The 288358-nt window shown below is 30.2% G+C and overlaps 8 protein-coding genes across 12 annotated transcripts; 6 read left to right on the forward strand and 2 right to left on the reverse strand.

The window, feature by feature from the left end:
* Positions 1 to 72894: 72894 nt before the first annotated feature.
* LOC125063950 lies at positions 72895 to 74473 on the forward strand. Its single transcript, XM_047670683.1, has 3 exons — positions 72895 to 73050; positions 73684 to 74077; positions 74329 to 74473. Exon 2 carries the CDS (start codon positions 73722 to 73724, stop codon positions 74070 to 74072), a length of 351 nt encoding a protein of 116 aa, XP_047526639.1. The 5' UTR covers positions 72895 to 73050; positions 73684 to 73721; the 3' UTR covers positions 74073 to 74077; positions 74329 to 74473.
* A 59-nt stretch (positions 74474 to 74532) lies between these two features.
* LOC125063948 (cAMP-specific 3',5'-cyclic phosphodiesterase, isoforms N/G-like) lies at positions 74533 to 184568 on the forward strand. 4 transcript variants are annotated; one of them, XM_047670682.1, is made up of 11 exons: positions 116197 to 116583; positions 121048 to 121143; positions 127097 to 127294; positions 129058 to 129093; positions 148521 to 148622; positions 152391 to 152455; positions 165491 to 165603; positions 177343 to 177436; positions 180364 to 180482; positions 180633 to 181760; positions 182035 to 184568. In XM_047670682.1, exons 1-11 carry the CDS (start codon positions 116384 to 116386, stop codon positions 182095 to 182097), a joined length of 2214 nt encoding a protein of 737 aa, XP_047526638.1. In that variant the 5' UTR covers positions 116197 to 116383; the 3' UTR covers positions 182098 to 184568. The 4 variants fall into 4 exon arrangements, with proteins under 4 accessions (XP_047526635.1, XP_047526636.1, XP_047526637.1 ...); XM_047670679.1 differs by lacking the exons at positions 116197 to 116583; positions 121048 to 121143 and adding an exon at positions 74533 to 75256; XM_047670680.1 differs by lacking the exons at positions 116197 to 116583; positions 121048 to 121143 and adding an exon at positions 74533 to 75256 and having other exon boundaries at positions 180364 to 180473.
* A 2307-nt stretch (positions 184569 to 186875) lies between these two features.
* On the forward strand, positions 186876 to 189632 carry LOC125064332 (U2 small nuclear ribonucleoprotein A'). The gene is made up of 6 exons (XM_047671312.1): positions 186876 to 187106; positions 187304 to 187451; positions 187561 to 187725; positions 188004 to 188188; positions 188382 to 188534; positions 189310 to 189632. The coding sequence occupies exons 1-6, from the start codon at positions 187025 to 187027 to the stop codon at positions 189354 to 189356; spliced, it is 780 nt and encodes a 259-aa protein (XP_047527268.1). The 5' UTR covers positions 186876 to 187024; the 3' UTR covers positions 189357 to 189632.
* A 25-nt stretch (positions 189633 to 189657) lies between these two features.
* Positions 189658 to 192987, reverse strand: LOC125064331 (serine/threonine-protein kinase Nek8-like). The gene is made up of 6 exons (XM_047671311.1): positions 192847 to 192987; positions 192595 to 192685; positions 192014 to 192184; positions 191327 to 191487; positions 190919 to 191069; positions 189658 to 189946 (listed from the first exon to the last, which is right to left on the reverse strand). The coding sequence occupies exons 1-6, from the start codon at positions 192936 to 192938 to the stop codon at positions 189713 to 189715; spliced, it is 900 nt and encodes a 299-aa protein (XP_047527267.1). The 5' UTR covers positions 192939 to 192987; the 3' UTR covers positions 189658 to 189712.
* A 1067-nt stretch (positions 192988 to 194054) lies between these two features.
* Positions 194055 to 195692, forward strand: LOC125063931 (NADH dehydrogenase [ubiquinone] 1 beta subcomplex subunit 7). Of its 2 annotated transcripts, XM_047670640.1 has the most exons (4): positions 194055 to 194107; positions 194196 to 194327; positions 194468 to 194636; positions 195548 to 195692. In XM_047670640.1, exons 2-4 carry the CDS (start codon positions 194219 to 194221, stop codon positions 195624 to 195626), a joined length of 357 nt encoding a protein of 118 aa, XP_047526596.1. In that variant the 5' UTR covers positions 194055 to 194107; positions 194196 to 194218; the 3' UTR covers positions 195627 to 195692. The 2 variants fall into 2 exon arrangements, with proteins under 2 accessions (XP_047526596.1, XP_047526595.1); XM_047670639.1 differs by lacking the exon at positions 194055 to 194107 and having other exon boundaries at positions 194114 to 194327.
* A 1743-nt stretch (positions 195693 to 197435) lies between these two features.
* Positions 197436 to 211534, forward strand: LOC125063930. The gene is made up of 22 exons (XM_047670638.1): positions 197436 to 198655; positions 198793 to 198945; positions 199302 to 199414; positions 199497 to 199659; positions 200172 to 200304; positions 200417 to 200547; positions 201083 to 201286; positions 201525 to 201668; positions 201840 to 202004; positions 202539 to 202683; positions 202792 to 202926; positions 203428 to 203635; positions 203974 to 204139; positions 204213 to 204374; positions 204490 to 206290; positions 206367 to 206565; positions 206651 to 206834; positions 206926 to 207104; positions 207442 to 207635; positions 208194 to 208388; positions 208460 to 209767; positions 209939 to 211534. The coding sequence occupies exons 1-22, from the start codon at positions 197846 to 197848 to the stop codon at positions 210109 to 210111; spliced, it is 7065 nt and encodes a 2354-aa protein (XP_047526594.1). The 5' UTR covers positions 197436 to 197845; the 3' UTR covers positions 210112 to 211534.
* A 3927-nt stretch (positions 211535 to 215461) lies between these two features.
* LOC125063992 lies at positions 215462 to 221510 on the forward strand. The gene is made up of 5 exons (XM_047670752.1): positions 215462 to 215607; positions 219107 to 220006; positions 220091 to 220175; positions 220727 to 220877; positions 221326 to 221510. The coding sequence occupies exons 1-5, from the start codon at positions 215587 to 215589 to the stop codon at positions 221480 to 221482; spliced, it is 1314 nt and encodes a 437-aa protein (XP_047526708.1). The 5' UTR covers positions 215462 to 215586; the 3' UTR covers positions 221483 to 221510.
* A 343-nt stretch (positions 221511 to 221853) lies between these two features.
* LOC125063993 (deoxyribose-phosphate aldolase) lies at positions 221854 to 225801 on the reverse strand. Its single transcript, XM_047670753.1, has 6 exons — positions 225631 to 225801; positions 225354 to 225547; positions 224833 to 224965; positions 224293 to 224522; positions 223431 to 223577; positions 221854 to 222414 (listed from the first exon to the last, which is right to left on the reverse strand). The coding sequence occupies exons 1-6, from the start codon at positions 225656 to 225658 to the stop codon at positions 222253 to 222255; spliced, it is 894 nt and encodes a 297-aa protein (XP_047526709.1). The 5' UTR covers positions 225659 to 225801; the 3' UTR covers positions 221854 to 222252.
* Positions 225802 to 288358: the final 62557 nt, after the last annotated feature.

The following is a 288358-nucleotide window of genomic DNA, read 5'->3' on the forward strand; positions in this document are numbered from 1 at the left end:
TTAATTTGATTGCCTAAATATTGAAAACGAAATAGAAATGTTATTTTAAAACAAAAAGTGGAATTATTATTTGAAATTTATTTACTTTCGAAGTGCGTTCATGCGTTTTCATATATAATTAAACAAAATAAACTGTAAAATATTTTATTAGTGACGAAGTTTGTTTGAAAATAGTTTTAAGTGGACGTTATTAAACATTGTACATCACAGTTTAAAACATAATATAAAATTTATATCATTTTAAAACCTTACTATGTACGTCAATCTACCAAGACATTATTATGATTTTTCTTAAGTTAAAATGGTTAAACAATGTTAATTGGCACTTAAAAAATAAAACTTACAAAACAGTACATATGTAGGTGAAAGACTGGTCTTACTACTTTTACTCGACATTCCTTTATATAGTAAAACCCAAGGACGATAAAAGCAATCCCTTTGCTAATTCTGGGCAACCTTAATATTCAGGGTACAAACGGCGAGAGAAAGTATAAAATACGTATTCTTTTATTTTCCTTTCAGACATCAACATATATTTTCAAATATCACTTTCTTAAAACACTTTAGATATTACGGTTTGCTTCATAAAAGTAATTCAGAAACCGAGAATCAGTTCTGAATATCATCACCATCTTCGAAAATAAAAGTACTTCAAAGTTAAGACCGCAATAAAAAGTCATAGTCACGTAAACGTCGAGCATACTAACGGCGTTTCATATATAGTATATCGTAATCCTCCTCTATAAGCTTATTATTACAAGAAATAAATGAAAAAAATATATATATAAGAGGAACCTATAAATATAATAATAGTCTTTTCTATATATAAATCTAATGACAACATCTGAATGTTATTTAAATTGGCCGGTCAGTATTTAGTCACGAGTGTTCGGTGCGGATATGATTTTTAGGAATAAGAGCGAGGATTTAAGCAAATTAGACTAGAAATGCGGATATGCATATTGCGCGGTTACTATTCAGCAAATAGAAATAGTTGATTGTCATTATTATCTTCTGTTTTAAATGTGCGAATGTTTGAATGAGTGAATTATTCGGAGAGTCTAACTTTAGACCGGCCAAGTTAGTTTGCGTCTATTTTATATTATTATTTTAGCTTCTATTTTATAAATATTGATCATCTAACAACTTCTTTTATTACTAGTAAATATATATGTTATATATACGTTATATTATAATTTTTATTGTTTATTTATTTAATTAAATATACATTTTATTTTGAAAATAACAAAACCCTATAGGATTCATCCGTACATCGGTATTCGTTGTCAACTCTCATAGACTTAAACTATACAATAATAACAAGATAAAAATAAATAAAAAGCAGGTACATAGCAAATAAATAAAGTTTTTTTCTATCAAGGAATTTTCCAAGCGACATTGATCCTACATTTATATGAAATTAGCTACCCATTCCGGGTGGATTAAGGGTCAACATAAAACGTTTATATTGAACTTATGTATGTAGAAGAAATTTTGTGATTTTCGGATTCGAATTCAATGAAATGAAATGAAAAATTCGATTGAAACGATTCACCAAAGTTTCATCCCTATCGGAATCGAATGGTCTAGAAACACATTGAAGACAAACATTAATTTTTATTTATTTCAAAGATGATTATTATAATTGACGCAACACAACGAAAATACAATCGAAAACAATTTAATAAATATGCAAATGGCAAACCCATATATCGTATTAACCTTAACCTCTCGAGAGTTCTATCCAATTATCAAAGTTATATTTTTTAACGCCATTTCGAAACTATTTTCAAACACATCAAGGTCTCGTCGTTCTTAACAATCCACAATTTTCCGATGGCTGAATATATTAACATTCAATAAAAAATACCAAGTATGTGAGCAATACCATCTTTAATTCATGTACTAACATTGGACTAGACACTACAATAAACATGCGATACAAGTTAAGGTCATGAAATAAATCATAAAACCGAGTGCAATAAAAACATTTGAGTACCGGTTGTAAATTATACTTTGGTAAACCAGTAAGTAAATGTAATTGATATTCGTGGTGAAAACAACGTAATATGTTGCAAAAGAAATCCTACTTTCTTACTTAATACAGTAGAATCATAAAATTTTATTGAAATTCAGAGGAAAACATATCTTAATTTTCATGTTCAGACATTATTTTTCTTTATTGGTAACACTAATTCCGCACAACAGCTAAAGACAGTAAATTGGTTGACAAAAAGAGGTGAACTTACTTAGAGGTTTTATACGAGTGTATATGTCAAGTGTTTACAAATCAACTGACGCTAGATTCCTAGAAATCTCTTATTGACTATACGACACCGAACATTTGATATGTGGTGTTTGATAATAAGTATATATATAAAAAAAATATTATAAGTATATATATAAGAAACAAAATTCTTTAACTTGTAACTTTATACATTTGTTGTTAACACTCGCGTGATTGTTTCTAACACGGTCACATAGTAGACTCCGCATTAGGTAGTTTTGTTTCTAAAAATACTAAAAGAGGCATTACTAGGTATCACCAGCCAGTACTTAAATGAGACCTTGAATGTTATTTATCTTTCAGTCATACGTAAACACGTTTAATGAAACCTAAAAAAATCCGAGGCTAAGGTTACCTCATCGGATAATATGCACTTCATCAACTATGGATTATCCGTTTAACGGTGATGCTGACTTATATAAGATACATATAAAGCTTCTTCTATGTAACAGAAACTAATACGTTTAAATATAATTTTATAAAGTACGAGATGTTCTTCCTAACTATATTCGGGTCAAACTTATTCTTCCCGCAGATAGGTGGAACATAATATGTTCTAATACAGATCATAGGCCCACTTTTTGTCAAACATTTTAGTTTATTAGTTTAATCGTAATGAGAAAAAGCCGAACAGATAATAAAGTCACTTCAGCGTTTTTAATGTTAGTCGAATAATATTTATCGTGACTTCTTTATGTATAATTCAAATATGACAACAACATCAAATCTCAATATGACAACATAATCATATTACATACATACAAATGTAAAGAATATTGTACTTAGTTTTCTACAAATGGCGCTATCATAACTAAATTCAATTCAGTATTGTATAATTCATTGTCGTAATTAGCTAATTGTATCTATTTAAAAATTGCTGCGTACTCGTAGATGAAATGTTACGTGTTTCTACAGGGACAGTTCCAACTTGTGAACGTGAACTTAGACAAATAGGATATTAGTAAAACTATAAATGACGATAATATCCAGTAATACTAAAAACCTAATATGACCTAATATAAAATATATTTTATATATACGCTTTGTAAATAAATAATATAAAATAAAATACTGTTGAGTCATTTATATCAAAATTTAAAAACATATAGTTACTACACATAGGCGACATTAAAATTCTAATTTATGTTAAAGTATTGAAGAAATATATTGTAAATATTTAAATTATAATTTGCAGCCGAGTCTAAATGTAAGTTTATTTTTTATTTTAGTTTGAATTTCTACGTTTCTACATTCAGCTCGAAACGTGAGCCCGCGCCCGTTTCTACTTGAGACAGTTGAGATGCGATGCACATTCTAAATTGTTTTCGCGCAAGTTCCTAAATTGAATAAATTTGTTTTCTTTGGAATACATTATAAGTTTTATTTTTTATCTGTTACAAATTTATACTATTTTTCAAATATAATTCTAATTTCGTAAAATTATAACAGTGTACTTGTGTTACTTCTGAATTGAAATCTTTCAAGTCTTAGTTACTTTTGGGCATAATTATAATATAGTAAATGATAACCCAACTTCGTTCAGGTAAAACTAAACAAATATGGTTTATCATTTCCTTATCATATAACATATAACTTTTTTAAACATAGTAATCATACGGTTATCAATCTATATTTTCTATTTGGTTGGTGAATGAAAAGGAAATTTTATTAATTTTGGCATTCCAATTAACATAACGATCAAAAGATAGTAAGTATTCGGAGAGACCCTTTTGTCAAACATGGCCGCCCGTTGAACTGTCATGTCATTGAATTTCATGGATTTAATATCGAATATTATTTTTAATATCGAATATAATTTCATGGATTAAATATATGTCGATTATACGAATTTTACCGATATACGTCGACTAAAAAATAATTACATTTTTTAACGATCTATATTTGTGGCTAGGTTTCGATCGGGTCTATCGTAGACCGTAGATGACATGACCAAATAATCATTAACAATCGTGTCCCGTGGCAATCACACTTCTATTCAAAGTCAAAGTCAAAGTCAAAAATCTTTATTCAATATAGAAGTGTTTACACTTTACCGATCAATCTCATTCGTGTCTTCTCACAACTAAAAGCCATTAAACTAAGAATTGAATTGAATTGTGTTTACACTTACTTATTGATTGTCAAAAATCTACCACCGGTTCGGAATTTAGCACCTCGGACCTGAGAAGAACCGGCGAAAGAAACTCAGCGGGATATATATATATATATTTTTTATCCATTTTCCATGTACAATTTTATTTATTTGAAACAGCCTGGAGTTCAATTGTCTTCAGAATAGGTTTTTTTGAGATATTTATAAATCTCGGATAAGTCTTCCATTAATCATCAAGTTATTGGACCTATTAATATCAGAACATAATTATTTTAGTTTCTTCTTATGTATTTGGTGTATTCGGCATGTTATCTGTAACAAACAAAAGTATTTCTAGAGTGGACATTTGAGATTTCAATTTGAAACTATAAAAAATATTTGTATAGTGAATAGAAAAAGTATTTATATTGTCTATGAGGCCCGTTTTATAACGATAGTCGATATAAAAGATCATACGTCATAAAACCTTTCTTTGTTTCGGGAATCTCACATGAGTTTGCGACGCACACTTAATTCTCTGACCTCAAAATAATTGTCTGGTAAACGTATTGTATCATTTTTGGGAGTTTATATCAAATAATTTAACTTAAATAGTCTTTTCAAAAGAATCTTTAAAAACTATAATAGCGATAATACGTAATTTTTAACCACTATATTGGAATTTATACAAGTATACTTAATCGTACTTGTAGATAGTAGAAGTATTGTAACCAAGGTATGGTTAGATTTTTATTAGTGATACTAGTGATAATATTTGTAAAATGAAGTTGACGATTGAGAACACTCATTAGAATATTTTCATTCCGCTTTCAACAGCTCTTGACAAAGAAATGTAATTTTGTTTATGGTTACGATGTACGAAGTTATTATTCCATTTGGATGACTAAGAAATCTGGTCAAGTTTCCGGTATAATTCGAAACCGATTTATTTTTTATGCAATTTTATGTTTTTCCTTAGTAAATATAATATCATATGTATATAATATATATTATATTATATGTACATATATTGGTTTTATTTTGCAAATCTTGTATAATGCACCTTTATCGTCACTAGACCTTTTCGTATGCTCTAAGTTGATTGGAAGATATCCCTCTTTAGCGATAATGCTATCTTGGCTCTAGAAAAGTATTCAGATGTAAATTATATTCCTATTTTGTTCAAATATTATCTTATATTTATTTGTAGTCCGATAATAGTTTATAAAATATCTTAAATTTTGTAAAATATATGTAAAATATTACGAAAAAAAGACTTTAATTAAAAGCGTGAACTGCAGAGCTATCGGGGTAACTCTTCCGATTCTAGCTGATTCTGTCAAAGGATAAGTGAAAGGAAATGCATTATGCCTTGGACTACATCATACAATTCTGTGCTAAGAAATTAAAACTAGATTGAATTTTTTGCAATTTTAATTTTTTTATGTTAATTGTTGCCCCGTAGTTTCTATAAAAAGAATTATCTTCTTCGTTTGTTGATTTTGATTTGAATTTAGATTTTGTATAAAATTGCGTTCGCTATTGTGTTAAACAAATAAACAATAAACTAAATATATTTGAAAATATGTTTTAGCTACCTTCTATTTGATAGGTACATCACTCGATAGGTTTTGTCCATTTTTAGTTCACTGGAAATCCAATATGATGGCTAACAGCTGCCATATTCGTTTTCTCGACACCTCAAACAGCTCATGTCACTCTATCTATCAAGAATAATCTCATATCTCAAAAGCTGCTTTTTAGGCTACCGAGCGTGCCAAGAATACACACATTATGTGTGTTTTTCGAGTGTATGTAAATGCATACACTTGAAACAACACATTAACAATAACACTGACGTTGAATACAAAAACTTTACGTTTTTCGTCAATTAGTTTCAAAGTTTTATCAGATTGCGCAAGTAACCTTGGAGGGTATTTTTTTTACTTTTATTGAATTTATAACGTCTTTTAGTTTGTTTAAGTCAAATCTTAAGAGGTGTATCTGTTCCTCTTATTCTTATCCTGCCGAGTTGAAATTGTACTTGATTTTTGTGAAATACACCTCTTTAGATACTTCACCCATACCCCACAGTTAAGAGCATAGTAACGACATTTTGTAAATGAAAACCTTTTTTTACTTCTTATTCATTTGTTATGTAATCGATTTTCGACATCAAAGGAAATGCTAAGGGGATAGAATCAATCAAATGGAATCTGCTAATATTCATTAATTAGCAACCATTAATCCACATCAGTTTTAATAATCTCTATTACATAAATTACAGTCAATGAGCTTAATTAGATTATAGATCGTACTACTTTGTGCCTGTTCATTAATGACTGACGCAAGTCTTTGGCTGGCCTTCGTATTTCTATGACATGAAATCAGACGTAATGTTCATGTTCTCGTCCGAGTTTAAATTTATATACAAATTTCTTTAGATCTGCCTTGAACGAAATAGCTAATGACATTCATAGTTAATTCCAGTATAGGTATAACTCTCATAGGTATAACAGTATACAAAGAAAATTTTATAACATTAATCTTGAATGTGTTTTAATTGGAAAATGAGCTTCGTTTTGATTTTCAACTCTTTGAAATGGATAACTTATTAAGCAAATGCTGTAAAGACCTTTAATATTGGCCTGTTGAGTAAAACAATTTAGTGTTAAATATACATAAAAAACTAATAATCAGTTTTTATTTTAAATCTTGGTGTTATTACATGGTTAATATCATTTAAATACTATATAATGTATAAATATGAAGTTTGAGTAGAGCTAACTTGCAAAATTAACTTTTATTCTTGGTACAATGTATCACATAGATTGATAAGCTCTGTCACGTCAGAGGAGTGGCTGATAGCGAAACTACCATTTTCCTAAATTCTTACTACATAATGCTCTATAAATTAGACTAGAAATTAATTTATTAAAAATATTTTAGTACAATTTTATTTGTTTAAGTTAAATCTAAAACGACGTTACGACCAAGTAAATTCCCTTACAAAAACATTATTTAGAATTAGATCTATAGAAATGTGTGACTTGTATCCGGTTTCTATATTCAAAGAAAGTATATTTTCCTAATGGAGAGTAATATTGTCTACGAGGTATAATTCAATACCTACCCTAATTGGCTTACTACTTATGATTCAGAAGGCTCGGAATAACGAATTGTAAGATAATTGTATTTTAAGTAAACTATAATTATATATAGTATAAGCTTTAATTATTTAATGACTTCTACTATCGGTAACTAAAATGGATCCTTTTTTATTTAATATTGTAACCGGTTTGGATAGATTTGTCATTTTGTGTAACTTTATATGTAAATAGATAATATATAATTTACAAGTTTCTTAATTAAATTAAAGTAAAATTGATCATTTCACTCCTTCTCTCAATAGTTATTGAGGGTCGGATAGTTATCACTCTGCAAACCAGTTCAAGTAGAAATTATGACGGATTTCAGTTACAATTTAATGCATTCGCTTTGTTACGACATAATAACTGTGACCTTCGGTTTCATCCCAATTTAAACTAATATTTTATTTAATATTATTATTTAGTTTTTGAAGCGACTGTTGTAGTAATTTAAGGGAAGGCTCTTTTGAAAGAAATCTAGTTCGGGAGGGCTACATTGATCTGTACAAAATCGTTTTTTTTACAATACAGGGTTTTATTATAATTTATTAATCTCAATTTATATTGATATATGTTTATTTATTATATATATATTAGTATTAGTCTTAGACTTACATCGATCGAAAGTCAAAGTAAAGATAACACGCCTGTTTCATGATGTTTGCGTATTGGTTAAGTTGTATGGTTCCTTCTCCCTTACAAAGTTTGTAGTTTAAGTTGTATCGTCAAATAATAAAGTCCAATAACATCCATATATACACTTTCAACATACTTGCCAGATTCATAATATTTGTATATCTGGATGCCGCTTAATCACAATAAATTAATAAATAATAATGCGTCGTCAGCACTTGCGAACTTCGGATATATGACTTTGTAATATGTTTTTAAACTAATAAAATCTTTGCCTTAGCACGTACAAGTACGGTCAGCTAACCCGAATATTAAAACAATAAATTATAATGCGGAACTCACAAGAGCTGCTATTCGCGCGATTTCACGCATTTCAGACAATACCCTTTGCAAATATTAGGAATAGTTATACTAACTGTCCGTTTCATGTCAAGTATTTCTAAACGTAAAAATTGGACGTAACTTATATTTTTATTGTGTATATAAATGGTGTACCATTGTAACAGTTTGCTTTCCAGTTTAAGTAAATATGTATAACGATAAATAATATTTGACATACATTGACAAAGACGGTAAATATATACATTCGCATAGTTCAACAATTGTTAAACTAACCATTTCATATTTACAGATCCTTTTATATTTTATTAATAAATATCGGTCGGTTAAGTTACAAAATCATCTAATAGGCATCAATTTTAGTTGATAAATTAATTAAACAGAGAATAAAAACCTGACATCGAGTTTTTTTTTAAAATTAAAACAACAAATTTCAAAACTTATATTGAATCGAATTTTTAAGTGTTTTTTTAACCGACTACGACGAAACCAGAAGAATTGTTTTATTAGTAGACTATGTTTCATGCGAATAATTCAGTACATTAGAATCATTAATTCCATAATGAGCTATAAATTTAATTGTCAAATAACCAACAGCTAAACAGACCAATTATTTAAAGAGAATACTGGCTACATATAATGTATTCATTATATTTGAATAGGGTATTTGAAAACTCCGTGTACCTTTAGCTTATCTTTAACGAGAGCGAACGATTATAACCACATGAATGGACCCTTTTGTTTGCAAAACAAACTCTGATTTTCTGCTATATTAAGCAAATATTTACTTTTGTTACGATCTGACACAGTTCTTCGAAGATTATTAGCATATTTTTTCTATTCTTATTAATTTATTTATTTATTATTATTGTCCTAATATGTTTTCAAAAATACATTTAGAATAATTTATGTATAAACGGAAAACGTTATAACTAAAACAATAAATATAAGTACTGTGTTTTCTTTGATGAAATATGTAATAATCTTTCTGTAGCAATACGTAATGTGTGCAATAAAGAATAAATTGTTATTTACAATATGAATACATAAGAATAAATCTGTGCGTTACTAAAGAGTAAAAGATTCTTACAAATTATATGATTTGTAAGAATCTTTTAAAGTCGAATATAAAAGAATACTTCGATGGTAATTGCAGCATTAGAAGTAATACGTATTAATAGTTGGCTGTTTTCATTGTCATTGTGACGTAATTGTCAGTTGTCGAGGTAATCATTACTAGTTGATTGCATGTCTAACGTGTATTTGCAAGACCTTAAGTTATCTATTACTGTTTTGAAACATAATAGTGACATTAAGTTATTACAGTAAGGTATTACGTAGAGGTAGGCGTACACAGAACAATAAAGGATGCACTTACCATAGTTATAAATACATATATATTAAAATAATAAAGATGAAGCGACTGTTTCCTTTTAAGAGGATAAGTAAATAGCATATTTATAATAATTAAAAAAAATTGGTATGTGTTAATATATTTTTGCCTCGCTGATTAATACGTTAAAATTACTCACTTAAAAACACTATAAAAAGCCGTCCAACATAATTATTCATTTATTTATAATCTAATGATTCATGGATGATGTTTTAATTTAATTGTATTTAATAAACATACTCGTTTAATGGGAACTTTGGTGGTACGGAGTGTTTTATGCAAGTTTGTCTGGGTACCACTGTTCACATATTCTACCCCCAAACAAAATACATCTATTTAAAATTAATTTATACTTGTAAAATAGCAATTCAAAAGTGCTTAAAAAGTCTGTTTGAATCATATATCTTTTTAAATATAATGAATAAAACAATTTGAAAGAAGATAGTAAAAATAAAAATACAATTTATGGAGAAAAAAAACAGGTCACGTACGAGAGCTACACTTGCCGAAGGTCGGATCGGAACTTCTTTATATTTTACCGTTAATGTTCTCTTCTATTTCTGTTAATATTCGGCAAATGTATGTTGTCAAATTATTGATGGCGTAACGATAACAATATTCGTTGTTCAGGAACTTTGAGATATTTTTGACAGGCTTTTTACAATAAATTATTACAAAATTTCTCGTCGTCGTTTATTTAATTTATACAGTAAGACAACAGTTTCATAAAGACAAGGCACTATAATATTTGGATAAGAAAAAATAATAATTACAGCAATAATATTGCAATAAGCTTCTTAGTTTGATTCGCTCTGTGAGGATAGATTATTCGCTGTGTCTAGATAGATTATTTTTTTAGAATGCCTTCTTTCGCGGAATTGTTAATATTCCTATTTTCCTCTTTAATTAGCCAACTCGTAAGCCTTTGAGTATCAGTTATCAAAGGGATTTGAAGCGTAACCTGAAACGATATCTTTTGTTAATGTCACCGAAGTGTTAAAAAATGTCAGATTTACTTTTTTTTGTAATATTTGTCGATGGACAGGCAAATGAGCCACCTGATGGTAATCGGTCAACACTGCCCAGAGACGTCTTTGTAAGAAATATAAACCTTTCTTTAACCTTGGAAACTCAGATGCTATGCCCTTTTGTGCCTGTAATTACGTTGGATCATTCTCTCTTCAACACGAAACACGTCGATAATAAGTATTTGGCAGAAGAACATATGATGACTGGATGGTACCATCCCAGACGGGTTTTTACAAAGTCCTACCACCAAGTACAGGACTAATAATTGTATAGATAATTTTTTCCAAAATTCAAAGCCATCTATTTTTCTCGTAAATGTTTGTTTATAATTCACGAGTTCTGTACACAGAGAGCCATCTTCGTAGTACTAGTATGTATGCGGTTAATTTGAATTGTAAAAGAGAAGTGCTACTGTGATTGCATTTCTCTGTTAAAGTCCAGTGCTTCATCTCAACTCGATAGGCTATCAGGTGTGCTCTGGCAAATAGGAGATTCCAATCCATTTACTTTTATCTTAGTTCATTTAACATTGCAGAAAACAATGCTACATTTTTTTATATTTAGATTATTGTACACTTTTTAAATAATATAAGATTATGAATTATATCCAATTCTGAATAATTCAAATGCATGAGAAAGTAAATAGCCTGTACAAGTTCCACTGATGTGCAAATGTTTTCTCTTCTTTTGTAGGAAAGGTTAGCAATCATTGACAACTCAGCACTAATTTAGTGACGGCTACTTGTATGAGAGATTTCTTCCGGCAAAGTTAGGTTTCTTTACGATGTGTTATTGAGCACATGTAACTCAATGGTGATTACCTTTAATCAAACTAGTAATAACTTAATAACCATGCATTTATTTATGTACAATAATAAAAATATTACATATTAACAGTATCCAAAATAAAAAAATATATAATGTGAAAAGTATTCGGTTCTTTTGCGAAGTATCTCATTAATTTCAAATTATTTACATTCTATTGTTGCTCTGCTATACAAACTGCAAAGAAACAGCAATAAGGAACGGTCCGTGATAGATGCAAATAGCTCAGAAGTAAAAGTTTTTTAATTTATTTATTCTCGCTTTTTGCTTCATTCTAGTATTTTAACTTTCTGAGCAATATGCGTATAATTTAGTAGCGTCTACCTTGACATCTAATTTACATAATTAATAATAGTATAAAAAGAATTACTATTTAAACTGAGAATATTTCATTCGATATTGCAAAACTTTAAACTGATATATTCTATGAATAGACTAGCAATTTATACTTTTTCAATATTTTCTATTTACAATAGACGATGATATATAAATGTTAAGATCAATATGTGTATTATATAGCACTTTTTGAATCAATTACGAGCTAAATTGAATTTATAATTACATGAATACTACAATGAACACATAAACCAATTTAATATCTAATGACTACATGTTTTATACACTTTTTTATATAACATTTTCGCCACAGTTCTATGTATTAAATGGTTCTAAATTATCTTTATTTACATATAGAATACATATACATAAAAGCAATGCGTATTATACAAATACTCATTGTCTCTCGCCCATTTTCCGATAAGTATCTCGTATAAGATCGCTCGCCACGAAAGTATAATCTCTCTTTAAGTTTTCGCACGGCCGGTATCGACTGCTTATACCCATTTCGGTGAATTTCAGTAATATTCTCGGAATAGCAGGCTTACAGCCATTCACGGTTTTTATGGTTAGATGAAATCAATATCGGAGATTGAGATTTTATATGTAAATCACCAACTAAATATACATATATATTTAGTTAGATAATTAAAAAAAAGTGAAGCAACAGTCTGCAAAAGGACTTCTCTCCTCTCGACGAGAAAGTGTTGGAGCTTATTCCACCACGCTGCTCCGACGCGTTTTGTTGGATAAACATGTGCTTGAATTTCATCCGGCACATGATGCCCGAGATGAATAAGAAAATTAGGCACATGGAAACAGAGATGCTTGCCTAGATTGTAACACGCAATCTTATGCTATTTACATGTTAAAAACACTGGGCTATTTTGGCTCTAAAAGACAGAAAGTAAAAAGCAATTATATCTCCTACTATTTCATGGTTTAATTCAAATGATAAATAGCTTTCGTTTATTAACAGTTATCAAATAAACAAACTTAGTAATTAGCTCGTTCATTAATAGTTTAATTAAAATACCAATTAGTTATTATAATATGTATGAAATGCAAAACTATGAATATTATGTTTATGCTTAGGTCGTATATTCATAATAACATATGTATGTCGCAATGACGTAAATAATCTTTTCCCAAAACAAAAAAAAAAACACAAACTAAATCTTATCAAATGTCTTATAACACATACTTTTTAACATTCTGATAATGAAACACATGTACAAGAGTTACATATATAACTTTATTATATATAGTTGTTTTAGGACATATATTTGCTTCATTTTTTCTTACTGCATTTACTTTCCTAATATATTTCTGCATCCAACTAGATTTTAGGGGTCTAGATTAACTCGATATTCTAGAGCCCTAAGTCCGTGGTCTATTCTCGGATTGTGCCAATAAAAAGTAACGGGATTTTTGTGTCAAAGAATAATGTCAGTACCACTACGTGTTAAGATAATTGTACTGATACATTCATTTAGCACGTAAAGCTATTTCTGCACCTGATCCCAGTCGTGTTGGATTGCTGTCCTATTCGATTATAACGTAGGAAGAATATCTTTATAATATATATTGCACTTGTACATGGCGATTCAAACGTGCTTTCATGAAATAGACTACCATGTCTCCGAAACTCAGCCACTGGCTCCACATTATTATTTCATATAATAGCAAATTTTATTTTCAATGCATAAAATCATCAGATATTCTACCGCCAAACAACAGTACTGAGTATTGTTGTGTTCCGGTTTGAAGAGTGAGTGAGCCGGTATAACAACTGGCACAAGGGACATAAATGGTGGAGCAATGGCAGTGTAAGGAATAGTTAATACTTCTAACAGCGCCATTGTCTATGGGCGGTGGTGACCACTTAACATCAGGTGGCTTATTTGCTCGTCCGCAACCTTTGCCATAAAAATAAATAAAAAAAAAAACAAGTAAGTCCGGCAAATAACTCTGTGGTTACTCTTTTCCAACATTTTAAACACAAAGTTAGTTAAATACAACTATATATAATATATCCTGTCTGAAATTCAACAAGTGTTAGTTCCGCGAATTTTTGTCGTCTATATATTTTGTGTTGAATAATGTAATTTATTTATTAATATTTTTAACAAATATAAAACCAATAAACTTACCATTGCATTAAATACCAATCGTCGTGTAATTTCTTGTAAAATCACTGTAAATGACGTAATTAAAATGAAACATTAAATTTTGCTTAATTAATGTAAATAATAAATATTGGAAACAGATGTTAATTTTAAATAGCCATGAATCAGTTCGCGTCATTCCTAGTTAATTTGATTTATGAACAATGTTTATATTTACATTTAGGTATAGTACATCTAAGGATTTTGGCGTGAGCTTTGATTTATGGCTTATAATAATAGTCAGGTTATGTATCACCGTGTCATCCACGCGAAGGAGAGCTACTCCATGTGTTTCCCAATTTAAACCTAATGAATTATTTGTAAATCATACCGACTAGTCACCGTTCGTGCAACTTATTTTGCAACGCTTATACCTTCGTCGTTTCGACTACGCCTAGATAAAAAGGGTTTTGTAAGGGTTATATGAACTAAAACCTTTGTTTGTAAATAATTAAATTATAATTATTCTGCACTATATTTACTTTACTGAAACTTACAAATATTACCTACATAATTATTTTGAGCAGTTCTAAATTTAAATAAATTATTTTTTGTATTATTGTAAGCAACCTCTTTTGTTTCTTTTATTTTTGTATGAAATTCTGTTGTAATTAAATACATCGATGCCATTAGCAAGAAAATACTAACACATTTTATTTAGCTTTTACAAAGAATATACAAACAGATCTTTCTTAACCGTACCAAAACGAGGACATTTTTGAAATTTTGCTGCGTCTACATTGACATCAAATGCTGTAGTTTGACAATAAGCAACATAGCAAAATAATAGATTAATGTTTAATAATTTTACCATCAAACTATATCATTTATGAAGGAGTTCAATATGGCAAAAAGTTCTCATTTAGTTTCAGTAATATTAGTATAAAATTTATTTCAAAGTAAAAGAAATATATTTAAGTAAGTAAGCACATCCACACATATTAAATCCTGGGATTCATTGGAATGTCTCCTTACCATTTATTAGAATACTTTATTTACCATATAAGTGTAATATTATAAAATGTATGGTAATATTGGTTCGAGGTATCCAATAGTATGAGTGTTACGTAATCAGATTTGTAATTTTTACGTTAGCCTGAAAAAACAAACATAAAAAATAAACCTCATTATATAAGAATGATTTACGTTAAATTTAAAACAAATGTAATATTCCTATCCATTTGAAATATTAAGCATAATTTTCGGCGTTTCGATATAATTTCACGGCTTCAGATAAAACTTCGACTGTTTTAGGACTTTAATCGAATGGCGGAGAGCGTTCTTTTGGATAGATATTGAACAAAGCCGCACTTTCAATGAGGGCTACGGATATATTATGTGAGGATATCATTGATGTTAGTTTAAAGCACATATGACCAACAACACTAAAATAAAATAAATTTAATAAAATAATCTTTATCGGAATGTTTCAGAATTTGGAAGAAAATCATTAATTTTCGCGTTCGCTATAGCAACAATAATAAATAACATTTTGTGCGTTACAATAATGAATCCATTTGTAACATCCATCTACATTTCATTTCATTTCCCAGGGGATTTCGTTTAATTAAATCAATCCAACCACGCAGTATTTCTGCGACGACGAATTTACTATTATAAATTGCAATCTAATCTTGTAAGTGTTGTTATCTGATTAATTAAAATGTACGTTTCGATATTATCTATGTATCTATCTATCTTATCAAATCAAATGTTGATGTATCTTTCGCGCAAAACTATGACTACAATGCACTATGTACTACTTCAGTACACTATTAATATATATTTCTATGAATTGTAATAAAACGTAATTGTAACAATATCTGAGATGGTTCAGTAGATCAAACTTAACTGACGATTTCGAGTTATTATACAGTCAAGTGTATTACAACCACTGTTTCATTTTAAAATTTGTTTTTACTTTATTTTATATATATCCATAGACTTGTGCTAAAATGCGCGAAGAGACATATTTAGGTAAAATGCCAAAGTTTTGCCATTTTCTAAATTATTTAAAAAATAATTATTTGTACTAATTCGATATAAGCTTAACATTACTAACATCAAAAATAGCAAAAAGACATTTGCTATATAAAACAAGCAACATCTATAAGTTGTTTCGTTTTGATTAAGTTTTATTGATATCGGCCTTTTTAGTACCAGGTCACGTGTATTTGTGAATATGCTTGAACAATCTTAGGAGGAGCAATGATACATTTACAAGCTTAACATCCTTCAAATACATTTTTATTTATCTTCATTACAATTTATACTCAGTCATACGTGTTTGCCGTGGATTATACGTATTTGTTGTCATTCTTTTTATAATTTTTTTTGCTTCTCATTCAATTATTTGTAAAACTAAACAACAACTATACCTTAGGTACTATACTCATGTACATCAGGGATTAGTCCCTGTTAGTTGTTTACTGGCTGGTAAGACTTAGTGCAAGCTAGATTGGGTAGATTCCATCTGCTCATCAGCTATTCTACCGCAAAACAGCAATACTTAGTATTATTATGTACCAGTTTGAAGTGTGACTGAACCAGTGCAACTACATGCACAAGGGTCTCTCAAATTTGGTGGCGCATTGCCGTTTGTAAGGAATAGTTATTTCATGCAACATCAATGACGCAATGGCAATGTATGGAATTAATATTTCTAACGTATCAATGTCTATGGGCGGTGGTAACCACTTACCATCAATTGGTATTTATTGTGGCCTATTTGCTAGTCTGCTACGTAAAGGCACCTCCACTTTAGACTAAGTACTAGAAATATTTACTATTGTAGTGCATGTTTTTTTCAGAAGGTAGTTTGTTAAAAGTTTTTGATATGAAATTATTTAAAATATTAAAAGTATGCAATTAATACTACCTGTATGTATTTTAAGCAGTAAACGTGGCACGTATGATTATGATGCGAATTGTTATTGTAAGAACAATGCTCGGCGCATATTTGAGTCGGAGAACACAACGACGCACTTATATTTTTCTTGTAGACGTATTTATATAATTATAAAATATGTCATTTATTATAATTAAAATAATTATCTTCAGTTTATTTGAAAATGATCTAAATTACTCATAACTAACGTAACAAGATAATATGTGTTATATTTAGTAGTGTAGTATTTAGTTTATAAAGACAAGAAATCAACAAGTCTTTGTAACTGCACGTACTTGTAAAATGTATCATCTAAAATTACGACAAAAAACGGAAAAATTCAAAAATAGAATAGTATAATCCAGTATGTAAGTTCTTAATTAAATTCTTTTTCACTTTCATCGCGAATAAAATAAAAAGCTTTCACGTTCAATTACATTTTTATCTACTTTATGATTCAGCCTATTTTTAATACTCTACGTTTATTTAAGTAGTGAGTTGTGATCTTATTTGATTTGTTGTAATTCGTCAGTCACTTGTATGTCTGAATTCTATGAATGCTTATGAAGTCACTTTATTGTTTATTGTTATCGTTCAGCTCATTAAAAATGCTGCGAGTGATTTCTTAATTTACTAATGGCATCCGGAATCATTTGAGTTGCGAAATACAAAATGGCTGAATATGATTTCGTGCTAATGTACAATTATATAGTGCCGTGAATATAAATAACATTGTTAGTGTCTATACGAATTTATATATATATATACAATACGCAAGTGAGTTTGTTTTTCTCTAACGCTTTCATAACTGCTAAACTGATCGTCATTAAATTTTGCATGCACATTGCTAAGGGTTTAAAAGACATTGGGCACTTAACACCTTAACCCTCTCCCTAAACGGAAGCGAAGACATATTAAACTAGCTCATGATCTTAACTTGTATAATGTATACTTATAACACACATTTGTTAAATATAATTTTAGATATAGATCTCGTTTGTAACGTAATCGTTTATTTATGAAAAACGATAAACGTAATCTTTAATTTAAAACCGTAATCTTGTTTTTTTTACTGTAATTAATAATGGCTAATTAAATTAAGCTGATATTTGAAAGCGTGTAAAGGAAGCGCCTGTCGGCTTTAAATCGCATGCAGTAAGACGGTGCGTGCGCGAGTCCGTCAGGCGCTCACGCAAAGGTCGTGTTCCCGATTTGCGATAATCGCACCAAACCTGCCTTATTGCCTCTCCATCTATGCCAAGCTTTGAGTGACAATGTTAAGGTCATCGTGGGACATTTACTAACGATTACGGAAACTATTTTCGTACGGTTGACATTGAAACTTGAAGGTTCAATATTATATAAAACCATTAGTATTATATTGTTCTGTCAAAAGTAGTTAAGTGAAGAATTATTTACAATTCGTCGGATAATTCATCGATTATGTTATAATATTTAAGTGTTTTTTATCTATTTATTAACAACGCTTATTTAAACAATGACGCGTTGTCAAATTTTAATGCTTATAAATCTAGGTACGGTCGATGTACTCGTAAATACAATTTATTTGGTAACTGATAACTGATAACATCAAAATATTTTAAATTTTTATGAAACATAGGTATTTAGCATATTTTGTAATATACTACAATATAAGGTACTAACATTGCATGATAACCTTTTTGAAGGTCAAAATTTGAATACGTTTTATTGAATCTAAATTTCGATGCGAAAGTTATACCGTACTAGCAATTTAGTAGTCTGAGAATTCAGCTACAATATTCAAACTCGGATAACGACTACTATAGAGTACATAAGTTATCCACATATAAATAAATCGATTCCACAAATCTTAGATATCTATAAGACTTTAACTAATGTACGGTAAGGGAAAGGTAGATATTTTTTTAATATTTTTGTTCTTGTCGTCCTGACAAATTTAAAAAAGTCCAATAGCCGTCTAGAAAATTAAGACTTTACTTATAAGTCACAAACAAAACGAATTCTTACAATCGCAGTTGAATGGATCGACTGTCGAAAACAAACGAATGAGCAACGGTATTATTGTATTCCAGGTGACTCAAAAACTGTTAATTTCCTTACTTGCTGCTGCTTAAGAATTTCTTGACGAAGAAAACCCAATAACTTTCACTGGCCCGACTCTGGATTTGAATATAGCACTTTTCACATCTGAAACCATACATCCTAGTCATTAAATGAAGCAGCTTATAATATTTGAGTACAAATGTTAATAAAGAATAAAACGTAATATTCATGTTTCTTTGGTAACAGAATTAATCAAAATGCTATTTTTATAAAATGAAATCGGTATACCTTGTATCTTTAATAATGCCTGTTTCACGAGTTGACATAAAATATGTCCAGCCCTGAAGGCAGGGTTGCTACGTATTAGGCGTGTAGCCAACAGATGCCTCAATGTTCGCTCGAATATATCTAATCCAATATTTTTCTTTTCCCTGTTGTCTTTTGTTAATAATATATATCACAAGTTCAACTTAACTTTTCGCGTGTTATATTCATATTTGAATTATTTGAATTCGCTCTGATTGTAACAAAATACAAAAGGCTACATTTTAATTTCACAATATTTTCATAACTTAATAAATAAAATAATAAAGTTACAACCTTTATTTTTATTTATCAAACAATTTATTTACAAAATCTTTACCTCTGATACAAATGTCATAAAATTAATTTCATCTTTTCTTATCCTATTATTTTATTCAAAACATCTTATACTGAATTTTGTAAAGCAATATTCGTAGCGTAGACGAGCGGTATCGATTTAATGTGAAAACTTAAATTTGCTATTAGATTCTGTGTACGAAACTTGTTGTAGACACAGTCAAATAGTAACCATTGTTGCGACGATTTTAAACATTAAAACAAAACGAGATCTTGGTTTACTCTTAAAGCTATTTAATCAACAAGAAAATATCAAACATTTTAAAATTTTGCATTGTAATCTAATGCATCACGGATCTAATCGTACATACTACACATTCCATTTAGCAATCGTCGATAGTAATGTAGTCTACATTATATATTTAATTTAATATGTAATTTCGTAGGTTTGTGCTTCAAAATATTATAAATAAACCGTTATTATAACAGTGTGCGTATGTGAAAGTCAATTGTATCCGTGTATCTCACGGTGGATAAAACATTAAAAGGAAAAATAGTGATAATGATATAAGGAAGCGTTGGGATGAGTGGTCGTCACCAGCTTCGCGTGCCCGAGGTGCGCGTGAGCGGGGCACCCGCAGAGGACGAGCAGGACAATCCGCCTACAGCACTGCCACCCTTCGCTCTCACTCTTGCATCGATACCGAGACGTAGACATTCCTGGATCTGTGGGTAAGTACTTTCTAATAATAAAATATGTCCGGTGAATATCTTAATAATAGCTGCTCCATGCGGTTTCACCCGGATTAATCGCTTTGCTCCGCCCTTATGGGTTGTAGTAGTGTGTAAAGCAGCCTTTAACCTTTCTTAAGAATTGGGTTCCAAATTTGAAAATATATTTTTTGAAATCCGACTGGTAGTTCAAGAGATCAACGCGTTCAAACAAATTTATTAGGTTAAATTGACCAATTGGATCAAAAATTGTACCATACGAGTTGATTTAGGATTGGATATTTATCTTTTGCTTAATTTGAATTTATTTTAGAAAATAAATGTGGTGTTTATATTGATATCAGAGCAGTATTAACACTTCAAACGTCCACTTATATTGTAAGTAATTGTATTAAGTATCATCATTTTATTATTACATATATTGATGTTGGGAATAATATACCGTATACTCTAAGGCAAATAAAATTACAAGGCTGTCGCAAAACAAATCTTTATTTTATAGGGCGTGTGAGGCTAATTGAGCCTGTTTAGTGTTTACGCCGTCAGATGTCGAACACTACACACAAATACTGCAAATAAATTGAGCCCAATTTTTTAGTCCATTAAGTATAATGCCGTGAATTATTTTCTTGTATATTTTAGTTTAAACCGCAGTGTTCAAATTTTTCCTAGTCCGTCATGGAAACCTCATACCCGGAATCGTTTATGTTTCAGTCTGTTTCGTTTGTTAAAAATATTTCAATCATTAAGCCTAATACAAAGTATCAATATTTATTTATTCATGTATTCTGTGCTATACTCCAAAAACTATTATTAAAAACTGAGGCCATCAAAGAAAATCTACAACTATTGCTTGGAGCAAAAGTTTTCTTATTAGTATTATCATTATTATTATTATTAAAAACTCGGGTTTTACGTTAAACAGTAGTTGCCATTAAATAAAACTTTTAAATAGATAAAGACATTGACATGTTAATAGAATTATGATGTAAGTACGAGCATGTTTCTTTTCAAGTTGAAACATGACTCAAGCAGGTGTCGTGTCTGTATTATACGGATATTTCCAGCGTCGACTAAATTGTCTGTAAAACAATTAATATCAGTTAATATTCATGAGATGTTCTACACCAACACAGTATCTCGAACATTATCAAAACAAAGGCGAATGTAAGTGGCAACCTAACCTCGGCTATTGTCCTAAGAATTATGTATGCCTTCAACTGTTTTGCGATCTATTATCTAATCGATGCTCTTTCTCAATATTACTTATATTTAATATGTATATTGCATATACACGTATTTATATATATAGTCGGTATTGAAATGCTAAGAACTAAGTTCAAAATAAGAAGGCTATGAAAGTTATAAGTAAAGTTAAATACTGTTAAAGTACTTTAATTAGCGAAAAACTCTTTCGTCTGAAAGCCGATTTCATAATAGTTCAGCATATTGGATATTTTTTGTTGTTGTGTATGTTACGCGATAACTTCGTCGATTGTGAACTTATAATAATACTTTTTTGGTGGTAATGATGGTGTTTTCATTATAAAAAAATAAAGAACAATGTCTACGGGTTGAAAATTTTTCTTTCAGTTATGAGCCGATTTTAATGATTCGTTTTTACATGTAATACTTATTTTAAAAAAAAACCTACTCCTTAGGATGGAATACTTACTTCACTTGTGTCTTTATACAGCGCTGTTATAATACTTAAACAATACTTTTAGAAAGGTTTTTTCATATTTAATATAAACATTAGCTAAACAATATTTTAATTTTATCCACTCTTCTCCAGTTAAATCAAACACAATGTTACATAACTGTACAACAAACGGTACAACAATATTGTGCATACAAACTTAAGCTAAAACTTGAATATAAACTTTTAATTACATAGAACACAAGTTCGTGCCTTGCTCATGGAAAACGTTGTTTTCGATATTATTTGTATGATAGCTGTTTTATCTTCATTCATTGATATGTGTATTTCGTTCATTGAAAACAAATACTTTTAGTATTATTAAACACTGATTTCACTCTTTCTGCCATTAATTTGACGTAAGATAGAAGAAGACAGCACTACTACTAACCCCCTTAACAAATATTATAGGCACAAACGTCTATGAATGGTGTCATGGATTTTGTACTTGAATTTCGATAGTCCATATTTTTTTATATAGGTCACTGATCATGTAATTCAGCTGATTATGTAATGGGGTCGATTTCATTTTGTCTTATACCACTGTTCGATAATGCTCCGTTGTCAGCTTTGAGATAAATAATTACGAAAATATTTGTTTTGAATATAACGAATACATTTATAAAAAAATAGTATAGTAAAAAATAGTAAATAATAAATTGTGTAAGTTAAAACGTTTTCCCTTGTCATTAAAACAAAGAGGAATATAGTGATGGAACTTGATATCGAAAATAAATATCTTTGAGCTTCATTTCAAACATGAAGATATCTCTTGGAAACGTTCGTTATCTTTAACTCAAAAACAAAGGATGGCATACCTTTTAGGAAAATAAGTGAACATCATGATCGTTGGGAAACGAATCAATCTGTGAATAAGGAAATAACAGTTTGATTCCAATCACTGTTTTGATGCTCCATTGCGAAACGACGTAACTAGTTAATAAAACCATTACTGCGATAACTTTCGTATAGTTTGTCTTTGTCATTTTCAGTTTAACACAATCCTTGTCTCTATATCCCATTAATCTTATCAAGTTATGCCTTGAACAAAAACTTATCTTAATAAAAGTTTACAGTAAATCTAACAGTAGAAATGGAGTGAAAAGGAATATAACGATGATAATATATGGCCGAAGTCAATATAACGTCTGAAATGTTCAGTTTCTTTGAACGCCACTTAAACGATTTTGTTTTAGTCTATAACTTACAATGAAATAAAATGTGAAAAAATACTCATATAATATTTTGAAAATAACAACCCTATTAGTGTGATAAATGTTTTTATTTTATTTTTCAATAAAACAATTGATTAATTTTAGAAGTTTATGTTAGGTACCTTTAGTCACATAATTCGTTAGTTTTTTTATAAATATAAATTAAATTACGGTCTTTAAAAAAAATACCAAGAATACAATTTGGAAGTAAAATAACTTATGTAGTAGGTAATGATAAATGACTTTGGTGGTATGTGTTCACAACCGGCCATAAACATTGGCATTGGAAGAAATATTAACCATTTCTTAAATCTCCAATGGACCTGAAACCTTTTGAACTATGATATTATGTCGCTTGTGCCTTGCTACTTCATTCATCCTTTAAACCGAAACACAACAATACTGAGGATCGATGCTAGACGGTTGAATATGACTGCGATGAGTGGGAGGCAGCTACCAAGGCGGGTTTTCACAAAGCCTTATCACCAAGTAAAAGTTCCTTTAGTGATCATTGATACGCGAGCAGCAATCATACATTTGGATGAGTCCAATTAGAATGGTATCAGCTTTGTAAATTTTTATATATACCTAATATTTATTCTTTTTGTTGTCTTTGTATTAACCCATTGTTCATAAGATTTTAGAGAGATTTTAAAAATAAGTTGAAACTCTAGAAAAAATTGTTGTTAACTTTCGTAAAGGTTTTTGGCATTGTCATCAAAGGACAATAGGTGACACGCGAATTGTATCAGACTTTTTTGTAGATATGTACCCATCCTCGTCGCCACTGTTAAATAAGACGCGTCTATTTGCATGAATGGTTTATTCCCACTGAGCGCACACGTTGACAACTACCCTATAATGTACTTATAAAATTAGGAACACAACACTATCCATGTTGTGAAAACGCTAGACATAATCTTCTTGGTTAGGTATACACAGGATATATAGAGGCATATATATAGGGAAAGTTAATGATTTTTATTTCTACTGCATAGTAATCGTCACAATATATTTGGTATAGGTTATGGAAAAAGAATAGTCAATAAGTTAATATTAGCCGATCATATATTAGCTTTGTTATAAGTCGTAATAAGCGAATCAGCTGATAGTTTGTGGTGACATTTAGTGGCTCGCCTAGAAATGTTATGATGTGACTAAATATGTTTCAAAACGTTTAATATTTTTAACATATATAATAAAAACAATTTTATAATACTATAATAGACTATATCATTATATATTATATTTAAATAATTACAAGGAGTATTATCCACATAATATATAACCATAGTCTTTGTTTTTATAAAGAAGCCATTGTTACATAATAAGTAATTAAAGAATATTACGTTTTCAAGTTAATTATATGAGTACATACCGAACGTCTAATAACACTTGTTAACTAATATACAATCGCTTTAATCTGAATTTTAAATGCCGCAGTTATCCTTTGTTATACTTACTACACGTTGAGTTTTGTTTGACGAAAGTGAAATAAAAAAAAAAAAACTCTATTGAATATACTCCATGAAACGATAGTCTAACAATTGATGTTTGGTTCGGAGTTTAATAATTTGATTGACGCCAACCCGCATTGGAGCAGCGTGGTGGAATATGCTCCAAACCTTCTCCTCAAAGGAGAGGAGGCCTTTATCCCAGCAGTGGGACATTTACGGGCTGCTAATAGGCTAAACAACCTAGGCTTATGACCAACCAACTGAGAATTATTAAAGTTACGTTGTTTAAAAAACGTTAATGAAAAAACATTAAACGGGTACAGTTATACGTTAATATGAAAATTTCCGTGAACATTTAGCACCTATATATTGTTGAGACATATGTGTTATACAAAGTTTTAGTGTAGGTATCTGCAATAACTATTCCAGAGCTCGCCAGAATATCGCATGGAACAGTGCTTTTCTAAACGACTATGTTGAAACACATACCTTTATCTCATATGATACACAAAATATAAATATAATATACACTATACGTGTGGAAACTACGAGATACAACAATTATAGTGAAATATTAATGACAATTGAATATTATCGAATCGAATGAATAAATGTTTTGTAACGAGTTGGAAAAACGATTTAAGATTAACGTGTTCTAAACATCCATATAATATTATAGATTTGTATCCTTTTCCCGTTCTGTTTTCTATTTTCTATTTTCGAAATTAAAACGATGGTTACAACAGAAAGTACCGTTTTCGTTTACATTTTGATGAAAAATTTCCTTTTAAAAAAAGAATAATCTAGAACTCATTTGTCATGTTCTCGTCACTGTTTGAGAGCGCTGATTTTTCATTATAACGTTTTTAAAAAGTGAGAAATCTTGATAAATATTTCTTTGTAATATCAAACAAAGTATTCGAAAAAAAAGAATTTCAAAAATTCTAATTAAACTATGTACAATGTAAGCAATTGGTTTATACATTGGAATTTCTCCTAGATTGTAGACCACCCCTTTTCTTTTAGCCTTACGAGCCCTGATAATGAATAGCAAATAATCTGTAGTGAATTTCAGATATCGAAATAGATGCCGTAACACTTTTTTTTTTAATTTACTTCACACGCATTCTTTACTTCAAATAGTTTTTTTTTTTAAATAAAAAAAGGTAATATATATTTAGTATTATATTGAATATTTTTACAAATATTCTTCGTCACCAATTTAAAAAAATACTAGTGGGTCTCTCGCAAAACTTCGCGTTGATTCAAAAGATTTCGAAACCTATGACAGGGTTTCATTATAAGCTGCAAGTCACATTTGGCGCCAAAATGATCAAATCCCTTTTAAATGAAATTTTTAATATCAAATAGTATACAATAGGTCAGTTTTTTTTTATACAGCCGTAGTACCGCTCTTTAACCACTCAGTAACTTTCCGCTCTCTAAAAATTAATTCTTTGTTAAATCGTAACAATTTAGTAAATTGCAATCAAGAATCATCTTTATTTTTCTGCACATCTACATCAAATTGAGACTACAACAGATTTTTATGTACAGCTGTCCTCCCATAATCACTGGGATGAAATCGGCTTACGCTATTAATATATGAGATACTTTAATTATTGACTAAATTGAATAGTTAATTGTAATTTCTATTAAGTTTATTGTATTCCAACATTACTTATGTAACTTTAATTAAAAAATACGCATACGTATGTATATTTTTAATTTATTTTTTTACAATTTTGGCACTATTCACAATATAATGTAGTACATGGTATGCTGTGGTCGCTTGTTAATCACGTGGTTCATTCATTTTAATTTGAAAATATATAATTTAAAAATATCTCTCATTAATACGTATTTGAACTTGGAAGCAGACTTGCATTTTAGCCGTCTAATCTTTTCTGTTTATACAAAAGGGCATATGTGAAAATGGAGTTTCAAACTAAAACTACGTATATTTATGTTTTACTATTATTTTATTTATTATAATTTAATGCTTGAGTAATATAACATAAGACATTATTTAAAATTACGCAGATCATTTTACTATGTTTTACTATGACTGTTTTACTAATAAAAAATCAGAAAATAACTTGTCTTCACACTCTTCTGTATAGTACATAATTCAAACAAGACCTTTTGCACTAACAGGTGCGTTTCTACTATGATATCATGAGAAATTGATGAGATAAAGTTTAGGACAGTGCGACATATTTGAAACTCTGCCACAGGTTATTCTTATCCTCGGTCGCACGTAAATACGTCGCAAGAAGACGACATTCAACTTCAATATTCATAAAACTACGCTATAGATAATAACATAATACTTTATTTTTCAATATAGAATAGCATTGAAAATTTGTACCAGATATTTTTATGTGGAACAACTGTTACATACATTGTAAAACATCTATTTCTAGCAAGGACTGTCTTCAATAGGTTACAAACACAATGAATCATTATACGGATACGAATAAAATAATAAAATTAAAAAGAATGATTGTAACCTCTAACCTGTAAAAGGTAGGATTTACTATGGTATATAGATATAGTAGGATTTCATCTCTCTCAAGGATTAAAAAGAAAGTATCGAATTAAATACTGGATGTGCGCATCGGATGAAAATAACATTAAGTAAATATATTTGTTATAACATACGTCGTACACTATTGTTGTGAATCTGTTTAGAGAAATTTTTTGTAAAGGCTTTGTACGTTTCTTAAATTTTTTGTATCTGAGTCAGACGAGTAATGACAGACAGAGAGTTATCACTGTTAATATTTTTTAATTTTTCACGGGAATATCTGCGTGTATGTGTCAACAGCTTTGCTGGCCGGCGCTAGTTTGCAGTTTACGCGCCAAGCCGCACGCGCAGTGCGCACAACGCTCTGGCTAATATAACTTCTATCGAATCTAAAATATAACGAGAAAGTATGCTTAATTATTTTCACTACATGTGAGATTAAGAGAGAGTGCTGATAAGAGTGAGTGATACTTCTATCAGATTATAGTGCATCGGTAATGACAAATCAACTGTGTTTTTGTGTCAGTGAACTAATTAAGAAAATGTAGTGTTATTATTAATAATCTTCAAAGTATAAAAGCAATCATTATCTTTACGTGAGTCTCAATTATCCAAAGAATTTCAAATGACGTAGGTATTAAAATAGACGTAACATTGTAATTAAATAAAATTACTCTTAAAGCCGAATTATAATTTTAACATAAAAAATAAAAGATGAACAGTAAAAAACATGTCTAAAATAACAATCTTTTAAAACAATGTTTCTTAATTATTTTTTTAATCTGTACTATAAAGAATATAAATTATGATAGGAAAATTTTATATGATGGAAAAGTTCCAATATTCGCAATTTGCAATTTAAATCTATCCTTGATTATAATTTCGAAATAGTCATTAAAAAATACAATGATAAATAAATCTATAACGATTTATTTCTTATCATATTCGACGCCATAAACAAGGACAATAAATTGTTCATAGATAAATGAAGGTCAGTTTTTTATCAATATAAGGATTCTCGCAATACACAAAACCTCCTAAACACACAATGATATGATTTGGGAATATGCAGCCCTCGGGTTATCGCGAACTCTCTGAATAAAGAAATTACTGTGTCTGCTATCTTTTACATAAAGTTGGCATGTTCTGAATATTAAAGATTGTGAAGGCGAGCGTTATTAAAAGATTTTGAATTGACGTGAATGGATATATTTTGTGCTTCTATAAATTCAAAAGATTATTATATATACAAAGATTGTTACAAAAATACCGTTACTTTTTCTTGCTTTACATTTAAAAAAACCGAGTTGACTCACTGGGAGTAGAATATTTGTATTTATAATACGTACTTGGCAGTGAAAGAGAACATCGCTAGGTAGCCTGCATTTATCAGATGAAAATTTACGCACGTGTATCCAACCCGCATTGGTATTGGAGCAACGTAATAGACGGAGCTCTTAAACTCGTCTTTAATTAATTAATTTAGCCTAATTAGTACTATCTTCAAACACTGTCGCACTGCACGCCTTGTTTAATATGTGTTATAGTTTAGCTTTATTTTTCAATAATAATATATTACTTTTACTGACTTTGATCTATATACCTATATAAAAGTGAAATACCACTTACGGGTTAATCACGAAATCTCAGAAACTATAACACCTACAAACTTGAAATTTGGCAGGTAGTTTCAGTTTCAGTAGCAGATAGTGGCGGTAGTTAGGATGTAGATATCCACTAAGAACGGATTTTACGAAACTCCACCCCTAAACAGAACGGGATGTCGAAGTTTGTGTTTTATAAATTTCGTACGGGTAAAACTGCAGGATCAGCTAGTTAGTTAAAAGTGCCAAATAAATAAATAATTAATGAGAAAGCATGCCTTAGCCCAGCAGCGGGAAGTGTTCTGGCTTTTATATTAAAATTGTTAAAATAGCACTCAACGTAATATTAAATTGATAATATTGCAAAAAATACTTAAAAGCAACTCAGACCGTGGAATGTGTTAGAAGAAAATTATACAAATTATTTTTAGTACAAACTTCCTGCTGCTTCCGACTAATCATCAAACGAACAATCATTTCGCCAGAAATCAATCTTCCGATTTCTGGGTAACAAAAATAAAGTATAAATAACAAAATCGACTGGAAGAAATTAATGCGAAACTTAAGTTTAAAAAATTTATAATGTATAAAAATTAAATGGGAACGTAACTTTGTGTACCTGAGTTTCTTACATTATTGCTTTTACGGAGATAAAATGCTGACTCGGATTGTTACGCGGGTAATGTGGTAAATAAAATTATTACTTATGTAGATATATACTGTTTACAATTGGCGGCACTAGTATTTACAGCATTATACAATTCTAATAATCATTCAAAGTGTTGTATTATGTGTATTATGAACGCACAGATTGACAGATTAATAAGAAACATCGTAAATTTAGAAATGTAGATATCGTAATATGTCGCGTTAAAAAAAATAATTAGAGTATTTTTGTAGTAATCCTTTGTTAATGTATTTATAATCTTCTGAAATTTTGTGTTAGAAAAGTTCGCAGACTTTTAATATATTTAATTAAATGTTTTTTTTTTTATATACCAAGAGTCTAATTAAAAACTTTACAAAGTTATCCTTAAAAAAATAAAACTATTAAGTAGGTTATGAGAAAATTTCAAAATAAATTATTCAGAACAGCGTCTGGAATAGCCTATTGTAAAAGTGTTTTATTCGTCAGGGAGCAAAAAAATAAACTACTTTCAAAAAGTTTTTCTAGTGATTGATTTATTGCTCGTCGTGGCAAAGTCTACTAATATTGAAAAGCTATTTCAGAATATTTTCAAGATCAAAGTCTTGATTACTTTGAAACCAAATATATATGTATGAATTTATATTAATGTGAAATAAAACTATTAAATATTAACAGTTTTACATAAAATATTGTCAAAGTTGCTGGGAGTTGCTGTTGAGCAATTATGACTCTTCTTCCATCTTACGCAAATCAATAATGATAGAAAGGAAAAAAACATTGCTTCAATATTATAATTAGTGATAAACATCCGCTAAACAAAGTTTGTGAGCACGGCCGTAAAAAAATAATATTATTTATGTTTCAGCAATGATGTTTTTATTAGAATATCATTGTGTTTCAAGAGTTACGAATTTCGAAATATTAACCCAGTATTTGTATAAGCGTTCCTATAGTAAATAAATATATACAACAATTATTAATAATTCCTTTGTATTACTTTCTCGTTGTTTATACAACGAAACTAGTTATATTTTTTCAAGAAATATAAAATTATTATTACTGAAGGTTAAGACATAATAAGTGTTTTTTTACGTAAGAGAAATTATGTTATTTCTAAAAACTTTAATTAAATGTAAATAATAGTACAATGATTGCTTTTATACTTTGATTGAAAAACTTTTCTTTTGCTAAACATTATTTAGATTCGTTACGATTTTTATTTAAAGAAAATGTGACAAATATACTTGAACAGTGGCGACATCTCAATAAATCACGACACATTCGTTTAAACTTTGACTCGAACCTTTGGAATAATGTTGCCAATCGCTGAATTGGAAGAGGGCGCCACTGCGCTACTTGCGGCCAACGCGAACCGACATCGAAGGACCCGTGACCGCGTGGTTACCGCTGAAGTCCGCGCTATACGCCGTAGGCGGGGCTGGACTGTAGTTGGATCTGAAACTAGGTAAGTCTCCGCGTCGCTAATAGATGCCGCTATTATTGAAACTGTGCTGTAGCGGTTGAAGTTTTCTATATCATCCATTTCAATAAATATATATTATTGTTAATAAAATAAATATTACAAACCCTTTATGTGAACTATTAATTGTTTCCTGTCTATAAAGTTAAATTAATATGTTAATTCAAATGATAAATTATTCCCTTAATATATTATATAGTAAACTACGCATTTTTGTGACGTTCATTTTTTTCCATAAGTATAGGGTTCTTTTATAGTTTTAACGAGATAAAATACCCTAGTAAATAGATAAAATATAGAAATTTTGCATGTTTATCGTTGGTTCTTTGAAGTCTTATATTTTCACCGATTGTGTACCGATTCGAATAAATAAATATATTTTTTTATAATTTGATATCTTCTGAAACAATGAAACCTAGCAAAATGTGAAAGCTCATTAATCATATTGATAGTTTTTGCGTGAATCTGAAAAATGCAACAAATTTCACACTACTTTTGAAACGCTTACTTATAAAATTTATATTTATTAAGTTTCTTTTAAATTTAGAAGCCCATAAGTTTACATTTACATGGTTTTATTTTTATTTTATTTTATGTATTAGAATAAAAATGTTATTCTTATTAAAACAAGTAGGTCAGTCAGATAAAGCACGTCTTGATTTTTAATAAATTCAGAATTTGTTTTCAGTATTTGACATAATTTTGAAAAAACTCTAAATTGTTATGCAATTATTACTATCAAGTTAAGTACTATATAAATGTACAAATTCTAATATTTTTAATTTATTTAATAATTATTTTAGAAATGTCAATTTTAAAAAACAATTGAAAACGTTTTGTTTGAAATTTTCTTTCGTTGTCTGATTTCAAAATAATATAATTTTTTAACTGTTGGTTTAATAATTGTCAAATCAATTATGAATTAAAAATAACTTTATTAATAACAGTGTAATCTGCGGTGTCATTAAAAATGCGTTCTCATTTCATCGTCATTGAGTTTTCTATTATAACCTATATACAAGTATTATGCATGTAAGGTTCATATATCTACTAGATAGTACATAAAATATTCGCAACTAGAAGCTTGAACTAACTATGAACTACGACATATAAACTAATTGGCATGCAGTTGGAAGCAAAATTGTTAAGCAACATAACTTGTAACATAATATCATAGAAAATTTTTGACTGAGTTTAATATGAAATGATCATCATATTATAGGAACATTCTTTTCCATATAGTAAATGTTATATAATTAGAACCTTTTCTCGCTTACATGTTGTATTATTTCATACACATTGAGTTATGTTTTACTTGGAATACCATTATTAATCTTTGTAATTGCGGACAGCCTGTCCGGTGAAATTCGTTGTAAATATAACCGTACAAGCTTCTATTGCCTAAGGCCACACATTTTCCTTTCTTACATTATATATTTTATATCATATTAGTTCTTCGCTTCAACAATTTAACATCATTTTTCATAGTTTCAAGTGAGTTAACTTAAAAAACGTATCATATTTTGTCATTGCATGGCAAACAAATATTTTGAACTGTTCAATTGGATGCATTTGAGTAAAGTATGTGTAGCGTTGCCTTAAAATTAAAAATTAAAATATTTTAGTGCGTCTTATAAAACGAGTCTCAATATTTTAAGGCTTAGACTATGCGTTGCTATAATGTCTGACTGCCTTAAGTCGGGATATTTATGGATCATTGTTGGAATTTTTTTCATTGTTTATCTAGCTCAATGCTATTGCGTTAAATCTAAATATAAGTAGTCAAAAATACTTATTTTCTTCTTCTCAGCTTAATTTTGGCGCAAAGTTATTTTACGCGGCAGTAGAGTGAAATGGCAGAAGTCGTCACGTAATGAAAAAGCATTGTGCCCCCCCCCCCTCAAGTGACTTTTCCTCCCTTTCTCTTTCCGTTTAGTAGAGACGGTGTAATATAACATCACTTAACCTACCTGCTTAAATTTCAAGTTTGTAGATGTTATAGTTTCTGAGATTTCGTGATTAAGAGAGCAGTGAGTTGTATTTCGTTTATATATATATATATATATATATATATATATATATATATATATATATATATATATATATATATATATATATTATAATCTATATAGATTAGAAAAAAATCTATATCAAATTTCTTTATTCAATATAGAAGCATTACACTTACACCAATACTATACTATATATATATATTAAACACAGAACATATTATTTGTTATAGTTTATTTTGTTTACTATTATGTTGCATTAAAATATAACAAATATTATTTCCTCTTTCATCTTTTAATAATCAAACAAACTATAAATAATATATGACTTAATTCATCAGTAATACATGAATAATTAATATATTCGTTATTAATAACTGAAAAAGATAAAAATATTTTCTCCACCCTCGAGTCCTTGAATTAATATCAACAATCTCTGAATTCATTACAAAGCTCTACTCGTCCTTTCGGCACAATTTATTTAGCGAGGTATTTGAGAAAAATGAAACGAAATATACAAAATAAACCATTTGATGAAAAAAAACAACAAATAATAAGAACATAAATAGTATCTCATGTGTCTTAAAATCCCAAAAGATGACATTTCTTACATGACTAATTAACATTACGCATATTTTTACACTTTTGCTTGAATTCGAACCCACAACATCGACTTTGAGGTATATATTCTTTTCAAATTTTAATATCAAGTATAATATTTGTTTACGAAATATTTATGTTATGTTTATTTTCAGTATGGTTTACCCAGTAAACTGAACTTAGGATACACAGGATCTCTCAGATTATTTTAAAATACCACTCCGTGACTTTCTATTCATACTGTTAGAATCCCGAACCTTTCTCTACACAATAGCGTTGACGAACACTGGCTGTGACCTTTTATACACTATAACCTTTAGTAAAATAACCCTGGTTTATGTGCAAAAACTCTTTTGTCCTACATATACATAAGTCGTAAGTGTAATATTTTTATTGCACATCGTATGATAATGAATATATACTTAGTACTTGTTCATTTGCAACCCGTGAAGTTTGTATTTACTCCACTGAATTATACTTGCATCAAGTAAATTGTAAGGCCTTCTCTCCGTTTCAGGAGAAGGTTTGGATTTTATTCCAACTCGCTACTTTACTGCGGGTCGGAGGTAAATATGGCAGATTTTGATCCGACACGTCGCAAAGGTTTACTTACGATACAATCAACAATCATTGGTTGAAATGATAATAATAATTTGATATTATTAATTATGCTAAATTTTTGCCTGGGCCTAATTTGTTTAATATTAATTGTAATTTAGTTAGCATTGTTAATTGGAATTTTGTTTTGCATACCATTTCAATGAATCAAGGAGATATTTGGAGTTTGCCATGCGCATATCCGAGAAGAATGTCTGATGCGTCAGCCAGACGCGCTCTTCAGGTGACGCTTCCCGGGCTCTTTGGCAACATGCCTTTACGGATATAGACGGGGACATTGCGTACACATACTTTTGAAAAGGTTTGGCCACATTCACGAGAAATAATAGAATTGTTGAAATAAGCAAACAAAAAAAAGTTTACTGCCTTTTTTTTATTTTTATCTTGATTTTCTGTTTCTTTTGACTGTTTTAATGTTATCAATAAAACGATTTGGAAAAAGTGTAAAAAATAAATTTCAAAAATTCCTCATTTTTTTTTCTTAAACGATTCTGATATAATGAAAACAGTCTTCACTTGTAAAACTTACTCGTTCCGAAATATAATTCATATTATATTAAGCTCCGTTTTTTTTTCTTCTATAATTTAAGAATTTTTGTATTCTATACTATAGATATTGTTAGTGGTAAGGGTTGAAGATGCTTGTTGAAGAAGTATATAATTTATATGTTTCATTGTATTCTTTGTGATGTGTTAACTATTCCAATAACACTGCGGTGTTGTGTGAATAAAGCATTCATCTGAAACGATTAAATAATAATTAATAAATACAGAATTACTAAACATAACATTATTTTATTAAGTAGACAAAGGTCTCAAATAAACGAATATTATTTCGAGAATTTAATTTTTTTTTACAATTAGACATAAACGTTTATTTAAAAGTCGAATGTTCTAAAAAAATACTTGTTTGAAATATGTACAGCTAATTGGAGATAAATTCCGCCTCGGAATTTAATTTTGTGTCTTTTCATTGTGATGGACGTACACTATTACGTGTGTAAACGTAGATGGTTCGTAACTGATCGCTACGCTTAATAACACCTAATATGTACATATTACTGTTTAAGCTTCCCGTAATTAAATGCAGTGAGTCAGTTATAATTTAAATATCTTATAATTTATATTCTTAAATTATTCTAAATTGTACCGTATACCTACTAGCGAAATGCAGAAGACAAAAACACTATTTATAAAACTCATGGTTCCGATTATAGTTCATAGGTAAGTAAATATTTTTATAGCTACATATATTTCGATGAAATATCGTAACAAACCATTTCAAAAATTTATATGTATTTTAATAAATTATTCAAAATAATAATGTGTATATGTTAGTTATTAATTAATATGGCTAGAACTATTTATTTAAGACAGTATAAACTATGTTAACATGGCATAGAATATTTCGCCAGTCACATTTTCAATTTAACAGCGTACACGACAAGATAAATTGAAGCCACAAAAGATCCGAAACGTTCATCGGGTAGGAAAAGTTTAAAAATACTTTCTAAAGGTTAAAAAGGTTCTGTAACCTTTTCAAGTAAGTATATTTTTATAAAAAAGCGACGAGTTAGTATTCGTTAATTTCCCTACAGGATAAATAATGATTCAGTTGATTGTAATCAACATACCAATGTAATTTAATTGGAGGAAAAGAGTAACTACTGAATTACTTGCTGCTGCTTCTCGGTAAAATCTATATTTCGATTCGGTAGCTCTACATTTAATATATCCTGTAAAATGATTCAGAATCGCTTTTGATTTTGATTGTTTATTATAATACTCAGAATTTGAAGAGATTAATTTTAATGCTTTTGAACAAATAAGTTCACAGGCTTCATCAATTAAAATTAAAACAGTTATATCAACAAAATTAATTTTGATGAATGGCTTGTTTTAAAGAATAAATGATTACCTTAATAATTCATCTATACAATTTTCGGGTTAATTTTATCTGATTATTTTAGGTTTCTTCAAAATAATTTCTTTCACCGTCGAGGACGACATGTTTTAAAAAAAAAATCCTGGTTGTAAGTAAATAAGTGCTTGCCTGGATTTGATCCAAGATTTTATATTAAGCCAATTTCTATTCTTTATCCTTTTTAATTATTTTCCAAGTGAAAAAAGGATTCAGTATGAGCTACCATCACGATTAGTTTTATTTTTATATCTGTCTGTCCTTCTTGTTGGACATTTATTTATACTAGCCCAAGAGAGAGTAAGATGGAAATTGGTATTTTAATAAATATATATCATATTACATGAAATACTTTTCTGTTTCCGGTAATTAAATAGTTCCCAAGTCGTGAACACGCCTTGTATGTAATTAAACTTTATTAACTAACGAGTCTTTTCATGAGTTGCGACTAGTTTCTGAAAGTCTTAACAGATATTAAATAAGCTATACAATATTTGTTTAGATCGGGATTTAAAACGTTATCTAAAAGTTAGCCAAAATCAGATACTATTGGATAAAAATCCATAAAAATCAATTTCTTTGTGAAGTGAATTCGTTTTCTCTTTTTTTTCTTGGATATACAACAAATATCACTATTAGTTTTTAGTACTATTAGTGTAAATGAAGTAAGTTTTCTTATACCAGAAGAGACGTGCTCTAAATCCAAGACAAAATTGTCAGAACAAATTCTATGCTTGGAATTACTTATTTGATTAAAATGTTGATGTTACGATTTCATGCTTACTTTCTTTAACATATATAACAATATATATAACATTTTACTGGAAAGTAGTAGTGTAACTCGTCTTACAATATGATAACATTTCGCTAGATTATGAAATTCTATAACATAATAACTGTAAAATTATTTTAATTGGTGATGAGGTAAGTTTATATCGTTGTATAATTATCCCGAAGGCCTAATTTCACCACGTTGTACGTTAACCGGGATCAGCTATTATTATGGACAGATTTGAGCGCAAATGCAGGTCCACTTTCAATTTCTTTATTCTTATATTATGTAGGTAGGTAAGTATGTATAAAAAAATAATTTATTTACATAAAAAATAGTAACATTAAGGCCTTAACTACACGTAAGAATTCAAAATAGTTTGAATCATGATCGTGTGGAATGGTGTCAAGAATGCTAACAGTATTTCCTAGTTGGATCGCAATTCCGATCCTCTGGGCAAAAATTTAGCCCTCCAGTGACCAGTGGAGGCAAGGTGGAGTGAGGCAAGTTGTTATACTTCAAGGTGTAAGTGTCTCAACTGCAAATAGGACATAAACATCATTTAGAATAAGATATTTGGATTTTGTTAGCTTCAGCTTTTTACAGCGCCCCGACTCTTAACATTATTTATCTGATAATACTAGATATAATAGTTTGGATTATACGGATCTGGACGATTCGCAATATACCTACTCGTATGCTAAGTTTGTTTGATCCCATTAAACATAAAAAATATAATATATATAACAACAACATTAATAATAAAATGGACGACAATGTAACACTTGTAACACCCTAACTAAAAAACATTTTTAAAAGACTTGTAATAAACAATATAAAGAAATTAGTTAAGCTTGCATAAGCCTTTAACGATTTTTTTTAAACGGTATTTAATAATCTAATTGCTTCAATAGAAAATAGTGTATGGCGTTTGTAGATTAAATCGCTATTCTGTATTGTATAGTGCTAACTAATAGAAGTAATTCTAGTCACCTTATGTAGGAAAAAATAATACCTACAATTTATTTTTAAAAGCATACAATTTTTTCTCGTAGCAAGAGAATAATAAAAAGTATTTGAGAAATGACGTGAAGCGCGCAGTACTCTGTGCTAGCGATAACAACTACAAATGTGTGGGAGGAGACGTTGCTTAGTTGGAACTTATTTTCATGTGTAATAAATTTATTTCTATTTTTTAATCAAATTATAATTTCGTGTGATTCCAGTAATTACTCGTCTGATATACAATAACACAGCTCACAATTTACGCACTTATATACGTACGTTTACGTATATATATAAATTATTTTTGGTCAAACTTATTGAGACAAATCAACCTTAGTGAGTTAGTTACAAATGTATTGTTGAAAAGCCCGAAATGCTTAACAATTATAAAATCCTAATTTATAAATTTAAGAGGAATATTATTTAACAAATGAAAAAGTGAAGCAAAGAAAAAGTTTTAAGTAAAATATTGCTGGAGAATTTTAGGAGATGTTACATAATAATATAAAATTTTCTTATTGCCTTTATATCAAAACTAAAATTAAAACGAATTTAATAAATCTTATATTTCAGATGTGCTAAAAATTATCAAATCATATCAAATCAAATCAAAGTAAACATATTGTTAATGTAACTGCAATCAAATTTTTATGAAATATTCTAAAATAACAAGGGAAATGTATTATGACGTTCGGAAAATTGCAAGAGATGTCATTTACTTTTTTATTTTTTTATAGAAGAAAGAACTATTAACCTAGCTAGTTAAAAAATACAGCACTATCTCGTAATTTCCCAATAGATTTAAATAAAGAACGTAAAGATATTCGTGCGATGTGTTTTTTTAACAAACGTTAAAGACATTGAATAAAAAAAGTTCGAAGGCAACTTGAATAACAAAGAATATGCCTGGCGTTTAAAAGTATTTCACTTTTTACAAAATTACAATTGCAAGGTTTTTCCAGGCGACAGTTTTTACTGAAATTGAAAAAAACGTGTTCAAATATGTTATTTTCAAAGTTATTTTGTACGTTAGTTTAGCAATAATTTTACTTTTAAAAATAACAATTTTCTCTATTTTGAAATTAATTTTTCATGTTCCATGCGTTCATATTAGAGGTGATATTATTTTATAATTTCAAGTATAAGAAAATTAAAAAACAAATCTTTATATAGGTATACCTATATGAAAGCAAAACAACCAATGACTCGTCTCAAAATAGTGACTAATTTCGTAAAGTCGTCTACTTCTCAGTTAATATATACTATATATTTATTTAATATTTTAAAATTATAATATATTTAGCACTTACTTTGCATTACTTCATTAAAAAAAACAACAACAATTCTCCTTATTCTCATTCATTTGTATCGTTAAAGAAAAAGGTGATATTACTGTTTACTTTGCATTTTCTGCATTTGCAAATGTTTGTTATTCTGAAAACAAGATGCTCGACAATTTTCGTTGCAAGCTCAATGTAGTTAAAGAAACTTGTCAACGATACGTGTCAACAACGCTAAAGTTGCTAATTTTCCTTTTGTAAGACCCAGCTCAAGAAACTTAATTGATTGCACATTGTAATACGTAGACACTTTAATTATAATATTTTGTGCTCACTTCTAAGAATAATGGACAATTTAGACAAACCATTGAACTTTGTATAAATTAAATTGTTAAGTTATTGAAAAAATAATTGAAAAGACTTAAACAGACATTTTGCGCAAATGCTTTCAAATTTTGCTTCAAGCGAGTTTTGTCGTTCCAGCCTAGCCAGGGGGCTAACAATTCGTCGACTGGTTAATCAAACGAAGAATTGATATACAAGGTCATAAAATCCGAATCACGACGAATACTCCCATATTTAAATTACTTGTGAAAACACTAAGAAGGAAATATATGAATATTCATTCAATATGATTTGAATTAAAACGAACGTAATTTGCAGTAAGTTACTGACAAATTTAAAAATAATATTTGGTTTGTAGTAGACAGAAGAAAAAATATATTATATTATAACTGAAACAAAATAAAAAATATATTTAGATAAAAAAATATATCGACTATATTTTTGTTAAGGACACAACACTACTAACTATAGATACTGAGTGACATGTGGTGAGTGAGTTTGTGGTTGATCACGTTTCCACGCATCACTAATTTGCTCGAATATTGCTAATAATCATGCCAACCAAGGATAACAAATATATGGTTAGGTCAGTAATATATGTATATAGCGTTCTTTATATGTCGAAACTCCTCAAAGGAAGACATCTCAACGACTTGATAGATTTGTATTTTATCGATGTGGTGTCTGTAGATTCGTATATACCAAATCGGAACTTATATAATTTCTTACCATATTTAAGTAACATATCTCTGAAATGGTCTCTCAAAATTACGATTCCTGGTTTATTATTTATAGTCAGTAGAAAGTCAGCCCATTTAACGAGAACACGAAGTTGTTTAGATGCGACCTCATATTTTTTTCGGATTTCAATTGAAAATAATTATGTTAATTATGTAATAAACATTTATGTTTATTATTCATGTCGTGCTCGACAATCAAAAAAAATATCGTTAGGAAAGTAATACATATCTATCCACCAAAAACGCACAGGAGTCACGTGACTAATTAAACTTCAAACCTTCTAAGCAAGAGGTCCTTGCCAATCGTTTTGTCAGTTACGAATTATTTTTTTTTGAAAGTCGCGCAGTTAAAAATTCCCTTATATTTAATATTACCTTAACAATTTCGTGAATATTATCCTAACAATGACTGTCGAAGTGATAAAAGCCGTTTGTCTGTATAAACACAAAACAAGAAATTTAACATTAAACGCTTTCAATTAACTTCTCTGAACAAAATGATTACATGCCACATGTATTTCGGTTTCATTATTATATAATATATTGTTTACGTGGAATCTGTCAATTCATAATTTGTTTTTATGAACAACTCTACCGCATATCTGAAATCATTTAAGTATAGAAAAATGTGGAAATTTAATAATAAAAACTATGATTTTATATATTTTTTTTGTGGTGAAATGTGCATTTCAATTCCAACATCCTAATTTAGTTTATGTATGAGAAATTTTAGTATGAAAGTTTGTAAGGAATTCGTCATATTATAATTAAGTTATAGGTATATATATATATATATATATATACCATATATTAATATATTTGTAAAATAGTTAGCAGCTATTCTCGTCAATATTGAAAAAACTACGTATGTTCATCAGTAACTCTTCATAAATACTGTAAAGTAAAAAGAAATTCAAGGTAGTGAAAAATACACCAGTGTATTAAGTCCGTTAAGCTGATAATTGGTATTTGATCCAGACCGTGCTTGTCTACCTTATCTTCAAAGGCGCGATATGCTTAGGGAATTAATTTATCACGGCAGTTAAGTGTTTATGTGATAGTTGCACGAAATCCATAAATTAATTATGCCAACCAATAACATAAAAAAATACAAAGTCACGCTAAGTCTATATTTGTTCATTTTAATTAAAATAACATTTTATTGACGAAATAAGAAACAAACATCAAAGTCAAATGTAAGTGTATCAAAATTTAATTCATTAATGTTAATTAAAAGCGATGAATATAAGAAATTTCACATGATGTGCAAATATTGGAAATATACCAAAAGGACCTTATGTCTCCGTCTGTTTTCATGCATCGAACCCAGCAATACCTCGTATTTATTGTAACTTTAAATGATATTGAAACTTTACCCAAAAAATAATATCTTTATGCATGACCTCTTAAAAGCATTTTTAACGTGTCTTCACTGTATAGAACATCACAGTTTCCAGTACTGTCGAAGTTGGCGTGATAGACAAGAGGATTAGGCGTGGACACTGGCTGAAATGATAAAAGCAATTAAACTTAGAATGGGAAGCTGAGATTTATGTGTTTCGTTCTAATTATGTCATGCATTTAATGAAATTATTTATAATATTAAATACAAACAAGTTCTAGATATTGGTAAAAAAAAATCAATAAATAAGGTATATATTCGCTTCTAATTTTAAAATTATTTGTAAATAATAGTCAAATCAAAATATTCTCTGAGTAAAAAATAAAACAAACGAATAACGAGAATGTAACATTTCATTAAACGCGGACTCATTAATTTTATTTACCCACGCGAACAAATTAAAAACAAATCTTGTGAACGAGAATTAAAACAAACTTTTTGTTATTAAAGCCTATAAATATGTATTTTAGTCTTTAACAATTTCCTAAAATTATTTCTAAATTTACATTTAGTTTTTGGAGCAGAGTATTATAGCCTTTATTATCATGAAGGTTATATATACAACATGACCCGTTATGAATATGATGATATATGATGAATATCGAACGTCTAAATATCCAGAACAGATTGGAAGTAAAAGCTAAAAGGCTTTATAGTTGTTGGTTTAATTGTGTCACTTTACTTTCCCAGTCTGCTTCGACTTTCAGTAGCTTAGGTATCTTTGTAGAGTTCACTAAAAGTTCCGTTAAAAATCTCTCAACCATTGTGAATATGAGATTAATCAAGACAGATATTCATGCAGAAAACGTTTTTGTTTTAGTATCGAGTTTTGAAAGTACAATATCATCTTAAAAAAACTAAGTTAATACAAGTGAAGTGACTGAGATACTTCAAATATATTTATGCGTTTAGATTAAACTTCCAAAACTAATGTAATCTGTAATTCAGTCATTTGAATTTAAAATATACATCCAATTATATCCATGTTGTGAGGAAGGTCTTGAGCATGGATGTCGATGAATATAGAGGAATATATAAAAAAGATATAACTAGAAATAATGTTACTTGTGATATGACGTCAGACAGAGAAGTGCGGAAGAAGAAGACATGCTGCGTCGATGCCAAATAAAATTGGGATAAAGGCAGGAAGATGATGATACATACAATTATAAACTACTACTAAATCACCTTTGGAAGATAAAAAAACAATTAAAACTGTATTATTTATACATTGATATCATATCAATGATGTTTATATACTTTTAATTAAATAATAGTAATTTAATATCTTTGAGACATTTATGTTTTACATTAGTATCTTATCAATTAATATAAAATGTAAACCTTGCCTCTTAGTAAATTTATATAATGTTTCGCGTGGAATTAAAAAGAAACTTGACGTTTAATATTACTACGCTTTTGAGACACGAATTTGTATTTTAAAAATATCAAATATAGACAGATCTAGACTTATATGGCAGCCTCGATTCACCGATATTTGGGTTGGGCTTTTATGGATCGGCCAACTGTTTAATAAAATGTTACCGAACCGAATATGAACCCGATTATTTGAAACCGAAGATTTTAGTATCGAGCTTTTGAAAAATTCGGATATATGTGCAAGGGAATATATTGGAGCGTCACTAGCTTTGAAACATGCTTTTATTAACAAAAAGATAAAAAATATAAGGAATCATAAATTTGGTAATTTTTACGTGACACTAAAATTTATAAAAGTAATAAGTCCGGTATGTCAAGAGATAATATCTGAATAACTATTTAACTTAGCTAAAAACAAATATTACTTGGAAATTTAATACAATAATTATATTTCGTAAAACAAGTCGGAGAACTTTTAATGGTTACAATTTTGGAAATTTATTCTGAATAATCGAGCATAGATACTTAATTAGCCGAATCAGACGAATATAACAAAGAACGAATATAAAATGAATTTTCAACCAATCTTGTCTTATCTTAAAATAACATTACATTTAAATTAGCAGATGGGAAATTTCCTACTGCTGGGCTAAGGCCTCCTCTCCCTTTGAGGAGAAGGTTTGGAGCACATTCCACCACGCTGCTATAATGCGGGTTGGTGGAATACACATGAGGCAGAATTTCGTTGAAATTAGACAAACGCATCGTCGTTTTCCTTCACCGCCGAGCACGTGAAGAATTCTAAACACAAATGAAGCACATGAAAATTCGGTGGTGCTTGCCTGGGTTTGAACCCGAAATCATCGGTTATGATGCACGCGTTATAACAACTGGGCCATATCGGCTCGCTCTCTTAAAATGACATTAGAGCACAATAAAATAACCTGTTCTAACTATCTGTCTCTCAATAAACATTTCAATCGATTAAATATAAAGTTATATATGAAGCTATTTAACTTTTTTTTAAATATTGATGTTATTAGTATGAAAGGCAAGTCGACATGCGCAAGTCTGCCGTTCGATATAAGGTCTTGTAAGCTGTAGCATGTTTTGAATTATAGTTACTCATATATTACTTGGTACTGTTTGCACGTCGTTTCATTAAGTTCGTCTTAGAACTTTAATGTTTAACAACGTTACAAAGATACAAATTAAACACCAATTTTGTTCATGAGTTCAATTAAATGTAGCATATTTTTATATAACATTTGCTACTATCTACATTTCAAAGTCCATTCTTGATTTTAATAAAGACTGCATCTTTTATTCAAGATAAGTCTGATATTTCTTAATTCAACAGATATTTTAAGCGCAACCTTGTTAAAAGGTTTCAGTGAGTACAAAAGGAAATCTCGGTAATTCAATAAAACATCACGTACTTCGAGATATTGCAAGCAGAACAAATCCTTTACCGCGACTTTAAATAAAGCTTCTTACAGCGAAACAACATCAACTACTGAATGCATAAAATATCAGGAATTTAACGTTAAAAAAAAAATATTCTTATTTTAAATAAGGAGATCTTACTAACGATATTCAGAACTTCTAATTAATAACTCTAGGAATATTTTGTGTTTATTTAATATAAATAAAGTAGAGTATTAGTCAGAACATAATATATTCATAAAGTTATAAGGTAAGATTACATTAACAGTTTTGGAAACGTTAGTTAAACCTTGATAAGCCGCTATCAAAACTAATACAGTTGTTATGTTTTATCCTATATAAATCTATGAGGCTTTGAAGTCTAAGAGTATGATTTTATAAACATAATTATACTCCAAACAGGGTAAAAATATATTATAGAATTTCCTTAACAACTTCTGGTCAGTAAAATATTTGCCTATTTTATAATAAAGTTTAAACAGTGGATCGCTTATTAATTACAACAAAGTAAGATGATACCATTATTGTAAGCGAAATTCGAAATTCTATACTAGTGCTTTAATATTAAAATAAAACTTAAAATGAGGAAATATTTCGATTAAATTATATTACAGTTTCATTGAGCCATGATGGTCCAGTGGTCAGAACGCGTGCATTTTACCCGATGATTGCGGATTTAAACCCAGACAAGCACTATTAATATGACTAATTTAAATGAAATTCTGCCACATGTGTTGAATACCCACTTTAGACCAGGACGTTGGAATAGGTCCCAAAACTTCTGTTTAAAGAATAAGAGAGGAGAAGGAGGTACAAATGATTTTTATGACATTTTAGCCCAAAGTATACATATTGGTTTCAACAAAAAACGCGGTCACAAATCCCTATCAGGACCACTGAGTTCTCAAGTGATTTATATTTTTCTTATTTTTCTTTCTACAACGTTCATAGTCATAATATTTAACAAAGATTGATTTATCGTAATGTGATTTCCATTGTAATTTACACATCACCAATGCGCCATCAAACTTGGAACTAAGAAATTAAGTCTCTTGTGCACATAATTACACTGTCTCACTCACCCTTCAAACCGGAACGTACATATGCTTTATCTAACTGATGCTCTTCCGTCGTACTGGTAAAATAGGGGTTTTGTTTCGCGCTCTTCTTTTATCAATGAGATATAAGTTTGCCAACCGATTTATTCGCACATTCTGAGCTTATACGCACCGCGAATTTCTTTTCTCGTTGTTTGAAAAATCTCAAGTTTTCATGCATGGATTATATTTTTGGCAGCGTTCGTTAATATTATATGATATACAAACACAGAGTCAATAAAATATGAACGTAAAATGTATTAAAAAAAATGTTAAAGAAGAATTTAAAGAGTGCAACATTAGTTCTAGGTCATAATATTATTGACCTTCATTGGGCAAGATGCTTGGAGCCAAGATGTCTCGTTGGTTTCTGAAATGATATTTGGGTTTGAATAGAGGCTTGACTGTGCAAGATTTTTTTTTATTTATCGTACTGCCTGAGACTAAGAATATACACATATTATATTATGTATAACAATTTATTTATTAGGAACCAAAACTAAATAATGTACATGGATGTATCATAACTTATGAATAATGAGAAAACCTGCATGTGTCGGATGAAAATCTGCATTGGAGCACTTTAGTTTAATGTTGCTTCTGAGTTATATTATTTGATTGATGGATTCGTTTAACAAAAAATCTCCTATTGTCCTACTCTATGACACAAAACGGCTACGTGTATAAAAATGTGCAAAATAAAAAAAATGCAAAAAAACATTAAAAATTATTGAATTTCAAATTATGTTTCTTTATTTCTTTGTATACAGGCCGATTTATACGACATACATAATTTTAAAGACCACCAATTCTCAAGCGCTCTTCGTGTAATATACCTACAGTAATTAACGCAAGTAATTTTGGCGATGTAAAATTGTTTTGAAACGAAATATAATTTCCAAACCTTGTGTGACAGTGAAATTATCTTTCAAAACTTTTCAATATTGCAATTGCAATAATTATGTTTTCTTGTTATTAATATGATACATTTTAAAGTATCTCTACAGACTGTAGTTTTACTGATTGCACTCAACTTCGTCGTAAAATTTCGTACCGACGTATACCAAATAAATTAAATTTACAATTGTGCATATATATCTCACTCGATTTTGCTAAACTAATAACATTACATCATATACATAAACCAAAATCGATTCGGGATTAATTTTCGAATCTAATCGAAGAAAACAATTCTGATATTTTTTAAGACATTTATAAACATAAGCGGACGTAATTCAAAGAATCGCTGTTTGCTAAACCAAGCGGAAAAAATCGTTTTTGTAAGAGGCTTGGAGCCTAATTAGTAATTTATGACTTGCTCTACTCCAAAGAAAAATTACATTATAAAATGCAAGTTTTTTATCACAAAGGTAAAATGTTTTGTGTTCACTTCTCGAGAAAATTATATTAAGTTTAGTTTTTCATTAATTCATAAAATAAATCTGGTAAGATCAAGGTTGATCTTTTATAGATTATTTCAAATTTAACAGTACATATAATAGTTAATTGGCGTATTTTATTTTTAATAAGCTGAAGTTAACTGACATTGTTGCACCTCTCAGTAATTATTATTCTCTCCGTATTCGAGCTTACTTCCATAGATCTGAACTTTAATTATAAGTTGATTTTGATTTATTTAATTGTATGTATAAGATTAAACTTTTTTTTTAGTTGAAATTTGTGAAACTTTAGATATATTCTTTACATTTACGTAACGTTACCTGTATGTTACTGTTATTAAGTGCAGTTTTTTAACAAAAAAACGAATTAAATAGACCATACGGTAAATATACGAGAGTATAATTAATATAATATAATTTCATTAGTATTATTCTTGGGATACCGAGATAGAATAAATTCAAATCGATTTAAATGACGGACTTCTGATGTAGACGACATTAAAAAAATACCGAATTGAAACGAGGACATCTTTCTTTTTTGTAGTCTGCTCAAAACGTCCCTTTTTATTAAATACATTTATACAATATCGATATAATATTTGCTTCTGGAAATAGTTACATGGATTTATACTATGTATATTAATAAATCAAAGGAAAATTTAGACGTGATTTGTTTTTTACTTTATTATAATATCAGTATCATATAAATAATTTTCTTGATGCTATTCACAAAATTCGGTATTTTAAATTACTACAATCAATATTTATTGAAGGCAAAAAAACAGAGGAGTACGTATCAAAGATATTTTGTTACAATAAATAGTTTGTATAAGTTTACTTTTATATATTCATGCGAGAATTGGTATTTTAAATAAAATTTACTTCAATATTTATGAGTCAAATTAAAATGCAGTGAATTCGTAAACGACACACCCATTGTATGTTAAATACTTATACAGATATAACACAAAACCAAAAACACACGTAATAAAATAACATTATCTACTCAATTACTTTAAAGATATTAATTTTTGATTTGAAAGTTTTTGAAAGTTAAACATTTGTTGGGACCATTTATCCCACAAACTCCAAAAGTCTCGTATAGGCAATATTTGTAGAATATTCAATTATTATTGAAAAAACATCAAAACAAATATGACGCCACTTTGTTGATTTAGTTGAACATTTATATATTTAATTATAGCAATATTCCCACGAATGCATAAGGTATTACAACCGTGAAGTTGATAGCCAATTATTACTTAGATATAATTCGTAGATAGATTCAGTAATAGTTTTAGGCTTCAATTAAATGTCAATTTAAGGGATTTAAATCGTTATCGTAGTAGAGTGCATAGTGGTGGCGGGCGATAAGCGCAGACCGGGCAAAGCGCGACGACCGGCGGCGGCGGTAGCGGCAGTTACAGTCGGTAGGCAAGCGCGGCCACACGCGCACCGCGGCCCGACGCCGCCCGCCGCCGCTTCCGCGCTCGCTTCAGCCCTTCTCTCACCCTCAGGTAAACACTCTTTATATGTCCCATGTATACTTTCCACCTTGATCACTATTTTGAAAATCCTGTTATGTACTCGAACAACTTAATAGAAAAAACAGTCCTCAAAACTAATTTGTTTTAAATTTGTTTACATAATGTATCTATGTTTATTACAAACGGACTTGGATAACGATCAATTGGAGAGCTTTGTTTTGAATGATTTTATTTTTGCTATGCAAAGACACCTGCCTCTAATGAGTTGTTGTGTCATTTTTCTTGAAATAATACAAATGGTTTAAAATTTTATAAAAATAAACGATCTATTGGACTAATTGACTGAAACATGCGAAAGCAATATGTAATAATATGTCGTGTCCTAAATGAAATAGCGAAAAATAGTCCTACAACGTAAATTAAGATGGAATCAATTGGATTAAGCTGGTATCTATAAATTGAAGACAACATATCATCAGATCAAAATTTTGTAACTACTATCTCGATAATGCCTCCATGCAATATAGTTTGAGCAAATATTGCCTATTCATCTTATCTAAAACGGCCTTCGGATGAGCTCGAAATGGATCTACTTATCAAGATTAATGTTGTGGTATCTGCATCATTCCAAACAACGATCTTATAAGAATAATCGTGGCCAAATATATCCAAAGCAACACAAGTCAAGCAAGGAGGAGTTCAGCTTGAGGAATATGGAATTTGTTATGAATGAAAGTGATAAAAGTAATTTCTGCCAAATATTGGAAATAAGTTGCTGGAAATGATTTCTCCGGCGAAATTTAAATAACGTTCGCAGATTCGTGAGTGCTTTGGATTGCTCTGGAATTTATCAGTGACACGGTGATTCAATTGGATTTTGTAAGTTATTGACATTATGTCACAAAACATAAGATTTTATTGAATTCGTAGTGACAGATAATAGCGAATCGCAACGTGAGCGCAATTCTAACTTAAGTTAGAAACAAAAAAAATCTAAAACTATAATTCGTTTAACATTCTTGTAACATTAAATCAATCTATCAACCTCAACTAACACCAATGATTTAGTATTAATAGGTTGTGGAGTTTTATGAGAAATTATATCAACTTCCATCGACATATAGTAACTGATTACAATGATCGTATGATATATACAATTAATAATTTTGTAAACATACATTTCTGATACTTAAGAAATAATTTTGAGAAATTTATAAAATTTTCTATAATCTCTAGTACCTGAAAACATTACTTAATTTTAAAGATAAATTTACTTGGGGAATTTGTTTAACGCGTATCGGAAACATCTGTGTTTTATCAGGTTGTGATGATTTATACTCAAATTCTTTAAAACTTATTAATTCAGTTACTTGCTAAATATTAACCTTATAACTGCTAGTTTTGTATGTTGGAAATAATAATAATATATCGTACCTAGTTTATCGTAAATTTGTCGCTAAACAGGTCATTTAACAACATATTATGTTTTCTGCTCTCTAAATAATTCAAAACAAAACATTTTTGGGTAGTAATCTAGTTGGTTAGATCCTTTGTTACACACTGTCCATTAACTAAAGATTATTATCGTCTCTTTGAATGGCGATGCTTAGTCTTTGAGCTGAGTAAAGCCCTTGGGTGTCCAGAAATTTGAACCAGGTCTACCGAAATGTATGTTTATAGTATGGTGTTTCTAAATACGGTTAGATAACGCTACCTATCAAAGATATCATACTAGGTAGATATTTAACATAGATCAAATTTGTTGTTTAAATAAATTTCATCGTCGTATGATTAAACATTAAAATATAAGATTTATCTTTATATACTTTTAGTTCAATTAAATTAAACATGAATAGGAAATTGTTCCTAATAGGATTTTGGGACCGTTTCAATTTTATTTACATTCATTGGCAAATTACTTGACCTTCTCCTAAAGATAAGAGTCAAGTAAATGTATAGCTACTTAAATATTAATGTGTTTACGAGAATCGTTACAAAGCTTCCTTGCGTAGCAAGAAAGTTGTTGTGCATATTTTATATTTTCTGCAAAATTAATACATGCTATTTGCTAACAAAATTATAGCATTAATATGCGAAAGAACTACAAAAATAAAACATACTTTTCATTAATACAAAAATAATAGGATAAGGAAACAATTTTAATTACTACGATATAATTACGATAATAGCAAATAAGTAACGCATTTATTTCTGTTACGTTTAGGTACATCAATAATTGACTGCAATTTGCAAGTAAGACGTCACACCTAGATTCCTCAATATACATTCCTCTCCTGCATTTTTGACATTAATGTGACATAGTTTTATAAAAATATCTCGCCATCTCTTTCTTCGTGTACACTATGGATACAATCTCATCAAAATAATTATATGTCTACTTGACGATAGAATATCAATCAAACAGTCGGAACCTACTAACGTATAACAAGATGTTACTACCCTAGCCCACTTCATTAAAACAAATAGCCCCGGGAATTGTCCGATAGTGTTGAGTATTTGATGAACACTCTTCCTATATAACAATAGCCTTTTTATGTAGTCAATAATATTTCCTTTTGCAATGAAGTCAGTAGATATTTATCCAATTAAAAAAGCCAACAACTTAAAAAAGATTTTAAGTTGGTTATTGTTCGTAATGATTCGTGTTACTTCATAGTTTACAAAATAAGTAGGTACTTAACTTTACATAATTATGATAATGTTGCCACTGACCTTCGTGTATTTTTAGTTAATTCTGTGAGGAATCATGACGTTGCTTCTTAAAGTTACAAAAGCTAAATTAATAAAACGTGTCGCGCTGACGAGGAATTACATATGTTATTTTGCTGATTTCGTAATATTTCTTGAAGCAATTTTTCTTACAATACATTCACGAATGACAGGTACCGTGATCGATGTGTAGCCCAAAATTTGGCCACCTGGCACCAACGATAAGCCTTTTAACGTGGCGCCGAGCCAAAACGGCATGGAGACCTATCTTTATTGCTCCCCACTAATTGGTTTGATGAATTATTGCATACTGTTTACCACTACCTGCCATTTCGCTAGAGAACAGCAATAATTGAATGATTACTATTGAATGAAATGTCTTCATAAATTATGTAAGTTACGAACAACAATTACGTTCGTAACTCGAAATCTGGATAAATTGACATAATCAAACTGTCATTTGCAGTTCTGCTTATGAAAAGATACACTTTATTACGGGAAAATGATTTAATGTGAGTGCATTATCAAAATTTGGTCGCGTAAAACGGTTCACCATTAACAGTAATTTGTTTTAATTTGTAATAATTACAACTACTTATTAACTTGTTTTGGAAAAATAATGAATCATCGTAATCTTATTGTAATTTTGGAACAAATATCTAAACAGTACATTACGATGAATATTAGTTAAAAAAGTTTAAATTTTTTTTCTTTTTCATTTCATGAAAGGTTTTTGTGTCTTTGAGAATAAATAGTTTTTATTTTTTTATTAATAATATGGTTAAGCCGACGAGCAATGGGCCCCGGATGGTAAGTAGTCATCCCCGTACATAGACAGTGGCGCTGTAAGAAATATTAACCATTCCTTAGATAGCCAATGCGCCACCAAGGGAACTAAAATGTTATGTCCCGTGTGCCTGTACTGGCTTACTCGCCCATCAAAACCAATAAACAACAACACTAATGTTGCTGTTTGGTAAATATGTTATGACTGGATGGTAACCTAACCTACACAGACGGGCTTGCATAAAGTTTACCACTAAGTTTAAATCTACTTTATTGTTCTAAGTTACATTAATATACAAATTGACTTTAATTCTGGTTGCGATTATAAAATACCAATTAATAGTATTTAATAGTTTAAGCTATAATTTATTAAAATAACATACTGTTTCAATAAAAATCTTAATATTCACAGCGCTAATGCAACACTAGCCGGAGCAATCGTGTTATGTTAATATAGAATATTTAATCTGTGGAATTCTGCATTTTTGCGAGTAAAAATATGAAACATTCCTCGTTATATCAGTCCGAACTTATTTTATTCAATTTTTAATTTAAATCACCATATTTGAATAACCTATTAGCTTTACATAGATTTATTTTAATTCAGATTAATTTAATAATTAATCTCTTGCTTCACCTTTTCTCATATGAAAACCCAAGGATATTATTATTAATGGCCTTTTACTTTAAGTAAGTTATTTATAGTAATATAATGATAATATTCTCTACACCGATTCCAGTTACGGTGGATATTCTGAACGGGGAATAACTGTGCAGGAATTATTTAGGGCTCGATTGTAGCACAGGTGCACTGTCTATTTCATCAGTTTCATAATCCGACACGAAGGGAGATATTTCAGGCTCAAGACTAACGGTTTAGGTACTTTCCGAGGCATCTTTATAAACTTTGGAGTGCCACTGAGAATTCTTGACAAATAAACACTAAAACTATTTCTCGGCTCAACCCGGGATTTAAACCTAACGCTAACCATACATTATATTTTAAATTCTATAATAAAACACAATTTTCCTTTTATTAATGCTGAGGGCATTTCTTTGATAGGCCACTGGTAAATTAATAGTCTATAAAAATGCATTAAATGGTGTCTGTGCTTATTCGACGACCGTTTACTGGCTCTTTATGATATCGTTAGCTTTAACAACGCTATGGGACAATTAAAACGGGAAAAATTATCAACAATTAACTCAAGTGTAAAGGTGAAATGACACGAATTGAGAAATTCAAAGTAAATTTACTTGAAATGGTTTTTTTTAAATATTTATAAGATCTAATATTGTACATGTGTAAAATTAATTTATTAGAAATAATATATATTATTTTCTTCGACGTATTTTAATGAATTACAATTCAATCGTTTTGGTGAATTGATTACACCATGCCATAAAATATTCGCAATGTTTCATCAAGTTACTACAATTGTCCGCTGATCACACTCTCTAGCTTACAAGTCTATGATTTCCGGTCTGTTCTATTATTATTATGTAATATTTTTATTAATATTTATAAAATTATTACTTTATATAACTCGAGTCTAGTATCAGTATCTAAAGAAAAGTATGATTAACCTTTTATTGTTAATATTTCTATTTCTGATTTATTATCTATTACCAACATCGGATTTTCCGCCTTAGTAATCAGCGCGTTTTGAGACACGTAGACTTTCTCTAACTGGTTCCATCCTGTCATATTTGTTGCTTTTCTATAACAAATTTGATCTCCCACTTTCATAATACTATCTGCCCATTATTACGTCACGTGGTTGCAATTCTTTGGTATTTTTTTTGTTTATCATCTTTTCATCATTATCATCGCCGTTTCAATGGAACATTACGAATACAAACTATTATACTGTGTTGTCGGTTGCAATATATTGCAGTTAATGACAGTTTCAATTAACTGTAAATTTCACTCCATAAATCGCTCGTGATCGAAAATTCATATTATATACAAACATATAGCAATTTTATTATCAGTAGGTGGGTACCACATTTGTGATGTAAGAAAATTTAACTAACGGAAACTAACGGAACTAAAATGTGTTCCTTGTGCCTGTAGTTACACTGGCTTAATCACCTAAACCAGAACACAACAATACCGTTGTAGTTTTGCTGCTTATATATAATATATGATGAGTTAGTGGTACCTACCCAGACGGGCACAAAGTTGTACAAAGCACTATCACCGAGTATTTGTAAGATCTTAATTTGTAGTTTAGACATTTCGATTCGAAAACTTATTTTTGAAGTGCAATATGAAAATATATAAAATGCATATTATCATAATATATATTTTAAAAATAAATTGATAAAATATGAATATAATGTATAAAAGTAAGTATGTTATGGATTACCAGTTCTATCACAAGTAGCACTTGATTTATTCACTTAATAAATGTCTACATTATCTCATATCTCTAATGTTATCTTGATATTTCGTATATTGTTATTGCATAATATAATACACAAAGCGCTACTTAAAATACATACTGAATTCCTACATTACAACTGGCAATAATTTTAAAAGGATTTGTATAAATTTAAAATTAATGCTATCCCGTATTCGTGTTCACTCTGGGTTGATTTGACACATAAGCAATATTTTTAATTAATTTTGAGAATGATGTATATTAAAGTTCATATGAATTATGGTGTCAAACTATAATAAACTAGGAGTAGTTAAATAGTCTCGGGACAGTTGCAAGACCCGACGTTTGGAAGTTCACGTCTTATCGCGTCGAATTTCTGAAGATTAATTTGAAACATCCCTGAGTGGGCTTAAACGAAATAAAAAAATACAATATATTATAACGATATGCAAATATTGTAAACTAAATAAAAGTAATTATATAAATTTTGAATTCCGTAAAATTACTTTTGGATATCGTTTTATTTAATCCGTATTTATATAGCCTTGTCAAACAAAATTGACAACGTTGCTATACACAGGCAAAACATAGTTTTCAAGAGTGAATTAAAATAGATACACAACAGGTACATTATTTTATCTTTTATTAACAATAGATAACAGGTTCTATGTACCTAATGTTAAAAACATTGCAAAATAATCAATTCCACATACGCTACGTGATATTCACATCGACGTTTCTAGTAAAATCAGATTGAAATATGCATTTATATAAATATCCATTTATGGAATATGGAAAATAATGCATTATATTTGTCACAAGCATATTAATAGCTATACTGATGTATGTATGTTGATATTAATGCATGTTTTTTCTATTGTTCCGAATGCGTTCCTATTAATAAATATACCAGTACACGGAATATTATTATTTTAATTTTAACAACCTTTTCTGACCTTACGAGGTCAGAATAAAATCTCTCATTCACATTAAATCGGTCAGTCATTCAATTTTTAATATGACCGGGAAAAGCTTATGTTAATTCCAAAGCAATATGAATTACGTTCCAAAATCGATTACACTTATTTTCATGAAATCAGATACAATAACAAAACATTTTATATTTATTAAATAATTAATATTAATGTAACTGCATGAATAAGTATTTTTAACACAGCGTATATTTTTCGTCCGATTGAGTTAACAATTTAAACAGGTGTTGTTGATACGGATGTGAAGGTTTCTGGCCTAGTAGCACCAACGTACAATAGGTCACACGCGAGTCGTATTATACAATCGTCATTACTATAAAAATATATGGATCTATCATTCCTACTTAATAAAAACTTTTTGGGTTAGAGATTTGTTAAGAGAGATTATAGACTTCACGATGTCACGCTACGACGGAGTAAGAATGTTTAACACGGGTGACGCCGCGTGGAGCTAAAATAGATGAGCATCATAAAACCAGGTTTATGTGACATTATATGAATATGTCATGTCAAATTTGAATACAGGAAATTGAAAATACGTTTCGTCGAATAGAGACGTACACAATTTAATGTTATTCCTTATCTTCGTATAAAGCACTGACGTCTACTTGCCGTCATACAAAATATATTAAATGCGATTATAAAATATTATTAAACTAAAGTTTTTATTTAAAAAATAAGGGAAGCACCAATTGATATGCTCGGAGATGTAGGAAGGAAGAAAACATCTGCATTACTCGCATGAACTTTACAAAAGGTATACAAGTTTCTCCCGCTCATGAACATTTGTGTGAACTAAATATGACTGTAATCGTTGTTTCAAATTTTCACTAAATGACATTTATCAAAAATAAGTACTATATTATCAATGATATAATTTCACGATACGATAATGCAACTGTGCTATTTTTTTTTATCCCGACAAGATATAGATATTTATAATTACATTTATTTTAATACTTTACACATTTATAAGATTAAGTATGGCCAATACACTTTTGATTTTAACCTAACGAAATCTGGTAGGTGGAGCTGATTATTAAATTCGTTAACCATTCTGTTACGATTTCGTACGATACGGTCTACATCATTTCCCTTGCGTGTTATTAAAAATATTTCGGTACGGATGTAATGAGCAAAATCTCGGCTGCAAAATAATAGGTAAAAGCAAATACTTATGTACTTTTGTAGAAGCAAAATGAGTTTTTAAGAAGTTGAAGATTACTGTCGTATGGTTTTAAGAAAAAAATGTGCTCATGTAAAATAAAAATAACTATATGTACTCGTTTCTTGTAGAAATTCGTTACATATTTGTATTTATCAAAGTTCTGATGAATGATTGTTTGATTATATCAAATGACTCGGCTCACACTAAAGAACAAAACATTTGTTTCATAATATTTAATAAATCTTTTGACATGAAACAAATGATCATATGTTTGTGATAGTTATTATACTACAAGTACGAGTATATGAACATTGTCCTCCACGTCTACACCTCTTGACGCAATTTAAGTCAACTATTTAACTGCGTAGAAAATTCTAGCACACAAGCGTCTATATTTCCACATTCATAGTCTAATGAAATGGTAGTTTGAGACGACCAGAGACAGATCAGGCCCCGGGCATGGATGTTTAAAACTTCCAACGGACTCTGGGTTGTTACAGCAAATTACTTGACTAGAAAAACCAATTACTTGCATTGCCTGACCCGGCACTCGAACAAACGCTATGTAATCATCAAAACATAGAGAGTGATATGCTTTTTAAGCAAATAAAAGGTATTTTGAATAACGCTTGATTGGATATTCTCGAACTCAATATATTTAAATGGGTTTTTACTGAATACAAAATAGTTGGTCGTTATCGAAACGAAATTGGCAGTATTTTTGTAGTGGAGAACGAAACGGTACGAGATGATTCAGATCTAGTGCTAAAGTAGAATCGAAAATTAATATTTTAACGCTATTGGTGATTTAAGATAAATTTATGCATTCATGCATGCGAGATGATACGGCGGATAGAACACGTGGCTTAAGCGAAGATATCGAATTCGAATTCGGCCAAGCAATGTTAATTCATGTGCTTAATTGTGTTTATAATTAATTTCTTATGAGGAAACCCGAATGTGTCATATGATTGGCTGACGAATGTCTATCCACATTATTCAACGTAATTAAGAGAAGGCCTTAAACCAGTTAATTATAAGTGTAGTAAAAGTTAATACATTTCATAATATTATTATCTGTAATTTATTCGTGTCAGCGACGATCACGGCCAAATACAATACATGAATGTAGTCTCCATGATACGTCATATATATACAGCTGTACTGCAACATATTTATGACAAGGTCTAGTATTAGAGCTTGGCTATTAGTTATTTGCATAAATTATGTATTGACATTGCAACAGTCATGACTAACTGAGTTCAGGAATTATTGCCGTGGGCAGATCGACTCATCGTATCGTATTATTTTAGATAATTATACTTCCTTATATCATTTAACAGCTTGAGTAGTAAATATATAAGCATATTTGATTCGTGTTTGCAAATTAGTATGATTATATTTTAAAAGGTTTTTCGCGAGCAAACAAACGCGACAGAAAATCAACATGGAGTTCGCATTGAAACTAAAATACATTATATATAGTGTATATACACATCATTCACTTTAGTTTCAATATTGATAATGTACAAAATTTATTAAATAACATTACTTTATAATACCTTTATTATTTTATCCGTGAGATACTTTTAAATAAAAATGAATAACCATTCTGTTGATGAATAATAAATAACGACTGAAATATATAATAACATTACAAATAATACGCGTTTATAACTTAATTTAAAATTACAATATATTTTTAAAAGAACAATTTGTTTCCCGCAACTCCGTCTGCATATTTTTTTCTTGTTACCGCTGTAATTTATTTTTCTATTTCCTTATCGGGTCCTTATCAACTTTTTTCCCTTCAGTTCAATGGCTTAGTCGTGTTAAAGTAACAAATAAACAAGCAAAATAACCTTCGCCTTTATTATATTTGTCTAAAAATATACATTGTTATTCGTATGACGTCCTAATCTTTCAGTCTTGTATGCAAATAAAATAATACAAGAACAATAATACAAACCACATGGGATATGCTTTACACGAACGACGTTTGTAGGAGCAAACAGTTCATTTCATTTTAAATAAAGTTTCACCATTTTATTTCATAATATTTTCTTTACCAATTTTTACAGATTTCATATTCATGTGCAAATATGTATATGCGTTTACTTATATATGTATATGAACACAAACACACACACGCACAAACACGCACGCACACATACATTATAAAACCTTTTTACTTGACGAAACAGTCGTGGCAACAAAACGTGTAAAATAAGTATGTGTAGAACACTGTAGTCGAAATGAATTCTAAGTTAATTAATTTAACATTTTAATTTTCGAATGGTATACTGAACTTTGTATTCGATTCCATTAATTTGGATTATTTCGTTATATTTTATGCATCGAGTGGCAGAGCTTATTGTAAACAATGACCGCAACGTTGGTTAAGCGACCAGAATATGTACATATATACGCATGAAATTAAACGACAAAGTGTACTCACGTTTTATAATAAAATAATATCAAAAGCGGAACGGGGTGAGGGTAGGTCAGCATTTTTTTATATTTTAGAAGGTAAGACGAGATAATGATAATCTTCCCTCATAGACCACTGATAGAAATATTAACCATTCCTTTCATCTCCAAAGAATGAAATCCAAGGTATATCATTTGCGCTTGTTTTTACTTAATTACACGGGCCCACTCACTCTTCAATAGAGACAACAAAGGAATACTGAATTGACCGAAGTATAATGTATTTTTTCGTGATGTCTCTTAGTTTTATTGATTTTTTTGCCTAACGGTGTGAAAATATTCGTGAATTAATAATGAGGCACACATTAATATTGATCTCTCAACGTTTGCGTCCGACGTATGTGTGTTCTATTCCTTTTGTGAGAGTTATACGCCTTTCTGGTTCACTAATGAATGAGATCTCTCACCTACCGTGACCGGGCTGAACGAATGACCGTATCTATCTGTCGAGTTTAATTCACAGAGAGGACGGAAACATTTAATTTTTCTTTCATATTTTACAAAAGACGTTTGCTTACAATCCTATCCTATCTATCAATAAAACATAAAAAAGAGTTTTGTATATTTTTATAATAATTTTATAACAATAACAAGTAAATAACTTAAAAGTGATATATAGATTTTTTATGGTATCGGTAGGCGGACGAGCAAATAGGCCACCTGATGGTAAGTGGTCACTACCGTCAATAGACAACGGCGCTGTAAGAAATATTAACCATTCCTTACATCACCAATGCGCCACCAACCTCGGGAACTAATATGTTATGTTCCTTGTGCCTGAAGTTACACTGGCTCACTCACCCTTCTAACTGGAACACAACAATACAAACGGACTTGCACAAAGCCCTACCACCAAAGGAGTATTAGCTATATTCATAAGAAAAATGTACATTTTTAACGTGATTTTTTAAATTTCTACATGTTAAGGAGCGCAATGATTATATTAAACATAATATACTACATACATGATAAAAACGTGTGGAGATAATGTTATTTTATTTTCAAGCGGGATATATAAATTGAATTGTGTGTTATTAACGTACCTATGCGTTTAAATGGTGGAATAAAGTGACATCATTATCATACATCATTACTTCCAGTTCTTCTCAATTGAATTTAAATTTCGAACAGATAATGGCTTTATATTTAGTTAGATCTTGTAAAATTATAATTTAAAAATACTGGAAAGGGCCTACTAAAATATACCTTATAATTTAATTTTGTATTTTGATTATCGCTCATATTAAAATAAAACTATACGTAAGATTATATTATAGTTATTAATATGTTTTAAAATATACCACATAAGATTGAATATCTTCATTTTGTTTCAAGTATATAGCATTTTTATATCCCTACTTCGTAGAGCGTAATACCATTAGGTTTCGAAGCTAGTTTGGCCCAAATATTAATAGCAAATTTGAAGATAATTATACTGCAAGGTGTTTTTAATTAAATTGCCTCATTAAGTGCTTTAGATAGCGAAATATATTATAGATAGGCGCCTCGTGGGTCCGTGGGTTAACTTTTATGTAACTTCCTCGCAATCCAGAAGAGAGTATAATATGATAACGGCAAAAATACAAGTACCAAGAACTAATATAATTTGCTACAGTGATCTAATTTAATTAATAAACAAACGATTCTAGGAAATATGTTAAAACGAATCGAATCACAAGGAAATGTCGATGAGTGATTGAAATAAAACACGGCGAAATTGTTTACGTAGCATGTTTTCTATTTCAGGATAAATAAATATGTTTAATTCATTTTGATACGGAATGAAGCACACCTTCTTGCTGTATGATATTTCCTCATAAACTAAACTTATTCAAAGAATAACATGTGAAGTAAATAAAGTATTTACTCTTCTTAAATGTCGAATGAGGACGTTGAAGCTTACACGAAACAAAGCTAAACTTGATACCTCCGTTACCCGAATACGTATATTTAGTCATTCGTTTGTGAGGAAATTTATTTAAGTTTTTATAACACGGCGTAAATGTTAAGAAATTTACAAAAGTTCACCTAAAAAAAAATGTAAAAAATCCTTTTGTGTACGACTACGTGACGTCCTCGGCTTCACTCGCATTTAAGGCTTTAGTCGTCAGTTGTTAGGTTTAAAAAGTATCCAATGTTGTTCCTTGGAACTCATTCTTACTCCATATCAAATTTCAAGAAATTCGGTTCAGTACTTTAGTCGGGAAAGAGTAACAGACAGACAGAATTATTTTCGTTTATAAAATATTAGTATATAACTCACCTTGGGAATACATTTACAGGCTACTTCATATACAATTGAAAAACGTACACAGACGAGGGAATAAAACCCGTTAAGTTTCATTTGTTTAGTCTCCTCGGTGCCTAGTGTTTTATCCTGAATCTTTGATAATTTTTTGCCAATTAATAAAAATAGTCGTATTATATATTTAACGTTTACGAATTTAACTGTATCATTATTTTCTGATCGTGAACACGTAATCGGTCAATCGATTAATTTAAATGTAATCCTGTTATAAACTAAGGTGCTTAGCATCAGTGAGCTGTGTTTATTTTCATATTAAATGTTTTATTTTTATATTATACGATTAATTGTTACGGCTTCTGTACTATTTTTTAATGTATATCGCGAATATTGTGCAAGTAATTCACCGGCTAGAGCGCTGCAGGCTCGTCTGGGTCGATATCACCTACTCACCTGGTTATTTTACCGTCACACGATTTTACTTTATACTGCTGTTTTCTGGTTTAAATGATAAGTGAGCCAGTGTAATTATAGGCACAAGGGATATGAAATCCTCATCATACTCGGCAGCATGACAATGCAAATAGTGGTTTAGATTAGAGTATTCATTTGTTTTTTTTTTGTTTGTTGACAATCGCTCTCGTTTCTTGTTGAAAATCAATTTAAAAAAAAAAACTACGTCTTACTTGTTTATGGTTTTTGTTTATGTGGTTTTAAACCAAATATATTCCCAAAACTAATAAACCAAAGTATATATACGTTCATTAATGTACATAATAATAAAAATAGGTATTCAATTAGCTTATTAAAACGGATATTTTGGTTTGAAAAAACAAGCATCACCGATTTTTCATGTGCTTATATGTTATCTCGTGCTGAGTGGAGACCTCTGGCCGACAGTTTGATAATTACTAGCTGTTAATTTACATTACTTCTTTCTTTTAATAAATATATATAGAAGATATTAAAATTAAAATTAAAGAACTGTTTAAATTTTCTATTAGCTTTGCAAAAAAAATCATGTACAAAATACCATTTTACTGTCACCACAATCGTTGTATCTTTATAGATAACATTTAACATTTTTTTTTTTTTTTCATTTAGAGAAACATGCAATGAGATGACACTTACAGCATAATAATATACAATAATACATACATCAGCTAATTTTTCCTTGATAATAAATTGATACACATAGCTATTTGTAACAAAGGTTATCAAAGGTATCACATTAGAAATTAGCTACCGTGCGTGAGTGACCTTAGAGTTGCTATTTCCAAATATTACACGGCAAATAATTCCTTCGTATCAATCATAGCATTGAAACTTCAAATCGTATTTGACACGCTATTTTTCACCTTGGAAGGTTGATTTTTATCTGCACTTTAATAATCTGTGTTATAATATAAAGATATAAATATAATAAACTATTATATGTACTCATTACTTTAAATGACACCTCGATAGTAATTTTTACTTTGTAACTCGTAGCCTGTAACTTTTGCAACTTTTTATAACACGGCCATTTGTTATGTATCTTGCATGGTTGCTTTAAATTTAATCTAGGTATGTCTAATAATAATCCCTTGTAATAGTCTTCATTAAACTATTTTAAGATTGTATATTTTTTTCTTATTTGGAATACATACAACAAATAATAAAATTTAAACTTATTACGGTGACAGCAAGGATTCCACAAAGTTTTTTTTTTTTTGAACAAATCAGAAAAAGAAATATGAGTGACTTCAAAATGCGACATTGAAAACTTCCATGAAAGTATTACTAAACACGTATTTATATCACAAAATACAGTAATGTAGATAATATCTCTCTGACCAAATTAAGAATAAAGCTGGTTGCCTTATGGTCTCAACGGAGACTATTCAACTACGCGGGAGATATTACAGTGCATGTGTGTGTGTGTGTGTGCAACACACGTGCACTTTATATTCTCTCATAAGTCCGATGGGACGTCACTCCATCACGTCCAACGAGAGATCAACTAACGACTAAAGTTTAAATTAAATATCTCTCTAAATACACTATGGTATATCTCAAATCTCTGAAGGATCTCTTTATAGCAAAAGTACAATTGTATCCATATGATATGATTTTACTAAATTTTTAGTAAATAAAAAAAAATAAAAGGAATAGTTAATAGTGTTATTTCTTCTACAGAACAGAATCGGCAATGAACTCCGTTGTTATTTTTATTAATAATAAAAATTAATTTAATTACTCACTAAGATATATTTTTTCAATTAAATAAAGACCAACGTGCCTATAATATTATTATATTATCTGTATAAAAGAGTACGTATATAATTAATTAATAATTGACGTCTGTAAGAAAGAAATGTTATAAAGCGTTTTATATTTTTTTGATAAATTTTGTTCATAAGCCTCTCAATTACACGCTGTGGTTTGTGCTGCAGACATACCTACTAACAATTTGACAAGACTATTGACCAGGCTCGATACCTAATTACGTTTGACGTCCAATTATCAAAACCGTTTCAATTACCACTGTAATAGAAACCACATTGCCCTTATCAGTTCAAATTATAAGTTTCAGTATCTTAAAACTAGAATATTAAAGTAAACGACTAACAAAGACCTAATCTCCTTTTGAGGAAAAGATTCGTGGCTTATTCCACTGAGCTAACCCAATCTGGCAGATCTTCATCCTACCCATGCAAGCTTCTTAGCAATGTTTTCCTCAACTATTGAGTACGAGATGAGTTATAAATACAAATGAAAAATTAATAAGACAATTCAATAGTACCCGCCTAGCTTTGAAGGTTCTTCGGTTAAACTTCGCGTGTTGTACCACTGGGTTATCTTGTCTCAAATAAAATCTTGAATTTTAACAATTAAAATACGTTATTATAACACATTTGATTGTTATTTTTTAATTTTATAATAGAAGTCTTGTTACAATAAAACGTACTCTTTAATCAAATATATACTAATAGGTAGCTAAAATAGATAGACAGACAAAAGTGCACATTCAAAAAATATATTAAAAAGTATTTTCTATCAATCTTCTTTATTCACAAGTCTAACTTAGCCCTGATAGATAAGTATTAACAAAAACGGAAGCCACCTTAGCGTGCACTAGGTACTACGAAGCATACATTAACCACGAGGCCAAAGTTCTAAAAGGTCAACCTTCGTACGTAAATCAGTAGCCATACCATTAAGAAATGCCGTGTGCATTATTACCAGTGAGCTATCTATTGTAATTTACCTAATGGGCTACGAAACTGATTGTTTCACTGGCGATTCGATTTCAATGGTGTTAACCATACGAATATATCAAGAATTTAATTTGGTAGAGTCAATTGTTTTCATTTTATTAGTAGTAAAATGCCGTAAATGTCCCAATGCTACCACTTCAGGATAAGGATTAGAGCTTGGTTCACTATATTGGTCCACTGTAGGTAATGGGTGGTTAGTTAGGTATTATTAATGGGTAATATTATAGGTTGTCGGGTGTTTTTATAATGTTAATGTTTGCAAATTAACGAACTAATATAGTAATAATGTGCTAAGGAACGCTTTCTTCTGTAAAATCTATATAAGTATTTTTTTGGTCTCAGTGCAAACTCCATTAGTAGGTCAAACGTTTAATTCAACGCGTTAAATCAAAACTGTCGGAATAATAATATTGCATACATTATTTCGCCCGAGGGAAATATGAAAGTTAAATTTTTGTTTTACTTAGTAAAGAAATCATAACATTGTATATTTAACTGATACCGATGTCAGTGCTACATAAATTATAAGCACTTTAATTTTGTATGTGATTCGATTTTCTTTAATGTAATAGATAGGCGAACGGGCGAATGTACCGCCTGATGGTAAATGGTCACCACCACTGTAACCACCACACACATTGACACTGTAAGAAATAATAACCATTTCCTACATTACACCAATACGCCACCAACCTCGGGAGCTAAGCTGTCATGTCCCTTGTGCCGGTATTTACCCTGGCTCACTCACTCTTCGTACCGGAACAAAATAATACTAAGTATTGCTGTTTGGCGGTAGTCTATCTGATGAGTGGGTGTTACATACCCAGACAGGCTTGCACAAAGCCCTGCCACCTTTAAACCTACGATACTTAATCAGCTGTTACAAACAGATTTAGGTTACCCAATTTGAGGGTCACATACTTAATCTTATTAATCAATAATATCTACATATAATGTACTTGGCAATAATTAATTATTATTATCCAAAGCTTATTTCGTTTACTTTGATCTAGTCTATCTTATTGTTATTGTGGTTCTCGTTGTTCAATTAATTAAATAATCTTATCCCATTGATACAATGATTTAAATTGTTCGTCATCCAATAACAATATATTATTCCATATATTTTATATATTATAATAATCTTGTGAATTTAAGTTTCATACAAAAAATATTTATGGAACAATTTTTTTTTAATCATTTTCATTTTTAGCCGACTTAATACTTAAAATGTGATTTATATTAAATTTAAGAATATAAATATAGTTTAAATTTAAATATACGAATGTAAATGCAATTAACCTAGTATTGTACGAGGTCGCGTCTAAGCTTTAAAAATACTCACAGTTCAGTGACACTGAACTACTTAATTTGTGTTATGATTTTATTGCATAAAATTTGAAATTAGAACATTTTACCAATATTTTCAAATTCCTCCTAAATTACAAACACTCCTACATTTTTAGTTTTTGTTTATAATAAAATCATTATTGTCAAAGAAATATATCACAAGGAAACTTGCGTTGGAGCGAGGTGGTATAAACTCTTAACTATCCAATCAAAAAAGAGGAGCCCTAAGCCTAGCATCGGTATTAAACCGATTCCAACCACGTCAATTTTTTGTTCGGAAATATATTGTTGTAAGGAATATACTGTAGGATATTTTTTACGATCGATTCAATGTTTTAAGTATTATCATAAGGTAACAATCAGAGAGAGTTACTTTTGCTTATATATTAATAATACACATAGTATTAATCTGGGTATATATATTAACTGTTACGAAATGGAGTTAAGACATCTCTTCATTAGCCGACTGTACTGTATCACCATAGTAAATATTAAGCGTTCTGCAACGTTGTTGAGCGTTATATATCCTAACCTTGTTTCTCACGTAACTATAAAGTGAATTACTAATTTTATCAAAGTCAAAGGTTTTAGTTTGACGTATTAATTTCCTTTCCTATCCTAGTTTAAATTTCCTAAAACGTATTTTATGTCTCTTTTCAATTAAATTATTCTCGAAGATATAGGTATACATACGTATACAAATATTGATATCAAGATTAAATTTTCTAGTTTAATATTTTTCTTATTTATCTTTGACATGACTGAGTAGAATTTCCAATAAAAATGTGTAAAATACTCCTATTTTTGCTTACAAAACATCAATATCCTAAAGGATCAGAATCCAATGTATAATAAATATATAATCAAGTTCATTGAACTATGTTATACGCTTCAAAAATAATCGTCAATAGATTTCCTTTCAAACAACTAATTAAAATAAAAAGATAGTTACTATAAAACACATTTACGGAACAAATAAGACATTTTTACTTTACGCTGGAACGAGTTGAAAGTTCATTTAAATTAATTTTGTTTTCAATTAAAGTGAACTGTTAAAATAAAAGTAGCCAGACCACTGCGACACGATTAACATATCGGAACTAACTTATGTACATATTGCGCTGAATGCAGAAACATTGAACAATTCAGCAACACTTACAGAGTTAACTTACAATTAATAACAATTTTCGTAGTGTTTAGTATGTACAATATATTATAAGCTATTCTATTATATATTTATTGATATATAATTTGTGTATTCTATATATTTACATTTATTTATTAATTTTAGTAATAGATTCATGTTAGAAGAGAATAGAAGAGATCGCTGTGTAGCGATAAGGTCGCCAAAAACGGTACGCGTCTTTTCTTAAGGCTGAATCTATGTTGTATTTATTTATTTTCTCTATGTGGTGTTCAATAAAAGTATAAAAGTAAAGTAAATTATGCTATTCTCTTTCTATTATAAAATTATTCGGATATTTTTAACTTTGTCGATTCATGAATTAAAATTAATTGATATAAAAAAACTATGGCCTACTTGAATAGAGTATATTTTAAATATATATATATGAAATACATATGTATATATATTAAGATATATCTAATACTTATAACGGCTTCTTCTTGTATTATATAAAATCTTTGTAAAAGGCCAGAAGCTTAAGATTATTTATAAATATATTTTTTTAATAAATAAATATTACGCTACCGCGATAAAACATAATATCAAAAATAAATATGTGGGATAAAAATAACAAGATAGAAAATATATAATATATGACTATGCATATGGATGCACTATCGTAAGATGATTTTACTTGGTGGTAGGTCCTTGTGCAAGCCCGTCTGGGTAGATATAACCCACTCACCATATATTTAACCCCCAAGTAATAATACTTAGTATTGTTGTGTTCAGGTTTGTAGGGTTCTTGAGCCAGGGTAACTACAAACACAGAGGACATAACATCTCAGTTCCCGGCGTTGGTGGCGTATTAGTTATAAAAGAAATGATTAAAATTTCAGACGGCGCCATTGTCTATGGGCGGTGGTGACCTCTTACCATTCGCCCATCGTCTACAGACGCCAAAAACAAAACAAAAATAAATTAATAACATTGTAGGAGTAGTTCAGACGTGAACGCGTAATAAACAATTTAGCAATTATACCATTATATACGTTGGGATAAATTAAATAAATAAGATTAAATTGACCGATACAATATCATCAACGAATCTAAACTTCCAGGAGATATGCAAAGATTTCATTTACGTAAGCACTCGCTAAAAAGGTATAACACAAAACTACTAATCCACTTAATATAAACTTTAACATCATGTTAGCTTAAGGCGAGGACTAGTTTTTCAGCATTTGCTAGCGTAACTATAAGAAATATAAAAAAACTTGGTCCGAGGGGATCGTAGCACTTAGAGAACTATAAGTGTAGATGAATAAAAAGTTAACAGTGAATGTATATTATGTATACTTCTACAGATATGAAAAGGTTTTTCAACTTTAGAACAATAGGGAACCACTTATTTAACGGTAAAGGTTCGTATGTCATGTTAGTGTTACAATATTCAATATAATAATAATCATTATTAAACACTTTAACTTGAAAGAAAAAACAAATGTTAATAATACTATAATCTTTAATTTGTATTAAAAATAAAAATATCCGTATGCAATGGAAAAATATGTGACGAATAATCAGTTTTTTAAACCATATACATGTACACAATAACGTATCCGTGTGTTTACGAGTTTGTAATTTCGTTAAAACGATTCGTGTTAAAATTTTATGTATAGGTTTAAATAAAATGACTATTATTAAACAATATGCGTGAAGTCGCTTTAATTTTATGACACGGTAAAAACATCTTCGATACAAATGCTTCTAAACCTTCTAAACATTCTACCAATGTATAAATATAAAACTTTTTCGGTAAAATGCTATAAAAAATAATATTATAATACATATATTTATCTGAAAAATCAAGTACGTTGGAGATAAAATCGAACGCCCAAAGGCTTTCATGTCGATCGCTACCAATTTAAAGAGATATACTAAAAGTTTTTAGAGGATATAAAAGATTTTAAAAAGTTCTAGACAACGTATACAATACACATTGAGTATTAGAGACACCTCGGGTGGGTACGTTAACCATACCTAATATTACATTTTGTAGAAAACATTAGTTAAAGTTTTACTTTCATTATGTACTATATTCCATTTCCGTCAATAAGTAAACAAAAGTAGGAAATTTATAATATTAATTTTGGATATGCCTTATCTATCAAGTAATATAAAACATTCTTATCATACAATACCAAGATATCTACAATTTTTTTTTTAACTAAATATAGTTACATTTTCAAGTCAATGGCTTAAAAAGGAAAGGAATTAGGTAGTAACATGCAACCATAAGTAATAAACACCTATTTTTAATAAAGAAAAGTGGGTTTAAAACACGCTATTTACTGTTTGGTATGTTTATGGGTTAAATTGAAAACGTTGCATAACAAAAAGCTTAATTAATTACGACAAAACAATTTGTATTTCTCGAAAGTGTCTAAATACTTGTGATTATTTAAATGACATATCATTTTATTTTAAGCCCCTTCTTGTGGTATGTTTTAACAAACACACACGTAAACGTACATAATATATATAAGCTAACGCCTTTTATATTTTTTTTTGTAAATTTTCATCTTTTCATTAGTACATATTAAAAATTAAAACTTCCCAGACTATATTTCGTAAATGTAGGATCCGGACTTGGTTTAACTACCCGTGTGCCATAAATGTAAAAAGGATGGATAAGGCTATAAAATCTTTTCGGACGTTATAGAAGCTATATAATAGGTAAGGTAAGCTCTATTGCCCATAAATAGTGATTCGATGTTACCTTGGATCGCATCGTATCAACATTTGGTTTAGCATTGCAACATTTGTTATACGCATCAAAGAGAGAAGTTAATATAATAATCTTTATAAATCATGACCGCGTGGTATGGTGGCGAGATTGAATTTAATGACTAGTATTATTGTTTTATAAAGAAATTTTAATTTAATTTTTAATGCAACAAAATCTAAATACATTTATTGTATTTTATGTGAAGAGTGATAACAAGATCTATTTATTTATAATAGTTAAGCGGTATAATATATTGAATACTAAACACAGAACCTTGTGGTTTTCTCTGTATTAAATTTGTATTGTATTTGCCTGTTTCATGTACTATAGTTGATACTGAAACTAAGTGCATCTCGTTAACTAAATACCCACCAACCACACAACGTACCAACCTACGCCCGTGTCGCCTGTCGTAGTTCTCGCTTCGCATACTTGTCTTCAGTTAGCCAGATTGGTTGACGTTTATGGTTACAGCTCCCAGTTTAGTAATATCTTATATTACATTAGTTAAATTTAGCTACATAACCTTCCTGATTAAACGGGCTATCTAACAACAATCACAAATCACTCTTAACAAAACAAGAATAATTTCAATCGTATATATAAATATATGATTATCAAAATTTATTAAATATGACCAATTGGTATGGTATTGAATCGAGATGGCCCAGTGGTTAGAACGCGTGCATCTTAACCGATGATTTCAGGTTCAAACCCAGGCAAGTACCACTGAATTTTCATGTGCTTAATCTGTGTTTATAATTCATCTCGTGCTCGGCGGTGAAGGAAAACATCGTTAGGAAACCTGCATGTGTCTAATTTCAACGAAATTCTGCTACATGTGTATTCCATCAACCCGCATTGGAGCAACGTGGTGGAATATACTCCAAACCTCCTCAAGGGAGAGGAGGCCTTTAGCCCAGCAGTGGAAAATTTACAGGCTAATGCTAATGCTAAAAAAAAATTGGTATGATTACATGCGAATCCTGATATAAGTATAATACATATTCAGTTTTATATTGACAGGGTGATTATAATTTATGAAAATGTTAATAAATTTATGACACTGTCTTCTTCTGATTAAGTTAATATATTTATAAGTATTTTTCCGATTTCATTTTCTACATTAGTGGCTTTCGTTAAATTGTTTTTTTAATTGTATGAAAATTTTGATGGGGTTTTTCCCCCATTATATCACACTAGTTATTTATAGCGTTAGCATAATTAGGTCAACTAGGCACTGACCTATTAACGAGTACTTTCATATTTGATTAACGATATTTTCAGAGCTTTATTTGTAATGTATAACATTTTATATAGTGTTGTTCTAATGTATATTTAAATGGTTAAAATACAATTTCAGACACCACTAATTCAACGTGATAAATTATCTAACACACTGTAAAAGTCCGTTCGAATTCCCTGTAATCCGTTCTAAAATCAATATAGCCTGCTACGAAGTTTGGTCCCCAGCTTGTTCGCTACGTTTTGACCTGCCTTTTCGTCTATAGAATTATATTGTTGTTTACTGGTCCATATTAAGTATAACAGATAGGAGATAAAGCAAATATTGTTAAATTCTCCTAATTTCTTTTACAATGTTTTACCGTCAAGCCAAGAAAGGTGTAGCGGAAACTCTGTTTCAATATCGTGCTTGGGGAATTTAAATATTTAATAGGTTCAAATATGAATTTCGTATTTTAGGAACGTTATGTCTATGGTTCGTGTGAGTATGGTATACATTGTATTTCATTCACACTACACATAGTTAACCTTATAAAAACACTGTTTAAAAATATAACAAAGGAGTACCGTTTTATATTTAAACCTTATCGTTCAATAAACCTATAAACGTCATAAGAACTATTTATTCTTATTATGTATAAGAAATTATATCCGGTCTCGTGCTTGATCGTGAAGACATTATATTTAGTTGTATTATCAAATTATGTGTAGTAAGAACATCATTTTCAAGATTAATTTGATCTTGAATTAATATTTTTCTTTTAAATTATGGAATATTTAAACGTTGCTACTTAATGTAATTGAATTGATCTGATCAAAGGATGTTAAAAAAAGATTGTGGATTTATATTGTAATAAATAATTCGAGTTTATAATTCAACTTCCCACTCGACGGCAAAGGAAAACATCGTAAGGAAATTTGTATGTATAAAAGTCTACCACACGTGTATGCACAAATCTGTATTAAACCAACGTAACACAATAAACTCCAATCCTTTACCTAGCTGTAAACTATTTATAAGCTATAACCATTACGAATAAATCCGAAATTACCAAAATAACGTTTATGTTTTTACTTTCTAAGTAAACGTAATATCTAGAAATCATGATGATAATTCGTGGCTTGTACGCTGAGTCAGAGGTAAGCTTTGGCAATGATTATTACTCATGTTTATCGCCTTCACGATCGTGGAGAGTCATCGATCGTGTTTCTCCGTCTCCTGACGCATACCGTCTATTTCCAGCCCCGGGCAGTGCACTACTTGTGTATTTGTCTTGTTTGAAAAGGTCTTTTTTGGATGTTTACTTTTTACATTTGAATATAAATATACGAAATCTAATATTGAATTTTGGATATACTCATCTATATGACCTTTATTTGACTGAATTAATAAATTGCCTTAATTTCCAAAGTACGTATCAAGTAATAAGATAATATTATTTTGAATCAAACTAAAATAGTCAATATTTAATAATATAATGTTTTATTGTGACTATAAATCTCAGAAATCAAGGTCAATTTAATTAATATTTCCTCGTAAAACATCTCACAAATTATTGCAATGGATGTCAAAATGAGGATTAATTAATTTGGAATAATTGCGAGGGAATAAATGTGGTATTTTGGCCAAGTCACAGGCGCAGACGCATGGCTACATACCTATCACCGCCCACGCAAAGCTCCGGACGAAACAAAACGATTCGCGCTCGTCAGTTTACTCTCAGTCTCGACTAAAGCAACTTCTCAGACAATTGATAAATAATTTAAGGAAAAAATATATTATATTCAACTAATCGTGCGTGTCGTGAAAAGTTTTTTCTGTTCAAAAGGTAATAATATCTTCACTCTAAATCACTTTTATTTGTCTTTTCCCTCTCGAACTTATAACATTTTACTTAAATTTAATTTTCGTTCAATATTTTATTGCCAAAAGTATACATTTTTATAAAGATATAAATTAGTAATACCTTTGATAATTTTCACAAAAGATTTTTTACTTCTTATATCAAGTTTACTCAAGATAAAAAAGCTTGTGATATCAAGATGTATTTTTTGTGCAAATAAAATATGTTGCTAAGAAATATTTATCAACATTTAAAATTTAATGTATAGTAATTAAATGTAAATTTCTATTGCAAGTCAATAAGTCGTTGAAAATTACCTAAAATTATATTTAAAGATTCGCTTACTGTTTAGTATGGATAAATTATTATTTGTTAAATTCTAGAGCAACAGGCCTGTCCTGAAAATTCTAACAAAGCAAATTTTAATGCCGTCCAAACGCCCCTGGCCTCACGCCAACTGCTACTATTAATTTCAATTAAACTACAAATTCTCATATTTTAGGCCCACCGTTTTTAACATTTCAAAATTCTTAACCCGTAAAAAGTGTTTGTTAAGAATTCGCGAGAGCTAGTTAGTGAAACATTGAATTCTACATAAAGCATTTCCTTTTATTTTAGACTTTACTTCACCTATTCCAAGACATCAATTTACTACAATGTCTGAAAGCAAGACTCTGGAAGCTGGTCAGCAACTAGTTAAGAAAACCATGGATGAGTTAATCCAACAAAAACAAACAACTGAAAAAGTAACAATCCAGGCTAGACAAGAGTTCCGTGAACACTACCAAGAAAGTTACGAGGAAGAATTTGAGGAGGAAACTTTTATTGATCAATACGGAAATGAAACTACGAAGAGAGTAGAGTCTAGCAGCGAAAGCAAGGAACATTCTAGAAGCGCTGACGTTAAAGTAAAGGCAACTGGACTGAATGCAGCACAAGTGAAAGCCCTAACAGACTGCGCAAACGAAGCCGGGCAATTGGCACTTGACTCCAAGCCTGCCAACTAAACAATGTAATAATTTAATTAATTGAATATAAAAATATCTAACAAAGTAGCCACAGCGATTAGTCGCATATTCAAAGTAAAAAATAAGCTCCTAAATTTACCATCTAAAAATATCCGAGGACTACAAAGGTTGTTCGAGATACATGACATCCCTGTAAATTATATTTTTCATCCTTTATCCTTAGTTCAGAATACTAATTAAAGTATGTATATATACATTTTAACATTTATGTTAAACTTTCATCAATTTGTTTCAGGTGTCCTTTGAATGTGCGTGAGGTGTTCTCAAAAAGTGATAAAGACTGTTTCCAGTGTTCCTTACTATATATTATCTATATAAAATTAAGTTTAAATTTGTAATACATGCAATAAATATATTAAAAAGAAAAATGGTTTATTAAAGTGTTGTGTGTGTTTTCAAATCAGTTTCATCCTTATATGGTATAGTTTGTTATATTTCAAAATGGAGGAGGAAGACGATGAAAGAAAGGGCCGCAGACCTAAACTCGCAGCTTTTAGCTCTTTAAACGCTCGCATCGTCCATTCCTCTCTTGAGGAAGGATTTGTTCGACAACAAGTGTCATCCGAGTCCACTGACGTTAATACAATGTCAAGTATCTCAACGGCTCAATATAGTGATAGAAGTTTTGTGTCAAAAGCGAGTACATTTTCACGAAGCGGCACTTCAAGTTCTAGTCAGGAAGAATGTGAGGTAGCTCAAACGACGGTTACGAGTGGCCAATATTTGGCCGCGGCCCGGGTCGAAACAGCTCGATCGATGGAAAGCCTTCGGCCCAGCAAAGACACTTCGCCGGCGCGCCCTGCGAGCTCATGTACGTCCGTTCGCGTTCACCGGAGTTCATTTTTAACAGCGAGCGAACGTGATGTTAGAGAAACGCGGGGCGCGCCAGCACGGAGAGCATTATCGGGTGAGGATATGGGTAACTCAGCTGAAAAACGGAGAGGGCTCTTTGCAAGTACAGAACGAAGGGCGTTACAACAACTGAGCTTACCGCCTCCAGACCGCCGCTTAACAATTTTAAGTCCGCATAGTCCAATGGCATCAGCTGAGTTACAATGGCCCATTCCATCCGGTATTCGGGGGAGACGAAAGAAAGGAATGGTTCTTCCGAAATTAATTCTACCCCGCAGTGACTCCGATGGCTCAGATGTATTTTTTGAAAGGTGCTATTTTACTTTGCTTATATTTTAATGTATATTAATTCTGTTATAAACATATCTTTTTAGAGAGTAAAATAATAAGATTGGTCTTTTTGTTTATAGTTAGTACAGTTCATACGTTTTGGTAATAATATTACATTTCTGAATAGCAATGATATAAAAAAGAATTTTCGAGCGGACGCGGTAATTAAAGTAAAAATAAACTGTAATTATACAAACCAAATGGTAATTTCTTCTAGATTAGCACGTGACTAGCTCAATTTGCGTCAATACTAAAACTGCGATATATAAACTTAAGTCGAAACAAGACTGATTCATTTCATTGAACTTGTTTTTACCTTCAATTTAATGAGACAACATCAAACAAAACCGTATTATTTATTTTTTCTCAGACATTTTATTGAACATCATAAATTACTTGAATATACAAGAATCATTTTTATTTACATGTTACTTTAGAGATTTATATTTTGTTAGGGTTATTTCTGTCATCGTAAAGTAAAAGGAGCAGTGATAAAATGAGGTCAAAATTATCGATATATTTTTTAACCAAGAGACACTGCAAAACAATTCTAAAATTGTCCTTGCATTAAATGTTCGTACGACAGAAAGTTGGAACTTCTTCAAATATGCTTTCATTGTAGATCATAAGTGATCAGTCAAAGGAATCTTTCACTGCATTATAAATAGCTTTCTTCGCAATGCTCCCGCCAAACAAAATACGAAACAAAAATAGGAATTGATTGTATCAGGTAGTGATTACTTCTCTAGAAACTTTTTGTTAGGAAAGTAATCTATTTATAAGTAAATTAAATAAGATATCTCGATCTTGACGACGACTTAATACACCTTATCTAAACTTTTCCTCAACTATTATAAATACTGTTTAAAAGATAAATCGCTACTGAACACATATTGTTTATGTTAAATGCGCTTTATTAAATGTTTTTGGACATAAGGAATTTTAAACTCAGTATGATTACAGCTTACACTTGAAAAAGGAAAGGGTTCAACGCTGATGGCTAAAAACCGTATCTATACGACTAATATCCGTATCTTTATGTGACTTTATGTTCACGAAAAACGTTGCGGACATATGTTTTTAACATAATAATACATTTGTTCCAACAATGCTATTCTGTAAAACTTCGCATCATCTAATATTGAATATCGACTGACGGTACGTTATTTTGATCTGAATACGATTTAAATATTATAATATATTATTATAGTCAATATAACTTATCGCCTTCTGACATTTCACAAATGTTTTATGTGGTGATTTTCAGTTGAAGGCAATGACACTCATTTTTCGCTTTAGTGTTAATAATGTCTGATATGACATATCTTATTAATACTTGTAATAACGGTAATAATTCACTGAACATACACATATCTAATGAATCAATATTCTTATCTATGACTCAATTTTGATTTGTAACAATATGTTGATATAAATACTTGTTACGAGATTGATATTTGGCAATTTCTATATATCTTCCCCTGCTTGATAATCGCTGATTAATGTTAATCATATTATCAATTTATCAATGTTTCAAACATAAGCGATTATAATTTCAGAAATATATAATTAATTTTAGCATGTACATTTAATGTTTATTGCTTCGTCGGATAGCTTATACGAATACGGACATGGTTGAAATCGGAATTGTTTTTCAGTCAAGATACTCACAGTAACGGTACGGAGTATGAAGCCTTTACAATATTGCCTAGCGCCTAGTGTTTACAATACTGTACCCTAGAAAGCATGTAAAGCCGTTTGTCTTACGCCTGAACGATCCGATCGTATCGTGTCGACGATACATTGCTTTATAAGAGTATATAAATCAATGTATCGTCGTATATATATAGTAAGTGTAGCTTTGTTTGCAAATACTTGTACGCTATTACAAATATTTCGTGCGCAGTTAGCTAGTCTCTAGCTTAATTGGTCCCTGTGTCCGAAATCGGTCAGGAGAACATAACTATTTTATGTTGATAACAAACTTAGTTTTACTAAACTATATACATAATTAATTACTCAAAGTAATACTTTATTTTTCATAGGTAAAAGCAAAGTTCGTATTGTCTCGGTTTGTTTAAAAACTAAAGTTACAGTTTTCTGGTTTGTTTGTGAACTTCAGAGTTCGTTTATGTTTGCCGCTGTTTTGTGTACAAGCAAATTGGATAGAATATAATATCTTAAAACAACCTAATTTATTTTTTATTTTTGATGAGCTCAGTGAGGCCTTTGTGCGCAGACTATCCAGCTGTTTTTAGTTTATTTCATCATCAAGCATCAGCGCTTTTTATTAAATAATGAGTTATCTCTCTACGAGTAACGCTGAAACATAGATTATTTTTTTTATTTAAATAAGTATATTATAAAATTACCGATCACCATCCATAAGCTAAGTTTTTTATTGATTCTATAGATCTTATAAAATCAGTAATGGCAAACTAAGAGACAGAAGAAGGGCCATCATATTCTCGGATCATAAGAAAAATTTACACAGTTCTACATGCTAGCATCTTTATTTCTCTTCTCGTTATTTCTGGTAGGAGTTTATGAAGAATTGAAAATGAGTCTTTATAGATTTTAGATCATGGCCCAAATGGCCCAATGAATAGAAGATCGCAGGAGTCACGAAAGTTAAGTAATATGTATGCAAATCTGGACAAGCATCACTGAATTTTAATTGTTTATAGTACTTGAGAAACCTAGTAACTTGTAACTTTATCATATTAATCAAATAGTCCTACAAAATAACTATAAAGTGAATATTATGAATACATTAGTCATACGACAAATTCTATGATGTATATGTATAGGAGATCATAGCTTCTTGTTTGCACAGTTGTTCACTAGTAAATACTGAAATATACTCGTTTGTGCAACAGAAATAGTACCGTAACGTAATGGCGTAATTGTTTAGACATGTAACATTGGTTTTTGTATGTACGTGTGTATTATTGTCATGTCAGCACACGTACATACATTCAAAAATTACTATAAATATCTGAAATTATTTGATATTTCTAAGATCTTCTATACTTTTAACATACGCCTATGAGTCTATACCAAATATATAATATTTTTTTAATATAATAGAACTAAACCAAATATAAGTAATTGTATGATATTTTTAATCACGTTCACGTGAAAATCTTCCTTCGTAGATTTTACTAAGAATCAAAATTTAATTTGTAATATACAAAGTTATTAATTTAAAGTTTGAGTTCGTTATAAAAATATTGAGTTAAAAATATTCCTTCATTTGGTTGATTGCTTTTTTGTACAGCGAGATTGGGAACCTAAGTAAGAAATATCGAATTGAATTTTTCGTGAGGACGAGAATAATGAGAAATATTTATATAAATAATATATTTTTATCGATAATTCATTGCCTGTCTCAGGTTCCAACTGGTAAAATAAGGGTCAACATAAAACGTTTACATTGAAGTAGACACATACAAGAAAAACAAATTCTTTAGGCTCTTTTCGCAGATGTGAGCAGAACAACTCACCGAAGTTTTATCAAATTCAGATGAATGATTTAGGAAAGCAATGATTTAGAAGAGGACGAATATACAATCATTTTTATTTATTCAAAATACGTACGAAATATACCGGTTATTTTATTTCAGGCGTTTTTATTTAGTCATTTTTGTGAAACAATAAAACTAACATAAGCCATTGTATGATATTAATATTCGATTGAATCTAAATACTTTTTTAATTTCTTCATCTCAAACATTTATAAATATAATGATAAAAGAATACAATTTTAAAATTAAATGAAATTTTAAAATAAGTTAAATTCAAAATTCCAAGACAACTGAGTGTCTCTACATAATATAGTACTTCCATACATATTATATATAATTAAAAAAATTATAACTACCTTGTATGTTTGACATTTTATCTCATAGTATTCTCCGATAACTATATCTCCAGACAAGCCGCTCCGATTAATCTATTTACAGAGCTATAGCATAGGTTATAGGTTAATAATTCTATTAAAAGCGGACGTGGTTATTATAATGAATTTTATAAGGGCATTTTCATATTCGTAAATTATATAAACACTCATTTTATAAAAGTGAAATATGTTTATTAGATTGAGAGTATGAGAGCGAGCAAAATTGCTAATATTTGATCCTGATTTTGGAGCAATAAATCCATTTTTAATTTTAAGGGTTGCCATAAAAAAAATTAATAGAATACTCTATACTCTGATGACATAGGTTTTAGTAATAAAATTTGGATAGTTAATTTACAAGCTTTTATTTAACTTTCATTGTAAGTACGTACGGGTGAAATCTTGCAACTCAGTTTAGAAGCCGATATCTTTAACCGATTGAGCTGAAATTTTGTATACACGTTCAGTTTGGACAACAATGCAGTGTTAACTGTGTGTCGTCATTTTAAATCCTGCATGGCGGAACTACCAAGATGATAGATTTTTTTTTTCAATTAATTTCTACATTATAGGTATCAACTGAAGGGGCTTATTGAGAACAAGTCAATAAAAAAAGTGCCACCACTGTAAATCAATATGGCGGAGTAAGTTTTTAATGCTTGCCTATAACATGGGTATCAAATGGTAGACTTACTCACTGACAATACGAATACGAATTTAATTACTAAAAAGTAAAAAATAAATTAAAAATAAAAAACCTTTTCCAAAACAATCTTTTTTTTAAATGCGCTTAAAAGAAAAAATAAACTTTTACATTAAAACGTTTACTGTTAACTTATAACGCGATTTCATATTTGTCACATTTGACACAAATTATATGATATAAAAGCTTGTCGCGAGATTTACTTGTATAGATAAACAAGTAAATTAAATAATTTGATGTAAGTATATAATAACTTTATCCATTCAAAGTTTTTATATCGTATAAATTGTGTCAAATGTGTCAAAAGTAAAATTTTTAGTAAAAAGGTTATTTTTTATTTTTAACACATTTAAATAAAAGCTTGTTTTTGACAAGGTTTTTTATTTTTAATTTATTTAAAATTTAATTTATTTTTCAAATCGCTTTATTTAAATAAATGATTTTATCTTATCTTTGACTCATCTTATACATAGAGTTAATAAATTATGAAGCAATTTGCGATTGCTTGAAATCAAACGATTTTATGTCACGACGCTATTAAACTAATGTTGGTAGATCAGAAGCGACTAAAACATTATTTATTCATCTATCTGATCCAAATTCAAATTACTTCAAATGTAGGACAAGACGTTATTTTGCGATTTTGTCGACATTATTAGATAATAATCAAATTTAAATCGATATTAATAAAAAAAATCCAAACGAATACAAGAATAATAAAAATATTGTTTCAAACTAAGAGCTGAGAAAGCACCATGAATAACTACGATCTTAGCAAGTATCATAGTTTAAATTATATTATCGTGATGGCCAAATCCCTAAGCTACAGAAAATCACATAAACTTCTTTTTAAACGAGCGCAGAATCGATTTTAATGTAAAATAAAACACCATCACTGGATTATTGATTCATTGTTTCGACGCCGTAAATTGAATCCGTGCATTAAAAAGGACAAAGATCTTGTATCGTAACACTACCTGTCGCTATTAAGAATCAAATGTAAAATAAATCTAACGCATCTTCGATATTTCGTTTATTACTAGAAGTTATGTCTTGTTGTGTATTTGTGCAGTTATTAATATTAATGATTCATAAGTTTTCTTACTAAGAATATTATCAATTAATGAAGATATCTAATTCCATCGGTATTCAAGACGAAAACTAGACAACTATGCAGGATATATTCAATAGTGCGTGCCTACACACAATTGAACTCTCTATTTCCTCACTATAATAATAATCCAATGGGATGACAACCGACACGAAGGGAGAGAGTCAGGTGCATGGATCAATATCTTAACGTGTTTTCCGAGGCACGATAATGTAAACACTGCCCAACATCCAAACCCTTGGCTGCTACTCAGATTGTTTTGACCATGGGATCAAACAACTTTAAAGGCCGGCAACGCACCTGTAACCCCCTGGTGTTGCAGATGTCCATGGGCGGTGGTAATCACTTTCCATCAGGCGAGCCTCCTGCTCGTTTGGCCCCTATATCATAAAAAAAGCATCATATATTAAAATTTACAATTACAAAATTTTTGGTACAAATCTATTATATAGTATGATGTTTTATTAAAGATATATAGTATGATGTTTTATATAGATCTATTATATAGTATGAATTTTATTAAAGTTCAAAACTTCATATACGGGCGCGGAAACAAATATATAAACACAATCTACTTAATCTGTTTTTAAAGTATACTGATATTAAGTTAATCGTTTCATGATTGAAAATGGAGAAAACACCGTGAGAAAATTAACATATGTCGTAGGAAATCCCGAGAAATCAATATTCGTCAATCTGCTTTAGTACATAATGGTAGATTAAACTTCGAATCTTTAATAGCAGAAGAATGTTTGCTTATAATACAGATCCAAAATATATACTTTGAGTTTGACCTTCTTCTTCACACGGCACGACAGATTTTTCTTAAAACTACGTAAGAAATATGACGCCAAGTCCAGCTGTGGGATATATACAGGCTGTTACGTTAGAACTACAGCCTCTGTCTACAGAGGCGTATTACGAACCAGTGGCGGATTAATATTTTACTATCTACGTCAGCTTCGCACAAATTTTATGTGAATGAGTGGACTACATACGACGACATGTATATCGTAACATTTAACTCTATCAACATCCGCTGAGCACGTCAGTAATGTCAGTCGCTTGATTTTTTCCCACATCTTCCACATTCATCGTCATACAATTTTCAAAAAATCATAACGAACTATTCATCTAAACATTTCTCATGAAATTCTCTCTCTGGAAATTTCGTGAAAACCCTATAAAAACACGGACAGACTTAGATTTAGTTACTTTTACTTAATATTCTTGAGGAAGTTCTATCGACAATTGACTTAAGCCGACATTCATAAATAATGTATACCTAAGAATGTTCTTGTTCATAAGCGTTTTATTCAACATGTAATATATATACCTACGCCATTGAATTTCATCCCTCTTGCTCCATAATTGCAGAGCCATTTCTCAATGTAATACCTCTATCCCCGGCTGAGAGAAGCATTACTCAGGTTAGCCAATTATTTAAGAGTACATTTGAGGACTTAAAACCTCTTCTATATATTATATATATATTTATTTATTGTAAAATAAAAATATTAAAATTATAATAATAAAATTAATAATACACCGACTCATTGAGAAAGACTAGTTGAGCATTAACAAATTAAATAAAAAATATTTATAGAAATTAATTATTAAGCGTTATTTAATAACTTTAACCCCACTGAATAAAGGTTATTTAGTTATTCGTGAATATATAACATGGCCTCTAGAGAAATTTGGTTGTACATATCAGAAATTGCCTGCTGAAAACTAAATGGAAGCATATAATTAAACCTAAATAAGTACTTTAAAATCACTGACATATAAAATTAAAATGACGAGCTATAATAACTGAAATAAATTTTAATATGTAACAATACCGTACCTCACATATATACTCTATTGATTTCGGTGCAAAAGAGACGTTCTCTGCAAAATGCCCCGGGCTAAATACCTCCGACATGTTTAATCTAAAAATATCTTTCCGTAACATGTTGAAGAGTTAAAAATCGACATTCTAATTGAAAAATGAGATGAAAAATATAAACAACTAGACTTCGTAACTATTAATAATTAATAATAATTAATAACTATTAATAATAAATTTTAATAATATTTAATAAGGCGAGCAATAATTGATTTTCATATTTTTACGAATAATAATGGTAAAATTCTTTTGTATATAATAAACAAATATAGATCTTAGACTCATCTTTAAATTAATAATATCGACGTGCATTAGTACACTCTAGCTTAGTGTGCGTGTGGGTATATATAGACATAATATGTATATATGTACTTGTATATTGTTTTTATTAAATTTTAATTATATTACTGATTTATTATTTTTAAAACTGACATCATTTTATATTATAATACACATAATATATACAGCTATATAATAATACAAATATAATTTATACCTAATAGATAAATATTTATAATATTACAACCAATAAATAGTACTTATAAGAAGTACCTCAGTTCTAATTAAGGACGTTATAAGTTTTCTTACTCATCTGTTAATTATGACTATAAATTTAAATAGGTCGTATTATAATATTATTAATACATTCAAAAGGCCATAGAATCATCTTTTTTTAAATATAGTTTCTGTCGTTTACAGAATCAAGTTTCGTGTTACTAACAACGTGAAAGACACTTTGTATTTGATCTCATATTTTTTTACACGATTCTTACGTAACTGATATCAAGACAAATAGGAAACACGATAAAGGTGGTGCTAATATCATGAAAAAATTGGCATATCAATAATTAAAAAAAAAAAAAAACTATTTTAATAACAAAATAATATTTCTACTCTATTAACGCGATGTACAATTTTTTTGATAACGATACGTTTTTTTTATTCTGCTTTTCGACGCATTCGTTTTACGGATTACACATGTGATCCTCTTAGATATTTTTTTACGTAAGATACTAACTACAAAAACGTATTAAATAGTATTATTTACAAAACGAACTCTTTTTATTAATGGTTTATGTTTATCGGGTGCAAAAAAAAACCAATAAATACCACAGATTCAATAGTTTGTTGATTGAATAATATTGAAAAATGAAATGAATATGAAAAACTGTCGTGTATATTGTTGATACTACTTCAGTATGTAAACAAGCGACAGTATCAGATGTATATTGAAAAAACTGTATTCTGGGAACTGAGATGTTATGTCCCTTGTGTCGGTAGTGACATTGGCTCAATCACAGAACATAACAATACTAATTATTGCTGCTTGACCGTTAAATATGTAAGTGGGTGGTACCTACTCAGACGTGCTTGCAAATAACCCGTAATATACCGCCAAGTGATGATCTAAAATAAAATTGAAAAATATTATAAAGCAAGAGTTACAAGAACGAAAAGATAATAAATTTCTGCACTGATTAAATATACCTTTCGTAAAATCTATGTACTTCACTGAACAATACTTGAACCAATGGCTATGAGTAAAGCTCAGTAGTCAAGAAAATGAAAAAATACTGATGACGCTTTTACATTTATAGGACTTGTTAGGAAAATGTATATACGTTATATAATATACACCAGAGGTCTAACACTAGACTTTAGTTGTATATATTAAATTATTATTACTAAGCCCGTATAGGCCCATATGAATGAAACATTGTTGTTTTAAGCATAGATTTTAGGGCTACAGTTATAAATGGTCTCCTCGAAGCGCTGTGTGTGATGGGACTGCGAGATTCATGAATATTTTAGCCCCCGTACCTATTTTTTATTTCGGAACCTGCATGCAACTCGAGCTATAGAGCAAGTTTATTATACAGCAACAGCAACATTTCTTTGGGTTGTTTCTTTTCAAAGTATAATTTTTGACAAACATTTTGTATTTGCTACTGCTATTTAGTACATAACTATTGACTAGCTAGAAACCCTTTGTTATCTGACAACGTGTATGCAGAATTTAATGATTGAACATCATAAAATTCCTAAATAGCTGAGTAGTTAACATTTAAAACGATAAAGCCGACATATAACCTATAAAGGTCCCTTAAAAATACTACAATAAAAAAAAGTTCTAAAAGCGTAACAAGCGAACAAACAAATTTTAACATTCCTAATGAGTTCGGATTGGTATATCGTTATTGTATTGTTATAGCGTTATATTTTATTGTAAGCGACAATCTTCTCATTCGACGACGCACGGTTAAAAAAGAAAATGCTCTGTGTGGTATCAAGGTACAATTAATCTTGGCGTATAAAATGCTTTTGCCGACGTTTAGGTGTATAAAATGGCGGCTTTCTTCAAGATCAAAGGAGTGAAACTTCTGTATGTAGTACCAAGTATTATATATTCTGTTATAATATTCTAAAATGGATGAACTTGTATAAAAAAATGTTTTTGAATAAAATATTATAAAAAGAATATTAGAAAGAGAAATATCATATTAAATACTACATGATACAATAAATAAATGTAATAAAATCATATCCATGACGATGATAATGGGGAAAAAATCGAAACAACTTGACAATATTTCAAAAATACACGCACGAAATAGACACTAATAAAACCAGGTCAAGCCAAAAATACAAGTACTTGAAAAAGTCGTAATATAACACAGACTACTTTGATTAAGAACATGCTCCACTTAATTTAATGCTGCGTTGAATACCATGTTATGTGGATAAAAAAGTGATCTTAATATATATAATTTTCTGAGTGAAACTTTACTATCCTTGGGTATAAAACTCACTATGTCGTAACAGAAAATTGTACTCTGTATGGTATAGCTAAATGCTATTTATTACAGTATAATAGTAGTAAAAAAATATGATTTTTTTATTGCCTAAGCCTAACCTACCTAAAGGCAGGAGGATGATGAGGAGTCATCATCCTCCTGCCTCTTATCTCAATTTTATTAGGGGTCGGCGCAGCATGACTTCTTCTTCCAGACTTCTCTGTCTGACGTCATCTCACAAGTAACATTATTTCTAGCCATATCGTCTTCACATATTATTACCGGAGCTCTTAGTTTTTCTTATTTTATTATTGTTCTTTAAGTATAAATTATTTCATTAGAAATCAATTTCCATATATAATATCTAATAATTTTAAACAGATTCCTATCATCTCGAAAACATATTTTATAGCAACGAAAGGAGTGACAAAAATCCGACCGTTTTCATAAAATTTTATTAAAGAAAGTTCGAGAAAATAAACATTATGCGACGCAACATTCAATTAAATTACGAAGCTTTTATAAAATTTTATAACATCGTTGTCCAATATTTGAACTTTCGAAATATTTTCTGTTCGTTTCAATTAATTATCTTTTTATGACAACATTTTTATATGAATATATCAAACCTTTGTGTAATTATTAATCATTATACCAGTGATAAATTCAGAACATAATTCGGTAGTACTGAACCTGATTAGCAGAGAGCAGAGATGTTTTAATCTTGTATATTAAATGAGCCAAGTTGACCCAGTGGCATAACACGTCAATCTTAACTGAAAATTGTGAATTCAAGTCTAACCTCTGAGTTTAAAACTGTTTATTCTATTTGATTCACTTCGAGCTTGGCAGTGAAGGAAATGTTAGTGACGAAAACAGCCTGTTCTGATGAAAATCGGCCCAAGGTTAACTACCAACCCGTATTGAAGTAGAGAGGTGGCATAAGTTGCAAGGGCTCTCGTTAAAATAGGAGAGTCTCTTCCTGAGGGCTAACATAACAGTTTTACATTCACAGGCTTTAATTAACTTAAATTAATTTGTTTTTTTTGTTTTTTCAGGTAAGTGGAAAGTATACGAGTAATCAAGAGGAGAATATGAAATTGATACGATGCGCTCAGGGAAGTGAAACCGATTAATGAATGTTGAATTTATTTTCGTACAAAAGAAAATTCAGATTTCATACAAAACGAACTTTATTGAAATTTATTTTTAAAAGTGATATAAACGAAAAACATTACATTATCTATATTATCTACTTTAGTAATAACAACAATAACTTTTTAAACACACACACACACAGTTTCTTAACTCATTGTTATATATTTTCTACTCAAAATATATAACAATGAGAGAAAAATAAAAATAGAACTAAAAGATAGAAAAGATTTTCTAAGTAAACTATATCCTTTGAAGAAATATGTTTACAGCCAGTAAATAGCCACTGTGATTGTTGAATTGAATTTTTACTGAAACCAACCGCTTTCTTATTTCTTTTCTTGGGATATTTCTTTGTATTACTTTTTGAAACTGAAAAGTATAAGAGCATTATCTTAAATACCCTCTGGGTATTTTAATATTTGATTCTGGTTTCTCATTTAAATTTTTATGAAATTATAAATCAGTATCTCATCATTATATTACACGCGAGCTTCTTGCATCAAAGTTCAAAATGAATTGAGTTTCAATTTTTATTTAACATTCATTTATTTATTCATTTATTTTGGTTTTACTTAAGAAACCTGTATAAAAAATTATAAAGACACAACTTCTCAATGATTTATGGGTCAGTATACACTTAACAACATATGAAGATTACTGAAAGATTACGATTAAAATTCTTGTATTAATGATATTTTCATTTACTCATCAATATTGAATATAAGAAAAACAAACAAAATTTGTGATTCTTATATTTAGCAGGGAAATAAATATATATGCATATAAAAATACATGTACACGAGCTTACTTTAATCGCTATACTGGTAAATTTCAAACAATTTGAATCGTTTCCATATTTTATAGAAGAACAAATGTTGGTCAGCTAAAATAGACCCTCGTGAACTCGCACATTGCACAGGAAATGGCAATGGGGCTGTCACTGCTTTAAATTCTAGAAATATAAGCAGATATATATAACTGATAGAAAATACATATAACGTTAATGAATTAAATATCATTTAATACATATTTGAGCTTTACAAATAAGTTTGAGGTTTTTACCCAAATCACATATGAAATTGAGGATGCGGTATACGCGCCTTACACGTATTATACATACATATGTATGTATATGCTGTGGAGGTTTACTATGCAATATGTATGTATATTATTATTCTTGTTTTTTTTTCTCAGAAATTTAGAATAAATATATTTAAAGTTAAAAAAATAACAGTTATAATTTGACTGCTATATTCTAGGAACGTATTAACTCAGAGCTATACGTTATTATTTAATGAAATCTCGCTTGGTTTCGGCTTTTGTTCTAATATAATCTGAGTAATATTTTGGTAAAGTTTCCAAAGGGTGACTTAACTTAATCTTGAAATGGAGTGCGAAACTCATATTGAGGGACCCATCAAGCCTTGAATTTCTCTTATCGAGCCAGTGAACTCATACGCTTGTTACGGTATGAAAGTTCGTCCTTTTATTTTTAGATTTATATCTGACAATGTTTAATTTGCGTAAAATTTATTCTAGTTTAAATTAAAATTGTTTTTATTCTGTGCATATATTTATGTATAGAATATGAACTCGATGAACAATGTTTTTGTCAAAAGCAATAGTATGTTATATAGTCATGAATATATTTATAGGTACAATTTCAACTAGGAAATGCTGCTAGCATTCTATTACCATTCCGAACAATAATTATTGGTACAGTAGCTATGTTTAATTTTCATTCGTATGTCCTGAATGCTATTTTTAAACTCAAGCCTAAATGGTTAGTTGTATTTTACATTAAGTGTATAAACAATTTTGTTACCAGATTTCGATATTGTTTTCATAATATCATAGTCTACATTTCATAATTTGTATTCGGGTATTGAAGCGAATATATATACTTTTAAATTATTTGTCAATTGAGTAAATTTAATTCAATTCCTTTACACATTTAGTGTATTTGTTTTATTTATACGCGGCGTGATTGAAATCAGTCGGGAAAATAGAATCCTAATTATCTATTATGGACAGTTCAATACATATCTATACATATAATAAAATTGGAGTGTATGTTTGTAATATTAAAATAACCGCGTTTTACTAAAAGCATATGTATATATGCACGGTACATATACCTAAGTAACGTTTTTTAAAATTTTTATCTGTCTGTCTGTTTGTTCCGGCTAAACTCTGTAACGGTTGGACTGATTTTGACGGGACTTTCACTGGCAGATAGCTGTGATGCTGATCAATGAATTATATTATGTAATTATAAAAATAACCACAACCATGATAGTTATAAATTACAGTTTGTTTATTTCAATAATTATTTTTAATTTCTCTTAAATTGTTACCTTCCTCTTTATCTGTATTCGTTCATTATTATTGATTACTGTATGCTTAAGACAGCATCTGTGTATTATTACATGATAAGATATATACTTGCTTGCTTTCAAAAAAAAACTTTATTAAAATCGCCTCAGTACTTTTATGCGTAATGATCAAATAAATAGAAGTAGAAATTTATATAAATGTTTTATTCTTAATAATATCAGTAAGATACAAAGTGCGCTCTTAATCAAAGTTGAAGCCAGAAAACGAAATACTATTGGGCACGTTGACAATGAATAATAGCTCATTAATACGCTACATTCTTGTTTATATTTAGTATAGTCAGTCGTAGATGTATGACTCGTTATAGTCGCTTATACAGGCAACATATATCCATTCACCTCAACAATGGTTACGAATTAAACTAAATTTTTGAATGAATAATTTACAAAATTTTGGACTTCGGATATTGAGTCAATATTTATACTAATATTTTAAATGCGAAAGTAGCTCTGTCTATTTCCTCTTAACGCTTAAGCCGAACCTTTTTGATGAAATTTGTTATGGAAATAAGTTTAGTCCCGGGGAAGGACAAGGGCTATTAATTCACCCCTCTATTGCGTAAAGGTATTCTTTTATAATTTTCGCGCGGTTAAATCCGTGGCAACTAGTTTATTAAATATTATATATTTATTTTAATTAAAGTAAAAATAGTATGTATACAAATGTTAGACAATTCCGATGTCTTCTGTTTAATTTAATTGATGATATTTACAAGGTTAAAATAAATATCGTACATACGTATGTACAATGTACAATTCCCTAAATTATCAATACAAAATAGCAGTTATTAAAAATTAAAATTTATAGTAAAATTTGTTATTTGTCGACTCATGTTTAGAGTCCTGTATGGACTCTTTAACAAAATGGTCACAAAAATTCATAAGTTAATATTAAAAGTATTTTATTTTACTAACAAGAGTTTCATATCTGTCCTCAAGCGAATAAAAAATATACATACTAGCTTGTATTGTTACAAACTACAAAAGTGTTTGTAAAATTCAGTTCAATCAGTTTGGTTGAACTGGTTTAAAATTCCGCTGCAACATTGGACACAAACCCTAACAAATGAAGTTAATTAAAAATGTACAATAACAAGATTTTTGTTTGGTATAAATAAACTTTAATCAATGTTCCACGCTATCTTAACTACGAGATTGTAAATTTTACTGTCAGGCTAAACTCTTGTGTCTTTTGTTAATGGAACGCTTCCCGACTCGCAGTAAATAAAACTGTTACAATTATAATTATAATACTCTTCATTTCGTTTTTTATTTAGGCCATTTTAATAATAAATTAATAAATAATGTCTAATTAATCGTTATTTAAGGTTAATTAGATACCTTCTAACGGATTAATATCTAAATAACTATCGAGGTTATAAAAACAATGAATCCCTGCAACGCGGCTTGTGATATTGGTTTTACTAATATTACCAATCTCTTCACCTCCAACTAAGCGTACAGCTTAGATATTCAAAATTGAACTCAATTTGTATAATATCAAGACCTAGAATTGATTGAATTGACGGCTATTCGATTAATTTTCATGACAAGCATAATATTGTGAAAATGTAAGTTTTCATTGCCTATCGGCTTGGTTTTCTGGATTCATTTGGATTTTTATGGATTTACGCTAAAACTGATACTCCCACAGATATGAAACTTACAAATTATAATAGGTTATTGTTACACGACGGACATAGAAACTAGAGTATGTCTTTATGTTGCCAATTTTTTTTAGAGACAGCTTATTAGTCATTGTAGTCGGGAGATATCGTTGAATAAGCGAACGTTGCCAATACTATAACGGATACTTGGAAACCTAATATGAAAGACTCGTAGATATTCAAAACGTCTACTGATTATTCCAACAATATGTTCATTTATAAGTTTTATAATATAAGAGTTTGACGATTTGACAACCTCCGTGGTCGAGTAGTGTGTACACCGGTTTTCATGGGTCCGAGTTCCCGGGTTCGATTCCCAGCCGAGTCGATGTAGAAAAAGTTCATTAGTTTTCTATGTTTTCTTTGGTCTGGGTGCTTGTGGTACCGTCGTTACTTCTGATTTTCCATAACACAAATGCTTTAGCTACTTACATTGGGATCAGAGTAATGTATGTGATGTTGTTCAATATTTATTTATTTATTAAGAGTCATATATACAACTTCTTAACTTTTTTTTTGTAAATATACAACTTTTAGATTAAAGAACAAATATAAAAATCCAATATTTATATTTATTTATTTATTTAAAAATAAATATTATTGTAATTTTTTTTTTCGGCTATGAACATTAAAATTCTCGAAATTTTTCTACTATAACATACATGTATTATACACATAAATCTTCCTCGTGTATCTCTGTGTTTATCAATCGAAACTGCATTAAAATCCGTTTCGTAGTTTAAAAGTTCTAAGCGTACAGACGGCGGGAATCGACATTGTTTTATACTATGCAAATGTAAATATTGTCAAAGACGTAATGATTTAGATAAAATAAGTTTTTCAAATTAATTTATAATTTATAATTGGAAAGATTAATTAAGAGATCCGAATCTTATTTATTTAGACGAATTGAATATTTCTGTGGTATCGTGACGAATTGAACAATAATTAATTTCAATTTCACAAACAGAAAAGCGATTCTGCAAACCTACAAAGGACTCAGAAGATTCTCAGAAGAGTTATTTGTTTCCCCTTGCCTGTTATATTTGTGTAAATAAAGTTTATTTACTTTTATATTTTTTTAGTAGAAAAGACGACGTGATGATCGAAATGTGGTGACATTGATAAAAATAAATTACCAAACTCAAAATATAACTTAATACCACATGGTAATAAAATTATTCACAGCCACTTTATATTCTTCACATAAAACGATAGAAATACATTTTCCTCGTCTGACACGCGACGAAGGAAACGTGAAAATGAATATAAAGAAATTTGCGTTTAAATATTTGCCTGAATTCAAATAAACACTTATCAATTTCGAATACAGATGTAATTAATATAACATTACCTTTGATATATACTGAACCCAATGCAAATATAATCTTCATAATGGGTTCAGAAACCGAAAATAATATATCAAAATATAATACAAAAGAATCGAGATCTTCTTCTTTTATGGACGATTAAAAAACGTAAAAAAAAAATCTTCATGATTGGTTGATATAATTTTTTTACTACGCACAGAAAAAAAGTTGTGTATTGGCATATGTATCATTTATATTCCAGATATTCTACATACCTAACTTGTAAAATAACAAAGCGTAGATTCCCTTTACAACCTTCATATAGGAAGTGTATATTGATTATTGATTTTTTTACCTTCAATTATCGTGTGACTTACGTGATTCCGAGGCGAATTATGAAATACGTCATGTTATATAACAGGTATAATTATATATAATTCTCAATATGAAACAATATTAAAATTTTCGATAATGAGAACTTGAATTAGCACTTCTCGAGCACAGTAACCAATTGTCCTTCCAATTAAGCGACGCTCTTTAGCAAACCCCGCGATATTTGGAGTGGAACCTTTACTCAATACCTAACTACTTGAATATATTATACATATTTTATAAAGAACGCCTTGATAAAAACAATGAATTTAGCATTAAGGATAACGAAAAGATAAGATATAATAAAATTATTACACAAAATTTGTCTATGAAAGACTTATTTTATTTGATTTAAAATATTTTAGACTGTGTACACTGCACTAGGCTACAAGGTAAATAACATAATAATATAAGAAAGTGCAGGACGTTCGGCAAATGTAAAAAATTTTATGGAAATATATAGTAACGAAGGTTCTAGAATACTCGCTACGCAGATATATATGTATACGCAGGCATTAGATGGAAAAGTAGCAAGATAGTTACCTCGGAGATGCTCCAATAGATATTCGCTTCAATACTTCATTCCGGCTGATTGTGACCTGTATAAATAGCTTTTCATAAATTTTGATTGATATATAGTTATTTAAATCGTCAATGTAAACCGTTGTTTTATAAATGTTGTGTTAGAAGTGTAAGATAATGTTTCAATTCGTAAGATAAGGTTTGACCTAATGCTTAGCCTCACTAGATAACCGCGATTGCAGACAGGCCGTTAGCGTGACTTAAAACTTACATTATCACAGAAAGCAAATCATAGCAATAATCGGGTGGTAATCGGTGTCGGGGTAAGGTGATTAATCTAACTAATGTACGCTTCTGGTACGCTTCGGCCGCCTATAAAGGTCAGATGGCAATCGTTTATGTTCTTCCGACGACCTCGTATTACCTAATACAAGAAAATACTTAAAAAATATTAAATTATGTATACGCTTGTACAATTTAAACCATCATAACTCCGATTTATTTCTCTTCAATGTATGCTCATTTATTGATCTAATTCCAATCATTCATATGTCCTTTGGTTTTAAACTATCTCCCAGTCAATAGAATGCTTCAAACTAAGTCAACGAGCTCAGAATTTCGAAACATGCCAAACATACCTCGTCAAAACTGTCTGTGTGGAATTGTTTAAAACAATAACAAACTTTTGCATTCAAAGGACACTCGCTATATATTCTCTACGCATATGAAATTATAACTCAAATAAATTTTGAGACGTATTATAAAATGTAAATTTATCTGGAATTAAAATTATTTGTAATAATATATTTCTTTAATTCTTAAATTATAATTATTTATCACTTCGTGTGACACCAACCAGTAATCCTTACAAAAAGGTATCATACAATTCTTAGTATAATTGATTACTCTCATCACGGGCTTATGTATTCTGTATTTGAAAAAAAAAATAAGTAATTTATTATTAAGAAATATATATGTATATCATATGGAAATATTATTTGTTTAGTCACGTATCAATATTTTTTCTGTATTGTAAACTATTTATAGAAGGTATGGAGCAAAACTAGAATTATATTATTATATACAGATCTTAATAATAATACAATTTAATTGTATTGTAAAGTTACAATAAAAATAAACTAAACACACTTAAGAAGAACAAGTCGTATATAAAGAAAAGCAAAAAGCAATCTTTGAGTACGAAACATATACTTAATTAATTTAATGCTAGACACATTTCATGGAAATGAAATGATTATTATTACGAAAAAGTCCTAGAAAGTGTTTATGATAAAATAATCATATTTTTTTAAATAAATACTTACATTTAACAGTCTACATACGTAAAATGGATTTTTACCTTGATATGTTATGATATTGCACCACGTAGGTGAACATTAAACGACAGAATATTTTTACAGTAAATGTTGTCTTAAACTTGCTTGCGTCACTCACCTGACCTTTGGCGGTAATTAAATAATTATTTACACGTTCATGCATTATTTAATGTAATTTGTTGTTGTTATTAAAATAATTCAACGAATTACATGATAATAGATTATGGGAGCCGAGCCGAGATGTCCCAGAGGTTAGAACACGTGCCAAACCCAAGCAAGCACATGTGCTTAATTTGTGTTGAATGATATTTCACCTCGTGCTAAGCGGTGACGGAAAACATCGTGAGGAAACCTGCATGTGTCTAATTTCAACGAAACTCTGCCACATGTGTATCCACCAATCCGTACTGGATCAGAGTGGTGGCATAAGCTCCAAACCTTCTCTTCAAAAGAGAGCAGATCTTATAGTGGTATATTTACAGGCTATTACTTAGATAATATAAAGATGTAAGATTTTAAATTAACATTGTTATTTTTATTACTATATATTTATTATTAATGTTCTCATGAACAAGACATTTGTAGATAATGTCGAAATATCGAGCTCCAATAATTAAAAATAAAAAACATGGTAAATATCCCGTTTCAAATACTTATAACATGAAGATATTTTGTTTTGTAAATATTTATTCGTAGAGCATTTTTCTGATATACATAACATGCAGTTATAAATATTTTTAACAGTAAGTTTACAAAAATATATATATAAATTATTAAAGAGTAATAGCATTACGTTCCGGCTTCGCATGAATAATGTAAGGGTTTGCACAAAACATGTATACCATAATACAGTATTATAAGTATACTATTTGTTTAGGTAGGGCTCCCTTTCCGCATCATGTTTTTTAACATCTACAACAATCATTGTCGTTTTCATTTCAACCAATTTACGCAAAACCTAAATTAATTATATATACCTACCTTAATCTCCATAACTGCGTCCTCTTGTTAAAACCGCATGAAAATCTGTTTTCGGTAGCTTTTTTTATTCAGATACAAAGAAAAAAATGGCGAGTTTCTTTGTTATATAATATGGGAAACACACTTCGAGCATAATACTTTTTCTAATTTAAACTCATTAATGTCTTCTAAATGTTAATAGTAAGTGCACAATATCTGATTATATTAGTAACTGATATATAAATATTATAACATTTATACATATTTCATTTATGATTTGTTCGACGATAAAAAAATTACGCACAGTTGAGATATTCTCTTTTAGAAATTAAAATGACATTCGATATGTCTCGATGATTGGCGAAAAGTGATATGAACCGGACGTCGACCATTTTTATGCGATCAATCTGTTCGACATTGTTCGAAAAAGGCTTTCGAAATGTTCCCGTTCGAAGTACTCGACAAATGACCGCACTGATACGCGCCTTTGATAAATTACTATTGTTTTATTCGTTTTTAGCGTTGATGTTTTTAGATGTATCGCAATAACCTAATTAATGCTGACGAAATTTTCTTTGACAATAATCGAATACTTGAAAAATAAAGATAAAGTCATATAATAAATAAAATTTCTGTTTTTCGATCTCTTCTAGAAAGTTGTTTGAATTACGTTGTTACTTATTATTATTTGTTCTAATAAGCCTTTCCTTAACCTTAATTTGAAGCGTCAATGCGCAATGACTTACGGGCCGCCTAACGAACTATAATAAGTCGCAAGTTTGGTCGTGACCCCTTGAGGTATTTTCATACCCACTCCAAGCACAAGCTTTAAGCTAAATAGTAGGTAATATTAGTAATTCCTTAAAATAGTCTATTACTACCTACTTACTTGGTGGTAGGGCTTTGTGCAAGTTCGTCTAGGTAGGTACGAAATACACATCAGATATTCTACCAAACTGCCAAACAGCAATACTTAGTATTATTGTGTTCCAGTTTGAAGGATGAGTGAACCAGTGTAAATATTTAAGATTTCTTACGGCTCTAATGTCTATGGGCGGTGGTAACTACTTACCATCAGGTGGCTCATTTGATCGTCCGCCTACCTTACACCATTAAAATAATACTATAGTAAAATAAAAATAAAAAAGCTTTTTCAAGCTTAATAGGTCATTATTAGCCCTAAGAAGGCAATAGCCTTTAGGCTGGGTAGATTGTATTAAGTTTCAAGGTCTTCATAAGTTTCGTTTTCGTTTCTCGAAATTTCTAATTCAGTTCAAGAATTTTATACGCCTCCGCATTCAAACGCTATCTTTCCTACATAATAATTTTTAATAATATTTCAATTAGGATTTAGGTACTTTGAAAACTGTTACGAATGCGTAAACAATGTGGATATAATTATTCACATAAGTAGTAATCGATTTTATTTTAAATTAATATAGCAAAAATGTATTCTAAAAACTTCATATCGATCTATTAACTCTGACAATGAGCGGCTTAAATTTAACCCAGATCGGCTCAACGCATATCGTTGATTGGACACTACAATATTTAACGACATAATAAAGGTTGTTAATATGCCTCATAAAATACATCGTATTGACTATTAAACACATACGAGTTAAAATGAAACTTTGACGTATAAAAGTAACATACATATTTTATTTAATTATAAAATATGTATTCCTAAAAGTCCATATTATAACATACATATAAATAAAACTAAATTAAACATTTTATTTTAAGGAGACTTGTTTATGAACCAATAATTTACTTTTAATTATTACTATGTTTTATACTATATACAGAGTATCAAAAGTATTCTAAAGCGCCATCTGTGAGATGTACGAGTATATTTTGTGTAACTCTTGTTTTCAGTAGGTTATACCGTTTTAACCGTTTCAGCTTGCCAAGAAATGTTCTACTGCTCATGCTTTGTTCGGTGACTAAATAACAGATGGCGCTGTAAAGCATTCATTTATTACTTGGAAATATAAAACATATTCTACTGCTATTATAAAATGTAATTTATCATTATAATTACATGAAGTTTAAAACATAATACTATAAAAATTTATTCGTATTAATTATAATATGTTTTAATTTTGCATTTTGTTGCAGTAAGTAAAATCTATTAATATAGGTACACAAGTAACAAATAAACAAGGTGAATAATAGTTAAGAAATACATGTTATAAATACAAACATACAACAATATACTGTTTCAAAAGGATGTGAACTTATCACAATCAAAATAAGATCAACATTTGTATGGCAAATATTATTTACGCGCTGTATGTCATCGGCCGCGCCCCGCCTCCGTTATTGACGTCACGCGGAGTGACGTCAGAGAACCCACCGCCCTCCTAACCGGTATTTCATAGCCGTAAGCTACCTTTCAATGTTCAGTCTCTTTATACTCTTCAGCCTTTTCATTATATAAAACAGATTCGTTAACGATCTTAATCCAATTTCAAAGCCGAAGTTGGATTATTAACGTTTGTAGTTGTAAATATGACAGTAGTAAACATATTTATTTCATAAATATCAGTAGGTACCTAATGAATGATTCTTATAAAGATCAATTGCTTTAAACCAACATCAGGAATCTTATCTTCACTTCGTAATCATACCATGTTTCCAACTTGAAATACGGAAAGGGCCTAACTGAAAAACTAAATAATTAATAAAGATAAATAAGTATTATTAGTATCCGTTAAAAAACAACATGTGTAGTGCTATTAAATATGTATACATTACAAGCCACATAACTACTCGAGAGTATGTTTTCCGTTCCTTATTCAAACTTTGCCAACTGTGTAAGCTTTCATCGAAATAGATGAGTAACTCAGAGGCTGTGAATCTTTGGGCGTCATGCAGGAAGAAGCATCAAAAACATTTAAAAAATAGGGTCTAAGTCTTACTTATCTTTTCAAAAAATCTATCAATCAGTCCAATCACTTCAGATAACTACTACTACAATAAATCACTCTTAACACGAATCGGTTACTAAAACAATTATAAAGAACGCAACAATGGCTTTCAGTTTAATATTGTGTTAATGGTATAACAAATTCATTGAAGTCATTACACATTAACGAAACCACTGCACTCCAATAACTATAGATTATTTCAGTACTAAAATTCTATTATTGAACCTTTTGAAGTTTACAACTTACTACATGTATAATAATATGATTATACAAGGTGTCGCTGAAACACCGATGCTGTTGTTGGGCTCGTTCAAAATATTATCAAAGCCTGGGAGGAGTCACAGGATGCCTTATGTGTAACTTGTGATTTACCTTAAGCCTATGATAATGATATGATTCGCAACGAAACGCTGGTCGGGAAGCTAGTTCACTACAAGATTAGAGTGAGGCCACACGGATGCGTTGTCTTGTGTTCCTACTGAGCGTTGATGCTCTGACGGTTTTCATACAAATATTAATGGCAAGCCACATGGTGCACTGTGAAGTAGTCCGACGACGCGTGACGGACAAAAAGTACAAGCCAGAGCGCTTGCATGTCACACTGACACCCCACACGCTAAATGCTTTGACGCCGTAGTACCAGCGGCATTGAACTCGATGCTTTGAATTCATAGATTTGCGACAACGCAACGCTGGCAATGCCCGTGTGACCTCAAACTAAGTGACGCTGCACTCGATCGTCTGATTTATATATCTAATATGTATACGAGCAATTGAATTCAGAGTGTTTATATTAATTATAAATGGAAAGAGATCGCCCAGTGATCCTGTTAAGGTCCTGGGATCCCTCAAGGATCTTTTCTTGGACCATTTCTCTTACTCATTTCTATCAACGACTTGCCAATTGTTTTAGGTAATGAACACGAGTAGAATTATTTGCTCATGATACTTCTTTAGCCATTTAGATAAAATGATTCATTTCAGGTCTGAGATATTTATTTCCATCTCGTGGTTGATTTTTGACAACCAATAAGCAACTGAGATGCTTTTTTATATTAAATGAAATGTTAATGATCTTTAAAAATATCGGTCGGTGTTTAAATTATTCACGTCAAATTTGTTTTTTTTTTCATATCTAAACGAAAATATGGATTGTTGTTTGGAAATTAAATATATAACTAAGATGATGGTTGAGGATTATTTTTTTGTTTATATACATTCCTAATCAACTATCAGATTATTCAGTTGAAAATAAATACTAAACATAAACATGGATTAATTTATAATAAATAGATAACCATTCGATTCAAAAACATTTAAGTTCAATCAGATAAAATCATATAAGCAAATATCATCGATAAAAAGTAGTAACCGATACGTAGTTTACGAATTTAAATTTTGACCTCTCTTTAAGTCATCGATTTTTATAGCATTTTATGGTTACTTTTCTTTGTAAGGCTTGTTGTTGTGACGTATATTAAATTTAACTAGTATACGGCTATTTCATTTATTTTGCTAGATTAGTAACAATATGCTTATGGATTGTGAAACTGTTTTGTTCTTCATGAGTACATCTAATAACCTATCTCAATATGCTATGTATAAATACAACAGCTACATAATAATTTTATTAAATTTGAATACTTGACACTAGTAGTTCCAGAGATTAGCTCGTCCAGCGATACCAACTCTTTAGCTTTCTAATATTATCATAGATATGAAATAGATTAGGACATTTTAGTGGATAAGAAAAGCCTGACAGACGTTTTGAAGAATTTTTATCTATCGGTTGATTTATCGTCTTAAATAATTCAATGAAGATGCTTTTTAATTTAAAATTGAGAGCTTATAGAATAGATCCTGATTGAAGTTTTGACTCTTTATTTGTAGACAACTTATGTTACTCTAAATATATATTACTTATAATTTAATTAGGGCATTTATGCCCTAATTAAATTATAAGTAATAATTTAAGTTATAAGTAATAATAAAATTGCAGACTATATCGTTGCTCTATTTAAGTTTATAGGCATGCAGATATTTAGATCCTAAGCTTAAAAAGTTGTTGGAAGGTTGATTGGTTTTTGAAAAGAAATTTTAAGGTAGCCTTTTCTGTACTATTTATAACTGTGTCTCAACAAGCACGTAGGACCACGTGATTATGTGTAACTCTTACTGATAGTGTCAGTTTGCTTTCTCATTGTATTATGATAATGATATTATAAAGATTACACATCACATGTTTGCACACGTTTATGAACGAACTTTTTTTTGTGCGGTTGCATAGCATTCATTAAGATTTGCCGGCGTGGCCGAAATTATTCAACATCAATCATCATCAAAACCTTTAACTAATCATAATCTCACAAAATTTTCGAGCACCTAAGGGGTATGACCGATTCGTGTGCCGTGACGGCATGACGCTCTCTTATCTCTCTTATGTCTTCATATCTCCTCTCCGAAACCGCTCTTTATATATATATATATATATATATATATATTCCATAAGCTATTCTGTCCAGCACGCATGAGAAGCAAGGAGACTAAAATACTAAATCTACTGGACATAATAATAAACTAATTCCCATAAAATTATAATATTCTCAATTATTTTAGTACTTTAAATTAATTAGTACTTAAAATCCTCCGATTTTGTTAAGCTTCGCTGAATTTGTTTGGAAACATTGTAATTACTTCCAGTAACTTTAATGTAAAATAATTACCCACATTTACTTTTTATTGAAATCTTAATTATCATTAGGACCAAATTACAATAAAGATACAAGTATGTTACTTTCTCTAGATATTAAAATATAATTGCTTTATCTAAGATTTTTTTTTCTAAGGATACATACGAATATCTGACATATCAAATCATATAAAATATGGATTTAGTTGCACAAATATATTTCTTAATAAGTAAATATTACTTATTTTATACAAATCTATGCAAATTCATTGTACAAAACAATCTGGACGCATCATTTGTTTTGTGCTGAAATCACCGCATTCTGTAGCTACGTGCGTAGCTTCGCGTAGCGTTTCAATTCGTAACTAAATTACGTCATGTATTACCAATTCGATTAACCACTGTAGTACCTTAATGGGATAATTTATATTGAAAATTGCATAATTATGATTTTAATATGGTTTCCGCATAAACGAACATATGATTTGGTATATTAACTAAAGTATTTTAGTGGCCTTTAAAATTATTTACTGTTAATACATTATAACAAAGGAAATAGAAACATTACGTTTTATTTGACTAAAATTGTTTAAGTAAAAGTATATCGCATAAGGAATACATCAAAGTCAAACGAATATGACATAAAACATTTAAATATTACAATATCCTTTGAGCTCGATATTCTCAGAATCAATAATATACAAAATTGATAATTTATTTGGAGCCTTTTCGCGTCGAGTTCGGAAATGTGATATCAAAACATATTGAAAAGATATTATTAGGTATTGACAAAAAGTGTTTACACATGATGAATGTTAAGTATCGGATTCTGTAAAACTGCACCTCAAAAATCGATTTAGTCCCAAAGCGTTGAGGTCTCGAGGTGTAGGGCTCTTTAGATTTTGAGTACGGGGGCTTGGGCGCATGCGCCAACGGGGCCTTCTGACGTCAGCCGCCGGGCCGCACCAGTGCCCGCGACCGTGCGACCAGTCACGCGCGACTACCGCCCCTCATCTAAACACGAGCTTCCGATCTTAATTCTCAACAATAACAATAAAATACTGATTAAAACCTAGATAAAAGTATATCGAAATACAATGGCGGCTGTATATGTGATGTGACGTGTAATGCATATTGAATCATATAACCTAAGTATTTACGAGTAGTTGACTATATTGAATCGAATACATAATTTACTTCTTAGACAGTAGCAAATTAGAACGTTGATTAATAAATAATAAGAGTAAGTACTTAAAGAACAGCCTGTGAATATATTATTGCTTGGAGCTCCATCTCTCGAGGAGAAGGTTTGGAGCTTATCATGAGTTCATATGACTAATCTTTTTATTTTAAGTATTGTACATAAACATAGGCTGGCCGTGCTGGTACTTTACAAAAGTTCTTCTTATCTTTAGCGACTATAAAGTTATATTTATGAAGTTAGTTATTTATAATTAGTCTTAACAGTGTTAAATTAACATATGCTTATAAAAACTACCAGCTCAGATTTCAAAATGGCATAGAGTGCTTTTAAGCCTATCTAATTTATTTCGACTTTGTTTTACTGAACACACTTTTTCTTTTAACATTAGATACTTATTACGACATGGTTTTATTTTCCTATTTTCATTTCATTATACATTACTTTCACCAAAGCACTACTATACCTTTATAACCTCTCACATTATACATGTTATACCTACATTTATTAATAATGTCTCCTTTAAAGTAATAATAAGGAGATAATTATTTACAAAATACAAGGAATTGTATATGATTTTTAAAACTTAATTGAATTTAAAAATATATAAAAGGTATTCCTAATAAAATTCAAAACTTTTTCTAATCCTTATGTAAAATTTTTGTTTGTATAAATAAAAGCGTATCATAAGGACCTTGAACAGAAGTACTATCGACTAACAAGGGCCTAATCCATCCTTCGCTCAGCGTTTCGCAACTTTTCACAGAAGAATAGTCAAACGATAAACTAAGTCAAGCATTAAGCAAGGATTTCAAAATATACTTAATTAATAATACCTACGTAGGTATATGAAATTTTATAGCTTTTAATTTTTTTATATTCTCTTTGTACTAGAAAGTTTTAGAACATCATAAAAATATATAATAGATATTGCATTTTTATATTGTATCGAAATATTACAATGATTTATAACGAGGACATTTGACCTCTACTACACTTTGAGGGTGAAACAATTACACTATAAGTTAAATCAATATTGCATTTTATAGTGATATTTCTGGGCTTTCAATATGAAGTTATTCTTCGTCATTCTTAAATATTTCATTAATATAATTTAAAAAAAGAAAAGAATTATATTAATTTATATTTAATTTAAATGAATACAAAAAATAATGTCATAATATTAATAAAAATATTATGATTAAATTCTCTCCGAAGCTCATAATATCAGTTTGGCGAAACATGTTCCAATTGCTGTATATAATATACTTACATATATCAGTTTGTGATTAACATTCATACTGGCAAAATGCCGGGTCTTAATTCAAAATTATATGGATATATAATGTGAAAGCAACATCAAATATCATGTAATATTTCGACCAAAGCTACAAAACTGCTTTTGATCTGCAAAATTGTGACATGATCCAGGTAACCCTCTTCAAAGCGGCTGTCATACTTTGACACATCCAGAATCGATTTAAAAAGGTTAAAATGAAAAGTTTGGTGCGTAATATTCCATGGATATTACTCACGTAGAAGTAAAATAGGTAGCTTTGTTTGAAGAGAAATCAGGACAGGGACTCATCGCGCTCTCTGAATGCACGATGCAATCTCAGGTATCCAGCTCTTTTGAAAACCTTTTCTAAAAAGCCTTCTTTATGTTAGGCACATAGGTACACCATAATCAACATTATTGCGCACATGGGTTTTGTGAAAACTAAAATATTATATAGAGCATCAAGTGGGGATTTATCTGTTAGCGGTATACTTAAATACAATTGATTTTGAATTTAAAAAGTATTGATAACTTCACACGGTTCGTTATTACTAATGAAGTTTAAGAAGTTCAGAATTTCTATTTAAAATGTTTTATTTTTTGCGGGAAAATATTACTGCTCAAAATCTTTTCATTGAGTTATAGTATAACTAAAAAGATACAAGATATTCGTTTAAAAAAAATAGACAAAAATACGTTAAGTGTACCTATGTGTATAATATGAAATCGCAACTTCCGACTACTGAGTTTCTTCTCTGTAACGAGAAAATGTATAGTTTGTTCAGGCTTGTAGATAACAATGTATACCATACGAGCGTAGCTTATGTTGCTAATGAGGGAAGTTATGAACTTATTTGTTGTATACATATTATACTGATAATAGGATTCGCGTCGCTGATTTATTATATACAGATTGAACATTATATACAGTAGTTATTAATATAAACAATTTACTAATATAACTTGTATTAATTAATCCATCATCAATACCAAACATAGGATATAACTAATCTCCTGAGCTTAAAATTAACTATCGGCCTAAATATTTCTCCAATTAGGGAAACATAGTCTTAAAATAAAACATGTTCTACTTTACTACTTGATACACAAACACGGACAAAAACACTTGCAAAACCTACATGCTCTCTCTATTTCTGTCTCTCTCTCCTTCTTCTTTCATTCTCTCGTTGTTATTAAAATAATAATTGCAAATTTATTAATAAGTATAAATAATTATCCTAAGATGCGTGTGAATTAAATAATAATATAATATTATTATATAAATTTATTTTATGAAATAATATTATTATATAAATTTATTTTATGAAATAATATTATTATATAAATTTATTTGGTGTAGATATAGCGAAACGGCTCTCATGATTTGGCTCTTATTAAAAAGTTTTTTTAATTAAATAAGACTTTATTTTAATTTTATACGTATTGGTTGGCCTCCTTAAAAATGCAACTTTTCGCAAATAAAAAAAATTCGGCCGCCACCCTCATACTAAATTTCATAAAATAACGTAGTATTGCATAATTGAAATTACATATACTGTTTTTACATATAATGTTTTCTATAACAGTAATGTTGCCTAATTCTTTTTTCAAATTAAACTTTATCAAAAGAAATAATAAAGTTAATCAAACAAAAAGTTATTATGATCCCTGAAAAAGTGTGAGTTATTTGATATAAGAAATCATTTTTTTTTTTCAATTAAAATTTTCACCCCAACTGGCCAAGCTTGAAATGCTTACGAGTACTATTTTGGGTCCATTTTCCAAATACTCGTCACCAATGAAACTTATAGGACTCGTTTAAACAAATTGAATGCATGTAAGAATTTTACTAGAAGCCATTGAGGAGTTTCCCCGTATACTTTCTAGAACCATTATCAGGTCAACGGTAGCAATTATTACTAATAATATAATGACACCCGTAATATGCCTACTTACAAAGTTTCAAATCGATACAACACTTGAAAGTAAATTTAAACCGATTTCCTAGATTTGTCAACATACTTTACCTCGATATAGTTAGATAAATACATACGAAAGAAACAAAAAAGGTTCTAATATAAAATATTCTAACTCTATGATTCTTAAAATTTAATGTTATATTGCTAGCTATTGTTAGATTAACAGAAAATTAAAACGGAAGCTCGTTTTTAAACATAAACTAATAAAATGGACGGTAATTAATGGACCCAATAAATCAGTGTACTGACCTGTTTTAAAAGTATCATTGAACTCTTAAAACTAAAACGAACTTCAACATAGCAATGAAAAGTTGTTATAGTGCCAAAAAATAAATTAAGTACAAGAACAACATGCAACGAATCTAGAATATTCCTAACAAGACATCGAAATATCAGAAGAAAATCTCAATCCAGGAAATACAACTGACATTCAAAATCAAACCTTTGTTTTAATCAATAAAAAAAAGAAGTATATCGTACAATACAGAGAGTAAGATATGTCGATGTGCTTCCTAAGTGTTGAAAAAGCTTAGATGTAAGGCTATGGTGAGTGAGTGAGAGGCGCGCTGGGCGGAGGAGGCTCGCGGCACGCCGGCTGTGATGCGATGGGCCAGGACTGGTGCTTCCGCCGCAAAAGGAAGCGCAGCAGTACCCAGGATGACACCCAGCCGCATCACACCCGGTAAAAGTTCATTAACATTTAAAGTTCATTGACCTTTCAAATTTTCCTTCTGAATAATAATGGTGTATTAGAATTATATGTACGGTATAAATTGAAACATTAACCTAAAATTTAATTTAAGATATACTTAGGATGTTTTAATTTAAGATAATATGTTGCACGTTTTATTATGATTGGAAACAGAATACAGTTTGCCTGTGACATTAGAAACATATGTGATGTAAAATTATACAATAGTCGTTAGTTTATGGAATTAAGTATATTCCTTTTACAACATAGCTAATAACGTTTTATAATTAACTAGCTGAAGCCGCGGCTTCATTCACGTGGAATTCAATTTGTCACGGACTTCCATTGCCAGCGGGCTAATTTAAAGTTTAGGCTATTTTTATAACAATAGGGTTAGATATAAAAATGTTAAGGATTTAGGTCTGGACAAAGGAGTGAAGGCCCTAGAGCAACAGAAACGTGAATACCCTAATAATTAGACTATGAATTAATTTCAATCAGTAAGCTATAACTTATTTACTTGTATCGATAACTTTTAAAACAGTAATTAGTAACATTATTATAATTTTAATCTACCTAGATATTTCTTAACTCGTCGGAATCTCTTTTGTGGGGCCTCTTATGTGGAGGCCCCAGGGCAGTTGCCCCGGTTGCCGTCCCCTAAACCCGGCCCTGAGTTTAGTATGCACACTGTTGGACTGCAACGCAAAAAAAATCGAACGGCACGCACTTCTGACTTTCCTTAAGTTTTAAATTACGTCTTGCCTTTATGAGACCTGCTTGGTCTCATAAAGGGCTTGGGCTATGGCCTGTCTTTTCCAAGACTGACAATAACCCCGTGTCAAGTATTGCTAGTATACCTAATAATTATAATTTGTCATTTTATAGCCATGTCTAAAAACAAATAGATTGGCCTACATTACACTGTTTGTTATTTATATTGACAAGTTTAATAGTAGGGTCGAATTAATATCTCGAGAAATTAGACAAAGCAACATGGAACAATACTTTATTCCATCCCTTATTACTACCCCTTATGATAAGATTTTGTTACAGACTATATACCTAAATCAAATCAAACCTAATCAATTTTCAAATTTGAAGAAATTAAATACTCTCTAATCTACCCAACGGTTCATTCCAAAAGTCACCCCGCTCGAAGGGTGGATTAAGAAAAGTAACCTATATCCGTGGTTATAGTTTAAGCATGCTTCGTACCCATCGAAATCATTTATCTGGTTTAGACATGAATCTGTAACAGACAGACAGACAAACAAATAACAATTACTTTCGCATTTCTAATATTAAGTATTTTTATGGTATAGTTTGGCGGACGAGCATATGGGCCACCTGATGGTAAGTGGTCACCACCACCCATAGGCAGTGGCGCTGTAGGAAATATTACCTATTCCTTACATCACCAATGCGCCACCAACCTTGGGAAAAAAAATGTTATGTCTTTTGTGCCAGTAGTTACACTGGCTCACTCACCCTTCAAACCGGTACACAACCTTATTGAGTACTATTGTTTGGCGGTAGAATATCTGATGAGTCGGTGGTACCTCCCAGACGGGCTTGCACAAAGCCCTATCACCAAGTATATAAAAGCCCGGAAAATGTTGCTAAAATATCATAACTAAATTTTAAGTGCCACCTATTCGAGTACAAGGAAAACTACCTACGAACATGTATTCATTAATAGTTACGTACGAATAGCCTAGATGGCGTGAGTTTATATGAATAAATATTACTGTAAAGGGTTTATATTCTGTGGGCCGCAACTTGGATAAGTCTCTATGAAATGTTGATATTTTAAACTTATGAGTATAATATTTAAAATTGGCATATTTTTTATATGCCTTTATCCGATCTAAATGTTTGATGTTTAAAAAGAAATCAATGTTCCTGATAAACACAATTCTTAATCCTAGCTGAATTTTTTAATCGATGTCGTTGTTTTCACATTTATAGAAAATACTTTTTTTTATTTTTATTGAACACGTAATAATGCAATGAATCTGTCTATTCACGTGAAAAAAATCTTTTCATTTTTCCATTTACAGACAAATGCGTGAACAATGGTAATAAAGAACGCGTTCAAATTGTGAATAGGTTATTGCGTATTATATCGTAATGACTATCGAATGAGCTATGGCCTAGATAAATAAAAAAATATTTGTATTGGTACGTACATACACGAACTCATTAATTAAAAACTTTCATGTAGTATTTAAAAAATAAATATTTACACTTTGATCTAGTTGACAGTTTGTCTATAGTATTATAGTAAAATAAAAACATTATAAGCGCATAATACTCAATATATTGAAGGTTGCTATTTGGTAGAATCTATTTTAAACCATAAGTAGATTATGCATAATACTCACAAGCTAAAATATTTATAAATATACCTTAACATAAAAATCAAAACGATTAAAAAATTAATATCTCTTAATATTTTTTGGTGTTTACTACATTCTATTGCTTATAAACTTTAATTTATTTAAATGATAAAGAGATGAATACGTGGTGTCTGCAGACAACCATGGGTAAAATATCGTTAAGAGACCTGCATGTATGTAATCAAATTCAGCCGGTTAATCACTCGAACATAGATTGGTAATCTGTGTTCGAACAGAGTGGTGGTATTAGGTCTGGACTTTTGCCTCAAAAGAAGAGAAAGCCTTTTATCCCACAATGAGACATAACAACATGTTTTATAAAGAAGTTAAAAACAATAAGTGGCACTGTATGACCCTTTAATATATAATTCAAACTTACTACCTTTTTAATTCTACTATTGTGTGTGCAGGTATTTTTTTATGGTTAACTGTATTTGAAATATAAATTAACATTAACGTAGATGTAAAATATTTTATTCAGTTAAAATAGATTTAAAAAATCTGACAAATATCAGTCAACAAAATAGTGGTTTCGTATTTTTATATACTTCAATTCTAATAATGCGTTATCATATGTTTCCTACAGGAAATTTAATTTCCTGCTCTATTATCATTTACACAGTCGTGTTTACTGTAATTTAATATGTTATTTCTAACTACAGTGCCTTAGAAAGAAGGTAAAGATAAATGTTAGTTTATTTCACAAAATTCCTACCTGTTTGAAGTTTATATTGAGTATATTATTTTACTGGCATAAAATTGAATGTTTTTTGTTGTTTTACGTAATCATTATTATAATAATGGAAGAAAAAGCCCGCAAGTCTATCTATATCTACGTATACTACTCAATGACAAAACAAAGTATTCAAATCCTTATAAGGAGAAAGCTTGCAACCTATTTCTTCAACATGCATGGAAGATTCCTCAGTATTTTTTCTGACAAGCAAAAGATCAATATTATAAATCTAGCAATTAAAAAGTCAGTACCAATCCCCTCCGCAAATCAGAATTTAAATTCGCAGTCTTCGGTTAAAATCCATGTATTCTAACCGCAGAGCAATGTCGTATCTATACGAAATGTAAATCAAACGCTGACCAATTCACCAATTATACTGATCATCAAACGAATGAATTTAATCAATTAAATGATTAGTTAATCATTGCAAATGTTAATAATAATTATATTAGAACAATTTCAAAGACATAGGAAGCCGACTTAATCCCCGATCACCAGACCCGGAGGCACTGTCCTTACTCCTGTTAATAACCAAGATATCCGCCTACTATTGCTAACAGGGAATGCTACTGCCTCGTGCGGTGCACTCCTGGATCCCGTCTGGGTGTTACAGGGTATACTTCCACGAACTAGACTCACTCCAAGGCCTCTCCTGAAAAATTAGGATCTTATTCCGCCATGCTGTTCCAATAAGTTTTTCATATGAAATTTCAAATATTGATGTTAAGCTTATGAAAATTCAGTAATGCTCCCTCGTGTTTGAACCCAAGATCTTCGGTTAAATTCTACATATTAGAGTATAGTAGAGTACTTTAAGCATTGAACCATCTTGGTCCTTATAACATACGTAGTTATTGCTTATTATTCATATAATATTGTTTATTGATATCCTATTAATATGTCTAAAGTTTATTAATAGAGAATGTCTCAGTCTGACAGGTTTACTTCTAAAAGTGATAGTCTTGGGAATAATCAGTTTAAGGCCATGGGAGTTGTCGTTGGCCTTCATTATAACAATCACCCTCTATGTAATTACCCCCTTTTAACCCAACAACGTTACAGGACGCAGGTCTTAACCGGCCACTTAATAACCTCAATCGATTTAAGCAACAACAGAGGATAGGAAACTACATTAATTTATGTACATAGTAGAAGAGATACTCGATTTTGTAGCGTATTATAGCCCAAAGTTATCTATAGTTACCTAAATACCTTAGAAGCTAAAGAAACATGTATAATGTACAACACATTTTGACGTACTTTTTTAGCCTTTCGCTGAAAAAGCGATCTCTTTCTGAACAAACTTTTAGCATCGAATTCGGCATATTAACAGTGCCTTGGATGTTCAAATTAACAAAGTATTAAGCATTTTATCCAATTCAAATATAAGTAGATTTGGAATATTTATTAAATAATATTGGAATTAAGTTCTTTTACGTGACTTTCAGTAGAATGATCTGCCAGAAGAAGTCGAAGTATTTTTAATCATTGTTTTAATTTACACGAGATTTGTAATAACAACTGTTATTTTCATTTGATTATTCTCAATCGTTGATAATTTATTACATATACCCATGTAGGAAACACTGACTGAAAGTATACCGTCATCATAATTATCATCATTGCTGCTGGAAGATATCCACTGTTAGACAAAGGGATTCCCCAACGTTTTATAACATAGGTAGGTGGCCTGTCAAACTTTTAAATGGGCCACCTTATGGTAAATAGTCACTAAACACATTTAAGTCATGAAAAAAATTCAATTCTTCATCATCCCTTACATCACTAATACGCCACCAAAATTGGGAACTGAGATGTTATGTCCTTTGTGCCTGTAGTTACATTGACTTTCTATCCCTTCAAACTAGAACACAACAACTCTAAGTATTGCTGCTTGGCGGTAGAATGCGAAGATCATACCCATAAGGGTTTGCCTTGACAAAGTTACAACCAGTATGGCGCTATCGGAATATGAATTTATTTATGTAGTACCTATAAACAGTAATTATAATCTAATAACCTAATGGTATTACCATTATATTTTAAAATAAATTACCAATTACAAAAATTTTCATTATAAATAAAAATATATTCCTATTTATGCAATTGCCGTATTGTTCATTTATCGTTATAAGAATTACATATACAAACAATGCGGTTTTACTCATTTCATTTACATGATAATTACAATTGAATACGACTTGGAGCGTATGAATCCATGCAGTCGTAATAGGTCTATTATCATTCATGAATACATTGAAGAGAGAACAGTTTGTTGTCTTTTACATATGTTTAAATTACTTAACAAATCAATGGACTTATACATAAATATACTTGACATCATTTCATAATAATAACGATATAATATTTATTATTTATTTTATACGAATATATAATTATTATTTCTTATTCATCACATTACAAATATAGTATCTTACTTTCTTATATTATCAGGGTTAAAATTGCCAATTGATGACGTTTATAATTTCGTCTACTTTGTTTGTCTTTACGTTCGTTTGTAGGTCATACTTTGTCAAATTTTTGAAGAAAGATTTGTCTTATAAGTTAGTGTAGTCTTATTACTATTGATCGTATATACTCATCCAATATAACGATACCAATCGATGTTATTCAAGTAAACTTTACAATAAAGCATTTTTTAAAACATAACACATTAGCGTTCTATCAAAAGACATATAATTAATAAGAAAAGAGTTTTAATATAACTTTTATACTTATATAACAGTTGGTGAAAATATAATAAAGAAAAGTGAATAACCTGTAACTTTTCAGCTAAACGATGGAATATTCTAAAACAAATACTTCATAGACTTTAAAAACACTTTCAACGAAAATTAGCTTAAATAAGCCATTACGGCTTATTTATGACAAAACATTTATTAAGCAAAATCAACCGCAGATATAAATTAGTTTTTTTTATTTATATACTATTGATATGAAATAAGAAGAATTGTTACCTATATACTATTTATTCTATTCTACACTCAACACCCAACAATGTAAGCTAATAAACAAATTACATCACTAACATATACAAATAGTTCACTTTTTAATAGAATTACTTACCAATAAAACTAACAAATGAACAAACAATTGTCAGTGAATGGTTTTAACTCGTATAAAATTATTAGTAAATCTTGTTTTTTCAAAATTATGATTTACGTGTAGTAGCCACTGCGTGATCTCTCCTCTGTATGAGTAACTTATTTGTCTATTCCTTAGATAGATGCAAATGAATTACAGGAGCAATAGAAATATCATCTCTAAAGTCGCTTGGAATAGCTATCTAGAGTTTTTATTTTATTTATATCAAAATAGACAGACATTACTGAGACCAACATTGAGGCCTTAATAATTTCGTTAAGATCAACATTATCTTTAATAAGTTTATCTTGTAAATTAATAATTAGCAACCGAATTCGATTAACACGTTATATTTTTTAATTTAAGTTAAGTCGACAAAAAAACTGCATCATTATTTATCTTGTTTTATGACTTACTATATTAATGTAGGATTAATACACGTAATGTCACATTATGTATTTTAAATTCATTTTAAAAGGAGTCAAATACATATGTATGTTTCTTTATTGTATTGACGATCTGTGATTCGATTATTAAAATTTTCATTGTATCATTACAACTCTAAAATTATACAATGAAATTACAGCAACACATTTAATGTCATTTTTAACATACATCGTCATGACGAGACACTATGAGTAATACGTTAAATAATATACTGTCGATAAAGTACATAATAACTGACATACTTTGATAAGCAAGTAACTATTCCGTTACGTATAAAATTTTATATGAGACTTCATTTATTTTCGTTACGACCAGTATCTATGAATGATGAATATTAACTCCCCGTTTAAATATCGATTCGATTTGTTTTTTGAATCATTTAAGCATAGCAACCCAAAGGTAAGTAAGTTACCATTTAGTTTGCATCAATAGTAACAATCCAGTATGTCTATCCTGATAAATATCATTAATGTGAGTGTGTTTGTTTGTTTGTTTACCATTCAAGTATTATCTACTCAATTAATCATTATGAATTTTACCATACACGTTGTAAGGACTATATAAAATGATAAAGACTATCCAAAAAGTGCTCCCAATACCAAAAAAAAATGAAATTTAATTGTGGCAAATCTTTGTTATTAATTTGTGTTTGTATATATACATTTATTAAGTCTTCTATGCATCCATGGTTATTGAACGTACACTTGAAGACAAGGTTATTGAACTCGCAATTCTCTTAAATGCAACAACTGACAATGTTTTTATTAAATTAAATAAATAAAAAGTGTATTTTTAAGAGTTCACGAATATAATCTCTAAAGCTAAAGGTTTTTCTAAGAATTGTTATTATAATTATTATTTATTGAAACATTACTTGGCTTTGTACAAACCACCACCATTCACCATCACCAGTACCACCCACACATCAGATATTCTACCGGAAAACAGCAATACTTATTATTGTTGTGTTCAGGTTTGAAAAGTGAGTAAGCCAGTGTAACTACAAGCACAAGGAACTTAAGATCTTAGCTCCCAAGGTTGGAAGCACTTTGTTGTGATGTAAGTAAGTAATAATTGTTATTTCTTACAGCGGCAAAGTCTATGGACGGTGGTGGCGCATTTGCCACACACGTTATCGCGTTGTTAACAAAGATATCTGTAATTAAATATAGTTAATTTACTTTACGTATAGAAGAATTGCAAATAAATTCAGATACAAAAATTGCCAATTTAAAGTATGGAAAACTAAAGGAATCACTATAGAAAATTTATAAACAGGCACCTTTGATACGCAGACAATTTTTTATGCCAAATAATTACCAATAGTGTTTTAATCTAAGTCATTTATAACAATATTCATCCACAATTGGACTTGAATAAAATGATTTAATTATTTTTATATAAATATATTTTATCTTTATTCGAATGGATTTTGTTTAGCTGCCTTGTTGAAGTTTTATTATACAATAATAGATAAATAGATAGCAGAGCCTTTATACAACGTATTTCACCGGTAGATGTACGCTGTAATTGCATCTTCGTGCAATCCTATTGTAATTATCTTTAGCCGCAACCGTAATAATAAGGCAGGAGACGGCCTCTGCGATTCAAGGTAGCGTTTGTATTCTGTATTCTTCGTCTACTGAATTCCATTTTTCAAATTTGCAATTTATGACAATAAATTCTTATAGCTATATGAAAACATAACGAGGTAAAAATATCTTTGTATGTAAGAGTTTCTTTTAAATTTTTGTTTTAATCTAAAATATTAGCAGACTTTTATTTGACAAATTGATATAAATCGCGTTGTAGAACGTTATATTGTATCCATTGAAATTTTCATGTTATTTTAATATAGAAACAAAAGTTTTGTTTATGTCAATTAAGATTACTTGGAGGTTGATGACTGCACCCGCTAGCGGTCAAGTTCTCGCTCCACGTGGTCTACGTAATAGTCCCTTACACACACATACAAGACTGTAGCAATATGAATGTACGTTTTAGTTTTTAATTTAAAATGACGTATTTTTATAAATTTCATGATGAAATTAAAAAATGATTTCAGGAACCACAAATTTGGTACCTAGCGGTTTATTTTATATAGGTTTTTAATAAATTGACAAAATCTATGTAAGTTAAACCAAGATTATCAACTTTATTGTAATAAATAGATTACCCGCTTAAATTAGATTTACAATATTATTTTTGTCATTGGCACGGTCTACTAATAAGATTCCTTTCGTGGTTTTATTTAGGTCTGTGTAATCGATATTATGTACGTATCATAATTCAAGTTTAAATAACCTTTTTTTTCAGTAACGAAAAATCATATTTCATTTAATCTGAAAGGTTTTAAAACTGGGCTCTTTTATTTATTTTGAAATATAGTATACACCTATGTTGCAAAATTATCTCAAAAAGTTTATAAGAAATAATATAATTTTAAAATCATATTAAAACCGAAATCACTTCCCGTGATTCATAAACAGCTTTACATCAGTTTTATGACCTACAAAAAACGCACATGTTAGGTCGAATAGAAGTGACCCTTCAGGCGAGGTTGTAAAGCTGCGCTTCCACTGAATGGTTCGGTGACTTGCTACGTTTTCTACACGAGGGTTGCGTACCGGCGTACGCATGCGGCTCGCCCCTTTTCGACCCCCGGCAAAATGGCGGTGCCAACATGGCCGCCGGGCAGCCGCAGGATGCTCCGTAACGCTGTTCCTGTCCGAAACACCGCTGACACAATTTCCCAGCGGCCTGTACATTTTAACACGCACATTCGCATCGAAACCGCCGGTATCATCGATTTATTGGTCGTTCGGAGTCGGCGCGACTTGAACATAACGCGCGTGCAACAAGTGATATCCCTCAGAAAGTTGAGATAATCGACACTCTAGTACAAGTTTCTAGTAGTGATGTGATCGTGGGTCGCTTATAAATATAGAACGTGCCCTTTTGCTCAGTGGCGGCGCGGGTGAGCCAAGCAGCGTGTGACGTCGACCGCTCATGTTCCCCGCGCCGCGGAAACGTCAACAGTGCCGCGTCACGCAGACCGATCGTGGCTTCGTATAAATATTATCAACACGCACGCTCTCGCGCCCTCTTGCGGATTATTGTAAACTAGTGTTAAACAGTGTCATTGACAAGTATCGCAAGCCCATAGTAAGCCCACTATCAGATTTCGAAATGAACTCAGTTAGTATGATTCAATTGAAATGACTTACGATTAGGAGTGAATTGACTTATTTAATAATTCTTGATATGAAAATGTTATAGGCGAATGTTTCAAACGACGTACAGTCGCTTCGATGCGTCCAGTAGTAGTCGCGATTGCGTGTGTACCGATCGTTTGTCGAGCACGTGCGCTTCATACAGCCGAAATGCTATTTTCGATAAGGCTCCGCGATGCGAAGCAAAGTGCGAATAAATGAAAAAGTGAATTTTAACTGATGCATTTGCTAAAAAAGTGTTTGTGGAGGCTGGGTCGGAGACGCGTTCGACGAATACCGCGATAGGCGCGATGCTTACACTAGTGTTCGCGGTATGGTCGGCCGCGCGCGCGCTGGGCTGGGCTTACGAGGCGACCGCTACGTCGCCCGAGACAGAGGAGGGGCCCATGCTGCCTCGACTTCGCTCGTCGCGCGCCTCCAGCGATCTTTCCACTCTAAGCACGACCACCACCAGCTCTAGCCAGACCAGTAGCGGAGACTATTCTAAGAGGTCCACGCACCGTTATAACACCATTCTTAAAGACACACAACCGCTTTGCTTTCATTATATTTTAAATCTAATTAAGGTATATAGTTCCTTGAATAGACTCAGTAGTCGTCTTATATATTGACGTTCATTAACATGCAAAACAAATATTAGTTAAAAACTTAAATAAAAATATCTTGTCGATTCATATAAACATATTGTTAGTATCAAATAAGATTTTAAATAGGAATCCCACAAAAAAAATAGTAATTCTTATAAATGAATATAATATTAGTATTATTAATTAACTAAAATTTTCTTTCCACCCAATATCGTCTTTCTTATCTTACGTTGAAATATGACTGAATTACGTACGTCAATTATTGTTTATTATCTACGGTGAGCAATGATCAAGTGACGCTGATTATGGTAGAAGGCCAAGATGATGCCAAGCAATTATGATGAGTCGAGACACCATAATAAGTAAAATTACTGTATATTAACATACTATAAAGTTCTCATCTTACCATTAAATTTACTTGTTTATTTATCTGAATATGAATCGTTGCCTTGGTTGTTCTATACGCGTTAAGACTATTGTACATTCAATTACGCATACATATAATATGTTTATAGGTAGGTATCTTAATTATTTATTTTTTATTAATTTTTATCCCAAAATTATAAAAATAAATTAAATTATCTGATATTTCTATTTAATTCTATTTTTATTAAATTCAAATACTATTAAAAGCTTACTGCAATTAGTTAGTTTACCTAATTTTATATACACGCATATATATATGTATGTAAGTAGGTACATATATTGTATTTCATCAATTTTATCTTTGCATTTAATTTATTACAAATATCAAAAGTTAATTTACATCATTTTATGAGCAAAATATTTTATTAGGGGTTAATTAAGTTTTTAATAATACTACAATGTAATTTAACATTAATAACTTTAAAGTAATTCATTGTATAGTACTTATTAAAAGTAAAAAAAAATGTAATGCATTATTTTTATTTATTCACTCATAACTTTGGACGAATTGAGGTGTTCCGATGTGATTTCCAATTTGTCGCAGAGGGTAGAGGGTCGAGTCTCTCGCGAGAGCCCCATTCCGTTTATATTGAAATTGGTTTTACTTAGGAAATCAAAAAAACTCATTATCGAATTTCAAAGTAATATCGCTTTGGTTAAATTTAATTAAAATTCATATTCATTTAAAAATTGCAAATCAACTGTATGTATGTATGATAAATGATTTTACGTTCTATAAATAATACTTATTATATTTTTTAAAAAATAATTTATGATCAAATAGGATACCTTGCTTCAATTAGGGAAAGTAGTAACAATTAATCAATACAATAAAAAACCTATTCCAATCTAAGTAGGAATTTCGCTCAGTAAACCCAGACTTACATCTTTATTTCTTATACAACACATTTCCAATTAACCACATAATATATCCAATTTAATTTTAAATCAAAAGCTGACAACTTCGCTGACATTCAAAATTCCATTTTTTTACGTATCGAGTTTATTCATGATCTTGACTAATAACGTCAATTCGATATCAAAGTTAATTAATCCTTAATCCCCCTGTAGTTTCAATAGGCTTTTAAGAATACAAACCCGCCTGCTATCTTTATAAAAAAAGTGAAATTTTAAAGTTGACTTGGTAAAACTGCAACTGCAATAAAAGTATCAGAACAAAAGAGTTGATCAATTGAAGGCAATAAACATTCTTTCACTAAGAACGCACAGAGACAATGGCACTAATTCTTGATATATTAATTTATATGATGCCAGTGAAGAGGACATTCCCTTCAATTAAGTATCTAGAGTGAAACAAAGATTGGGCTCATACGAGAGAACGTGACAGAAGAAATATTAAATCCAGTTCATTAGAATAACTATTCTTATTTATATTAACTGTTCCACACGATTATTATTATTAACTATATTTATGTGATAAATGCGATAGTAACTCTTGTCTGTTGCTGTCAAACAACTGAATATGCTTATTTTTTTTATGAAGGACTCTTGTACTCTTACGAAAGACAGGCTACTTTTTTATGCCTAACACTTGACAAGCAAGCCCTGAACCGTGAGCTAAGCTCGGACTCTTCCTTTACGCTCGTTCAAACATTAAATTAAATTATTTGATTAATGAAATAATAATTATATTATAAAAGTTATTTTAGGCACATCCTTATAACTATCGGTTTATCGCGCCCTCTTCGTGATCGTGATAATGCAAGATAAGATAGTGGTCATAGATTAAGAAATCAGAGTTATGATTAAAAAATAACAAAAGATACATGGAAATGATTACGATCTTAAAGCTATAAATTTAATTTAACGTCACTGATATCGATAATCTTTGATTGATTTAGATGTTTTCGATAAAATACAAATACTCTGATCTTATCTTCTATTTTGGTACTTGTCTCTACGTTAATATTATTTTAAGATCTATTATTAGAATATTTTCCATGAATTAATCAAACAATAGATCTCACGTTAGAAAATAATTACGAAACGAATCTTAAGAAAACAAGTATTTTAAGAAAATAAAAGAAATAACTGATGTTTATATAAAACCCCTAAGAAAAAAAACTTTGTTCAAGTAGACATTGATCTACAAATGAAATTTAAAGCTACCACCAGTTCGGAATGTATTAGTAATCTAACTAACTACCAATAGGAATGACAAGAAACGAAGTCTGCATACTTTTTATAATCACGAAATGATCATACCTACATATCATTAAATTGACATATGGAAATCAAAGAATAATAACACTAAGTTTTTTTTAATATAGCAAAACAATAAGCTATATTTCATGAGTTTTATTTTTTTATTATAATAATAATATATACCATTTATTGTTATCATCACGCTGTTGTGGAACTGCAAAACTTGTTCATGAGATATAAAAGCCACTACCCAGCAGTGAGAAATTTATGTACGATAGCTCTACATAATGATTTGATTACCATTTTTATTTTTTACATCGGATTTGATAGCTTTGCATTAAATTTAAACTTTTAAAATGAAGATTCGCAACGCATTACACCCTGAAGAAAGTTCCTGAAACTCAATAGTTGTTCCTTTTCACCAATTAAGTTACTATACTATATGAAATACGGAATCCACTCTTTTAATCTTCATCGATGATTTTTGACAGACTTCAATTTATTGATAGGCAATCTTAAAAATATCTATGAAATCTTAGTAAAGAATCAAATAATATGTAGTTTATCTGTTTATTAAAATTAGAATGTTTGAATGCAAATATGATACTTAATGTTTTCATCCGATTTTTATATACTTATATTTTAACAATAGCAATATTTTTATCGCAGTAAGGATTGTTGTATTATTTGTACATCAATGTATAATACATATAATATAACTATATACATGTAATATAACAACTCGTACATCATTTTACGTTTTCGGCAGAACATGTATCTAGATAGCATCGACTTCAACAATATCTTATCTCCGTCTCTGCCTTCCTACTGTCTTAAATATTATGTATGAGTTTTAAAACGATTAATATTTATTTTATTAATAATATCAATAAAGTGACAACAAGTACTTCAGATAAAGATAAAAATATATATAAGACCGTATTTATATACAAAGTTACAGTCTGTAAATTTCCTACTACTGCGAACCTACCTACGGACTACCATTCGTGAAGAAGGTTAGGTCCTAATCCCACAATGCTGCTTTACATATAGGCCAATCCAACAAAAGCGAGAAGATCTATTGGATAGAATACTGAGTTTTCATATGGTTTATTTTCACCCCACTGAAGTATAATATCGTTAGGAAACCTGCCTATTTCACGTCGTGGAATAAGCTCCAACTCACACCTTAAGAGGATTCCAACCGCCTTTGGACATTTATACGCTATAATACAATATCAAAATAGACCAATCCGTCTAACGTAATCTTTTCCAATATTTCCTGAAAATGAAAATAACAATTTCTCAATAATATATTTAAACTTTCCCACATAATATACTAAACTAATGAATATGGCGTTTACTTCATTTTCTTAACGATTAACTACAAAACTGTAATTTTATTTTTTAATTAAAATATAAACAAAACCCTAGAACCAACTACATTAAATGTGAATATATTATAAACTGGTTTTATATTTAAATATGAACACGTTTTATTCTATTACTCTCTGATAAGCAACGTGATTGTAATTCAATTAAATAATACTGTTTTAGCAGTTGTGTGTCTTATCAAATATATATCCAATCAGTTACATTTGTAAGTGCGGTGTTTGATAAAGCAATACATTTATTATATACTTTATCTGATTTGCAATTTAAGTAACGGTAATAAATAAATAAAAATGACAAAGTATACAACTAATAATAGTTTTTAATATATTAGGGATGGTGGTGGAAGTAGCTAGGTTATTGAGGTTGAATGTGGGCTATAGGTGGAGTGAAGCACCCCGAAGGTGGAGTGCAAGGGGTGCGTCACGTCGGCCTTTGCGTAGACCACCAGTATCGGCTCGAAGACGTACTACTGGCAGGTATTGCTTCAATTGACTGAAATTATGTTACTCCTACCTATTTATTCCATAATAAATACCTTTATATATTGCCTAAAATATGTAAAAAATATCCAATAACGATACGACATTGTTCACGAATTTCAATATTAAATATTATTCGATATCGATTTACTCAATAAATTTGTGGTTACAAATTCAAAATGAAGCTGTAAATGGTATATTAAACAAAATTTAATATAACTTGCATTTGTTTTAAAATAAAAATATTAGTAACTCGACTTAATGTTGATACTAAAATACAATTTTCACAATGGAACGCAAACATTTTATAAATAAAATGGAAGAGTCGTGTGCGTACGTGTGTATTTTCAGATGATATTCATGACCCACATTTAAAAAAAAACTCACCCGCAAGTGATTTAACTCTGGATGATGATATATTTTTATTGCTTCATTCAATCTTATTTAAATACCAGTGATAGATAAATTAAAATCAACCATTAATTTAAAATGAAAGAATTATAATGTTTAAACTTATCAAATGTTTTATACATATGTATATTATGTAATTAAATTGATTTTTGTAAGAATGTCGTAACTTTGACAGGAGCAACGTTTGTAAATTTTAATTAGTTTGGAAGAGTTGGGCAAACATCCAAATGAGTCTAACGGTAAGTATGGTATTTATATCTATGGATAGAATATCCATAGTAATTAGAAATCCAAACCACAGTCGATGCGCCGGCAACTTGCAGTATAAGATATATGTAACGCCATTTTTATTACACGAGCCACTCAATTTTTGGCGGTAGAATGATAAGTGGATTATAACTAGTGATTGTCTCGTTGGTCTATATAGTTTATATGGCCTCTATCTCGAGGCATTGAGTTCAAGCCCCGGGTTAAAGCGAGTTATTGATTTTTCCACTGAAAAATTCTTAGTATCAGCCCAGACGATTTAAAGCAATGGTCACATAGAATCCTTATCAACTATGACAAGTCTATTAGTATTGATCTGAATTTTAATCTTCATCTATATGAATCAAAATAAAAATCTCGTTAGCTTTCTAACCGCTTCTAGATACTTAGTAACAATGATTATTATTGATGTATATAATAATCGAAATTTAGACAAATATTCATTTTGTTGATAGACTTAGTCTGGAATATTTATTATACTTATCATGTATTTGTTTTCGTGTAACAGATTTTAAAGATTAAACATTTAAGTACTTACTTAGACTACATGTAGCTAATACATGGTGTAGTCAAACAAAAATCGAAGGCTTTTCGAAATTACGAACTTTGCAATCCTGAAAACAATTGGATCGTAAAAAGTGTGTAGCGGATCAATGGATACTGGACATCAAACGGCTTTCCATCAATATCTACTTCGTATCGTATTTCACATTTTACATTTAACAATATATTCAAAACATTGTTTTTCTTTCGCCTATAAATACATTAAATATGTACTATTTAATAGTGAATTGTGAACAAAATACCATAGAGGTATTATAATATCAAATTATTTGCTTATTAGAAACGAACCAGTTTGACTTTCCATAGTTATTAAATTGTTTTCATAGAATATTTTACTAGTATTATCTAGATACAAACAGTGAAATAAAATACAGTGTTGGCTATACTGAGCATGTATTATAATCGGATGGTGAAGATATGAATGTATATCAAAATCAGATATAACGGAGTATTCATCAGATACCAAAAGCGTAAAATATTATAATACGTAATGTAATGTTCTCGGTAATCACTTTTTTACTTTTTCCTTACCTTTTTCAAACAAAGAACTCGTTTAATGTATGTATTAGTAGAAATAGGATTACTACTGAACACTTTAATTATTCAACAGTTTATAGACACTTTCTTATGTTTTAGTTCAATATATAGACAACTAGTAATTTATAAGATTTAACTGGATTTTCCTCATGCAACTTATACGTTATTTCTTAATTATTGTCAGCGATATTGCTTTGTAGTCTCAATTTCTGTAGCTAATAGTAATCGTTTTTGGATTACTTTGTTTAAAATGTCTAACGAAATGTACTAAAATATTTTGAAAAAATACCTATAAACATAGTCAACCTGTCGAGGGTACATTAAATAAAATTTTACCATAATGATTAGGGGTCAACGAAGCCAGCTACAATAAAGGATCGATCATATATGCGCAATAAAATGGAGCGTAAGCGAATACGACCAACGAAGACGAAGAAATTTATAACAAAGAGACTTCACATTCGCTTCACTGGACGATAATTTTATTATACTTGAGTAAACATTACCTCAAAAATAATGACAAAGTTTGAGCGTAATTTTATAGGCGATTATCAGAAAATGAAGAAGAGAATAATACGAATTATAATAGTGTAAACGAAATAATATGTATCCTTTACTTCCATTTTTACTTTAGGTGGAGGGTGACTCTTAGCTTGATAAAGCTTCATTAATGCTCAAACCCAATTCCGTTTTGTCAATATTTCTCTTAACAATGTCTAACCACGGACCTCAAATTCTTTCCATCTCGTAAAGACAACTCTGACAACAAAAAAAAATGAAATTACCAAATTATTATTTAAAAATATTCAGGTAGGCTATATATGTATATTTTAAGAGGTTGTATGTTAATGCAAGTGTAACTTTACGAAAGTACTATTTCGTTCTTAATTTATTTGGTGTCGATACCATCTTAGCGATAACCTGGTAATTTCGTAAAGTTCGAATTAACAGTTTCTATTTATGGTGAAAGTAATTACATAAAAATTAAATAAATATTATCTAGAGGGTGTAAACAGGGCATTTGACAATATGACAAGACGAAAAGTCATGGAGATTTTTTTTTACATTAAAGTACAAGATAAGTGTTATAGTCGTTAATAACACTTATTAACGATTATAACATACAATATAACATGTATATAATACAGTAAATAATGTTTAAAACATTATACGACTATGACATTATAAAAGAACTGACGTAAAATAATAATAATTATAAAACAGGAAGACCCTTTTATTGTCTAGTTTTAAGGATTCAATATTGAATTAATTATATAAAAAGTCTTAATACAATATTAAAATGTTTATTATTTAAAGAAACTACAAAGAGAAATTGGAATTGGACTTGTTTTGAAAAATATTACACTGAATTAATGCTTGTATAAAAGAGACCTCTATTGGAAATAACTTGAACCTCTAAGGAAAATGCTTGGATCGGAGAACACTTTCATGAAAATTCCGACAGGTGTCGCGATTGTTCGTTGAATTTAGTGCGTGTAATTACTCATGTTTTACCTTCTCATAATTTAAACAATCGCGTTTAAACTTAAATATTACTATTTTTTAGCTAAATTAATATATAAAGTACAATGTTCTTTTAGAATAAAATTATATTTCAATGAAAAAAACATTCTCTACAAAGATAAAACAAGCCAATTGAATCTATATAATTAAATTTATATTTAAACATAAAATCGTTTTGGTAGTATTATTAATATGTTTATTTAATTATATTGTTTTTTTTTTTATATAATGAAATGAATAGAAAAGTTAATTTACTACTTAAGTAGGGCCCAGTGAAAGCTCATTTGCGTGAGTATCACTCATTCGCTTAATATTTTGCTATCAATCGTTGATGTTTTGTAGATAAATGGACGTCAGTGAACGTACTGACACAAGGGTCATATTAAATTATATCTCAAAACCGATAACATGTCAACCATGTGACACAACAACTAATACCTTTATGGCCGTATCTTGTAATGTCTAAGCTATTTACTCTCATCTGTTCACAGGCACACAATAAAATGTATAAGAAACTGTATCAATGTAAATAAATATTTCATTATAAATAACCCAACTAAATCGAAGGTGAAAGTATTTTTAAAAATAGAATAACTATAAGTGAAAATGCATTCGACCGAATATTGTAGAATCTTTGTCTCTGAAACCGAAAATGAAATTAGTATGCCACGGTTAAAAAATATTGGGACTTAAGATTTTTCTGCCTCCCCTGGTTTAATTTAATATAATCACTTATAGAATCTATAGTAATATACATGCGAAAGTGACTGTCTGTTACTTTTTAAGCTTGAACGGCTGAACCGATTTGGATAAAATTTGATATGGTTTGATTCCCGGTGAAGGAAATAGGCTACTTTCTTAAGTTAACCCCTCGAGGAGTATAATGGGAGACCGTTTGGGTAATTTCATGAGTTATAGCGCAGGTTCCGCTAGTTTATAATAATGTATAACTATGAACATTTTATATTTACCTAGTTACCTATATCAGAAATTTATTAATGCTCTTAATCAATAATAACTTCCTTAATTTAAATATGGAAGTATATTAATGTATTTGGCAAAATTATTAGTCTTTTGTAGCTTAATCGTTGCTCTTTTGTTCGGCTCGGTAATACTTAATTTAAAAAATTCGCGAGGTGTCGTGGGACACCCGATTGGGACGAAGTTGCTTTCGGTATATATTATGTATTAAATAACAGACATCATTATATAAATCAATGAATATAAAAATCTGAAAATCATATTAGATAGAAAGAGACAAAAGGTCGATTTCTGCCAATTCTCTCTAATGTACGCCGAGAAATAGAACTTCGTTCCAATACTTAATATGATTAAAATAGTTGTATTTTAATTTTCACTTTACTGTGTATTAATACGATATTATTATAAGGATTTTATATCGGTTCCTGCTACTAGACATATTTTTATACATTTTGTCACGCTTTATACGCCATCTGCTACTACACTAGACTGACCACCCCCTACGTGTTAACTCACGCGGGAGTGGTTCCGTCGTAAATCTCATTAAATGAAAAAAAAACAACGATTCCCAAATAGCAACTCTTAAGCGATGATAACGATGTTAATGAAGATGTGTCAAATCAATTTTGTAAAATGCTCTGTCGTTGCCTGCAAATGATTATTTAAGGCGTCATGAAGCTTCCTTGAGTGACAAAGATGACGCTCTATCTTAGTTATAAAACTTATATTTCAAAAGCCCTATTATAAATGCATAAAAATATATGTTAATAAAAAATAAAAACCACAAAGTAAGTAAGCCTTAAGTAATAGTTAGAAACAATAATTGCTATCAAAAATAATATAATTTACAAGTAACAGCTTTCAATGATATGACCTACTTATTGAAGTATTCGTCAAATACTTCTCAATTAAGTCATCAACGGATATTTGGCACACACTTGACATTGATGTCATGGTAAATAGGCTATACGTCGATATCAATTCGTCGTATATCACACAAATGATATTTGTTGAAATACCACTTGTGGGCTACAACGCAACGTAGCCATTAGCCGTATTCCAAATTTAGTGCAAAACATATGGTATTTTTTATGATTCCTATTACATCTACGTGGAGTAAAAACTTTATAATGTAAAACTTTATATTTATAAACAATTACCTATTTTTATTAGTATACAGGTTTTTGTTCTGTTTTGCCACGAAAATTATTTACGCACATATTATACTTATTTGTTAGGTACATCATATTTTTAACCATGCATATGCTGTTTTGGTACTAATATATGAATTAAAAAAATATCTTGAACTGATTTATACAAAAATCTTCATCGATTTGTGTTGATTAGTGAATTAATGTGTTCGCTTGTACAGACAATAAAGAGAATAGATGAATGATAATACTCAGAGTGCCCGACCCCTAATAAATGGCATAATGGGAAATGGGATAAGGGTATGAATGAGTATAAATGACGAGTATATTATAAGTAGGATAGTTATATTACAGCAAAATGAGCTCAAATTTTATTTGTAAATGTAATAAAAATAATCTTTTACAATATTTCCGGAACTGCTATATGCCAAAATTCAAGAATATCTTTAACACAAAGATGTTACCTTTACCTACTAGTAAAATTAGAGTCGTTAATCCTTGTTTTGTTGTTTCAGCTTCGATGTGGAGAATGGCGGGGGCGCCGGCGGTGTTGCGGGGGGCGCACGCTCCCCACTCGAGGGCGGCTCACCCTCGGCTGCGCTGGTTCTCCAATCCATGCCTCAGCGCCGCGAGTCCTTCCTCTACCGATCTGATTCCGACTTCGAAATGTCGCCCAAGTCGATGTCGCGAAACAGCTCGATTGCCAGCGAGAGGTAAGTCCACGGCCATAAATAAAAATTAGAAAATTTATTCATTCCAATTCTGATGTAAGTTATTATAATAAAATAAAAATAAAATTAATAATACGCCTTGATGATAGCATGAATTCCGACATTAGAATATGAAGGTTAATGACTTAATCAAGGCAACGATTATTAACATTTAACATGAAGAATCTTACAAGATACTAGTACTTCAAAGATAATTCTATACTGCAACAATAATTATTATAAAATTTCTTATTTTGACAACAAATTACTTTAACCAAATTTCAGAAATATTCTAGTTCAAGTTCTACAACTGAAATCAAAAATAAATATGTAAAAATGTTTCGAAATAAATATTACCCTCAAGACCAGTTTAAAAGTTACAATGTATTGTTACAATTTATACAAATATCGAACGCGTGTAACCACAACCAAAAGTATGTTAAACGTAATTTAACTTAACTTTAACGTAAAGGTAATTTACAAATTTTCATGGGTTAATTTATCTCAATGAGAAAACAAATTTTATTTAATATATTATTACTATGGGTTAAATTACGATGTAATAAAATCAATTTCAACTGCCTTTGTACTGAGACTAATGAATCACGAACATGAAGACACTTCTTACGTTACATCAACGAAATTATAAGTTTATGATAAAGTTATTACCGAAACAAATTATTATTATTATCACTTGATATACGTTATATTTCTTTGCGGTAATGAAAATTATCTAATTAAAATTATGTTACTTTAGTATGCATTGTCGTTAATACGAATAAAAAATTGGCTTAAAATTATTCAAATTCTTTCATTCTTTAAAACAATAATTTGTTAATAAGTACTATCTGATATAATTAAATTTAAGTACGTATATGTATGTGTTTAAGAAATTTTTTATAATGTTTTTGTGTACAAAATAAGGTTTTGAACTATAAATTTAAACGTTACCACAATAAACGGTTTATACTGTGAAATTTATCAAAAAATTAAATGAAAGTGAAGTGAATTCAAGTGAGTTCTAGGTAAACCTTTTAAAAGCTTTTAAAGCAAAACGTGCACACATAAACCACAAATACTCTCAAAGAAATATTTTTTAACAAATAGCACATTTCCGCATCCGTAAATGTATGATATGCAACTCAAACTCATAGAAAATACACTAAAGTATTTTAAATTTAATTATCCTCGAGGTTCTTTGAGTGACTGTGGATTAAATTGTTATGTATAGAAATTTCTTAATCCACCTTGAATGCAGTTTGAAAATAAACAAAAATACATAATTGCCTATTCCTAGAGCTTATTTCGTACCTAAATCACAGTGTCCAATATTAAGCACTACAAGACACACTGAACAATGTAGTTACTCAAGAATGCTTCGAAACATATTAAAGTAAGCCGTTTTCCAATAAAATACCGTATAAATGTTTTGTACAACTAACAGTTAAGTAGAGCTTACTCACAAAAGCGTACACACTGGTAATAGGTAATAGCATGCGAACGTATTATGTATTTAATTGATCCTTGTGCTGTTCCGTAACAAGAATGTTACCTAGTGAATGTTTTAAATTAAACTACAAAATTACTAGATTGAGCGACCTTAATCATGCTATTGCCACCACCGAAACAAAGCCTGCCACTACACTCCAGCACAAACTATTTGGTGTGAAGCTAGACCCGCATTCTCGTAAGCGCGACCTGGAACCGCTTAGGTGTTTGAAGTCTTCGTTCTATCTTTCTTTTCCATATTTTTTAATTGCTTGCAGATTCAAGGAGGTCGAGGCGGCTCAGCTGGACAGAGCGTATGTATACTTACCTGCGCACGTACTTGGCATGTCCGCTTTATTGACACTTCTTGATTTTCTTAGCATGCTCTTCTATAGCTAACTCTTGACGTGTCCTGGTTATGATGAATGTATTTGTATTGTATTGTACATTTTTGGCTCTTTTTGTTTCTCGTTCAAAGTCACCATCTCAACTAATATGTTAGTGCTGTAAGCTTATCATGCTATGGTAAGTATTCTGTTGTAAGTATTACACCATTTGTTTTTTTTTTAACTCGATTAATACATTTTATTTTATATGCATATATGCAAATAAATATAATCTTTAAAATATGTATACCATAAATAAAACTGTTAAATGATCTCCTTTTTATATAGATTTTAAATTTACGTCAGATTGCGACCGTTATACGTTCGACGTTAATACTCCCGGTCCCTATTTCTCTTTGAACTGCCATGTCAAGCTCATTTTAATTGGGACCAAAAAAGTCACAAGCACAAAGCATCTATCTACTAATATCGTTATTAATCAATCTTCCGTTTATTCCCTTTTACTTTTGCACTTATCATCTCTTCGGTCACCTATTTTAAAACTAGTTTTTTACATTAATTTCCAAACAACATCTTCAGGTGCACCCCCGTTGCACCTAACGATTTGAAATCGACCCTTGTCATATTATACATACATATTTGTTTTGAATTTCAGCTCAAATAAACTCGGAAATTAACAGTTTTCGAATGTTTCATTTTAAAGATTTAGATTTTATCGTTACATATTATGTAAGCCAACAAATCTATAAAAATGTCTAAAATCTGATAACGAAGGAATTTCAAATGATCATGATACACCTGAATCAAACTGAAGGTTGATAATACTTTAACTGTCCCTCGATTTCCACGTCGAACATTGATTACCGGCGCTCACCGCCCGCCAGTTCCATTAGCGCCAAATTTATCCTCGGGTGAAGTCGCGCACTCTCGGCGGTGGCCGGGCGAGTGAGTGGGATGCCGCGGGCCGCCGGCAGCCGCCGCTGCGCCGTATTCTCCTCCATTGACAGTCCGCGCGGCGCGCCGGCGGTACGTTGCTTCAATGCCAAGATACGTTTAGCTTTGCGGTCCTGTGCGCCGAGGAAGCCCCTTTCGAAACGTTAACCCCTATTAAAATGTGACTTTTTTATTTGTTTTTAAATTTGTACAAAACGCTTCTCTTTCGGATACAGAGACAATAAGTGATATGCAAATCCGTATTGTATAACTATTGCCATATATACCGTAAATAAAAACGTGCTTATTGACGAGTATTAGGTGTGTTCACGAAGCTCACAGTTGGACATCACCGAGGTCATTCACTGGTTCGACAAGTCCACCCCGGTTTACTATTTCATTGCACCTGATGAACTAGACACATTCTTTGACTCGCCTATGAAGTGCCAAAGATGTATGATAATGAAGGCCTAACCTTATCAAAAAACCTTGAAAACATTCAGTAGCACATTGTTTTATTGATTGCGTTGTTGTGATGTTTACCGAAGTTCGCGAGTTATAAAAACACTAGTTGCGTTGTTGTCGATAAGAACACACGGGTGCGATAAAACAATGTAAAATTAGTTCATATTTGACATTTTAATATAATTCCGAGTGTGCATGGATTACAGTGATCGATATTATTTTGGCAACAAGTGCCATTAATTACGGGATGCAATTGATAGTTGACGTCACTTGGCAAATCGTAAATTGAAACAAAAGTAATAGAGACACGACCCCGACCACGGCCAACGTTCAATAGTGTACTGCTTAGATAAGGCAGTCCCGGCAGTCAGCAATGGGATTTGAGTACTTTGTTATGTGGTCAGTGTGAGCTAAAAGCACCGAAATGCATCGTACAGGCTCTCAGTCTGAAGGGTTGGGCGCAAGCGGAGGGTCGACATTCATAACCAAGAGCTCTGCCTCAGAGCACAGCATGGCTACTGGCGTGTCGTCGGCTAGTACCGGCAGTACATTACCCCGCACCCTGAGTACCAGTGTATTGCGTATCAAAAATAGGTCCACGTTCTGGGACAAATTCTGGGATGAGCGCACTAGGCGTGATGCGTGAGTACCAATACTAATATTAATCTGAAATTTTAATATGTCGTAATCGTATTATATCTCTCGGTTCTTTGTCTTATGATTACATTTTTAAATGAGATGGATGGTTAATTATTCGTTATATAAATCACTAATCGTAAACAATTAAAGTAATCAAGTTTTTTTTATCTATTCAATGTAACCAATGTGTACAACAGAAACGTTACCTGTACCTATTTTAATATATGTTTGTTTTTTTGGTAAACCTACTAAATTGATTGACCATATTATTCATTTATCTTTAATTAGAGTATATGTTATAAAGTTTAATCGAAAAATTTCTAAATAAGGCTTAGCGAAACTGAAAAAAGGAAAGTATTTCGTAGAATATCTGTAGAGTACATGGAAAATTGTCGACAGAAAGGTCAGCAAACCAATCATTTGCTAAATATCAAAAGGTCTTTCTTTGGAAATAACACAAAAAGAATTAAGGGCGTGTAGGTAGTGAGATGTATTTACAATGTCAGTTACTGATACTAATCAATTATGTTATTGGGCTGGTGATATAGCTGAGGGAATAGAAAACAATTGTAATAAAATATAATATTTCTATATGTTACTAGTCTTTAAAGGCAGCGAAATAAATAAAACAAAACACAAATGAAACAATACAATATTATTCACGGCCAATTCAATATTTCAGTAACGAATAATAATTGACATTCGTGAATAATTATAAGAAACACCAACACTTGACGAATAGTCCGTGTAGGAGTATTTTTAATGTATCTAAATTTAGCGTGTACTTTTTTTACAGTAGGTATGGTAATTGTGAATACTTGTGAATACAAAATGACGATTTATTTATGAGATGAACGTAAAAAATTATGTATCACATATAAATTATCGCCCCACATTGTGAAGTATATTTCCTAAATATTAATATTGCGTGATCTCAAAATATAACTAAGTAAGTTTCCTGGAAACACTAAAAAAAAATCATCATTTCCTTAATTACCTATTAAGTTAAATGCGAAGAGTCGCTTAATTTGGAATAATACCAATAATTCAATTGATTAGTGTTAAGAGTGAGTCTAGACAAGCACGTTTATTCATTTGATGCTCCATTTTTTTTTTCATTTGTTAATATTACTGAAAGATAATCACAGATAAATAGCTAAACAGATATAGTATATAGTTAAATTATTTACTATTTAAAAATTAGTAACCATTTTTTTTTTTTAAATAAAATACTCCCTGTCTGATAAATGTTATGCATAATGTTCCGCTTTTTGCGTTTTAACCACTGCCCAGCTGCACGTGGAGCGTTATAGATAAAAACATGACCACTTCCGAGCCGGCCGATATTAATACAACTATTACACCAGATAATAACGTCTTATTATAATTGCTCTAGCGGACAACATCTAATTAAAATGTCTAAGACCTTGTTAATATTAAAGACCTAGAAGGAAGTTATTAATTGGCAAATAATTATTTTATAAAACTTATGTTACGTAATTAGATGTTTTTGAAGAATAATAACGTGCAAAGATATATATTTTTTAATTAGAATTTTATGTTATTATTTATAAGTAGTATTTGAAATGTAGGCGTAATAAGGTATTTTTAGGTACAGATTTATTTGCTGATTACCTTTTTTTAAATGAACTTTTCATAATAGAAACGTAGCCTACATAAATTGAAGTTCAAATTCGTTAGAGAAAATATAAAGACTTTTTACTTGTTATGAAATTAAATAGAACGAGAAAAATATTACTTCGATTGTATATTGAATAAAAAAATATACGCAGCACCGAGAATAATACTATTTCAGGAACAGTAAAAAATAAAAGCACGCGAACCGATACGAAATTGAAATTGAAATGTTGGAAAGCGATTGACACTAGCAATAAATGAATTCACATCCAGCAAATATTTAATAAAACATTTATATATAATACCTGGGCAGGATATGGTTTTATAAAATAAAATCTGATCCCGCGCGGTTGCACCCATGTTAAACTAATGCTCCGTTTCCGTTGGTTATAGCTTATATCGTAATGATTAATAGTCAATAATAATTTTCAATAAATGTGCTAACATACATTATTATATATCAAATATTGTTTTTAATTAGACTGGAAGATATAGACATGAGCGCGTACAAACAAACATATCACCTTTAAAATATTGATGGAGAAGATTGTTACATAACTACTGTAACAAATATTGTTTTTTACAATAGTTGTAATTTACAATTATAGTATAAAGTATATTAAAGTATCCGTTACAAACAAGACACAAAAATTTACAATAATTACTTAGAATTACTTGTAGCAGATTGTTTATTACTGAAGATGATAATGTTATTGAGTATTGTTCTTAATTAATGTTTTTAGAAATAGGTTATTTGGCTAATATTGTCATAATATAGATAATTTATAGACTAATTTTAAAAACCTTATTTACCTATAGTAATAATAATAATAAATTATGATTGATTTGAAACATTGGTACGGGGTTTATACTGATTATTCATTAAAAACCAATAAAACCAATGTCGAAGAGCAAATTGCTCTTGTAAACTCATATTATGATTACATATCAATTAAAAACTTCACTAAATAACATGTTCAAACTATTTTACCGCGTTTTTGTTAACTCGCTTCGAGCAATGTCTGTGAATATAGAATTTTGTAATTGTTTTTCAACTAACTTCCTGATGAGTTACAGATTTGAACAATGTTGATATATTAGTTTAGGTCATACATATTACTCTCCTCCTTCCAATTGATTCTATTATATCGCGAATTATAAGTCTCAGGTTCCGAAATGTCTGATATTGTAAAAAACATTGGTATTTTTACTTTTTTACGTTCACATATATAATAATACGATTCAAGGTAAAAAATTAAAAATATATTAACGTCAGAAATCATTTGGACCAAATTATAAACGAATATTGACTGTTGATATACGAACGGAAAAGAAGTTCTGACACATAAAGGTGAAAGAATAACATTTTTATTGACCTGTAAGAAAAATACTTTCGTTTTCCTGTTTCGCTTAAAATCATTTCGATAAAGGAAAAGCCATTTTGATATACTTCATGGTATGTGTATACTATAGTGATTGAAATTACTTCTATTGATTAAAATTTCACCCAAAGTAGTACCTTTTAAAAGAGAAAAATTTACTGTATTAACAAATATTATTTATGACAAGAATGTTCATTTAAACTATTTGTTCAAATATTGGTAAGAGTTAGAACAAAAGTTTGCTGCAGCGATAAATCTTCATTGTCATCTAATCAAATTATTAAAATATACAGCGCTGCATCGCTTGTAGAGAATAGTCATAAAACGTCGTAAGCGCTGGGAACATCTTAGCGTTTACGCTTTTCGTTCAACATAATGCAACAAAATGTCCCTATAGATTTGATAGATTATATGATCGTGTCGTCTTTAAATAAATTAATATTTTTTTATATTGTGGTATAACGATATTATTAGCTAGGTATATAATCACTTTAATATTTTAATTGATTACTAAATTGTCAATTGAGTCCAGGATTCTATAATTCGAATTATGCGCCGCTCCGTCCGCGCCCTATTCTATATGAATGGCAAAGCCACACTAATGTCAGGTGAACAGTCTACAGTTCAGTTCAGTTGAACAGAGCGAATATTCGGATCACCATATCAAGTGCGTAGTACATGTATCACACTATGTATATTTATGATATTTCATTAAATATACTATTGAAAATTGGACATTTATTTAATGTGAAAGACAAATGAAGATCAGGGAAAACAACTAAGAAATGGACAGATGACATTAACAAGGTTGCAGAGCTATTGTTGACAAAAATAGCTTCCGACTGACACAAATGAATTTCACTGGAGAGTGCTACTCGCGGAGTGAGAGAAGCTAATACTTAACATTTCTAAATGTTTCATCTATGTTTCAAGATATTAAAGACAAATCTTACTTTATTTGTTATTTAAAATGTTCTGTGCCAACTAAATATTTGATGATATAAATTGTGCTGATAACAATGTCCGAGCTTATAAATCTAACTAGGTAATTGTATTGTTCGTAATTTTAATGAAAATACTAAATTCAAGTTAGACAAATCTGTTTAAATAAACAAAATATTTCTAAATAAATCGTCTTTCATTACTATTCGATCTTAATTACTATTATGTGAACTGCAACTTATATAACTACAAGAAAAGCAAACAAATGATGAAGTAGGTGTCGAAAACTTGTTGCTACTAAACTAAATATAGGACGCTGTTTGTTAGACCAAGGCAAAAGCAAATAAAAGTCTATATTTAACACTCGTTAATATTTACCTTCACTATATCATAGGGCACGTTAAGCTGTTGGTCTTCTCATTACAATTTCTTCAACGAAATATTCAACCACACTGATACACGGAAATAAAAAAATATAATGTTTTAATTGCATCCAGACAATATGAGTATCTTTCTTTCGTTTCATTAGGTTAGTATAAAGATATAGATTTCAATTGAATAACATTAATAAGTACACAAACAACGGATTATATGTATAGCTCGTAACTAATTCAATATAATCTTTTATGCCATAAAACGCTGTTAATAAAGCTATGTTATATACGTATATATACCGGTAATATTTTGTATAATAATACCAGGGCCTAGATGCTGCGTGGGCTTAAGTTAAAACACGTGCCGGTGCAGTCAGGGCCTACCTTTCTATAAATAAACGCTTTGAGTGAGAAAGAGCAGATTCCCTGATAACGTTTGTTTGCTTATCCAACAATAAAACGGCCAGCGTCATATGTTCCATTGTCACGGTTTGTCCGTATATCTAAATGTATTCATACGTATTCGAACCTTAAAGTTATTAATATTATAAACAAAACTATTGAATCATTATATTAATAATTGTATCAATATCTTACCCCGTGGCTAGAACACGTGAATCTTACACGCTGATTTCGGATACAACCACTGAATTTTCATTTGCTCAATTGTGTTTGTAATTGGTAGTCGGTGACGGAAAAGCATTGGGGAGACAAACATATATATTTAAATTCACATAATAAAAGTAAATGTTATACTAGATCTCGCAATGAAATAAATAAGTTACCCAACATCCCCATCATTTACAATATGTAAAGAAATGATTGATTCATTTGTTAATGACTCCTTTATTTGGATACGATGTAACGAATGATTCAGGTACTTAGTCAGACACAGATTATATCTTCAAGATAACGCCTCGGAGTACGTCTAGGTAAATTGTAATTTTATTATTGACTCAATTACGCCATGCAATACAAATAAGGCAAGAAATTTGTATGGTCCTATCTGTTTTTAATACATTTTAAATATTACAAAAATAAATAAATAATATGGGCGTTCGGTGGAAATATTAAGCTGATTGTCATATATGAGGTTGAAAAATGTATCTTGTGTTCCAAAGTTGCGGAGCAGGGTTTCTTTTTAAATAAAACTAATGATAGTCCATTAATAATACCAGGGCCTAGATGCTGCGTGGGCTTAAGTTAAAACACGTGCCGGTGCAGTCAAGGCCTACCTTTCTATAAATAAACGTTTTGAGTGAGAAAGAGCAGATTCCCTGATAACGTTTGTTTGCTTATCCAACAATAAAATAAAATAAATAAATAAATAAATAAATAATGAGGGTGCGCAGGAGGAGCAGCGAGTTTGCAACTGTGCTTTTCAATTGATACTAAAAGCATATGAACGTATTGCATTAATATGCTATTTGTTTTCGACGTTATTGCCAGCGATGGATTCAGAATAAACAGAAAAGACAACACCAAGAAAGGATATCTCCACAATTTAATACTTAATGCAAATAACTATTATAAAAACACAGTGTTATGTCATAAGCTAGGGAAAAGAATTGTGTATAAAACTCAAAGAAAAAATATGTAAATAGGTCACTTCAGGGTCTGTTATTGATCCAGTTGCGAGTTTCTACCATTTCTCTCCAGATGATATTGATAAATGGATAACAATCAATGTGAAACACGATTCTCAATCGTGCGTAATATTAGATAACCATTTGAATTTACAGCTTATATTGTTAGAGGATAATTCAAGTTACGGAGACAATGTTATTTTATGAAAACCTGAAACAAGCCAACGGCGCTTTCATGCCTGGGGAAATAAGGGAGACCTACTAACTTTCATCTACATTTATATAACTGATGAATTGCAAGAACCGGTGCTATAAATTTCCCTGGGGCTCGTTAAATAATTTACACATTTATAGATAAGGACATTCGTCTATTACATTAACAGTGACATGAGATCATAATCAACTTAATTCTCGTTTGATCTCGTCGAAATAAGAATGAAGGGATTGTTTGTTTTGTAAAATTTGCAACCTTCTATATGTTCGGTTCAATTTTAAGACGAGAATATGAAAATATTGTAAATCACGTCTAAATATTTATATAAAAATAAGGTAAATAAAAATCGAATGTTTTTAATTACATAATTGTGACAATAATATCAAATTTTTATGTATATTACTATTTTAAACGCACTTCACTAATTTTGAGATAACATTATTTAATTGGGTGACTCACTACTACTACGACTACTACTCAGTGCATTACAACCATTATAGCAGTTTGTTTATTACTAAATTGATTCTAAATATGTTATCAAAGCGATGTAGTCAAATACTTTTTAATTACTTAATACTACAATAAGACAATTTATCATATTTTAAACAAAATACATATATATACTAGATAAAAACCCGGCTTCGCTCTGGTAAAATAAGTAAAACTAAACAAATACGGTTTATCATTAACTTTTCATATTACATAAAATTGTGATAATCATTATGATAATCATATCTATTTAGGTGGTGAAATAAAAAGGAAATGCAGTTGACTAAAAAAAAAAAATTTTTTAACGATCTATAATTGTGGATAGGTTGTACGAAATATGGAATATAGATTCTTCGTTTACTTGTGACTTTCGAAACAACTAAGCTTAAATATGAACTTTTATAAATAATGAGTGTTAAGAAAAGAAGTTATGTTACAGTTATAGGTACCGCAGAGTCCTTTGTGTACCAGTATAAGCACTTAGACTGGCCCTGACTTCACGACGGGAGAGAAAATACAATTTCCTTCTAACTTGCGTCCCTTGTTAACGAAATGTTTATATAAGATATTTATAAGTTAATAGACATTGTAGTAATTACTAAGCTACGTAATAATTATAATTAAAATTTTAATAACGGCCGTAGATTTATTCAAAATACACCCAAAATTAAATACTTTAATTTTATATCATTCTAAAGCTGATAATGATATCAATAGATGTACACACAAATTGCTAGTATAGGTCTAATAGAAAATCCTTTTATATACTTAAGATTGCTGTTACTAAGTATATAGTACATTGAACAAGTAGTATATTATGTAATTCGTGACACCGATAAGGTAAAATTTTCTCTCCAGATACCGTTCAATTTATTCAACGTGGGCGTACTAAAGCAACGTAGGCGGATACTGCTCTTTCTGTTCTTAAACAGATTTCCCTTCTTTATATGGACTTTTTGAATTAATACAACTTTATTTCTATTAGTCAGACACATTGGTCTTTCAAGTAACTCTTAAATTTGTATTATGTACTTCAAAGAACATAATTTATTATTCATTTCATTTATTTATAGCAGTTCATAGACATTGGTATGACAAGTAGGTATACATATACAATTTTCCGGTGGTAAGATTTTGTGTAGACCCATCTCAGTGGACGCCACTTATTATTTATTCCACCGCCACACATTAATACTCTGTATTTCTATATTGTGGTTTAAGGGGTGAGTGAGCTAGTGTTATTATTATAAGAAATATAACACTTCAGGCCACTTTAACCCGTAGTTAGCAATCCATTGAGGGTTGGCTTTTACTTCTAGCAGTGCCAGTGTTTATGAGCGACGATGATCAGTTATCCTGAGGTGCATTAGACTGCTCGTCAGCCTTCCTAGAAACAATTTTAAAAGTAATATTTAATTTAATACCTTATCAAATCCTTAAGAAGTTATAATTTATCCTTCAACATGCTCTCTGATCCTCCAAACTTCGACACAGCAATAACTGATCAGTGGGTGTTATCGACCCAGACGTTGTAATGTCTATATAAATATTTAGACGTCCTCCGTGGTCAAGTAGTGTGTACACCGGTTTTCATGGGTACGCCACTCTGAGGTCTCGGTTTCGATTCCCGGCCGAGTCGATATAATAGAAGTTCACTGGTTTTCTATGTTGCCTTGGGTCTGGGTGTTTGTGGTGCCGTCGTTACATTGGGATCAGAGTAATATATGTGATGTTGTACAATATTTATTTATTTATTAAATATAGTCAATAAAATTATATTGAAAAACTATGATCATAAATGTTGCTGAAGTAAACATATTATTTTTTTCTTCCGAAATTTAGAATCATATCTTCATATATAGCCTTACCTTGCCTTATGAATTCTTCGAATCGTAAGTTAATTTCATCCTAACTGAAAATATCACGGTAACGTTTTTCTTATTAAATGTTGAGCAATTTTCCGTTTCGTAACCCTAATTTATGATGTCAATATTTTTTTAGTATAATGTTATATACGCTTTCGTATTAAAATTATATAAATGTTTATTTAACAAAATTATGTTATTTAAATTACTAGTGTCTAAAAGTTTAAACATTTGATTCTTTAGATGTTTGCTATAGCTGTCTGTGTGTCTGTTAAATAACTTTAACTGCTCGACCGAACCTAAAAATATGACATATTATATTTTCTAAATATTAAATAGACATTTGAATATATCTTAATAATATATATCAGTTAAGTATGCGAAAAATAGCTTTGTATATTAAGGCTTACTAAAGACTGAATCTGTTGCTTTTATTTTACAAACTATATATATATATATATATATATATATATATATATATATATATATATATATATAATATTTTATAACTATTATGACATCTTACTAAATAATATAATATTTATAATCTGATGTATTCACGTGTGCAGACTTTGACTTTGCAACATGTGATGAAAAAAAATCTTGTAATTCACAATTTATAGACATATCGACAGCAGTATCTATTATAATAGAGTAACCAACTAGGGATGTATATAATGTGTACAATGTAAATAGTTACATCTCTAATCTGTAAATGCGGCCTTGTTTCTATGAGTTTACAAAAACAAGGAAAATGCATCAAATAATTTCTTAAATATGAATACAACAATCAACGGAGGATGCCGTGACTAATAATAAGATATAATTATAAAATCGTTTGTAGAAAGCTGAAATTTCGAACATAGGCTGCTTTTATAACGTAACAAATATTTTTTTAAAGCTTCAACTTTGATAGTATTTTTGTATGAATACTCATGTGAACTCGGGACGGGCAATATAATCAGCAATAACAATTTAACACCTATTTTTTTAAATTCAATTGTTAAATGAGATTTTCTAAAAATTTTTTAATGAGCTATACGTATATCTCTGCTAACTATTGATCGTAACGGGTATATAACTATAACAATTGCATGGCTTTATTTCTAATATACGAGCGCAGGAATCTTTCTAAGACATTATCTGGCATTTAAAGGAAATAAAAGTTATTATTTAAGTAACAAATAAGTCACATATAATATATAATGTAATTGACATGCTATATAACCTCCTTTGGTTTCAAACGAGAATTGAGAATAAGTTTTAAATGTCAAGTAAATGAATTAGCAATATCATGACATACCAGAGAGAACAAAATCACTATTTAGACATAATTTTAACGGATCGAAAATCATTTAAACCATGCTTGAAGTAAATGGGAGCGATGAAAATGTAGAAAATAAAACGGAATTAAGGTATTATTTTTGTATCTAAACTTTTTTTTGAAGATGCTTGATGCCAATGAGAATTTTTTTCGAGTTAATGGCAATATATATAAAGGTTATTCGGCTTATGTTATAACGCCTTTTCGCGAACACATGTAGTAATTTTTGTGTTTACAATTCTTGGAACAGTCACCAAAAATGAGACAATTTTGGTTGACATCTATGGTTATTGATGGTCTAGAAATTAGTCACGAATGCATTTAAATAATAGATAGCAATTTTTCATATACGAATAAATCTAGTATATATATAATATTAAATATTTTGTTTGTGATTACATTGTGCAAAAGACAGGTCAACGCATTGTAAATGGAATTATAAGAATTCCTTTCAATGAGTAAGTATACGATTTAATTTTTATCTCTGTCTTTTTTACCTTTGAACAAGGCATGTCATTCTTTTGAAATGTAGACTACTAATTGTCGCCCACGACTCCACTTGGTCGTTGTTACAAGCTGGTTCACAGAAAAAAATCATTGAATTCGGTTCAATGTTTGAGCCGTCAAAGAATTACAATATATATTATTTATCGATACGAATAAAAATGAAAATTTATTGATTTTATAAGGCACTAGCTTATATGGATTATGTTACATTACTGTGACGCAGATATGTATGGAAATCGTAAGGTAAAATATTACTTGAATCACGTTTTGCAAAACAGAACATGAGTGTGATGAAGTGTGTCGATGCTGCAATTAGAGATAACGTGTAGGAAAACTCAGATTTTCCGAGATCGTAAAACTTAGGTTACATAAACGGTGGGCGAAGATTTATGCCAACCTCAATTATTTTTCGATATAAAAGCATTTAGTATGCTATTTATAGTTAGTATTTAATTTAAAATATCACTATTTAATATTACATTAAATAGAGATATTTTAAAAATAACCTTTAAATTTTAATAAGTTCTTGATCTTTCTCATTATAATAAAATATAAGTTATGTTTATATTATTATAAAGGTTTTTGCAACATTAAAGTTGTATTGGTTTACAATTTCTGTTAAGTAAAAACCTCTTTTTGTCGTTTTGTCTACCTATGTATATAGTTATTCGAATAATATGAGATAACACTGTTTTCCAATTATCGACACGTATGTATGTACGGTATGAGTGCATCTGCGTGATGCAGTTACATATTTTTCCATTCTTTTGAATAACAAAACAAAGCTATTATACGACTATTTACAAGAGTCATTACATATTAACGTCTGTCTTGTATTAATCTTTATGACATAAATTTATGAAATATTTAAAGTGCCTACGTACATATATGTATTGATATATTTCATATTTTAATTGAAATAATGTTTTTGTTAGAATTGTTTTTGTAAGTTTAAACCCGGTGCAACACTAAGATTTTCAATGCACATACAAAACACGTCGCTGTGACAACAAAATACGAACAATGGTACAGATATTTACCGATATTGTCAGATATAAATAGCGGACTGAAATGTATTGCCACTTTGCATACGAGGACGATAACCATGTAAATCTATAAGCGTTTAATGAAACTGTCAGCCTTCAGTGTTTAAATCGGTGATTCAATAAAACTGTTTACTTGACGGATTGAACGCAAATCAATAATTGCAATCGTTACTTTGGGTGTAGGTTTAATTCAATTTAACGCCCTAACACTTATTTGGCAACGTATACTGCCGAATTTATGCGCATGACTTATATATTTATGTGTTTTTTTTTTGTTATTAATGTACGTAATAATCTACTAATGGTCCGTCGATATCCCAATGCCAAACAGAGGCCTCCTATCTTCCTTAGAAAAAGTTTTGCAGCTTATTCCTAAAATTTCTTAAGGCTACTATGTCTAAAAGCAGTAGCTTACCATCAGGGGGCCAATTTACCAGTCCCCTACAAATGTTATAAAAATAAACTCTATAGAATGTGGCAGTATTTTATTCGACACATGCATGTGTCGTCGCGATGTTTTCCATAACCGCCGAGCACGATATAAACGATTAACACTGATTTGAACCCGCGAGCAATGATTATTATTGAGGACCTTAATAAAATGACGAGCACATGCGATGACCTTAATTAAAGACATTTGTTTTTTTTTGTTTCATTTAAAGTCACTTAAGTCAATCTACTGAATGACTAATAGTTAGCTGACAACATACTGCAATCAGACGTGAATCTATAATAAAGAATTTTATACTTTCCTTATCCTATTTCTTACAACATAAGATATTTTAATCTTAGACTCACCATAAATACCACTCAAGAAAGAATGGTCGGCTGAAATCTCAGCTGAAGCATTTTGGGTTCAAACTCGGGCATGCACAACTGAGTTTTCATTTGCTTCTTTATTAATTCATCTCGTATATATAAACAGTGAAGCTAACCTTTTGAAGAGGCATTTGCTTTATATTTATATATTTACAAGCTATTACTCATAGTATTTTTTATTATTTGTTCAATTATATAACTTAATTCATTTTCTCTCTGGCTAGCTACCGCCTCTTTTGAGTGGGTACCACCCACGTATTACTTAATCTACTCTGATCGTAGCTCAGTCTCTATGTGAATTAGTCGGAATAGTCACCGATCAATATTCAGAAATTTACACCCAAAGGAGAGCGATCATTTGTAATTAGTAAATTAGTTATGCAATTATATACGTTACGTAGGGATGGATAATACAATTTACATTAGATATGTAATCTTAATTCCATTATTAGTGGCGCAACGATGATATAAAAAGGATATTTTTTAGATAGTGATGAATTTCCATCTCGTAGTCTTAGGTAGACTGTCGATTGGTAAACTTAAAAACTTTATAATATATTAGTTAACTATGATTATAATGAATAATGTTTATTAAAACGGAAATAATATATATGGGACTTCATACGATTATGTGTAGTCTAGGCGATATTAATAACAATAAAAGTTGCAGAATATTCCCTAGAGATTTTTTGAGAAACAATTCTCACTTTGTTACTTAAACTAAGTGGATAACGGATTATTACCTACTTACTATTCCTTACGCGTTTATCGAGTCAGAACGAAAATGTATGATATTCATGAAAATGAAGCCATCGACCCAATTTTCTCCGAGTTAATATACCATTTACTTAGAATGTAGCTTCTTTACTTGAAGTAAAAATATAGTATACTGTTGTATGTATATGTAAAATTTATCTTACGAATGTAAGTTTTAAATATATGACAATTAAGTTAATATCAGCACAAGCCGCTCGAGTTTTCCATGATTTTTTTTAATGAATTACGTAAAATGAGGATAAATAAAACGATTACATTAATCAAACATTTTATTAGAATTGCTTACTGGATGATTTGTTCAAGGCCGTCTGAATAGGTTACACTTACTGTAAGGAATGGTTAAAATTTCTTACGACGCCCGTGTCTATGGAAATAGTGACTACTTACAATCAGGTGTCCTATTTGTCCGTACGCTATTCTTCTATATATTATTCTTTTACAAACATCGCGTACATTTAAAACGATAATATCTTCGAATATTTTAAGCGCTTGGAATATATCTCAACCGTTTACAATAACAGAAAACTTAAAATTAAAATTCCATTTTTAAAATACAGAGCAATAAAAAAATATTTCAGTTTTATTTACAACATTTATCTTTTTACATACATTCCGATCTTATAGTATGAAATATGAACAAAAAAATGTTCTAAGGAATACCATAAAACTATTTTAAAATTTACGTTTATATACAACTACTTGGAGAAGAAATTATGGCTGTTCATTCATCAAACACTAGTTGGTCTCCCGCGAAACTTCGCGTTTATTCATAAGATTTTTTAGGAATTTCGAAACCTATGACAGGTTTTATTTTGATTCCATTTCGTTGTAAACTGCAAGTCACTCATCTACATTTGGCGCCAAAATGATGAAACCTCTTTTAAATGATTAGTTCGGTTAGAATTGGATTTTGTCGAAAATAATTTACTTTAATTTTTGTTTACATATTATTAATTCGTAACAATTTAGTAAAATGCCATCAAGAATCTTCTTTAATTTTCTCCACGTTTACGGCTAGAGCTCTTCTAAATGAGACCATAACCGTTTTTTTATATGCAGCTATCGTCCCAACTCCCTCGTCACTGGGACAAAAATCGCCTATTGATATACATATAAGATGTTTCCATAGCTTTTGAATATGTGACTTCACCAAAAAAACACTCCGGTCAAGAAACGTTTATAATTTTTTCTGTAATTGTTTGTGATATACATATTTAGGTATTAAAAATTGACAGTTATTTGGAAACGCACCATTATACCGTACAATAGTCACATCTCGTGAGCTGGGCATGTCTCCAGCCCCGCTCGCCAACTCATCACGTCCGCATGATTCCTATCATGTGATATTATAACTCATAACATTAGAATTTAACTCTGTAACACATTTAATTTCACGTTTTTTCTTGAATACCTTCCAAATATTTTTAAGAAATAAATTATTTATAGTTCTATTACTAATATTATATATACAAAATCACTCTGTTTCTATTTAGTTACCTCATTACACCTAAAGCATTGAATCAATCAAAATAAATAAATTTGACATTCATCTTGAGACATGTACCTAGGCTGAGCTGGGCTGTAATTTGTTCGTCTGGATCCTTATTAAACCTTAAATATGGGTCTTTTTAGTTAGGGGCAAAGACGTCCTCTGCTTGTTAGGAGAAAGTTTGGAAATTATTCCATCAGGCTGCTTCAATGTGGCAGATTTTCATCCGAGTTGAATCCACAGTCTTCCGATAAAATTCACGTGCTTTAACAACTAAACCATCTTTGTTATTTTTTATATTAAATTATCATTAAGTTCCTTATCCGAATTCTTTATATGGAATATCTTGGAATAAAATTTTATAAATTGTTCATATACTTCTATTTTATGTATGGTATGTTTTTTTATTATTCATAAATACGTCTTTTCTATTATACTCTTTTCAAGTAAATTCAGGTCCACAATGCTATCTACATAATGTGTTAGTCATATAATGTTAGTGTAATATACTACCTTTTCCATGAATATATATTGAATAATTTATTTATAAGATGGTTAGTGCTTCCACACATTATGAAAACCGTATTGATTCTGTATTACTTATTGTTAAATATAATATAATATTACAGGTAATAGACGATATAACCTCAAAACCGCAAACCACAAATTGAGAACAAATAATTACAATATTGATGAGTGACCTCATTATGCTTAAAAATATATAATAGTAGAAACTAAGGTTGCCAACTCATAATCCCAGAATCTCACTCCTCAACCGACGGCTATGAAGCTAACAGAAACGTGTCCTAATGCAATATGGTATTTCGTAGTGATAAAATAGGGTAATGAAAAGTCGACGGTGGCGTTAATTTACGCGCTATTGAACCGTTCTTTATAGGTGATTACAATCTGCCACAGCTCGGGACCAATAAAAATTCTCATAAATTCCGCCTCTAAAAACCCGAAGGTCCAAAATAGCCACCTGTTATTTAACTGTTTGTATGTTTCCAACAGTAATTTATAAAACTAATTAAGTTTTTTTTAAAATATATGGTAGATATATACGAATTTTGTCTAATAAGAAAATGTAAGGAAAAGAAGAAATCGTAAGATTTCGCTTTCGAGATTGCTTTGAATTTTATTATTAAAATATATTATTATCTAGCATCTAGAAAGTCAAGTGCTCTTAATATTAAGCTTGAGCAAGGACATAAACATTTTTATTTCGTAATGTTTACCATTTTATTAATTCAACTGAGAAAAATATTTTTTAAAACGTTGCCTTTATGTACTCGATATTCAATAAAGTTGAGCAATACTGTTTCATGTTACGTATCGTTTATTTACTATGCATATTTTTATGTAAATATTTATTTAGAGTGCAGTGAGATTCGATCGGGCACTTTGGTAATTGTCCTGCGTCTTTTATAGCTTCCACTATAAAAATGTTGAGACGATGTATGTATTAAAAATAGGATTACAAGAAAAAATATTTTAATCGGTTCAATTTCGTTGTTATTATTTCAATGTAGAACTGCATTGTTATTGTACTATTTCACAATGCTAAGTGAATAAATGGACGGAAATATATCGTTTATTCATTTATCTCATCTCGTGCACAGAGTAATCTCCTATTCCACTACAGCATAGGGCTCTTAAACCGTTTAAGACTGATCCCCCTCATGGACTATAATCTAGGAAGATGGAAATTAAAGTTTATTCTTAAATAACATAGTTTACGGTTCATTATCACTATTAAATGTTAGATTCATTTAAATTCAATTATAAAATGTTTGTTTTTTTTTACGGATTCACGCTTAAGCTGATAATCCGATTCATATGGAACGTGCTGGATGTATTGATAATGTTTTTCCCATATTCAATAAAGACTTGCTTTTTACATGATTTCAGTCTTGCCACCGCTACCGCGATATTTTACCGGTAGAAATAAAAAATACGTCATTCTTTGGCCTATAAACTATCTCAATACTAAAAATCACGTCTATTTATCCACAATAATACTTTTTTCATCAATAATATTAAGAGGGTCGTTGACCTTATCAAGCTGTAAGCAATGGCTGATTCCTTTTAATGTCATTTAAATATTTTATTTACAATATATATATATATATATATATATAAGTTATAATATTGAATTTTATCTTTACATCAACAATAATGAAAATTAAAATTGTTGTCGGCTATTTACGGTATAATCAACATTCCGAACCGACAATTCTGTAAAATTAAGTAAATTTTCATTGATTCATGTTGGCAAACTGTAAAATTGCTTGCCTTAAAATAATTTCACAATATGTAGGACACTGTTCGGCTAGGTTTTTTATATGTATGGACTTCAATTAACTTGATGGAAGCTCTTACTGCTCTGATGATCAACGTTTTTACATCGAGTCTTGTATTCTTTTTTTAAAAATACATAAATCAAACTAAGTACTCAATTATTAGTACACTATAGTACCCGTTTAAAAAGGCAAACGTTATAAATTTATACATAAAGTATATTTTAATTTACTTATCTTTGCGTTAAGAAAATATAAAAATGTTATGCAATCAAGTCTAAGAGTAATTGAGTGAATTTTTCCTTTTCGCTACTTGAGCATTTTTTTCAATATTATTCTTCGTTTGCTTGCACGAGCGTTTAAGTTAATTTTATATTTTTCTTATGAAATACGCTGTTTGTTATAAAACGATAATTTATAACATTTGAAAAGGCTATGATTAATTTGATTTGCGAAATTGTTGAAAGGAAAAATATTTAAGAAAATTAAAACATAAGAGTACATTAAGATTAATGAAATTGATTTTATAGTATATTCGTATATACTACTATTTATTGATTATTTCGACTTATATGATATTTATGTTTGTATACGTTTGTTCACAGTCATGGAGAAGACTTGATCGTGACACCCTTCGCGCAGGTCCTGGCGAGTCTGCGCAGCGTCCGCAACAATTTCCTATGCCTCACCAATGTACCGGTTGCAAAGTAAGTAAACTTTACAAATACATATACCTACTATATTCACAGATACTACTTTTTTTATTACCTATTCCAAGCTTAAGTTTTATAAAATAAATTACGCTACATTGTCTTAAGCCGATTAATAAGTCTATTTTTTTTTAATAATTATAATGGTTGCAATAAAATATTTAATCACTGTATCCAATGTAAAAGGACCGAAATGTTTCGCAAGTCTGATACGTTTACCTGCTAAATAAATAATACTTTGTCAACGTTATCTGATTGAAGCTTATCAGATCGCTATATTACATATACGATAATTATAATTTGTCAAGAGCTTAACATGAATTCAAACATTATTTTAAAAGAATAATAATAACAATTATTCATATTTATTAATGATAATATTATAATACAATTTAAATTTTAAATTTAATATACGATGCTTAGTAAATTAAGGTATAATTAAGCCTCTTCTGATAGCAAGTAATCTTACATCGATAGACCTGTGATTATCTAGTTATATAGATAGTAAATTAATGATAGATTACATTATTATAACTGCCTAAAATATTGTACATTATATACTTTTTGAGGATATAAATGTTCATTTCAATAATAAAACTAATGAAGTCGTTGATTAAACTTATTCGTTAATTATTTTAAAGTTGTTTTTACCGAGTTTCTAGCCGGTCCTTTGTCTACAATATGAAACTCAATCGGAAAAATAGCTTAAGAATCGAAACGGCATAAGCTAAGACGCATTAATTATAATAATAAATATATATTGATTAAAATATTAATCCACAACACGTAGGATTACGGTGTAATAATGATTCTCTTAATCAAAATACCGATAATAGTAATACTTTATTTATATAATATATTAAAAACCAAAAAAAAACCATTTGTGTGTATGCGTTATTTGAGCTTTTTAAAGAGGTAATAATGAAATATCTTGATATCTGCTATTACTTATACCATTGACCTTAAATTGATACTTTAATATCGATTCGTAATTATTCACAATTAAAGGTATTAATCGTTAACAGTTCGCATCAACCCGTAGGAGGTAATTATTTACTGAGTCATATTCGTTGTAGATTATTTGAAACACGTAATGAGATAATCGTCTGATATTTTATTTATCTTTTACGTCAGACTTTAGGAATATACTTGATCGTTTCTTATATATAGAAAAAATATACCTTCATACATTTTATTAAGTTTTTTTTAGGGTGAAGACAACGTAAAAGTTACTTGATTGCGCTTGGTTAAAACATTCCTGATAATATCAATTCTCCACAAACATGTTATGGTCGTTATATGTCATGTAATTACACTGGCTCACTTGAGCATGATACCGAAATACATTAATGTAAAACACAGCTGGTGCTTCTTATTCTAGCCTGAGCTCTACCGCCCATGATATCCTCTCTCTTTAATGGCAATATCGTTACTGTTGTTACAAAGTTGTATAATATTATAAATACAAAGATGTGACAAACACTGTTGCGGAAAGTTCTAACATTGTTATTAATCTTTAGTAATATGAAGACATGGACGTTTACGACCTACCAATAAGTTATTGGGTAGGGTTTAGGTACTGCAGTCGAATGTAAATAATTTATTTAACGCTTAATTGGCACTTTGCGTTTACCTCTTCAATTAATTACATTTTTCACTCTTCAATGCGTACATATTCGCATTATAACCACCTACGTTTATTAACCTGTTCATATATAAAATCACAATACGAAAGAAGATGAACATATTTTTTAAACTTTTGGTGTATTCATATAGAATCGAATATGCATACAGTTAATAACATGTATGTCAAAATAGTAAAGTAAAATTTATGTTAAATAATTTATCTTGTATAATTATAATATGTACCTGGATATGCTTTTTCTTTCAAAGTCAACTTTTAAAATTTCATATTCTATTACGTAAATTATTACGTCATACAACACGGTGATGGTATTTTATACAAGTATCTACATAAAAGTGAAGGTCGTTTGTGAATGAATAATCTTTCTTTTACGAACCAAGATTAAATATCTTTCAAGAGAGCGAAAGTGCTTCAATTTTCTTTAATTAAGTTGTAGGTTCTATATTTCACGGAATCTTATATCAACATTTTCTTTGACCTTTAATAAATAATAATGATAAATATATATACATATATATTTTAAAGTTGTTTGGCTATTGTAAAAATAATTATAAGACTTACGGGATTAAATTAAGTGTGTTAATGAAAAATGTTTTGGGTCGTCCTTCGTGAGATATCTCGGGATAGACAAATATTTGCTCAAGGGCAACCTTTACGTAAGATGAGTGGATTACGTGCCTCCCAGTTATTTTCCTACAAAGTCTGGCCGTTTTAATGAAGACCACAAATGCCTGTAATGTACTACAAGCGAAAATCTCCGTAATTAATCTTTATTTTCATGTACATATGCATAATATATTAGATACAAGCTTTATTTCCCTACGTGCTTTTTCTATAACGCATTACATTTTATACCCAGAAACAAGAATCAAAATTAACAAGTTAGTTTTTTAGTTGACGATATATGTATTTACCTAAATAATAGGGTACAATGAAACTTTCGATCCTTGAAATTACTAAAACTCATCTTTCATTTTGACAAAATTATGTGCATTCGTTTTTTGTCGTTATATTAATTATGTATAAGACTATATTTGTGTGTAGTTTAAAATTGACATTTGTCTTTATTTTCCTAAGCAGCATATGCTTATTTACAAATTACTATTTTCCTTTTTTTACTATATATAGCTTAGACAAGGAAGGATGGGTTTTGTTTTACTTGAAAGTGTCATAAAATAATAATATATTTTTATTTGAGATAAGTTAAGTTAGTATATTGACAAGTATAGTTAGTGCATTGATTTTAAGGATTTTATACGAATTAAGAGAGGTTATGTTTTTATGGGACTTATTCAAGCTCCATGTTATCGGCAGCTATTGATGAAAGTGAATTTATAATTGATATTTTTACTAATATTAGTTTTTACTAAATCGGGGTTAGATTGTGTCCTGTTATTTACCTAAAATTATAACCTAATTACCGCATGGTCTGCAGGACTTTAGAAAACGATAATTTCCAAAAAAAAAAATACATACAATGAACAGTCTCAATTCTCTTATTAAATCAGTAATAAATTGGCCAGTAATTATTTGTACCTTGACACTGAAGTCTTATAGCTTTCAAAATTCACTAACTTAACTCACTAAATTTTTAATAATCGAGATTGGTTTCCACCTATTCAACATGCTCTATTTTGTCTGATTAAAGCATATTTTATAAATTTATATCAAACCACATAACGTTTTAAATATTATGGTAATATTAATTAGTCTTTTTTATTTAAAACGTTCTCAATATGTTTAGATCATGAAAAAATAAATATATTTTCACGGAAAAATTCTTCAAAGAGTTCTTCTTATAGACTATTTCAAAGTAAATACTTTTAAAAGAAATAGGCTCTTAGACGTATAATCTTCGATGCTTACCTTTAATCTTAAAAGCCGGTCTATGTAATATTTTTCTTATTTATATTTGTACATCTTTATCTCACCACTTTATTTATAAAAGGTGTAAGTTTACGTATCATATCAAAAGAGATATATATGTATCTTTTATTTAAATATCTATTATTAAAACTGGGTATGAAAACAGTTTAATAAAATTATATGGAGTTTTCAAAACCAAAGTACTTATACATATTTTTTGACACAATTTTAAAATTATACTTCTATGATTCCAGATCGCGAAGATCATCAGGCGCCGCGACCGCTGTCACACCGCAACCGAAAAATTTCAATCCAGGAGGTGAGTAAAAATGCTATACGTAGCAAATTATAAAGATATAGTACTTGAATAAGCTTTTGGAAAAGCATATCCGCATCGTCAGCCACGCACAACACACAATGCCTTTTATCATGGGCAATTCTTTGTTCGTGAGCATTTATATCAACTCGTAAATTACTACATTATTTTTAAGCCTCTTACAACACAAATAATCTTCTGAACAATATTAACTAAATATATAATTAAGAATAAATAAATTTCTTTTTATTAATTATAACAAGAATGAACGCTGAACGTATATCTTGTGTATGTGTTCAAAGTTAGTCTTATTTGTTTATTCCCTTTCATTCGACCTAATTTTTTATACAAGTAATGCTTTTGTGTCAAAACAAACTCAACACTCGTCGTGAACATGCTCGTGGCATATAAGAACGTTAAATGCTACATTTACCTCAAGAAATAATTATAAAATTTAAAGGATACAGACATCAAAATAACTTATATAATAAATGAAGTTAGTTCTTACAGAATTCTGAAAGTTCTGCACAGCTGTCCCTTTTGAATAATATAAATTTAACTCTATTACGAAGCATAATCAAAATTTAAAATACCCAAAGTCATTCATTTTTGCTCGTTAAATTAAAGCTTTTAGCTAAAAATTATATATTCCAATAAATAAAAACGAAAATGTATTAATAAATTATTAATGTGGTATTAAATTTTAAAAAGCAATCCAAGCATTATGTATAAAACCTTTCCGAAACGCACAGGCCAAGGAACATGAAAAAAATCAACTCAAATATTTATATATATACATGTAACTATTTAGTTATAACTGCAACTGAATTAAAGAAAGGAATACGTGAATATTAACCAAAATTTTGGGTTCAAGTACTTGTTTGTTGTTCAAGCAGTGAATTTTCATGGGCTTGATTTATACCTGTAATCAGTCCCGTGTTAAGCACAACAAGCGCCCTGGTGCAAGTCGTGTTTTAGCAATCTCCCCTCCCCACAAAAATATTTTAAGATACCTTCTAGGGCACCTCACCTATGGTCTCAGACATACCATTAAATTGTAATTCATCTTATGGTCGGTAGTAAAGAAAAACATCATGCGGAAACTTGCATACGTTGAATAATCTTCAACCCCATTACAGCAGTGATTTGTAATAAACATTGAACCTTCTCTTCAAAAGGAGAGTTGGCCTTTACAATTTTTTTTTTATAATTATTAATAATTTTAACTGCTAAGATGTGGATACTTACTTTATTACTAATTGACAACGAAAACTTTGATTAGCACCCCTTAGTTCACTACTAAGATTATAATAATGATTAATGATAATAGTCGAGAAGACCATTATCATCGATGACCGATTTCGGTGACGAAGGTCACTCTAAAAGGAAATTACCTGACAACTGCGTAGAATACATTATGGTACATAAAGGTAAGTATAAACATAAGAGCCGAGATGGCCCAGTGGTTAGAACGCGTGCATCTTAACCGATGATTGCGGGTTCAAACCTAGGCAATCACCGCTGAGTTTTCATGTGCTTAATATGTGTTTATAATTCATCTCGTGCTCGGCGGTTAAGGAAAACATCGTGAAGAAACCTGGATATGGCTAATTTATGACTGCCACGTGTGTATTTCACCAATCCAAATTGGAGCAGCGTGGTGGAATATGCTCCATACCTTCTCCTCAAAGGGAGAGGAGGCCTAAGCCCAGCAGTGGGAAATTTACAGGCTAATGTAATGTAATGAACATAAATGCACACTATATTCTCTCAATCTACGGCAAATCTGACACGGAAAGAGTTCAGATGGAAGACCAATGGTTTTATGTGCTTTCCGACATAGCACGTGGATGTAAAGATTGACAACTTCAAAACTTCGGACTGCTACTGAGAATTTCTCAACAAAAAATTATTATTTTTTTACTCCCCGACCTGGGTATTGAATAAGACCTTGGAATTGCGGCCTTGTAAGCTAATTGAAATACTCGAATCAGATTTAGCACCCTTTGCCACCTATAGTGCCTAGAGTGATTGTTGCTTTCTTTCTTTATTTCGTAGTCGTTCTTCCTAAAAATGAGAAATTTCTGATATATTATTTATAACTTAATATCTTAATACAAAATAGAACATCACAAATTAAGTCACTTTTCATAATAAGTATTCATATCTTGATTTTCTCTCTTTTTTTCCTTTCAATATTGATGTTTTTATCTGATAAAGTGAATGATAATTCATACAATTTACGCCTAAACAGAACTCTTTTCAGGAATTCGTTTTGCGTCTCTCGTAATTGTTATCGGTACTGTTTTATAGAATTTCTGTTGATAAAATGTTCTAATACTTGTTTATCGTCCAACGTGAGTTTTCCTGTATTTCATATGTCATATAAAAGTTACGATATCGAGTCCTTCCAAGGCAAAAGTATAAAATATACTTTTTGAACTATTAAAAAATATTATTAAGTATTAGCCGTGCACCCGATACTTGGGATACCTCATTTCAGTAGAAAACACAGTAAGATTGTTCTATTATTGATAAACGGAATCCTAAACACCAATTTCCATGTGTCTAACTTCAAAAATGATAAATTTCCATTCAAACTTTCATCCTAAATTTTATCATCTAGGGTGAAAAAATTTCAACAACGCTGTAACAGCTTTACTTTCCTCATAAACATAATAATAAGTACCGATTCCTATATTTCAAACATGTAAATAGGCGAATTCAATACAAACAAACAAACAAGTGATGAATTTTCAAAAATGCTTTAATAACTATATATTGCTCATAAACAGAAACTTGAATACTGATTTCCATATTTCTAACTCAAGAACGACGAAGTACTGGACATGGGAATGATTTTTTTTTCTAACATCAGATATGATAAATTTCCACACTATCTTTCATACACTATATATCTAAATAGAAAATTAATTTTGAAAAAATCTCTTCTAGAGCTCATCAAAGTTCTATAAGGAACTCTTGTGTTACATTTCTATTTGATTTACATCAGTTGAAGCTGCATGTTGTATGTCAGTCAGTCATTTTAAAATGTTATTGAGAAGATTTTTATTGTCAAGGACCTGCGTTCATTACAGGATGTTTGTGATTTTCTTAACAATGGTAAAGTGGCATATCAAGTACAAAAATTGTATCTGTCAATCTGGATTTAATTAATCTGAGCTGGTCCAATTTTCGCTTTTACAATGTTATGCAACACGTATTATTTAGGCCAGTAATGCTACATAATATTGGGAATCTGCTTCGTTGGTCTAGCAGCTGGACGCTGGTGGCATTCCCTCAGATCCTAGTTTAAATCGATAAGGAGGACCCATAAAAAATAATAGTTTTTCATCTAGCATTGACTGACAATTTGTGTGAACTCGCACCTCGGAAAGTATCTTCAAGTTACGTGTAGTTTTATTGGTATCGGTAAACAGACGACGTGATATATATTTAAAAAAATCTTTACGTTAGAAGTAAACTACAAACGTATACATGATACATATACATGACGCTAGATGGCGGTAAGTGTAGCAATAAATTAGAATTACACATTAATATTTTGTTGTGTGGAAAATGGTTTATTTATCAAAATTCCCATAATTATAAAACAATGTAATTGACGATTCAAATGCGGCATGCAAGATGAATAAAACATATCTTTTTTATTATAATTGTGCATCATGCCGTTTATATTATTTGAAAAAAACATTCATAAAGTATGAGTAAAATAAGTAATACAATAATAAGTATAAATTAACGCCTGACCTACGGAAATTGTTTTATTTTATTAACTTCTTCAATGAAATCTTGTTAATGAACAATGAGCTGGAAATATTTCTTGAATCGTGACACCACACTTGTCACATTCAATTACTCCGTTTTAGGACTAACATTTAACAGATTTTTTTTTATCTTTACATATAACTCAAATTTTTATTACTTGTAGAAAAATAAAAATCACGGAGAATTAAGTTGAAATTAATACTTTGTAATATTATTATTTTTAGTTTGAAACAGTATTTAAAGATTTCGTAGTAATCATAACTAATTTACCATAATTATGTATGAATTCAGATAATAAAGGATAATTCTTTGTTTTATTGCATATGAAAAATGTAAACACAGTGATGGTTAGTAACAAATTCGTTTATAATTCCTTATACTAAGATTTTCTTTTTTCATAACTGTACTCTACTACATCTTTTGACAATATTTTTGAAACTATTCGAAGCTAAGTTATATATATTCGGTATGTACAAATATGTATAAATTAAATAATTAGTGTAAACGTTATAAATTTCTCATGTTGTCTGCAGCTGACATAAGGTAGAAAAATAAAATCGTAAAATATCAATGAGTAATAAATCATGTTAGTTTTTTTTTGTAATTTAAATAAATATGTATAAAGAGGATATTTTTACCCGCAGGGGGTCAATACAACACACAATTGCACCCGAATTGTTCAATAATTTAATCCAATTGTTATTATTTTGTTAAACTACAAGTTATGTTTTGTATTATAATCTTTCGTGGAATTAAATAAAGCTGTAATAATAATAATAATAATAGAAAGAGCAAGCATTTTGCACCTAGTACCTATTGTAGTTAAAGGCAATGTGACCACATAAAACTAATCCAACAGGTCTGCGGTTTCAATTGACAGTACTTTCAAGAATTTTGTAAGAAAGCTATTAAACGTATTATTCATGTCGATTAAAGTGCAAGCAGCTAGAAAAATGGCAGGTATTTAAACACACAATATATGTTATGTATGACAAACTGTGTCATTGCAAATGATTCAGTATTTTTTTATTTGAAGCACACTTGTACAATGTTTGATGCGTAGTTATAGAAACTAAATTGATTTGTACTGATCAATATCTTAGCCTTTTTCGATACGAAACATGTGTAAGTTGTATACCGAAATAATCTCCAACTCTTTCTAACCAACACGATAATATGTAATACAAGTATATTTCATAAATTTCACGTGTAATGTTTACGTTTCAATATAATTATATACACAATACGTATATGTGGATATTAGTAATGTATTATTTAGTCAAAATTAATCTTCTTAAGCCATTAAGATAAGTAATCATGCCATAAAACGCAGTAGTTTATAAAAAATTATAATATAAATATATCTTAGACGAGACTTCTTGAGATAGACATAAGAATTATTGTGTCAAAAAATTAGAAAATTATTTTATTACATTTTTAGTTTTCGATACACTTTGAATATTATTAACTGATTAAGGATATTATGCCATGAAATTTAGTGCGCATCCCTTAACAGTGTTCCACTTCGCCTGTATGTGCAATCAAAATCGATTACGAAATAAAAAGAAGCAGATAAGAAAAAGAAGAAAAATCCAAATTTTGAACTCACAACTCGATTAAAATTAATGTGTTTCTAACAACTGAGCCAAAACAACTCCCCCCATCGAATAAAATAAAGCGATTTTTGAAAAAAAATCGAGGTTTAGTCTTATCATATCGAATTCTCTTCTGTAATGAATAGTGTCCTACTGTTATGTAAAATTATCCTTTCAATTAATTGGCCACTCCATTATACTGTTACAATTGGAAATTCTATTTTGTCTGAGTTGTTATTGTTAAGCTACTAAGAAACCATTCACTAATACTAAGAAGTCTAAAAGTTTATTTTAAAATAGATTATTTTTTAACACACGAGTTCCAACAGTGTAGAGCAATATCTCTTACTGCCTGAGCTATTGCTCAGCTCTATTGCTCTATTGTATTGTATTAATACAGATTTTTACTATCAAAACAACTATTACGAATAAATAATATTCATTCAAACAAAACTGCTTAACGATAAATACTGAACGTCTAAAATTAATGCCAAATTTAAAACCAATATTGTTTTCACAAATTAGTATATTTAAAAGTTTTTGTTACGACAAATTAATTATAAACCGATTTTTATAATTATTTTTACTAGATATATAATATTAAGAGGTTCGTTTTAATAAAGTTAATAAACTTGTAGATTTGTCACTTGTTCTAATATACTAGACATATTCGAGTAGTGTAATCCGATTTTAAACGATTCATATACAATTGAAAAGGTTATGAAGAGGTGAAGAAGTAAAGGAAGGCTGAAATCAAACAAATTCAAATCAAGAATTCCATCCTTACGGGCTAAAAATGATGTAGTGTATGTATTTATATTTGTGTTCGCCCATAATATTTGGTAATTTGAAAGAATATGGGAAATTGTCTCGAATAATTATTATTGATAACAAAGCTTATCGATAAGCTACCCAACAAAAAATAATATTGATTGACAAACAGAGGAGAAAGAGGTACCTGAACTGTTTTGTCTTTTTATATGTCGTAAGGTAGGACAGACATAGGTTTTAATATAAATTATAAACACTTAGATACTTATTTATTTACGACCGGTTTACTTAAGAGTGATCTCTTCCAGGCAACATTTTAATTAAGAAATTTAATTAACGTCCAATTTATTTAAATTGAAAAAATAAATAAAGAACACGTATTCCGTTTTAAAATTAACCATTTCAAAATATAAAATATTTGGTTTATATCACCAATCAGTACTCAAGTAATTCAGAAATTCTTTTAAACAAAAAGCGAGTTAATCTGGAGCGTGACAAGTACTAATGAGCCACTGACTCCCCGACGCAATCTCAATTCAGGACACTCACTGTCACTCGTTATTTCCAGTAAAATGAGGAATGTAGGCCATTGCAAAACTTTTCAGACTTACACGCAATTAGTCAACATTAGCGTGATTTTAAACTGATTGTTGATAACGTATTCAGCTGATCTACATACGAACTACCACAGATATTTAATTTAAAAAAACGGTCTAGCAAATCTGGGTTTGATTTGTATCCAACCCATAATGAACAAGAATGTTAAGAAAATTATATTTATTTTTCTTGATCTTAGATTAATTATTTGGTTTAACTCATTCAATGCATATTGATTTTTTATCTCCAAACTTTAACATGCATACTTAAGGTAAACATATTTTCAATCTATTACGAAACATTTTTTATAGCTGTTTTAATAAATAGCATTAATAAAATTTAATATGTTAATTTTATTACATTCGTGTTTCACAACACCTCATAAGTTATAGTTCCTTTATGACGTCATACACACGTGTTGCATGTAACATTTTATCTAGCACAACAGTGCTTTTAATTTTAAAACTTACTGGCCTAAATAATAATATCATCCTCCTGCCCTTATCGCAATTTTACTTTAGGTCGGCGCAGCATGTCTTCTTCTTCCATACTTCTCTGTCAGACGTCATCTCACAAGTAACATTCTTTCTAACCATATCGTCTTTCACACAATCCATCCATCGTTTCTTGGGTCGTCCCCTACGTCTATATCCATCCACATCCATACTCAAAACTTTTCTCACAACATGGTCCTCATTCCTCCGCATAACATGCCCATACCAAGACAGCCGGTTTCCAGATAGCTTCTCGTAAATAATAATAATAATAATACCCCTAAATAATAATACCGATATGAAAAATAAAATGTCATCACATAAAATATTTATTTTTAAAAGACTTTAGTTGCAGAATAATTTTTTTCTCAAAATTAAATGCAACAATCAATAATGTAGAATATGATCTAATTAAAACATAATCATGTGTTAGTTGAATCCATCGTCGATTAAAACCTGATAGTTGATTAACCTAATGTAAACAATGAAGAAACAATAAATAATACGTCAATCCTTATACACTCTTAATTTAAATAAACGTGTGATGGACAGATAATAATAATTAAAATATCTGAGAAGAATTAAAAACGTAATTAATTGGGTTTTTTTAACGTACTATTAAATATAAGCAAGGGAAACACTTAAAATGTCATTAGGTCTGAATATAATCTGGAATTTACTCAAATAATCATGAAATCACATTTGAGAAGATATATATTTAGTATCAAAAGCAACTAATAAAGTAATTATACTTAGTTATTAAATTTAATAGGTTAATGTGAAACTTATATTTATACTCAAGGATGAGATTAGGTGAACGTCTCACATCTAAAGCAATAAATAAACGTTACTATTACTAAATATACTATTTATTTGGCTGCGTTCAGTTTAAAATATTCAAACAGTCATTGCTTTATCTATAATACGAAATAATAATTCAAAATCCAATCATATTATGATGCACATAGATAAAATGAAATGTGAAAACGTTTTATTTTGCATTGTTAAAATGGCAGGTAATACGGCGAAATCGATACGTAATTTCAAAAATACGTTTCGTGCCAAACTTTTTTAATTTTATATACAATGCAGATGCCAACAACATGAGTGCTCTTGAATTGATTCCCTAACTAAATCCAATAACCGTATGATCGTACTTTTATGTCACAAATTCTTAGATAGGAGTTTCTACATACATAGCAGTATTTAATAATAAAGTTTTTAAAAGAAAAAGTTTTATTGGATTAGATAACTTACAATTCACAAAATAATAATTTTTAGTTGTAAGTTAAGAAGTCTATGTTTATTATATTATAAACGTTTGGAAATACATACATATATTTAATTTAGCTATTAAAGTCAGTATGATATTCCTCTATGGCTATTATGTTGATCGATCGCAATACTAACAGTATTTTTAAGTTTTGTTAAGAGTTATACATTAAAATCATAAGGTATAAGATAAGATGTACATCAACTGGTACAAGTACAAGTTGTTTGAAAATCTGAAAGGCTCTTGACGCGATGCTGATTGTATTATAATATTTATAATTTAATAACCATTTCCTTTAAAAAATCTAGGGCATAAACCATAATTGCGTCGTGCGAAGCCGACCGACTCGCTATTGTTCATATAAAATTTCTTCGAGTCTGTTAAACGCAAATTATTATCTTTATATAACTAAATTCAACTGTTTTTGTAAACAAAAAACACTGACACTAATATTATGAAAAATGTAAAAATACTTGTTTTATTTTGTAGAATTGTATTGATATGATTTTTTATTTAAAAAACCGGTTTTAACAGTGTTTATAAACGATATGATTAATCATAAAAAAGAATATAAACAATTTAGACCTCAATTTATTAGCAGTGTAAGTTTTTATTTGATGAACAGTATAATATACCTAATAATAATAATAACAAAATTCTTAATCAATTTCGGTTACTTTGAGTCTTCGTTGATCTGTCCATCAAAGTCCTTTTTGACCAAAAATTTTAAACTTTGATAGTCCTGTAAATCATTTTAAATTTATTTTACGTAGACAATAAAGTGAGGCAAAAGATAATTTATTATTTTAATACGTCTCACCGATTAAATATAATTTCACCTACTTTTCTTTTATTTATTTATTTAGCTATAATAATTTTACGTATAACAAATCGTATCCCAAGACTTGTACAACTTAATAAGAAACAGCTATCGCATGTTTTGTGAAAGATATAAATCCATTCATGCCAACTAACTCTGTTAATGTCGCGTGCCCAGCATCATGTTGCAATATTACGTCACAGGCATCGGTAGACTACATGCACTAAACGGTCAGGCGACGTATCAATGTTTACTTACCCTGAGGTCAAAACTCATGAACTATCTAGATTGTGACGTATTTGATCACGGCCCACAGACGTGTTCGTTAGCAACAGTAGTGTAATCTCAGAAGGTCGAAGCTTATCGGGACCTCTGTGTGCATCTTTGACAGACAGTATCGATGATTTGAAGGAAAATAATCGCTTGTTTGTTACCGGAACCGCTCGCTAAGGCCGTTACTGATAATAATACGTAAAGCATGTAATTTTTGTTGAGGTAAACAATTGGATATTTATTATTATATAATGTCAAAACTACATATACATATATCATTATAATGATATATGTATTATGATATGTTTTTAGAAAGTTGGCAATACTGCAGTACCAAGTTTCTTAAAGTGCGTAAAATAACTGATATCTCTCCGCATACAATAGTACATTATAAAATCTCCTGCTCCGATTACAAGCAAACTTGTATTTGTAATTGACCGCAATTATACAAATAATTACACAACTATATTGATAAAACTTTCTTAATAACTTAATGTAATTAAACTTAGTCATTGTATCATATTAGTTTGTCTCTGTCATCTAAATGACATAAATCACGTCCGCCATCTAGTCATCTAGACCAATTACAGATTAAAAGGCAAAGGCTCTTATCATATAAGCGACTAAATCATTTGAAAAAAGAAACTATATCTTCATAACTATACATAATCTATATTTAAATATTTTTTATTATTGATATTCTAAGATTAAAGTACCTATGTATATGAAGATATATAATTTGTTATTTATGAACGACACACTTATTATTATCATATCAGCTACTGTTTTATGTATCGCTTATATACTTACTGTTAATAATTGGTAATGTTAGATTGCGGATATCGCGTCGTTTGTCAACAACTCTATCCTATATAATATATAAATGCGAAAGTGTGTTTGTTTGTTCACTTTCAAGCCTTAACTACTCATCATCATCATGAAAAGTAGCATAAACATTGTCAGGGGTACTGACAAAGAAATAAAGTCCATAATCCTGTAGTCATCCATAATCCTGGTGTAGCCGCGGTCGATTACAGATAAAAAAAAAAAATTGTTTTTACAATTAATTTTATAATAATTATTACAAGTAGCTTAGATTTACATGCATTATAAAAGTATGTTGGCTATCAGACTTTCACCACACGTGCGAATTAAATCTACCTAGTTTTAGCTAGATCGAAACAGATCACACATCAGCACAACATACACAGCTATAAAATGAACTTTGTGATTTTATGGTTTAATTACGTAACTATTGTTTGATACTGATATATTTATGATTCATTTTAATTCTAAATTCTACTTTTTGTACATATTTCTACATACAAAACAATTTTTTATTGTATGTACGTATTACGCAATGTAGAAATCACTAATTTCATATGAGTAACAAAGGTAATTAAAAAAAAAATTAAACAATTATATTATTGAAATCGAATCAAATAGCTATAAAATCAAAAAAAATTAAATATTTAAATTGGCTCATTAAAGCACGTTTGAATTGTCATGTTACAGTGTAGGTTTAAATGTTAAAATACACCGAGAAGAATAATAATCTTGTATTGAGTAAAATGTTTTTAATAATAATGTTTTTTCGACTTGAGCTTTAGATTTTATAATAGTCCAAGTAAAATATAACGGAGGAATCTTACTATAGAAATGATTACCATATCAGGGATACGGTAATGAAGAACTTACTAACTTTGCGAAGTCGGAAACTAGGTGTTATAAGTAATAACTGGATTAAATGAGTTTTAATATATAGTATCGATGTAACTTTATATAATATAATATAAATAACCCATTGTATTAGAATCACCCGTGTAAAATATGGTTTATCTTATACAAATAAACATTAAAAATAGTTACTATAGAAGTCATGACCGCGTGGAATGGTTGAAGCATAATTCTGATTATCTGGCCAAAAAATGAACCAAATCTATCACCATTGGAGTCAAGGTGCTAAGTATGAATTGGACACACGAACGTAATTTGAATATGAATAAAAATTGATTCAATTTCAAATTATCTATGACACTCCAACTATACCAACAGAACGAATAATATTTTTTTTCTGTAGAAGCTTGTACAATTTTCTGCATAAAAAAATAACTTATTAGGCAGAGACAAAACTGTTTTTTGTATCTTTTTGTCCTTTGTTTGTCAACCGGTTTTTTTTTTCCTTTTTTGCTTTGTAACTATTGACAGGCTCTGATATCAATAAAAAACTATGATTATGAGTGGAAAAATGTTCGAAACATAAAAATTAATATGTAAGTATAGTATGTTTTCCTCCAAATGTGTATAATTTGTTTTTATATATATAATATATGTAGGAGGCCGGCCAAATGGGCCGTTTGATAGGAAGTGGTCACCACCACACCCATAAATATTGGCACTGTACGAAATAATAACCACTCGTTAAATCGCCAATGCGTTACCAACCTTAGGAACTAAGGTGTTTTGTCCCTTGTGCCTGTAGTGTAGAGCCTGTGGTGTTACACCGGCTATCGTAATCAAACTGAAACACAGCAATCCTAAGCATTGCTATTTGGAATATTTGGTGAGTGGGTGCTACCTACTCAGTCGGGCCTGCAAAAGTCCTACCACGAAGATAATCAATAAAATGAATTTAACAATAAAAATACAGAATCAAATAACATACGAGTATCTACGTCCAATTAGCTATAAAATTCCTACTGTAATATAAAATGAATTAATAATTATAATTTATATAAACAAGCGTTGTAAACCAATTAATTGTTCTCTTGTTAAGCACATCATACACGTTTCACGGATCAATAACCAGAACAAAATGGAACGGCAACTTCACTTAGAATTTGCGGTAGCGAACCATTAATAATATTTTAGATTGCAAATTAAAAGTCTACAAATAATATAAAATATGATTTTTACATTAAAATTAATAACACGCTCTATATAAGTGTTTTCTGATACATTTCTTTGATTATATATACAAAAATGTATACACTATTTTAGGTTAATTATCTAAAGCCTCTCCCCCTGTTGAGAAGATTGGGAGCTTATTCCACTCTACTGCTCTAATGCGGGTTGGTGGATACATATACAGGTTTCCTCAAAATGTATTCGTTTACCGCAGAGTGGGCGATGAATTACATAACTCATGAAATATTAGTGATTGCACAGGTCTGAACCCACAATATTCGGTTAAGATTCACTTGTTTGAACTACTGGTGCATTTCGGCTTTGATCATCTCAAATAATTAAATGAATAAGTAAATAGTAGTGAGAGTTGCCAATGAACCATTTGAAATAATAATAATGATTAAATCAAGAGGTGGATAAAATAATAAAAATAATATTATAGACGTAAGTCGATGTTGTATTAATAAATGATATTAATTAAGACTTTGGCCGGTCTTAATGATATATTTATTGTTACAGATGAAGCTTACATGAAGTTAGCGCTCGAGACAGTTGAAGAGCTGGATTGGTGCCTGGACCAGCTCGAGACCATACAAACACACCGCTCTGTCTCCGATATGGCTTCGCTCAAGGTAAGTAACTAAGCGAGAACCATTTATGTAAATAATGCGGTATCCTCATTAAGATTCAATATCGTCCGTGTCGCAATCAAGATTATATTATTTATTGCATAATCAAATCATTATACTCGTTATTAAATAGAAACATTCAATATGTTAATTATACTGAGCAAGATGAAGTTATTGCCGCATTTTTTCTTGTTATGTTATTTAATAATCATTAAATATTATAAAACAGTCACCCGGCCGCATCTGTCTCTCTGTCTGTCTGAACGGGAAACTTCAAAAACGACTACTCCAATACAAGTATTCGTGAGGAATATTAAAGTGTATAATTTATTGTGTTGTTTTTTTGTGATTTGGTTTAATATTGAAAATATTGGAATTGAAAATAACTGGTAGCTTTGATAGCTTGCGTCGCGTAAACCCATAGGGCAAAAGTTAATACAGTTACGATGTAGAAGATTGATGGATATCCTTATTCTACCAGAGACGAGTAGCTATTATTATGTATATTCTACATGTAAAATTTGTACTAAGAATTGCCTTAAGCAGCCGTTAAATATCTCCGAGTGTGGCAGATATTTTAAATATCGCTTTACAAAGAACTCGTCTTGTTTACTTAAGATATATATCTACGTTACGTGTTTATTACGTCACTTATCATCGCATCTCTAGAAAATGCTTTCAAAACTTGAAACAGATAACGTATTACATGCGGAATTCAATGATCGATGGCATCGCAACCTAGAAAAAGATTTTTCCTGGATGTTGTGATTGATGTTTATCATATATTGATATTTCTTAAACAACGACCTCAATTTATAACTTACGAAATAATTATGAGTCAAGATTTATGAAAGCGTGACTAATGTTAATTTTACTCTTAAACGGTAATGCGTTTATGTTCTTATGAGACGCACTCTCACATAAATAGGATAAAGGTTACCAACGATCGGTATGTGGTGAAAGGTGTCGGGAAATTTCCTCCCATGGGAGTGGAAGATGAGGTGGGATTCTGATTGAATATGTTTTTGAGTTATTTATAATTTCGTGTTCGTTTGAAATGATGTATTATTTATATCTTATTGTTATTTTCAATTTACGAAACCTTCAAAGGATAACATCTTTGAAGGTTTTATAAAGACAAGATGTATTGTATTATTTCGTTTAACATTACATATAATTTTCGATACGAAACGAATGATATTCAAAAAACATGACATAGAGTTCACAATATATCCTTTTTCTTTCTCTGTTTATTTAAATGTCGAACAAAACGTTAAGACAATACATGAAGTATATTTTTTAGCCATGCTTTACTAAACCTCGACTCTCATATTGTAAACAAACAACGCATACGTAAATTTATTGGTGCATGTCCACACAATGGTATAAGACTAGTTTAGTACTAGTCGTCGCCCGCAGCTTAGCTCGCGTTTTAGTGGTTGGTCTTCAGGCATAAAAAAGTTGACTCGCAAATTTCATCAAATATTGGGTTTCGTGCAAACCTATTTAAGAAGGTACTCATCAGTAATTCTACCTATATTGTTCCCATGTTGAAGGGTAAGGCAATGTAAGCACCTTCACAAGGTATATAACATCTTATTTCCTAAGGTTAGTGATGCATTGCTGATATAAGGGATGGTTAATGTTGTTTCCAGACTGCCAAGACTGAATAATAAAAAAAAAACTAATAATAATATATTCCTTATTTCAAAAATCATAGTAAACATTAAATTGGGATTATAATGTAAAACAGCGGTTGACGCTAGCTCACTATACGACATCAGAAAAACATGACATTCGAGATTTTCTCAAATGAAATGTGCTATACATATAAAAGATCAGTAATAAATTGCAGAGTCACGTTTACAGAATCCCTAACGTTGCATTCATGTATTTGAACAATACCGTTTTCGTAGAAACATAATTATTGCCATATAACTTTAGGTACATGATACAAGCCGAGTTTGCCTTCCTGCCGAGAATCCTGGTTTTCATTTTAATACACTATTATATTATTAAATAACTTATTTTATGGAACTATTTTTATACAGTTTACCAATTTTTTACAAATTTAAAGGATTATTTTATTTATGTTACATGCCCTTATTCGTTAATCACTTGATAATTATTGTTTCATGACTAAATTAACCGAAGTTTAAACCGTGAACGTACCGATTAGCTTATTTTACAAGACGACTTAGCGTCATTAAGCTTGTTATAGTCACTTAACAAGATTAATTTCAAAGAATGAATGTAGGATATTGTTATTTTGTAAACTATTATAGGATGAATGGTGTTTATCGACCAATCGTATATTATTATATAATAAATTTACATATCATAATAAGTAAGTGTAATGTTAAATAACCGGAATACTGACTACTATTTATTTTACTTCTTATTAATTAAGATACGAAGATATATTTTTGAGAAACTGACGTAAAAGTTGATCAAAATATAAGTCAGTGACCTTAAACAACATAGGAAGGTATTATTTATTATTGATTCGATAAATATAGGTGTATGACGTACTATCAATATTGAAGGGCACTACAACGATACCTTCGCTCTGCCGTTTATCGTTATAAACATATTATTTATAATTCCCTTTGCAGTTAGGTATATTCTATGCATCTTTCTACATATATACATTTCATTACTACTTTCTGATTTTTTTTTAATTTTCCTGTCTAAGGAACAATATTTTAATTATAAATAAATTATTAGAATAACGTTTTTTAGATATATTTTTTAATCTATTTTCTAGTATGAATGCAATTATGTAATTGTTTGTACGTATTATAAATGCAGTGAAATGAAATCTACTAAAAAATTAATTACTAGCTACTAGATAAAGTAAATTAATTATGGTTAATACCGTCGGATGCAACACTTTTAGCCGGATTTTGAATTAATGCAGATAGCATTAATATAAAACTGATTAATTAATAATTCGAACATAATTAAATTAATATATTCAATACAATATCAAGCTTAAATCATTTAAAATATTTGCGCTATTTACCCGGAATTCATAATTACGTTTTTTAAAATGTAACAACAATAAATATATGTCTGTAAGTTTATGCTTTAACTCTGTAATTGTGAGATGACACGTTTTGCAAAATAATGTATGTGTAAAGTAATCCAAATTGATTCTCCAATGTCGTTTTACAACCTTGTAATTTGTAGTGTGTTTGATCTATTCTTGAAATTTTAAATGATGTTTAAGAAAACAGTAATGCCGAGGTTGCCTACATAGTAAAATGTAACGGTTTGATTTGCATATAGATATAAACGATGGAATGTTACTCGTTATAGTGTTGCGTTAAACGGATAAGGTCCACGGCCGCAGCTTGCGCTCCGTCGGTCACGTACGCCCTCAGACCTACGTTTAAAGGCGGCGCCCGCCTTCAACAACAAACAAAATAATTTATCTACTCATATCTTTGAAGATTGAGTTACAATCATCCTAACGACACAAAATTGTTTTTGATTCCAATAAATCGGAATGGAATAAATATTATTCAACTGGAGGACTAGGACGGCATTTCATATATTTTTATCCGCTTGACGAAGGTTCAGCTTAAAAAGATCTTTCGTTGTTTCTGTTATATTACATGTTATGCTCTCGTTTACTGAGAAAATGACTAAGAAAGATTAAAGAGAACATTTTCTCCCGTTAAATTTATTTATGAAATAATGTTCTAATTATGTAAACATTTCATTCTTGACATAATAAGAAATTCAAAGAATATCTACAAGGTTTACCTGACTAACGGAGGTGTATCGTACTCTGATCTGATTCTCTGAATTTCGTCAAGAAACTTTAGCCTTCCATCAAACATGATATACCGAGAGCCACCACCCACTTAGACTAAGGCGTAAAGACTGTATTTTGTGTATATTTATTTTAAATACTAGTATAATAAGATTCACGCGATTTCAATAATATGCTTAAAATACAATACAGAAATAAAATAAATGTTACAAAACAACGTACAAAAGGCGGACCTATCGCTTAAAGAGACAAGTTTTGGGTAGGGGACTTATGTTAGTAAAATTTCATGAAGTAACAGATGATTTATTTTTATTTATTAAAATAAATACGACAGTATTTTATTAATTATACAAATTCGTATGTAGGTTCTTTATAATAACACGTAGATTCAAATGTCTATATCTCATTTGTACCGGCTGACCTCGCAAGTATTTATAACTACCCCAATCTTCTGGGTGTAAATAAGAACAATATGTAAGCATTGTTTGAAGTATTTCAATGTATTTCAACATAATAAATTATTATTATAATAAATAAATATTATGGGATAGGTATTATCGCTACCAGTTAATTAAGATACTTCTTAAAATGATTTTTTCAAAGATTGATTAGTTCAAAGTTATTATCCCCAAGCTCTCTGCTATTCTGCTATATCTTATATAAATTGTATGTATACACATATTATGATTCTTAAATATATGTATATAATTTATACAATTTTTAAACCAATCTAATACTTTATGAATTCTTCGGTTGGTCGGTCGAAATGTCACTACAGAATTATCGAACGTGTGATAAAAACTTGTCTCGCTCGATTTTAATTTTTAATAAAAATTTAAGTTGTTTTCGCCTTACTCCATGAAAACACGTAAATATTCTATTTTAATATTTTTGACGCGTATTTAACACGGTTATTATAATGACAACTAATTAAAATTTACATGAAACAAAGGCCTAAAGAAACATCGTTTCTGTACGCCGATTCGTGTCTTTGAAATCCAAGGTAAGCGTATACGTAAGCTACTGGGAACAAAGAAAACCACACTTGTTCTCAAAATTGCACTTTAATCTCGAATCGGTAATGTTTCCATTCCTAATATCCGTTAATGACTAATTATTCGTAAGTACAAATAATGAATCATTTTAATTATGTATTAATAACTGATTTGTGCGTAAACAACACATGGATATCTTAAATTGAGCTTTATGAAACAAAAAAATTTATACCTAACAAAGTAAATATACGTATTAAAACAGAAATTTTAAATATTGTTAACAGTACATAAATATAATATATTATACGAAATTTAAGCAAATATATTTTAAATATACCTACTAGGTAATAGATAAACATCAAATGTTGTCGTAACATCTTTTAATGTTTATGAATAAAGTCATATTGTTTTTATAATTAAAATTAATAAACAATATTTCTCCGAATGAGATCTTTTCTAATATTTATGTACCTACGTTTTATGTGAATTAATACGCCTTCAATGGTTTCAAAGGCACTTGAAATATTAATGAGAGGGCTTGATTTGTAGGTTTGAACTTTGAATAGGAAGGGTCGCTTTTAATTCAGAATGGTACTACATAGCGGATTAACTTTCATTGATGTCCTTGTTGATCTATATAACTATAGTGAATTTCTTTATTCAAAACTTTATTCAGTACAAATTTTACACAAATATTTGCAAATATTTGATGTTAACCTTGTGCGATTAAATAATAAGTTAAACAATCAATGGATTCTGTCAGCTGACAAAACAATCGATAGTGAAACATAAATGCTACGTCTGGTTACTTGAATGACCTGATTACAGTGTGACGTATTCAGCGACCTCAGAGCAACAGCCACCGGCCACACCGTCACACATGAAGGTTGTCACAACTAGCCGGCTACAATAGTCTATTGTATGATTCCTCCAATATAATTAGAAAAGTGACCACTTAGCGTGTATTCTGTTCCGTTTATTCATTTTCATCCGATGTCATGACAAAACGCATTGCATTAAAAAAAATCAGTCTTGCAGTCTTATTAAAACGAATTTTGAATGTTTGGCTCCTATTTAAAAATACACATATAAACCTTTGTATAATAATCGTTAAATCGATTTCTATATCATTATATATTTTAATCGATTATATAATACGATTTAAAATAAAAAAAAAAACATTCTTATTAATAATTCAATTTAGAGGAAAAGTATCTACTTATTTCTCGAATACTAAAATTATATCAATTTTGTACAACAAAAGCTTTTACTGCTAATTAAGTAACGTTTTCTGACGCTTATTCATACATTAACGTCATCAATGTAATTTATGTAATGTATTGGAATACAGACAATTAATTTAAAAAATGTGTGAGTTTATTATCATCTTAAATGTTATATTATCAAGGTTTCTGTTCAGGAAATAATCAAATATTGAACTGCGTGACGTAGTTCGACGTCAAGCTTACCTTTACCGTATACGTAGATGTAGACTGGTGTAATAGGATCAATACAGTGTCGTGCTAGTTTTAATACAATTTTGTATCGAGTTTCTTAGCAATACAGACACGATTCATTTTGTGATTCTTTCTACTGTATGTAAATATAGATTATACAGCATGGTTCACTTTAAATGTGTTCTTGATTAGTGTTTGTTCAATTGGGAACAAAGTCAATATTTATGCTTTGCCTTGTTGCATAATATAATCTACTTAATTTTAAATGATTAATATAGTATAATAAACTTATTTTAATAAATTGATACCTACGTCAATTAAGTTGAAAGTTATGTCAACAATGTAATTAATGTACTAATTATTTATGATCGAAAAACGTAAGTAAGTAAATGATTGTTTTCTGCAAATAACGAAGTTTGTACATTGATTAAATAAATGACAATTTTTTATAAAATATATGAAAAGCCACAAAAATAAAAGTAGATTAATTATAGAACACACTTGTCATCGAGTGATTTGAAACTAGGACACGACCACATGTATCGATATGATATGACATAATACCTCCCACATAACTATGTGGTGACGTTGAAATACTATTTTAATAGATGCCAAAGATACATAACACACTTATAAATGAAAGCAAATACTGTGTGTGTCGTTAAATGCTACAAACAGTATGTAGGTCAGGGCCGCAACCAGTTTGATTACTAGCCGTAATCAACACGTGATTCCATAATATTTAAATATCTTACAAATTGTATCTTATCTAAAACCTTTACGTTTTGTGATTCAATCGCGAAATGTCATACAATATTGATCAAGCCCACCTTAGCAACAGATCGTACATACGGGTCGATCTTATCTATCGCTAAATAGACGGATTACTCTGACGACAAAAAACTAAAATGATTACCAATCTGAACGTCAACTTGTAAATATAATTGCTCTTATTGTACCTACACGCAATAAAAGTTTTAGTTTTACAGTGTTTTGTTTGCTCTGTAATTCGTCTATTAAGTCCTCTGTTATTTGTAAAATTACAGGATTTTCCTCACCAGGTATTTTCCATCCACTTATTTGTATTGTTGTTTTTATAACTGGATAATTGAAGGTAACCAAAAGAGTGAGATGCATGAGTGTTGAGGGATGGAGGTGAAGAAGACGCAAGAAGGCATGGATGGAGTGTGTGAGCAGGGATATGAGAGAGATGGATGTGAACGATCACATGACAAAATAGAGGAGAATGGAAAGAAAAGGCATGCTGCGCCGATCCCAAATAGTTTGGGACGTTTATGTATTGTTGATTTGTTGATACATAAGTAGTATGATTGTACGCACAAAAATAACTATATTTGAAGTCGAGTATTAATGATTGTCTTATCTAGTAGATAAATACGCCATGTATAATTCTAATTTGTTTTCGAACAACGAAATCTTTTGGCGCGATATCGAAAATAATCTTTCGGGGTAGAGTGAGTATAAAACAGTATAACAAATTGAATTTTGAAGTAACAAATATGGATATGACATTATAATAACACCCAGCCATATTTTCTTATTACGTTCTCAGAGATCACTAAACTGATCAGCATAAATCGAAATTTTTACTTATAAATACATTAAAAACAATGAATGGTAATGCGTAAATGAAACGGAAACGCTTGCCAGAATTCATAAGAAGCAACTGTTCCTAGAAAAAATTACAGGAAGAGAGATATTGAATGATTGTGTATCTTTAACGCCTATAACTTTTTTGTACAAAGAATGTTTTGTAAAATCACTAGAAGGCTATTGTAATATTATAAAAATTTGATCACAAGTTTTAAGATTTATGTCCTAAGTCAGAGTTATCAAAAATGTTGATTTTTTGTTACGCTTAGGCATATAAATCAGGGCCCACGATTAGTCGCTTAAATCCATTAAACATATAAAAATACATGCCCGATAACAATATAAAAAGGTAAACAAAACGTATTCAAGATGTACGTGTGAGGAGGCACGTACCACGTGGCCATATAGGAGTAAATTATAAATAAAGAATTTTATATGTGTCGACGTATCAACCGTTACATTTTTTAGATCACTAGATAGACGTCATATTATGTTACGAGAGTTATGACTCACGATAAAGATGATTGATATGTGGAATTATATATAATATTATAAATGTTAAGAATGTTGTAATAGTTTAAATAATATTGCAATACATACAGGCATCACAAGAAAATCTAATGTATGTCATTAAATAATATAGATAAAGGTTAAATTAGCCTTTGGAAACTGTAAGAAAAACGCGTATGGTAAGGTTAACGGGTTCATATTTTAACAATTACAACTGCATTTTTAAAATATCTAAATTTTCCTTTACAATTTCTCATGTTCAACGATGAAGTAAAACGTAATATTGAATCTTGCATGTATCAGAGTTTTCGAAAACATATAAGTGCATCAACCCGCAAGGAACAGAGCAATGAATTAAGTTTTGAATCCTCTTTGATACGGTAAGGCCTTTGTCCTCTTATGCTTTATTAAAATACATTTAATAATGGACGAAGCCAGAACATACATCAAAATGTAAACTTTTCGGAGATAATAAATAATATTTCATTACAATAAAATTAGTTTTGAAACATATAATTTAAAATTTGATCTCATTAATATTGACAATTGATTGATTTTATTGTAATTTTTCTATAATCATAATAAAGTCGTTTGTATAATAGCTTTCGTAATTGTTAATATTGAATTACCGGTAAGTAGTTTTTGCACCTTTGACATGAAAAAGTAACAGTTAGCAACAAAATTTGTAATCAAAATAAATTTATTTATACATACATATTTGCCACTTTTTCCTGTAACAATGATTTTTGTTTCTGAGAACTTACATTTTATTTGTATACATTTCTTTGAAAATATGTGCTTTAATTTTAGATGCGATTTTTTTTTTAAACAAAAGGAGGATGACTTTTTGGAAATTTATTATTTTCAATATTTTATTGGTGAATAATATTATTAAGAAATAACTAATATAAATTTCCACTTGCATCCATGCAGGTTTCCTCAATAGTTTTTACTTCACCATCGATTACGGGATATTAAAAAATGCATATAAAAAAAATGCTTTCGTACGCGGTCTGCGATCCATATATTCTCTTCACTGGGCTATCTAGGTATACTGAATCAGCACTAAGTGAATGCTTATTCTTGAAATTTGTATTTATATAAAATAGGAGTTTTTTGTTAAATTTTAAAGCTTTGACAAAAAAATGGTGAATGGCATCTATAAAACTGCTATATCACTTGGGCTTAGTCACTTCGCCATTAATAGAATTTTATAAAGAACTAGCTTTTTTATTTAAATTTGTCATTGATATTTGTAGTGATTAATATAACTTTCATAAAATTTGTAAGATAAAATAAATAATAATAAAATCAGTTTTAGTTAATGTATAGGGATTATTTTTGATCATAAAACATACATTGATTTCACTAAATCCTTCGTTCCGACTTAGTAATTCTTTATTTTATATCTATATTATTATATACAGACCGTAAATAAAAACTTATAGATATTTTATGCATCAAATATATTAATTTTTAATTATCAAGAATTTTAGACAGTCCGACTAACATTTATATTTATATATCAGCTTTTGTAACAAAAAGTTCAATGTATTAGTTTTTTTTCAAATAAAAACCCGCATGTTTGTTGGAAACTCTTCGAAACATAAGATTGATATCGTATGTTGTGCTAGTGAGACCTCGATCGTTCAACTTCCTATCCCGAGTATGTTGTCATCAGGGATAACAGGCAAGGTGATAAGAAAGTATGTCAAGATCATGTCTAAATTTAAAAAAAAACTTGTCAGTCTTGCTGGGATTAAATATATAAATGACGCAAAACGTTAGTATTAAGCTTTAGCATAATATCCACGCTTACTTCATATCAGTTTCAAGTAAATTTCAGTATTAATATGCGATATTATTTAATATTAGACTAAACATTAAATATTGACTACATTAAATTCTATATATAGGTCCGTTCTATTGAGGAGATAAAATGCCGATAACTTTAACCCAATGTTATAGGTTAATATTCGAGACAAATACGTCTAGCCAATGGCATATCTAGGAAAACATCGTGGGGACTTACACGTGTCGAAAAAAAGTCTGAGACATGTAAACACATTGTATACCATACCGGATTGGTAAATCGCGAGCCGCTTTTTAGCGATTTAGTAAAGGGATGTTACTTTTCCGCATATTTTGTATAATTTACACATTGTTCTTAGTTAGATATTAAAATTTCAAATCACAACCACACTAATATGTCTTTGGGCAAACTCGTTTGGGTAGTTACTCACCAGCTATTCTACCGCCAAACATTTATTGCTGTATAAAAACGTACCAGTGTAACTACAATCACAAGAGACATTATATTATAGACTCCGTGTGCTAATAAGAAATCTCTACTAATATTATGAACGAGAAAGTAACTTTGTCTATCTGTGTGTATTGCTCTTTCACAGCCAAACCTCTGAAATAAATTTGATAAAATTTATTATGAAGCAAGCTTGATAGCAGGGAAGGACATGGGCTTCTTTTTTGTACCTTACACCTGACGCCCAACCTCTAAAACATGAGAGAAGCCGCGGGACACAGTCTAGTATAGAAAAAAAAAAAAATGTATTTAGTTGATATTTTATCAATCCAATAGCAAATTAATATTAAATTAAATGTGTTCTTTTAATGTTTTATCTAGTTTAATATTTCGACACACTTAATATTCAACTAGAGGCAAAGCAATTTTTCAACCTCGATGTTTAACGAGCTGTAAATTATCATCCATTGAAAGCTTGATTAGAGTAATTGATATACGACTGCTCAATTTTACCAACCTCGCTGCTAATTCTAGATAAAACTGATCAAGGGCGGAATACAATTAAACTTACAACGTTGTCTGAAGCTCATTTAGTCAGTGACAACCAAACAAAAGCAATTTATAGTATCAAAGTTCTACCTTAGAAGTTGAGTTGTGGTGTTATTAGGATATGTTTTACCAAAACATACCGTTACTCTTACCGATCACAACCTTTCCGTCGTCAAAATTCACGAGGAAATTAGAAAACTTGGAAACTAGATTACTGGTAAATCATATTACTGAGAAGGTATATTTCTGTACGTAGGCGCCGATGACGGATAACGCTCCGCTAAGTGCGAGGTACCATATAATGACGCTTCAGTTCACCGATAGCGCTGTTAACAAACGGACGTTTCTTTATAATATCAGCTCAAAAAGTTTACGACTATATACGCACAAAATAAAAAAAAACTTTTTGTTTTGAATTTGAATTTGGAATATTTGATTGAACTGATTTTATTTATCTTCATGTGTTGTGAAATGCGCGTGTGTGCTGAGAGACAGTGCGTTCGGTGTGCGCCGGCCCGTTGGCTTAAACGCCGTGCTGCTAGAATGGCTCGTTCAATCGAGATTTTGCATTTACAGTTCAAGCGGATGCTGAACAAGGAGCTCAGCCATTTCTCAGAGTCAAGCAAATCCGGAAACCAGATCTCAGAATACATCTGTTCTACTTTCTTGGGTATGTATTTTACTTTTATTATAAGTATTTAACCTTTGCATCTTAGTTAGATTCACTTGAATTCATTAAAAATATAAATTAATACTTCATAGAAATCACTTTGCACATCTTATGTCTTCAAAAATATTGTATTTAAGATTTTAACATTGTTAATATATAATATGCATGTTGTTTTTGCAAAGATCCATATTAATTAGATATTTCTCCCATATCTTTCAACTCGACGCTTTGCTTTATTATTGTACGATAAAAGTACGTATTATTTGAATGCAATAACATCTTGTTTATCAGTTGCGACTATAACAAAATAGTTGATAATAATCCAAGTCTCAAGAAGTTCTTAATAAATATTATATCTAATTTGAATGATAAGTGTAGGATACGTACATACAAATTTACTTAATTCGTATAACAAAACATTATAATTGTTAATAAAAAAACAGTAAACAAAGGATCGATTGAAAATTAATTTCAATAAATATTATTTTAGGTTAACATTTCAAATTCAGAGAATACTTTTTTAGAAATATTGAAATTTAGTTCAATAAATAAAACATAAAAGATATATTCGATATTTATGTTTTTGTAGTTGTATGTACTTATTGAGTTTTTTATGTAACATGTACCAATGAAATTTAACCTATATGTTACAATCGGGACTCTTTTTCCGGTCAAAACTACTCTTGTCTAACACCGGATAGTTATGATAGTTTTTGCAGTTTTCTAACGTTACGGTCGTAACGTATATGTTTAATAAATAACCTAGAATTAACTAGTATTTTCATAGAAACGATAACTGTAATTGTTTAACTATTACGAAAATAGTTCCTAACTTTATAGCTATAATATAGTCAGATAATAAAAACATTAAATTATTGATTTATTTAACTAATAATAAACATATACAATTCAATTGATACAGTACTCATTATTTAATATTTTCCTTATGATTGGAATAGGTTCTTTACTTAATAAATATTTTGTATGATAAACAGTAATGTCCACTAGGCGTGTTTACATATATACAAAAAAGTATGTATTGAAACATAAAACTCTTTCTTTGTTTTCTATTTCTGTTTTTTTTTCTAATTTTAAAATGGATAACGTCACATAAAATTCTTCCAGTGTTTAACTAATTCATTCTATTTTTATGTTGGCATTTTGCATTATCGTTGATCGATTTCAAGTTTTCTTTTATTGAAAACAAGTTTAAACGTATCAGATAGAGTGAGAATGTGTGTAATATTTACCGGTTGTTTTTTTTTAGTATAATAATCATAATTTATATGTTTATGGACTTACCTAATTCGTATGAGAATATTTCTTAAAGAGATTTAAATCAACATGATCTTAGATAGCAAAATATTCGGCTTTTCGCAAATTCTTGGAACTCTCATACGTAAATAAACATTAAACGAAAATGTATTACAAACTACTAGTGTACGAAACGTGCATGCTAGGAATATTATTGGCATTCCAAAGTATTTTATTTGGCAATATGTTGTTAAATGTTTACAAAATTATTTTTGGTAAAATCAAGTATTATTTACTAATAATAGAATAATAGGTATCTACTATATATTAATGATATATCAAGGCCGTTACACTTGAATACTAGAGATGGCATATTGGGATCATAATTAATTTGTTTTGCTCGTCCGAGCTAATACGATTCATTTAATAATTTTCTTTACTAAAAATAGAATCATATTAATGAAAAGTACCTATATATTTGCAAATTGTGCCATTCTAAAAAGGAATATTTGAACTTTAAAAAATATGTAATGTTAATTGCTTGCTCATAATAATTAATGCGCGCGATTTTTTTATATGAATTCTGCTCCAATTTTTTACGTTTTTGGCACTATGCTAGCAACCTTCACATACGTGTCAACAATAACTGGTCAACGCAAACGTTTGAACGATACATGAACGCGTAGAAAATAAATAAAAGTGAATAGTAACATAAAATATATGTTACTTACAACATTTTAATAATAATCATTCGTGTATTTTTCCAAGAGTTCGTTTTTATTTTTATATATCAAGTAAACGTAAAAATATTTTTCTCCCACTGCGCCGTTATATTACTTGCTTGATTTTGTAGAAAATGTACGCGCATTAAGTAGGTACTCGTACTATCAAATTAATCTGAGATTATGATCCTTCGTAATGTACTTATGTATTCATTTGGATTATTCAATCTTATATTTTTAGTTTTTTTTATCTAGTCGTGTAATTTAATGATTAGTCACAAGTGCTCTGTAGCTGCTAAATATAACTATTTTAAAGTACTAGGTAAATATATTATTTTTAAAACTTAAAACCATCGTCTAAATCTTATTATAAACATGAACTTAATTTTTAAGACCGCACTTTTTGTAATAATAATAAATATTTAATATTAAGCATATAATTCTCTTACTAATAATAAATCAGAAAATTTAGATTTATGGTGTTATTGTTGGTTTTAAAATGTTTATAACATCGATTTATCGAAGATTATTAAATTTCATTGCTTATAAAATATTGATAGCAGTGATGACCCAGAAATATATATTATTATAGCTTATATTAACCACTTCATATATTTACCTACTTTCTTTCGGCATTGATACCCAATGACACAATTATGGCACAGATAAAAAATATATTAGGTGTTCCTATTCAGTGCCTACTTATTTGCGCAGTTCGTTCTCTGCTACTAATTCTAGGTCATCATAACATTTGCTAGACCGCACGTCGACTGCTGTTATCAACTATTTCCATTGTTAATCAAACAATATATCTGATTATCTACGTATTGGACTTGTAAAAATTTAAGATAAATAATTTATTTGCATATATTAATGATTATTTATATTTCAAATTATAATATTTGTGAAATAAAATTAAATTTTAATTACTAATAAATTTACTATTTTTAGATAAGCAACAAGAGCTTGACTTACCATCGCTGCAAGTCGATGAAACCACCGAAAGAACTAAGAAAAAAGAAAAGCCACGACATGCGGGACCGGGGGCTACTATGTCCCAAGTAAGTATAGTAAGTAAACACAACTTATTTAAATTTATACTTATTTTTAAGAAAGAATGTCATCCTTCAAAGGATTTTACTTTTAAACAATTAAAATGACTTACAATTGATATAAAAAAGTTTATTCGATGTAGTTGTACATAATAAATATATTTTTAGATTTCTGGCGTGAAAAGGGCTCTTACACATACAAACAGCTTCACGGGAGAACGTGTTCCAAGACATGGGGTTGAAACACCCCACGAAGAAGAGTTAGGCCGCTGCTTGAGCGAACTAGATCGCTGGGGAGTTGATATTTTCCGCATTGGAGATTTATCATGCGGGCGCCCTCTCACAGCTGTCGCTTATGCCGCCTTTACATCTCGGGAATTGTTATCCACGCTACAAATCCCCGCACGTACTTTTCTTGCCTTTGCTGTTACTCTAGAAGAACATTACGTACGTGACAATCCGTTCCACAATTCGTTGCACGCTGCAGACGTAACGCAATCAACTAATGTGCTTCTGAATACACCCGCTCTCGATGCAGTGTTTACACCTCTGGAGGTATGCGCTGCTTTGTTTGCTGCATGCGTTCATGATGTTGATCATCCAGGACTTACGAACCAGTTTCTCGTCAACTCCAGCTCTGAATTAGCACTTATGTATAATGATGAGTCTGTTCTTGAAAATCACCATCTTGCCGTTGCCTTTAAATTACTACAAAATGACGGATGCGATATATTCGTAAATCTTCATAAGAAGCAAAGGCAAACATTGCGAAAAATGGTCATTGATATGGTGCTTTCAACTGACATGTCAAAACATATGAGTCTACTAGCAGATCTTAAAACTATGGTAGAGACAAAGAAAGTAGCTGGAAGCGGAGTATTACTACTTGACAACTATACAGACCGAATACAAGTTTTGGAGAATCTCGTACACTGCGCTGATCTGAGCAATCCCACAAAACCATTACCGCTGTACAAGCGATGGGTAGCATTACTTATGGAAGAATTCTTTCAACAAGGTGATCGAGAACGAGAACATGGCATGGATATTAGTCCTATGTGCGACAGACATAACGCGACAATCGAAAAATCTCAGGTCGGTTTTATCGACTACATCGTACATCCATTGTGGGAGACTTGGGCAGATCTTGTTCATCCAGATGCTCAAGATATTTTAGATACTCTAGAAGAGAACCGCGATTATTACCAAAGCATGATACCTCCCTCACCGCCACCTGCGCCAGTTCAGACGCATTCAGGAGCTGAAGACGAACGCCCCGAACAAATACGTTTTCAAGTAAGTTATCATAATTTTTAATTCAATACTCCTTTTAGGAATAATTGATTCAAAATTGTATTCAATTTACAAAAAAAAAGATAAATTAAATTAGGAGATTTTTTATAAGAACATTAGAACTTTTGATAACGAACAAATATTCTGAGATATATTATATTTGGAAAATAATTATGAAAAAAACGTGTAATTATATATAATAACGTGACATTCAATTACGTGTTAAATTAGGAATAATATTTTTTATATGTTTCGTAACACTATTTAATATTTCCAGGTTACACTCGAAGAGGGTGAAGGTTCGGAAGAATGCGAAGGAGAGGGTGATGGTGGAATGTGACGGAAACTAATGGGAATCTGTAAGAAACTCTCTGAAAGAATGCAGGTTTGGTGGAAGCTCTGGCAGTAGAGGGTGGAAGCAGAAGACGAATGCCCCGATGTGGTTTCTTGTTGATAGTAATACTTGCCAGTGGCGTAGCTGTCGCTAGACAATCAGTTCATTAGGACCCCGAAGTTCAGGTAGACTACCCCAGAGGCTTACTCCTAAAGGGAAGAAGCACGCCTATTTTTGAATTTGGGGGTCCACTTGTACTTTAAAATCGTCTAGCTATGCCACTGAATACTTGTTGACGCTTACTCTCGAAATGTAACGATTACTATACATCGTGACATTTCAACAATATATTTATATTATGTGATCACTTTGCATTGTTGTTTAGAGTTACCTAACGACTAAATTGTCCCTCCAATGATTGTACATTCAACTTTCAAGTTTTGTCTATCATTTTTGTTGTTTTGTTAACCAAAGAAAAGATCATTTCGTTCGTTCGAGTCCCATGAGTAGTTTGACTTCGATTCGTAAAGTCGTATAAGTAGATTTTAGATGCCGACTTCGTGTATCGATTCGGCTAAGTAAGGACATTGAAAACGCTTATTAATTGGTATGAAAGGGTAATTTATATTGTCATATCATCCACGTTTCTCATATTTAATACGGGTTTGCGATAATGATGTTATTCACGAAAATATATTAACATAATAGGTATTCCTAAATGTAAAACTATTGTAAGGTAAATTTTTAAAATGCCTTTCGTACTTCTTGGTTGTCTTTTTCTGATTACCGGTTGAATATTCGGTCGGCCTCTCACTTTAAGACGCAAACTAAATTCATCCTGTTATATAGCTTTACTTGATTTGTTAACCTAGTAGCACCTCATTTCGTAAAAAGGATCGCTGGCGATCCTCCTTTTTTCTCTTTAGAGTAATGTATTATTTTTGTAAATTACAAACTTTATTCTAGTTTGTTAACCCAAAAACTTAAGTCATGAATCCCTTAGAACATAATGTTTGTATATTCAACTAACGGCTTGAAGTCTTGAAGCGTTTCATTATTATTATAAGTATTAACAAAGGCGTGTTTTGCTAATATTTTTTTTCTTGAGAGTTTAAATGTTTGCTGAAATAAATATTAAGTGCAAAGTAAAATAGAGCACGGGCCGGGTCTTGCAATAGCAACATAAATAAGTTATTATTGAAAATTGCGCACAACGTTCACTAAACGTGGCAAAGAACTCATTTCAATGTGTAATATTTTTTTAGGTTTTGAACAGCATCATCGCCAATCTGATCTATTTTTGTGAATATATCTCTCATACATATTATTGTTAACTGGCAACTATTGTACCTAGTATGTAATAGGTATATTATGATAAAAAAGATGCAATACTTTATGACTTGTATTATGTATGCATTTTATATATTCATCGATGTTACTTTATAATTATAAATATTTGTGAGCTGGTCTCTTTACTTTCATGTACTCAAAAGATATTTGTTTATCTGATTGATAAATTTCTTTTTTTTTTTTGCTTTTATGCTTGAGATATAGTACCTATAATAAAAGTATTATTTACAAGTATTCTTAATGTCATTAGCTCCATCATTCATCTGTGTCAAGAATGAAGGTCCAATGTACATTATTTTCGTAGATAAATTAAGATTTTATTCGGCGAGAATACGTACGAATGCTGTCGCCATGTTTATGAAATGTTTGATTTTAAAAGCATAGCATTAGAGTATGTCGTACAAAGACAAAAAAAAATAAAAAAAACGCTTAACTACAATTGTGTGTAATAGAAACATTACGCTTAGAAACATTTGTGTTATAATATACATAATATGTATGTAAATTATCTTGAATAATGTTTGTACTATTAGATCTGTGTGATGTCGCGCGATGTACCTACGTGCGCACCTAACCTTTTCTAGTTCTTATGTGAACAAAATCTATAGCTCATCTTGGCAAAAAATACCGATAATAACTCATCTTTAAACCTAATAAAATGTGTAACTAGTTATTAATATGCTCGTTGTTAATGTTAATTTCAATATAAATTGGTGTACCTATATTAATAATTGGATGGGTACGGTTATAAATAAACCCATAATGTACCTACATTTACAGATAGCGAATATTCGCTCATGTTTTACTCACATAATAACTACCTTTAAGTCATCTATCACAGTTAGCTAACTACCAAAGAACAATGATTTCCTAATTTCATTATATTATGTATATGTGCATCTGGCATGTCACTTTTTCGAATTACTTGTTTAGAATTAACTGATAAGTATTTCGCAGTGCGGTTTCAGTGTTATATATGTTTGTCGGTATGGAGTACTAACACTAAGATTGAATAAAAACCTAGTTAAATTATAAATACCGAGTTAAAAGTGTGCAATGCTGGTCATTTGCATTACTTATTATTTATGTTTAAAATAAAATAGCTTGTAATAGTTTAAATGAATATTTGAGTTGATTAAAAATATTAATGTATTTAGAATAAAAAATAATTGAAGTAAATTATGTCTGTTTTATTTTTTACCTTTAATTAATTTGCTTCTTATAAAATCATTTTTCACACGGCATTCTTTCAATTAGAAAATGGCTACCTATTTTTTTACAAATAGGAAGACTGGCGAATGGGCTACCTGATGGGATCACTCGTCACTATCCCACAAAGACATAAGCTCCGCAAAAAATTCAAACAAGAACACAATAATATTACGTATTGCTGTTTGGCGCTACGATTTTATTACTTATATAATTGGAAATTATTATAGCGAAACATTTATACCTACTAATATTTTAAATGCATATGATCTCTGTCTTACTATACACTTCATTTAAAAATTCCTATATGTATATATATTCACATTTCTTGAATAATCCATACCAAAATAAATTACATCAATTTTCATGGATTTCCGTAGTAAGTAATTACCCCTAACTTTCCAATTCAAAAATGTGGTTATAGACAGGTATAGTATACATCTATTCCAAGTTAATTAAATAAGACACGAAAGACGAGCGCCGAGCAATAATATATGTTATTGTCTATATATCAATATCATATGATAAAATCTTACTTTCAATCTCGTGTAGTGGGGAGTTTAATTGAGATAAGTTTTCCGTTCTCTCCTCTCTCCTAAATTTATAATAAATATTTAAAAAGTTGTTTTCCCCGAAAACTTAATGACAACCTAATTAATGACACCTAAAAAAATAAATGATTTAATATTAAATTAGAGTTAAAGGCAGAACGAATGAGGTTTTTAAATCGAACAATGAATAATTCATTAGATTGACCTTTCTATTGAAACCGTCAGGAAATACTTAAAAGGATTAGATATCAGTAAAGGTACAGATGGCATTCGTCCCATTTTCCTCAGAAAGTAAAAATGTAGTAATTTAGATGTACCTTTATTTATATTATTTATCTCCCGTATACGTTTTTGGATATTTTACCTGTAAAATATCCAAAAACATGGAGACAATCATTTGTAGTGCCAATTTATAAGATCAGAGGTTATCTTTCTATTTACATACATTACATTAGCAGCCCGTAAATGTCCCACTGCTGGGATAAAGGCCTCCTCTCCCTTTGAGGAGAAGGTTTGGAGCATATTCCACCACGCTGCTCCAATGCGGGTTGGCGGAATACACATGTGGCTGAATTTCGTTGAAATTAGACACATATCTTTCTATATAACATACAAAATTATCGACCTATATCTAAACAAAACACTATAGGTAAATTATTTGAAAAAGATATTTACGATCAGCTATATTTCGTTCTAAGGCCGTTGATCATCGAATGTTGAAATCAAAAAGGATTCATCACTGGTAGATTAACTGAAACGAATCTTTGTGAGTTTACTTATCAACTTACAACATTAATGGACAATGGTGATCAGGTGGATGTTGTAAGTACATATATTCAAAAGACTTTGATAAGATCACTCACTCTGTTGGTCAAGAATCTTGTTACCATTATTATACAGGGTGACTTGTGTACTTGCTTCGATGGCTTAAACCTTATTTGAGGGATCGTAATTCGTAGTCAAGCTGTTGCTATTAAAAGTTTTGTTTATCGCTTGTACCCATTACCTTTGGTGTTCCCCCATGTTCAAATAATTAACTCTGATTGAAGATTGCGTATTACTTCAATCTGATCTCAATAATTTATATGATTAAATATAAAAAATATAATATTATAACATTTGCAAGAAAACTGAGTGATTTGACTACAAATTGCAGAATACCATTTTGGTCAGATTTTCTGAGATTCGATATTTGGATGTTTACTTTGATCATAACTTTTGCTTGCCATATGAATTATGTTACAGCTAAGATTAATAAAAGCTTTTTAATGCCTATTTTAGGTCTATCGTGGAATATTGCTCTATAGTTTGGAACCATTATTACAAAACGTATTGAATAAAATCTAAATAATGCTGTCGTCATATCTTTAAACATATGCGATTTAGAAGTGGCTTTCGGTTACATCCCGTTAAAGTTGTCATTGTCATTTATTTGTTATTAAATTTGTAATTAGTGTAAATTTGAGGGTTAAATTATTAATAAACCTTGGTCTAACAATGAAGAAATACAAGAAGAGATACAAAAAAAATATCTTCAATTTATAAGAACTTAAATATTCCATTTAATATCGACATTCAGATAGAATCGAAATATCCATATGTCCGCATCAAACATGTCACTGGCTGCTCTGCTGTCTAAGATTAATACTCTGTATCTATGTGTCAGTCTTGAGTCTATCTATTGTCTATGTCAAGTTTCAAAGCGTTATAAACTGCGTTACTTGTGACTGTAAATTGTAATTTTAATGTCAACAATTTCATGTTTTATGGAAATAAAATTAGCGTATAGTGAATTATACTTACATATTTAACAGAATATCAAGATGGTAAAGCTTACCACGGAACTCATACAAAATTCCATGCAGTATATTAACCCCTGTAGAGATCGCGAACTAGATCTCAGAGGTTAGTTTTATACTTTTATACAAAAGAAGTAATTTAAAATTTGCTAATAAGGAACGTTTTACTCTAATTTGAATACTAACAAAGGTTTCAATCAATTTCAATGTTAAAACCTTTTTTATTGTAACTATTTAATAATTCTGAACTTACCCACATATATTTTTCTTAAACCGGAGTGAAAATATTATTGCTGTTTTCAGGTTACAAAATTCCTCAAATTGAAAATTTGGGTGCAACTTTAGATCAATTTGATACAATAGACTTTTCTGATAATGATGTCAGAAAGTTGGATGGTTTTCCCTTGTTAAAGAGGCTTAAATGCTTGCTTCTCAACAACAACAGGATCGTGTAAGTAAATATTTGTAACTATTGAATTACTCTTAGTTTAGTAAATTTATGTAAAATATAGGTTTTTATAATTGCATACTACACCATCAAAATATTTTTTTATTCACAGGCGCTTAAGTGAAAATTTGGAACAATATTTACCTAATCTGGAATCACTTATATTAACAAATAATAACATCTCTGAGTTAGGTGATTTGGATCCTCTGGCTACACTTACAAAGTTACGAACACTTTCACTAATGCATAATCCTGTAGCAAATAAACAACACTATCGGTAAATATTTAGAATAAGAATATATAATAATTTTCATATCATAGAACTATTTAATATGGAAACTTAGTGAATTTATGTGGCAGTTGCCACATGAATTCACTAAGGTATTTTGTAAAAAAAATATAAAAGTTAAATGTTTTCCTCTCATCAAAATTTTTAGGGACAGTAATTTAAATACAATAGCTAAATAATTGTTGAGATAAATTGTTATTGAATTGTTACTGTCTCCAATAGTGTAAATTTAATTAATTATGTATTACAAAGATTCACATTTTCAGAGCATATGTTGCATTTAAATTGCCTGAACTAAGATTATTAGATTTTAAAAAAATAAAGCAAAAGGAAAGAGATGAAGCTAACATTTTATTTAAAAGCAAAAAAGGAAAGGAAATACAGAAGGAAATCACAAGAAAAGCCAAAACCTTCGTACCTGGTGGAAACATGCCAGATCCAAAAGTTACAAGTAAATTTTGTTACTTTTATAAACATGCTATCTTTTATTATTATAGAAATAATGTTACAAAATTAAAACTTGTTTTATGTGTGTAATTTAGAACTGACTTGAAGTCAAGGATAATTATTTACATGACACTGAATAATCTTATCATCAGAAGGATAATCTTACTAGTCACATATGTCATAAAATCTTTTTCCAGACCTTACACCTCAAGAAATACATAAAATCAGAGAAGCAATTAAGAATGCTTCTTCTCTCCACGAGGTTGAGCGGCTAACAAGAATGTTGCAGTCTGGACAAATACCTGGACAGAAACCATTACAGCCTCAGTCAACTCCAACCAATGGACAGCGTAAGTTTTCTTTTGCAATGCAAAAACAATAAAACTGGTAATAATTATAAGTATATTATATGTATATAACATAAGAAAAGTGAGTTCTTACACAACAATTATGTATTGCTGTGGCCTGGTTTGAAGGGTAAGTGAGCAAGTACAAAAATACACTAAAAGACATAACATTGAAGACAGTATTCATTTATGTCATGAATACTGAAATATGACAGTATGAAATAGGATAAATGAATCAAACATAACATTTACCAACACAAGGGTTAAATTATAATATAATGGTTGATGTATCTGGTAGTTAGTTGAAACATCACCCAAATGATAATGATGATCTTGTCAGAATATATTAGATGTCATCTTTTTGGGCTTATATTCTGGAGTATTTAACATTCTACCAGAATTTAGACATGTTTGACTAAATTAGTATGGTCATTGCACAGATAACCCAAAGAAAAATGTTTACAATTAACCTCCAAATTCAATCAGTTTTCCTGAACTTTGCATCGAAATGTTTCAGTATTTACAAAGTGTCTGAACAGTATACCTCTGAGCAAAGGCATTCCCTGGCCCTTTTACACCACTTTTTGTCTTTCTAACCTTCCAAAATTAAGATTTGATATAAACTCTTATTACAATATCCATACTATTATTTAATTTGTACACTTGTCACATACTGTAAAAAACTTAATATAACATGAAAAAAGATGTATAATAAATTAGTGATAGGGTTACATATTTATTTTTGTTGTAATAATATTTTAATGATTCCATATTTCAGAAAATGAAGATGAAGAAATGGAGACGGATCAAACAAATGGTCAGTAGAGAGTAAGGTTTGTTTTAACAAGGTGTTACAGCTATAAGAACAGATACATGCAAAAATACCAATTATTAAGCTGATAAGAACAGTGTTTTACTACAAATTTGGCTTCAAAGGCAGATACTACATAAGTAACAAATTAGTATGGAGTGGTTTTCTTTCCAATCCTTATTAAATTGACCCAAAATTATTAATGAAACATGAATTTCATATCAAAAAATGTTATATTGGGCCATTTGTTTTTCAGTAAAAATTCAACAGTGATAAAAGTATTTTTTTTTTCTTCTTAATAAATAAAACAAAGTATAAATCATAATTATTCTTTTATTTCAATGTCATTATACCCTAATATTAGATTAAATTACAAATTATTAAATTTTACGTTCAACAATTCATCATTACCAGCATCTAAATATACAACATATATCATTTCCAAAATAATCTTTTTTCCCATGAGATCTTTTATTGTTGGTCTTTTGTCTGGCAAAATAGATAGCATTGAGTCGATAAGGTCCTGAATACCCCTGTCATAAACAGTTAGGTCAACTGGGTGTACACTTCCACATGTTATAGCTTTAACTAATCCAACGAGGGTCTGAAATATGATATTATAAGAAGGAATAGTTCCTGAAATGATCGCCACCAGGCTGTTTCATATAACTAAAATATAATAATTATTGTACATGTAACATGGAAAAAAAATATCCCGCTGAGTTTCTTTCGCCGGTTCTTCTCAGGTGCGAGGTGTTAAATTCTGAACCGGTGGTAGATTTTTGACTATCAATAAGCAAGTGTAAACACTTCTATATTGAATAAAGATTTTTGACTTTGACTCCACTAGGTAGACCTCTTATATCTTATGAGAGATCTTCTTAGAGAGCCTATTTCACCACATTGTTTGAGTGGATTGATAATTACTTCTATAAAAGATTTCATTAAAAGACAAGCACCCTTATAGTGATGTTTTCATTAAACACAAAGTACGAGATGAATTTTATTATATATGAGCATAAAAATCAGTCTTTGCCCGAACTCGCTATATTCGTGTAAGAGTACGTGTCTTATCAACTGGACTAAGCTGATAATAAAATTTAACCAATTAAAAAGTGGAACCAACAATAAGAGTCAATATAGACAACGACTCGCACTTGAAAATTAGTCAACTCATTGACCAATCTGCCATATGATATGTCCCTTGTGCCTGTAGTTACACTGGCTCACTCTCACCCTTCAAACTGGAACACAACGGACGGGCTTGCATAAAACCCATACCACCATGTACGCCATATAGGGTAGGCAGACTTTCGTATAAATGGGATATAGGCTTGGTAGGTACCTACTTGTCAGGCAAATTAAACGGTCTCCGGACTGTTTGATTTTTGTTAGGTTTTTCATTTGACTAGACTATAGATAAAGTATCGGTGGTAGAATTTTATTTATAGCATTGAAATATAACGTGTTTTGCAATTTAATTTTTTGACTTAAAGTTATTCCTTTAAAATTAAAGTAGGTTAAATTAGGAACAAACTAATATTAAAGTTGTTTCAGTTAGACTTTTTATACATACCTCGGATTCAAACGCTCTGCGATGTGTACACATTTCATAAAGTAAACAGCCTAAAGCCCAAATATCGCTTTTTGTATCATATGGCTTTCCCTCACATAATTCGGGTGCTAAATAATATGGAGTACCAATTACAGTCGAGGTTTTTTTCGCACTGAAAATATAATAGTTGTTTGTGTTAAATTGAAGTACGTATTTCATAATTGTTGATTAATTGATAAGTAACCACTTACGTTACTGTCGGTGACCAGCAATGTATTGAACCAATTATGAAGGGACTTAAATTGCTTACACGACTAGCCCATATTGCATTATGCTTGTTTTAAAACTTTAGTCATAAACTAACATTCGATACAAAGTCCTTACGGTATGGTATAATATATGGTATAATATATTCTACTTATATCTTACCTAGCCAACATTTTAGAGATACCGAAGTCACCAATTTTTACAATAACTCCATTACTTCCCGTCAAAAGAATATTTTCAGCTTTCAAATCTCTATGAATTATTTGTAACTTGTGAATGTAACTAACTCCTAACAATACTTGGCAAAAATAGAATAATATTTCCTGTGAAAAAAGATTACGTATTATATTGCTAAACTTTAGATTTGAACTGATTGTATTATTCGCATAAATGTAATACGATCCACATATAATAATAGTATATAATATAATAAGTAATTTGTTATAAACCATCAAAATTTTGTTTGCCCGACAAACTTAATTTCGAAAATATAAACAAAAAAAGAGTCTTAATTTTCCATCACTATTCGTGGTCACTTTATTATTCAATAATCTTAGGACAAATAATTGGACTTGTACTAGTAAATTTAAAAAAAAAAAACTTCTAATTTATATCTTCTGACCACCAGTAGGTATTTCCTGTAAGTGTTCCGTCATGTGTTTCCTATACCAACGGCTTTTCGCACGCTCTGTATGCGAGTGTGCCGAAAGATTTTTATTATAGATTATCGACTCGGGATTTGAACCCAGGACACATCACCGTTGAAGTACGAAAATAATAAGAAGTCATTTATAAGATCATTTTATTAGGTATTTGACTTGGACGAGTGACGTGTCTGCTGCTACTTACCTGCTGCTTTATTAATTTAGGACATCGCTGATACATGTATTCTGCTAGATTCCCGCTAATAGCATATTCCATACATATCATTACGTGATTATCTAAATAATAACATTCATAAAATTTTATTATATTAGGATGTTTCATTTTTGATAATATCTTAACTTCGTTCGCTATTTCCTGAAATAAATATATATTTCCATAAAATACATTTAAATTACTTAAAACTTCTTTATTTAAAATACTTCCAAAATAACATAAACATATAACATTTTTAGTAACTACTATTGGACTATTACTAATTATTACTACTCAACTTATAATCAGTGATATATTATTGATCATAATAATAGTATCCATTTCGATAACAAATACTACCCAAATAGAATATAAATAATTATCGACCCGTCAACCCACATGATTTTTGTAATAAAATAATTACTTTGTTCATTAATGGTTAGGCATTTTTCTCAACAAAAAATCTGCATACACGAGAAAAAAGTATACTACATTAATTATATAATGTGCTATATATTAGTAATTTTAACTAAAATATAGCAAAATAAGTATACCTTTTAAGTAAATTTTACCTGTTTATGGTCCTGTATTTTTATGTTTAATTCTATATCTTTTACTATCGTCAACATATTGTTTTTCATCATTTCGCATAGGTAAACGTTTCTGTTGCAAAAAATGAAAATATTATTAAAAATATTCAAAAAAATACCAAATTTTTGTATGTTTCGCTAATAACAATGTTCGTGGTATAATAACATGCAGCGTTGCATTTAACTTAATAATAATAATCAAGTTTTTTCATCAATCACATAATATTAGCATACCCATATGTGCCTTTCCCAATAGTCTTCAATATCTTCAAATTATGCTTTTTAAATCTCTTTTTAAAATCCATATTTATTAATTTACACGGCATTCATTTGTATTAGCAAAAATATCTATATATTATTATCGGATTACCCGCCTTTATGCTTTTTATTTAAGGCCTACCAATATGTTATACCTACCTTTTTAATAAATAGTCATGGAATGTTATTTTGTTTATAAACTAAGAAGAATAGATTATTTTTTTTTCATTTAGATAAAGAGAATATTATCGCAATACAGTATAGGTTTAAGAAATAGGAGATTTAAAAGTACATAGTATATATTTAATAGTCTGTAGCTATAAGAGTATTTTATTATGAAATGAATTATTATCTTATATCAATATCTAAAATGTTTTCAATGTTTCAGGTTCAAAATAAGTTATTGAGACAGGCATTTTTAATAGCGTTAAATAACTAAACAACTCTTCTTTTGGGGAGAATGTTGGAAGCTTATTTCACCACGCTGCTACAATGTAGGTTGGTGGATACATTATGTGACATATTTCCAATCAACTCCCTATGAGTTGCAGGTTTTCTCATGATTATTTCCATTACCACTGACATATTCTATCCAAATTCAATATTATGTTTTGGAAATAATTCCGCGGTGCGCAGGAAAACCGTCTGTGGTTTTTGTTGTACCGTTTTGTGTATTATTAATGTATTGTTCTTTTGGTTTAATAAATAAATAAATAAAAAAAAAGAACATACCATAAACGTACTGATTGTGCTATACAAATATATTTATAATTAATATATAATATCAATAAGTGATTATAAACCAAAAGGCGATCGGAACATTATACTGAAACGATAAATTAACATGAAAAATCCCGGTAGTGCGAATCAACGTGTCTTCTTGTTTAAACGTTTACGAATTAATTAATATAGAAAATTGCTCTACCGTGAACTTGTTTTCACCTTTATTTTTGTTTTTTTATTTATTTATTTCCATGCAATAAAAAGATATTTTTAATAACACTAAAGAATTGCAATTTCTCAACGCGTCTTCATAAGTATACGCAACTTTTTTTAGTTAAATCATTTTTTTTTGTCAACTGCGCTTCATTGTGCGATCAAAAATATTTCTTGTTAATTTGGTTGTTTTCTTTTTTAAAACTAATAGAGCTCTTAAGGTTTAATATCTGTGGCACACGAGGTAGTTTAAGTTTATACTTTGTTGCATACCGTGACAGGCGACAGCTGACATCTTAGTGTCAGTTAAAAAATACCCTATTGGAACCTAAAAACATTATTAAATACCTTATCTTTTAACTAAAAATTGATCTGTGTTTAAATTTTAGGAACAGTAATAAAAGCCGCCAGTATGGGGCAAATGATGGGATCATATAACGCTCGAAATGTAGACCTTTATATGGACGATAATCCCACATTTAATCACCAGGATGGATTTTCTTTCAACAGAAAACAACGAGGTAAAACTGTTCAATAATACAGTTCCGATTATATTTCTTATAAAAATATGTACAAGCATTTTTAGTAAATAGAATTTAACAGAACAAACGTTTTTTTCCTTAATATTATGTTACATAATGGTCACTATATAACATTACAGAAATGATAGCAAAGGAAGAGGACTTGGTCTCGGCTAGAATCCCACCAAAATATCGTGATTATTGTTCCCATTATTTGCTTGAATACCAAGTATGCCGTTACAAGAATATGCCAATGTTGTATAAATGTGCTCATGAAAAACATGATTATTTAAATTGTGAACATCAAGAGTAAGTAAACTTATATTTGTACCAAAAGCTTATATTCAAATGTTTTGAAAATTATAATATACTTATTGGAAAATATAATATATATAAAATATATATATAGTGTCATTACACTACTTAATTTGCATATGATCTCAAGTAGACTATTGAGATATTAACATATGGCTTAAGACGTCATCAAGGAATATAATGCTTAATAATGCAGGTGTTAACAACTCCTGTAATTATACTACAATGTACAACGTAAACAAAGCAAATATAGGCTAAATCAGTAGTAAGCACTAGTAATCCTCTTTTTTAAATATTTTGTAAAAACAAACTATCAGATCTAATTGGAAGGATAGCGGGTAGAAATCTTGTAAGGAGTATGAACCAAAATCTATAAATTACATAAACATTAACTTATTGTTAGTAAATTATCAAAGCAAATGATATATTGTATTTTATCTTCAAAATAAGAATGCGACTTTAGTCTCCGTGTACAATGGAGCAACCATATTTTGTCATTTATTTTTATATTATATTTCTAATTAGCTATCAAGGCTTCCCACTTTAGAAATGGTATATTTTGTAAATTTTTTTGCAACTTTGCAGTATCTATTATCCTAATAGTAACTAAAAATTAGTATAGTATATATGTATAGCACAATAATTATTACTATTAACTTTATGTTTAGTATCCAATAAGAAAACTATTATTTTATTCAATTATATTTAATGCACATTTTTTTTAAGTGCTCTTTTGCAATGTACGATGTCACGAATATTATTTTGTGTAGTATTACATTTATGTCAAAGTAATAACTCGTTATCATCTGTTAAAATAAAATAATTAGATTTCAAACTTAAATTAATTACAGTTAAAAAAACTTTGTTTTTACTGAATTTTGAATAAATAGTGTATTAATTTTCAGTTATATGCTTCGAATGAAAGAATTTGAACGTGAACGACGCCTGCGATTGAGAGAGAACAGACTCGTCGGAGTTGCATAAGTTTCAGCATTGGAAACTATATAACAATTTGTAAATACAAAATTAAATAGATTGTGGCAAAAAACATGTCTGTGGATCATTATTGTTAGCAACCTACATTTTATTATTATCAAATATGGTTTACATTGTAATAATTTAAAGATTTACATTATTAAGTGTTTTCCTATTGCCTTTTCATAAGTATTTATTACTGAATACAACCAATTTTGTTTGCTTGGTACCTTGGTATGCAAATTCTAAATTAATAATGCAAGGTCTCTTAAGTCAATAAAATTGAAAATAAGATGTCTATAAAAATATTTATTAATTATACAAGTAGGGTATTTAGGAATTTATTTCTGAATAATATCCTGTAGATATTATATAAACCGTGTTCATGGCATTCGAATTTTTTCTTTTAAACTCGCCAAAGAACTCAATTTATTGATATATTTAAAGTTAAAATTTGGGGTTTGAGACAATCCCAGAGAAAAAGTCCATATGAGTTAAATCAGGACTGTGCGGGGATACTAATACCGCCCCTCCTGAAGATCAAAAAAATTATAAATTACGCAAAATTTTACGTAATTTTGGCACAGACCTATTGGACGTGTGCGATGTGGCCGCTTTTGCTCTTTCATAGCCTGAGACCTTTTGGAGTCCTGGCAACCAAGAACATTTCCACATAACGCTCTGAAGTCTAAGTTTACTGCAACCGTATGTCATTACGGAAAGTAAGGGCCTATAAATTCATACGGCGTCATTTCAGCCCAGTACAGTCACTTTTGGTGAAGGTTTGCTTGACTTTCGGATTCATAATAATATTATAATACCCACAATAAGACAAAAATATACATTATAATTTTGCTATTTAAAAATGATAAACTCATTGTAGCAGCACCGGACATTCATTCAAATATTATCTTTTTTTATGTTTGAATCAATGATAAGTTAAAATATTCATTTATAATCTTGGTTACCTTACGCAGTACCCAGTGATTTGTAATAAATCTATATTCGAAAAACCACGCAATTTGTTTAATAAAAAAAAGTCATAAATTTTTGAGAACTTTTTTTTTTGTTTTAAAGATATTATAGCTGATGTTATGTTAAAAAAAAACGTTTAAAACTTATGTTTTTTATTTATTATAATTGTACGCACAGGCACCCATTTAATGGAAAATCCAAGTGAACTATTTTTATATAAAAAAATATATACATGTACAATAATACGGGCTTACCGATTCAACGGTTCAAATAATGAATCCCATATCTGCGGGACGTTAATAGTCCGTTTTAATTTTTTTCCTATACGTTTACTTAACCAGGTTAGACAGAAATTCCAATAAATGAAATTAAATTTCGCTTGACTCATACAACGATATCGAGCGAGTCACAGCGGTTTTTATGATTTTTATCGAGTTTTTTATTTTACTTTGTGTAAGATATTTAGCAATTCCTATGATATATTAAAACTAATATTTATATGTTTTTGGTAGTAAAATTACTGCAACGGAACGGAAGTATTGACATTACAAAGAATGAACGTAATGATCTTAGATAGGTAGCAACAATAATGACAACCCTCAGAATAATACTGATAATGTTGCCATTGCTTAAAACATAGTGCTCATGTAACTTTTACCCTATTGGTTAGTTACTAGAAGGATCTGTATTGTTTGTGATAGTTCGTTGTAATCATGACCGATTGCTTTTACGCTGGTATTTATTGACATGCAATTTTGTGCCTTAATGTAAAATTTAACTAAGGTTGTCAAAGCACACTCCGATAAAATGTCTAACAATTTTAGTAAACACGCTTGTCGAATACACAAATTATATGTATAATAGGCGAATGCTATTTATTGCGGAAGTAATGGCTTCCTAAATTTTAATTGCAGATTATCATTTTTTAAAGTTATAAATCTTAAGATTTTCGAAAAGGACCGAAGAATAGAGTGTTTTCGACGATTAAAGTGCTCTCTATGAGGATTTTTGTTATCCGGCTTCTTTTATACTGTCTCATACACCGCGTCTAAAAATCTACAAAGAAGTATTCCCAAAATGATATTTTTTTTAAATAAATAAGTAAAATTTGCCGGTTTCGACCAAATTATCAATGAAACCCAAAGTGTTATTAGTCTCACGTAAAAATGGAAGCTGGAATCTGATGAGTTGATGAGCAACGAACATGTATCCCAGTTAATCACCAGATATTTGAAAGACAGTTTATTTTTGATATGGGTGATGCTGGCGGGACTATGTCAGTTAGAGGCAAATTTAAAGGAAAAGTTGGAGAAGATGAAGATCCGGAAGAGGAAGTTTGGAACAGCGAGGACGAAGATGAAACTATTGCAAGGATACAACGCGCACATTTTGCCCAGGCTGCTGCTATGAACCCTCGGAAGAAGACTAACCAACGTCCCCGACCAATGAGCCATAAAAGGAAAATGGAAGCAGTTAAAACATTTCACGATTTTACAAAGAAATTAAAAAAGGACACTGGCATTACTATCCGCAGTTTAATTGGTCAAAATGTGTTAGAATTAAGTGACTTTTCTAGTGATGACAATAACACTGATAGTGATGGTTTATCAGAAGAAGAGTTTATAGTTGATCCTAGTGCTGCACAAGATTTGAATGATGAGAATGACAGTTACATTGACCCAGAAACTGGAGACATAGTTGAAGCAAAGAAATCGAAACAAATGGTTGCAGATTTACCAGAATCAGTGCTGGATGAGTCGACGGTTCATAAAAGTGATCAGGAACCAAAGACACTCACAATTAGTGATATAATAAATGAAGGTGGTTTAGATTTGATAAAAAATGTTGAGATAGCTGAGGTAGAGCAAGGCGAGCTTTGTTCTGATAAAACAACAGAGGAATTATTAAATATGTCAAAACAAGAAGATGCAAGTCAGGATTTTGAATTAACAGAAAAATTAAAAGAAATGGAACAAATAAGTGTAAAACCTGTAAATAGTGATGAACAAGAAGACGATGAGAAAGAACAAAGTGAAGAAAAACAAGAAGAAACAGACGAGGAGGTAAAATTTTGCTTCATTTAAACTAAAACATGTGTATAATCATTGAGTTATGCAAATGATATGAGATGTTTGTTGATTTATGTTTGTTAAAGTTAAATTTGCGAAAAATGTGTAATTGTGTATTTCTTTATAAACAGAAAAAGTCATCAAATCCTAATACATTGAATGTTCGACGAAACATCAGAGAAGTCATGGACGAGAAGAACCTAGACGCATCTACTCTTGCGGCACAGAGACAGGAGTCTGAGAGATTGGCTCGTGTTCAGGAACAGCAGAGAATTATTAGAGAGGTAAATTCCATGGTATCTAATTTAATTCCAATCTAGTTTTGAGATGATGATTAATCAAAGTCACATGTAGAGGTAGAAATATTCTAAAGCTATGTCTTATATGTTAATAAATATTGTATTGTAGTATGAATACTAGCTGAACATGCGGCTTTACTTGTACGAAATTTATAAAAAATTACCTATAGCACATAAACCGTCACACCAATTTTACATTAAAAAAAGGTCACCTATGTCCTGCTCCGGGACTGAAACTATCTCCAAACTAAATTGGTTCAGCAGTTTAGGCATGAAGAGGTAATAGACAGAGTTACTTTCCCATTTATAATATATACATATCAATTTGTTTCTTCTAACAGGTTCAAAGACAGATAGCTCTAAATAGACAAAATAAAATACATCAAAAGACATTATCATTACTTCAGGGTGGATCATCCTTATTGAAAAAGGGTGGTTCTGGACAAAAATTAAAGTATGTATAATATTTTTAATATTTAGTATATGTTTATTATAGTGCGAATTTTTTATTATAACTTAAGATATGTCACTTCTAGCTTACCAAACACAGTATTAGTTAAATTACCATCTGGTGATGTAAAGAAGACATCAGTTAAACAGGGTCAGCTTGAAGTAACAAAAGTATCAAAACCGACTACATCCGGGGCTTCGATGCTACAAAAACCAGTCAAACCCGATCAAAAGTCTGAGAAAAAAGAGGTAACATATCCTTTCATAATAACATTGTCTATATTCTATGTTTGTAATATTATATTCTTCATATGGCATTAATTTTGTAAATATTTTATTAAATGTCTTAATGTTGCTATAACCTACAATATTTTATGTTTAAGAGTTTTTTTTAAATAGGTTTAAGAAGTAGACTGGTGCTTGTGCTATATGATGGAAGCTAGTCATTACCTCCTTTAGACTTTGGCACTATAAGAAATATTAATCATTCCATAAATAACCAATGTGGCACCAACTTTGGTAACTAGGATGTTAAATTTAACATCCTAGTTACATCCTAACTACAGGTACAAGCCACTGCTTGTACCTGTAGTTATTACTTACTTGATTACTTACTCTTACAACAGCTTACTCATCCTTCAAATAGGAAAACAAAAATATTGCTGTTTGGCAGAATATGTGACAAAAAGGTCTTACCTAACCAAATAAGCTTGTACAAAATAGTATGTTATATGTTAAAGGGAAAACTGTTTACTTTACAGGTGGTAGAAATAGTTGACAGCAGTAGTGGTGAGGACTCCTCTTCATCGTCATCTGACTCAGATGATTGTATAATGTTGTCAGATTCAGAGGTTCCTCCCAGTCCAGAAGCTGAGGATGATCCAGGCAATTCTGGTATAGTATTATAGTTCAATCAACATTTAATAACATGATTCTATATAATGCTTGAACATAGTGGTTTATTGTGTGATCAGTAACTTATGTAATATATAATATTATGTTGTAGGTCTTCATGTAAATGATACATATAATGTACCGGATGAACAAGGACGTGTCCTAATAAATATAGGACATGCTGAAAATGAAGAAGATATATTCCTTGCACCACAAATTGCTAGGATTATTAAACCACACCAAGTATGTAGACTTAGTAGTTTTTACAATACTGATGTATATTTAATTTATTATTTTTGAAATTTAGAAATTAGAATTTAGATTTTTGTTGCTGTGTATCCAAACATGTATGATGTACATATCAAAATTTTTGACCATTACTTTAGCTTAATATTTAAGCATGTCTGTTATTATAGATGTAATCAATAGAAGTAATCAATACAATAGTATTTTTTTATATAACAAATATTAAATTAAAACAGACAAAGACATACACATTTACATTAAATATTAGGATGGGGCTTCTATTACTTACACATTACTTACTTTTGATAGATTGATACTTATTTATTTTTGGTGTCAATATAATGGTTTGACTCTTTCAATTTGGGTACTCTGCCATTTTGCAAACTTTTTATGTTATACTATTCAAATAAGATTATTTTAATAAGTAGTAATCAATCTCAAGTTAAAACGAAGTATAATTTATAAGGTTAGAGTTATACTGTGACTTTTAATAGTATTTGAAGTAACAATTATACTGTAAATATTTTTTCAGATTGGTGGTGTAAGGTTTTTATTTGACAACATAATAGAATCTGTGCAGAGATTTTCGACATCCACCGGTTTCGGCTGCATACTGGCACATTCCATGGGTCTAGGGAAAACACTTCAAATTGTCTGCTTCTGTGATATATTCTTACGACACACTAATTCCAAGACGGTTTTGTGCATCATGCCTATAAACACTCTTCAGAATTGGGTAAAGTTGTTTTGAATGTTACTTGTAGATATATATATACCCTATTTTCACTTTCAAGATGACTTATTTACTAACAATGTGTTGCTAGGTAACTATATCTAATCATTGTTTTATTTGCCTAATTTTGCCATTATGTACGAAATTTCCTTACAAAAAAATTTACTTTTTATATTTATTTATGTATATTTAAAAGAGTTTTGAGTATTCCATTGACAGTATATTATAATTTACATTCTAGGTAGCTGAGTTCAATATGTGGCTTCCATTAGATGCAACAAATAGTCCACTAGCGGCACATGGCGAAGTTCGACCTCGAAATTTTCCTATTTATGTATTAAACGACAGTCACAAGACATTACAAATGCGCGCTAAAGTTGTTAAGGTAAATTTAGAAAATTACATCTTAAATTTATTAATAATTATTAAAAATAATAGATGTGATGACATCTATTTATGTTATGTACATATATCATTCCCCTTTCATTAATAACTACAAGTTATAACAGCAATGTCTAGAAATATTTGAAATGAAATTTGATGTAATATTTTTTAGGAGTGGTCAACAGTAGGTGGAGTTTTAATGATTGGATATGAGCTGTATAGGTTATTAAGTATGAAAAAAGACAAAAAACCTCGTAAGAAAAAGAAAGCTGACAAAAACGACGCAGAAAAAGAGAAAGAGGAAAAGAAAAATGAAAGATTGGATGAAGATACACAGGTAATGTTAATAATAGTAGAAATGTATGTTAATAATAATATTCTTAATGGTAAAATAAGATGAGATACTTTATTTAGGAAGGTATTAGTTTAACATATGGGAGTAATACAATTAATTGATTCGTAATATAAATAACATATTATATTTTTGAATTTTTGAAGCTTAAATTGTTTATATGTATGTGTTTTGTTTCTATGACATACATATACTGTAAAAATATTTGCAGTATAATATTAGAATAGGCAAAGTAGTCATCTTATGACCACCTTTATGTATTATACCATATAATTATAAGCAATATGTTAATCTCTGGTTTTTTATAAATTCTGGAAAATTTACATATATATATATATATATCTATTACATATATGTATAACCTTATCTAAGTATGTTACGAGTACAACCAATTTCAATTCATATAAATTTTTTTAAAGTGATGATATTATTGATTTTGTTAAATGAATAGTGTCATTTTAATGTATATTTAAATATCTCTGAAAAAATGGCTACATGATTTTTGGTTATTAATTTTAGGGAGTGCACACAAACCATTTAAAGTCATTAGATGATATACGAGCAGATAGAGATGATGGTGATTTTTTGGGAAAAGCAGACACAGAACCAAAAGATGACAAGAAAGAGGATACACAAAATGACGAAGACAAAAAACTCTTAGATGGTGTGTTTTATGTTAATTATCTTGTAGAATGAAGCATCATTTGGTGCTTATTTTCATTTATTTTTTTGTTAAGTCATGTAAAAAATAGTGTTTATTGGTATTTTACAGAAATGTATGAAGCTCTAGTTAAACCTGGGCCTGATTTAGTTATTTGCGACGAAGGTCATCGTATCAAAAATTCGCACTCAAACATATCTTACGCTTTAAAGCAAATGAGAACAAAACGACGAGTCGTATTGACAGGTAATATTTTTTGTTTTTGTTATCTTACACCATTAATAATAACTTGCAATCGGTCATCGGTCAGGTCCAAACTGGTTTGCTACCACCTATTTACCAGTTCTATTACTTCATATTACTATAAAGCTATGCTTAGAGGGTTCAAGAGAGGTACAAGGAAAATATTCATAATACATTTTTTTTCTTGTCTGGCAGTGCATTGACGCGTGTAACAAGTATATAATATTTATATATTGACAATATCCCTTTGGTGATGGTGGTGGTCAGTTACCAATAATATTAATAATCATTTTTGTTTCTATACTTATTAAATAAATTTATTTTTATTAGATAAAGTATTATAATTTTATATAGTATAATATATAATTTGAGAAAAATTAACTTTGCAATTCGTTTACAAAAATTATAAATTTTGTATTTTTGCAATCACTCTATCACAGTAATTTCCTCTGGTTTATATAAATATTTGTTTATTAGTATATTAACATTTTTTTTTATTTCCAGGCTATCCTCTTCAAAATAACTTACTAGAGTATTGGTGTATGGTAGATTTTGTCCGTCCCAATTATTTGGGTAGTAAGACAGAGTTTTGTAACATGTTTGAAAGACCAATTCAAAATGGACAATGTATAGATTCTACTCCCCAGGATATAAGACTTATGAGATACCGAGCACATGTATTACACTCTTTGCTTGTGGGTTTTGTTCAGAGGTAATTAATTATAATATTTAATACAAATCTTTGTCTAAATGTAATTTAATTTTTATTTTATTTTATAACAAGTCCTGTTTTGACCACTAACATTTATTTATTAATTCCTACACAGGATATTACTAAACTTCGCATTCATTTGTGTATTTCCACATTTGCAATTGCAGATTTGTATTAAAATGACATGCATGCATGAATCATATGCATATTGTCAGATTTGTATTAAAATTTAACAATACATATGTTTTCTGAACACGAATGAGTAGGTGTATTGTTTATCTTTCATGAATATTTGTTAATGTTGAAAATAAGCTAATCTGTTTATTCTGTTTTTACAGACGTTCCCACGCTGTGCTACAGTCGACGTTACCACAAAAAGAGGAATACGTACTTCTTGTACGATTGACACCATTACAGCGAAAATTATACGATCGATTTATGAACGAAGTGGTTAGATCTGCTTCAGTACCTAATCCGTTGAAGGCATTTGCTATATGTTGCAAGGTAAGTAAATAAAAGCTGAAGAAAATATATTCATTCACATTTGTTAGATGTTAATTTTGTACTATATTTCTAGATATGGAATCATCCAGATGTCCTTTATAATTTTCTGAAAAAACGAAATGAAGTCAACGCAGCTATAGAAGAGGATTTAGATTTGGAAGAAATTGGTGGGGTCACTAAAGCTGGCCGTAATAAAAATAGCAAAGGCACACCAAGAAGAACGGCCAAACCACGGGTAAGACATTTTATATAATGTGTATAAAAAATACAATGATGAGATATTATAACGAGAATTTGATATGTTAATTATTTGTTGTTAACATTAAATAAGAAAATTATATTTTTAACAGGGGTCATCAAAGAAACCTGCAGCGACTATACCACCGAATACGACAGCGTCTATACAGCCGAGACAAGATACCAATACCTTTACAGACGCGCCGTACCCTTCCAATGGCCCATATGGACCTAACTCGTTTCCAAATCCGTCTCCGTCTGATCGTCCTGCAGCTGATGGAGCTACTTTTTCTCAATATCCACCTTACCAAAACTCTAATAGTGGCTACTTTCCCCCTAATCCCAATTATAATTCGGAATATGGAAATAATTATTACCCGCAGCAGCCCCCATATGGGAGTAACTATCCAAATCAATATTCTCCAAATAATCCAGAGCAGGGTTATAACCAAAACTTTTGGGGAAACAGTAATTATTATGGTAATCAAGGATATTATGGAAATCAGCAATATGGACCTAATCAACCTCCAGCTGAATTCAATGGAAATCCTCCTCCGGGTTATAATAACCCCTCACAATACTCATCAAACTATAATCCACCTCCAAACAATCCGCCATATCCAGGGAATTCCTTGCCACCCTATTCGAACAACCAAGAAGGTTACGGAAATCAAATAAGGCCTCCATATCAAGGAACGTTTCCAAACACACCTGGATATTCGCAATATAATGCTCAGAATCCTCCACCAGAATATCGAAATAACGCACCATCTCAAGAATTTTCAAATCAATCATATCCGCAAACATTTACTGGAAATTCTGGCTACGAAGGCAATCCGCCTGCAGCTTACAATCAGTTCGGAAATCAACCTCCTAATTATCCAAACTACGCAAATAATATTCCACCTCATCAAAGTCAGAATAGTGCAATGGCTAACCAGCCCCAGGGAAATAATTCTTCTAATCAACCAATTGTGAAAACTGAATGTACAATGGATTCGAACTATCGACCCGGTGAGGTAAAATCGGAACCAAATGAGTCACCAACTTCGTCATCAACACCTTATGGCAATCCATATGGTTACCCTCCACGGTATCCAGAAACAGAAAATCCAAACGGCAATTACAATTGTCCGTATCCAAATTTTCCTCCTCCACTTGAAACAAAACCACCTCTATGTAGCGCAAGTTCTGGCAGTCCTGTTACTTCGTGGCCGTTGACGGAGACACTTAAAACGGAGGTTGATAAAATTAAAGCTGAAGAAAAAATGGAAATGAAGTCTGAATCAGACGGAGAAGTAAAGATTGAAGATTTAGATACGAAAAAAATTGTTAAAGATGAAGTTAAAAAAGACTTTAATGTAATGCCTATGTTACATAAAAACATGCCAATGCAATTTTTTAACAAATGTGACAAAATTTCGAAGATGGATAGTGTGAAAAGTGATGTGTCGGAGACAGATGTAGAAACTACGAAAAAAGGTAGACAAAAGGGTAAACGGAAAGAAGAGAAGAAAGCTGATAAACCTAAGCCCAGAGGTAGAGCAGCTAAGGCGAAAGGGCGAAAAGATCGAAAGAATTCGAAAGAAAAAAATAACGACGAATCAGAATCAGAGGAAAGCGAAAAAGAGGAGAAATTGAATAAGGAGGAAGAAGTAGCATTAACGAAAAAGGCCGAGGAAGTGACATATGATTGGGCATCTGAATTATTTAAAGAGTATATACCTGGTATTATAGAAAACTCTGCTAAGATGGAGCTTTTCTTTTACATTTTAAATGAGAGTATAAAACTCGGAGACAGGTTATTGCTGTTTAGTCAGAGCTTGTTCACACTTAACCTTATTGAAGATTTCCTAGAGAGGAATTTTATTCCTGGTACTACACGATTTTGGGAGAGGAATACATCGTACTATCGTGAGTTTAGTTTAAAATCTAAAACAAAAAGTTTGCATTAATTTTTTTTTATTGTTAAATGTTGTAATTTTTTAAGGTTTGGATGGTTCTACCCATGCACTGGAACGGGAAAAACTTATTAATGAGTTCAATGCGAATCCTCACGTGTACTTGTTCCTGGTATCGACTCGTGCTGGATCCTTAGGTATCAATCTAGTAGGCGCTAATCGTGTCATTGTATTTGACGCAAGTTGGAATCCGTGTCACGATACTCAGGCAGTTTGCAGAGTTTACAGGTATGGTAATATCAAAAACACTTTGCTTTATTTAAAAATAATTTTAATAAGTATCTTTTGTCATTGGATAAATTTTATCTTTCAGATATGGTCAAAAGAAGCCGTGCTTTGTATATCGGTTTGTAATGGACTGCTGTCTTGAAAAGAAGATTTATGACCGGCAAATAAATAAGCAAGGAATGGCTGATCGAGTTGTGGATGAGTGTAATCCGGACGCTGTTCTCTCCATGAAAGAGATTACGAATTTATGTTTTGACAATGATGAAAAGGTACGATTCAATTTTTTTAGTATCTTAATTCTAAAAGTCTTAAATATTTCATAATTGTCTTAAATATATCATATGACTTGTAAATTTATAGGAAGCAGAAATCAAGGATTTATCAGAACACAGAGATAAATACATTGACATGCTTATGCAAGGAATTATAACATTACACAGCAAGTTGTTAAGCAAAGAACCATTCCAACATGAATCATTGCTGGTTGATAGAAAGGAAAAGAAATTGTCGAGTGCTGAAAAAAGACTTGCACAGAGAGGGTGAGTGTAAAATGTTGATAGAAAAGAATCATTTAAACTAAAACTCATAGTTTGACGGGAACTATTTACTTTAAATAATATTATTTATAACATTTAAAAGGGACACGAATTAATACACTTAAGATTTTAAAATTTTAATAACTATAATAAATTGTAAACTAAGATGTAAATCGAAATGTGAATGCAATAAAGAAAACCATTCGACATCAGAAATGGAACTTGATTTCTAATATTAAATTTCAACTCGAGTAGGATAAGACGCAGGAATTGGTTTAACCTTGAATTAAGGAATTGAAGAATGAATGAATTGTTGCATAAATGAAATACACGCACGCAGATACGAGTTAGAGAAGAAGGCGGCGTCGGCGCCCAAGCCGACGACGGCGTACCGGACGGTGCGCACGGCGGACGGCAGCCTCGTGCAGCGGCCCGTGGCGTCCGTGCGGCCCATGCAGCACGGCGCGCGCTGGATCCCCGCCGACGTGTGGCGCCGCCAGGGCATGACCGCGCAGGAGATGACGCTGCCCTTAGGTAACGTCGCAGCTCGCAGCACACGACACCCATTATATTGAAGCTTCAATATTTTTTTCTTACATACGCAAATGATTCGGGCCGTTCGGGTATTGTTGGCATCATTTGGTATATGCTTGGGGATGTTGGTTATTTGATGAGAAGGGTTAATAATGATCAATCGTTGCAGTATAAAATAGATCTAGCCGCACGAATATAATATGTTAAATTAGAGTTGCATTGAATATGCAGTGACTAATTTACTTTTGAAGTAGGTAAAAATCTGAACATTGAATTGAATTGAACTTTGAATTGAATTCCTGAAATAAATGCACAGATAGGTGCTTAGTTCAGCGGCAGTGGCTTGCGATGACAATGTACATTATACATAGTTCTAGTACAGTTCCAGTAAATAATTATACATATTTTTATGTTATTAATTTTAAAATGAAAAAATAAGTTTTGGTAACGAAATTATTTGTTGTACTTGTACTGCTAACTACTACAATAATTTATTCTTCCTCCAAAGTGTAACATGAATTATGTAATGTTTTTTTTTTTTTTTCTTTTAATTTATAGATGTTGTTATACCTACGAATTCAGCGGAGAAAACTAATATAGTTCTAAAGGCGGGTCAACGTGTCATGGTGTTGAAGTCACCCAAGGGAATCTACATGCAACTGGAATCTGGAAAGATAATTGCAATCAAAACGTCGCTTAAAGGCTTAGGACAAAAAGGTGCAGAAAACAAAGACAATCCAGTTGGAAAGAAAGGTAAGGATATAAGTAAAAAAGTTTCCCTGAATATATAATTGAACTTGTAATATATTTATATATTTTTGTAGTTTTAGGCAATCGACCACCTCCAGTCAACATACCTGGATCTCTGAAAAATAACTCTGCAATTACGATTACGTCTAAAACGGGACCAAGACCCGGTTATCACAGGGTTATAAGGCCTTCATTTAACAAAATTACAAGACCTGCACTTTCCGGTCAAAAAATCTCTGATATTAGAAACCGTTTAGGAGAATTGCGGTCGTACTCTGCCATGCGCGGTAAACTTTCCATGTCACCAACTCGAATGCTTCGACCTAACTTACCGGGTTCCCTGAGTATTACGAAAATACCTAAAGAAGTTAAGCGACCTACAACTGGTAATAATTCACCAGTCACTGCTAATGTAGATGATGAGCCTCATGTTTTAGACAGTGATGATGAAGAAGATACGAATAAAGAGGAAAATTCACAGTCGCCAAAAGGAAGTGCAGAAGATAAAAGTTTGGACGAGTCTAAACCCTTGTCTGATAATGATAACAACAAGAGTGTAGAAAAAGAAAATTCAAATAACGAATATAGAGAACCTATCGTTTTAACTACAGACGAAAAATTACCTTCAGAGGAAGCGTTAGAAGATAAATCTCAATCTGAAAATGATTCGACAGAAACCCCCATGAATTTACAAACTAAATTAAATGACGACACGCCTATGAATCTCGTTAGTCGAAGTTCAAGTAAAATTAATCTTCTGAAAAATTATAGACATCAACGTCCGGTTCATCGAACACCAAACGAGTCAAGTCTTAGTCAGTTGGAAAGAACAGCGACTGCTTTAAACAAAGAAGGTCTCCCCGATTTTAGAAAGAATTTAGATGATATAACACAATCCTACTCACCTGGATCTGAAGAGAAAAGTAGCTCATCAAGGAAAAAACGGTCACCCAGTAAAGTTGATGTAACTGATTCCCAAAATGAAAGACAGACAAATATGTCTCACAGTGTTTCTAGTCTACTGGGTCCTAGCAACTTGACGAAGCCCAGAATGGGTGATCACTCGATACAAACTTCCATACCACAGATACCACAACAACACAATCGATTGCCTAATACGGGTAATATTGCGGGAATCCCCCAAGATCCTCATTCTCTTGCTTACAATTTAGGCACTAAACATCAACCTTTACCGACAAATATTGGACACAGTGGCTTGATTCCAAGCGCCTCGCCGTCAGTGTGTAACGAGCCGCCAGCTGGTCCCCTAAGAAGTGGAACTGAAGTTCCTACTGCAATGCCTGCGAATGTTATGCCAACTTCTAGCCAATCATATCCTACTGGTAATCCTCCACCAGAAGCACCATACGGTCAATATCCAGGTAATCACAATAAGGGTTTATTCAAAAAATATAACAACAGACATTTAATTAATTTTATGAGACTTGATTTTTAAATTACACAAATAACATTGTGTGCCGTACCCTTAATCATAGGTCATTGAATTTTAACATATTTTTTATAAGCTAAATAAGTGGAATCGTGTTTTACAGGTTATGGAATGGGATACGGTGCGTATCCCAACACTGCATACTATGGCGGTTACGGAAGTGGTTATTATCCGCCATATGGGCCCCATGGCGCAGCAGCCGGGGCTCCAGCGCCATTTACGGGGACTCCCCCTGCTCCCACGGAGCCCTACCTGCCGTCAAATCCGCAGTGGTAAAGAAAATTTACTAAGGGTCTACACGAGGACTTGAAAGTTATTGTTATCGCAATTATAAACTTTTTGACTCTTATTGCGTGAAGGAATTATATTAGATTATCAGTGAATGTTTACGAGTGTCACGTATCGACTAGTGAAACTGAATAGTTGCGGTTGATTCATATTTATGTCATTTTGCCATTTTATAGTGATTTTTGTTTTATAAAAATTGAAATAAATCTTAATGAATTCGGACGTCGCCGTCTCTTTTTATTTGTAGCAATCTCCTGCAAGCGATTTGATTTATTGTTTATATCGTAAGTTGATTTGAGATTGACTGATCACATTAATTTAAATGAAATTAATTTCCTTTTTGTAAATTATCCTTTGCTATAGATTTATGGTTGTATGAAATTCAAATAAACATCTGATGTATCTGTATTTACTAGAGAGTATACGCGGATTATTGAATTATGAACAAATATAATTTTTAAATTGTGAATAATTAATTAAATACGTTTAGATTTAATGTATGTTATAAATCTCAATATTTCTATAATGTATACTCCGTTAGAGCTAATGTTTGATGTGAGTGCAGTATTTCCATTTCTACGGCTACGGATCGGTCGCTAGATGTGATATGTTGCTGACTTAAGTTTTAACGTGTAAGTTGATTGTAACGTATAAGAAGTATTTATCGTTTAACTAGCTTAGATAGGTGCATATAATTTAGATTGTCTTAGAATTTTTGGTTGTCATTTTATTATTTTGAAAGTCAGTGATGTTTTAACATGAGTACGCATGTATTCTGTATACATTTAAACTATTTATCTTATCTATATATGTTTGAAAACAGATTCATGTGATCCTAGAAATTATTTTTCCATTTCTGTGAACATATCTTATTTTTCTTTGGTGTGTTTTCATTATTTCTGTAATAATTGAAGCTCCCGTCGCATTGTAAAACTTTGCATAGGCGCTTAAATGAAGTCGCTTAAGACTGTCTCTCTGTAAGCCAACTTATAAAATGTTCAAAGACTTAAGTCTCTGTCGCAAAACATGATGGTGTGAATCTCAATACTTAAATATTAAAGCAAGTTACAGTCACAACTTTAGATGCTGCAGACACGAACCTTTTAGAAGAAGCGGTGATCTAAATTATTATTAAAAACTTCCAAATGCAGCTTTAATTTATTTAACATATGAACTGTTTTACATTTTTTGTGTTTTTGATAATTTTATGTGATAATGTTTATACAACAAACTTGCGACACGCCAGAGAAAATTAGTAAAATGTAAGGCTTAAAGTGTAAAATGTTTTACGGAAATTTCATTATTTTTATGTCGTCCCGTGTACAAATGTTCGAAGTCATAACATTGCATTTTAAAATGGTCAAATAGTAATGTACTGACAGAATCAAATAAAGTAACTAACAAAATAAGATCATTGTCTTTTCTTACACATAGCTTAGTCTATATATTTATGGTGACTAAATTATATTGATATCATAACTACAGACACAAGGGACATGACTTCTTAGTTACTAAGGTTGGCGGCTTATGGGCGAAGTAAGGGAAGGTGAAAATGTCTGGGTGGTGGTGACCACTTATCATCAGATGACCCATTTGCCAGTCCGGGGATTTAAAAAAACCGATTTAAATAATATATATAATAGGATATATATAAATATACTAAGGACTGTTGTTTGTAGTTTTCAATCGTCGAATTTGAAATATCTGAAGATAATTTTATCTATGATAAAATTTATTTGAAAATATTTTTAAAAGTGGCGAGATTTTTGTTGCTTACGTGAAAACTTTAGTTTTTTAGAAGAGAAAGATAACAAAAATGCACTATAGGCATGTAAACCGATTCGAGTAAGAGGAAAACTCGAGTCCTGCTGTATGGTTGCTGTGTATGCTTTTCGTCAGGGGAATATGATAAAGCTTGATTACTTTTGAAACAAACTAATATATACATTGTTTAATTTTTTTATGTGATCAATTATTTATATGTATTTTAAAATAATAAAACATGACAACAAAATAATTACAATAAGAATCAAGGTTAATAATGTATGACTATAATTTGCCGTAAATTATACCACGATGATTACCTGTCGACTGACAACAGAAACTTCCAGATGTGAATCCTATAATAATATAATAAAATTCAATTATATTTATAACCTTGATCAGTTAAATATATTGAAACAAATAAATTATGATAGATTTCGTTAAGATGTCTTAATAGGCTATTTGACAATGCGAAAAATAAAGTTTCAATTATTGTAATCAGTATATATTATGAGTTTAAAAATGGTTATTTATCAACGAAAGTTGAAAATAATAATTAATTTATTCAAAAACCCATAAATAAAAAGGAATTTTTTTAAACGTTTGTCACGTGACACAAAACGCTCCTAATTGGTCAGGCTTTTGATGACATCACTTGCTTATTCACCTCGTTTTACTACTCTATGTAGATAATATGTGCCACAGATTACAATACAGGCAAGTGACGTCACCGACCCCATTGCAGCGCCATATTGTCAAAGTAGCGTTTTTGCGCGCTATTTAAATATGGAATTTTTATTTTGATCTTTTTCAGCAAATATGTACTAGCATTAAAAAAAACAACTTTTACTGGGTTCCTTAACCTCTAATAAATAATATAAAATGCATTTTAAAAACCAGTCAAATAGCCTATTCCTCTCAAAAGAAAATATAATCAATATTTGGCTCCTTAAATGTTTGAGTTAATATACCGTTAGTTAAGTTTGAGAGTTTGAACAATAAGGTTCATTGGACATACTCGATTTAAACTATGGTGACAAATGAGCTTACCCGAATAACAGCACTAATACGACAACAGCGACATAGACATAGTAATCAACTATTCATTCTATTCAAAAGCACTAAAAGATAAATAGCACGCTTTTTGCCTGATTATTATTGCTCAGTCAGTGAGGGCGATGACCGCAGATTTTTTTATTTTATTACAAAGCCAAGTAGAATTAATGCATTTTTCATAAAATACGGGTATAAACAAAGGTCATCTTTATACTATGTAATATTGATGTTATGATGAAAAAATTGTTATATATTAATTATTGAGTAAAAGTTAATGTAGTTATAGGTATATAGTTTTATTATAATATTTAACATCTTTGTTATGTACATATGTCTTTTTAATAATCGTGTAAAACATCACTCCATTAGATTTGTTCCTTCTTATGTCTTTTAGTATTTAGGGATAATGTAACAGACAAAAAATGTTCTTTCTGTTAGTTAGAACATTTAATAGCCGTTAGAATAACTAGTAATCGGAACATTTGCTTAAATCAACTAAATATAGACAAATTTTCATAGACAATTAATAAAGTCATCAGAAGATGAGGTTCTAATTCCTAGCGCAGATTCCGCGTTAATTATTCTCGTTCTAGCGATGTACATACATGTACAGCGACAGTAGGTGCAGATTTGGGATTCGTCACTTGGACTGGCCAACTCGAAGTGTCGACTTTATCAAGCGTACCAGACCGTACATGGATCCAACAGAGCGCGTCTGGGATGTTTTGAAGCGACAAGTAATATCACAGCTGCCCGCTCCGCAAAACATTGGGGAGGCCAATATTGCCTCGGAGTTGGGAACGTGATCCTGAAGAAATTAACAGGAATGTCCTAGAATGTATGTATAAATTATGTACATATGTTGTCGCTGACTTTACTGTAGATATTTTAAATCTTTTTCCTTGTTTTAGCAGCGTTTGTTTGGAAAATTTAAAAATGCCTGAGCTGACAGTTTCGCTCTGACTATGATGACATAATAAGCTACATATAAGTGTGAATGTATATATAATAATTAATCTATAAATAGTATAAAGCAAATTCGCTTTCTGCTTCTACCGTATCTTCGTTTTCTTCTCAAACAGTCAAGGAATTTTAATATGGCGAACTAGGAGGGTTTGTATAGATAACTTGTTTGGCTGCCTAGATCTTAAGAGATACATCAAAACAATGCTTAAAGAAAACTCCACGATATGTTATCTATCTATCTTATAAGGTACAGTCACAATCACTACTTTTGTCTATTAAAAATACTAAAAAAACTAGGCTATTTGCAAAGCAATTTTCTTTTTACAAGCTAGAGAGAATACTGGGCTGCAGAGATCCAGAGAAGCAGCGCATAGGACCGATGCCTGATCCTCGGTCGTCTTCGGTGGGGCAGAACTTATTTACCTATTTTATAAAAAAAAATAACCGGCTGTCACAATAATATAACTTCCAGTTAAAATTATCTAGATCTATAAACCGTGGAAATTTTTTTATTTATGTTTCACAATGAAACTACTTATTATTCATATTCTCATTTGTAAAATGGGTACTTATTTAACTAATAAATAATAAACAGTACAAAATAAATATAAGGTACATTTTGGAACAAATAAAAGCCAAAAAAATAAATATAAGGTATATTTATTTTAAACGTTTGTTTATTTAACTGATAACTGAATATTTTCTTGCAAAATAAACTTCTTCTTTTCTTTATTTATAAATTGCAATCGTGAACGCTAGTCTACTTAACTATAAGAAAAGGTACACTATGAAGCTATAAAAATAGAAAATTTCCATAACAAAATAAAAAAAAAAAAATTGTTGCTTATTTATATATTTATACTTCTGATAATGTTTCAAATTTGCTTATTCTGTAACGAGTCGGTTGGTATAACTTAAGCAAATAACCTACGTTTTTGAAACATCAACCGCAAAAGCTACTGTAGCCATAAAATACAGGTTAGGTATAAGTAATTGAAAAAAATAGTACATGAATAATTTATTTGTTGTTATTAGTTCTATTAATTGAAAATTCCACTATTACTAATACGAATAGACTCTCTTTTTAAGATAGATTACATAAACTCGGATATAATATCATAATCGTTGAATTTGTTATTTACTTGAAAATGTATCGTAGTTCGTTACGAAAAATACTTAACAAAAAATAAATATAATTAAATACTTTCGGAAAAATTAAAGATCCATCACACAATTGATATTTGATAAATAGGTTATTGGTATGAGTATCAACCAATTAAACATAGGTATTGAAAACATCATCTATTATTAAGTTTACTATGTCGAATAGGGTACCTATTATATTAACTTTAAATTTATGTTAGTTAAAAAAAAGAGATTTTACGCACAGGTCGCTTTAAAAAAATATATGCGTCAGAACCACAACACTTATCTAACGGTGGTCAACAAAACAAAACTTTAAAGTCAATTTCCTATACAGTTCAGCGGAATTGGTTGTCTATAAAACGTAAGCGTGACCGCCGTTCGCCTTCATTATTACAATGATAGAAGCTGCGCGCACGCAGCTGCAGAGTAAATAACCACGAAAGCAGTTAATGAAGTGTTGTGGAACAATATAATTACAAGTGAAGCATCATTTTGACAATTGTGAGAATTATTTAGGTGGTTCAAATCAAGATGTGGGTGCAGGCATTTTTAGTAAGTTTTAGAATACATTATTATACAATAACAACAAATAAAATAATACTCATGTATCTACTAAGTTGATATAATAAATAACAATGACGAAGTTATAAATTTTAGAGTATTTTTTTTGTTTATATTTAATATTTATAATTCGGTGTTATGGAGTCATAATTTAATAATAAACCTCCATAAATATAAAATCTCTGTTAAGCTAAATTGAAAATATGAAAACGAACTAATGAAACGATTTTTGAAAATATTAAAAGTTGAACATGGGCAAGATAGATAATCAGAATTGTCATAACAGAAAAAAATGCTTATGTATATATATTTAAGCCACGCTACCGGACCGGCTTCGCTCCGGAAGAATAAGGATCTCCAAGAACGTTTATATTTAAGGATAAATATACAAAAAAATATATATAATTTTTGAATCAGAAACCTTCTGTGTACGCAGAACACCTTGTTTAATTTCATCACTATCAGATGAGTGGTGTGGGCTTGCATAGAGAACTAACATGCAAACATTCATTTTTATTTATATAGATTTCGCCCGTGTCATAGAGTCGTAGGTTTTACGTTATTTATAAAATTGTTGTTATGTATAAAAAAGTTTTTTCCACTTTTCATCATAGTTCAGTGGTTTGTTAGTGAAAAAGCAAACAGACAGGCAGAGTTACTTTCGCATTTATAATACTCGTATAGATTCGTTTTGAAATAGTTTATACATAGAATATATGAATAGTTGATTCACCATAGGTTAAATCGTGAGCTTTGTCAAGTAAATTTTAAAATGTAAATTTTCTTGTATAAAATGAAAACCAGAAAACACATCTAGTTTATTACGTAGTAAAGATAAAAACTACCGACATAACAAGATTACCTTATATAAAATTATCAGCCTGCTTCCAATTGGTTAAATAATAAACCGACAAACAAGTGTCACTTTCTTAGTCGCATGTCTATCACGTAACTTAGTCTCTGGATAATTTCAATATGGACTTTTCAACTTGTAACTTGTCCGTTTTCTTAGTAAGTCATTCGCCTAGTCGCAGCCTATTAGTTGCACTTTCATTTTAATAACTCTCTCGGTAGCCGAGATAGTTCAATAAAACTATAATGGCGCATAAAATAAGCTCAACGGATCTCCTCGAAAGCTGACAACTTTGTTTATAACCAACACAAAATTTAGGAAATAGGAAATCTTTGCAATTGGCAGAATAACTACCGGTAAATTATTTCGCATTGCAGAAGCCGACTATGTATCGGTCGGGAATTTGTTTATTTATTTTTTTATTATGATTGGTTACGTTACACTTGATGGTTTTATGTCATCCCGTCTAGTTCTACCCATATATCACATATTATACCGCTAAACAGTATTGTTTCCGGTTGTCTTTTTGCATTAGTGTTGTAAAGAACGTTAACATATCTTGCAGTCCCAATGCTTATGGGTAGTGGTGACCATTTACCATCATCGTCCGCCTACATGTGCAATAAAAAATTTAAATTTTAACATACAATATGCTTTAAGTATAGTTCTAATACAGAACAATGTCCATACATAGCGGTACTACTAAGTACCGTCAATCTTATTGTGCGCTCCACGAGCTTTATTTTAATGCGTCGAAATTCCAAAACGTCAATTTTTATTTTCCGAAATGTCTTATGAAGTGACAGCTATTTATGTGTTTTTTTTAGCAGTAAACTTCGCAGACGTAGAATCATTCATCCCAAAATACCCATGTATAATATTCACACCTACTTATTAGTTCGTTATAATAATATTCGTTTTCTCTGAAACTATGAACTATACGACGAGCCTTTTTTTGAATTGATTAGCGAAGAAACAAAACTCTTACTCTTTATAATATTAAGTATGATTATTATTCTATTATTACTATAGAGATGTCTTTGGCGATCGTCTTTGAAAGTTGCAGCTTTCTAGGACAGTCCTAGAAAGTGAATATATTCGCGTCATTAACCCTGGCCGCAAAATCGTATCTAATATTGGAAATGTTCAATGCAAATACAATACTGAGGTACTTACCTGATTTCGATTTTTGTGAGGAATTTAACGGTTGCTTATTAAAGGGTAAAAAGATTTTTTTTTGAAAAACCCATATTGATTTTATCTTTTATTAATCGCTTGTAGTCAAATTAAATGATTGAACTCTAAAATAAAAATATATTTAATATCTACATTTCCTTATTATTTAATAATAACTAAAAACATTAAAATTGAATTGATTTATGAGTACTTAGTAAGTTTTTTTTAATTCATTTCTTAACAAAGTTGAACTCCAATTAGTCGCAACTGAATTGCCTAATGTCACTAAACTGTTTTCTTTTACAAACCAACATTATAAAAAATATACAACTTCTATCAATAATAATTGGAATTATAATTAAAATTAGAAACGTTCACAATTTTTATGTCGAGTGCCACTGTTCATTGTACCTTTTTATAATATGAATTTGTATAGTTCATTAAAATAATAATAATTATTATTTTTATATATTTTTTCATACACGAACTTATTTTTAAGCCACTAAAATAAAAATAGCACAACAAAAGATCAGTTTATATTGTAGTACTTAGGTATGCAAATGGTATTCTGACTGCAACAAATTGCTAATTACAATTCATACTAGCCGCCACAACTATTTTAAAAATTGACTACATTATTATTAGTCACAGTAGTTACCTTCGTCTTGACATTGAGAGCGAATTATAATTTCATGGATTTATTTTCACTTTGAAGTAAATCTCTTCATACCTTAAACAGTATTATTTTACCTTGTTATTTAGTTTCTTGTTCAATAAGTAAAAGATAACCTTCTGGGAAAATTTTGTTAGTTCGTTTATTGTATTTGTTATTTTCAATAATTCCCTCTGATATATGTAGATTTATAAAAAAAAATGTGAGCTAACTATGTTTTACGTTATTAAGTCGGGCTATGGTTAAGTCTATCAAAAATGTAGGTCAGTTGGAAATCGTCGTTTAAGTTTCATTATAGATATGTATACATTTTATAGATTTTGTTTAGAATGAATACACAGAGAAAATATTAAATACCTACTTTGTGATTTTGTATATTTTAGCTACCCAAATAATTTCTTATTATATACGAAAGTAACTAGGTATAAACCTAAGATACACTACATTATGTGATTCTGATCAGTGTTAATAGAATAAATAAAGGTCCGTCAACAGTTCGTGGCGACCTATAGATCCATTTTATCGTTGCACGATTGAGTGGCAAACTTTTCCTGTTTGTTTTGTAAAAAACCTTTTTCTTATAGTGGCATACTTTTGTCGATCAAATTACGTTACGTGATGCAATAGAAAAAAAAGTTTTATTTTGTAAGATTGGTCATTTACTGCGCTAATAAATCATTGTGATTTATTTTATTTTTATAGGTTCCGTACTACTTTATTATGTAACGATTTGTGTTCATTTGAGTTCATTTTATTTTACTAATTATACATTTTGATTTGCTTTTTAGATAACGATAGCTGTTCTTTCTATAGCAGCAATAAAAGTACCAATAGAAACGACACCTGAGACTATTACCAGTCCAATACCTATCAATGGAGAGCAAGTCATTCCAATTTATTATGTCACCGATGAAGCGAATATTGATAGTTATTTAATTCCTCCTGATCCTCATAAGCCTGAGGTTATCGATCATCAAAAAGTGGCCACACCAGCCACTTACTTGTTGCCACCGGCACCAGATGCTCAAAACGAATATTACTATAAGCCCACAGAGCCAGGTGAGCAATCCGACTGGCTTCCAATAGTAGCAGCACCTCAAAAACAAGTTGACGTAATTCCGTTAGTTCAAGAAGAAGGGCGACCAAAACTGCAAGAACTTAGAGAAAATTTGAGAACAGGCAAAATGATTAACAGAGAACATGGATATTCCATTCCTTCGAGAAACTTACTGCCACCACGGGAGAATGCACTTAATGATTTTGTAATTTTGTCTCCTTCAGTTGAGTTAGAGTTACCTTCAGAGGAAATTGACCATATGTTAAATAATTCACCAGCTGACATTCCACCGCCTTCGTTTAGAGCTCTACGTAAATATCCTGTTAATGTTCCGATTAACCTCGATCCGATACCTGTGCCTTATATAACTCCACCCAAAAATGAATATAGAAATCCAACACGTTTGTATCCTAAAAAATACTATAATCAATTCAGGCCTGTACCAATACCAATATCTCAATTTGCTGATACTTCCATGGGGGAAGTGCCTGATGAAAACCCAACCGAACCATTGAAACCAGCCATGAATACTGATAATGAATATTACGATACATCCGATCCGAAAATAAAATACTTATATGAACAGTCGGATCAAAAACGAAAATTAAAGCAACAACAGGAAGTAGCTGAAGTAAATATTATATCATTCTATACGTGATTATAAACTCTTATACAATATTTGTTAACATAATCACTAATTGTAAAAAAATTTCAGTTGGACACTGGAAATAAAGAACCATTAACAGAAGTACTTCCAGCAGAACAAGAAGCTTCTGAAACGAATTATAGGAGTCCTAACCGTAAGTTTATGGTATAGTAGATAATAATTGTTCAAAGATGTCTACACTGCTGGTTAAAGGACATTATCCATTAAGGAGTTTGGGGGACGTGCGTATTGGAAAGCGTTCGCTTTCCGACGTTTTCCTTTACCATATCGGTCAACGGCTAGTATTAAAATGTACCAAATAATACATCAGCGACTTTTGTTATTCAAATAAAATTATTGACGTAATCGAAATAGTTTATTGGTCTTATGTACATTATCAGTGATCGTTTTGAATCATAATATCTTTTGTTATACAGATTTATTTAGAACGTAACAATTGTATTTTAATATTTCAAGTATAGTAATGTAGCGGATTGGTGTAGATTACCTCAGAGATGAAAAAATTGGGTATATACTAATTAAATCTGTAACAAGGCCGTGCGGCATTGCTACTCGACTATGATATAGGAAAGACTAGTGTGCATCGGTGTTTACTATAATACCTCCTGTGTAGTTGACTGGTCCCCAAGTTTAATCAGGATGATATTTCTACTAAAATAAGTGTATGTCATGTGTAAATTTCAGGTGACGAATATCATGCTGCGTTGAAACAATCACATCATATCACTCCAAAAGGGAAGCATGGTATAAAATCAAAAGGCGAGCGAACGGAATTTCGAATGCACGGCATGAAAGGCCCTCACAGTTATCAATTTGGTTACGACACTGGAAAAGGGTAACGTAATACTGTTTACTAATTACACTATATACTAACTATTATTATAAAGTCCTCCCGTATGGACCCTACTCATACATAGCCAGAAGGCGTTTGAAACTAATCAAAGACAATGAAATTTAGACGTAGATAATTTTAGAACTTGTTACTAATTCTTAATTAATTTAATTTTATGAATTAAACTTGATTATTATGAACTGATATTGTAATTGTTTAAAAATGCATAGATATTTTTTTTTATTTAATTTTATATGGCATGGGCACAAAAGCTCGACAAAGAGCTACGATTAATTTCCTGAATGTATCGTTGTTTTTCCTTAAACGATGTAGCAGTCTTTCATAACAAAAAAAAAATAGCGGTCACGATTCCTCTGCCCATAACAATATAATTTTTTTTTACTTATTGTTATAGAATATATAATTTTAAAAATATATCTATAAATTTCAGTAAGAATCGCCAGTTTCGATACGAAGAGCGCGACAATGACGGCCACGTAAAAGGTCATTATGGTTACATGGACAAGTTTGGAAAACTTCGCGTCGTCAACTACGACGCCGATCCAGAACATGGGTTCCGAGCCGAGGTTCCCGCGGAAAAAGAATAAATTATAATATTATTATCCCGTACGATATGGTGTTATGTAGATATTGTAAATATATTTAATAAACTTACGTTTGTCTTTATAACCAATGTGTTTAAAAACACTAACGACCTAAATATCTATTTACTTGAATAAAAGATTCATTTGATTTGTCGAGTGAAGCTTAAAATTGATCTGTCTCTTTCTGTCATAGTTGATTTCACATTTTATAAGACAGAATTTTTTTTCTTATCACTAAATAAAATCACGTAAAATATTAATAGGTGAAGTCGTTATTAATTAAAATACATGAATTTTAAATTATAAGAAGTGTTGTTAATAAAGAATAAAAAAAAATACATACAAATATAAAATGATTTATTATCTAACAATATTTAACATTTTGTAACCTTGATATAGCTTTATTACCTTATATCAGGGCTGTCCAAAGTAATTCCCGCGAAACGCTGCTTACGTTCGTGCGGCCAGCGACGTGTTTTAATGTACCGCAGTATTTACTAATATTATATAAAGATGGATAATTTTGAACGAAGCGCTTTTGATCACCTGAAGTACATTGACGATGTAAATGAGACATAAGAGCTATTTACAGAATTCTTTAATAACTAATCTTCTTTAAAAAGAATTAAGAAATTTCGATTCTTCTTCTTTAAGCCCTTCCTTATAATAACAATTAATAATCATCGTCGTTTATAACACAGTCAACAATTTGTAAATTTTTTAACAATACATATAAAAATGGTACTAAAAATAGACTTTTTTTTTCAAAGTTTTTATTGTAGTAAGTCCTTTTCCAAAACGGCGAGGAGACTAGACGCTCCGATGCGGAACAATTTAGGTGTAAGCCATTCAGGACCTAACTCCGAGTAAATCAAAATGAGCCAGTTGACTGCATCCTGGGACGTCTTTATACCACCAGCCGGCTTCAATCCAACCTACGAAAATAAAAATAAAAACACCTTAATTATTTTAAATAACATGTTAAGAAATAAAAAAGTCCTCTTTATCGTTTGTTTTAATTCAATTCAATTCAATTTTAAGTTTAATGGCTTTTATTTTTGCCATTAGCATATTTAAATCAAAGGAGAAAAGACAAATAAACAACTTTGATATTGAATTGACAAGATATCATTGGTCAAGATCTTGTATAATCTGTGGTATTCATTACGGATTTGTGAAAAAATTAGGTTTTGAATTTCGGCGAACTTGTAATAGAAACTTTGGAAGTAAAATGAAAGTGCATGCTATGCGTTAACAACTAAAAGTTTATGTGTCATAATTAAGCTATATTAGTAGTAGGTATATAAATAGTAAAAAAAAAAAAAAACATTTTTTTACAGGTGAATAAACATAAGCTGTTTGTATTAAAAGAAAATATGAACACAGAAAAATTAAATCATTTGAGTCTTTGTATTTAACAATTTTCCTTATTGTAAAATGAGATAAAAGGGTCAACAATTTCTTTACCTATATCGTTGATTTGGGTCATTTAATGTTCGCTGAAGCCTTAAAGGTTATTTGCTCAACTTGGTAACATCTCAATGATTACATATCTACAACAGTTCTTTCTTTTTAAACTTAGAAGCCGATCGTAAAATATTGGCTCGATTTTTTTTTCCATAGACATACGCCAGTAGACCCAACGTTATTTGTCTTATCTCTGTAAAGGTCGCCTAGAAGAGATCGCTGTCTAAGCGATAAGCTACGTCACCTTTTTAGTTTTGTTGTTGTGTAATATAAAGAATTAATTTTGTATACATAGAAATTAAATAAGAAAAATAAAAAAAAATGAAATAGTTTGAAATAAATATACTCTTTATACTATATAGTTAAAGCGCCGAAATTTTGATCTTGAAAATTTTCGTAAAAGAAGTTTATCTTCTATAATAAAGTAAATAACGTATAAAATGGTTATTTTTTTACAAAGTAGTGAATTAATAATTTTAAATACCTTGGTACCAGTCATTTGATAAAAGTTCCGAATAGCTCGACACATCACCAAGCCTACGGGTAGTGTGGCATTTACCGCTTCTTTTCCGGTGGAAGTTTTTATAAAGTCAGCGCCTGCTATCATAGATACAATGGATGCGTTGTACACCTATGAGAACAAGTAGCAATTAATTTTATATACAATATAATATTATGAAATACGTAATAAATATATTATGCACATGCCTATTAAGAACGAGATTTTTGTTAAATAATAGTTACTTTGTAGTTCACATCTAGAAAAAAATTAAATAAACATTTTCTTATTCTTATCAAGCCAAGCGATCTATCCGCCTGGTTTGGCTGGCTCTAAAGTACACATTGCGCATTAGATTATGTTGAAGATTTTGTTTTAAAGTTAGGCATATTTTATTGAGAGCTGAACTTTTTTTTGTAATAATTTTGTAAATAATTTCAATTCCTTAATTAAGATTATTTTCTATTTTATAATTTATAAACATGCTTTTAATTAATTCACAAAGTAAAACTAACATAAATTAATGTACTAGATATTGTCATTGACAATAACGAGAGTGCAAATTTCAGCTCAGTGGTTGTGTAAAACTGATTTAAAAATTCGGTTGCATGTTTTGTTTTGCTTGCTTAGTTTTCTAAGAGGTGAAGTTAAATAAGAATTAGAATTATTTATTAATTTCATAAATGAATCTATGATTTTATATAAATTGGGACTATGTATTGCCAGTATTAAATTGCTCGAAGAAAGAAAAAATAATCATATAATTAGTAGATTATGATTTTGTATATGGATTTTATGTATAAGTATTACATCATATAACATGTTAAATAATATAATAAATACTAACGTTCTCATATGTTCCTAGTTCTCCAACACCCAAGATGACTTTCAGATGGGCATTGCCACATTCCTTCTTCATTTGAAGCACCTCATCATATAAAGTTTCCCATTTTCCCATTAAAACTAAACTTCTATCAAGAACTACATCAATTTCAGATGCTCCATTGGCAACAGCTAATTTAATTTCTAGCAATCTCGTTTGCAAGGGATATGAACCTGATGGGAATCCTGTTGCAACTGTAAACAAAAAATAAAGGTAAGTACATCCCCAAATGTGAACTAAAATGTTTTTTTGTTATTTCATTAAAAGAGTAGAATTACTACATCAGGTTGTGAAACTAAATTGAGTTTAAATTATGGTATAAGTTCATAATTCACTTAATCCTTTTTTTCTGTAAATAAACTTAGTGAGAATACAAACATATTGGAAGATTTTTTTAGGAAATTTATATCTACCAATCTACATACATTTGTGACAAGAGAAGTTGCCTATACTTAACTGTTGGGTACCAACTTTTATGTTACTTTTTAGACAGGATAAGCATACCTGATGCAATTTGAATTTTCCCTGTAAATCCCAATTTTTTTATAGCATCATTTGCATCGGCAACTCTATTAGGATAGACACACACCGCTGCAGTTTGAGTAGCACTATCTTTTAAGGAAAGTGGATAAGCAGCCTGAAATATGGATCTTAATTTTTATCCCACACTGATTATTATAGATTAGCTGAATTATAAACAATACTTAGTAATAGATAATTAGTTATTATAGTTGCCAAAAGTTAGCATTTTTTAATCACATTATTTTTATGATATTATATAATGAATTATACAATAGCTTATGAAATAGATTAAAAAAAAAACAATGATGATCTCATTTTTTATAATATAATTAATATTACAACAGGAGATGATCTGATATGTAGTAGGTAGTTGATAAAACATTGTGGACTAACCAATTGGTTCCAAATGTAGTCAAATACCGCAGGATCATCTATCAACATATACTTGGTGTGTGGTTTAATTTAAGTTTATTATTAAAGTAAAAATATACAAGTTTTCATACCTTAACACAGAGTTTAGTAACATTTGACCGTGTATCATCACCCGATAGAGTGGTCAAATCAATCAGAGATACGGCTTTTAATAGCCATTTTTTGTAGTTCGTACGATTTTTTATGTGATATTTGTTAAGTATATTTTTTATTTGGGACTCGACACTTGTTTTATCAATGTAGACATGACTTAAAGTTGTTGTATCTAAAAAGTAAGGTTGTTATATATATTAACACTTTGATAATGTTTTATAATTACTTTTTATAAGAAATGTTTAAAAGTTTTACCTAAAGTTTTTGCGTAAACGAGAACCATTTTAGGGGATCTATTTTTTATACTTTTTGATATTAATAGTAAAAATTACTTTTGTGAATGTGTTAAACTAATGATTGACGTTTTATTCTTAAATAATCTTATCAAAACAAAGTTTTATAACTTTAATTTGTTATCATCAGTTGTTATCACATTGACATTAGTTTATTTGACATATTATGACTAGTGCTGTCAGTAGTGTCAATTTGTTTTCCACCGCTTGCTGGTTACGGATTAAATTGTGTATATAATACAATTTTTATTTTAATTAGCGTCCCAACAAAATAGTTCTTCTAGAAATATACTGTAAAGAATTACAGCTATAATTTTTTTGATTTGTTTTGACTTGAAGTTGATAAAAGCTAAATAATTATTATTTACTTTTCAAACCATCAGATCAACCTCGAGAAGCAAATGTTTAACTTTTGTAGTAATTCAAACATTGTATTTTTGTTATTCTAATTTTGAAACGTAATATAAACGTCATGGTACAGGTTAAGTCAGTAAAAATGTAATAAAACAAAATAATTTCATAATAACATTTCATTTAAAACTACTTTTTTGAGTTACATTAAAAATTATTTATCTTCAAATATATTTTTATAACTTATTCCCACTACTACTGCTTGCGAGCTTTTCGTCATGGATATTACATCATGGATACATCTGGTATCCGCTCGGTACTTATATGTTTCATGTTGAATGAATACAATGTCTCTAAGGATAGGATAGGATCATAGTTCATAAAGAAGAAAAACTAATAAAATCTATTGAAAACGTAGGCTCAATATTGAAAAAAATATAACAAGGGATAAATTAGTTATTATAATAATAATTTAGGAACAATATAAGTAGTGTTTAATTATTTATTCATATTTATATTTATTCATAATTATTATATATCATTCATTAGTTCTTTTAATCCTTTGATAGTCAAATGTGTGATATTTATTTTAATTCGACACAAATAATAGCATACACTACGAAAATTACTACACGTTTTTCTGTAGTAATTTTCTCAAGATTTCTCATCAATTCATATTGAGTACTTATTGATTGAAGTGTATAAGTAACGGGTCTGTCTCTTATGCCTGGATATAAAATTTACACCGTAAAATGATATAGCGATTGTTATTTATAATATATATATATATATATATATATATATAATATTTAGAGGAATGAGCAAATGGTAAGCAGTCACCACAGGAAACACACCAATCTACCACCAACGTCGGTTACTAAGATTTTATGTCCCTTGTTCATGTAGTTACACTGTCTTACTTTACACTTCAATTGAGCACAATATACTGTGTTTTGTTTTGTTTAACGGCAAAATATGTCAGGATAAGTGAGTGGAATTTGAATACAAAAACGGGCTTGCACAAAGTCCTACCACCGCGTGAAAATAAAATAATTCCGATTAGGTAAGAAACATATAAAATAACGCATCAAAAAGCGACTAGCATAATTAATAAAATATCGATCCTATCAAAGAAGGAATAAAGATAAACAAACCTTATTACGTATTACATGTGATTTGTTAACAGCTATGCTATATTGTGCACTACAAAGAGATTTGATTGATATATATTAATTTATAATACAAAATTATTCCACTCACAAGTAATTATATCCACTTTAATTTTACATTCAAAGTTCCAATACAAGCTTCGTTCACATTCCAAACGTTAATTATTTCGCGAATCCATAGTGAACATCATAGATTATTCAAGCTCTCATCCAATGATATCGCTCCAACCCGATGTCAAATGTTGTTTAATTGTCTTTGTTCCTCTTGTGATTGGAATAATATAAATAAGAACTATTACTATTATTCCTGTAACTACTCTTTATGAATAATATAATTGAAAAAAGTATGTAGTAAAAAATCCTTATTTTAATTAAGTCTTACAATTACAAATCTACGAAATCATTTATGTTATCTTTAATTATGGCTTATATCTATACTAATCATGGAATAAATATTAAAATTAGAAATTAATGCTTGCGTTTGATTTGTGCAGATGCAGAATAAGGGCGGAATACAATCTCCGAGCCCGGATATGTGTTGAGAACTGTGAATTATTTAGAACAATTTCATTAGATACATGAAATATATGCGAATGTTTAAGAGAATATCGTTTTTTGATGTAAAATATTAATGTATGTTAATCCCACCAGCGAAACTACGATTAGATGTTCTAAAAATGTAAATAACTTACCTTACTTTTAAGAAAATCTGCTTCATGATTCAAGGTCAAGATTTAAAGGAGTTCATTAGTTTCGGATTTTGCCTTCTATACGACTTGAAGAATTTACTTTGCGTATAATTTCAATTAGGAGATTAAATTTTGATGTGCTGTCAATGGAGCAAAACGATAAATAAATCTTTGTTGGAAATAAAATTTATTGAGATCGAAGATTTGTATCTCGCAGGACGTAAAACGGTTGCTATAAACATTTCAACGACCCATTACAGTATCCCAAGGAAGAAAATGTCTCTAGTTTTGCCTTAGAAGATTTAATGGTATTATTGTTACTTTGTTTTGTAGTTCTAGAGATACGGTAAGCTCTTTCTGTAATAAATAATTTTGTCACTACGTTAAATTCCATTAAAAGTGTAAGAATACTGATATGCATTCGCACTTAATGTTGAAGTAAAGCTATAAATCATAATGTTGTTATTTAATTATAAATATAAGTTTATAAATCTCTTATATTCTGAACATACAAATACAATGATGAAACAAGGAATAATTTAAACCAGATGATCTATTTAAATTGGTTATTATAAATCTAATAAAAGTAAAAGTATTTTTCAAGCAACCACAGTGTCGATTGGTATTTAAGAAAGCCGCGCTTACGAAATGAGTCAGCCTATATTCGAAGAAGAAAAATTGACATTTTCATAAAGCATAAATTTAGGGACTTCTGCTATCAAACTCCATACGTGTAATCAGGAATGCCGCAAAATATTTGGTATTTATTTTAATAAAATAGCGAAGACGGAAATGTTATTGAAATTTACCTCGGATTAGATTTGTATTAAATCAATTCTCAATATATTTAAATTTCATCGAATGCCAATCATAAATAATAAAATGCTTTTGATATTGTAACTAAATTCAATCTAGCATTTATAAACATATTTATGTCGTTCAACTCGTTGGACTAGTGACTATAAGGCCGTAGGTATTGAGGGTTAATCCCTAGGTCGGGCTGATTATGATATGATTATGATAGATTTAATGAGATTATTTTTGATTGAATTTGTATGCTCGATAGTATCTGTGCCTAAAATAATTTATAATTGACTGTCTCGTTGGTCTAGTGGCTAGATATAAGTTCCACAGATCCCGAACTCAGGGCGAGTTCAAACCCCAGTTCAGTTATTGACTTTTTCTATCGAAAAGTTCTCAGTACCAGCCCGGAGTTTGGAAGTTGGAAATGTGTAAACTTCTGTGCCTCAGAAAGCACATAGAGCCATTGGTCCTGCGCATAAACACTTTCCGGTAGTGTCGGAGTTGCCGCCCCATCAGATTATGAGGGTGAGGGAATTGGGAATACACTTGTGTTTTCGTACACACTTGATATGTCCTGCGTAGTTAGCTGTGCTCCCTTCAAATTGAGCGATAATAATATAAGTGATAATAAAACCCCTGAAACTTTATAAATTAGTTAATGCAGCATATTTTAAAACGTGGTTTCGCACTAAGAATAGTTCCTCTCAATTTTAAACTTCACTTGCAACTTTAAACTTTCCGTATTTAAAATAAAAAGTTTGTATAAGAAATAACTGCGTTCGATTTCTGGATCGTATTTATAGTTTCCAAGAAAATGTTTAAATGCGGTTTTTCTCAACTTACAACTGACTTACTTAGGAAACGTAGGAGTGTCGTAATTGATAAAATACTTAAAAACCACATTTTTTTTAGCTCGTTCCGATATATTCATTCATGTAAACTCTCCGTCTCTTCAGGGGGGCATCACGAGATCGCTTGCGCATGCTATCGTGACGCCCCGACGATTCGCCTACGTGGCGATTTCGGTTCTCCCACGTTGGGTAGGAGGCGGTTCAAGGCGGCAGTGGCATTGATAAGTTTCGGGCTCAGTTAGACAAAGTGCTGCCCAAAGATCCGAACGCAAGAACCCACCTCGAACCAAACAAGTCAGCGATCAGCCTCCTAGAGGACCATTTGGTTCCGGAGGTATTGTACGTGGGCCCCAACAGCCATGAAATAAGAAGGCAACCCATAGTATCGGAGTGCCTCCCTTATGTGTCGCTTAGTGTCGAAAGGAATGCTGTTGAAGGCGTTCGCCACGTTCAGCAATACCGATAAGCCCACGTCTCCTCGGCCCACCACCTCTCTGGTTTAGCTCTTCAGGGCTTCTTAACATTACATCCCCTAGTAAAATCCCTTAGGAAATTAAGTTTAAAAAAATCCTCTTTTAGAGATTACTTCTGTGACGGTTTAGGCTGTGGGTAGTATGTCAGACATTATTTTAAAATTTTATTTGGTTATACCGTCAATGAGTCGCCAACCATGATATCGAAAATATTATGGTTTACTTTTTAAAACATTTTTAAATCCAAATATCCATTGAAAATAATGAACGTGTATAAAACAGAACTTCTCATCGAAGTTTCTAATTTTCTTTATTAATATAGAAATATATATAATAAAATATCGAAAAAGACTTCGTTATGAAAGTCATAACTTTGAGTTTCACTTTAGATATCCTTCTCTTAGTTATCGTAGTGATATAAGCCAGATTCACAATATTATTCTAAGCGAGTGTGGGAACGAAAATTTTTCATGTTGAGAACGTGACTAAATGAAAGGGTGGGTTGGGTCGTTTAATAAATTCGGAGCCATTCAGTTTTCTAGATTTATATTTTTATTAGATGTTCACCAACTTCAGAAAAGTAAGAAAAATTGACTTTATTAATTATTATTAATATGTATAAATAACCTTTATCACTAAGTATTTGTAATTTATTTTATATTCCCAGGTCCTAATTTAACCGTTTCGGATTTTCAATAAAAAAGCCTGTAAACGTCACACTACTGGTGCTTGCTTATGCTATTGAGGAGAAATTTTAGAGTTTATGATACCACGTGGCTCCGATGCGCATTGGTAGGGAATATTGGATTGCATACACGTGTGGCAGAAATTCAACCCAAATATGCAAGATTATTCACGATTAATTAATTATAAACGCCAAGTAAGCACTAAGTTTTTACTTGATTTATTTCAAGGTTCTGGACCCACTGGGTTACCTCGGCCCTCACTGAGTCCTTCAGTTTCCATTGGATTACGGCTACACGACTCTACATTATATGCATTTATATTTGTAAATGATATATAAAATTTATGTAGAATTTTATTTAGTTGCCATAACTAAATCAAATTCTACACCAATTGAATACATATGCGGTATAAAATCGGCTAATAGAAAATGAAAATAATCTAGAAACTGGACTAAGAACTTAGTCCTTGTCTGGATCGAGAACTCATTAGCAAGGCGAACACAATGTCACAGCGTTGTAAACTGAACACGATTAATTTACTCACCTGTATTAATGTGCGATTGTATAGAACCAATTATTGCTCTTTGATACACTATTGCAGTTATGTGATGAAATAGTGAAGTATGTATATAACTTTAATTTAATTTCACGATCGAATCAAAGGCACTTCAATAAAAACTAAAAAAAAAACAGAGAATTATATAAAGGCCTACATTCTTCTATTACCTACATTCTGAATATCAAATATATAAAAATATAAAAGAAATTTACAAAATATTATTATGAAATTCACATCTTCGTAGACAATGTTCACTTAGGAACAAACGCGCCAAAAACATTTTATGTCAAATCACGTTCCTATCATCAACTTAGGAGAGTGTTTGGACGTTTTTACATATTTTTACTTAATTTTCTTTTGAATACATGACGTGTACGCTATTTATTTTAAATACATTTTATATAGCTATGAGAAAATTATTCCCAGTGCGTTCTATTCCCATTAAGAAGGCGAATTTTATGTAGTCATGAAAACGTCATATTAAAATATATTCCTCTCATGTATTTGGGGCTGTTTATGACCAAAAGATTATCCATCTGAATCTTATCTTATTATGTAATAAAAATTCCAAAGCATCTGTGGTTATGGAGGTTATGGTTATATTTGAGGATCAGAATATCTTCATTGACCTTTCAATAAATAATTATAATGACATACTACTATTCAATGTTTAAAACGCACAAGCAAAACACAAGCACAAGAAAAATTATTAATTATTGAATTTGCCTTGTATGATGCTCTTCATATGTTTTTTTGAATCATAAAAAAGTCTTCTAAATATGGTTATTACATTAAAAGTCCGAGCCCTTCGAATTTGTCTTCGAGAGAGCAGAAGAATTAGAATGGTTACGAATGACAACTGTTTTATTTTACCAAATTTGAAGGATTGCCTAAATTGACAACGCAGCGCTACCAGACGCAAATCTTATTGTTTCTTACGCCACTTGAGCGAATCATATATAAATTATGTTAAATCTAACCCCAATTGTCCCTTTATAGCGGGGAAAGAATGTGTGTAAATACGTGGCATCGTCTCGTTTCTCCCCAGTCTTCTTTACCCAGGATATTCTAGCCAGATTTTAGCTGCTAATCATTGCAATTCCCAGGGAAATCTTAGTCAAATAGTGCTGCCAGGACATGACTACATAGTGTATTGCATAATGTAAACTTCCTAACACATAGACAGATAATTTTGTCGACTTTTGTTATTGAGATCGTGACTTTTAACCTATTCATATATTTCTGCTCTTTTGAGGTGTAGCGTCAGATATTGCATTCTTTTTATTTCACGTGTCACAGATTCTCTTAATTAGGTAGCTGTCGAAATTCATTTTAACCGGAGTTGTTTTTAGGCCAAGGTTACATAACATGGAGTCGTGCTTTAAAAAAGTAGTTAACGGTGTGTTATAGAAAAAAAAGGGATGTTACATAAAACTATCAGTCTATCCAGGGACAAACTGCATTTTTTTAAACACTTTAAAAGAAAATGTTCGTATCAAATAAGTATTCAGTCGGAAAAAGGGTAGCTACCGTAAACAGAAAACGACTCAGGACTAATTTAAAATACGCTGAACTGGGTAATTGAGAAAAGCAGCCGACTGTAAAATGTTTAGTTTATGTGAAAACATTAATTGGTTAAAACTTATTCAAGGCATATGTCTTTATGTTAATCTTAAAATACCGTCTGAAGATCGTTTAATGTTGCTAGTTACAATTTAAATTGATATTTGTATGTGTTTTGAGAGTTTAGAATATACCCACCGGACTTCCTATAATATTACACTTAATTAAAATTTTGGGAGTATTAGCAGGTTTCGCAAAACTAATGTTTTTCAATCAATAAAATATTTATAAATACAGAATTATATGTTTAAGTGTGAGTGCAAATTCAAAATACAAGATTTACGTATATCGTGATTGTTTTCACGGGGATCAAAACCGTGTATCACAGCATCACCCGAGAGCCGATAACGTAAATCAAATTAAAATAGAAAGACGAAACTATAACTTTGAACTTACTTGAAAAGTGTCAATATTTAGCAAAATCATTCAATTACCCGAATGCTCACATATTACTCGTAACTAATGACATGGTTCTGATGTACAATTTTTAACCTTTATCTGGACTATTTGAATAATTTGAATTTTTCCTTGCAGTTATTATACCTTAATATATTATAGTCGATTGACTTGCAATATTTAATACGAACTAACAACAAGGTTTGGAAACAAATAAAGGCTAAATAATGAATAAATATAATAATACTTCCTACCTTCAATAAGGGAGTAGATATATTGTGTATATCTATTACACTTACTGAATAATTGTTGTACCAAATATTTCTTAGTATGCCTTTTCAATAAAGAGCTATATCGTGATAACCTAGTTACAGTTACAAAGTTCAGTGTTAGGGGGTGCCATTGATTGATTCGACTCCAGTAATTAATGAACAATCAGCAGGGTCGACTACAGTGTTACGGGTTTGACATAGATTGTACATGACTCGGATTTGTTGAAAGATATAATGAATACTAGACCTTGACTTCGGTCTTCTTTGTTCACATAATAATTATATTATATTACACCTTTTTGTATTATTTGGCTATTAAATTCTAACTAGACTACATTCGCAATGGCTATTTATAAATTAATCTATTATACAATTGGTATAAAATAATTTATACCAATTGTATAATTAAGTTTTCATTGCTTTTGTAAACATAATTATTACATCGAGTGTTTTTATTTTGAATTTTGATTTCAAGGAAGAATATTGTATCTCATAAACTTAAATAGAATATATTATAATTACTACAGTTCAGTTATTATAATCACATACGGGTTTATTTTTTTTTATAAATTATTTTATGGATAAGACTGATTTTTGACACAAAAAAGAATATTAAAAAAAAATCTCAACGTTAATCGAATTTGATTAAAGTACATACATTTTTGTATTATATTGGATTCCTACGAAAAAAATATTATTATTTTACTTTTCAAATTTATTTTGTTTCTCTATTTTCACTAACAAATAAAAATAATTTCATATAATTGTAGCTAATAATAAACGGAAACATCGTTTACGGTATACATTTCCGTTTATGACAACTTGGAGGATGTTAATATAACTTGTACAAAATATAAACAAGTACTTTAATAAGTTGTATTTCCGCATAACGTTAGGAATCACTATGCGTGAAGACTTGCTCTCGACGGTTTTATACATTATGATATTGTATATTTCTCAAAAGTTATATGTGTTTCTTTATCAGACAGTAACTGAATTAATAATCATATGTTGTTTATGTAGCTTGCTACAATATAATAGGAATAAGACTAAGGAATTGAAAAATAACAAATATCTAAAAACTGTAAGGTTAATTCAGTAACAAATGTCGTATAAATAATAAAGGTATGTGTACCATATACAATGCTTTTTTTCACTACTCCTGTTAAAGTAATAACTAAGATGACGTTTTACATTATATTAAATTTTATGTTCGTTATAATACATGAATCAAACATTTGATTGATAATTGAATTTATTATTTGTTGCCGTTTTAAAAGTTTCTTATTTTTTTATTTAAGTTACACGTGCTTTCAGTTTAAATGAGAGAGTTCCAACCGTGTCTGAGTAAGCCTAAATGTAGCTTGAAGCTGAGTTATTAAGTGCTACACAGCCGACGCGAATGTTCGTGACATGGTACAATAGAGGCTAAATAATGGCCTCCAACACGCCATCTATAGGTAACTGCTGTCACTAGCCGTTACTGATATTAATTGTTTTGTTCAGCAAATTGTGTTATCTGCTTTTATTATGTTCCGTCGTGTTATTATTATAAGGTTTAGATACAAAAAAAAAACTATAGTGTCAGTTTAATATTAATTCAGACTTTTAATAAAATATCGAGGTTACTGTTAATTTGATCTTGCTCCTTTATTCATAAGGACGCTCTGCCAGTGTTTTCCTCCGTATGGATTCAATTATTCCAGAGAGTTCTCATTTTGTAACTAACAGCTTTTATATAACATTCTTTTCAATACCTTTTTCAAAATCATCTTCAAATTAACTTGCAAAGATAACATTCCTATTTTATTCTAGCTCTATTCCTATTATGTTATGTCTAAAATCTTATAAATTTGTATATTCTTATTACGTAAATCACTTTAATACTGACAATCTTAAAGACACCTTTCATAAACGGTCGGTCAAACGGACCACCTGATAATAGTTGGTCACGACCGCCCATAGACATAGGCGCAGTTAAAAGTTTTAACCATTACTTACATCTCCAATGCACCACCGACCAGGGGAACAATTTGTAATGTCCCTTGTTATACTGATTCACCTTTCAATCTGAAGCACAATATTTCATTGCTGCTTGGCGGTAGAATATATGAAAAGTGGGAGGTACCTACCCAGACAGGCTTGCACAAAGCCATACCATCAATGAACCTATTGTTATATTATATTACTTGTAAAACATATATTATAATCAAGTCTGTTATTAACAGTTATTATAATATAATTTGAAGATATATTTAATGTTGAGTATCATAGTTATAAAAAAGTATAAATATCTCTCATTTTTTCATATGTTATTTTGACAATAGCGACTATAAATAAAGTTTTAAAAGTCGCATTTTTATAACTCATAAATGGACAATGTTTTATAAGTCTGTATAATAAACTATTGGCTGGCGAAAAATGTAATAACCTTTAGCTATGGAAAATTGCTTCGTTACTAGAATTACGCGTTAACCGGTTCATTTTATTTCGTAGTAATACTGCGGGAAGTTATTATTATAGCTTTCTTTTAGGTGAAAATATTTTCTGACCATTGGTGACTTACTTGTGACTTTGACCTTTAGCAATAAAGCTGTAGAGCCATATGAGCCCAGATGGCTCAGTGGTTAGAATGCGTACTTTTTTTACCGATGATTGCGGGCCTTAATCCAGGCAAGCACAGCTGAATTTTGTTGTGTTTAATTAGTGTTTATAATTTAAACCATGCTTGGTGTTGAAGTAAAGCTTGCATGTGTCTAATTTACCAACCAACCACCACCACCAACCTGCATTGGAGCAGCGTGGTGATTGCACCACAGAGATTGCACAGCAGAGAAGCTTATTGAAGCTCCAACCCTTGTCTTTAAGAGAGAGAAGAGGCCTTACCCCATCAATAAGATATTTACAGACTATTACTAAATTTTTACTTTTAATATGTCTTTTGTGAGATTTTTACTATTAAAGAAGCAATGTAGAAACTTCAACTTACAGCTGAGACAAACATAAACATACTATTTATGCCGTAATGCTTAAAAAAATACTAAATTGTGTTATTGTTTGTAACGTCTCATGATATTTATTTATTATTATAATAAATATACCGAATATTTTTGTGGGTTATAATTTCCCCAGCTCCCATAATCCGACGGGACCGCAATCAGACACGACCAGAGGGAGTTCAGGCGTAAGACCAAAGGCTTTACTTGCTTTTAGAGGTTTGGGAGGGTAAACACTCAAATTACATACACGATATTGCTATTTTACTCAATTATTTTGATACACATTTACTTATAAATGTCGATTAAAGAGCCGGGAAGGCTAAGTGGTTAGAACGTGTACATATTAAACGATGATTGCGGATTCAAACCCAGGCAAACACTACTGAATTTTCATGTGGTTAATTTGTGTTTATGATTCATCTCGTGCTCGGCAGCGAAGGAAAACATCTTGAGGAAACCTGCATATGTCGAATTTCAATGAAATTGTGCCACATGTAAATCCACCCACCCGCACAGGAGCAGAGTGGTAAAAAATGCTCCTAACCTTCTCTCATCAAAAGCGAGTACATGTCTTAGCCCAAAACTGGGAAATTTATTATTTATTCAGACAAACAAACTAATGAGCTGCTTGGTGATATTTGGTAAATATACACTCGAAGTAATTAGCAATGTAAGAAGTATAAATAACTACTTATACCTTGTTATGTCTCTAGTTAGTTAGTTGTCGTCTAGCTTTACGTGTAGTGATATAAAACTAAACGCTGCTGATGTAACCCAAAAGTACATTGATCTTTTTAAAATTATAAATTTAATGTAATATTGAAGTATCATATTAACATTGAATTAATTTAATAACCTCGTATAATGAAATGGTAAAAAAAGTCATATGGCTGTTTATTATCTGCGTAAATAAGCCAGGACATATACTGTGAAATGTGTCTTAAAAGTGTAAATGTCGTATAAACCTTATATTTTGCAAGTTTATACGCGTAAACAACATTTTATGTGAAATCACGTTCCTAGCAACCGAGGAGAATGTTTTATTAAGAGGTGTGTTATGTATTTTTTTATAACCATTTTTCTAGAGATTACCGATTCATAGGCCCTCTCACTTAGTTTAAAGATATATAATTCATAGACTATAATAATTTAATAATAAATTTGAATTAATATTTTTGTAACCTTTTTTCTAAGTCAAAACTTTAGGCGTAAATTTTTGTAGTTTTGTCACATTGAAATATTTTGATACGAGATAGTGAGAAAATCTTATGGGTTCACGTCATCGACAAAAATGAAGGAAGGATGCATGTATTTATGAGTGTGACGTGTCGTGATCATCGCGTTGGCAGCCTTCCTGCCTCTAACAAAACGAACTAAAATACAAAGCTTTAATTTTTTTGACATCATTGGTGTCCAGTGGGACACATACTTGTGGAAAATTACATCAAACTGTAGTAAAAACACAACAATAGCAAATAACAACAAATTGCTAAAATGAAATGTCTAATAATAATAAATATATCTAATAAATAGGAATAACCAAGACAATATGATTAAGTATACTACTTTGGTAGAGTTTAGGTAATATAAGATTGTATAATAAAAAACATTAAAAGGATAGTGATGTAAGTATAAGTAAGTAGTTCGCAGATACATGAAAGTACGTACCGATACCTAATATGTGTTATCGTATTGTTACTTTTGTCGTTTACGGAACAATCTGTGGTCCAACTTGACCATGTGGTCAAACTGTCAAACATGTCTGTGGGAAAAAGTATAAAATTTAATAAGAAAAGTTATATCTGTATGTTTCCTTAAAATGTTGTATCGATCTCCAAAATTAATTATGAACACAAATTAGGTTCCTGTAATCCCCAGCTTTTCCGATTCATAAACGCGACCTGCGGTAAACACTCACGTGTACTGTTCATTGTCAGACAAATCTTTTTAATGTTGAATAATATTTCAAATTATATAGATAGGGAAGTAAAGCTTTTTAGTACATTTGCCATTTTTATTTAATTGACTTGTATCATTTCTTACAATAATTTACCTATTTGAAAAAATAGTAAAAATGTTACACCCACCTACAGCGTACAGACTCACACAGAGTAAATTATTTAAGGACGGATAAATTTTAATACACATATGAAATCAATCATATATAAGGTAACAGTTAATATAAATAGATCACCTAAGTGATCAACAACATTCACACATACACAGTCGTCTAGTTTTATGTCAACGGAATATAAAATAATTTGCCCCTTGTCAATATTATTTCTACAAAAAAGTTTTATTTTTCCAAACGAACAATTTACATTCATATTAATAAAACTTACTAACGTATTCATTGTGTGTTTAGTTATATTTTTTCAGATCCTTACACTTTTATTTATAATATGAAAAACAGGGTTTCTTTAACTTGGTTATTTATTAAGCCAATTTTTTTATTTACATGAGTGAAATTTCTGCCAATAAAATATTATTAAATTAATTATCATATATAAGGCAATACAGGCTTAGCCAATCGGCCACCTGATAGTAAGTAGTTACCATCGGCCACAGACCGTTGCACAAAGCATTACTGCCAAGTAAAATTTACATTCGATTTTATTTGCGTTTCTTCGTACGTGCACTACATTTTAAAAAGCGATAAAGGAAACGATATTTCAATGCACTCAGATATTCGAAGGAATTATTTTATCTACTAAGATATAAGTTACTTTTACTTTCTACTTAAAATAAATCCTTGTTAATAAAACCTTGATGAATAGTCTATTCGAACCGTAAGAGGACAAAAGCTAAATAATTAACATTTAACATGGAATGACGTGATATCATTGGTTGAGAGCTTGAATGAATTTGGATTTACGAAAATATGGCGTTTTCAACGTCGACGAAACTTTTATCGGAACTTTTGAAGTTACATTAAAGTGGATATAAGTAGTTTAGTCGAATAATGTTGTATTTTAAATAAATATATGTATATTAGTCAAGAATTGTTTGTAGTGCACAATATAGCTGAGTTAATTAGTAAAACGCATGGCATTCGTAAATCTATGGTTTGTTTATCTTCATTCCTGAAATAATATATAGAATTTAGTTTGTTTTTTTTTGTGATTGTTTATGGAGTTATAAGTATTATAATTTTATACTTGAAGTTAATGTTCTCAATTGATACTTCAAATAATGAAACTTATATAACAAAGTACTGTTTAAAACTAATTCCAATTTGCAATAAATAATTATTTATTGTGAAATGAATTTTGTTGTGAAATATTAAAGAAAAGTTTTTTATTATTCAACAAAGAAGCTTGTTGGTTGAAATTACCTAATTAACAGATAAATTATTATCAAACAGAGAGGTCGACTTAATTCCGCTTTTACTAACAGAAGTCGTTGTAAAGAATCAAAAGCTTTTTACACATTAAACTACCTAATACCAGCAAAATTTGTTTTTGACGTTTATTAACTTCTGTAAAGTGATTATCTACTTAATCTCTAAGGGTTTACAATTCATTAAGAGATATAACAATATTCAGTTACTTTACTGTGGAAAAAAAATCTCGATATTGATTCATATACTAATTTTGTAACAAAAACTGTTTTTGATTAATTTAATAAAGTAATCTGATTACAATATGACAATATATTGCACACATTTAAGCTTACTTGCAGTTGTAATATTTTAAGTACAGTTAAACGCACGTATTCTTAGCGCTACTAAATTTAAGTTTTTTGATAAAGTAATACACGATGTGAATCAGTTGATCGATTTTAAATATAATCCAATAATTTTTTTTGTGATGTGTAGTTTTGTTGACTTGTAATTGTTTTACTCTTTTTGCATGAAGAGAACTGAAGTTAAAACGACTTTATTTAAAGTCAACTCTCAATTAATTAAGAAACTTTTGCGCTGAAATTATAAATGTTCAAAAGAAAGAGGAATTCGAGTCAGACGACAATTTTAGCAATTACCTCATTAAACTGAAGTCATTTAAGTTTAATTCATTAATATAATTATTTCCTGGTGTACGATGTTGAATAAATAAGATGACTTTTTTAAAATATATTTTATGTTGGGATGATTTAATACAAAAAGTAAAAAATATTATTTTGTATTGAAACCATAATATAATCCGATGAATTTAAAATTATGTCGATGTCAGTTGTATCCACATGGTGAATAGTTGCCAACAGTTTGCTTGGTTACCTGACTCAGTTGTAACGTGAGAAATAAAAAACTAGCGACCCGTCTTAGAAAATATTAAGTAGGTAACCAAAAAAAAATGAGGATATCTTTTAAACTATTTATTCGATTAATATCATGTCTAAGATAATTTTATTCTATATTAAATACCTAAAATAATTTACATATTTATCTGAATAATGAATTTGAGAAAATGGATTCGTAAATAACCTACAGTTTTTTACTAAATTGTAATAGATACAAATAATTATTATGAGTGTACTTTGGAAAATAGACAAATGTGATCCCGACTTTTATCTATGCCTTTTTAAGAACTAAAATGATTACTAAATTGTTTTGATGTACTTCCTAAGGCTTAGCCAAGCTAAAACTCTAAGAAAACAGTATTTTTTGGATAAAACATCGTCTTCGTCAGGGTACAGCCATTTTGTACAAGATATTTACAAACCTTCCTCGTTTATCGCTCTTTCTATTACAGAAAAGCGTATCTATCAAAATTTGTTGAGTGGTTTAGATTACGTAAGCGGAGATAAATGCAGAGGCAAAAAGTGACTTTGTTTTATTATAATATTATATTTATACTATACAACATAAAAATGTAAATCATACTAATATTCTCTAAGAATACATCTTTAATTCTTAGACGCTTTATGCTATAAATATAGATTTCTTATTTCTATATTGGAAGAGTTTGGGCCGGCGGTTTTCCGAACAGATAACCTGACTTGGGAACCTTAAAAAAAAAGCGTACACACTTCTTAAAGGCCAATAGGATTTTTTTTTCTATAATGATAAGCAGGCATCATAGTCCCAAATGGATTATCGAAATGTTAATTATTTAAAGTATACTTCTTTCCTATGTTTTAATAGTCTTTCAGCGGACATTTCACTTTCAATTAATAATCCTCAAGTAAACGATTATTAATTAATAATTCTTGTACTATCTTAATTCAGTCATTTGTAAGAACAATATTATTTAAAAAAATATATGATATACGCATAAAATTTTAATTGGAGCCAAAGATAACACCTATTATATATTATGAAACTGATAAATATGCATTACATTATTCAACGTGTTCGAGTAAGTAATAAATTCAGCAAATGTTACCACTTAAGCGCCAATTTATTGGGGTCAATCCCTTAAAGCTGTAGAGAATGTTAGCAACTTATCGTTTTCAAAAATATTGCTCGGAGAGATGCGGGATCGACACTAACACAGAACCGTTATTATTACTTTACATAAACATTTATGTTTCATGTATATACAATAGTAACAGTTTTTTTTATACAATACTTATTTAAATTTTTTTTTCATACACAATTTCACATATACTGGCAGCCCTTCACTTGACATAGCGCGTGATTATTTTGATTTCGTTACTTAAATTTTTTTCAATTGTAGGTTCTTGTTTAAATATTATTAAAAAAGCTACTTGAGGTAATTATTATACAGTATGACATAGCTTTGACCATTCATACTTTGTTCGTTTAATAGCATTGCATCGTTCTTTCTTTGTTTTGTGAAGGAATAAATATTTTGACATGTTGAACGTACTACACTGATGTTGTAAAGCTGAAGAGTGTGTTTTTTTGTTTGGTTAAACGGGTTAATCTTAGGAAGGACTGGCCCGATATGAAAAATTATGTCCGTGTAGATATACTATTTATCGTGTAAAGCTATAGGCTTCTACCATCAACCTATGACAAATAGATGTGGAGTATCTATCAAATATTGCAAAAACGGGGGAATAGTATTCCTTTTGAGAGCTTCCAGCTTCACAGAATCTGTAATATAGCCGTGCAAAGTCGAATTGAGCAGCTAGGTTTAAATACGTCGTACCTACCGACATTTGTTCAATGATAGCGTTTGCGTTCACTAGAAAAACAGAATTGAATTTTGATAATTATTGTTCCTGCATTAGAGAGATAATCAATTAATATATTAATAATGATTTTTAAATATAAGCTTTTGTAATAAATATAAATACGAAAGTATGTAAGATAGTTTTGTATTTCTTGCATGCAGTAACAAAGTAACGGATCGTTAATTTTGCATAAGTTTAATCGACGAAGAGAGCCTTTTCATTCGCAAAAATGTTCAAAAGTAAAATAGCGGCTACTAATAAATATAGTTATTATAATTAAGACTTACTATATTTTATATATTTATTGGGGTTTATTTTATCGGTTATTATAACAGTAATTTCACTTTTCTTTGTTGAGTAAAGTCGAAAAGTTTTCCTCATGAAACGATAATAAAAAACGTATCGAATTGAATTTATGACGTGACAAACATACGAATTGGTAGCTTAGACTGAGTCTTTGACATTTTGTCGTGTGTTTGACGAATCGATAAAATAATAAAACGAAGTTCAAAAGTTATTGAATTGATATTTCAAATAAACTTACACCGCAGGCACGATGGAGAAATATCAGAAATTGAAATGCGATACTTATGTTATTATAATAACATTTAAGAGATACATGACAAAAGCGTATCATCGAAGTCGTTTTTCAATTTTTCATATGCAAGATTCGAAGTGACTTCTTACAGAATAGCGCTGCTGGTTTATATTATATTATCACAAGATAAACTAATAAATTGTAATTTTACATTAACAGCCTGTAAATTTCCCACTGCTGGGCTAAGTCTCTTCTCCCTTTGAGAGAAAGGTTTTGAGCATATTTCACCACGCTGCTCCAATGCGTGTTGGTGGAAAATTATTAACAAACTCATTATATAAACAAATCTAGCAAGTTAAATCAGGCGTTGGTAATTGTAGTATAGATTTCAAACTTTGTAGTAATTCGAGCTGATCTGAAAATGGAGTCAAGAAATTTAAAGTGGAACACTTCAAGGGTTATTACTTCCACAGTTACTAAAGCCCTTCGAGTTTGGGCTCTATGGGATTATTTCGATGAGTCAAAAGATGAGACTTCTGAGCTCCGACGCACGTTTCATACTAATTCTGAAGTCAGGACTGCATTAATACGATAAGTAAAACGAAGGCTTGCTGTAAAGTTTTTATGTTTTGTTAGCATTTTTTTAGTTAAATTCTGTTTTTATAATTTATGTAGGCGGACGGGACAAATCTGCCACCTATTAGTAAGTGGCGGCTACCATTACCCATATGCACTGTAAGAAATATTTACTATTCTTAACGTTATCAATATCCCACCGACCTTGGGAACAAAGAAGTTATGTTCCTTGTGCTCGGTTAACGGGGGAATATCCGATGACTGGGCGGCACTTTCCTAGACTGGCTTGCATATAGCCCTAAACGTTATTTATAAAAATTTAAGTTTATTTACAATTTTATCCTTATTTTTGAAATTGAAACTGTTGAAAAGAAGTATTTTTTAAATCTCATTGTTACATAAAATGTTTTTTGCAGTATAAACTTAGGTATATTTGACTTTGACTATATTACTATCATACTTATAATGTTAGCTTTAATTTTTAGATGTATTGTATTACATAATACATCGTAGACGTGATAGACCAATAGGTAGAAAATATAATCCGTATATCAATACCGAATATAGTGGGTTTATATTTAAGCAAGCACTTAATGTGTTTATATTTCACCTCGTGCTCAACGGCGAAGGAGATTTTGAATTTCGAACCTTTTAATATTGGCATTAACTTGGTAGTATCACACATATAAGAGATATTTTATTGCTCTTCTACGCATTTGCAAGATCGACTACCTATTTTTAGAAAAAAATAATACGATATTAAATATTACTTAATAAATAAGATATATTTCTTTCTTTTTAATATATAATTAAAAATTTAGTAACAGAAAATCATGCACATGGAAAATTACATCATTCTAGAAAATCGATTAAACGCCTTCGAATGAACTGTATGTAAACTTTTTATTTAAATTTTCTTGAAATAGTAAAAAAAGACGTTTAGAGGCAATAAACAATAAATGCATTTTATTTAATGTAGTAATGTAACGATTTTCAAGCAATAACTACGCGAGAATGCAAATTTGGATAAAAATCCACACTTAAAAAACCTTAAGAGCTTAAAATACTGTAATATTAACCTGAAACAAATTATTATAGTTTAGGATTAATTAGAGGGATAAGTAAATAAAGTAGTAGAAATAGTGCAAAAAGCTGCATTAAAAGTTTAGTCAAATCTGATACGAGCGAAAAGATTTCAGGTTCAAAACTGGACTAACAGATTTATGTGTTACCTAATTCCTTCGCTGCTGAGAAATTTTCGTCAGAAAAACTCAAAAACTTTGTATTATATCATATCTGTTTCTTCTATTTATGCACTGTGATATATCCAGAATTAACAAACTATTAACAATAAAAGTGCAAAAAAATATGTTCAATAAATAAAAAAAAAGGCATAATTCTGAAATGTTTTTCCATTATCATACATAAATTAAAGTTTAAGATAATTTATTAAATTAATTAAGCAATGAATATATTTTACAATTTCAATAAAATTTATATCATTAACATTATACATATATTCAAGAATATGTTTTCATAAATTACCTGCAATTAAATATAAAATTAACAGAATTCTTATGTCATGTAATATTTCGTTGTAGGGGTTAAAAGCTTAACATTTATAATCACTTTTAAAATAATCCCACATGAGTATTGAAAAATTAAGCATTAAAAGTAAAATGGTATAAAAGCCTCTCGGGTATAGTTGTGTGCCGTGTGGCGTACTGTCGTCGTTAGCAGCGCAATCAAAGCGTTTATTTTCAGTGTCACGTTCCTACAGGTTCACAATTACAACTGTCTATATGTATGTATGTATGTATATGTGTGTAAAATAGTATTATGTAAAAGCTGAGGTAGATTATTTTATTTCTTTTACTAGGAAAAAATTATAATATATATTATATTTTCCACTTAAACGACTCCTTTCCGGTATGATATTATTGTTAGTTAAATTTATCTGTTAAAGAGAGACGGTAAGAATGAAGAAGAATTGTTATTATAAAATCAAAAGTTTAAAACTTGAAACGATTGAATTATTAATTGAAATTGGTAAAACTTTATATGGAGCCAGAGGGACTGCAGCGTTTATTAAAGAGAATAAATTCAAACTTTATGTAAAAGTTAGTTCAAGATAATTATCAAAATAAAATTAACAAATTATTTATACTCTTAATAATGTTGAATAGACTCTTTAGAAAGGTAATATCAGCCTATAGTTGGGCGTTAGGCTTCATTGAATCATGGTTGATTTGCACCTCAATTTTAGTGCAGTCAGAAAAAAAAAACATTTTCCTCTATATTGGCCATAGTTTAGAAATCTAGTTCAGTACCGTTCACCAGGTCAACGAGCATGGAAGCTAAAATATTAGCATCAACTTCAGCCGTGACGCAATGTTTTTGGATGTCCACTGTAAAAATTACTCTACTATTTTTATGGTCCAAGTTTGGTTGCTTTTGTATTCACGCTAAATTCGCGGTCCGTGGGCCTGACTTGCGTGAAACAGGTGCGAAAACTAATCATCGCGTTCGTACATTTTGTGCTTATGGCGTAAATGTGGCGCTCGTATAATATTTTTCAAATGCGAAATCTGTTTCCAAAAATAATAATCTTAAGCCTTATATCAAATCAAATCAAATCAAAATATAATTTATTAATGTAGGCTTTTACAAGCACTTTTGAATCGTCAATTAACAAACTATTTAAAGTAAAGCTACCACCGGTTCGGAATGTAGATTCTACCGAGAAGAACCGGCAAGAAATGCAGATTATATTAGACACCAGTACCTTTATCCAGATATCTCCCTGTAAGAAATAATAATCATCTCTAAAACCTAGTGTTAATATATATTTTGTACCTTGTTACATTGGCTCACCCAGCTTTCAAAACGGCACTTAGCAATACAAAGTAGTATGGTGCCAGATTGAGCTTCGATAGTTCGATAGTAATATTGTAATAGTAGCTGTCAAAAATAAAAGATTGTGTATCGGAACAAGTATTAGCATGTGATACATTTTATCCAAAGTTTTTTTGCATATATTGATTATATTTACATTTAATTGTCAAATAATTTGGTTAAAATAAGTAAGTAAGTCATTTTTAAGGTTATCAAAAGTAATAAAAATTAATGTTGACTTTAAAAATCAATTAGCTTTAGAGTAGAGCATAAAAGTGGAAGGTAATAGTTTGCTGTGTGGATATACTCCGTTTTGGTTAGAGGATCGGCGAGCAGTTAGGTTCATGAATAGCTTGTTTAGTATTGGATTAAGCTTGGATCAATACAAATTGTTATGAAATAGATTAATTTAACATTCGTTCAGACAATTAAATTCGAATAATAAAAAAGTAGCGCTTTTGCATAACAGTTTTAGCTCGATTAATATAACTTTGAACGAAGCGCTACCTAGGTGTCAATACGTAATTTATTTCGATAATAGTGAAAAGTGTCAGTAATGTTAAGTATAATTTACTAGTGTTATAATTAAATTCCAAATAAGTCGAAATAACTAATAATAGCTGTCTTTTTTATACCTTGATGTACATACGTGTGGATGTAATATTTTTTAATCATGTTTCGGTCTTATAACATGGTTGTGCAATTGATTCAAATGACAAGTCTTTAGAGATGTCAGAGCTAGGCTCAGGCTTGACAGAAGTCAACAGTTCAGAAGTGGTTCAGTATTGAACATGGCACTATTGGTGCTCTGAACTGTTTATATGGTAATAAGCCAGATGAGCGTAGTTTTATTTGTTCAGTTAATTTTTAATTATGTTATTTAATTTTGCCTATTTTATGCATTGAAATAATTATTATCAGTGTTTAAATTTATTTGTTTACTTATAAATTATTTTTCACATATCTGTATCTGAAACACGAACACATATTATATTTGTATTATTATGAGTATTGTTTAAATTGAGAAATGCATAAATAAGGATCAGAAAAGCATCGATTAAATAATATTTTTATTTAAAATAATACGATATTTTCATTTAAAATGTGTTACCGAATAGACTAAAAGAAAATAATACACTTCTTATCGTTCCATTAAATTCAATTGAAAAATTTCATTTTGGAGAAAAACTGATTTGTTAATGTTGATAGAGATGAAAGTGTATAATATATTTTTTATTTTAAATGAATTTGTATCTGCCATTTTTTTTATTTTTCTTCGAAATATTTTTATGTAAATTATTAATGTTGAAATGTAATTTGGATAGTCTGGCACATGAAAGCTGAAAATCATAGTAGTAAAGTAAAGCCATCTATCTTCCCAGCATAAGTGTCAATATATAATAAATACCTACTTAAAATTATTTATTTATTGATGCAAATCCATCAGTGCACTTTGGGTATATGACGGACTCAAATGCTAAGATGGCAAATGACATGAATCTATATGCCGTCATACCCCCCGTGTGACTACATAACAATATATTTATTTTATTAACGAAATATTAAATCATATTTAATTGTATTTTTTATAATTAAAGAAATTATTTAATTATCCATCAATTCCACATGTACCGGACATGGTGTAACTTTTTCATTAAATTAAAAAAAAACTCTAGACAACCACATTATTTTTTTCGGTATTGCTTACGTAGAAAAATAAAGTATTTAAAGCAGTAAGAATTTCAAAACTTGAATTATTAAAAATATTATGATAGACCAAATTAATTTTAGAAATGAAACGATATTATGAGGTAAAATTCCGCCTATTGAAAAACAAATAAATTTCATTACCTCAAGTAAAACCATTACAGCCCGAAAAGCTTGAAATTAACTTTTAACGAGGAGTTACCTGATACCGAACTCACGCATCAGTTATCATTTGAAGTTAAATTTAACATAAGGGATGCAATTACCGCGTATTTACGTAGAAAAATATATATTTTAACAATGTAACCATATTAAGAGACTAACCAGATATAAGTTCGAAAAAAATAACTCTTACACGTGATGGAACTGAAACTTCTGACTTTTATCTCAGCTGTTCATATTATGCGAGGAGTTCGATCGTATTATTTCGTTGAATATATTTTGCTCTCTTTCCCCCACATTCATTGCATCAAATATCTGTCTCTCTTTCTCTCTACCTTAGAAACTAATCTGTGTTCTTTCTCATGTAACAAAAAGTGCATAAAGGTGACGCGTGCATAATATTTCACTCTCAATTATCGTTCATCTGAGATTATTAACCTCTAATCGCCATCCAAGAATTTTCATTTCAAAAGCAATACATACTATTGATAAATTAAAATAAATAAATAAATAAAATTAAATAATATGGTAATTTACACTGATAATTAATATTTTTTTTATCGCTTAACGGGAAACATTTTACAGCGCATATATCTATGGGCGGTGGTAACCACTTACCATAACGTGATCTATTTGGCCGTCCGGTTACCTAAATAAAAAAAAAAAATAAACGAAATGACCTCCGACCTCCGGGTCATAAGAAACGATAAAACAATAATTTACGGAAAAAAAATGTTTATTCGGCCACATTAATATGTATCACATCACATCATATGAATATTGGTATCGCCAACCGTGATTTTGGTAACTTCGCGTAATATTAAAATTATGGTCGGTACTACGTCTATCATAGAAACTGATCATTTTTCCTTATATTTGGTTACTAATTTTTCTTATATTATTACTTGTTGGTTGTCGCCCGCGGGTTCGCTCCCTTTTTTGGTGTTGGTCGTCAGAAAGCCTATGTCCTTCCCTGGAGTTCAAGCTTGCTTCATATCAAATTACATTAAATCAGTGAACCGATCACTGATTTGGCTCTAAAAGACCGACAGACAGACAGGCGCATTAATAATATTCGTATATTATTATAGAACATATAAATAAATTGTTATAATAGCCATTACATTAAAAAGCTGGAAACATTGAGGTATGCCTAGAATGTTCCAGTCAAATTTTATTTTGTTTCATTGCAATCAGTTCACGATAAAACGTTTTGTTTGTTTAAATTGAATGCGCTTGTCGATGACGTATATTGATAGTAATTACTTTATTGAAATGAAAAAAGGCACTGTTATATTGATAGGCTGATGAATATATTCATATTATCTAAATATTTTTGTCTAAATCTAAAATCATGTTATTTTTTAAAATGTTATTTTACATATATATATATATATTTATTAAAGATTCTTTTTATTGACGTAAAAACTACTGACCTTATCGATATAGGACTATGGATAATCGTCGTGGAATCTTCCTTAGACGGTCATTGGCTGTTATTTGATTTAATCCTTTGATCCTTCCTCCTTTTTTTTGTTGTTTATTTAATTATATAAAACAATCATTATGATTACCGAATGCAAGGGTTATTAATATGAGACCTTTTAAGGACTAAATCTGTTTATATAATAATAAAACTAAATAGAACAGATTATGTATAAGTATCATGAATAAATACAATATTCTAAATTAAATACATAAATAATGTATTAATATTTTTTGTAAAAAAACAAACTCCCAATTCATCCAAATAAAGTACTCACACCTGAAGTTGCTGATGTAAGCTAGTAGTTCAATAATGATAATGAATGTTTGGCTAAAGCAATAAAGAAGTACCATATGGTTAATTTCCCTTTTAACAAAAAGGGGTTATACCATAAATCTCTGGTAAAAACGTAGCCCTGAATTCGCAAATCTGAAAGAAAAGGATCTAAATAAAGGAAGATAAATTCGATGGGCTATATTTAGCTGGGTCCATACTTTGTATCGTATATACATACATAAATGCGTTTTGTTTTTGTTGAAAAATCTTTTATAGAAAAAATTTTTTTTTTGAAAAAGTAATGAATATGTTTTCATTTATTCGATTTCTTGTCTGTTTGTTTGTTATTTTAGTATAAATTTAGCAATCAATTTTGAAGTAAATCCCGCCAGAGCTAGAGTGTTTAAACTTTATGCATAGCTTAGAATTATATTATGACGATTTTTTTTTAAATTTATTTATTGACATAGAAAACAAAATGTTTGATAATCAAGCCCAGAGGCTTAATCCACGCAGGGATTATACACCTGGGTGTTACATCATTCAACTCATGTGTACGTATTGTTTTAATTTCTTTTTTGTATTTATTTACATTGTTATCTTTAATACTATTCATTGTTACTATCAGTAGGCTATTTGATGAGCCCTAGGAGGCATATATTGCATACGTGCACGTGCCATAGCAATTATATTTTGGTAGTTTATAAATAAGCTGGTGGTTAAAATGTCGCATCTGTGGAGTCTTGTTTTTATACTTAACAACTTTACTAATAACTCATTATGATTTATTTTTGAATGTTACTTGTTTTGTATTTATTTATTTCAGGATATATGTATATTTAATATCATATTAAACTAAACCTTCAAAAATAGTTTTAAGACTTTCTTTACAAAATTAATTTATTATATCTTTCTGTGTTTTATGTATATGTACACATTTAAAGCAGTGTTCACATTTATAATCACATACATATTAATGGATTGGCCTATAGGACTCTGTGTAAATTAACCATTAAAATATAATATTGAAGACAATGATAATACTGATTAAAAACGAAAAAGGTGAGTTTATATGACCGATAAATTAATTCATTGTAAACTTACGATTTTATTGCAATGAGTTTACTCAACTACAGGTTTTCCGTATACTATTTTTTTCTTTGTGATAATTATATTACTTTGATGATAGAGCTTAGTTATTCTGACGCTAAACAGCATAAATAGCTTCGTATAGCTGTTTTCCGGTAACAAAGTTGAATGTGCTAATTACAAGGATGATGAACATTATGACATAGCTCATTGGCATCTAAAATAATGGCTCGTGTATTTCGGTGATTTTCAGACGTGACCTTATATTATTCAATTAGTAAACAATGACAACGAACATCATTCTATTGAAGTTTTAAAGAAATAATTTCATCAAAATGAAAAATGTACATTATATTTTTAATCTCAAGTGCCAGGAAAAATGTTCAACTTATGCCATTGGTACTGTGAAATTTAGCTAATGTTCAACGAAAGTTTCTTAATAAGAGTCACGTTAACCAGAAATTAATGTAATATGCAGCGAACTTCGGTCCGCCCTACTCACGTAGCTATAGTTTCAAACTTACAAGATATTTTAAAAATATATCTTTTAAATTTATAATTCATAAATTGCTTTAACTTATTTTATAAGGATTGATACAAATGTCTTACGTTTAAAGAAGATCTGTATTAAATTATATTGTATTCCTAAACTGTTTAGTATCCACTAACCAGTTTAGGAATAAACTAAACAGTATAGGAATCTGTTAATTGATTACAAAAATAAAAAAATAATCTAAACTGCATCTTTAAGTTTGGCTACAATAAATATGTAAAAGAAGAGTCGTTTATGTCCATTATCCAGTAGTTACGAGTATTATACTTTTAATAATAGCGTGATTTGCGAATAAAAAGATAGCCTCTAGGCATTGTCCTGAAAAAAGTTTGTTAAATTTTGTAAACGTTAATGAAATCTCTTAATTTGCATAAAAATACCTACTGGTGCGTTGGTTTCGCTGGTTCTTCTCAGATCTATTTTATTTCCGCCGTAACTTTTAATGTTGACTATGTAATAGTAAATATACGACAATATTGAATAAATACATTGAAAGCTTGTTCAATTTTCTTATTAAATTAATTATCTTTAAGTCATTAGTATTAATAAAAACTGTTATGATTCTTAGAGCTATTCTGTAGAAATAGATTAAAAGACGCATGAGAGTAACCTTCGAAAATATGAGAGCAGTGCATAAAAGCCGTAGAAATTTTTAAATAAATTTCATACTCGCAATGTACATGACATTTTGGAAACGCTTAAAATTTCTCGCTTTTAAGTAAGCGTGGTGGTATACCTTTTTTATTGTAAAAGTAACTGATGTAGTAAATGAAAAACAGGTCAAGGTGAGCGCAGTGTGAAAGTATGCATTCGTTCCTAAGTCAGCCAATAGTGCACTTGTTCAGAAATCAACATATACCGAGAAAGTGTAAAATGTACCATACATTTTTAAACTACTAAGATGAAAAATGTTAGAGTCGAACGTGCTTTTTTATGTATTTTATTATTACTCAAAACCACCTGAGCAGCTAGGTGATTTAAATCTTAATTAATTGACGTATCAGATAAGCTATATATCATTTTCTAAAAATATGGAAACGTAATTTTTTTTTTAATCTTATTAACAAAGGCATTTTATTTTATTTTTTATAATGTTTCAAGCTATTTAAATGTTTATGTATGCTTTATCGAAATCGTTTATTTAGTTTTTTAGTTATATATTAGTATAGGTTATTAACGTTCAGCTGGTTACGTTCGCTAACTTCTCGATAGCGTTAAATCAAATTAGTAGTTAGCCCTTATTGTATGCATGTGTCCTTTTTTAGCATTCGCAAAGTTATAGTTTATGGAGAATAGAAGTGTAAAATGCTAAACTTTATTTATAATACACGATGTGTATACATTACATTAAATAAAGTAAAATATTCTAACCAATTAATTCGTTCGTACTGCCAATTTCATACACAATAGTCTATAGAAAAACAATAAAAACCTCGACCAGGCTCAACCTAATTTTTTACCTTTCTTATTTTTAAAATAACTCGAAAATGATTGAAATGAAATTGTTGATGTAAGGTTAAAAAACGACATTTTTGTTTGTTTGTCTGTCCTTTATATAAACGTTTTACACTTTCTAGTAAACTTATGTTTTATGAATATCATGATTAATTTGAATTAGCAATGAATTATCATCGAATTTTGATCACTGGGCGACTACTAGAAGGAACAAGTGTGAAACAATTTTATGTACAAAGATGTATTTAACTTTTACAGCCAACAAAAATTATCTAAATTATTTTAAATACATGTTCGTATACGTAATGCTCGCAGTGAGATTTTTAAAACCATTAGTTTTAAAATGCTGTAGTCGGTGTCTAGAAGGTCATATATTATATTCGTGTGCTGTGATAGCCCAGCATAAAATGATTTATGCTATAATTTTAAATGCATTTAGAACACAGCTACAGCTACATTTTAATTTTATTACGTTTCAATCTTATGTCGTAGTATTTAAAAAAGTGTTATTTTATCATTCATTTTATGTTCTCTTTTAGTAAATGTAGGATATGTTAGCAACAAAATGTTATGTATGGTTTAACTATACACAGTGTGTTAGCTAGAGCTAGAGCTATATATATATAGCTCCTAAAAGCTTTATGTGAGAATAGTACTAATTTATACATATGTATATATAATTAAATTTGAGTGTCTGTTTGTAATATTGAAATAACCGCTTTTTACTTAATGCATATGTATGTATTCACGGTAAATATACCAAAATAATGTTTTTTTACAATTTTTGTCTGTCTTACTATTTGTTCCGGCAAATCTCTGGAACAGTTGGACCGATTTTGACCGGACTTTCAGTGGCAGATAGCAGATATAATAAGGATTAACTTAGCAACTAGATTAGTTTGATTTATTTTAGAATGATATATAAAATAATAATAAAGTCACGTTACAATGTCCAAATACTGTCCAGTACTGCGCGCAGCCCTCGTGCCGCCGTCGCGGCAGGTTCCTCCCACTAGCGACTTACTCGTAATATCACAAAAATACAGAATTAATAAGTTATTGTAAAATCTGCGAACTGAACAATAACTTTTTTGTTAAATTCAAACGCGCACGAAGTCTGGGGCACAGCTAGTATAATAATATAATGCAGAGTAAGTTAAAAATGTTACGATATTTGTTATAGACCAAAGGAAATTTCCTGATTTAAATTTTAATCAAGAAGACATGATTATCATATTTTTTAAAGAATCTGAATCTGATGTCTACTAAGTGTAATAGGATTAATTTTCCAATTACACATTGTGCATGTGTCCTTTCTTGGGCGTCGACGTATGTTTTTAATAAAATTATGTAATATTGTGTTTCAGGCCGGCTCTTTCCGGTGGAATTCATATTCCGAACCGGATGTATCTTTAAGATCGACTGATATTAAAAAGTATTTTATTTTATTTCACAATTATGAACCACCCCTTTAAGTATATTTCTATATTTAAATATTTTTTATTTTCAAATTATCCGTAAATAAATAAACTAATTTATTGATTATGACAAAGGGTCGAATCTAAAGTTTGTTTTTAAATATGTCTATATTTATTTTGAGATCAACTTTCGTATAAATTATTGTACTTGTATATTATATAAATCCCCAAGTATTCATTTTACGTACTATTAATATTTTGTGTCAATAAACAGGACCGACGAATGAACAAAATTTTGCAAAAATGAAAAAAGTGATGTGCCATATTTTCACCGTCACAGGTGCTATGAAAATAATTACGTGGCTTTAGGTTTTAATTAATTGAGGGGTGGATCTATATCGTCGACCTTGCTCAATTGGGTGTTACCGATAAATACGCTAACCTAACACGAACTGTGCCCTTACTTGCGGAGAAAAGTGTCACAGATCCGATCAGCACATCAGTGGGTCGAAACCGTGTTTTATCAGTTTTTTCTTTATGTTAATCAATAGAGAACATTAACCCAAATAATAGTTGTCCTATACATTTATGTATCTAAATAGATAGAAAATAAAATCTTTCTAAAAATAAAAAATAAATTGTATGAAAAACAATACTCAATTGTGGCAAAGTCTTGTCAGATCTCGCCTTCTAACCTTTTTTTATCTTAATCTTAGTCTAATATATTATCGTAAAACATAATAATCATATGCAAAATTTGACGACCTCCGTGGTCGAGTAGTGTGTACACCAGTTTTCATGGGTACGCTACTCCGAGGTCCCGGGTTCGATTCCCGGCCGAGTCGACGTAGAAAAAGTTAATTAGTTTACTATGTTGTCTTGGGTCTGGATGTTTGTGGTATCCTCGTTACTTCTGATTTTCCATAACACAAGTGCTTTAGCTACTTACATTGGGAGTAATGTATGTGATGTTGTCCAATATTTATATTTATTTATAATATCGGCAATTCTTCGAGATGAAGGGTTTGGAAATGACAAATAAACATTATTTTTGTTTTTTTATCTTATGTTACCGCTCCCATAAAGTGACCAACCTTATAATATGATGCATACAGATCGGAACCAGTTTCATTTGCTGCCTCTCTGAGATTAATATATTGCCACTTCGATAGTTTAAGGGAAACTATTAATGAAATTGCTTTTTTCGGTGAATACGTCGTAGTTTTTTACTGTCATTTAGGTAATCCTTGACTTAATCTAGATCTTCTGGATGATTAAGTAAATGGTTCATTAATTTTGCCAAATATTCCTTCCCGGTGCTTTTCAAGTCCTCCATCGCAACTGAAGTAACTTCTTCGGGGATAATGAAATTATCTTACTGATCATGTCCACACGTCTTCGATTTTGTTTACATCATAAATATTCAAAATATTTTCTTGGAGTTGATGTGAATGTTGAATCTTCTGATTTAGCTAATGGTAGATTTTCTGGAGCCTTCATGTTTCATGTATTTCTTCTGGCCATTTTATTGACGTTTTAAAAACAATCTCCACTTTTCTTATAAACGTGCGTCTACATTTTTTTTCATCTGGAACTCACGTTAGAACAAAATCGCACGCAAAATTTTCGAAGGGATTCTCGAAAGTCCACTGTCACTTTCACATTATTTTCCAGCAAATCAACAAGTTTTTGACCATCTGATAATGATCTAACTTGTTTTCTTAAAATTATCATCAAATACTCTCATTTTATATCTTCAAACACTATTATTACTAAATATCCCGAAACATTACTTAATGTGTTATGAACTACCCTCATTAAGTAATCACTCGGGATATAACTTACCTACACTATAATTCATTTAAATATGTTTTTACGACAACAATAGCCATACTATTTTTTCATGAATTTATTATTAGTGAGATGATTGCAAAATACCGGTAATAAGGATTGTTTTGTTAATGATCCCATGTACCTAGTCAAGTTTCGGGAGCTTCATATAGACTTTTTTTAAAAAAATAATAAAATTTATTTGAATATTAATTCAATTTAACAAAAATTAAAACTTAATTCTAAAATCAAAAAACAGAATTGGATGTTAAATAATTGGATATGAATTAAACGTAAAAATTGTATCTACAATATTAATTTTGAAGGAATCAGCAAGTTTACTGGAACCACATGAGATCTGGTTTCCAGAGATTCCTTAGTTGGCAGAAACTGTGCACTGCGCAACATAACTATTTTCAAAACCATTTTTTTTTTCAAAATATTTATGATTGTTTGATTTTTGCTTTTAATATACTTACATCTATTATTAGTAAGTAGAACACAAAACATTGTGTGTTGGTCACTTTATGGGAGCGTTAACATAAGATAAAAAAAATTAATTAGTATTTATTTGTCATTTCCAATCCCATAATCTCGAAGAATTGCCGATATGTGCATATGGTTATTATGTATTACGATAATAGACTAGACAAAGATTAAGATAAAAAAATGTGAGAAGGCACGATTGAGTATTATTTTTCATACAAAAAAAAGAAGGATTATTTTTTTCTGTTCAAACTAGACAACGGTTATTTAGATTAAAAAGAAAAAACTGTTAAAACAAACTTGGGCCCTAAGTCCATCAAATCAATTCGACCCACTGTGTTTAACTATGTTTAAGCGACAGAGGGTTTTCATCGTCAATTGGGCGTATCGATTACATAAAATAAGCCATAATAGAAGTGGTAGCAGCCCGAGTTTGATCCCACAATCCTAATAAAAGGTTGTGGGTAAAATTTAGGTCGGCGGTGAATGAAAACTTGCCTCATTTGTATCCACCAATACGCATTGGACAGGGTGGTGGAATAAGCTACGTACCTTTTCCACCATCGGAGAATTAGCCCAGCTGTGAATTATTTACAGGCTTTTATTCTAAAATACTTATTTTGCCTGTTATCATTTGTTACATCCAACAAGTGAGTAGCACGTACATGTCGGAGAAGTAGTCGGGTTTACAGCTTCCATCGCAGTGAAACGCAATCAATTTAAAGAATCTTTATTCGTTATGTTAACAATTTATTGTCTTTTCAAAAAAATGTCTCAATGCAATATATAATTATTATTTTATATTATTAATATTTTAAATGATTGCCGATAAATGGCGACATGCGTCCACATCTTCCAAAGATTAAAACAATCAATTGTCTATTAATTATTAAAGCCTGATAAATAACAGTATCATGTTTACAAATAGTTTACTAAATGTTATTTCAATACATATTTTAAGCTTTTTAGACATTTGTTTAATAAAATATAATAAAATAAAACGATGACTTAATATATAAACAACATTATTTGACAAACATTACCGATAGATGGCGATTTCATATACACAAAGACGGCATAACAGAACGTCACGGGGCAGTCGGCGTCAGTAGTCGTTACACATAAGAAAATAGGTACTAATTTTGCCTGTTAATAATTTCTTGTGGTAAAAACAAATAAACCAATTTATTTACAAGTAAATTCACTCGAGGGAATTCACTATACTATGTACTGAAACACTTATTTACCTTATGTAATTAAAATGTCGAGCGAGTATGATTAAATTATCGACGAGGATGATTCAATCGTTATTATTTACAAGATACTTTATTTTTTAATTTAAAATTATATATTAACCCGAGTAGCTTTAGCGTAACCTATTTAATAATTCGTTTTATATTAAAAAACCTACCTGTTCTAGTTTCGCACGGGTAGAATAACAATCATTGAACGTTTATATTGAAGGATACACATACAAGGAAAGGTATTCTATTATATAAGATAAGTATAACTAATAACGATAATAAACTACGATTTTATAAAAATAAAACATAACGTAAGTAAGTATATTGTCTAAAATAAGTTCAACTAAGTTTCAAAAATAAATACCTACAGCCGCTTAAAGATGAAAACCAAATAAACAACATTTGACATTAAATTGACGGAATATTATCGGAATATTCATTATGGATTCGGGAAAAAGGCGTTTTGAACGTCGAAGAAGCTGTTATCGGAACTTTGGAAGTTAATTTAATGTGAATATAAGTAAAGTACAGTCGTGTTGTATTATAAATAAATATTTATTTTTAAACGAACCCTTAGTCGTGTATGTATATTCTCATTAAATGCCTCGTTGGTCCAGTGGTTAGATGTGTGGCAAGCACGGGAAGTTGTTGTTTATGCGCTTGAAATCTTTTGTATACCGAGTTTTTCCCTCGCGCAAAATAATGGGGCGGGTCTTAGTGCACTGAACTGACTATATAAATGACGGCTCAGTCATTTAAAAAAAAATGACAGCGATAGAGCAGTGGCACGCCCGTCATCAGTAGGAGCTGCTGGTACAGTATGAAAATTCTTGTATTTTATTTAGGTAATCAGCAATTACAAAGTATAAAGTAGGTATATTATGTCTATCAGAATTGCGTGAATCAACGGTTCCTTTCCTCACCGCTCTCAAAAGAATTAAAAATGTGACAGTTGTCCCTTCAAGCGATTCCGGTCACGTTACTCATTACGTCACGGCGTTCGTAATGAAATAAAGATTATTATTATTTTTTCTATTCATTTATCAATAAATTTAAGATTTATTCATGGAAACCTGTAACGTACTTATATATGTATATTCTTTACAGGTGCTAAAACGAATATATTACGTGTTCTAAACGTGACTTATAAAAAGAGTGGTTTCAGTCGTTCAGTAAATTGTAAGTCCCCCGAGTTTGAAATTTATTTTTCTATTAGCGTATATCTGAACTGAGCCTCGGGTTCGCGTTAAGACAAATCCGATAATAAAATATATTTTAAATTATACTAACTCCGCAAGACACTCCTTATCTTTGTTTTCAGTATATGTATAGTTTGAAGTATACATCGTGTTTTATAGCTTCTGAAAAAAAAAAAAATGAAAATTTTGTGGCCAATACTTAAAGTTTTGCACTTTTAATCTCTTGTTATTTCTTATAAAACAACTGCCTCGTTGTTCTAGTGTCCCGGGTTCAAAGTCCGGGTCAAGCTATTAAAAGTTAATGGCAAAGTATCTGTCCAAACAAAAACTAACTCCCGGCAGATGTGAAACGTTGAAATATAAGCAATAAATAAATATAGAGATGAATAAATAAAAACATAGAGTTTAAAACTCACACGGAGAATCAACGTAGTGTATAATATACGCACTCACAAGGGAGTAGCACGCACACGAATGACGGAATAAGACAGCGTCATTCCGATTGCTGTCACGGCGTTGAGTTGGCGGAGGTCGGCGCCAATAGACAAATCAAAAAACGAGTATTCTCCTCGGTAGAAACTAAATTATTTCAGATAGATAAATAGGCTTATAATTATTCAAGTAGACTTACAATTAATATTCATAATTGATTAAATTAGATTTCAATTTTATTGTAATATCCTTAACGAGCTACTTCAAAGGGCTTAATCTGTAATTAATGAGAAATACTAATAAGAAAATCCTATTGATTATATAAACAATTCCTTCTTTCAGTTAAGTCAGATTAAATAAAAAAGTCATTCGATAGATCCATTTTAGATAGGATACGTTCCGAAAACTGCTTAACATTTCCTAGTCCACACTCCTCCATATTTAAGTACTCGTATGGGCTGACTTCGTAATCTTTGAGTCAATCAGCATGCTATCAAATGTGTAGACATATATTGTTGTTTTGTATTTTTTGCGAGGTTAAATGTAGAACTACATAATTATGAGTCAACGTTCATTACTTTTTAGGCAATATTAACTTGTTCTTACGATTATAGGAAATTCATGGTTTAGCACACACACAAACTGGTCATAATAAACAATTGGAATCGATGTTTTAGATTTTTTAAAACTAATAACATAAATAATTTATTTTCCCTTTTCGTTAGATAACTTTACATTTTATTGTTTAATAATATGAATAAAAGTTAAAAAGCAGATTAAATAGACTTACAAATTTTAATGAAATAAAGTCTACATCCACAGATAATATATCGTATTTCGCTAATAAGCCATTTTACAGATATAGAAAATGAAATCGTGTTTATTAAATTCATAAATGTTTCTATTTATGTTGGCTTACAGTTAAATTTTATTAAAAGTTTGACTTAAATTTTAAATATATAAAAATGTTTCCATATTTATTTATATTTTTCCAATATGTAAATAAAATATTTTTATACATATTAAATTATTTGGTAACAATCGTACCTAAAATGATATTTATAAATAATTTTGAGTAGCCTAATTGAAATTGTTTGATCATTCCTTAGAGATTCCTTAAAAATGTGTTCGTATTAATTACGTGTGTATCTTTTAGTTCCAATTATAGGTACGAACGAAAGTATAATGTTTTCTTTAACCTTTAGTCTAACGGTGATTTATCACTTATCTTTTTCTCTCATTTTTAATTTACATTGACAAGAAGAATACATAACATTTTTTAACAAATCACCCACCGAATTACATTTGTCGGTAAAGTGAGCCATACGTCTAAAACAGGCAAAATCTTTAATATGTAGTTGAAAATACAGTAGAATATATAGTCGTCATATTAATCATGACCTTTGTGCATTTTTTGGTTCCGCACATATCTAGGCCATGGCTTTCTATTTCCACAGAGTCGGCGAATTATGTAAAGATGTGTACAAAACAATCTTCGTAGTAGGTATTTGTAGCAGTTTCTTGTTTGAAAATTTCAATGACTAGGATTTGTTAGTTTTGACTTAGGATTGTTTTAATTTAAATTTAACTTTTTATATACGAGTATGTATTTTTGAATATTATTTTTGTGTTTAAGGATCCTATTAAATTATGTAATAATGATCTGCGCAATATTTATACACTATGAATAAGATTCACACTGGAATCTGTATCTTTTATTATAATCTTCTTTTATTTGGAATATTTAAGTTGTATTGGAAAAAACAAAGCTGAACGTTTAAATATTATATTATTAGATATAAATAAAATATTATTCAAATAATCATCATTATCAGTTAATGTAGTCGGCAAACAACACAAAAAATGTTTAGCAGAATTTTACAGGCGGTATAGATACGATGTCAATTGAAATTAATTTTTCTGGCAAGTTGATTTCAAAATTCATGGTTGTACGCCTTTTCGGCACCAATGGGTCGAGATGGGAGGCAAATCTTAACCAAATACTGTGGTTTCAATCCCTGTCGAGCACTACTAAATTTTCATGTCATTAATTTTTCTTTATAATTAATTTCGTGCTTCGTGGTAAAGTAAAAAAAAATGAGAAAATCTGTTCCACTTGAAGTTCAATCCACATTAGAGCGGTAAACTACTGCTTCTTACATTGCGGAAGTGATTAAGCTAATTATATGGCGAATTATATAACCAAACACAAATATACCATACACAAATAACTTACCTGAAGATAGCTACATTGCTTTCATAGACCCCTGCAGTATTATTATGTACATTATTAATATGTACGCGTAATTTTAGACGAAGCGCATGCTTAGTAAAATGATCTTGAGATTTTATGCCTGACTATGACAACACAACTAAGCAAAGGTCTTTTTTGAAGAAGGCTTTTTAGCTAAATTTGAACCCATGATCTTTGGTTAACAACCGTGCATTCTAACCGCTAGGCGTTTTGACTTCATAACATTAATCTCACCTAATTAACAAACATTTCGTCAATATATACATTTTAAAAATGCTTATTTAACTTTTCTAATATTGTACGAAAACAACGTTCTGTAAAATTTTCAGATTTCTCTTTTTAGAAAACGCTTTAATTGTCTTTCAAATTGACTTCCACGTACACCTCCAGGTAATAAATAACATTTTCCTCTAGCCTTTATTACCACACGCCTTTTTTTTTCTACCAATCTCGTCGAAACTGTTGAATACAGTTGATCGATGCGGAATTAACTACATTTTTATTACTATTTGGGTATTTTTAAAACTATACAAAACCATCTAGTATCCCAGAAACTCGCAGCTAATATATAAAACTTTATAATATTTTATTACCATTGTTTGGTTTTTATTAAAGCTATAATATTACTACGTCACGCGATAAATATGCGAAACATTGCGACCTTTGCCAAAGTCATTGAGCTTGACTTAAAAATAAATCTAATTGAATAACAAGATTTGAATAGAAAGCATTTTGTATAAAACATGTTTTTAACATTTTGGGAATTACAGTTACTTGGTCATGGTTACGTCACCTACTATATAATATAAATAATTATATAATTAATAATTAAATATAAAGTAATAAGTAGTAGTAGTAAGTATATAATTAATAAAATATAAAGTAATTACTTTATCAGATATATATTAAGAACCGGCACTTAATGTTTCATTTCTAAATCAAACTTCAGGGGCATTTTTACACAACGATCAGTAAAAAATATAAAAAAATTGTAAGTGTGATAAAAGTGCCTCGCACAACCATTCTGTGGAACCAGCTTTTGCCGGCGGTTTTTCCGAACCGATACGACTTGGGAACCTTCAAGAAAAGAGCGTACTCCTTCCTTAAACGTACGTGCAAGTCCCCCCGGTGTTGCAGATGTCCATGGGCGGTGGTAGTCACCTTCCATCACGAGCAGGACGCTCACCTGATGGAAAGGGACTACCCCTTTCCATCAGGTGAGCGTCCTGCTCGTTTGGCACCTAAACCATAAAAAAAATATTTACATATACGTACTTATTTACAAACTTAGCGGGCGTTTAGTTGAACACTGTTTATCTCTTTCTGTCGAAACAGCATACCTGGTTTTAAGTTGTATTGTAAAGCGTAAAAAAATATAAATTTATAATATTTTGTTAACAAGAATTATTGTTCAACGCTACTTCGATGTTGGTTACATTCGTGGTCACAGTATTGAACAAACTACGAACTTCGTTAAGCGGGTCTTCGAAACTACAAAGGTTGAAGACAAGAAGTCGAAAGTTAACGTTTAGTTTAAATACAGACTGCACCACAAAGTTATAATAATTTACTTCAAAATTATTAACAGGTTTTTGTAGAATGAATATAAAAATTCTAAACGTGAAAGGAACTTGTGTTCGTTTAATATCTTTAGAAAAAATTAAACAATATTATTCAAAAAGCAAAGTCTTATGTAAACGACTTGTGGGAACGTTATGTTTAAGAATATTGGCTTAGTGTGAGTATGAGCGAGGAGCTCATTAGTCATTAGCGAAAACAACAATGTCCCCAGTCACGGTAGAAGCTCGAAACTAACAACGCCAGTTTAGCCACTACCTATAGATAATACCTTCCGTTCAGGCTAATGGAAAGTTACAAGCGACTTTGTAATATTATTATTCCTATATTAGTCTACTATTATTTGTCGGCTATTTCTATTATTATTATTAAATCAATCTGTAAATAAATTGTAAAACATCATAATGAATTCGAAAAAATTACTAATTCTTAGATTTATTTTAGGAACACGAATAAGTATCATTAATGGTTTAGTACACCAAGACAATTATTATTGAATATATTGCCTAGCGTATGTAGTTAATTAAGGAAATCACCGAAGTGCGAAATTGTAAAGGCAAAGGAAAACACCGAGCTGTTGCCAGGTAAATGTTTCTACTTGTAGTTGAGAAACAAATGTCATTAACAGAGTTATTATTTTTTAATACGTTATAACCTTATTTGAATTTACAAAATACTGAAAAGTTTACAACTGTAACTTGTAATATTTTTTCAGTTAACTTTAAATTCTATACATTTTGACACAGTAATTTTTTTTTTTCTTAAATTTTTAACACGGTGAAGGTATACATTGTTCATCGTGAAAAGTTTTAACTAACGAGACTGGCAATGACCCTGAAAGTTAGGATAATATCAGTGTGATTTTCTAGTGCTTCTCTTCAACCGCACGTAATGAATTGAATACTTTAAATACTTGAAGATACTTATCGGAAATCCGACTCGACCCTTAGTGAGTTAGTTAGGATTTACGTGCTCACTTCACAGGACAGTTTTGCTTTTAAAAGCAAAATAATTAAATGGATTTTTCTAAGTTCTAACTGTAGTATGTATAATTTTAAGTACAAGAGATATCATCGGTAATACAAGACTATTCATAACTATTCGTAAAATACATTCTCATATAATTCAACTTTTATCCGATAATTACTAAGAGCTATAAGATACAGAAACGAGACGGAAACTTTTAGAACGTCTTGCAAGTTCTAAAAAGGAACTACGTGACATTGAGAGAATAACTTTCGTTGCATTATACATTAAACTTGGGCGTTAACGCGAGTTTTATTAGGAAAGTTTTAAAGAAAATTAGCTAAATCTCAACGGTCAGTAACAAAACGATTGAATTAATTTCGTTCCATGTACTTTTATATTAATCTTATTCAATTATTTGCCTAACATTCATTTTTCAATCAAAATATTTCAATATGGTTAATTGTGTTTATTCATAGTATAAAAGATTATTCATTATTTAGTTTATGTATTTTTATACAACTGATTTACAAAAGACGAACATTCACGCCTAATATTAAATATAAATATAAAGTCAATTTCATTCACTTATTTATCCCATTGGCTTGCCTTTAATATATACAAGTCTAAAAAGAAGATATATAATACGCTGTCGCTGACGTTTGTCAGATATATTCAATATCTATAAAAAAATCATACAAAGGTTTCTTGTTACTGTATTAGCAGCGATTTCTTGGAAAGCACACGGACCGAAAATTTAGTAATAGTTTGTATGTGTAAAATTTCACTATTTAATAAAATAATATGAACGCTCAATCCAATTATTACGTGTTTATGTGAAAATGGTAAAAAGAAATGAAAAAAAATTACCATTTTTTACATTGATATAGTATGGTAGACCAACCAAGTGCACATATTAAAAATCGTATTTTAATTTATATAGCAATAATATCAAAATCTAGGTCATAGAGCGGCCGATAAAGTTTTCTCATAAACAATAGGCACTTTATGGCTTGTTAATATTATCGGTAACACGCTAGCATAACTCCATTTCGATTGGGAAGCAATTGTAGTTCAGAAATTTAATGCTACCATTACGCTATTGTGTCTTTATAATGTTTAGTAAGCTTGTTAAAGATTAGAATCACATGTATCGAGTAAGCTCTACCTCCTGCCTTTGTTGACATCCCAAGCTGAGTATTATGCAACAAGGAATTAATGGTTTGTAAAATTGTTATGGAAATTTTTGTTTATATTCATATATATATGTACCGATACAACTATGAATGTCTCTTAGGTCTAGTAGCAAGTTTATAAGCCGCAGACTCCGAGCTCCTAGGTCAAAATGTTATTGGGTTTATTCGTCGAGACATTCTCAGTAGCACTCCGGAGTGCTTACACTCCCGTGCCTAGGAAAGCACTTAAAGCTGATGGTCCTGCGTCTGAACAGAATTTTTCGGCCGATTCAGAATTACCGTCCCATCCGATTATGAGTTTAAAAAAATTGAGTTCAATTGTACTCTATAATATGTCGCAACAAATACCAATACTTTGTTAAAGTGTCCCGGCAAAAATATACATATATACCAGTTCCGGCTTCGCTCGGGAATAAAGCTTTACATTGAACGTTCATAATACGAATTTCTATTAGTCGCATGTATTTTTCCGATCTCTTGAATAACCATCATCGTATTTCGCCCAGTTTACACAATACACTGCAACCTTCCTCATGAATCAGTACGTGAAAATGTAAACCGTATAAAAATCCGTTCGGTCATTTTTGAGTTTATCGCGTACAGGCGTGATGAATTTATTTTATAATATGTAATGACGAATCAAATTATGTATAATAGTTTTAGTAACATGTAAATATCTAATTTGTTCTTCAAATATCTAAAGGTTTATTAAAATTTTATTTGAGGTTCTACGAGACTTCGCTGTATAGTAATTCGATAATTAGATATTTATTCGAGACATATATAAAACATTTAAATAGTTATATATTTTCCTAACAAAAAGATCATTAGGTGAACTCATCCGTAACTCTGGAAGCTGGCTTGAATACAATAGTTTCAACCAAACTTCCAAACAAGGGCGGGCTTTGGAAGTAACGTCGTAAATTAACAATCACATTAGAAAAGGCTTTGTTAACAAAGTTTTTGGGGATAATTTGTGTGTACATTGCTTGGAGTAAAAGATTTTGTAGTTTATAAAATCACCTAAAAAGGGAAACATTGAAAACAAACAACATTATTACTATTTCTAATGAAATCTGTCGTTCTGATGAAATAAGTTGAGGAAGTATTGTTATAAATTTACTTTAAAAATATTCTTATACCCTCATTTTGTCGTATCAATTGTTGTTAAAACGGACATTATTTAACAATAATTAATACGACATACCAGACATACGAGATACCATTACAACAAAATTACCACCGGGCTCTGTGCAGTATTTGGGTGACGAGTGGTCGGTGTACTTGGTTGATAAACGTTGGCCGTCGCACTCAGAATTAAAGAGCTCAGTGCTAGGTGACTTATTTTGATTTGCGTTTTTTTGTCACAAACTAATTTATAATAATTTAGTGGTTATGATGCTTAATATCCTACTTCCTGTTCTATTTGCTCCTTTCGCGTTTATTTAATAAATATCACATATTTCTCTGTCGACTTGCATACAGCTCCAGCCGTTAATTGAAGGTTTCTGGCGTAGTATCCTTTTAGTACGATATCTGGTGCGCGGGTTGTAAATTAGTTTTTAAGCAGCATTGCAACATACGGCAATACAATATTGTTGGGTTCGGAATAGTTCATGTTATAATGGTGCGTCGTCAGAGTTGGTATTTTCTGGGTTAACAAATATAAATTGGTCCTATACCAAACAAAAAATAAAATCGTACTGAATTGACTTATCACAGTTATTGAAATATTCTTTTGCTTATTGAAATATCCCACTACTGGGCAAAGACGCTTTTTTCTGTTCAGAATAAATAATTAAAAACTAATATAAAATGAATCCAGTCATTATATAGATGGTTTGTGTAAACAAAAGCATCAAGTATATTATACTTTATAACACCTAATTGTTTTCTCATACTGTCTAAATATCTATACGGATAGTCGTTGAAATTACTCCTACAAGTTAAAATATACAAATGAACAATAATACTGGGAAATAATTACTTCTAGGTATTGTTTTTGTTAAATACTCCTTGGTCTTACGACAAGTTTATATGGCTGTATTTATCGAGGTCCATGGTTCAAAGTTTCCGGTTCAAGGCACATTATTGGCATTTTTTTTCAATAGCAACCCGGAATTAATAGTTAGGTATGTTAAACTAGAGATGTAAACATGGCTTTTGTTTCTTCGCTTATAATTCTTCATTCTGTTGTTATAAATAATAATAATTATTAATCTTACAGGTCTATTTGGTGGATAATCAGTCATTAATAAATACAATTTTAGTGCCGGCGACACACTTATGAAACTTAAAAAAAAAACATATAACTATGCTGTGGTTCAGTTTAGTTGTAATTTTTACATTTATTATTTAGCTAAATTGTACAGGGTATAGTCATTTCTTGTTTTGATTTTTTTAATACTAATTTAAGTTTTCAAAGTAAGTACAATTCTTATCATTCCGTCTTACTCTACATATCTCGTGGTTAACTATTGTATAAGAATACATGCAATTTTTCGCGTTATAAATTAATTCGTATATAAATGTGACGAGATAATAATTATATACAATGCAAAGTTTATCTTCAGTAATGCTTCTTACTGAGATATATCTCCAAAAGTAACTTGTTCGAACAGCTTAGTAATAGCATTGTCGAAGTTGCATAACTTTCCCGAGTTACTAGTTGTTTCAAACAACAATTTGTCAAGAGGATATTTTTATAATTATATAACAATAAGGAATTCTCTTTTTTCTTCGCTATTAATATATGAAACTATTATAAATCATGATAACTTAGCATTTATTACAATATTTGGACTTTGTCCAAATAGGTTAAAGTCCATTCACGGTAGACCAATTTTCAGATTAAATTACGATGTGTGCAATTTTAGAGTGTTTATAAATACCCAGAAACCATCTAAGTCCATACATTAATTGGTTAAAATAGATACACAAAATTCTATTAATAATATCCGTCATAGTCATATTATTAATACAAACATTGCAGAAACACAAAATTGGTTGATTAGTATATATGGAATAAGATAATAATGCTGTCTCATATTAATCAATGTACATGATTTAAACTTAATTATATTATTAATGTTAATGTTAATTTAATAAATACAATTATCTACTTATTTTTATTACGTAATTAGGATGATTTCATTTATGTCTTATATTCTATGTTTAAAGAAAATTAATATATTTAAATAAGGATTGATAACATTTAGCTTTAATATATACAAATATGAATTAAAAATAGTTACTGTATAAATCTTGACCGCGTGGAATGGTGGCAAGAATGCTAGCAGCATTTCCCCGTTGAAGCGCAATTCCTATCCTCTGGGCTAAAAACGAACCAGCCCTCCTGTCACCAGTGGTGACAATAAGGCTAGGTGTTATACTTTTGATGAAGCTTTTTGCACCACTACTCCAAAAAAAAACTGCCTTAACACCTTGGGCAGAAGAGACCATGTAAGCCGAAAGAGTCCACCTCCTTCCCACACGGGCATCTGTGCTTAGAGCACAGCGGTGTTCCCAGTCGGAGACCAATTGATATGCGGAAACATTTATTATCTAAAAGTGTCCCAGGATTTTTAGAGGGTATTGAATTCAACCAGTGACTTGACTCTTTAGTTGATAGCGCTAGAAGACTGGCACGGTTTTGGGCACTTGATAAATTTTGTGTGAAACTGTGTAGCGTAACGTGGATCAATGGTGAATTCCAAAGTTTTTGTTTTGTTACATAACGTTCGAATGAATACTTGACTAATGAAAGGTCGAAAGGTCAGGTCAGCTAAACAATACAATTTCGCCTTTGGTAGTTGATAAGGCGAGGAGTAAAAACCATTATATACTTATATAAAATAATAAATAATTAACATTGTAAAACAAATAGGTATACTTACTTAGTATTTTCTTCCTAAGTATATTTTTGTTTGTTATTAAATAGTACCCGCACGAAGTTAGGACGAGTCAACAGTAAATAATAAATTAAATAATTTAATATGTTTATATGTTTTATTTTATACCAAACAAAATACAAATTACTTATCCATTAGTTATATATTCGACTAACATTGTATAAATTATTGCTATCCTTTTTTAAACTTTAGATAGGAAAGAGATAGCAATGAAACTTCTATGGAACACCGGATGGAATATGTAAAAGGATAGAGCTGTGATCTTTCAGGCAAACTGTTTGACTCCAATTATTTAAGTCTACTTGCCAATATAACATGAATATTTTTTTATACGAGATTTTAAAAATAGCAGAGTTCACAGCATCCATCTCACTATCATTAAGCAAATAGCTCGTAAATATAAGTAATAAATAGCTATTAGACCATATTTCTGCTAATTTACATAAAATCTTAGTGAGTTATACAATTAAATCTTCTTCATGATTCATATTGTTTATTAGTGAAAGCCGTATAAAAATCCGTTTGGTACTTTTTGAGTTTATCGACGAGGCAGAATAACTTTATTTTTTAATTGTAGTGATGCTGTTTCCATGCGGGGTGTTGTGGATACACATGTAGTGAAGTTTTATCCGAGACCATTTTTCCTTCAGCTCCAATCTCGAGATTGCAAAAATTAAGTGTATGAAAAAGTGCTATATATATTTTTAGAAAATTATTGTTATGGAATTTATGTTCATATGAACATAATATTACATATTAATGTAATATTACATATTATATTCGTAGCCACAAACGCGCTCTCAAAAGGAATAATTTCCCTCTGTTTTTGCAACATGTTTCATTGATACTCTGCTTTTATCAGTCGTTGTTTGATGATGTATGTAGCCTATTGTAGTATATAGATTGATTTCTGACTCTGATTTATTAAAAGTATGCTGTTAACGAAATTAAATTAGGGGTTATCAAGGGATATCAAGTATCCATATTATTACTTTAGCTTTGTGATCCTGTATATCAGAATAATAGCTATTACTCTCATTCAATTATTTTGTTACTCGAAGCTTGAGCGATGATGATTGACATCAATGTCTTCAAACACCTTTATCACAAGGAAATAATCGCTATAAGCGGCAGAAAAAGCTTTTATTAACCTAATAACACTCAGTACAATCACTTTTGCGAAGTGAACAAGATAAGATCAACAGCTCGCGAAGTGCAGCCCAGAGATGAACATAAAACTTTAATGAGTTTCGCCTATCTTGTTATCTTAAGCTAGGTTCTACAGAGTTTTCTACTGTTCGGTTTCGGAATAATACTGTACACTTAAATGTTAAATCTATTAATAATCACACAAGTTGCAAGCTAGAGTCGTCTGTCGTTGGCGTTGCTAAGAGTTAATAATAAATATGTAGAAATAGATTACATAAACAAGACAAGCGAAATTATATACATATATAGATATACATATAATTTGATATATATGAAATTATCAGTCAATAAATCATTGTTTACTGTACCAAATTCTATAAGAGTTTAATCTAGAAATAATAATACTAAGAAATATATTCGGAATGCAATTTAATTATTGAAAACTTATTTTGTTTAATTAAAACTTGGCCAATTATTTGTAATATTTATCTTTTGTAAAGTTATTATTGTAGTGCGCTTTATTTCATCGAGTGCGGACGATCGAGAGATTATTCAATATGTACAGTTTTATTATACAATCACAAACGAAAGGGAAAGAGACAATAAAATCTTCCATCAACTATGTTTTTTAATTACGCAATTTTACAACTCTACACCGCGTGATTTACATGTGATTATATTTTATTGTTTGTATAATATCATTTAAAAGTTAATGTACGTAGAAGACAATTCGAGAATAATTAAAATTTTTACTATAATTGTTGTAGGACAAGGTATCATAAATGTGCTTGAAGTTGTGAGGAATATTAATCAGCAATATTACTTTTATAGCAATTTGAACCTATAAAGTTATAATAGAAACCATTTTGCATTCAACACATATGCGCCAATGGCAGCGATATAATGAAAAAAGTTAAATGGGCTCTCGCACCAATTGAGGTTAGGCTTTCGTTTAATAGCTTTGTTTTATATGGTATCGAATACTAAATCAAACTTGTGGAAAGTATGAAGTTATAAAACGTTATTTTTATAACACAACACTGCTTTTTAAACGGGGGTGGATCCAAAATTATAACAATATTTTTTTTAGTTCTTTATGCTTATATTCTGGTGACTAAATTTCTGCCATAGTTACGACAACTAGTCAACTATGGGGTTGTTATGCATAGTATGTGCGAAGACACAGATGCACTTTTCTCTCTTTCATAATCTGATTGGAATTTGTCTCAACTGGAATCAAATAGGATTTTAATAGCTTTATGCCCGTTATTATATAATTCAGTACTGGTTGTTCGCCCGCGTGGATATCAGTTTGTGTCAATAAGAGTTACATTAATATATAGCTTATGTCACTTCTAGATGAAATAGCTTATAATAGTGAATGATTATTGAAATCGGTTCGATTACAACCAAGCAAATCACTTTCAATCGCAATCATCCATCGCTTTATAATGTAGTTTTATAAACTTGATAATAAACAAAAAACTATCGAATACCTACCGTAAAAATAGAGAGGTACATAAGTTGGTTTTTCTATCAAAAAAATGATCAAGAGCAGAACCTAGTCTAGAATTTGGAGATGATACAATCACTCTCTTTACTCAGTATATTGATTCTACGCTTGAGCTGTTTTCGTTCGGTTGGATCTGTCATCGTATCGGACCATGCAAGGGTGTAGAAATGCATTTGAGCTTGCGGACGATAAGATGTCCTGTGTAGTTAGGTAGTCTCTGATTACAGTGGTGATATTGGCAGGAGAACATCATTATTATTATCATCAAATAAAGCACTAACAACAAAAATATATATAATTTCATAAATATATATATATAGTCTCCGGCTATTCCAAATGCTTAACAAAACGAATAATATTGGAATATTTTGCGTTTACGTATTTTTGCACATTTATATTGCAATTATTCACCGTCGAAATCAAAACGCAAATCTTATTTAGTAACTATGTAAGTAAATCTACACTATTTTCGTGGAATATAAATAACTCAGTAAGTTGTGACGCAGATAGTAAATTGTTGAAGTTTACCTGCATCTTGCTCTGACATCGGACAAAGCGAAACCGCTCATCCTGAACAAAACGAGCGCTGCCAGTACCAATTCCTGTTTTCCATTTTAAATTTTCCATCCGTACAACAATGGAACTATTTTATTACAAGTTTTCTTAAGTGAAATTTAATTAATTAATATTCATTATTCTGTAATAAAAACTACTAGGTAAAGAACTAAAGACTATTAACAGAATAAATAAGTAAGCAAAATGTCCCACTGCTGGGTTCAAGCCTTATCTCCTTTTAGGTGAAGGTTTTCACCACGCTGTTTTAATGGGGATTGGCGGATAAAAATCTGGTTATCACTATCAAAATCAAAATAAAAATATACTTTATTGAAGTAGACTTTTATTACCACTTTTGAATCATCATTTTACAAACTATATTAAGTGAGGCTGCCACTGGTTCGAAATGTAGTTTCTACCGAAAAGAACTGGCAAGAAACTCAGTAGTTACTTTTCAACATTTAAAATACAAGTTATATTAGTTTAATACAATTATATAAGTTTATAATATATCCTGCCTGGAAATGAACAATTTGTTTTCACGAGTGCGAGATAAATTATAAATACTTTTCATTGCTTGGGCTTGAACCCACAATCTTAGATGTCTTCACGTGGCTCTATCCATTGGACCATTTCAGTTCGATCAAGTAAATATTGTCTATCTATTTCGATGTGTGTGATAAACCATTGTATATATATATTTATATTAGTCCTGTAAGTATATTTTCTTAATGCTCTAAATGAACAAAGATTTAAGGTATGGAAATTTGTCCACCACGTTGTTCCATAACTTTAGTTAAACCATAAGCTCTAATTTTAACGCAAATAAAACTCGGTGCTTGTATTGATCCCACGAGATTAACGAGTGGTTGAGCAGCAATAATATTTTAAAGAATAAAAGAAATATACATATATGTCAACGTTTTTTATTCATTTTCTTTCATTTTTAAAAGTTTCTAATCTAGGTAGTTTGTTACAAAGCAAATACCTAATTCCACCTTCCATACATTGACCAAAGTGCGTCACTTAAAATGTGGAAATTAACTAAACAAAATTAAAAAAAGTATAGTATCTGACTGTACACTCTAATACAGTATCTGATTGAACATACAGATATAAATCTATCGTAATGTTCAATCCTTAAAATATTATATATTCATTGACACGGGTTGACGTTATCTTGACATAAAATTTACATAAAAAAAACATAATATGCGACAGTCTTCTAATAGCAATATTTATTCAGACGATCATATTCATTCTTCGTCTTAAAATAATTCACTTGAAATAATATATTTATAATTTCAATATCCAAATATAAAACAATTGTTGTTATCGTCAGATTTTTCTACGGATTCTTGAATTGTTTTGTAAAATAAAACTTTGTTTTCTAACGACATTTTCTGTTGCTCTTAAAAGGATAGCCTAATTTATTTCAATTCCCCTTGAAGTTTTCCCTTGTTAGTGAAATGAAAAAAAAAAAATTGCTTAACTCCTTCACAATAAAATGCGATCAGATAATAGAGGCTTTTAATTATTTTTTTTTGTCTTCAACCGAGCTGTTGTATCTCAACCACTTTTAAATGTTAGCTTTAATTAAATTGCTTGAATGTCATTAAAGCTGTTAAATAACAAATGAATTTGTTTTTGGACGCTCCATAACCTTTATACAAATACGTGCTGTGTTCACGTTCCCGTTTGTGCAATTTTTATTTTTAAGCGGTAGAATATATGTTGACTGAGTGTATCTAGGTAGATTCTAGGTAGACGGGTTTGCACAAAACTCTACCACCAAGTAAGGGTGGGATATATAGGATACTTAATCCTATTTAAACATGAAAATATTTAAAATATGAGATGAAAATGACAACAACAGGTAAGTACCATTAAAAAATGAAACGCACTTTCAACAATTGCGCGGCATAAATGAAAGAGGTTGCTTGCCAACAACACTTTAAAAATGTGATTTCATTTGTGAACTTATTTAATACATGAATTCTGTTGATTTCCCTTTTCAGGTTACTTTTCAGGTTAAGGACTCTCGTCCTTGAATATTCTTCCAGTGGCGTTAGTGGCTCTCTTGAACTCGATTGAGAGAACATTTTAAATAAGTATGCTTATTGGAAGATAATTTCAAACTTATAACGGACGAAATATATGTATGTACTGGTTCTGTTTGGGATTATCTATTTTAATATAATTAAATAAACTTAAGTTAACCTTTAATATACATTATTTAATATTATAGTGTTATATTAAAGTAATGCATGTATTTATCTAAAGTTACTTACATGTAACTAAGAGGATTGGTATAAGAAGGTTATTAAGCGGCAAAAAGCAAAAATAAGCTTTGTTGTTTATCTGTAGAAGCGAACATACAACATGATATGACACATTATCAATTTTTGTATTTTTTATTTTATAAAGGCTAACGTATTTTCCTATACACATCCCTTGAACTTGTAATTACACTAATTCACTGACTATTCGAACCGGAAAACAAACCACAATCACAAATGTACCATCATCACCACTCACACATATATCAATATATTATTACAATTATTAAGCTTTATATGTGATTGTGAAATCCTAAACCAATAATTTAAATGTATATTCCGGATTAGCGAGGCCGTAAACTTCGAGAAAGTGAGGCTAAGTAATTTGAATTTTATCGGACACAGTTAAAATGTTTCATTCCCTTGATACTTTCTTAATCCATAAAGCGTCAAGGCTCGAAGTACAATTCTAATTAGATTCATATCTTAGTAATATAATTACAGTATACTGTAAGTGCTTTGTACTTTGATTATAATTAGACAATGTTTTATTTTCACCCACAATCCTAGACTGCTCCATTGTATCATGTATATCGTTACTTATTGGCTTAAATTTATTTTTTAATCTCCCCAATTTAAGATGTCCGTACTTAATTATTAATTATTGTTTTGATTTACAACTATTTCATATTAGAAATGACAACATTCTAAAAGTATGAATTCTCATAATTATTAACACTATATGTTTTTTCCGAGATCCGAATGGTTAGAACTCGTCAATGATTACGGATTCAATTTCAGGCAAGCACCACCAAATTTTCATGTTAATAATTAACCTTGTGTTCAGCATGAAGAAAACCTTCTCGAAAAAACATGCATGTTGCGAATTAAAATCAAATACACAAATAACTAAATCGGTGTGTGATTGGTAGAGCCTGGTCGCATTAGAACAAAACATTCTCTTTAAAAGGGGAAGAGGCCTTAGCTCAGTAGTAGGACATTTATAGTTTGTTACTTTCTTAGTGTTTATTGTTCAAATATTACGTGGATGAGTTACCGTTACTTGGGAAACTTCACTGATCAAAGTCTCCCCTCCCAGCTCCAACGAACGCTTGCATTGCGATCCAGATTTCTGAAACATGTTACAAAGGATCCTAATAGATCTGGTTAAAAGGCAGATTGAGATGTCGACTCGGACTGTCAGTCTGTAATAGTTACAAAACCAAAGACATATCGTGAATTTGTTTATGATATTATTAAGTTTTGAATAAAAATGGCGATGTCTTATCACTACCATAAAAAAATCGGGATGTTTTGGAACCAGGGCTGATGAGGTTAAAACATTTTTAAAGAGTTCCAGATGTGTTACTTTGTTCATCACTTTGCAATTGAAAATAAATAAATATAAATATGTACGGCGCAGATGATTTTATGTTTATACATTACGCAATTAGACCAATACATCATAGCTTTTTAATATTACAAGATGAAATTATAAGTTTAAATATTACGGTTGATTGTGGTTTGAGTTTTATCGATGGCAAAGTACTCAAATAAGTCATCCATAAAAACAAAAACATAATCTGTCCATCCATTTGGGAACTACAATGCCACACAGATACAAAGATACGCAGATATGTCAACCATATAATACCCCTACTTTTGAGGCTTAAAGTCAGGCGAAAGGAGTCGCGGTCATCAGCTAGTATATATTTTGTGTAATGTGGATTAATTTCATTTATCTGTTATTATTAAATAAGCACTTCAAATTTATTAATTATTACAGCTCATATATAAAGCACTGTTACATTTACATACATATAGTATGTGCATCACATAAGTATTTTTATTATAAAGTATCATTAGTGCAAACAGAGCTGGAATTTTATATAACATATTTTTATTTATTTATTTATTTATCCTTTATTGCACCCAAACTTAAAACTAAAAATTGCATTATTGCTACACAAAGTTGCATGAGGTGCAACAGGCGGCCTTATCGCTCAGCAGCGATCTCTTCCAGGCAACCTTTGGGCAGAGGATCATAATATTTACATACATGGGAAGGGTACAGTAATTTAAGTCATAATATAATACTTACATAATATAAAATTACACAATACACAGATAACAATAAATACATATAATATAAATATATACTATAATAAATATTTACATAAATAAATACATAAAATATATATATATAAAAAAAAGGAGATATAACAGAACAAAAAATTATCAACGACAAAACGACTGCTTAATGCAACAAGTAAAAGTCCTTAACCATTCTTTTAAAAACGGCTAACGACTGTGCGCGTCTAATAGCTAAGGGTAGTGAGTTCCAAATTCGAGAAGCTTCAACAGTGAAAGACTTAGAATAATAAGAAGAAGAGTGGGAAGGAATGGAGAGAATTAAATTTTCATTCGAGCGAAGAGCGCGCTTATGAGTCTCCCTGAGGAGAGTGAAACGCTCTTTAAGATAGAAGGGTGTCGCTGGATTAAAAAGAATAGAATAGAGAAGAGATAAAATGTGAGTATTCCTGCGAAGGCGAATAGGGAGCCACTTGAGTTTTTGGCGAAATTCGGAAACATGATCATATTTGCGTAAACCAAATATGAACCGTATACATAGGTTTTGTAATCGCTCAAGTTTATTTAATTGCTCCTCACTTAAGTTAGTATAACAAGTGTCAGCATAGTCAAGAATAGGTAGAAGGAGAGATTGTGCTAGCGTAACTTTAGTTGTAATGGGTATTTTATACATATATTAATCTTTAAGCCTTCACAATGTCAGTATTTCTATTTATATTGTTGAAGAATTGCATTTAATTTAAATAAGGAATGTTAATTTTAGCCAATTACCTTTTACAGAATAATTGTGTTTGTTGATAATCTTGGTGGCTTTTATTTTAATTAACTATGTCCTTGGATAAAGTTTACCATCGTGTTTTATGCTAGTGTTAAATGAAAGGAGTCGGGTGTTGAATATTTTTTTTTTGGGGTTTCTTACCTGTTCATCAAGTATATGGAATTTGTTTGATGTGAGGCAATTTAGCAATGTTGAATCTAATTTAAAAATCCTTTTTCGTTGAATAGCTTATACGTACGAAACGTACTTATGAAAATCAATATAGAATAGCAAAATTTCCCATTTCACCGTGCTCGAATGAGATTGGAATGGGCGTCGTTATTATTAGTTACAAATTAATAATTAATTAAATAATTCTAACAATTATTATTGTTGAGAAGTTTAATGTTTCTTTGCGCTATTTTATGTTTATTATCTTTTTCTTGTGATTATATTTAATATATAAATATTTATAATGTCAATGTATGTGGTTTCACTGTTTCAATCAAGAGTCAATAAATAAATAAAACATTACATACCTTATTCCAATAGAAAAAGAGTACCAATAATAAACCTTAGATTTATATATTTCATGTAATTTGTTAATAGCTCTAGTATATTATGCACTGGAATCAGTTCAGGATTAATAAAACTTATTTCTAACATAGCACTAGGCAGCTTCACTGACTAGCAACGAGAGATACCATATGGTAAGAAATGCATTACCAACCTAAGACGTTATGTTCCCTGTGCCTTTTGGTAAAGCTGTTTACTCACCCTACCCTGGTGAGGGTGGCACTTACCCAGACGGGCTTGCACAGAGCCAATCAAGTAATTAAGTAATTTTACTACCAAAGTGCCCATAATAACTTTATTGACTGCTATATGCCGTAACTATTATAGATTGTTCAAGAACTCTACCAATTATAATAGGTCAATTCAATGTCAAAGTTGTTTATTTGTCTACCAAACTACTTTGTTTGGAAAATACTATACATTAAGGCACTTAGTTGGAAACATGTCGTCTATCAAAGGAATCCATGTTTATCTATCAAGGCAGAGATTATCATTAAGCGATATTTTATTGAATCATTTTTAGATATTTTAATTTCGCTGTTTTACAGTTCCTCGTTAAAATAGGCTGAACTAAATAAAACTTTATTATTAATTAGTGTAGTTTTCAGTATATAATTGGAGCAAAAAATGCTACCAGATGAGTAGCTTGGTTGCTTAATGACAAACAACAAAAAAATATTTTTAAAGTAGGTTAAATATTAATTCCAGTTCTCTAAACACAATTAGGTCATGAAAGAATTATCAAAAGCGTCGGGCTGAAATATACATGCGATATCTAATGAAATTTATACCATCCACTGCATTTTTAGATACTTTAATTTAACATGTGCAACTTACATATGTTCCGAAAGCGTTATCGTTTATGGACTAAATATTAATTTGATTTTCGACTAATGTTTTTTTATATAAACTTTTGTACCAAATAGCCTAGTGTGCTACCGACTCGTCTCAGAACAAACAAATTCTCGGAACATGAAATATAATTGAATGATCGTGACGTAATACGTTTACTCTTTAAAGTAGCACGTATACAAAGATTTACAGTGGCGTGATGAGTTAGTCTCTGAAGATGAGTGTCGGTAGTTGTACTTCAGACAATTGTTTCTGTAAACATAGTTGCGATGGCATATAATGTTCATATATCATACCAATAAATAGTTTAAAAGAATAAAGCAGTTTTATATACATTAAAAATTAAAAGCGATCGTCATACACTGCAACCATTGCTCGAGAAGAATTAAATTCTTCGTTGAATATGCAGGTTTCGTCATTACAATTATCATCTTTGTTCGTTTTGGCTCTGCGCCAAACTAGGGCGAGGCTTTTTGAGAGAGATTCACATCTTGAAACATTTTTTTGTGAATTAGTATGACTGTCTACCACGTAAAAGTTCTTTTGACCTTGCTTTACAAAACAACTTCGACTTACGAAACAGTATATCTAGTTTAGATGTCTATTTCTTTTTTTTTTTTTTTATTAAATTTAATGGATCATGATACAAATGAAACAAACTTATATATTAGAGGATTTTATCAAAATTTACATAAATCCTTTGTAAATCCCGAGCTTAAATCACCAATTTTTTATATAATAAACACTTTATATTCAATAACAGTTCCTCATGAATGAAAATATTTATTTATACATTATATTATAAATCTCATATACAAAGTCAACCGCGGATAAATGGAAAAGTTAAATGGGTTATCCATAATGATTGGGGTTTTCCTTTGTTTCAATATTTTATAGCTTTATTTTTGGACAATAAACGTACATATTGAAATTCGTAATAACTGTTTTGTTTTTACTTAAAAACATCTAGAGGATACATAGGGCCTTCCAGTGCCCGTATAAATAACAATTCTATATGTATGTATTTTGTACAAAACACAGGAGTAAGCCTTGAACTATATTATATTTTCCTTGTTACATAATTTTGGGATATGGTAAATAAAAATGCTTTCATTCAAAGTGTGGATCCTTGTGTGGATGAACAATATGTAAATTGTTCAGGAGTGCATTGTCTTCGTGAAATACCGGAGCACAATAGGCCTATCTACGGGACGGGAATTTGCAAAACACATAACACAACTAATATGATATTTAAAAAACGGGCCAAGTGCGAGTCGGAATCGCGCACGAAGGGTTCCGTATCATTTTCTATAAAAACGGCGAAAAATTCACGTCTTTTGTATGGTATTCCTCCTTTAATATTTATTTTATTCTGCTTTTTAATCAAAATCAAAATATACTTTATTCAAGTAGGCTTTTACAAGCACTTTTGAATCGTCATTTAACAAACTATATTAAGTGAAGCTACCACCGGTTCGGAATGAAGATAGTTACTCTTTTTCAACATTTAAAAATACAATCACGTTAGTTAAATACATGTCTGTAATATATCTTGCCTGGAATTCAAGAAGTTTAATATTTTTAGTATTTGTTGCTACAGTGGCAACAGAAATACATCACCTGTGAAAATTTGCCTTATGACAGACGGACGGACGGACGGGCGAAAATCGGAGTCTTAGTAGTAGAGTCCCGTTTTACCTTTTGGCTACGGAACTCTAAAAAATAACAAAGATTTCTAAATCGAAATAAATAGTCTGATCATGGTAGACGTGAAACATCGACATCGATGTTTTTATAATAATTCAATATTTGGTCAATATGGTCAAATAATTTATAATTAAACAAAACAATTAGAAAAAAAAAACATGGAGTTTCGTTGAAATAATTAATAGATAGTAGCTTTTACAGAAAATTGAAAAAATATATTTCTCTTCGTTTAAATATTATCAACAGTGGAAAATCAAGTTTTATTAATTAAGCTTAATATTATGCGATGAGAGTATGAAACGAAAGTTAGCTGCAATCCAGCAGTGAGTGCAAGGGAAAATTCATATTTCTGCTATATACGAAACGTGGTTAGACTCTGAATCTAATTTAAGAATTAGTGGATGTAATATTTATCGAATTAACAGGCAAAGTTGTTATAGGAAGCGAAATAGTTTTAACACATCACATATTAATGTATAGTATGGTAGTGTCCTCCATAAAACTATTAAGCTAATTATTTTTTTTCGTTGGATAAAGCCACCCTGATTGTGGGGGGAGGTTTTAATGGTCATCATACCAATTTGTCTAACAAGGTTGAACAGACAGACGTATTAGATGTAATTGTACACAAGATAGTAATTCTGTATCATGATCGATACAACTTCAACGTGTAAGGCTTGTCAATTTTTCCTAATGGGGTTAAATTGATTAAAACCTGATATATTTTTAATAGTGGTAATTTAGATAAACCATTCGTTTCTTTAGGTGTTTAAAAATTAATTGGAATGTTAGTTACATTTCAATTATTTTTAAAGGCTAAAGACAACATTGTTAGCGTTACGATGAAATTATAAATAAATAATAAATAAATATTGGACAACATCACATACATTATTCTGCTTAAGTAGCTAAAGCACTTGTGTTATGGAAAATCTGAAGTAACGACGGTACCACAAACACAAAGACCCAAGACAACATAGAAAACTAATGAACTTTTTCTACATCGACTCGGCCAGGAATCGAACCTGAAAACCGGTGTACACACTACTCGAACACGGAGGCCGTCATTTATATCATTATCAATTATTATAAAGTATAAAGAAAATATTATTAAATATATAGATAAATTCTCACAAGCACGCAGTTTATTTATATCATATCAGGCCGATAATATCGGCTATTTTATCAACTATGATATCTATAAAACTTTTTATTGAAATAAAATTGTAATTTAAAACTAAAGTGATATTGAAAATGTAATTTTCCAAAATTAGTTGTAGAGCATTTAGTAATATAACCTTAGTTTTCTAATATGTAACTAAGCTGAACTTACAATAAAAAAACATATGAATTACAAAGATTCTGGCAAATATATAAAAATATTTTTAAAGTAAGTAATTTCTGCAAATTAATTAACTATCGATGTTGTAAAATATTCCAGGATGTGGTCTGAACAATACGCTGGTAAGCATATAAATTAAATAGTTCTAAACTTTTCAATATCCTATGTAAATATTTTTACGGTTCGAAAGTATTAACTGGATCGGGTTGGGGTAACCCTAAAACTTAAAACTTCTATTAATCTAATTGATTACTCCTATTTTTTTTAATGCAAATTTAAACACAATAATCTTGTAAAGCTAAAAATCTAAAATTAAGCAATGTGGATAAAATGAGGTCTCTTTGAAAAGAATCCTATCCATGTCGTGTTGAATGAACTTTGCTTGCAACGTTTTCTTATCCGAAGACGTTACCTGAGAAATATTGGCTTAAGTCTAAATCCTCAAGAGATAATAAAGTCATAGATTTACTCGTACTTTGCAAAACGTCTGATTCTAACAAAAGTCAACCATCAAGTCAAAGTGTTCAGGCAGAAGTACAACCAATTTCCATTCAACGCAGTTGGACATCATTTTTGCCTTAAAAACTTGGTAATTTTGATGATCTTTTTCTTTTTTCTTTTTTATTGTACAATAAATTTACTCCCTTAAATGTTGTCTAATTTTGTTAGTTATAGAACTGTATGTAGTATAAATATATTGTATATATTTTTATTATTGTTATTTCAAGAGTGTCTCCATACATACATAAATGCCTTACTGGTAACCGATGTACCTATTATATTGATTAATAGTTATATCTTGTATCTAAATTCAAAGCTACTACGGAAATTGATTCCGTTTTCGCTCAATATGACAAATAGAATTCCAAGAAACTCAAGATGTAAATGTTATATTTTTCCCAAAACTGAATTTTTTTGTATTAAAATAGCAATCATCATTGCAGTCGCGCCATCTAACAACGATTTACAAGAAAATGTCAAGTATAAAATCTTTTTGAATTGGAAAATACATACATATATCTATGTATATGCTAATTGTAATGTTTCATGGTAGTCCTTCAAATGGTGTATAAGTTTGTTTGGATATACCAAGATCCATTTCATGTAAATACTGGAATACACACACACATATAAATATATACGGAGTTTAATGACAAACATTCTTATTTAAATTAATAAATAATATTAAAGACGAATACACATACACAAAGAGGCTTTCATAAGGTATTATAGTGTTAGCGCGTGTAATGTACTTGTTGAAGATGGAAACAACGGTAGCTCATATAATAAGATTTTTAAATCGCACTCTAGGGATCTGTTCTCAACAAAGATGCGTGCGGCGTGTGCCCATGTCTTGACGTAATTCCCCTTGTACGTGCGCTTTAATCGCCCTCTTTAAAGGAAGACTCACGTCCCGACCGAGAGAAAACGTTTATTTTAATCCTCCACAAATGCTTGTATAATTTGTACAAATGTGTTTTGTTAATAAGGATTGCTAGGACACCGCTAAAATTGTTTATAAGATAAATTAACTTTGTACTAAACTACAATATTGTAGATATATAAACAAATCTTAACTCTACTCATTAAAACAATATACAACTAATTTTAATTTGCGTTTTCAATAGTGTGTTTTTCAATAAATGTGTAAAAAATTATCAGGTAAAAAACAAAGTCCGATAGTTAATTTCGACGACACACACTTCATAAAGCTTAACTTCATATAAGTTGTATACAATATGATCTCAGAAAGATATTAGAAACAATGTTTTATTGCTAAACAAGTTAAAAAAGAACAAGCATTTTTTTATGACTTATTACGTGATTGACAACCAGCCAAGGTTTATGGTTACGTGTAATTGCAATCCTCACTGCACTCATCAAGCAAAGACGACAGTCGAAGTATATTTAAATAAGCGACTTCAACAGTAAATCTGAGAGATGATTTTACGCGTACACATTTACTTTTACGCGTAATATTTATGACTAATAATTATATTTTATATAAAGTATTCGGATTTAACAACGATATTATATTTTATGATTTTATCCGACTTTTCCATATGTATCAGTTGCTCCGCTGTGTTGACTATTCGAGTTTTCTCTGTCTATCTCTACATTAAATTTTTTATGTCTATTATTATGATCCGAACGCACTATAACAACAATCCGAAAGGCACATACGTTACTTATATATACGTTTATACGTTCGAGACATTTAAATTTTATATAATGTATGTAGTTGCGGGTTATATGTCGTTGACAAATTAAATTTAAAGTCACCAATTTGTTTGTTGTAATTTGATAGAGATATTTACAAATGTTTCAAACACGATTTTTGTGTATTTGTAATAGTGAAGTAAAAGTCGAAAGCGCCAGGATCCAAATAAGTTGCAATAATGAACTACATGAAAAAAACTAAGGAACCTGTATTACTAAAATAATATAGAAGTTACACATTGATCGTATTAGTATATTTTGCGTGAAACAATAAAACGAAAAATCTGTCTAAAACTCTTTATATTATATTGTATGAGTTCGTACAAAAGAGATTAAAGCTTCAGTTGAACACGTACACGTATGTAGAAGAGGGGGTTAGCTAATATTATATTAACTGTGCTAACATATTCACGTCCTTGTGATTTTTCACGCCAAGCTCTTGGGAAAAAACCCTTTTCAAAAATACTATTATCGTCTGACTAGAACGACAGACACAGCTCAAAATAGCATTTTCATTATAAAACAACATATACAAGAAATGTTTTATTATTTCGTTGTTGATGATAAATTAAAAGTTTAAGCCATCGTTTATTTTTGTATTCGGGGTGTTAAAATTTTTTTTCAGCATGAATATAAAATATATATAAAGATAATAACTGCCATGTTCTGTTATGATCGCCATAAAAGACACGTCATTGTCGTTGTAACTTTACTAGATAAACTAAAATTAAAGTATACTTATTATTGAATCTGCGCTGTTGTTAATAATATAAGTAATAGAAACATTCAAAAGTAACAGCGGGCAATTGTCCCACTGTTGGTCGAAGAGTTTCCGTCCTTTGAAGGAGATTTGAAGCTTAGTCTTCCAAGCTGATTTGATAAAGGTTAGTGGATACATATTTTCATTTGGCACGAGCAGGTTTCCTGAAGATGTTTAGCTTCACCGTGTTGCTCGGAATTAACCAATTAAGCACATTTAATTTTAGAAGTGATGGCAAGGTTCTGAACCTACCGTCTTGAGTTAAAATTGAAGTCATTTAACCACTAGCCATCTCGGCTCTTTATTAAAGAATTATAAAAAAAAATTAGTGTAATGTATCTCAATGTTGCAATTTTTTTCATTTATATAATCACAAAGGTGATTGAATGAAAAGATTATTTTTTAGTTATGAATAACCGCAAGTTGAACATCAACAAATCTAAGAAATCGGTATAAAATAGAAGTAAACAAAATATATATGATAATGAAATGTTTTATATTCGCAGTGCGTACGGTGTGTTACGTGCTTTGTTTAATAAAGCACGAGTAAATTTGGTTTTCGATTATGAGATTTTACTAAGGACATATACATTTTTACATCCATCAAAAAGTTTAATGTATTTATTTATTTCTATTTAGAAAATTACATGAAAAATTAACATGACAAATGTGAATTTAAATAAATAATAAAAATGTTTATTTATTTTCAAACCTTACAAAGTTATGATTAATATCAAAGTCTACTAATATAGCTCGCGTATGAGGTAAGTAATTTATCGGGAACACGTCGACAAAAACTGGAGAACGAACTTGTGTTGAACTGAAATCGAGTCTTTGTTAAGCAAAGTCTCATACTGGGAGCAGCTAAACCAAGTTCAATTCAACTCCAAAAAGACACAAGCTTGTTAAAAAGAATATGAATGCCTGCACTACGGACCACCAAAAGATGCCATGAACTTTAGTATGGCATAATTTATATTACAGTTTTGGTTTAAACGAATATACTTCAAATACGAGGTTATACATTTACAATTTTGTGTCTTTGTTGAGAAATAATTCTTTATAAAGTCTTACAGGAACATTCGAAAGCTTCAATTATCTCATTACATTGGATGCCTTTGACTGTTTGACGGTTGTTCTCAAAACTTTTATATCGTCAAAACGTTTCTTAAAGGAACAGAACAATGTCCTGAATAATTCATCTTTAATAGGACCTATTTTTGCGATATATTTTCAACCATATAAAAAATTTATGATCAGTTTATTAAAGCACCTATTATAATCATATTAGATTGGCATAATTAACCACCTCAATATAGGGCATCAGATCCCGAGATTCTGGGTTCGCATTTCGCTCTATAAAAGATTGTTTTTCAGAAATTCTCGGTAGCAGCCCGGAGCCAGGAAGCCGTTGCAACATTCCCGTCCGAAAAGCACATTAATATTTTGATCCTCCGTATGATCTCGCTTCGGTCGTGTCGTATTGCCGCAACATCGGGCTATAAGAGTGAGTTGTATCCGAAATTCGGTTAGGAGGTCGTCTCTATATTCATATTTACGGAAAATATGTCAATGGAAAAAAGATCGACGGCTAATATTAGAAGTATAAAAAAATGTTAAGCCGAAGTTAAATAGGATTTTTTTTTTATTTCAGACAAAGACTTCCCGCAAGAAATACGCCTTATTTTATAATGCTATGGTATTGTATACGTGTGGTAGGTAGTGGTTAAAATAACTTGTTTAGTACTATTTTTGTAATTAGAATTGCAAATTCTATAATTTTACATGGAACCGAAAAGGCAACAATTTAATAACATTTTATATTACTACATTTTTTTGGTGCTAGGAAGATATCTACAGTTAAAAATTAAGTTTACTTGGAATTTCAGGCACATTAAAATATTTAATATCAATTCACCTTGATATGCTTTCCATAAGATTGTTTGGTTTTTTTAATAAATTTTACTATTGGAATAAAATATTGGAAAGTCTAGCAATTATTTTATAATTTATATATTAGAGATAGCTATGTATATATACCGTATATTACATCAATTTGATAAAGAAAATCCTCTACGAATCTTTCACGAGTCTCTTACAATTACTAAAACAAAAAGCGAATAAATCATAAATTAAAATGAATATTACATTTGCTAATATTGTTGCATCATCCGTAATATAGGACGATTTTTGAAATAAAGATATATACTAGCGGCGCCAAGCGGTTTCATAATATAATTAACAACGTAATTTACATTTTACTTCAAAGAACGTTTTAAATTTATTGGATGTGACAGCATACAAAACCTGCGTTCTAGTGGGTATGACAAACTTGTAACACCCTGTAATCGGACACAAACCTACTAGTAAGTAAGTAATTGTTATACTGTAAAAACCGTCAAACTTAGGAATGCACTACCCATTGATATCTGGCGGTATAAATCCTTGTCCATCTTTAAGCATCGTTTGAAAAACTATTATCTTACCTGTATCTGCAGTCTGCACTTACCTGTTTTCTTTCTAAGTTTCTATCACCGAAGGTAAATTGATCGCTATAAGCGATAAGACCGCCTTTGCACACGATTTGTTTATTATTATTATTCTTTGGTGTCATTTATGTTACCTCTTAAGTTGTGCAATAAAATATATTAATATTATTTTTCGTTACCAGAACATGCAAATAGT

This window comes from Vanessa atalanta, chromosome 5, assembly GCF_905147765.1.
Source record: "Vanessa atalanta chromosome 5, ilVanAtal1.2, whole genome shotgun sequence".
Classification (NCBI taxonomy): Eukaryota; Metazoa; Arthropoda; class Insecta; order Lepidoptera; family Nymphalidae; genus Vanessa; species Vanessa atalanta.

Bases quoted from the DNA above. Each gene is read 5' to 3' on its own strand.
- LOC125063992 (XM_047670752.1), top strand. From the start codon at position 215,587: ATGTGGGTGCAGGCATTTTTA. The intron at 220,007-220,090 runs GTAAATATTATA...AAAAAATTTCAG, and splicing joins AACAACAGGAAGTAGCTGAA to TTGGACACTGGAAATAAAGA. The intron at 220,176-220,726 runs GTAAGTTTATGG...TGTAAATTTCAG, and splicing joins GAATTATAGGAGTCCTAACC to GTGACGAATATCATGCTGCG.
- LOC125064331 (XM_047671311.1), bottom strand. From the start codon at position 192,938: ATGCCGTGTAAATTAATAAATATGGATTTTAAAAAGAGATTTAAAAAG. The intron at 192,686-192,846 runs GTATGCTAATAT...TTTTTGCAACAG, and splicing joins ATTGGGAAAGGCACATATGG to AAACGTTTACCTATGCGAAA. The intron at 189,947-190,918 runs GTATGTATAAAA...ATCATATTTCAG, and splicing joins GCAGAGCGTTTGAATCCGAG to ACCCTCGTTGGATTAGTTAA.
- LOC125063993 (XM_047670753.1), bottom strand. From the start codon at position 225,658: ATGGTTCTCGTTTACGCAAAAACTTTAG. The intron at 224,523-224,832 runs GTATGCTTATCC...TTTTGTTTACAG, and splicing joins GAAAATTCAAATTGCATCAG to TTGCAACAGGATTCCCATCA. The intron at 222,415-223,430 runs GTATTTAAAATT...TTATTTTCGTAG, and splicing joins ATCAAATGACTGGTACCAAG to GTTGGATTGAAGCCGGCTGG.
- LOC125063948 (XM_047670679.1), top strand. From the start codon at position 74,535: ATGGAGGAGGAAGACGATGAAAGAAAGGGCCGCAGACCTAAACTCGCA. The intron at 75,257-127,096 runs GTGCTATTTTAC...TTGTTGTTTCAG, and splicing joins TCAGATGTATTTTTTGAAAG to CTTCGATGTGGAGAATGGCG. The intron at 165,604-177,342 runs GTAAGTAACTAA...TTGCATTTACAG, and splicing joins CCGATATGGCTTCGCTCAAG to TTCAAGCGGATGCTGAACAA.
- LOC125063931 (XM_047670640.1), top strand. From the start codon at position 194,219: ATGGGGCAAATGATGGGATCATATAACGCTCGAAATGTAGACCTTTAT. The intron at 194,328-194,467 runs GTAAAACTGTTC...ATAACATTACAG, and splicing joins TTTCAACAGAAAACAACGAG to AAATGATAGCAAAGGAAGAG. The intron at 194,637-195,547 runs GTAAGTAAACTT...ATTAATTTTCAG, and splicing joins TTAAATTGTGAACATCAAGA to TTATATGCTTCGAATGAAAG.
- LOC125064332 (XM_047671312.1), top strand. From the start codon at position 187,025: ATGGTAAAGCTTACCACGGAACTCATACAAAATTCCATGCAGTATATT. The intron at 187,452-187,560 runs GTAAGTAAATAT...TTTTATTCACAG, and splicing joins CTCAACAACAACAGGATCGT to GCGCTTAAGTGAAAATTTGG. The intron at 188,535-189,309 runs GTAAGTTTTCTT...TCCATATTTCAG, and splicing joins AACTCCAACCAATGGACAGC to AAAATGAAGATGAAGAAATG.
- LOC125063950 (XM_047670683.1), top strand. From the start codon at position 73,722: ATGTCTGAAAGCAAGACTCTGGAAGCTGGTCAGCAACTAGTTAAGAAA.
- LOC125063930 (XM_047670638.1), top strand. From the start codon at position 197,846: ATGGGTGATGCTGGCGGGACTATGTCAGTTAGAGGCAAATTTAAAGGA. The intron at 198,656-198,792 runs GTAAAATTTTGC...CTTTATAAACAG, and splicing joins AAGAAGAAACAGACGAGGAG to AAAAAGTCATCAAATCCTAA. The intron at 202,684-202,791 runs GTGTGTTTTATG...GGTATTTTACAG, and splicing joins AGACAAAAAACTCTTAGATG to AAATGTATGAAGCTCTAGTT.